The 286,448-nt window shown below is 53.3% G+C and overlaps 1 protein-coding gene across 1 annotated transcript; it reads left to right on the forward strand.

Annotated features, from left to right (window-relative positions):
* Positions 1–74,891: 74,891 nt before the first annotated feature.
* On the forward strand, positions 74,892–195,255 carry LOC309685777 (electroneutral sodium bicarbonate exchanger 1-like; the record flags this gene model as incomplete). The annotated part of the gene is made up of 25 exons (XM_082501496.1): positions 74,892–75,162; positions 77,824–77,981; positions 180,647–180,728; positions 181,440–181,583; positions 181,987–182,122; positions 182,314–182,474; positions 183,429–183,617; positions 183,764–183,873; positions 184,006–184,163; positions 184,537–184,624; positions 185,062–185,208; positions 185,373–185,464; positions 185,951–186,125; positions 186,260–186,393; positions 187,275–187,520; positions 187,623–187,728; positions 188,621–188,782; positions 189,486–189,599; positions 189,953–190,114; positions 190,713–190,964; positions 192,409–192,477; positions 193,758–193,931; positions 194,032–194,163; positions 194,560–194,657; positions 195,168–195,255. 25 exons carry the CDS (start codon positions 74,892–74,894, stop codon positions 195,253–195,255), a joined length of 3,648 nt encoding a protein of 1,215 aa, XP_082357622.1.
* Positions 195,256–286,448: the final 91,193 nt, after the last annotated feature.

Consider the following 286,448-nt stretch of genomic DNA (forward strand, 5'->3'; position numbering starts at 1 on the left):
TCTCGGATGCATCCCAGAGTATAGAGCATTGTCCAAGGAGAAAAATCATCCCGGGTATCTTTCCTGGAGGAGTCTGGGCTTGCTACCCGGGATTACAGGGACCAAAAGCACAGGAAAAATGTCTGCAGGAGACACTTGGGAGGAATCTCAGATGCATCCCAGAAGATGGAGCATTGTCCAAGGAGAAAAATCATCTCGGGTATCTTCCCTGGAGGAGTCTGGGGTTGCTACCCGGGATTACAGGGACCCAAACCACAGGAAAAATGTCTGTGGGAGACGCCTGGGAGGAATCTCAGATGCATCCCAGAAGATGGAGCATTGTCCAAGGAGAAAAATCATCTCGGGTATCTTCCCTGGAGGAGTCTGGGGTTGCTACCCGTGATCACAGGGCGCTAAACCACCGGAATAAAGACTCAGGGACAGACCTGCAAGGAGTCTCGGATGCTTCCGAGAAGATGGAGCATTGTCCAAGCAGAAAAATTATCTCGGGTATCTTCCCTAGAGGAGTCTGGGGTTGCTACCTGGGATTACAGGGACCAAAACCACAGGAAAAATGTCAGCGGGAGACACTTGGGAGGAATCTCAGATGCATCCCAGAAGATGGAGCATTGTCCAAGGAGAAAAATCATCTCGGGTATCTTCCCTGGAGGAGTCTGGGGTTGCTACCCGGGATCACAGGGCCCCAAAACACCTGAATAAAGACTCAGGGACATACCTTCAATGAGTCTCGGATGCTTCCCAGAGGATGGAGCATTGTCCAAGGAGAAAAATCATCTCGGGTATCTTCCCTGGAGGAGTCTGGGGTTGCTACCTGGGATCACAGGGCGCTAAACCACCGGAAGAAAACACTCAGAAACAGAGCTGGGAAGAGACTCGGGTGCATCCCGCAGGATGGACAATAGTCCAAGGAGAAAAATCAACTTGGGTATCTTCCACGGAGGAGTCTGGGGTTGCTACCCGGGATGACAGGGCCCAAAAGCACCGGAATAAACACTCAGGGACATACCTGCAAGGAGTCTCGGATGCTTCCCAGAGGATGGAGCATTGTCCAAGCAGAAAAATTATCTCGGGTATCTTCCCTAGAGGAGTCTGGGGTTGCTAGCCGGGATCACAGGGCCCTAAAGCACTGGAGAAAACTCTGCGGGAGGTGCCTGGGAGGAGTTCTGGGTAGATCCCGCAGGATGGACCACTGTCAAGAGAGAAAAATCATCTTGGGTGTCTTCCCTGGAGGAGTCTGGGGTTGCTACCTGGGATGACAGAACCATAAACCGCGAGAAAAAAGACTCAGGGACATAGCTGCAACAAGTCTCGGATGCATCCCAGAGTATAGAGCATTGTCCAAGGAGAAAAATCATCCCGGGTATCTTTCCTGGAGGAGTCTGGGCTTGCTACCCGGGATTACAGGGACCAAAACCACAGGAAAAATGTCTGCGGGAGACACATGGGAGGAATCTCAGATGCATCCCAGAAGATGGAGCATTGTCCAAGGAGAAAAATCATCTCGGGTATCTTCCCTGGAGGAGTCTGGGGTTGCTACCCGGGATCACAGGGCCCCAAAACACCGGAATAAAGACTCAGGGACATACATTCAATGAGTCTCGGATACTTCCCAGAGGATGGAGCATTGTCCAAGAAGAAAAATCATCTCGGATATCTTCCCTGTAGGAGTCTGGGGTTGCTACCTGGGATCACAGGGCGCTAAACCACCGGAAGAAAACACTCAGAAACAGAGCTGGGAGGAGTCTCGGGTGCATCCTGCAGGATGGACAATAGTCCAAGGAGAAAAATCAACTTGGGTATCTTCCACGGAGGAGTCTGGGGTTGCTACCCGGGATGACAGGGCCCAAAAGCACCGGAATAAACACTCAGGGACATACCTGCAAGGAGTCTCGGATGCTTCCCAGAGGATGGAGCATTGTCCAGGGAGAAAAATCATCTCGGGTATCTTCCCTGGAGGAGTCTGGGGTTGCTACCCGGGATTACAGGGACCCAAACCACAGGAAAAATGTCTGTGGGAGACGCCTGGGAGGAATCTCAGATGCATCCCAGAAGATGGAGCATTGTCCAAGGAGAAAAATCATCTCGGGTATCTTCCCTGGAGGAGTCTGGGGTTGCTACCCGGGATTACAGGGACCCAAACCACAGGAAAAATGTCTGTGGGAGACGCCTGGGAGGAATCTCAGATGCATCCCAGAAAATGGAGCATTGTCCAAGGAGAAAAATCATCTCGGGTATCTTCCCTGGAGGAGTCTGGGGTTGCTACCCGTGATCACAGGGCGCTAAACCACCGGAATAAAGACTCAGGGACATACCTGCAAGGAGTCTCGGATGCTTCCCAGAGGATGGAGCATTGTCCAAGCAGAAAAATTATCTCGGGTATCTTCCCTAGAGGAGTCTGGGGTTGCTACCCGGGATCACAGGGCCCTAAAGCACTGGAGAAAACTCTGCGGGAGATGCCTGGGAGGAGTTCTGGGTAGATCCCGCAGGATGGACCACTGTTAAGAGAGAAAAATCATCTTGGGTGTCTTCCCTGGAGGAGTCTGAGGTTGCTACCTGGGATGACAGAACCATAAACCGCGAGAAAAAAGACTCAGGGACATAGCTGCGACAAGTCTCGGATGCATCCCAGAGTATAGAGCATTGTCCAAGGAGAAAAATCATCCCGGGTATCTTTCCTGGAGGAGTCTGGGCTTGCTACCTGGGATTACAGGGACCAAAACCACAGGAAAAATGTCAGCGGGAGACACTTGGGAGGAATCTCAGATGCATCCCAGAAGATGGAGCATTGTCCAAGGAGAAAAATCATCTCGGGTATCTTCCCTGGAGGAGTCTGGGGTTGCTACCCGGGATCACAGGGCCCCAAAACACCTGAATAAAGACTCAGGGACATACCTTCAATGAGTCTCGGATGCTTCCCAGAGGATGGAGCATTGTCCAAGGAGAAAAATCATCTCGGGTATCTTCCCTGGAGGAGTCTGGGGTTGCTACCTGGGATCACAGGGCGCTAAACCACCGGAAGAAAACACTCAGAAACAGAGCTGGGAAGAGACTCGGGTGCATCCCGCAGGATGGACAATAGTCCAAGGAGAAAAATCAACTTGGGTATCTTCCACGGAGGAGTCTGGGGTTGCTACCCGGGATGACAGGGCCCAAAAGCACCGGAATAAACACTCAGGGACATACCTGCAAGGAGTCTCGGATGCTTCCCAGAGGATGGAGCATTGTCCAAGCAGAAAAATTATCTCGGGTATCTTCCCTAGAGGAGTCTGGGGTTGCTACCCGGGATCACAGGGCCCTAAAGCACTGGAGAAAACTCTGCGGGAGATGCCTGGGAGGAGTTCTGGGTAGATCCCGCAGGATGGACCACTGTCAAGAGAGAAAAATCATCTTGGGTGTCTTCCCTGGAGGAGTCTGGGGTTGCTACCTGGGATGACAGAACCATAAACCGCGAGAAAAAAGACTCAGGGACATAGCTGCGACAAGTCTCGGATGCATCCCAGAGTATAGAGCATTGTCCAAGGAGAAAAATCATCCCGGGTATCTTTCCTGGAGGAGTCTGGGCTTGCTACCCGGGATTACAGGGACCAAAAGCACAGGAAAAATGTCTACAGGAGACACTTGGGAGGAATCTCAGATGCATCCCAGAAGATGGAGCATTGTCCAAGGAGAAAAATCATCTCGGGTATCTTCCCTGGAGGAGTCTGGGGTTGCTACCCGGGATTACAGGGACCCAAACCACAGGAAAAATGTCTGTGGGAGACGCCTGGGAGGAATCTCAGATGCATCCCAGAAAATGGAGCATTGTTGAAGGAGAAAAATCATCTCGGGTATCTTCCCTGGAGGAGTCTGGGGTTGCTACCTGTGATCACAGGGCGCTAAACCACCGGAATAAAGACTCAGGGACAGACCTGCAAGGAGTCTCGGATGCTTCCCAGAAGATGGAGCATTGTCCAAGCAGAAAAATTATCTCGGGTATCTTCCCTAGAGGTGTCTGGGGTTGCTAGCCGGGATCACAGGGCCCTAAAGCACTGGAGAAAACTCTGCGGGAGGTGCCTGGGAGGAGTTCTGGGTAGATCCCGCAGGATGGACCACTGTCAAGAGAGAAAAATCATCTTGGGTGTCTTCCCTGGAGGAGTCTGGGGTTGCTACCTGGGATGACAGAACCATAAACCGCGAGAAAAAAGACTCAGGGACATAGCTGCAACAAGTCTCGGATGCATCCCAGAGTATAGAGCATTGTCCAAGGAGAAAAATCATCCCGGGTATCTTTCCTGGAGGAGTCTGGGCTTGCTACCCGGGATTACAGGGACCAAAACCACAGGAAAAATGTCTGCGGGAGACACATGGGAGGAATCTCAGATGCATCCCAGAAGATGGAGCATTGTCCAAGGAGAAAAATCATCTCGGGTATCTTCCCTGGAGGAGTCTGGGGTTGCTACCCGGGATCACAGGGCCCCAAAACACCGGAATAAAGACTCAGGGACATACATTCAATGAGTCTCGGATACTTCCCAGAGGATGGAGCATTGTCCAAGAAGAAAAATCATCTCGGATATCTTCCCTGTAGGAGTCTGGGGTTGCTACCTGGGATCACAGGGCGCTAAACCACCGGAAGAAAACACTCAGAAACAGAGCTGGGAGGAGTCTCGGGTGCATCCTGCAGGATGGACAATAGTCCAAGGAGAAAAATCAACTTGGGTATCTTCCACGGAGGAGTCTGGGGTTGCTACCCGGGATGACAGGGCCCAAAAGCACCGGAATAAACACTCAGGGACATACCTGCAAGGAGTCTCGGATGCTTCCCAGAGGATGGAGCATTGTCCAGGGAGAAAAATCATCTCGGGTATCTTCCCTGGAGGAGTCTGGGGTTGCTACCCGGGATTACAGGGACCCAAACCACAGGAAAAATGTCTGTGGGAGACGCCTGGGAGGAATCTCAGATGCATCCCAGAAGATGGAGCATTGTCCAAGGAGAAAAATCATCTCGGGTATCTTCCCTGGAGGAGTCTGGGGTTGCTACCCGGGATTACAGGGACCCAAACCACAGGAAAAATGTCTGTGGGAGACGCCTGGGAGGAATCTCAGATGCATCCCAGAAAATGGAGCATTGTCCAAGGAGAAAAATCATCTCGGGTATCTTCCCTGGAGGAGTCTGGGGTTGCTACCCGTGATCACAGGGCGCTAAACCACCGGAATAAAGACTCAGGGACATACCTGCAAGGAGTCTCGGATGCTTCCCAGAGGATGGAGCATTGTCCAAGCAGAAAAATTATCTCGGGTATCTTCCCTAGAGGAGTCTGGGGTTGCTACCCGGGATCACAGGGCCCTAAAGCACTGGAGAAAACTCTGCGGGAGATGCCTGGGAGGAGTTCTGGGTAGATCCCGCAGGATGGACCACTGTTAAGAGAGAAAAATCATCTTGGGTGTCTTCCCTGGAGGAGTCTGAGGTTGCTACCTGGGATGACAGAACCATAAACCGCGAGAAAAAAGACTCAGGGACATAGCTGCGACAAGTCTCGGATGCATCCCAGAGTATAGAGCATTGTCCAAGGAGAAAAATCATCCCGGGTATCTTTCCTGGAGGAGTCTGGGCTTGCTACCTGGGATTACAGGGACCAAAACCACAGGAAAAATGTCAGCGGGAGACACTTGGGAGGAATCTCAGATGCATCCCAGAAGATGGAGCATTGTCCAAGGAGAAAAATCATCTCGGGTATCTTCCCTGGAGGAGTCTGGGGTTGCTACCCGGGATCACAGGGCCCCAAAACACCTGAATAAAGACTCAGGGACATACCTTCAATGAGTCTCGGATGCTTCCCAGAGGATGGAGCATTGTCCAAGGAGAAAAATCATCTCGGGTATCTTCCCTGGAGGAGTCTGGGGTTGCTACCTGGGATCACAGGGCGCTAAACCACCGGAAGAAAACACTCAGAAACAGAGCTGGGAAGAGACTCGGGTGCATCCCGCAGGATGGACAATAGTCCAAGGAGAAAAATCAACTTGGGTATCTTCCACGGAGGAGTCTGGGGTTGCTACCCGGGATGACAGGGCCCAAAAGCACCGGAATAAACACTCAGGGACATACCTGCAAGGAGTCTCGGATGCTTCCCAGAGGATGGAGCATTGTCCAAGCAGAAAAATTATCTCGGGTATCTTCCCTAGAGGAGTCTGGGGTTGCTACCCGGGATCACAGGGCCCTAAAGCACTGGAGAAAACTCTGCGGGAGATGCCTGGGAGGAGTTCTGGGTAGATCCCGCAGGATGGACCACTGTCAAGAGAGAAAAATCATCTTGGGTGTCTTCCCTGGAGGAGTCTGGGGTTGCTACCTGGGATGACAGAACCATAAACCGCGAGAAAAAAGACTCAGGGACATAGCTGCGACAAGTCTCGGATGCATCCCAGAGTATAGAGCATTGTCCAAGGAGAAAAATCATCCCGGGTATCTTTCCTGGAGGAGTCTGGGCTTGCTACCCGGGATTACAGGGACCAAAAGCACAGGAAAAATGTCTACAGGAGACACTTGGGAGGAATCTCAGATGCATCCCAGAAGATGGAGCATTGTCCAAGGAGAAAAATCATCTCGGGTATCTTCCCTGGAGGAGTCTGGGGTTGCTACCCGGGATTACAGGGACCCAAACCACAGGAAAAATGTCTGTGGGAGACGCCTGGGAGGAATCTCAGATGCATCCCAGAAGATGGAGCATTGTCCAAGGAGAAAAATCATCTCGGGTATCTTCCCTGGAGGAGTCTGGGGTTGCTACCCGTGATCACAGGGCGCTAAACCACCGGAATAAAGACTCAGGGACAGACCTGCAAGGAGTCTCGGATGCTTCCGAGAAGATGGAGCATTGTCCAAGCAGAAAAATTATCTCGGGTATCTTCCCTAGAGGAGTCTGGGGTTGCTACCCGGGATCACAGGGCCCTAAAGCACTGGAGAAAACTCTGCGGGAGATGCCTGGGAGGAGTTCTGGGTAGATCCCGCAGGATGGACCACTGTCAAGAGAGAAAAATCATCTTGGGTGTCTTCCCTGGAGGAGTCTGGGGTTGCTACCTGGGATGACAGAACCATAAACCGCGAGAAAAAAGACTCAGGGACATAGCTGCAACAAGTCTCGGATGCATCCCAGAGTATAGAGCATTGTCCAAGGAGAAAAATCATCCCGGGTATCTTTCCTGGAGGAGTCTGGGCTTGCTACCCGGGATTATAGGGACCAAAACCACAGGAAAAATGTCAGCAGGAGACACTTGGGAGGAATTTCAGATGCATCCCAGAAGATGGAGCATTGTCCAAGGAGAAAAATCATCTCGGGTATCTTCCCTGGAGGAGTCTGGGGTTGCTACCCGGGATCACAGGGCCCCAAAACACCGGAATAAAGACTCAGGGACATACCTTCAATGAGTCTCGGATGCTTCCCAGAGGATGGAGCATTGTCCAAGGAGAAAAATCATCTCGGGTATCTTCCCTGGAGGAGTCTGGGGTTGCTACGCGGGATCACAGGGCGCTAAACCACCGGAAGAAAACACTCAGAAACAGAGCTGGGAGGAGTCTCGGGTGCATCCCGCAGGATGGACAATAGTCCAAGGAGAAAAATCAACTTGGGTATCTTCCACGGAGGAGTCTGGGGTTGCTACCCGGGATGACAGGGCCCAAAAGCACCGGAATAAACACTCAGGGACATACCTGCAAGGAGTCTCGGATGCTTCCCAGAGGATGGAGCATTGTCCAAGCAGAAAAATTATCTCGGGTATCTTCCCTAGAGGAGTCTGGGGTTGCTAGCCGGGATCACAGGGCCCTAAAGCACTGGAGAAAACTCTGCGGGAGATGCCTGGGAGGAGTTCTGGGTAGACCCCGCAGGATGGACCACTGTCAAGAGAGAAAAATCATCTTGGGTGTCTTCCCTGGAGGAGTCTGGGGTTGCTACCTGGGATGACAGAACCATAAACCGCGAGAAAAAAGACTCAGGGACATAGCTGAGACAAGTCTCGGATGCATCCCAGAGTATAGAGCATTGTCCAAGGAGAAAAATCATCTCGGGTATCTTCCCTGGAGGAGTCTGGGGTTGCTACCCGGGATCACAGGGCCCCAAAACACCGGAATAAAGACTCAGGGACATACCTTCAATGAGTCTCGGATGCTTCCCAGAGGATGGAGCATTGTCCAAGGAGAAAAATCATCTCGGGTATCTTCCCTGGAGGAGTCTGGGGTTGCTACCTGGGATCACAGGGCGCTAAACCACCGGAAGAAAACACTCAGAAACAGAGCTGGGAAGAGACTCGGGTGCTTCCCGCAGGATGGACAATAGTCCAAGGAGAAAAATCAACTTGGGTATCTTCCACGGAGGAGTCTGGGGTTGCTACCCGGGATGACAGGGCCCAAAAGCACCGGAATAAACACTCAGGGACATACCTGCAAGGAGTCTCGGATGCTTCCCAGAGGATGGAGCATTGTCCAAGCAGAAAAATTATCTCGGGTATCTTCCCTAGAGGAGTCTGGGGTTGCTACCCGGGATTACAGGGACCAAAACCACAGGAAAAATGTCTGCAGGAGACACTTGGGAGGAATCTCAGATGCATCCCAGAAGATGGAGCATTGTCCAAGGAGAAAAATCATCTCGGGTATCTTCCCTGGAGGAGTCTGGGGTTGCTACCCGGGATTACAGGGACCCAAACCACAGGAAAAATGTCTGTGGGAGACGCCTGGGAGGAATCTCAGATGCATCCCAGAAGATGGAGCATTGTCCAAGGAGAAAAATCATCTCGGGTATCTTCCCTGGAGGAGTCTGGGGTTGCTACCCGTGATCACAGGGCACTAAACCACCGGAATAAAGACTCAGGGACAGACCTGCAAGGAGTCTCGGATGCTTCCGAGAAGATGGAGCATTGTCCAAGCAGAAAAATTATCTCGGGTATCTTCCCTAGAGGAGTCTGGGGTTGCTAGCCGGGATCACAGGGCCCTAAAGCACTGGAGAAAACTCTGCGGGAGATGCCTGGGAGGAGTTCTGGGTAGATCCCGCAGGATGGACCACTGTCAAGAGAGAAAAATCATCTTGGGTGTCTTCCCTGGAGGAGTCTGGGGTTGCTACCTGGGATGACAGAACCATAAACCGCGAGAAAAAAGACTCAGGGACATAGCTGCAACAAGTCTCGGATGCATCCCAGAGTATAGAGCATTGTCCAAGGAGAAAAATCATCCCGGGTATCTTTCCTGGAGGAGTCTGGGCTTGCTACCCGGGATTACAGGGACCAAAACCACAGGAAAAATGTCAGCGGGAGACACTTGGGAGGAATCTCAGATGCATCCCAGAAGATGGAGCATTGTCCAAGGAGAAAAATCATCTCGGGTATCTTCCCTGGAGGAGTCTGGGGTTGCTACCCGGGATCACAGGGCCCCAAAACACCTGAATAAAGACTCAGGGACATACCTTCAATGAGTCTCGGATGCTTCCCAGAGGATGGAGCATTGTCCAAGGAGAAAAATCATCTCGGGTATCTTCCCTGGAGGAGTCTGGGGTTGCTACCCGGGATCACAGGGCGCTAAACCACCGGAAGAAAACACTCAGAAACAGAGCTGGGAAGAGTCTCGGGTGCATCCCGCAGGATGGACAATAGTCCAAGGAGAAAAATCAACTTGGGTATCTTCCACGGAGGAGTCTGGGGTTGCTACCCGGGATGACAGGGCCCAAAAGCACCGGAATAAACACTCAGGGACATACCTGCAAGGAGTCTCGGATGCTTCCCAGAGGATGGAGCATTGTCCAAGCAGAAAAATTATCTCGGGTATCTTCCCTAGAGGAGTCTGGGGTTGCTAGCCGGGATCACAGGGCCCTAAAGCACTGGAGAAAACTCTGCGGGAGATGCCTGGGAGGAGTTCTGGGTAGATCCCGCAGGATGGACCACTGTCAAGAGAGAAAAATCATCTTGGGTGTCTTCCCTGGAGGAGTCTGGGGTTGCTACCTGGGATGACAGAACCATAAACCGCGAGAAAAAAGACTCAGGGACATAGCTGCGACAAGTCTCGGATGCATCCCAGAGTATAGAGCATTGTCCAAGGAGAAAAATCATCCCGGGTATCTTTCCTGGAGGAGTCTGGGCTTGCTACCCGGGATTACAGGGACCAAAAGCACAGGAAAAATGTCTGCAGGAGACACTTGGGAGGAATCTCAGATGCATCCCAGAAGATGGAGCATTGTCCAAGGAGAAAAATCATCTCGGGTATCTTCCCTGGAGGAGTCTGGGGTTGCTACCCGGGATTACAGGGACCCAAACCACAGGAAAAATGTCTGTGGGAGACGCCTGGGAGGAATCTCAGATGCATCCCAGAAGATGGAGCATTGTCCAAGGAGAAAAATCATCTCGGGTATCTTCCCTGGAGGAGTCTGGGGTTGCTACCCGTGATCACAGGGCGCTAAACCACCGGAATAAAGACTCAGGGACAGACCTGCAAGGAGTCTCGGATGCTTCCAAGAAGATGGAGCATTGTCCAAGCAGAAAAATTATCTCGGGTATCTTCCCTAGAGGAGTCTGGGGTTGCTAGCCGGGATCACAGGGCCCTAAAGCACTGGAGAAAACTCTGCGGGAGATGCCTGGGAGGAGTTCTGGGTAGATCCCGCAGGATGGACCACTGTCAAGAGAGAAAAATCATCTTGGGTGTCTTCCCTGGAGGAGTCTGGGGTTGCTACCTGGGATGACAGAACCATAAACCGCGAGAAAAAAGACTCAGGGACATAGCTGCAACAAGTCTCGGATGCATCCCAGAGTATAGAGCATTGTCCAAGGAGAAAAATCATCCCGGGTATCTTTCCTGGAGGAGTCTGGGCTTGCTACCCGGGATTACAGGGACCAAAACCACAGGAAAAATGTCAGCGGGAGACACTTGGGAGGAATTTCAGATGCATCCCAGAAGATGGAGCATTGTCCAAGGAGAAAAATCATCTCGGGTATCTTCCCTGGAGGAGTCTGGGGTTGCTACCCGGGATCACAGGGCCCCAAAACACCGGAATAAAGACTCAGGGACATACCTTCAATGAGTCTCGGATGCTTCCCAGAGGATGTAGCATTGTCCAAGGAGAAAAATCATCTCGGGTATCTTCCCTGGAGGAGTCTGGGGTTGCTACGCGGGATCACAGGGCGCTAAACCACCGGAAGAAAACACTCAGAAACAGAGCTGGGAGGAGTCTCGGGTGCATCCCGCAGGATGGACAATAGTCCAAGGAGAAAAATCAACTTGGGTATCTTCCACGGAGGAGTCTGGGGTTGCTACCCGGGATGACAGGGCCCAAAAGCACCGGAATAAACACTCAGGGACATACCTGCAAGGAGTCTCGGATGCTTCCCAGAGGATGGAGCATTGTCCAAGCAGAAAAATTATCTCAGGTATCTTCCCTAGAGGAGTCTGGGGTTGCTAGCCGGGATCACAGGGCCCTAAAGCACTGGAGAAAACTCTGCGGGAGATGCCTGGGAGGAGTTCTGGGTAGATCCCGCAGGATGGACCACTGTCAAGAGAGAAAAATCATCTTGGGTGTCTTCCCTGGAGGAGTCTGGGGTTGCTACCTGGGATGACAGAACCATAAACCGCGAGAAAAAAGACTCAGGGACATAGCTGCAACAAGTCTCGGATGCATCCCAGAGTATAGAGCATTGTCCAAGGAGAAAAATCATCCCGGGTATCTTTCCTGGAGGAGTCTGGGCTTGCTACCCGGGATTACAGGGACCAAAAGCACAGGAAAAATGTCTGCAGGAGACACTTGGGAGGAATCTCAGATGCATCCCAGAAGATGGAGCATTGTCCAAGGAGAAAAATCATCTCGGGTATCTTCCCTGGAGGAGTCTGGGGTTGCTACCCGGGATTACAGGGACCCAAACCACAGGAAAAATGTCTGTGGGAGACGCCTGGGAGGAATCTCAGATGCATCCCAGAAGATGGAGCATTGTCCAAGGAGAAAAATCATCTCGGGTATCTTCCCTGGAGGAGTCTGGGGTTGCTACCCGTGATCACAGGGCGCTAAACCACCGGAATAAAGACTCAGGGACAGACCTGCAAGGAGTCTCGGATGCTTCCAAGAAGATGGAGCATTGTCCAAGCAGAAAAATTATCTCGGGTATCTTCCCTAGAGGAGTCTGGGGTTGCTAGCCGGGATCACAGGGCCCTAAAGCACTGGAGAAAACTCTGCGGGAGATGCCTGGGAGGAGTTCTGGGTAGATCCCGCAGGATGGACCACTGTCAAGAGAGAAAAATCATCTTGGGTGTCTTCCCTGGAGGAGTCTGGGGTTGCTACCTGGGATGACAGAACCATAAACCGCGAGAAAAAAGACTCAGGGACATAGCTGCAACAAGTCTCGGATGCATCCCAGAGTATAGAGCATTGTCCAAGGAGAAAAATCATCCCGGGTATCTTTCCTGGAGGAGTCTGGGCTTGCTACCCGGGATTACAGGGACCAAAACCACAGGAAAAATGTCAGCGGGAGACACTTGGGAGGAATTTCAGATGCATCCCAGAAGATGGAGCATTGTCCAAGGAGAAAAATCATCTCGGGTATCTTCCCTGGAGGAGTCTGGGGTTGCTACCCGGGATCACAGGGCCCCAAAACACCGGAATAAAGACTCAGGGACATACCTTCAATGAGTCTCGGATGCTTCCCAGAGGATGTAGCATTGTCCAAGGAGAAAAATCATCTCGGGTATCTTCCCTGGAGGAGTCTGGGGTTGCTACGCGGGATCACAGGGCGCTAAACCACCGGAAGAAAACACTCAGAAACAGAGCTGGGAGGAGTCTCGGGTGCATCCCGCAGGATGGACAATAGTCCAAGGAGAAAAATCAACTTGGGTATCTTCCACGGAGGAGTCTGGGGTTGCTACCCGGGATGACAGGGCCCAAAAGCACCGGAATAAACACTCAGGGACATACCTGCAAGGAGTCTCGGATGCTTCCCAGAGGATGGAGCATTGTCCAAGCAGAAAAATTATCTCAGGTATCTTCCCTAGAGGAGTCTGGGGTTGCTAGCCGGGATCACAGGGCCCTAAAGCACTGGAGAAAACTCTGCGGGAGATGCCTGGGAGGAGTTCTGGGTAGATCCCGCAGGATGGACCACTGTCAAGAGAGAAAAATCATCTTGGGTGTCTTCCCTGGAGGAGTCTGGGGTTGCTACCTGGGATGACAGAACCATAAACCGCGAGAAAAAAGACTCAGGGACATAGCTGCGACAAGTCTCGGATGCATCCCAGAGTATAGAGCATTGTCCAAGGAGAAAAATCATCTCGGGTATCTTCCCTGGAGGAGTCTGGGGTTGCTACCCGGGATCACAGGGCCCCAAAACACCGGAATAAAGACTCAGGGACATACATTCAATGAGTCTCGGATACTTCCCAGAGGATGGAGCATTGTCCAAGGAGAAAAATCATCTCGGATATCTTCCCTGGAGGAGTCTGGGGTTGCTACCTGGGATCACAGGGCGCTAAACCACCGGAAGAAAACACTCAGAAACAGAGCTGGGAGGAGTCTCGGGTGCATCCTGCAGGATGGACAATAGTCCAAGGAGAAAAATCAACTTGGGTATCTTCCACGGAGGAGTCTGGGGTTGCTACCCGGGATGACAGGGCCCAAAAGCACCGGAATAAACACTCAGGGACATACCTGCAAGGAGTCTCGGATGCTTCCCAGAGGATGGAGCATTGTCCAGGGAGAAAAATCATCTCGGGTATCTTCCCTGGAGGAGTCTGGGGTTGCTACCCGGGATTACAGGGACCCAAACCACAGGAAAAATGTCTGTGGGAGACGCCTGGGAGGAATCTCAGATGCATCCCAGAAGATGGAGCATTGTCCAAGGAGAAAAATCATCCCGGGTATCTTTCCTGGAGGAGTCTGGGCTTGCTACCTGGGATTACAGGGACCAAAACCACAGGAAAAATGTCAGCGGGAGACACTTGGGAGGAATCTCAGATGCATCCCAGAAGATGGAGCATTGTCCAAGGAGAAAAATCATCTCGGGTATCTTCCCTGGAGGAGTCTGGGGTTGCTACCCGGGATCACAGGGCCCCAAAACTCCTGAATAAAGACTCAGGGACATACCTTCAATGAGTCTCGGATACTTCCCAGAGGATGGAGCATTGTCCAAGGAGAAAAATCATCTCGGGTATCTTCCCTGGAGGAGTCTGGGGTTGCTACCTGGGATCACAGGGCGCTAAACCACCGGAAGAAAACACTCAGAAACAGAGCTGGGAAGAGACTCGGGTGCTTCCCGCAGGATGGACAATAGTCCAAGGAGAAAAATCAACTTGGGTATCTTCCACGGAGGAGTCTGGGGTTGCTACCCGGGATGACAGGGCCCAAAAGCACCGGAATAAACACTCAGGGACATACCTGCAAGGAGTCTCGGATGCTTCCCAGAGGATGGAGCATTGTCCAAGCAGAAAAATTATCTCGGGTATCTTCCCTAGAGGAGTCTGGGGTTGCTAGCCGGGATCACAGGGCCCTAAAGCACTGGAGAAAACTCTGCGGGAGATGCCTGGGAGGAGTTCTGGGTAGATCCCGCAGGATGGACCACTGTCAAGAGAGAAAAATCATCTTGGGTGTCTTCCCTGGAGGAGTCTGGGGTTGCTACCTGGGATGACAGAACCATAAACCGCGAGAAAAAAGACTCAGGGACATAGCTGCGACAAGTCTCGGATGCATCCCAGAGTATAGAGCATTGTCCAAGGAGAAAAATCATCCCGGGTATCTTTCCTGGAGGAGTCTGGGGTTGCTACCCGGGATTACAGGGACCCAAACCACAGGAAAAATGTCTGTGGGAGACGCCTGGGAGGAATCTCAGATGCATCCCAGAAGATGGAGCATTGTCCAAGGAGAAAAATCATCTCGGGTATCTTCCCTGGAGGAGTCTGGGGTTGCTACCTGGGATCACAGGGCGCTAAACCACCGGAATAAAGACTCAGGGACAGACCTGCAAGGAGTCTCGGATGCTTCCGAGAAGATGGAGCATTGTCCAAGCAGAAAAATTATCTCGGGTATCTTCCCTAGAGGAGTCTGGGGTTGCTAGCCGGGATCACAGGGCCCTAAAGCACTGGAGAAAACTCTGCGGGAGATGCCTGGGAGGAGTTCTGGGTAGATCCCGCAGGATGGACCACTGTCAAGAGAGAAAAATCATCTTGGGTGTCTTCCCTGGAGGAGTCTGGGGTTGCTACCTGGGATGACAGAACCATAAACCGCGAGAAAAAAGACTCAGGGACATAGCTGCAACAAGTCTCGGATGCATCCCAGAGTATAGAGCATTGTCCAAGGAGAAAAATCATCCCGGGTATCTTTCCTGGAGGAGTCTGGGCTTGCTACCCGGGATTACAGGGACCAAAACCACAGGAAAAATGTCAGCGGGAGACACTTGGGAGGAATTTCAGATGCATCCCAGAAGATGGAGCATTGTCCAAGGAGAAAAATCATCTCGGGTATCTTCCCTGGAGGAGTCTGGGGTTGCTACCCGGGATCACAGGGCCCCAAAACACCGGAATAAAGACTCAGGGACATACCTTCAATGAGTCTCGGATGCTTCCCAGAGGATGGAGCATTGTCCAAGGAGAAAAATCATCTCGGGTATCTTCCCTGGAGGAGTCTGGGGTTGCTACCCGGGATCACAGGGCGCTAAACCACCGGAAGAAAACACTCAGAAACAGAGCTGGGAAGAGTCTCGGGTGCATCCCGCAGGATGGACAATAGTCCAAGGAGAAAAATCAACTTGGGTATCTTCCACGGAGGAGTCTGGGGTTGCTACCCGGGATGACAGGGCCCAAAAGCACCGGAATAAACACTCAGGGACATACCTGCAAGGAGTCTCGGATGCTTCCCAGAGGATGGAGCATTGTCCAAGCAGAAAAATTATCTCGGGTATCTTCCCTAGAGGAGTCTGGGGTTGCTAGCTGGGATCACAGGGCCCTAAAGCACTGGAGAAAACTCTGCGGGAGATGCCTGGGAGGAGTTCTGGGTAGATCCCGCAGGATGGACCACTGTCAAGAGAGAAAAATCATCTTGGGTGTCTTCCCTGGAGGAGTCTGGGGTTGCTACCTGGGATGACAGAACCATAAACCGCGAGAAAAAAGACTCAGGGACATAGCTGCGACAAGTCTCGGATGCATCCCAGAGTATAGAGCATTGTCCAAGGAGAAAAATCATCCCGGGTATCTTTCCTGGAGGAGTCTGGGCTTGCTACCCGGGATTACAGGGACCAAAAGCACAGGAAAAATGTCTGCAGGAGACACTTGGGAGGAATCTCAGATGCATCCCAGAAGATGGAGCATTGTCCAAGGAGAAAAATCATCTCGGGTATCTTCCCTGGAGGAGTCTGGGGTTGCTACCCGGGATTACAGGGACCCAAACCACAGGAAAAATGTCTGTGGGAGACGCCTGGGAGGAATCTCAGATGCATCCCAGAAGATGGAGCATTGTCCAAGGAGAAAAATCATCTCGGGTATCTTCCCTGGAGGAGTCTGGGGTTGCTACCCGTGATCACAGGGCGCTAAACCACCGGAATAAAGACTCAGGGACATACCTGCAAGGAGTCTCGGATGCTTCCGAGAAGATGGAGCATTGTCCAAGCAGAAAAATTATCTCGGGTATCTTCCCTAGAGGAGTCTGGGGTTGCTAGCCGGGATCACAGGGCCCTAAAGCACTGGAGAAAACTCTGCGGGAGATGCCTGGGAGGAGTTCTGGGTAGATCCCGCAGGATGGACCACTGTCAAGAGAGAAAAATCATCTTGGGTGTCTTCCCTGGAGGAGTCTGGGGTTGCTACCTGGGATGACAGAACCATAAACCGCGAGAAAAAAGACTCAGGGACATAGCTGCAACAAGTCTCGGATGCATCCCAGAGTATAGAGCATTGTCCAAGGAGAAAAATCATCCCGGGTATCTTTCCTGGAGGAGTCTGGGCTTGCTACCCGGGATTACAGGGACCAAAACCACAGGAAAAATGTCAGCGGGAGACACTTGGGAGGAATTTCAGATGCATCCCAGAAGATGGAGCATTGTCCAAGGAGAAAAATCATCTCGGGTATCTTCCCTGGAGGAGTCTGGGGTTGCTACCCGGGATCACAGGGCCCCAAAACACCGGAATAAACACTCAGGGACATACCTTCAATGAGTCTCGGATGCTTCCCAGAGGATGGAGCATTGTCCAAGGAGAAAAATCATCTCGGGTATCTTCCCTGGAGGAGTCTGGGGTTGCTACCCGGGATCACAGGGCGCTAAACCACCGGAAGAAAACACTCAGAAACAGAGCTGGGAAGAGTCTCGGGTGCATCCCGCAGGATGGACAATAGTCCAAGGAGAAAAATCAACTTGGGTATCTTCCACGGAGGAGTCTGGGGTTGCTACCCGGGATGACAGGGCCCAAAAGCACCGGAATAAACACTCAGGGACATACCTGCAAGGAGTCTCGGATGCTTCCCAGAGGATGGAGCATTGTCCAGGGAGAAAAATCATCTCGGGTATCTTCCCTGGAGGAGTCTGGGGTTGCTACCCGGGATTACAGGGACCCAAACCACAGGAAAAATGTCTGTGGGAGACGCCTGGGAGGAATCTCAGATGCATCCCAGAAGATGGAGCATTGTCCAAGGAGAAAAATCATCTCGGGTATCTTCCCTGGAGGAGTCTGGGGTTGCTACCCGGGATTACAGGGACCCAAACCACAGGAAAAATGTCTGTGGGAGACGCCTGGGAGGAATCTCAGATGCATCCCAGAAAATGGAGCATTGTCCAAGGAGAAAAATCATCTCGGGTATCTTTCCTGGAGGAGTCTGGGGTTGCTACCCGTGATCACAGGGTGCTAAACCACCGGAAGAAAGACTCAGGGACATACCTGCAAGGAGTCTCGGATGCTTCCCAGAGGATGGAGCATTGTCCAAGCAGAAAAATTATCTCGGGTATCTTCCCTAGAGGAGTCTGGGGTTGCTAGCCGGGATCACAGGGCCCTAAAGCACTGGAGAAAACTCTGCGGGAGATGCCTGGGAGGAGTTCTGGGTAGATCCCGCAGGATGGACCACTGTCAAGAGAGAAAAATCATCTTGGGTGTCTTCCCTGGAGGAGTCTGGGGTTGCTACCTGGGATGACAGAACCATAAACCGCGAGAAAAAAGACTCAGGGACATAGCTGCAACAAGTCTCGGATGCATCCCAGAGTATAGAGCATTGTCCAAGGAGAAAAATCATCCCGGGTATCTTTCCTGGAGGAGTCTGGGCTTGCTACCCGAGATTACAGGGACCAAAACCACAGGAAAAATGTCTGTGGGAGACGCCTGGGAGGAATCTCAGATGCATCCCAGAAGATGGAGCATTGTCCAAGGAGAAAAATCATCTCGGGTATCTTCCCTGGAGGAGTCTGGGGTTGCTACCCGGGATTACAGGGACCCAAACCACAGGAAAAATGTCTGTGGGAGACGCCTGGGAGGAATCTCAGATGCATCCCAGAAGATGGAGCATTGTCCAAGGAGAAAAATCATCTCGGGTATCTTCCCTGGAGGAGTCTGGGGTTGCTACCCGTGATCACAGGGCGCTAAACCACCGGAATAAAGACTCAGGGACAGACCTGCAAGGAGTCTCGGATGCTTCCGAGAAGATGGAGCATTGTCCAAGCAGAAAAATTATCTCGGGTATCTTCCCTAGAGGAGTCTGGGGTTGCTAGCCGGGATCACAGGGCCCTAAAGCACTGGAGAAAACTCTGCGGGAGATGCCTGGGAGGAGTTCTGGGTAGATCCCGCAGGATGGACCACTGTCAAGAGAGAAAAATCATCTTGGGTGTCTTCCCTGGAGGAGTCTGGGGTTGCTACCTGGGATGACAGAACCATAAACCGCGAGAAAAAAGACTCAGGGACATAGCTGCAACAAGTCTCGGATGCATCCCAGAGTATAGAGCATTGTCCAAGGAGAAAAATCATCCCGGGTATCTTTCCTGGAGGAGTCTGGGCTTGCTACCCGGGATTACAGGGACCAAAACCACAGGAAAAATGTCAGCGGGAGACACTTGGGAGGAATTTCAGATGCATCCCAGAAGATGGAGCATTGTCCAAGGAGAAAAATCATCTCGGGTATCTTCCCTGGAGGAGTCTGGGGTTGCTACCCGGGATCACAGGGCCCCAAAACACCGGAATAAAGACTCAGGGACATACCTTCAATGAGTCTCGGATGCTTCCCAGAGGATGGAGCATTGTCCAAGGAGAAAAATCATCTCGGGTATCTTCCCTGGAGGAGTCTGGGGTTGCTACCCGGGATCACAGGGCGCTAAACCACCGGAAGAAAACACTCAGAAACAGAGCTGGGAAGAGTCTCGGGTGCATCCCGCAGGATGGACAATAGTCCAAGGAGAAAAATCAACTTGGGTATCTTCCACGGAGGAGTCTGGGGTTGCTACCCGGGATGACAGGGCCCAAAAGCACCGGAATAAACACTCAGGGACATACCTGCAAGGAGTCTCGGATGCTTCCCAGAGGATGGAGCATTGTCCAAGCAGAAAAATTATCTCGGGTATCTTCCCTAGAGGAGTCTGGGGTTGCTAGCTGGGATCACAGGGCCCTAAAGCACTGGAGAAAACTCTGCGGGAGATGCCTGGGAGGAGTTCTGGGTAGATCCCGCAGGATGGACCACTGTCAAGAGAGAAAAATCATCTTGGGTGTCTTCCCTGGAGGAGTCTGGGGTTGCTACCTGGGATGACAGAACCATAAACCGCGAGAAAAAAGACTCAGGGACATAGCTGCGACAAGTCTCGGATGCATCCCAGAGTATAGAGCATTGTCCAAGGAGAAAAATCATCCCGGGTATCTTTCCTGGAGGAGTCTGGGCTTGCTACCCGGGATTACAGGGACCAAAAGCACAGGAAAAATGTCTGCAGGAGACACTTGGGAGGAATCTCAGATGCATCCCAGAAGATGGAGCATTGTCCAAGGAGAAAAATCATCTCGGGTATCTTCCCTGGAGGAGTCTGGGGTTGCTACCCGGGATTACAGGGACCCAAACCACAGGAAAAATGTCTGTGGGAGACGCCTGGGAGGAATCTCAGATGCATCCCAGAAGATGGAGCATTGTCCAAGGAGAAAAATCATCTCGGGTATCTTCCCTGGAGGAGTCTGGGGTTGCTACCCGTGATCACAGGGCGCTAAACCACCGGAATAAAGACTCAGGGACATACCTGCAAGGAGTCTCGGATGCTTCCGAGAAGATGGAGCATTGTCCAAGCAGAAAAATTATCTCGGGTATCTTCCCTAGAGGAGTCTGGGGTTGCTAGCCGGGATCACAGGGCCCTAAAGCACTGGAGAAAACTCTGCGGGAGATGCCTGGGAGGAGTTCTGGGTAGATCCCGCAGGATGGACCACTGTCAAGAGAGAAAAATCATCTTGGGTGTCTTCCCTGGAGGAGTCTGGGGTTGCTACCTGGGATGACAGAACCATAAACCGCGAGAAAAAAGACTCAGGGACATAGCTGCAACAAGTCTCGGATGCATCCCAGAGTATAGAGCATTGTCCAAGGAGAAAAATCATCCCGGGTATCTTTCCTGGAGGAGTCTGGGCTTGCTACCCGGGATTACAGGGACCAAAACCACAGGAAAAATGTCAGCGGGAGACACTTGGGAGGAATTTCAGATGCATCCCAGAAGATGGAGCATTGTCCAAGGAGAAAAATCATCTCGGGTATCTTCCCTGGAGGAGTCTGGGGTTGCTACCCGGGATCACAGGGCCCCAAAACACCGGAATAAACACTCAGGGACATACCTTCAATGAGTCTCGGATGCTTCCCAGAGGATGGAGCATTGTCCAAGGAGAAAAATCATCTCGGGTATCTTCCCTGGAGGAGTCTGGGGTTGCTACCCGGGATCACAGGGCGCTAAACCACCGGAAGAAAACACTCAGAAACAGAGCTGGGAAGAGTCTCGGGTGCATCCCGCAGGATGGACAATAGTCCAAGGAGAAAAATCAACTTGGGTATCTTCCACGGAGGAGTCTGGGGTTGCTACCCGGGATGACAGGGCCCAAAAGCACCGGAATAAACACTCAGGGACATACCTGCAAGGAGTCTCGGATGCTTCCCAGAGGATGGAGCATTGTCCAGGGAGAAAAATCATCTCGGGTATCTTCCCTGGAGGAGTCTGGGGTTGCTACCCGGGATTACAGGGACCCAAACCACAGGAAAAATGTCTGTGGGAGACGCCTGGGAGGAATCTCAGATGCATCCCAGAAGATGGAGCATTGTCCAAGGAGAAAAATCATCTCGGGTATCTTCCCTGGAGGAGTCTGGGGTTGCTACCCGGGATTACAGGGACCCAAACCACAGGAAAAATGTCTGTGGGAGACGCCTGGGAGGAATCTCAGATGCATCCCAGAAAATGGAGCATTGTCCAAGGAGAAAAATCATCTCGGGTATCTTTCCTGGAGGAGTCTGGGGTTGCTACCCGTGATCACAGGGTGCTAAACCACCGGAAGAGAGACTCAGGGACATACCTGCAAGGAGTCTCGGATGCTTCCCAGAGGATGGAGCATTGTCCAAGCAGAAAAATTATCTCGGGTATCTTCCCTAGAGGAGTCTGGGGTTGCTAGCCGGGATCACAGGGCCCTAAAGCACTGGAGAAAACTCTGCGGGAGATGCCTGGGAGGAGTTCTGGGTAGATCCCGCAGGATGGACCACTGTCAAGAGAGAAAAATCATCTTGGGTGTCTTCCCTGGAGGAGTCTGGGGTTGCTACCTGGGATGACAGAACCATAAACCGCGAGAAAAAAGACTCAGGGACATAGCTGCGACAAGTCTCGGATGCATCCCAGAGTATAGAGCATTGTCCAAGGAGAAAAATCATCCCGGGTATCTTTCCTGGAGGAGTCTGGGCTTGCTACCCGGGATTACAGGGACCAAAACCACAGGAAAAATGTCTGTGGGAGACGCCTGGGAGGAATCTCAGATGCATCCCAGAAGATGGAGCATTGTCCAAGGAGAAAAATCATCTCGGGTATCTTCCCTGGAGGAGTCTGGGGTTGCTACCCGGGATTACAGGGACCCAAACCACAGGAAAAATGTCTGTGGGAGACGCCTGGGAGGAATCTCAGATGCATCCCAGAAGATGGAGCATTGTCCAAGGAGAAAAATCATCTCGGGTATCTTCCCTGGAGGAGTCTGGGGTTGCTACCCGGGATCACAGGGCCCCAAAACACCGGAATAAACACTCAGGGACATACCTTCAATGAGTCTCGGATGCTTCCCAGAGGATGGAGCATTGTCCAAGGAGAAAAATCATCTCGGGTATCTTCCCTGGAGGAGTCTGGGGTTGCTACCCGGGATCACAGGGCGCTAAACCACCGGAAGAAAACACTCAGAAACAGAGCTGGGAAGAGTCTCGGGTGCATCCCGCAGGATGGACAATAGTCCAAGGAGAAAAATCAACTTGGGTATCTTCCACGGAGGAGTCTGGGGTTGCTACCCGGGATGACAGGGCCCAAAAGCACCGGAATAAACACTCAGGGACATACCTGCAAGGAGTCTCGGATGCTTCCCAGAGGATGGAGCATTGTCCAAGCAGAAAAATTATCTCGGGTATCTTCCCTGGAGGAGTCTGGGGTTGCTAGCCGGGATCACAGGGCCCTAAAGCACTGGAGAAAACTCTGCGGGAGATGCCTGGGAGGAGTTCTGGGTAGATCCCGCAGGATGGACCACTGTCAAGAGAGAAAAATCATCTTGGGTGTCTTCCCTGGAGGAGTCTGGGGTTGCTACCTGGGATGACAGAACCATAAACCGCGAGAAAAAAGACTCAGGGACATAGCTGCGACAAGTCTCGGATGCATCCCAGAGTATAGAGCATTGTCCAAGGAGAAAAATCATCCCGGGTATCTTTCCTGGAGGAGTCTGGGCTTGCTACCCGGGATTACAGGGACCAAAACCACAGGAAAAATGTCTGCGGGAGACACGTGGGAGGAATCTCAGATGCATCCCAGAAGATGGAGCATTGTCCAAGGAGAAAAATCATCTCGGGTATCTTCCCTGGAGGAGTCTGGGGTTGCTACCCGGGATTACAGGGACCCAAACCACAGGAAAAATGTCTGTGGGAGACGCCTGGGAGGAATCTCAGATGCATCCCAGAAAATGGAGCATTGTCCAAGGAGAAAAATCATCTCGGGTATCTTTCCTGGAGGAGTCTGGGGTTGCTACCCGTGATCACAGGGTGCTAAACCACCGGAAGAAAGACTCAGGGACATACCTGCAAGGAGTCTCGGATGCTTCCCAGAGGATGGAGCATTGTCCAAGCAGAAAAATTATCTCGGGTATCTTCCCTAGAGGAGTCTGGGGTTGCTAGCTGGGATCACAGGGCCCTAAAGCACTGGAGAAAACTCTGCGGGAGATGCCTGGGAGGAGTTCTGGGTAGATCCCGCAGGATGGACCACTGTCAAGAGAGAAAAATCATCTTGGGTGTCTTCCCTGGAGGAGTCTGGGGTTGCTACCTGGGATGACAGAACCATAAACCGCGAGAAAAAAGACTCAGGGACATAGCTGCGACAAGTCTCGGATGCATCCCAGAGTATAGAGCATTGTCCAAGGAGAAAAATCATCCCGGGTATCTTTCCTGGAGGAGTCTGGGCTTGCTACCCGGGATTACAGGGACCAAAAGCACAGGAAAAATGTCTGCAGGAGACACTTGGGAGGAATCTCAGATGCATCCCAGAAGATGGAGCATTGTCCAAGGAGAAAAATCATCTCGGGTATCTTCCCTGGAGGAGTCTGGGGTTGCTACCCGGGATTACAGGGACCCAAACCACAGGAAAAATGTCTGTGGGAGACGCCTGGGAGGAATCTCAGATGCATCCCAGAAGATGGAGCATTGTCCAAGGAGAAAAATCATCTCGGGTATCTTCCCTGGAGGAGTCTGGGGTTGCTACCCGTGATCACAGGGCGCTAAACCACCGGAATAAAGACTCAGGGACATACCTGCAAGGAGTCTCGGATGCTTCCGAGAAGATGGAGCATTGTCCAAGCAGAAAAATTATCTCGGGTATCTTCCCTAGAGGAGTCTGGGGTTGCTAGCCGGGATCACAGGGCCCTAAAGCACTGGAGAAAACTCTGCGGGAGATGCCTGGGAGGAGTTCTGGGTAGATCCCGCAGGATGGACCACTGTCAAGAGAGAAAAATCATCTTGGGTGTCTTCCCTGGAGGAGTCTGGGGTTGCTACCTGGGATGACAGAACCATAAACCGCGAGAAAAAAGACTCAGGGACATAGCTGCAACAAGTCTCGGATGCATCCCAGAGTATAGAGCATTGTCCAAGGAGAAAAATCATCCCGGGTATCTTTCCTGGAGGAGTCTGGGCTTGCTACCCGGGATTACAGGGACCAAAACCACAGGAAAAATGTCAGCGGGAGACACTTGGGAGGAATTTCAGATGCATCCCAGAAGATGGAGCATTGTCCAAGGAGAAAAATCATCTCGGGTATCTTCCCTGGAGGAGTCTGGGGTTGCTACCCGGGATCACAGGGCCCCAAAACACCGGAATAAACACTCAGGGACATACCTTCAATGAGTCTCGGATGCTTCCCAGAGGATGGAGCATTGTCCAAGGAGAAAAATCATCTCGGGTATCTTCCCTGGAGGAGTCTGGGGTTGCTACCCGGGATCACAGGGCGCTAAACCACCGGAAGAAAACACTCAGAAACAGAGCTGGGAAGAGTCTCGGGTGCATCCCGCAGGATGGACAATAGTCCAAGGAGAAAAATCAACTTGGGTATCTTCCACGGAGGAGTCTGGGGTTGCTACCCGGGATGACAGGGCCCAAAAGCACCGGAATAAACACTCAGGGACATACCTGCAAGGAGTCTCGGATGCTTCCCAGAGGATGGAGCATTGTCCAGGGAGAAAAATCATCTCGGGTATCTTCCCTGGAGGAGTCTGGGGTTGCTACCCGGGATTACAGGGACCCAAACCACAGGAAAAATGTCTGTGGGAGACGCCTGGGAGGAATCTCAGATGCATCCCAGAAGATGGAGCATTGTCCAAGGAGAAAAATCATCTCGGGTATCTTCCCTGGAGGAGTCTGGGGTTGCTACCCGGGATTACAGGGACCCAAACCACAGGAAAAATGTCTGTGGGAGACGCCTGGGAGGAATCTCAGATGCATCCCAGAAAATGGAGCATTGTCCAAGGAGAAAAATCATCTCGGGTATCTTTCCTGGAGGAGTCTGGGGTTGCTACCCGTGATCACAGGGTGCTAAACCACCGGAAGAGAGACTCAGGGACATACCTGCAAGGAGTCTCGGATGCTTCCCAGAGGATGGAGCATTGTCCAAGCAGAAAAATTATCTCGGGTATCTTCCCTAGAGGAGTCTGGGGTTGCTAGCCGGGATCACAGGGCCCTAAAGCACTGGAGAAAACTCTGCGGGAGATGCCTGGGAGGAGTTCTGGGTAGATCCCGCAGGATGGACCACTGTCAAGAGAGAAAAATCATCTTGGGTGTCTTCCCTGGAGGAGTCTGGGGTTGCTACCTGGGATGACAGAACCATAAACCGCGAGAAAAAAGACTCAGGGACATAGCTGCGACAAGTCTCGGATGCATCCCAGAGTATAGAGCATTGTCCAAGGAGAAAAATCATCCCGGGTATCTTTCCTGGAGGAGTCTGGGCTTGCTACCCGGGATTACAGGGACCAAAACCACAGGAAAAATGTCTGTGGGAGACGCCTGGGAGGAATCTCAGATGCATCCCAGAAGATGGAGCATTGTCCAAGGAGAAAAATCATCTCGGGTATCTTCCCTGGAGGAGTCTGGGGTTGCTACCCGGGATTACAGGGACCCAAACCACAGGAAAAATGTCTGTGGGAGACGCCTGGGAGGAATCTCAGATGCATCCCAGAAGATGGAGCATTGTCCAAGGAGAAAAATCATCTCGGGTATCTTCCCTGGAGGAGTCTGGGGTTGCTACCCGTGATCACAGGGCGCTAAACCACCGGAATAAAGACTCAGGGACAGACCTGCAAGGAGTCTCGGATGCTTCCCAGAGGATGGAGCATTGTCCAAGGAGAAAAATCATCTCGGGTATCTTCCCTGGAGGAGTCTGGGGTTGCTACCCGGGATCACAGGGCGCTAAACCACCGGAAGAAAACACTCAGAAACAGAGCTGGGAAGAGTCTCGGGTGCATCCCGCAGGATGGACAATAGTCCAAGGAGAAAAATCAACTTGGGTATCTTCCACGGAGGAGTCTGGGGTTGCTACCCGGGATGACAGGGCCCAAAAGCACCGGAATAAACACTCAGGGACATACCTGCAAGGAGTCTCGGATGCTTCCCAGAAGATGGAGCATTGTCCAAGCAGAAAAATTATCTCGGGTATCTTCCCTAGAGGAGTCTGGGGTTGCTACCCGGGATCACAGGGCCCTAAAGCACTGGAGAAAACTCTGCGGGAGATGCCTGGGAGGAGTTCTGGGTAGATCCCGCAGGATGGACCACTGTCAAGAGAGAAAAATCATCTTGGGTGTCTTCCCTGGAGGAGTCTGGGGTTGCTACCTGGGATGACAGAACCATAAACCGCGAGAAAAAAGACTCAGGGACATAGCTGCAACAAGTCTCGGATGCATCCCAGAGTATAGAGCATTGTCCAAGGAGAAAAATCATCCCAGGTATCTTTCCTGGAGGAGTCTGGGCTTGCTACCCGGGATTACAGGGACCAAAACCACAGGAAAAATGTCAGCGGGAGACACTTGGGAGGAATTTCAGATGCATCCCAGAAGATGGAGCATTGTCCAAGGAGAAAAATCATCTCGGGTATCTTCCCTGGAGGAGTCTGGGGTTGCTACCCGGGATCACAGGGCCCCAAAACACCGGAATAAACACTCAGGGACATACCTTCAATGAGTCTCGGATGCTTCCCAGAGGATGGAGCATTGTCCAAGGAGAAAAATCATCTCGGGTATCTTCCCTGGAGGAGTCTGGGGTTGCTACCCGGGATCACAGGGCGCTAAACCACCGGAAGAAAACACTCAGAAACAGAGCTGGGAAGAGTCTCGGGTGCATCCCGCAGGATGGACAATAGTCCAAGGAGAAAAATCAACTTGGGTATCTTCCACGGAGGAGTCTGGGGTTGCTACCCGGGATGACAGGGCCCAAAAGCACCGGAATAAACACTCAGGGACATACCTGCAAGGAGTCTCGGATGCTTCCCAGAGGATGGAGCATTGTCCAAGCAGAAAAATTATCTCGGGTATCTTCCCTGGAGGAGTCTGGGGTTGCTAGCCGGGATCACAGGGCCCTAAAGCACTGGAGAAAACTCTGCGGGAGATGCCTGGGAGGAGTTCTGGGTAGATCCCGCAGGATGGACCACTGTCAAGAGAGAAAAATCATCTTGGGTGTCTTCCCTGGAGGAGTCTGGGGTTGCTACCTGGGATGACAGAACCATAAACCGCGAGAAAAAAGACTCAGGGACATAGCTGCGACAAGTCTCGGATGCATCCCAGAGTATAGAGCATTGTCCAAGGAGAAAAATCATCCCGGGTATCTTTCCTGGAGGAGTCTGGGCTTGCTACCCGGGATTACAGGGACCAAAACCACAGGAAAAATGTCAGCGGGAGACACTTGGGAGGAATTTCAGATGCATCCCAGAAGATGGAGCATTGTCCAAGGAGAAAAATCATCTCGGGTATCTTCCCTGGAGGAGTCTGGGGTTGCTACCCGGGATTACAGGGACCCAAACCACAGGAAAAATGTCTGTGGGAGACGCCTGGGAGGAATCTCAGATGCATCCCAGAAAATGGAGCATTGTCCAAGGAGAAAAATCATCTCGGGTATCTTTCCTGGAGGAGTCTGGGGTTGCTACCCGTGATCACAGGGTGCTAAACCACCGGAAGAAAGACTCAGGGACATACCTGCAAGGAGTCTCGGATGCTTCCCAGAGGATGGAGCATTGTCCAAGCAGAAAAATTATCTCGGGTATCTTCCCTAGAGGAGTCTGGGGTTGCTAGCCGGGATCACAGGGCCCTAAAGCACTGGAGAAAACTCTGCGGGAGATGCCTGGGAGGAGTTCTGGGTAGATCCCGCAGGATGGACCACTGTCAAGAGAGAAAAATCATCTTGGGTGTCTTCCCTGGAGGAGTCTGGGGTTGCTACCTGGGATGACAGAACCATAAACCGCGAGAAAAAAGACTCAGGGACATAGCTGCGACAAGTCTCGGATGCATCCCAGAGTATAGAGCATTGTCCAAGGAGAAAAATCATCCCGGGTATCTTTCCTGGAGGAGTCTGGGCTTGCTACCCGGGATTACAGGGACCAAAACCACAGGAAAAATGTCTGTGGGAGACGCCTGGAGGAATCTCAGATGCATCCCAGAAGATGGAGCATTGTCCAAGGAGAAAAATCATCTCGGGTATCTTCCCTGGAGGAGTCTGGGGTTGCTACCCGGGATTACAGGGACCCAAACCACAGGAAAAATGTCTGTGGGACACCCCTGGGAGGAATCTCAGATGCATCCCAGAAGATGGAGCATTGTCCAAGGAGAAAAATCATCTCGGGTATCTTCCCTGGAGGAGTCTGGGGTTGCTACCCGTGATCACAGGGCGCTAAACCACCGGAATAAAGACTCAGGGACAGACCTGCAAGGAGTCTCGGATGCTTCCCAGAGGATGGAGCATTGTCCAAGGAGAAAAATCATCTCGGGTATCTTCCCTGGAGGAGTCTGGGGTTGCTACCCGTGATCACAGGGCGCTAAACCACCGGAATAAAGACTCAGGGACAGACCTGCAAGGAGTCTCGGATGCTTCCGAGAAGATGGAGCATTGTCCAAGCAGAAAAATTATCTCGGGTATCTTCCCTAGAGGAGTCTGGGGTTGCTAGCCGGGATCACAGGGCCCTAAAGCACTGGAGAAAACTCTGCGGGAGATGCCTGGGAGGAGTTCTGGGTAGATCCCGCAGGATGGACCACTGTCAAGAGAGAAAAATCATCTTGGGTGTCTTCCCTGGAGGAGTCTGGGGTTGCTACCTGGGATGACAGAACCATAAACCGCGAGAAAAAAGACTCAGGGACATAGCTGCAACAAGTCTCGGATGCATCCCAGAGTATAGAGCATTGTCCAAGGAGAAAAATCATCCCGGGTATCTTTCCTGGAGGAGTCTGGGCTTGCTACCCGGGATTACAGGGACCAAAAGCACAGGAAAAATGTCTGCAGGAGACACTTGGGAGGAATCTCAGATGCATCCCAGAAGATGGAGCATTGTCCAAGGAGAAAAATCATCTCGGGTATCTTCCCTGGAGGAGTCTGGGGTTGCTACCCGGGATTACAGGGACCCAAACCACAGGAAAAATGTCTGTGGGAGACGCCTGGGAGGAATCTCAGATGCATCCCAGAAGATGGAGCATTGTCCAAGGAGAAAAATCATCCCGGGTATCTTCCCTGGAGGAGTCTGGGGTTGCTACCCGTGATCACAGGGCGCTAAACCACCGGAATAAAGACTCAGGGACAGATCTGCAAGGAGTCTCGGATGCTTCCGAGAAGATGGAGCATTGTCCAAGCAGAAAAATTATCTCGGGTATCTTCCCTAGAGGAGTCTGGGGTTGCTAGCCGGGATCACAGGGCCCTAAAGCACTGGAGAAAACTCTGCGGGAGATGCCTGGGAGGAGTTCTGGGTAGATCCCGCAGGATGGACCACTGTCAAGAGAGAAAAATCATCTTGGGTGTCTTCCCTGGAGGAGTCTGGGGTTGCTACCTGGGATGACAGAACCATAAACCGCGAGAAAAAAGACTCAGGGACATAGCTGCAACAAGTCTCGGATGCATCCCAGAGTATAGAGCATTGTCCAAGGAGAAAAATCATCCCGGGTATCTTTCCTGGAGGAGTCTGGGCTTGCTACCCGGGATTACAGGGACCAAAACCACAGGAAAAATGTCAGCGGGAGACACTTGGGAGGAATTTCAGATGCATCCCAGAAGATGGAGCATTGTCCAAGGAGAAAAATCATCTCGGGTATCTTCCCTGGAGGAGTCTGGGGTTGCTACCCGGGATCACAGGGCCCCAAAACACCGGAATAAACACTCAGGGACATACCTTCAATGAGTCTCGGATGCTTCCCAGAGGATGGAGCATTGTCCAAGGAGAAAAATCATCTCGGGTATCTTCCCTGGAGGAGTCTGGGGTTGCTACGCGGGATCACAGGGCGCTAAACCACCGGAAGAAAACACTCAGAAACAGAGCTGGGAGGAGTCTCGGGTGCATCCCGCAGGATGGACAATAGTCCAAGGAGAAAAATCAACTTGGGTATCTTCCACGGAGGAGTCTGGGGTTGCTACCCGGGATGACAGGGCCCAAAAGCACCGGAATAAACACTCAGGGACATACCTGCAAGGAGTCTCGGATGCTTCCCAGAGGATGGAGCATTGTCCAAGCAGAAAAATTATCTCGGGTATCTTCCCTAGAGGAGTCTGGGGTTGCTAGCCGGGATCACAGGGCCCTAAAGCACTGGAGAAAACTCTGCGGGAGATGCCTGGGAGGAGTTCTGGGTAGATCCCGCAGGATGGACCACTGTCAAGAGAGAAAAATCATCTTGGGTGTCTTCCCTGGAGGAGTCTGGGGTTGCTACCTGGGATGACAGAACCATAAACCGCGAGAAAAAAGACTCAGGGACATAGCTGCGACAAGTCTCGGATGCATCCCAGAGTATAGAGCATTGTCCAAGGAGAAAAATCATCTCGGGTATCTTCCCTGGAGGAGTCTGGGGTTGCTACCCGGGATCACAGGGCCCCAAAACACCGGAATAAAGACTCAGGGACATACATTCAATGAGTCTCGGATACTTCCCAGAGGATGGAGCATTGTCCAAGGAGAAAAATCATCTCGGATATCTTCCCTGGAGGAGTCTGGGGTTGCTACCTGGGATCACAGGGCGCTAAACCACCGGAAGAAAACACTCAGAAACAGAGCTGGGAGGAGTCTCGGGTGCATCCTGCAGGATGGACAATAGTCCAAGGAGAAAAATCAACTTGGGTATCTTCCACGGAGGAGTCTGGGGTTGCTACCCGGGATGACAGGGCCCAAAAGCACCGGAATAAACACTCAGGGACATACCTGCAAGGAGTCTCGGATGCTTCCCAGAGGATGGAGCATTGTCCAGGGAGAAAAATCATCTCGGGTATCTTCCCTGGAGGAGTCTGGGGTTGCTACCCGGGATTACAGGGACCCAAACCACAGGAAAAATGTCTGTGGGAGACGCCTGGGAGGAATCTCAGATGCATCCCAGAAGATGGAGCATTGTCCAAGGAGAAAAATCATCCCGGGTATCTTTCCTGGAGGAGTCTGGGCTTGCTACCTGGGATTACAGGGACCAAAACCACAGGAAAAATGTCAGCGGGAGACACTTGGGAGGAATCTCAGATGCATCCCAGAAGATGGAGCATTGTCCAAGGAGAAAAATCATCTCGGGTATCTTCCCTGGAGGAGTCTGGGGTTGCTACCCGGGATCACAGGGCCCCAAAACACCTGAATAAAGACTCAGGGACATACCTTCAATGAGTCTCGGATGCTTCCCAGAGGATGGAGCATTGTCCAAGGAGAAAAATCATCTCGGGTATCTTCCCTGGAGGAGTCTGGGGTTGCTACCTGGGATCACAGGGCGCTAAACCACCGGAAGAAAACACTCAGAAACAGAGCTGGGAAGAGACTCGGGTGCTTCCCGCAGGATGGACAATAGTCCAAGGAGAAAAATCAACTTGGGTATCTTCCACGGAGGAGTCTGGGGTTGCTACCCGGGATGACAGGGCCCAAAAGCACCGGAATAAACACTCAGGGACATACCTGCAAGGAGTCTCGGATGCTTCCCAGAGGATGGAGCATTGTCCAAGCAGAAAAATTATCTCGGGTATCTTCCCTAGAGGAGTCTGGGGTTGCTACCCGGGATCACAGGGCCCTAAAGCACTGGAGAAAACTCTGCGGGAGATGCCTGGGAGGAGTTCTGGGTAGATCCCGCAGGATGGACCACTGTCAAGAGAGAAAAATCATCTTGGGTGTCTTCCCTGGAGGAGTCTGGGGTTGCTACCTGGGATGACAGAACCATAAACCGCGAGAAAAAAGACTCAGGGACATAGCTGCGACAAGTCTCGGATGCATCCCAGAGTATAGAGCATTGTCCAAGGAGAAAAATCATCCCGGGTATCTTTCCTGGAGGAGTCTGGGGTTGCTACCCGGGATTACAGGGACCCAAACCACAGGAAAAATGTCTGTGGGAGACGCCTGGGAGGAATCTCAGATGCATCCCAGAAGATGGAGCATTGTCCAAGGAGAAAAATCATCTCGGGTATCTTCCCTGGAGGAGTCTGGGGTTGCTACCCGGGATCACAGGGCGCTAAACCACCGGAATAAAGACTCAGGGACAGACCTGCAAGGAGTCTCGGATGCTTCCGAGAAGATGGAGCATTGTCCAAGCAGAAAAATTATCTCGGGTATCTTCCCTAGAGGAGTCTGGGGTTGCTAGCCGGGATCACAGGGCCCCAAAACACCGGAATAAAGACTCAGGGACATACCTTCAATGAGTCTCGGATGCTTCCCAGAGGATGGAGCATTGTCCAAGGAGAAAAATCATCTCGGGTATCTTCCCTGGAGGAGTCTGGGGTTGCTACCCGGGATCACAGGGCGCTAAACCACCGGAAGAAAACACTCAGAAACAGAGCTGGGAAGAGTCTCGGGTGCATCCCGCAGGATGGACAATAGTCCAAGGAGAAAAATCAACTTGGGTATCTTCCACGGAGGAGTCTGGGGTTGCTACCCGGGATGACAGGGCCCAAAAGCACCGGAATAAACACTCAGGGACATACCTGCAAGGAGTCTCGGATGCTTCCCAGAGGATGGAGCATTGTCCAAGCAGAAAAATTATCTCGGGTATCTTCCCTAGAGGAGTCTGGGGTTGCTACCCGGGATCACAGGGCCCTAAAGCACTGGAGAAAACTCTGCGGGAGATGCCTGGGAGGAGTTCTGGGTAGATCCCGCAGGATGGACCACTGTCAAGAGAGAAAAATCATCTTGGGTGTCTTCCCTGGAGGAGTCTGGGGTTGCTACCTGGGATGACAGAACCATAAACCGCGAGAAAAAAGACTCAGGGACATAGCTGCGACAAGTCTCGGATGCATCCCAGAGTATAGAGCATTGTCCAAGGAGAAAAATCATCCCGGGTATCTTTCCTGGAGGAGTCTGGGCTTGCTACCCGGGATTACAGGGACCAAAAGCACAGGAAAAATGTCTGCAGGAGACACTTGGGAGGAATCTCAGATGCATCCCAGAAGATGGAGCATTGTCCAAGGAGAAAAATCATCTCGGGTATCTTCCCTGGAGGAGTCTGGGGTTGCTACCCGGGATTACAGGGACCCAAACCACAGGAAAAATGTCTGTGGGAGACGCCTGGGAGGAATCTCAGATGCATCCCAGAAAATGGAGCATTGTCCAAGGAGAAAAATCATCTCGGGTATCTTTCCTGGAGGAGTCTGGGGTTGCTACCCGTGATCACAGGGTGCTAAACCACCGGAAGAAAGACTCAGGGACATACCTGCCAGGAGTCTCGGATGCTTCCCAGAGGATGGAGCATTGTCCAAGCAGAAAAATTATCTCGGGTATCTTCCCTAGAGGAGTCTGGGGTTGCTAGCCGGGATCACAGGGCCCTAAAGCACTGGAGAAAACTCTGCGGGAGATGCCTGGGAGGAGTTCTGGGTAGATCCCGCAGGATGGACCACTGTCAAGAGAGAAAAATCATCTTGGGTGTCTTCCCTGGAGGAGTCTGGGGTTGCTACCTGGGATGACAGAACCATAAACCGCGAGAAAAAAGACTCAGGGACATAGCTGCAACAAGTCTCGGATGCATCCCAGAGTATAGAGCATTGTCCAAGGAGAAAAATCATCCCGGGTATCTTTCCTGGAGGAGTCTGGGCTTGCTACCCGGGATTACAGGGACCAAAACCACAGGAAAAATGTCAGCGGGAGACACTTGGGAGGAATTTCAGATGCATCCCAGAAGATGGAGCATTGTCCAAGGAGAAAAATCATCTCGGGTATCTTCCCTGGAGGAGTCTGGGGTTGCTACCCGGGATCACAGGGCCCCAAAACACCGGAATAAACACTCAGGGACATACCTGCAAGGAGTCTCGGATGCTTCCCAGAGGATGGAGCATTGTCCAAGGAGAAAAATCATCTCGGGTATCTTCCCTGGAGGAGTCTGGGGTTGCTACCCGGGATCACAGGGCGCTAAACCACCGGAAGAAAACACTCAGAAACAGAGCTGGGAAGAGTCTCGGGTGCATCCCGCAGGATGGACAATAGTCCAAGGAGAAAAATCAACTTGGGTATCTTCCACGGAGGAGTCTGGGGTTGCTACCCGGGATGACAGGGCCCAAAAGCACCGGAATAAACACTCAGGGACATACCTGCAAGGAGTCTCGGATGCTTCCCAGAGGATGGAGCATTGTCCAGGGAGAAAAATCATCTCGGGTATCTTCCCTGGAGGAGTCTGGGGTTGCTACCCGGGATTACAGGGACCCAAACCACAGGAAAAATGTCTGTGGGAGACGCCTGGGAGGAATCTCAGATGCATCCCAGAAGATGGAGCATTGTCCAAGGAGAAAAATCATCTCGGGTATCTTCCCTGGAGGAGTCTGGGGTTGCTACCCGGGATTACAGGGACCCAAACCACAGGAAAAATGTCTGTGGGAGACGCCTGGGAGGAATCTCAGATGCATCCCAGAAAATGGAGCATTGTCCAAGGAGAAAAATCATCTCGGGTATCTTTCCTGGAGGAGTCTGGGGTTGCTACCCGTGATCACAGGGTGCTAAACCACCGGAAGAAAGACTCAGGGACATACCTGCCAGGAGTCTCGGATGCTTCCCAGAGGATGGAGCATTGTCCAAGCAGAAAAATTATCTCGGGTATCTTCCCTAGAGGAGTCTGGGGTTGCTAGCCGGGATCACAGGGCCCTAAAGCACTGGAGAAAACTCTGCGGGAGATGCCTGGGAGGAGTTCTGGGTAGATCCCGCAGGATGGACCACTGTCAAGAGAGAAAAATCATCTTGGGTGTCTTCCCTGGAGGAGTCTGGGGTTGCTACCTGGGATGACAGAACCATAAACCGCGAGAAAAAAGACTCAGGGACATAGCTGCGACAAGTCTCGGATGCATCCCAGAGTATAGAGCATTGTCCAAGGAGAAAAATCATCCCGGGTATCTTTCCTGGAGGAGTCTGGGCTTGCTACCCGGGATTACAGGGACCAAAACCACAGGAAAAATGTCTGTGGGAGACGCCTGGGAGGAATCTCAGATGCATCCCAGAAGATGGAGCATTGTCCAAGGAGAAAAATCATCTCGGGTATCTTCCCTGGAGGAGTCTGGGGTTGCTACCCGGGATTACAGGGACCCAAACCACAGGAAAAATGTCTGTGGGAGACGCCTGGGAGGAATCTCAGATGCATCCCAGAAGATGGAGCATTGTCCAAGGAGAAAAATCATCTCGGGTATCTTCCCTGGAGGAGTCTGGGGTTGCTACCCGGGATCACAGGGCGCTAAACCACCGGAATAAAGACTCAGGGACAGACCTGCAAGGAGTCTCGGATGCTTCCCAGAGGATGGAGCATTGTCCAAGGAGAAAAATCATCTCGGGTATCTTCCCTGGAGGAGTCTGGGGTTGCTACCCGGGATCACAGGGCGCTAAACCACCGGAAGAAAACACTCAGAAACAGAGCTGGGAAGAGTCTCGGGTGCATCCCGCAGGATGGACAATAGTCCAAGGAGAAAAATCAACTTGGGTATCTTCCACGGAGGAGTCTGGGGTTGCTACCCGGGATGACAGGGCCCAAAAGCACCGGAATAAACACTCAGGGACATACCTGCAAGGAGTCTCGGATGCTTCCCAGAAGATGGAGCATTGTCCAAGCAGAAAAATTATCTCGGGTATCTTCCCTAGAGGAGTCTGGGGTTGCTACCCGGGATCACAGGGCTTTAAAGCACTGGAGAAAACTCTGCGGGAGATGCCTGGGAGGAGTTCTGGGTAGATCCCGCAGGATGGACCACTGTCAAGAGAGAAAAATCATCTTGGGTGTCTTCCCTGGAGGAGTCTGGGGTTGCTACCTGGGATGACAGAACCATAAACCGCGAGAAAAAAGACTCAGGGACATAGCTGCAACAAGTCTCGGATGCATCCCAGAGTATAGAGCATTGTCCAAGGAGAAAAATCATCCCGGGTATCTTTCCTGGAGGAGTCTGGGCTTGCTACCCGGGATTACAGGGACCAAAACCACAGGAAAAATGTCAGCGGGAGACACTTGGGAGGAATTTCAGATGCATCCCAGAAGATGGAGCATTGTCCAAGGAGAAAAATCATCTCGGGTATCTTCCCTGGAGGAGTCTGGGGTTGCTACCCGGGATCACAGGGCCCCAAAACACCGGAATAAACACTCAGGGACATACCTTCAATGAGTCTCGGATGCTTCCCAGAGGATGGAGCATTGTCCAAGGAGAAAAATCATCTCGGGTATCTTCCCTGGAGGAGTCTGGGGTTGCTACCCGGGATCACAGGGCGCTAAACCACCGGAAGAAAACACTCAGAAACAGAGCTGGGAAGAGTCTCGGGTGCATCCCGCAGGATGGACAATAGTCCAAGGAGAAAAATCAACTTGGGTATCTTCCACGGAGGAGTCTGGGGTTGCTACCCGGGATGACAGGGCCCAAAAGCACCGGAATAAACACTCAGGGACATACCTGCAAGGAGTCTCGGATGCTTCCCAGAGGATGGAGCATTGTCCAGGGAGAAAAATCATCTCGGGTATCTTCCCTGGAGGAGTCTGGGGTTGCTACCCGGGATTACAGGGACCCAAACCACAGGAAAAATGTCTGTGGGAGACGCCTGGGAGGAATCTCAGATGCATCCCAGAAGATGGAGCATTGTCCAAGGAGAAAAATCATCTCGGGTATCTTCCCTGGAGGAGTCTGGGGTTGCTACCCGGGATTACAGGGACCCAAACCACAGGAAAAATGTCTGTGGGAGACGCCTGGGAGGAATCTCAGATGCATCCCAGAAAATGGAGCATTGTCCAAGGAGAAAAATCATCTTGGGTATCTTTCCTGGAGGAGTCTGGGGTTGCTACCCGTGATCACAGGGTGCTAAACCACCGGAAGAAAGACTCAGGGACATACCTGCAAGGAGTCTCGGATGCTTCCCAGAGGATGGAGCATTGTCCAAGCAGAAAAATTATCTCGGGTATCTTCCCTAGAGGAGTCTGGGGTTGCTACCCGGGATCACAGGGCCCTAAAGCACTGGAGAAAACTCTGCGGGAGATGCCTGGGAGGAGTTCTGGGTAGATCCCGCAGGATGGACCACTGTCAAGAGAGAAAAATCATCTTGGGTGTCTTCCCTGGAGGAGTCTGGGGTTGCTACCTGGGATGACAGAACCATAAACCGCGAGAAAAAAGACTCAGGGACATAGCTGCGACAAGTCTCGGATGCATCCCAGAGTATAGAGCATTGTCCAAGGAGAAAAATCATCCCGGGTATCTTTCCTGGAGGAGTCTGGGCTTGCTACCCGGGATTACAGGGACCAAAACCACAGGAAAAATGTCTGTGGGAGACGCCTGGAGGAATCTCAGATGCATCCCAGAAGATGGAGCATTGTCCAAGGAGAAAAATCATCTCGGGTATCTTCCCTGGAGGAGTCTGGGGTTGCTACCCGGGATTACAGGGACCCAAACCACAGGAAAAATGTCTGTGGGACACCCCTGGGAGGAATCTCAGATGCATCCCAGAAGATGGAGCATTGTCCAAGGAGAAAAATCATCTCGGGTATCTTCCCTGGAGGAGTCTGGGGTTGCTACCCGTGATCACAGGGCGCTAAACCACCGGAATAAAGACTCAGGGACAGACCTGCAAGGAGTCTCGGATGCTTCCCAGAGGATGGAGCATTGTCCAAGCAGAAAAATTATCTCGGGTATCTTCCCTAGAGGAGTCTGGGGTTGCTACCCGGGATCACAGGGCTTTAAAGCACTGGAGAAAACTCTGCGGGAGATGCCTGGGAGGAGTTCTGGGTAGATCCCGCAGGATGGACCACTGTCAAGAGAGAAAAATCATCTTGGGTGTCTTCCCTGGAGGAGTCTGGGGTTGCTACCTGGGATGACAGAACCATAAACCGCGAGAAAAAAGACTCAGGGACATAGCTGCAACAAGTCTCGGATGCATCCCAGAGTATAGAGCATTGTCCAAGGAGAAAAATCATCCCGGGTATCTTTCCTGGAGGAGTCTGGGCTTGCTACCCGGGATTACATGGACCAAAACCACAGGAAAAATGTCTGCGGGAGACACGTGGGAGGAATCTCAGATGCATCCCAGAAGATGGAGCATTGTCCAAGGAGAAAAATCATCTCGGGTATCTTCCCTGGAGGAGTCTGGGGTTGCTACCCGGGATCACAGGGCCCCAAAACACCGGAATAAAGACTCAGGGACATACATTCAATGAGTCTCGGATACTTCCCAGAGGATGGAGCATTGTCCAAGGAGAAAAATCATCTCGGATATCTTCCCTGGAGGAGTCTGGGGTTGCTACCTGGGATCACAGGGCGCTAAACCACCGGAAGAAAACACTCAGAAACAGAGCTGGGAGGAGTCTCGGGTGCATCCCGCAGGATGGACAATAGTCCAAGGAGAAAAATCAACTTGGGTATCTTCCACGGAGGAGTCTGGGGTTGCTACCCGGGATGACAGGGCCCAAAAGCACCGGAATAAACACTCAGGGACATACCTGCAAGGAGTCTCGGATGCTTCCCAGAGGATGGAGCATTGTCCAAGCAGAAAAATTATCTCGGGTATCTTCCCTAGAGGAGTCTGGGGTTGCTAGCCGGGATCACAGGGCCCTAAAGCACTGGAGAAAACTCTGCGGGAGATGCCTGGGAGGAGTTCTGGGTAGATCCCGCAGGATGGACCACTGTCAAGAGAGAAAAATCATCTTGGGTGTCTTCCCTGGAGGAGTCTGGGGTTGCTACCTGGGATGACAGAACCATAAACCGCGAGAAAAAAGACTCAGGGACATAGCTGCGACAAGTCTCGGATGCATCCCAGAGTATAGAGCATTGTCCAAGGAGAAAAATCATCCCGGGTATCTTTCCTGGAGGAGTCTGGGCTTGCTACCCGGGATTACAGGGACCAAAACCACAGGAAAAATGTCAGCGGGAGACACTTGGGAGGAATTTCAGATGCATCCCAGAAGATGGAGCATTGTCCAAGGAGAAAAATCATCTCGGGTATCTTCCCTGGAGGAGTCTGGGGTTGCTACCCGGGATCACAGGGCCCCAAAACACCGGAATAAAGACTCAGGGACATACCTGCAAGGAGTCTCGGATGCTTCCCAGAGGATGGAGCATTGTCCAAGGAGAAAAATCATCTCGGGTATCTTCCCTGGAGGAGTCTGGGGTTGCTACCCGGGATCACAGGGCGCTAAACCACCGGAAGAAAACACTCAGAAACAGAGCTGGGAAGAGTCTCGGGTGCATCCCGCAGGATGGACAATAGTCCAAGGAGAAAAATCAACTTGGGTATCTTCCACGGAGGAGTCTGGGGTTGCTACCCGGGATGACAGGGCCCAAAAGCACCGGAATAAACACTCAGGGACATACCTGCAAGGAGTCTCGGATGCTTCCCAGAGGATGGAGCATTGTCCAAGCAGAAAAATTATCTCGGGTATCTTCCCTAGAGGAGTCTGGGGTTGCTAGCCGGGATCACAGGGCCCTAAAGCACTGGAGAAAACTCTGCGGGAGATGCCTGGGAGGAGTTCTGGGTAGATCCCGCAGGATGGACCACTGTCAAGAGAGAAAAATCATCTTGGGTGTCTTCCCTGGAGGAGTCTGGGGTTGCTACCTGGGATGACAGAACCATAAACCGCGAGAAAAAAGACTCAGGGACATAGCTGCGACAAGTCTGCTGGCACTAGACTTGGAAAAGACAGGGGGCGTAACCGGGCTCCTTAGGAAGATGTCTGGGGATGGCAGAACTTCAGCTCCCTCCAGTAAAAAGAAGAAAGGACTAATAGCCCAGCTGAAGTGCTTATACACTAATGCACGTAGCATGGGCAAGAAACAGGAGGAGCTGGAAGCCATTGTACACCAGGGTAATTACGATGTAGTTGCCATCACAGAAACATGGTGGGATGACTCACATAGCTATAGTGCTGCCATGGATGGCTATAGACTCTTCAGGAAGGATAGGCAAGCAAGGAGAGGCGGGGGGGTGGCCCTGTATGTTAGGGAGTGTTATGAATGTCTTGAACTAAATGATGGTGATAATGGGATTGAGTGTTTATGGGTAAGGATCAGAGGGAAGGCTAACAAGGCAGATATTGTAGTAGGAGTCTGTTATAGACCGCCCAACCAGGATGAGGAGGCAGATGAAATATTCTATAAACGGCTGGGAGAAGTCTCAAGATCGCGAGCTCTAGTCCTCGTGGGAGACTTCAATTTGCCGGACATCTGCTGGGAATACAATACAGCAGGAAGGGAACAGTCTAGAAAGTTCCTGGAAGGTACTGGGGATAACTTCTTAACACAACTAGTGAAAGAACCAACTAGGGAAGGTGCCCTGCTGGATCTGTTGTTTGTAAACAGGGAAGGTCTTGTGGGGGATGTGATGGTTGGAGGCCGTCTTGGCAACAGTGACCATGAAATGATAGAGTTCTCAATTCTGGGAGAAGCAAGGAAGGGGGTCAGCAGAACTGCCACCTTGGACTTCCGGAAAGCGGACTTTGGGCTCTTCAGGAGCCTGGTCGACAAAGTCCCCTGGGAGGCAGTCCTCCACGGCAAAGGAGCCCAGGAAGCCTGGATGTCTTTCAAGACGGAAGTCCTAAAGGCGCAGGAGCAGGCTGTCCCCGTGTGCCGTAAGACAAGCCGTCGGGGAAAAAGACCGGCCTGGCTAAGCAGGGAGCTAGTGTTGCAGCTTAGGGAAAAAAAAAGGATATACGGCCTTTGGAAGGAAGGGCAGGCCACCCAGGAGGATTACAAAGAGGTAGTAAAGCGATGTAGGGAAAAAATCAGAAGGGCCAAAGCTCAGCTAGAGCTAAACCTGGCTTCTGTTGTCAAGGACAACAAAAAAAGTTTCTATAAATATATTAGCGATAAAAAGAGGACCAAGGATAATATCTGTCCTCTAGTAGATGGGGCTGGTAACATAGTAACCAAGGATGAGGAAAAGGCTGAGGTACTTAATGCCGTCTTAGCCTCAGTCTTCAGCAGTAGGACCAGTTGTTCCTTGAATTCTCCGACCCCTGAGCTAGAATACAGGGATGGGGAGCAGAGTGAAGCCCCTGTAGTCCAAAGGGAAATGGTGAGGGACCTGCTTCAGCACCTGGAGGTGCACAAATCTATGGGGCCGGATGGGATCCATCCAAGGGTGCTGAGAGAGCTGGCGGAAGTGCTCACCGGCCCACTGTGCATCATTTATGAACAGTCCTGGATAACTGGGGAGGTCCCAGCTGACTGGAGGTTGGCAAATGTGACGCCCATCCATAAGAAGGGCCAGAAGGAGGATCCAGGGAACTACAGGCCAGTCAGTCTGACATCGGTGCCTGGGAAGGTCATGGAGCAGATCATCCTCAGTGCCATCACACGGCACATGCAAGAGAACAGGGTGATCAGGCCCAGTCAGCATGGCTTTGTGAAAGGCAGGTCATGCCTGTCAAACCTGATCTCCTTCTATGACAAGGTGACCCACTTGCTGGACAAGGGAAAAGCTGTGGATGTTGTCTACCTGGATTTTTGCAAGGCTTTTGACACCGTTTCCCATAGCATTCTCCTGGAGAAACTGGCTGCTCATGGCCTGGACAGGTATACTCTTCGTTGGGTAAAAAACTGGCTGGATGGCCGTGTCCAGAGAGTGGTGGTAAATGGAGTTAAATCCAGTTGGTGTCCAGTGACGAGTGGTGTCCCCCAGGGATCGGTGCTGGGGCCCGTTCTCTTTAATATCTTTATCAACGATCTGGATGAGGGGATCGAGTGCTCCCTCAGTAAGTTCGCAGACGACACTAAACTGGGGGGGCGTGTTGATCTGCTTGAGGGTAGATTGGCTCTGCAGAGGGATCTGGACAGGCTGGACAGATGGGCTGAGGCCAATGGTATGAGGTTCAACAAGGCCAAGTGTCGGGTCCTGCACTTGGGTCACAACAACCCCATGCAGCGCTACAGACTGGGGGCGGAGTGGCTCGAAAGCTGCCTGGCAGAAAAGGACCTGGGGGTGTTGGTGGACAACCGGCTGAGCATGAGCCAGCAGTGTGCCCAGGCAGCCAAGAAGGCCAACACCATCCTGGCCTGCATCAGGAATAGTGTGGTGAGCCGGACTAGGGAAGTAATCATCCCCCTGTACTCGGCACTGGTGAGGCCTCACCTCGAGTACTGTGTTCAGTTTTGGGCCCCTCACTACAAGAAGGACATTGAGGTGTTGGAGCGTGTCCAGAGAAGGGCTACAAAGCTGGTGAAGGGTCTGGAGGACAAACCTTATGAGGAACGACTGAGGGATCTGGGGTTGTTTAGCCTGGAGAAGAGGAGGCTGAGGGGAGACCTTATCACCCTCTACAACTACCTGAAAGGAGGTTTTAGAGAGATGGGAGCTGACCTCTTCTCCCTGGCGACAAGTGATAGGACAAGAGGAAATGGGTTCAAGTTATGTCAGGGCAGGTTTAGATTAGATGCTAGGAAGCATTTTTTCACTGAAAGGGTTATTAAACATTGGAATAAGCTGCCCAGAGAGGTGGTGGATTCACCATCCCTGGAGGTGTTTAAGAAAAGGGTAGATGAGGTGCTTAGGGACATGGTTTAGGAGTGGTGGTGTTTTTATCAGGGTAGGTTAATGGTTGGACTTGATGATCTTAAAGGTCCCTTCCAACCTCACTGATTCTATGATTCTATGATTCTATAAGTCTCGGATGCATCCCAGAGTATAGAGCATTGTCCAAGGAGAAAAATCATCCCGGGTATCTTTCCTGGAGGAGTCTGGGCTTGCTACCCGGGATTACAGGGACCAAAAGCACAGGAAAAATGTCTGCAGGAGACACTTGGGAGGAATCTCAGATGCATCCCAGAAGATGGAGCATTGTCCAAGGAGAAAAATCATCTCGGGTATCTTCCCTGGAGGAGTCTGGGGTTGCTACCCGGGATTACAGGGACCCAAACCACAGGAAAAATGTCTGTGGGAGACGCCTGGGAGGAATCTCAGATGCATCCCAGAAGATGGAGCATTGTCCAAGGAGAAAAATCATCTCGGGTATCTTCCCTGGAGGAGTCTGGGGTTGCTACCCGTGATCACAGGGCGCTAAACCACCGGAATAAAGACTCAGGGACAGACCTGCAAGGAGTCTCGGATGCTTCCGAGAAGATGGAGCATTGTCCAAGCAGAAAAATTATCTCGGGTATCTTCCCTAGAGGAGTCTGGGGTTGCTAGCCGGGATCACAGGGCCCTAAAGCACTGGAGAAAACTCTGCGGGAGATGCCTGGGAGGAGTTCTGGGTAGATCCCGCAGGATGGACCACTGTCAAGAGAGAAAAATCATCTTGGGTGTCTTCCCTGGAGGAGTCTGGGGTTGCTACCTGGGATGACAGAACCATAAACCGCGAGAAAAAAGACTCAGGGACATAGCTGCAACAAGTCTCGGATGCATCCCAGAGTATAGAGCATTGTCCAAGGAGAAAAATCATCCCGGGTATCTTTCCTGGAGGAGTCTGGGCTTGCTACCCGGGATTACAGGGACCAAAACCACAGGAAAAATGTCAGCGGGAGACACTTGGGAGGAATTTCAGATGCATCCCAGAAGATGGAGCATTGTCCAAGGAGAAAAATCATCTCGGGTATCTTCCCTGGAGGAGTCTGGGGTTGCTACCCGGGATCACAGGGCCCCAAAACACCGGAATAAAGACTCAGGGACATACCTTCAATGAGTCTCGGATGCTTCCCAGAGGATGGAGCATTGTCCAAGGAGAAAAATCATCTCGGGTATCTTCCCTGGAGGAGTCTGGGGTTGCTACGCGGGATCACAGGGCGCTAAACCACCGGAAGAAAACACTCAGAAACAGAGCTGGGAGGAGTCTTGGGTGCATCCCGCAGGATGGACAATAGTCCAAGGAGAAAAATCAACTTGGGTATCTTCCACGGAGGAGTCTGGGGTTGCTACCCGGGATGACAGGGCCCAAAAGCACCGGAATAAACACTCAGGGACATACCTGCAAGGAGTCTCGGATGCTTCCCAGAGGATGGAGCATTGTCCAAGCAGAAAAATTATCTCGGGTATCTTCCCTAGAGGAGTCTGGGGTTGCTAGCCGGGATCACAGGGCCCTAAAGCACTGGAGAAAACTCTGCGGGAGATGCCTGGGAGGAGTTCTGGGTAGATCCCGCAGGATGGACCACTGTCAAGAGAGAAAAATCATCTTGGGTGTCTTCCCTGGAGGAGTCTGGGGTTGCTACCTGGGATGACAGAACCATAAACCGCGAGAAAAAAGACTCAGGGACATAGCTGCGACAAGTCTCGGATGCATCCCAGAGTATAGAGCATTGTCCAAGGAGAAAAATCATCTCGGGTATCTTCCCTGGAGGAGTCTGGGGTTGCTACCCGGGATCACAGGGCCCCAAAACACCGGAATAAAGACTCAGGGACATACATTCAATGAGTCTCGGATACTTCCCAGAGGATGGAGCATTGTCCAAGGAGAAAAATCATCTCGGATATCTTCCCTGGAGGAGTCTGGGGTTGCTACCTGGGATCACAGGGCGCTAAACCACCGGAAGAAAACACTCAGAAACAGAGCTGGGAGGAGTCTCGGGTGCATCCTGCAGGATGGACAATAGTCCAAGGAGAAAAATCAACTTGGGTATCTTCCACGGAGGAGTCTGGGGTTGCTACCCGGGATGACAGGGCCCAAAAGCACCGGAATAAACACTCAGGGACATACCTGCAAGGAGTCTCGGATGCTTCCCAGAGGATGGAGCATTGTCCAGGGAGAAAAATCATCTCGGGTATCTTCCCTGGAGGAGTCTGGGGTTGCTACCCGGGATTACAGGGACCCAAACCACAGGAAAAATGTCTGTGGGAGACGCCTGGGAGGAATCTCAGATGCATCCCAGAAGATGGAGCATTGTCCAAGGAGAAAAATCATCCCGGGTATCTTTCCTGGAGGAGTCTGGGCTTGCTACCTGGGATTACAGGGACCAAAACCACAGGAAAAATGTCAGCGGGAGACACTTGGGAGGAATCTCAGATGCATCCCAGAAGATGGAGCATTGTCCAAGGAGAAAAATCATCTCGGGTATCTTCCCTGGAGGAGTCTGGGGTTGCTACCCGGGATCACAGGGCCCCAAAACACCTGAATAAAGACTCAGGGACATACCTTCAATGAGTCTCGGATGCTTCCCAGAGGATGGAGCATTGTCCAAGGAGAAAAATCATCTCGGGTATCTTCCCTGGAGGAGTCTGGGGTTGCTACCTGGGATCACAGGGCGCTAAACCACCGGAAGAAAACACTCAGAAACAGAGCTGGGAAGAGACTCGGGTGCTTCCCGCAGGATGGACAATAGTCCAAGGAGAAAAATCAACTTGGGTATCTTCCACGGAGGAGTCTGGGGTTGCTACCCGGGATGACAGGGCCCAAAAGCACCGGAATAAACACTCAGGGACATACCTGCAAGGAGTCTCGGATGCTTCCCAGAGGATGGAGCATTGTCCAAGCAGAAAAATTATCTCGGGTATCTTCCCTAGAGGAGTCTGGGGTTGCTAGCCGGGATCACAGGGCCCTAAAGCACTGGAGAAAACTCTGCGGGAGATGCCTGGGAGGAGTTCTGGGTAGATCCCGCAGGATGGACCACTGTCAAGAGAGAAAAATCATCTTGGGTGTCTTCCCTGGAGGAGTCTGGGGTTGCTACCTGGGATGACAGAACCATAAACCGCGAGAAAAAAGACTCAGGGACATAGCTGCGACAAGTCTCGGATGCATCCCAGAGTATAGAGCATTGTCCAAGGAGAAAAATCATCCCGGGTATCTTTCCTGGAGGAGTCTGGGGTTGCTACCCGGGATTACAGGGACCCAAACCACAGGAAAAATGTCTGTGGGAGACGCCTGGGAGGAATCTCAGATGCATCCCAGAAGATGGAGCATTGTCCAAGGAGAAAAATCATCTCGGGTATCTTCCCTGGAGGAGTCTGGGGTTGCTACCCGGGATCACAGGGCGCTAAACCACCGGAATAAAGACTCAGGGACAGACCTGCAAGGAGTCTCGGATGCTTCCGAGAAGATGGAGCATTGTCCAAGCAGAAAAATCATCTCGGTTATCTTCCCTGGAGGAGTCTGGGGTTGCTACCCGGGATCACAGGGCCCCAAAACACCGGAATAAAGACTCAGGGACATACCTTCAATGAGTCTCGGATGCTTCCCAGAGGATGGAGCATTGTCCAAGGAGAAAAATCATCTCGGGTATCTTCCCTGGAGGAGTCTGGGGTTGCTACCCGGGATCACAGGGCGCTAAACCACCGGAAGAAAACACTCAGAAACAGAGCTGGGAAGAGTCTCGGGTGCATCCCGCAGGATGGACAATAGTCCAAGGAGAAAAATCAACTTGGGTATCTTCCACGGAGGAGTCTGGGGTTGCTACCCGGGATGACAGGGCCCAAAAGCACCGGAATAAACACTCAGGGACATACCTGCAAGGAGTCTCGGATGCTTCCCAGAGGATGGAGCATTGTCCAAGCAGAAAAATTATCTCGGGTATCTTCCCTAGAGGAGTCTGGGGTTGCTAGCCGGGATCACAGGGCCCTAAAGCACTGGAGAAAACTCTGCGGGAGATGCCTGGGAGGAGTTCTGGGTAGATCCCGCAGGATGGACCACTGTCAAGAGAGAAAAATCATCTTGGGTGTCTTCCCTGGAGGAGTCTGGGGTTGCTACCTGGGATGACAGAACCATAAACCGCGAGAAAAAAGACTCAGGGACATAGCTGCGACAAGTCTCGGATGCATCCCAGAGTATAGAGCATTGTCCAAGGAGAAAAATCATCCCGGGTATCTTTCCTGGAGGAGTCTGGGCTTGCTACCCGGGATTACAGGGACCAAAAGCACAGGAAAAATGTCTGCAGGAGACACTTGGGAGGAATCTCAGATGCATCCCAGAAGATGGAGCATTGTCCAAGGAGAAAAATCATCTCGGGTATCTTCCCTGGAGGAGTCTGGGGTTGCTACCCGGGATTACAGGGACCCAAACCACAGGAAAAATGTCTGTGGGAGACGCCTGGGAGGAATCTCAGATGCATCCCAGAAGATGGAGCATTGTCCAAGGAGAAAAATCATCTCGGGTATCTTCCCTGGAGGAGTCTGGGGTTGCTACCCGTGATCACAGGGCGCTAAACCACCGGAATAAAGACTCAGGGACATACCTGCAAGGAGTCTCGGATGCTTCCGAGAAGATGGAGCATTGTCCAAGCAGAAAAATTATCTCGGGTATCTTCCCTAGAGGAGTCTGGGGTTGCTAGCCGGGATCACAGGGCCCTAAAGCACTGGAGAAAACTCTGCGGGAGATGCCTGGGAGGAGTTCTGGGTAGATCCCGCAGGATGGACCACTGTCAAGAGAGAAAAATCATCTTGGGTGTCTTCCCTGGAGGAGTCTGGGGTTGCTACCTGGGATGACAGAACCATAAACCGCGAGAAAAAAGACTCAGGGACATAGCTGCAACAAGTCTCGGATGCATCCCAGAGTATAGAGCATTGTCCAAGGAGAAAAATCATCCCGGGTATCTTTCCTGGAGGAGTCTGGGCTTGCTACCCGGGATTACAGGGACCAAAACCACAGGAAAAATGTCAGCGGGAGACACTTGGGAGGAATTTCAGATGCATCCCAGAAGATGGAGCATTGTCCAAGGAGAAAAATCATCTCGGGTATCTTCCCTGGAGGAGTCTGGGGTTGCTACCCGGGATCACAGGGCGCTAAACCACCGGAAGAAAACACTCAGAAACAGAGCTGGGAAGAGTCTCGGGTGCATCCCGCAGGATGGACAATAGTCCAAGGAGAAAAATCAACTTGGGTATCTTCCACGGAGGAGTCTGGGGTTGCTACCCGGGATGACAGGGCCCAAAAGCACCGGAATAAACACTCAGGGACATACCTGCAAGGAGTCTCGGATGCTTCCCAGAGGATGGAGCATTGTCCAGGGAGAAAAATCATCTCGGGTATCTTCCCTGGAGGAGTCTGGGGTTGCTACCCGGGATTACAGGGACCCAAACCACAGGAAAAATGTCTGTGGGAGACGCCTGGGAGGAATCTCAGATGCATCCCAGAAGATGGAGCATTGTCCAAGGAGAAAAATCATCTCGGGTATCTTCCCTGGAGGAGTCTGGGGTTGCTACCCGGGATTACAGGGACCCAAACCACAGGAAAAATGTCTGTGGGAGACGCCTGGGAGGAATCTCAGATGCATCCCAGAAAATGGAGCATTGTCCAAGGAGAAAAATCATCTCGGGTATCTTTCCTGGAGGAGTCTGGGGTTGCTACCCGTGATCACAGGGTGCTAAACCACCGGAAGAAAGACTCAGGGACATACCTGCAAGGAGTCTCGGATGCTTCCCAGAGGATGGAGCATTGTCCAAGCAGAAAAATTATCTCGGGTATCTTCCCTAGAGGAGTCTGGGGTTGCTAGCCGGGATCACAGGGCCCTAAAGCACTGGAGAAAACTCTGCGGGAGATGCCTGGGAGGAGTTCTGGGTAGATCCCGCAGGATGGACCACTGTCAAGAGAGAAAAATCATCTTGGGTGTCTTCCCTGGAGGAGTCTGGGGTTGCTACCTGGGATGACAGAACCATAAACCGCGAGAAAAAAGACTCAGGGACATAGCTGCGACAAGTCTCGGATGCATCCCAGAGTATAGAGCATTGTCCAAGGAGAAAAATCATCCCGGGTATCTTTCCTGGAGGAGTCTGGGCTTGCTACCCGGGATTACAGGGACCAAAACCACAGGAAAAATGTCTGTGGGAGACGCCTGGGAGGAATCTCAGATGCATCCCAGAAGATGGAGCATTGTCCAAGGAGAAAAATCATCGCGGGTATCTTCCCTGGAGGAGTCTGGGGTTGCTACCCGGGATTACAGGGACCCAAACCACAGGAAAAATGTCTGTGGGAGACGCCTGGGAGGAATCTCAGATGCATCCCAGAAGATGGAGCATTGTCCAAGGAGAAAAATCATCTCGGGTATCTTCCCTGGAGGAGTCTGGGGTTGCTACCCGTGATCACAGGGCGCTAAACCACCGGAATAAAGACTCAGGGACAGACCTGCAAGGAGTCTCGGATGCTTCCCAGAGGATGGAGCATTGTCCAAGGAGAAAAATCATCTCGGGTATCTTCCCTGGAGGAGTCTGGGGTTGCTACCCGGGATCACAGGGCGCTAAACCACCGGAAGAAAACACTCAGAAACAGAGCTGGGAAGAGTCTCGGGTGCATCCCGCAGGATGGACAATAGTCCAAGGAGAAAAATCAACTTGGGTATCTTCCACGGAGGAGTCTGGGGTTGCTACCCGGGATGACAGGGCCCAAAAGCACCGGAATAAACACTCAGGGACATACCTGCAAGGAGTCTCGGATGCTTCCCAGAAGATGGAGCATTGTCCAAGCAGAAAAATTATCTCGGGTATCTTCCCTAGAGGAGTCTGGGGTTGCTACCCGGGATCACAGGGCTTTAAAGCACTGGAGAAAACTCTGCGGGAGATGCCTGGGAGGAGTTCTGGGTAGATCCCGCAGGATGGACCACTGTCAAGAGAGAAAAATCATCTTGGGTGTCTTCCCTGGAGGAGTCTGGGGTTGCTACCTGGGATGACAGAACCATAAACCGCGAGAAAAAAGACTCAGGGACATAGCTGCAACAAGTCTCGGATGCATCCCAGAGTATAGAGCATTGTCCAAGGAGAAAAATCATCCCGGGTATCTTTCCTGGAGGAGTCTGGGCTTGCTACCCGGGATTACAGGGACCAAAAGCACAGGAAAAATGTCTGCAGGAGACACTTGGGAGGAATCTCAGATGCATCCCAGAAGATGGAGCATTGTCCAAGGAGAAAAATCATCTCGGGTATCTTCCCTGGAGGAGTCTGGGGTTGCTACCCGGGATTACAGGGACCCAAACCACAGGAAAAATGTCTGTGGGAGACGCCTGGGAGGAATCTCAGATGCATCCCAGAAGATGGAGCATTGTCCAAGGAGAAAAATCATCTCGGGTATCTTCCCTGGAGGAGTCTGGGGTTGCTACCCGTGATCACAGGGCGCTAAACCACCGGAATAAAGACTCAGGGACATACCTGCAAGGAGTCTCGGATGCTTCCGAGAAGATGGAGCATTGTCCAAGCAGAAAAATTATCTCGGGTATCTTCCCTAGAGGAGTCTGGGGTTGCTAGCCGGGATCACAGGGCCCTAAAGCACTGGAGAAAACTCTGCGGGAGATGCCTGGGAGGAGTTCTGGGTAGATCCCGCAGGATGGACCACTGTCAAGAGAGAAAAATCATCTTGGGTGTCTTCCCTGGAGGAGTCTGGGGTTGCTACCTGGGATGACAGAACCATAAACCGCGAGAAAAAAGACTCAGGGACATAGCTGCGACAAGTCTCGGATGCATCCCAGAGTATAGAGCATTGTCCAAGGAGAAAAATCATCTCGGGTATCTTCCCTGGAGGAGTCTGGGGTTGCTACCCGGGATCACAGGGCCCCAAAACACCGGAATAAAGACTCAGGGACATACATTCAATGAGTCTCGGATACTTCCCAGAGGATGGAGCATTGTCCAAGGAGAAAAATCATCTCGGATATCTTCCCTGGAGGAGTCTGGGGTTGCTACCTGGGATCACAGGGCGCTAAACCACCGGAAGAAAACACTCAGAAACAGAGCTGGGAGGAGTCTCGGGTGCATCCTGCAGGATGGACAATAGTCCAAGGAGAAAAATCAACTTGGGTATCTTCCACGGAGGAGTCTGGGGTTGCTACCCGGGATGACAGGGCCCAAAAGCACCGGAATAAACACTCAGGGACATACCTGCAAGGAGTCTCGGATGCTTCCCAGAGGATGGAGCATTGTCCAGGGAGAAAAATCATCTCGGGTATCTTCCCTGGAGGAGTCTGGGGTTGCTACCCGGGATTACAGGGACCCAAACCACAGGAAAAATGTCTGTGGGAGACGCCTGGGAGGAATCTCAGATGCATCCCAGAAGATGGAGCATTGTCCAAGGAGAAAAATCATCCCGGGTATCTTTCCTGGAGGAGTCTGGGCTTGCTACCTGGGATTACAGGGACCAAAACCACAGGAAAAATGTCAGCGGGAGACACTTGGGAGGAATCTCAGATGCATCCCAGAAGATGGAGCATTGTCCAAGGAGAAAAATCATCTCGGGTATCTTCCCTGGAGGAGTCTGGGGTTGCTACCCGGGATCACAGGGCCCCAAAACACCTGAATAAAGACTCAGGGACATACCTTCAATGAGTCTCGGATGCTTCCCAGAGGATGGAGCATTGTCCAAGGAGAAAAATCATCTCGGGTATCTTCCCTGGAGGAGTCTGGGGTTGCTACCTGGGATCACAGGGCGCTAAACCACCGGAAGAAAACACTCAGAAACAGAGCTGGGAAGAGACTCGGGTGCTTCCCGCAGGATGGACAATAGTCCAAGGAGAAAAATCAACTTGGGTATCTTCCACGGAGGAGTCTGGGGTTGCTACCCGGGATGACAGGGCCCAAAAGCACCGGAATAAACACTCAGGGACATACCTGCAAGGAGTCTCGGATGCTTCCCAGAGGATGGAGCATTGTCCAAGCAGAAAAATTATCTCGGGTATCTTCCCTAGAGGAGTCTGGGGTTGCTAGCCGGGATCACAGGGCCCTAAAGCACTGGAGAAAACTCTGCGGGAGATGCCTGGGAGGAGTTCTGGGTAGATCCCGCAGGATGGACCACTGTCAAGAGAGAAAAATCATCTTGGGTGTCTTCCCTGGAGGAGTCTGGGGTTGCTACCTGGGATGACAGAACCATAAACCGCGAGAAAAAAGACTCAGGGACATAGCTGCGACAAGTCTCGGATGCATCCCAGAGTATAGAGCATTGTCCAAGGAGAAAAATCATCCCGGGTATCTTTCCTGGAGGAGTCTGGGGTTGCTACCCGGGATTACAGGGACCCAAACCACAGGAAAAATGTCTGTGGGAGACGCCTGGGAGGAATCTCAGATGCATCCCAGAAGATGGAGCATTGTCCAAGGAGAAAAATCATCTCGGGTATCTTCCCTGGAGGAGTCTGGGGTTGCTACCCGGGATCACAGGGCGCTAAACCACCGGAATAAAGACTCAGGGACAGACCTGCAAGGAGTCTCGGATGCTTCCGAGAAGATGGAGCATTGTCCAAGCAGAAAAATTATCTCGGGTATCTTCCCTAGAGGAGTCTGGGGTTGCTAGCCGGGATCACAGGGCCCTAAAGCACTGGAGAAAACTCTGCGGGAGATGCCTGGGAGGAGTTCTGGGTAGATCCCGCAGGATGGACCACTGTCAAGAGAGAAAAATCATCTTGGGTGTCTTCCCTGGAGGAGTCTGGGGTTGCTACCTGGGATGACAGAACCATAAACCGCGAGAAAAAAGACTCAGGGACATAGCTGCAACAAGTCTCGGATGCATCCCAGAGTATAGAGCATTGTCCAAGGAGAAAAATCATCCCGGGTATCTTTCCTGGAGGAGTCTGGGCTTGCTACCCGGGATTACAGGGACCAAAACCACAGGAAAAATGTCAGCGGGAGACACTTGGGAGGAATTTCAGATGCATCCCAGAAGATGGAGCATTGTCCAAGGAGAAAAATCATCTCGGGTATCTTCCCTGGAGGAGTCTGGGGTTGCTACCCGGGATCACAGGGCCCCAAAACACCGGAATAAAGACTCAGGGACATACCTTCAATGAGTCTCGGATGCTTCCCAGAGGATGGAGCATTGTCCAAGGAGAAAAATCATCTCGGGTATCTTCCCTGGAGGAGTCTGGGGTTGCTACCCGGGATCACAGGGCGCTAAACCACCGGAAGAAAACACTCAGAAACAGAGCTGGGAAGAGTCTCGGGTGCATCCCGCAGGATGGACAATAGTCCAAGGAGAAAAATCAACTTGGGTATCTTCCACGGAGGAGTCTGGGGTTGCTACCCGGGATCACAGGGCCCAAAAGCACCGGAATAAACACTCAGGGACATACCTGCAAGGAGTCTCGGATGCTTCCCAGAGGATGGAGCATTGTCCAAGCAGAAAAATTATCTCGGGTATCTTCCCTAGAGGAGTCTGGGGTTGCTAGCCGGGATCACAGGGCCCTAAAGCACTGGAGAAAACTCTGCGGGAGATGCCTGGGAGGAGTTCTGGGTAGATCCCGCAGGATGGACCACTGTCAAGAGAGAAAAATCATCTTGGGTGTCTTCCCTGGAGGAGTCTGGGGTTGCTACCTGGGATGACAGAACCATAAACCGCGAGAAAAAAGACTCAGGGACATAGCTGCGACAAGTCTCGGATGCATCCCAGAGTATAGAGCATTGTCCAAGGAGAAAAATCATCCCGGGTATCTTTCCTGGAGGAGTCTGGGCTTGCTACCCGGGATTACAGGGACCAAAAGCACAGGAAAAATGTCTGCAGGAGACACTTGGGAGGAATCTCAGATGCATCCCAGAAGATGGAGCATTGTCCAAGGAGAAAAATCATCTCGGGTATCTTCCCTGGAGGAGTCTGGGGTTGCTACCCGGGATTACAGGGACCCAAACCACAGGAAAAATGTCTGTGGGAGACGCCTGGGAGGAATCTCAGATGCATCCCAGAAGATGGAGCATTGTCCAAGGAGAAAAATCATCTCGGGTATCTTCCCTGGAGGAGTCTGGGGTTGCTACCCGTGATCACAGGGCGCTAAACCACCGGAATAAAGACTCAGGGACATACCTGCAAGGAGTCTCGGATGCTTCCGAGAAGATGGAGCATTGTCCAAGCAGAAAAATTATCTCGGGTATCTTCCCTAGAGGAGTCTGGGGTTGCTAGCCGGGATCACAGGGCCCTAAAGCACTGGAGAAAACTCTGCGGGAGATGCCTGGGAGGAGTTCTGGGTAGATCCCGCAGGATGGACCACTGTCAAGAGAGAAAAATCATCTTGGGTGTCTTCCCTGGAGGAGTCTGGGGTTGCTACCTGGGATGACAGAACCATAAACCGCGAGAAAAAAGACTCAGGGACATAGCTGCAACAAGTCTCGGATGCATCCCAGAGTATAGAGCATTGTCCAAGGAGAAAAATCATCCCGGGTATCTTTCCTGGAGGAGTCTGGGCTTGCTACCCGGGATTACAGGGACCAAAACCACAGGAAAAATGTCAGCGGGAGACACTTGGGAGGAATTTCAGATGCATCCCAGAAGATGGAGCATTGTCCAAGGAGAAAAATCATCTCGGGTATCTTCCCTGGAGGAGTCTGGGGTTGCTACCCGGGATCACAGGGCCCCAAAACACCGGAATAAACACTCAGGGACATACCTTCAATGAGTCTCGGATGCTTCCCAGAGGATGGAGCATTGTCCAAGGAGAAAAATCATCTCGGGTATCTTCCCTGGAGGAGTCTGGGGTTGCTACCCGTGATCACAGGGCGCTAAACCACCGGAAGAAAACACTCAGAAACAGAGCTGGGAAGAGTCTCGGGTGCATCCCGCAGGATGGACAATAGTCCAAGGAGAAAAATCAACTTGGGTATCTTCCACGGAGGAGTCTGGGGTTGCTACCCGGGATGACAGGGCCCAAAAGCACCGGAATAAACACTCAGGGACATACCTGCAAGGAGTCTCGGATGCTTCCCAGAGGATGGAGCATTGTCCAGGGAGAAAAATCATCTCGGGTATCTTCCCTGGAGGAGTCTGGGGTTGCTACCCGGGATTACAGGGACCCAAACCACAGGAAAAATGTCTGTGGGAGACGCCTGGGAGGAATCTCAGATGCATCCCAGAAGATGGAGCATTGTCCAAGGAGAAAAATCATCTCGGGTATCTTCCCTGGAGGAGTCTGGGGTTGCTACCCGGGATTACAGGGACCCAAACCACAGGAAAAATGTCTGTGGGAGACGCCTGGGAGGAATCTCAGATGCATCCCAGAAAATGGAGCATTGTCCAAGGAGAAAAATCATCTCGGGTATCTTTCCTGGAGGAGTCTGGGGTTGCTACCCGTGATCACAGGGTGCTAAACCACCGGAAGAAAGACTCAGGGACATACCTGCAAGGAGTCTCGGATGCTTCCCAGAGGATGGAGCATTGTCCAAGCAGAAAAATTATCTCGGGTATCTTCCCTAGAGGAGTCTGGGGTTGCTAGCCGGGATCACAGGGCCCTAAAGCACTGGAGAAAACTCTGCGGGAGATGCCTGGGAGGAGTTCTGGGTAGATCCCGCAGGATGGACCACTGTCAAGAGAGAAAAATCATCTTGGGTGTCTTCCCTGGAGGAGTCTGGGGTTGCTACCTGGGATGACAGAACCATAAACCGCGAGAAAAAAGACTCAGGGACATAGCTGCAACAAGTCTCGGATGCATCCCAGAGTATAGAGCATTGTCCAAGGAGAAAAATCATCCCGGGTATCTTTCCTGGAGGAGTCTGGGCTTGCTACCCGGGATTACAGGGACCAAAACCACAGGAAAAATGTCAGCGGGAGACACTTGGGAGGAATTTCAGATGCATCCCAGAAGATGGAGCATTGTCCAAGGAGAAAAATCATCTCGGGTATCTTCCCTGGAGGAGTCTGGGGTTGCTACCCGGGATCACAGGGCCCCAAAACACCGGAATAAACACTCAGGGACATACCTTCAATGAGTCTCGGATGCTTCCCAGAGGATGGAGCATTGTCCAAGGAGAAAAATCATCTCGGGTATCTTCCCTGGAGGAGTCTGGGGTTGCTACCCGTGATCACAGGGCGCTAAACCACCGGAAGAAAACACTCAGAAACAGAGCTGGGAAGAGTCTCGGGTGCATCCCGCAGGATGGACAATAGTCCAAGGAGAAAAATCAACTTGGGTATCTTCCACGGAGGAGTCTGGGGTTGCTACCCGGGATGACAGGGCCCAAAAGCACCGGAATAAACACTCAGGGACATACCTGCAAGGAGTCTCGGATGCTTCCCAGAGGATGGAGCATTGTCCAGGGAGAAAAATCATCTCGGGTATCTTCCCTGGAGGAGTCTGGGGTTGCTACCCGGGATTACAGGGACCCAAACCACAGGAAAAATGTCTGTGGGAGACGCCTGGGAGGAATCTCAGATGCATCCCAGAAGATGGAGCATTGTCCAAGGAGAAAAATCATCTCGGGTATCTTCCCTGGAGGAGTCTGGGGTTGCTACCCGGGATTACAGGGACCCAAACCACAGGAAAAATGTCTGTGGGAGACGCCTGGGAGGAATCTCAGATGCATCCCAGAAAATGGAGCATTGTCCAAGGAGAAAAATCATCTCGGGTATCTTTCCTGGAGGAGTCTGGGGTTGCTACCCGTGATCACAGGGTGCTAAACCACCGGAAGAAAGACTCAGGGACATACCTGCAAGGAGTCTCGGATGCTTCCCAGAGGATGGAGCATTGTCCAAGCAGAAAAATTATCTCGGGTATCTTCCCTAGAGGAGTCTGGGGTTGCTAGCCGGGATCACAGGGCCCTAAAGCACTGGAGAAAACTCTGCGGGAGATGCCTGGGAGGAGTTCTGGGTAGATCCCGCAGGATGGACCACTGTCAAGAGAGAAAAATCATCTTGGGTGTCTTCCCTGGAGGAGTCTGGGGTTGCTACCTGGGATGACAGAACCATAAACCGCGAGAAAAAAGACTCAGGGACATAGCTGCGACAAGTCTCGGATGCATCCCAGAGTATAGAGCATTGTCCAAGGAGAAAAATCATCCCGGGTATCTTTCCTGGAGGAGTCTGGGCTTGCTACCCGGGATTACAGGGACCAAAACCACAGGAAAAATGTCTGTGGGAGACGCCTGGGAGGAATCTCAGATGCATCCCAGAAGATGGAGCATTGTCCAAGGAGAAAAATCATCTCGGGTATCTTCCCTGGAGGAGTCTGGGGTTGCTACCCGGGATTACAGGGACCCAAACCACAGGAAAAATGTCTGTGGGAGACGCCTGGGAGGAATCTCAGATGCATCCCAGAAGATGGAGCATTGTCCAAGGAGAAAAATCATCTCGGGTATCTTCCCTGGAGGAGTCTGGGGTTGCTACCCGGGATCACAGGGCGCTAAACCACCGGAATAAAGACTCAGGGACAGACCTGCAAGGAGTCTCGGATGCTTCCCAGAGGATGGAGCATTGTCCAAGGAGAAAAATCATCTCGGGTATCTTCCCTGGAGGAGTCTGGGGTTGCTACCCGGGATCACAGGGCGCTAAACCACCGGAAGAAAACACTCAGAAACAGAGCTGGGAAGAGTCTCGGGTGCATCCCGCAGGATGGACAATAGTCCAAGGAGAAAAATCAACTTGGGTATCTTCCACGGAGGAGTCTGGGGTTGCTACCCGGGATGACAGGGCCCAAAAGCACCGGAATAAACACTCAGGGACATACCTGCAAGGAGTCTCGGATGCTTCCCAGAAGATGGAGCATTGTCCAAGCAGAAAAATTATCTCGGGTATCTTCCCTAGAGGAGTCTGGGGTTGCTACCCGGGATCACAGGGCTTTAAAGCACTGGAGAAAACTCTGCGGGAGATGCCTGGGAGGAGTTCTGGGTAGATCCCGCAGGATGGACCACTGTCAAGAGAGAAAAATCATCTTGGGTGTCTTCCCTGGAGGAGTCTGGGGTTGCTACCTGGGATGACAGAACCATAAACCGCGAGAAAAAAGACTCAGGGACATAGCTGCAACAAGTCTCGGATGCATCCCAGAGTATAGAGCATTGTCCAAGGAGAAAAATCATCCCGGGTATCTTTCCTGGAGGAGTCTGGGCTTGCTACCCGGGATTACAGGGACCAAAACCACAGGAAAAATGTCAGCGGGAGACACTTGGGAGGAATTTCAGATGCATCCCAGAAGATGGAGCATTGTCCAAGGAGAAAAATCATCTCGGGTATCTTCCCTGGAGGAGTCTGGGGTTGCTACCCGGGATCACAGGGCCCCAAAACACCGGAATAAACACTCAGGGACATACCTTCAATGAGTCTCGGATGCTTCCCAGAGGATGGAGCATTGTCCAAGGAGAAAAATCATCTCGGGTATCTTCCCTGGAGGAGTCTGGGGTTGCTACCCGGGATCACAGGGCGCTAAACCACCGGAAGAAAACACTCAGAAACAGAGCTGGGAAGAGTCTCGGGTGCATCCCGCAGGATGGACAATAGTCCAAGGAGAAAAATCAACTTGGGTATCTTCCACGGAGGAGTCTGGGGTTGCTACCCGGGATGACAGGGCCCAAAAGCACCGGAATAAACACTCAGGGACATACCTGCAAGGAGTCTCGGATGCTTCCCAGAGGATGGAGCATTGTCCAGGGAGAAAAATCATCTCGGGTATCTTCCCTGGAGGAGTCTGGGGTTGCTACCCGGGATTACAGGGACCCAAACCACAGGAAAAATGTCTGTGGGAGACGCCTGGGAGGAATCTCAGATGCATCCCAGAAGATGGAGCATTGTCCAAGGAGAAAAATCATCTCGGGTATCTTCCCTGGAGGAGTCTGGGGTTGCTACCCGGGATTACAGGGACCCAAACCACAGGAAAAATGTCTGTGGGAGACGCCTGGGAGGAATCTCAGATGCATCCCAGAAAATGGAGCATTGTCCAAGGAGAAAAATCATCTTGGGTATCTTTCCTGGAGGAGTCTGGGGTTGCTACCCGTGATCACAGGGTGCTAAACCACCGGAAGAAAGACTCAGGGACATACCTGCAAGGAGTCTCGGATGCTTCCCAGAGGATGGAGCATTGTCCAAGCAGAAAAATTATCTCGGGTATCTTCCCTAGAGGAGTCTGGGGTTGCTAGCCGGGATCACAGGGCCCTAAAGCACTGGAGAAAACTCTGCGGGAGATGCCTGGGAGGAGTTCTGGGTAGATCCCGCAGGATGGACCACTGTCAAGAGAGAAAAATCATCTTGGGTGTCTTCCCTGGAGGAGTCTGGGGTTGCTACCTGGGATGACAGAACCATAAACCGCGAGAAAAAAGACTCAGGGACATAGCTGCGACAAGTCTCGGATGCATCCCAGAGTATAGAGCATTGTCCAAGGAGAAAAATCATCCCGGGTATCTTTCCTGGAGGAGTCTGGGCTTGCTACCCGGGATTACAGGGACCAAAACCACAGGAAAAATGTCTGTGGGAGACGCCTGGAGGAATCTCAGATGCATCCCAGAAGATGGAGCATTGTCCAAGGAGAAAAATCATCTCGGGTATCTTCCCTGGAGGAGTCTGGGGTTGCTACCCGGGATTACAGGGACCCAAACCACAGGAAAAATGTCTGTGGGACACCCCTGGGAGGAATCTCAGATGCATCCCAGAAGATGGAGCATTGTCCAAGGAGAAAAATCATCTCGGGTATCTTCCCTGGAGGAGTCTGGGGTTGCTACCCGTGATCACAGGGCGCTAAACCACCGGAATAAAGACTCAGGGACAGACCTGCAAGGAGTCTCGGATGCTTCCCAGAGGATGGAGCATTGTCCAAGGAGAAAAATCATCTCGGGTATCTTCCCTGGAGGAGTCTGGGGTTGCTACCCGGGATCACAGGGCACTAAACCACCGGAAGAAAACACTCAGAAACAGAGCTGGGAAGAGTCTCGGGTGCATCCCGCAGGATGGACAATAGTCCAAGGAGAAAAATCAACTTGGGTATCTTCCACGGAGGAGTCTGGGGTTGCTACCCGGGATGACAGGGCCCAAAAGCACCGGAATAAACACTCAGGGACATACCTGCAAGGAGTCTCGGATGCTTCCCAGAAGATGGAGCATTGTCCAAGCAGAAAAATTATCTCGGGTATCTTCCCTAGAGGAGTCTGGGGTTGCTACCCGGGATCACAGGGCTTTAAAGCACTGGAGAAAACTCTGCGGGAGATGCCTGGGAGGAGTTCTGGGTAGATCCCGCAGGATGGACCACTGTCAAGAGAGAAAAATCATCTTGGGTGTCTTCCCTGGAGGAGTCTGGGGTTGCTACCTGGGATGACAGAACCATAAACCGCGAGAAAAAAGACTCAGGGACATAGCTGCAACAAGTCTCGGATGCATCCCAGAGTATAGAGCATTGTCCAAGGAGAAAAATCATCCCGGGTATCTTTCCTGGAGGAGTCTGGGCTTGCTACCCGGGATTACATGGACCAAAACCACAGGAAAAATGTCTGCGGGAGACACGTGGGAGGAATCTCAGATGCATCCCAGAAGATGGAGCATTGTCCAAGGAGAAAAATCATCTCGGGTATCTTCCCTGGAGGAGTCTGGGGTTGCTACCCGGGATCACAGGGCCCCAAAACACCGGAATAAAGACTCAGGGACATACATTCAATGAGTCTCGGATACTTCCCAGAGGATGGAGCATTGTCCAAGGAGAAAAATCATCTCGGATATCTTCCCTGGAGGAGTCTGGGGTTGCTACCTGGGATCACAGGGCGCTAAACCACCGGAAGAAAACACTCAGAAACAGAGCTGGGAGGAGTCTCGGGTGCATCCCGCAGGATGGACAATAGTCCAAGGAGAAAAATCAACTTGGGTATCTTCCACGGAGGAGTCTGGGGTTGCTACCCGGGATGACAGGGCCCAAAAGCACCGGAATAAACACTCAGGGACATACCTGCAAGGAGTCTCGGATGCTTCCCAGAGGATGGAGCATTGTCCAAGCAGAAAAATTATCTCGGGTATCTTCCCTAGAGGAGTCTGGGGTTGCTAGCCGGGATCACAGGGCCCTAAAGCACTGGAGAAAACTCTGCGGGAGATGCCTGGGAGGAGTTCTGGGTAGATCCCGCAGGATGGACCACTGTCAAGAGAGAAAAATCATCTTGGGTGTCTTCCCTGGAGGAGTCTGGGGTTGCTACCTGGGATGACAGAACCATAAACCGCGAGAAAAAAGACTCAGGGACATAGCTGCGACAAGTCTCGGATGCATCCCAGAGTATAGAGCATTGTCCAAGGAGAAAAATCATCCCGGGTATCTTTCCTGGAGGAGTCTGGGCTTGCTACCCGGGATTACAGGGACCAAAACCACAGGAAAAATGTCAGCGGGAGACACTTGGGAGGAATTTCAGATGCATCCCAGAAGATGGAGCATTGTCCAAGGAGAAAAATCATCTCGGGTATCTTCCCTGGAGGAGTCTGGGGTTGCTACCCGGGATCACAGGGCCCCAAAACACCGGAATAAAGACTCAGGGACATACCTGCAAGGAGTCTCGGATGCTTCCCAGAGGATGGAGCATTGTCCAAGGAGAAAAATCATCTCGGGTATCTTCCCTGGAGGAGTCTGGGGTTGCTACCCGGGATCACAGGGCGCTAAACCACCGGAAGAAAACACTCAGAAACAGAGCTGGGAAGAGTCTCGGGTGCATCCCGCAGGATGGACAATAGTCCAAGGAGAAAAATCAACTTGGGTATCTTCCACGGAGGAGTCTGGGGTTGCTACCCGGGATGACAGGGCCCAAAAGCACCGGAATAAACACTCAGGGACATACCTGCAAGGAGTCTCGGATGCTTCCCAGAGGATGGAGCATTGTCCAAGCAGAAAAATTATCTCGGGTATCTTCCCTAGAGGAGTCTGGGGTTGCTAGCCGGGATCACAGGGCCCTAAAGCACTGGAGAAAACTCTGCGGGAGATGCCTGGGAGGAGTTCTGGGTAGATCCCGCAGGATGGACCACTGTCAAGAGAGAAAAATCATCTTGGGTGTCTTCCCTGGAGGAGTCTGGGGTTGCTACCTGGGATGACAGAACCATAAACCGCGAGAAAAAAGACTCAGGGACATAGCTGCGACAAGTCTGCTGGCACTAGACTTGGAAAAGACAGGGGGCGTAACCGGGCTCCTTAGGAAGATGTCTGGGGATGGCAGAACTTCAGCTCCCTCCAGTAAAAAGAAGAAAGGACTAATAGCCCAGCTGAAGTGCTTATACACTAATGCACGTAGCATGGGCAAGAAACAGGAGGAGCTGGAAGCCATTGTACACCAGGGTAATTACGATGTAGTTGCCATCACAGAAACATGGTGGGATGACTCCCATAGCTATAGTGCTGCCATGGATGGCTATAGACTCTTCAGGAAGGATAGGCAAGCAAGGAGAGGCGGGGGGGTGGCCCTGTATGTTAGGGAGTGTTATGAATGTCTTGAACTAAATGATGGTGATAATGGGATTGAGTGTTTATGGGTAAGGATCAGAGGGAAGGCTAACAAGGCAGATATTGTAGTAGGAGTCTGTTATAGACCGCCCAACCAGGATGAGGAGGCAGATGAAATATTCTATAAACGGCTGGGAGAAGTCTCAAGATCGCGAGCTCTAGTCCTCGTAGGAGACTTCAATTTGCCGGACATCTGCTGGGAATACAATACAGCAGGAAGGGAACAGTCTAGAAAGTTCCTGGAAGGTACTGGGGATAACTTCTTAACACAACTAGTGAAAGAACCAACTAGGGAAGGTGCCCTGCTGGATCTGTTGTTTGTAAACAGGGAAGGTCTTGTGGGGGATGTGATGGTTGGAGGCCGTCTTGGCAACAGTGACCATGAAATGATAGAGTTCTCAATTCTGGGAGAAGCAAGGAAGGGGGTCAGCAGAACTGCCACCTTGGACTTCCGGAAAGCGGACTTTGGGCTCTTCAGGAGCCTGGTCGACAAAGTCCCCTGGGAGGCAGTCCTCCACGGCAAAGGAGCCCAGGAAGCCTGGATGTCTTTCAAGACGGAAGTCCTAAAGGCGCAGGAGCAGGCTGTCCCCGTGTGCCGTAAGACAAGCCGTCGGGGAAAAAGACCGGCCTGGCTAAGCAGGGAGCTAGTGTTGCAGCTTAGGGAAAAAAAAAGGATATACGGCCTTTGGAAGGAAGGGCAGGCCACCCAGGAGGATTACAAAGAGGTAGTAAAGCGATGTAGGGAAAAAATCAGAAGGGCCAAAGCTCAGCTAGAGCTAAACCTGGCTTCTGTTGTCAAGGACAACAAAAAAAGTTTCTATAAATATATTAGCGATAAAAAGAGGACCAAGGATAATATCTGTCCTCTAGTAGATGGGGCTGGTAACATAGTAACCAAGGATGAGGAAAAGGCTGAGGTACTTAATGCCGTCTTAGCCTCAGTCTTCAGCAGTAGGACCAGTTGTTCCTTGAATTCTCCGACCCCTGAGCTAGAATACAGGGATGGGGAGCAGAGTGAAGCCCCTGTAGTCCAAAGGGAAATGGTGAGGGACCTGCTTCAGCACCTGGAGGTGCACAAATCTATGGGGCCGGATGGGATCCATCCAAGGGTGCTGAGAGAGCTGGCGGAAGTGCTCACCGGCCCACTGTGCATCATTTATGAACAGTCCTGGATAACTGGGGAGGTCCCAGCTGACTGGAGGTTGGCAAATGTGACGCCCATCCATAAGAAGGGCCAGAAGGAGGATCCAGGGAACTACAGGCCAGTCAGTCTGACATCGGTGCCTGGGAAGGTCATGGAGCAGATCATCCTCAGTGCCATCACACGGCACATGCAAGAGAACAGGGTGATCAGGCCCAGTCAGCATGGCTTTGTGAAAGGCAGGTCATGCCTGTCAAACCTGATCTCCTTCTATGACAAGGTGACCCACTTGCTGGACAAGGGAAAAGCTGTGGATGTTGTCTACCTGGATTTTTGCAAGGCTTTTGACACCGTTTCCCATAGCATTCTCCTGGAGAAACTGGCTGCTCATGGCCTGGACAGGTATACTCTTCGTTGGGTAAAAAACTGGCTGGATGGCCGTGTCCAGAGAGTGGTGGTAAATGGAGTTAAATCCAGTTGGTGTCCAGTGACGAGTGGTGTCCCCCAGGGATCGGTGCTGGGGCCCGTTCTCTTTAATATCTTTATCAACGATCTGGATGAGGGGATCGAGTGCTCCCTCAGTAAGTTCGCAGACGACACTAAACTGGGGGGGCGTGTTGATCTGCTTGAGGGTAGATTGGCTCTGCAGAGGGATCTGGACAGGCTGGACAGATGGGCTGAGGCCAATGGTATGAGGTTCAACAAGGCCAAGTGTCGGGTCCTGCACTTGGGTCACAACAACCCCATGCAGCGCTACAGACTGGGGGCGGAGTGGCTCGAAAGCTGCCTGGCAGAAAAGGACCTGGGGGTGTTGGTGGACAACCGGCTGAGCATGAGCCAGCAGTGTGCCCAGGCAGCCAAGAAGGCCAACACCATCCTGGCCTGCATCAGGAATAGTGTGGTGAGCCGGACTAGGGAAGTAATCATCCCCCTGTACTCGGCACTGGTGAGGCCTCACCTCGAGTACTGTGTTCAGTTTTGGGCCCCTCACTACAAGAAGGACATTGAGGTGTTGGAGCGTGTCCAGAGAAGGGCTACAAAGCTGGTGAAGGGTCTGGAGGACAAACCTTATGAGGAACGACTGAGGGATCTGGGGTTGTTTAGCCTGGAGAAGAGGAGGCTGAGGGGAGACCTTATCACCCTCTACAACTACCTGAAAGGAGGTTTTAGAGAGATGGGAGCTGACCTCTTCTCCCTGGCGACAAGTGATAGGACAAGAGGAAATGGGTTCAAGTTATGTCAGGGCAGGTTTAGATTAGATGCTAGGAAGCATTTTTTCACTGAAAGGGTTATTAAACATTGGAATAAGCTGCCCAGAGAGGTGGTGGATTCACCATCCCTGGAGGTGTTTAAGAAAAGGGTAGATGAGGTGCTTAGGGACATGGTTTAGGAGTGGTGGTGTTTTTATCAGGGTAGGTTAATGGTTGGACTTGATGATCTTAAAGGTCCCTTCCAACCTCACTGATTCTATGATTCTATGATTCTATAAGTCTCGGATGCATCCCAGAGTATAGAGCATTGTCCAAGGAGAAAAATCATCCCGGGTATCTTTCCTGGAGGAGTCTGGGCTTGCTACCCGGGATTACAGGGACCAAAAGCACAGGAAAAATGTCTGCAGGAGACACTTGGGAGGAATCTCAGATGCATCCCAGAAGATGGAGCATTGTCCAAGGAGAAAAATCATCTCGGGTATCTTCCCTGGAGGAGTCTGGGGTTGCTACCCGGGATTACAGGGACCCAAACCACAGGAAAAATGTCTGTGGGAGACGCCTGGGAGGAATCTCAGATGCATCCCAGAAGATGGAGCATTGTCCAAGGAGAAAAATCATCTCGGGTATCTTCCCTGGAGGAGTCTGGGGTTGCTACCCGTGATCACAGGGCGCTAAACCACCGGAATAAAGACTCAGGGACAGACCTGCAAGGAGTCTCGGATGCTTCCGAGAAGATGGAGCATTGTCCAAGCAGAAAAATTATCTCGGGTATCTTCCCTAGAGGAGTCTGGGGTTGCTAGCCGGGATCACAGGGCCCTAAAGCACTGGAGAAAACTCTGCGGGAGATGCCTGGGAGGAGTTCTGGGTAGATCCCGCAGGATGGACCACTGTCAAGAGAGAAAAATCATCTTGGGTGTCTTCCCTGGAGGAGTCTGGGGTTGCTACCTGGGATGACAGAACCATAAACCGCGAGAAAAAAGACTCAGGGACATAGCTGCAACAAGTCTCGGATGCATCCCAGAGTATAGAGCATTGTCCAAGGAGAAAAATCATCCCGGGTATCTTTCCTGGAGGAGTCTGGGCTTGCTACCCGGGATTACACGGACCAAAACCACAGGAAAAATGTCAGCGGGAGACACTTGGGAGGAATTTCAGATGCATCCCAGAAGATGGAGCATTGTCCAAGGAGAAAAATCATCTCGGGTATCTTCCCTGGAGGAGTCTGGGGTTGCTACCCGGGATCACAGGGCCCCAAAACACCGGAATAAAGACTCAGGGACATACCTTCAATGAGTCTCGGATGCTTCCCAGAGGATGGAGCATTGTCCAAGGAGAAAAATCATCTCGGGTATCTTCCCTGGAGGAGTCTGGGGTTGCTACCCGGGATCACAGGGCGCTAAACCACCGGAAGAAAACACTCAGAAACAGAGCTGGGAAGAGTCTCGGGTGCATCCCGCAGGATAGACAATAGTCCAAGGAGAAAAATCAACTTGGGTATCTTCCACGGAGGAGTCTGGGGTTGCTACCCGGGATGACAGGGCCCAAAAGCACCGGAATAAACACTCAGGGACATACCTGCAAGGAGTCTCGGATGCTTCCCAGAGGATGGAGCATTGTCCAAGCAGAAAAATTATCTCGGGTATCTTCCCTAGAGGAGTCTGGGGTTGCTAGCCGGGATCACAGGGCCCTAAAGCACTGGAGAAAACTCTGCGGGAGATGCCTGGGAGGAGTTCTGGGTAGATCCCGCAGGATGGACCACTGTCAAGAGAGAAAAATCATCTTGGGTGTCTTCCCTGGAGGAGTCTGGGGTTGCTACCTGGGATGACAGAACCATAAACCGCGAGAAAAAAGACTCAGGGACATAGCTGCAACAAGTCTCGGATGCATCCCAGAGTATAGAGCATTGTCCAAGGAGAAAAATCATCCCGGGTATCTTTCCTGGAGGAGTCTGGGCTTGCTACCCGGGATTACAGGGACCAAAACCACAGGAAAAATGTCAGCGGGAGACACTTGGGAGGAATTTCAGATGCATCCCAGAAGATGGAGCATTGTCCAAGGAGAAAAATCATCTCGGGTATCTTCCCTGGAGGAGTCTGGGGTTGCTACCCGGGATCACAGGGCCCCAAAACACCGGAATAAAGACTCAGGGACATACCTTCAATGAGTCTCGGATGCTTCCCAGAGGATGGAGCATTGTCCAAGGAGAAAAATCATCTCGGGTATCTTCCCTGGAGGAGTCTGGGGTTGCTACCCGGGATCACAGGGCGCTAAACCACCGGAAGAAAACACTCAGAAACAGAGCTGGGAAGAGTCTCGGGTGCATCCCGCAGGATAGACAATAGTCCAAGGAGAAAAATCAACTTGGGTATCTTCCACGGAGGAGTCTGGGGTTGCTACCCGGGATGACAGGGCCCAAAAGCACCGGAATAAACACTCAGGGACATACCTGCAAGGAGTCTCGGATGCTTCCCAGAGGATGGAGCATTGTCCAAGCAGAAAAATTATCTCGGGTATCTTCCCTAGAGGAGTCTGGGGTTGCTAGCCGGGATCACAGGGCCCTAAAGCACTGGAGAAAACTCTGCGGGAGATGCCTGGGAGGAGTTCTGGGTAGATCCCGCAGGATGGACCACTGTCAAGAGAGAAAAATCATCTTGGATGTCTTCCCTGGAGGAGTCTGGGGTTGCTACCTGGGATGACAGAACCATAAACCGCGAGAAAAAAGACTCAGGGACATAGCTGCGACAAGTCTCGGATGCATCCCAGAGTATAGAGCATTGTCCAAGGAGAAAAATCATCCCGGGTATCTTTCCTGGAGGAGTCTGGGGTTGCTACCCGGGATTACAGGGACCAAAACCACAGGAAAAATGTCTGCAGGAGACACTTGGGAGGAATCTCAGATGCATCCCAGAAGATGGAGCATTGTCCAAGGAGAAAAATCATCTCGGGTATCTTCCCTGGAGGAGTCTGGGGTTGCTAACCGGGATCACAGGGCCCCAAAACACCGGAATAAACACTCAGGGACATACCTGCAAGGAGTCTCGGATGCTTCCCAGAGGATGGAGCATTGTCCAAGGAGAAAAATCATCTCGGGTATCTTCCCTGGAGGAGTCTGGGGTTGCTACCCGGGATCACAGGGCGCTAAACCACCGGAAGAAAACACTCAGAAACAGAGCTGGGAGGAGTCTCGGGTGCATCCCGCAGGATGGACAATAGTCCAAGGAGAAAAATCAACTTGGGTATCTTCCACGGAGGAGTCTGGGGTTGCTACCCAGGATGACAGGGCCCAAAAGCACCGGAATAAACACTCAGGGACAGACCTGCAAGGAGTCTCGGATGCTTCCCAGAGGATGGAGCATTGTCCAAGCAGAAAAATTATCTCGGGTATCTTCCCTGGAGGAGTCTGGGGTTGCTAGCCGGGATCACAGGGCCCTAAAGCACTGGAGAAAACTCTGCGGGAGATGCCTGGGAGGAGTTCTGGGTAGATCCCGCAGGATGGACCACTGTCAAGAGAGAAAAATCATCTTGGGTGTCTTCCCTGGAGGAGTCTGAGGTTGCTACCTGGGATGACAGAACCATAAACCGTGAGAAAAAAGACTCAGGGACATAGCTGCAACAAGTCTCGGATGCATCCCAGAGTATAGAGCATTGTCCAAGGAGAAAAATCATCCCGGTTATCTTTCCTGGAGGAGTCTGGGCTTGCTACCCGGGATTACAGGGACCAAAACCACAGGAAAAATGTCAGCGGGAGACACTTGGGAGGAATTTCAGATGCATCCCAGAAGATGGAGCATTGTCCAAGGAGAAAAATCATCTCGGGTATCTTCCCTGGAGGAGTCTGGGGTTGCTACCCGGGATCACAGGGCCCCAAAACACCGGAATAAAGACTCAGGGACATACCTTCAATGAGTCTCGGATGCTTCCCAGAGGATGGAGCATTGTCCAAGGAGAAAAATCATCTCGGGTATCTTCCCTGGAGGAGTCTGGGGTTGCTACCCGGGATCACAGGGCGCTAAACCACCGGAAGAAAACACTCAGAAACAGAGCTGGGAAGAGTCTCGGGTGCATCCCGCAGGATAGACAATAGTCCAAGGAGAAAAATCAACTTGGGTATCTTCCACGGAGGAGTCTGGGGTTGCTACCCGGGATGACAGGGCCCAAAAGCACCGGAATAAACACTCAGGGACATACCTGCAAGGAGTCTCGGATGCTTCCCAGAGGATGGAGCATTGTCCAAGCAGAAAAATTATCTCGGGTATCTTCCCTAGAGGAGTCTGGGGTTGCTAGCCGGGATCACAGGGCCCTAAAGCACTGGAGAAAACTCTGCGGGAGATGCCTGGGAGGAGTTCTGGGTAGATCCCGCAGGATGGACCACTGTCAAGAGAGAAAAATCATCTTGGGTGTCTTCCCTGGAGGAGTCTGGGGTTGCTACCTGGGATGACAGAACCATAAACCGCGAGAAAAAAGACTCAGGGACATAGCTGCAACAAGTCTCGGATGCATCCCAGAGTATAGAGCATTGTCCAAGGAGAAAAATCATCCCGGGTATCTTTCCTGGAGGAGTCTGGGCTTGCTACCCGGGATTACAGGGACCAAAACCACAGGAAAAATGTCAGCGGGAGACACTTGGGAGGAATTTCAGATGCATCCCAGAAGATGGAGCATTGTCCAAGGAGAAAAATCATCTCGGGTATCTTCCCTGGAGGAGTCTGGGGTTGCTACCCGGGATCACAGGGCCCCAAAACACCGGAATAAAGACTCAGGGACATACCTGCAAGGAGTCTCGGATGCTTCCCAGAGGATGGAGCATTGTCCAGGGTGAAAAATCAACTTGGGTATCTTCCCTGGAGGAGTCTGGGGTTGCTACCCGGGATCACAGGGCCCCAAAACACCGGAATAAAGACTCAGGGACATACATTCAATGAGTCTCGGATACTTCCCAGAGGATGGAGCATTGTCCAAGGAGAAAAATCATCTCGGATATCTTCCCTGGAGGAGTCTGGGGTTGCTAGCCGGGATCACAGGGCCCTAAAGCACTGGAGAAAACTCTGCGGGAGATGCCTGGGAGGAGTTCTGGGTAGATCCCGCAGGATGGACCACTGTCAAGAGAGAAAAATCATCTTGGGTGTCTTCCCTGGAGGAGTCTGGGGTTGCTACCTGGGATGACAGAACCATAAACCGCGAGAAAAAAGACTCAGGGACATAGCTGCAACAAGTCTCGGATGCATCCCAGAGTATAGAGCATTGTCCAAGGAGAAAAATCATCCCGGGTATCTTTCCTGGAGGAGTCTGGGCTTGCTACCCGGGATTACAGGGACCAAAACCACAGGAAAAATGTCTGCGGGAGACACTTGGGAGGAATCTCAGATGCATCCCAGAAGATGGAGCATTGTCCAAGGAGAAAAATCATCTCGGGTATCTTCCCTGGAGGAGTCTGGGGTTGCTACCTGGGATCACAGGGCCCGAAAACACCGGAATAAACACTCAGGGACATACCTCCAAGGGGTCTCGGATGCTTCCCAGAGGATGGAGCATTGTCCAGGGTGAAAAATCAACTTGGGTATCTTCCCTGGAGGAGTCTGGGGTTGCTACCCGGGATCACAGGGCCCCAAAACACCGGAATAAAGACTCAGGGACATACATTCAATGAGTCTCGGATACTTCCCAGAGGATGGAGCATTGTCCAAGGAGAAAAATCATCTCGGATATCTTCCCTGGAGGAGTCTGGGGTTGCTACCTGGGATCACAGGGCGCTAAACCACCGGAAGAAAACACTCAGAAACAGAGCTGGGAGGAGTCTCGGGTGCATCCCGCAGGATGGACAATAGTCCAAGGAGAAAAATCAACTTGGGTATCTTCCACGGAGGAGTCTGGGGTTGCTACCCGGGATGACAGGGCCCAAAAGCACCGGAATAAACACTCAGGGACATACCTGCAAGGAGTCTCGGATGCTTCCCAGAGGATGGAGCATTGTCCAGGGAGAAAAATCATCTCGGGTATCTTCCCTGGAGGAGTCTGGGGTTGCTACCCAGGATTACAGGGACCCAAACCACAGGAAAAATGTCTGTGGGAGACGCCTGGGAGGAATCTCAGATGCATCCCAGAAGATGGAGCATTGTCCAAGGAGAAAAATCATCTCGGGTATCTTCCCTGGAGGAGTCTGGGGTTGCTACCCGGAATCACAGGGCGCTAAACCACCGGAATAAAGACTCAGGGACAGACCTGCAAGGAGTCTCGGATGCTTCCCAGAAGATGGAGCATTGTCCAAGCAGAAAAATTATCTCGGGTATCTTCCCTAGAGGACTCTGGGGTTGCTAGCCGGGATCACAGGGCCCTAAAGAACTGGAGAAAACTCTGCGGGAGATGCCTGGGAGGAGTTCTGGGTAGATCCCGCAGGATGGACCACTGTCAAGAGAGAAAAATCATCTTGGGTGTCTTCCCTGGAGGAGTCTGGGGTTGCTACCTGGGATGTCAGAACCATAAACCGCGAGAAAAAAGACTCAGGGACATAGCTGCGACAAGTCTCGGATGCATCCCAGAGTATAGAGCATTGTCCAAGGAGAAAAATCATCCCGGGTATCTTTCCTGGAGAAGTCTGGGCTTGCTACCCGGGATTACAGGGACCAAAACCACAGGAAAAATGTCTGCGGGAGACACTTGGGAGGAATCTCAGATGCATCCCAGAAGATGGAGCATTGTCCAAGGAGAAAAATCATCTCGGGTATCTTCCCTGGAGGAGTCTGGGGTTGCTACCCGGGATTACAGGGACCAAAACCACAGGAAAAATGTCAGCGGGAGACACTTGGGAGGAATTTCAGATGCATCCCAGAAGATGGAGCATTGTCCAAGGAGAAAAATCATCTCGGGTATCTTCCCTGGAGGAGTCTGGGGTTGCTACCCGGGATCACAGGGCCCCAAAACACCGGAATAAAGACTCAGGGACATACCTGCAAGGGGTCTCGGATGCTTCGCAGAGGATGGAGCATTGTCCAAGGAGAAAAATCATCTCGGGTATCTTCCCTGGAGGAGTCTGGGGTTGCTACCCGGGATCACAGGGCGCTAAACCACCGGAAGAAAACACTCAGAAACAGAGCTGGGAGGAGTCTCGGGTGCATCCCGCAGGATGGACAATAGTCCAAGGAGAAAAATCAACTTGGGTATCTTCCACGGAGGAGTCTGGGGTTGCTACCCGGGATGACAGGGCCCAAAAGCACCGGAATAAACACTCAGGGACATACCTGCAAGGAGTCTCGGATGCTTCCCAGAGGATGGAGCATTGTCCAGGGAGAAAAATCATCTCGGGTATCTTCCCTGGAGGAGTCTGGTGTTGCTACCCGGGATTACAGGGACCCAAACCACAGGAAAAATGTCTGTGGGAGACGCCTGGGAGGAATCTCAGATGCATCCCAGAAAATGGAGCATTGTCCAAGGAGAAAAATCATCTCGGGTATCTTCCCTGGAGGAGTCTGGGGTTGCTACCCGTGATCACAGGGCGCTAAACCACCGGAACAAAGACTCAGGGACATACCTGCAAGGAGTCTCGGATGCTTCCCAGAGGATGGAGCATTGTCCAAGCAGAAAAATTATCTCAGGTATCTTCCCTAGAGGAGTCTGGGGTTGCTAGCCGGGATCACAGGGCCCTAAAGCACTGGAGAAAACTCTACGGGAGACGCCTGGGAGGAGTTCTGGGTAGATCCCGCAGGATGGACCACTGTCAAGAGAGAAAAATCATCTCGAGTATGTTCCCTGGAGGAGTCTGGGGTTGCTACCCGGGATCACAGGGCGCTAAACCACCGGAAGAAAACACTCAGAAACAGAGCTGGGAGGAGTCTCGGGTGCATCCCGCAGGATGGACAATAGTCCAAGGAGAAAAATCAACTTGGGTATCTTCCCTGGAGGAGTCTGGGGTTGCTACCCGGGATGACAGGGCCCAAAAGCACCGGAATAAACACTCAGGGACATACCTGCAAGGAGTCTCGGATGCTTCCCAGAGGATGGAGCATTGTCCAAGCAGAAAAATCATCTCGGGTATCTTCCCTGGAGGAGTCTGGGGTTGCTACCCGGGATCACAGGGCGCTAAACCACCGGAAGAAAACACTCAGAAACAGAGCTGGGAGGAGTCTCGGGTGCATCCAGCAGGATGGACAATAGTCCAAGGAGAAAAATCAACTTGGGTATCTTCCACGGAGGAGTCTGGGGTTGCTACCCGGGATGACAGGGCCCAAAAGCACCGGAATAAACACTCAGGGACATACCTGCAAGGAGTCTCGGATGCTTCCCAGAGGATGGAGCATTGTCCAAGCAGAAAAATTATCTCGGGTATCTTCCCTGGAGGAGTCTGGGGTTGCTACCCGGGATTACAGGGACCCAAACCACAGGAAAAATGTCTGTGGGAGACGCCTGGGAGGAATCTCAGATGCATCCCAGAAGATGGAGCATTGTCCAAGGAGAAAAATCATCTCGGGTATCTTCCCTGGAGGAGTCTGGGGTTGCTACCCGGGATCACAGGGCGCTAAACCACCGGAATAAAGACTCAGGGACATACCTGCAAGGAGTCTCGGATGCTTCCCAGAGGATGGAGCATTGTCCAAGCAGAAAAATTATCTCGGGTATCTTCCCTAGAGGAGTCTGGGGTTGCTACCCGGGATCACAGGGCCCTAAAGCACTGGAGAAAACTCTGCGGGAGATGCCTGGGAGGAGTTCTGGGTAGATCCCGCAGGATGGACCACTGTCAAGAGAGAAAAATCATCTTGGGATGTATGAAGTGACTTGAGATATGTATCTAGCATAACGCGCCTGACAGAAGCGGACAAGATGGAACTCGACCACAGGCCTTGGAAAAGTGCAAAAGAGCTGACCTGAGTTGTTAATCACCAATCAGAAACAAGGACAGCATGTCCTTGTTGGGACAGTTAGACAAAAACGGGATGCTTGTGATAAAGAAGAATGAGGGAGAAGCAGAGAAAAAGAGAGGAGTAAGTGTAACGGTTTGCCTGGCGACTAACCAATCGTGAGCCTAGCTTTTGCAATATGCATAAGGTAATTATGTGTTTAGACCAATCAGTAAAAGACACGACTAAGTATGACTGTATAAAAACTATCGCTAAGAGCAATAAATCGGAACCTTGCTTGCATCAAGCTGTGTCCCCGTCTCTCAATCGCGGCAAATTGGTAACCCCGACGTGATTCCAGGGTGCAAGAACCACCTATCTGCGTGGCATGCTGCGAGTCCCACAGAACTTTGAATGAGCTGCTGAAAGGAAGCAGGAAGCGGCCTGAAATCCCTCCGGAGTAGAGAGGTGAGCTGTGGGCAATATGGGGAACCAGATGTCTCCCCCAGAGAGAGATGTATATGAGCTAATGAAAGCTCTTCTTAAGAAACATGGGAAAAATCTCTTGGGGCATAAGTGGGTGCAAGTGAAAATTCCCACTGTTACTGCCTCTACTATCTTTACGCGGGAGTTATGGGATAATGTTGGAGTGAAATTGTGGAATGCAGCGACTCGGGGGAATGCTGAAGCCCAACACATGCTCCCGTGGAGGAGGAGTATATTTGAGACTTTAAAAGCACAAGAGAAAGGGAATAAAGAAGAGCCAGAACAAGGAAAAAGTCATCCAAGTGACGACGATGTTCTAGCACCCCCACAAGTGGCTGCAGCCGGCTATCCCCCAGAGGATGATCCTTTTGATCCAGGACCAGTGGACCCTGACGCGGAACCACAGCTTTATCCCCCCGATCCCCATGATGTGTGGGCTAACATAAGACATCAAGCCCTAAAGGAGGGTGAGTTGGAGATTGCAAAAACAATAGTGGCCCCTGTTATATATCAAGGACGGGGAGCTCAGTGGGAAGCATTATCTTTCCCAGTAGTAAAAGAATTGCGCCGTACTGTTACTGAACACGGTCTTTCTTCTCCGTATTTTGCAAGTTTGTTATCCTCTGTTTTTGATACTTATGTAATGACTCCACATGACTTAAAATCTCTCGCACAGCTGTTGTTAACTCCAACACAATATACTCTGTGGGAATCGCATTGGAGGGGGGGGCTCCAGACTCTTCTTGTGTCATATGTGGGTAATGGCAATGCAGCCTTGGCAGCCTTGACTATAGAGCACCTTACCGGAACGGGTCAACATTCTGACCCAGTGGCACAAGCCCGAGATATCCCACGGGAAGCCCTTGAAGCAGTCCGAGAGGAGGCGAAAAAGGCCTTTTTTAAAGTCCCTGATTCCCAAAAACCACAAAAAGCTTTTACTACTGTTGTTCAGGAGCCCCGGGAGCCCTACATGCAGTTTATTGATCGGTTGAAACAAGCCTTGGAGCGACAGATAGATAACCCTGAAGCACGAGAGATTTTGTTGTTAAAATTGGCGGTTGAAAATGCTAACGCAGATTGCAAAAAACTTCTAAAATCTCTTCCAAATCAGAATCCCACACTAGTAGAGATGATAGAGGCTTGTAATAGGATCGGCACGGTGGACCATAAGTTTGAAGCCATGGCTTCTGCCTTCGCTGCCATGCCTGGCCTCGCGGGGCCTGGAAATTGTTTCGGTTGTGGTAAACCCGGTCATCTGAAAAAGAATTGCTTAACCACTAATGCCGGAACCAGACCCCCAGCACCTGGAATCTGTCCCAGATGCCGAAAAGGGCGTCATTATTCTAACCAATGTCGATCTAAGTATGATTTCCAGGGACAGCCGCTATAGGGAAACCGGTCGCGAAGCGCGGGACTGCGGCGCGCGCAGACACAAGTTCCACAACCAACATTTCAACCCCCGCGGAGGGAAGCGGCAATGCCTCAAGTCTCTGCCCAGCAACAGCGGGGAGCGCCGGATTGGACTTGGCAACCGCCCACACAGTAACGTTACTTGATTCTTCTGTTCATTTATTGTCTACTGATATTTCGGGTCCCTTGCCCCCTAAGACGCAGGCATTATTATTAGGGAGATCATCTACAACCTTGACGGGACTTTTTGTGTTACCAGGTGTCATTGATGCTGATAGTATTAATGAAATTAAAATCATGGCATGGACCCCGTTTCCCCCCTGCACTGTGCCGAAAGGCAGCCGCATTGCACAATTAATATTGATTCCCAAGGAAATGAGTCCCTCTACCCTTCAACAGAGGCAAGGGAGTTTTGGATCTACCGGGAACCCACAAATTTTATGGGTACAATCTATCTCACAAAAACGACCTATATGTCAATGTACCCTTATTCGCGGGGGCAGCAAGTGGTATTAAGTGGAATTATTGACACAGGAGCCAATGTTACAGTTATCTCTCAGGCCAAATGGCCCCCACAGTGGCCCTTAGCTAAAGTCTCTCAAACATTAGCAGGGATTGGAGGAACCGGGACCAGTCACCAAAGCTTGGAGCTAATTCAGATACAGGGTCCAGAAGGCCATACAGCCTCCATTAAGCCCTTTGTGCTACCCATTCCTATGATCTTGTGGGGGCGTGATGTGCTGTCCCAGTGGGGAATGTCTATTCAAACACATTTTTAGGTGGGGTCATTGAAGTGCGCGACACCCTGAAATTAACCTGGAAAATCGATACCCCTGTTTGGGTTGATCAATGGCCCCTACCGCTAGAAAAGCTTCGCACCCTCCAAGAATTAGTTATGGAACAGTTGTCAAAAGGACATATTGTACCCTCTGTTAGTCCCTGGAATTCACCTATCTTTGTAATTAAAAAACAATCTGGCAAGTGGCGCTTGCTCCATGACCTTAGAAAAATTAACGACGCTATGGAAGACATGGGGGCCCTACAACCAGGGCTCCCATCCCCTACTATGATCCCTCGAGATTGGCATTTGACTGTTATTGATCTCAAAGATTGTTTTTTTAACATTCCATTGCATCCAGACGATGCTCCTAAGTTTGCCTTTTCAGTTCCAAGCGTCAATATGCAAGCTCCATTGCAAAGATATCAGTGGGTTGTGCTGCCACAAGGAATGAAGAATAGCCCTACAATATGTCAATGGTATGTGGCTAAAGTACTTAGCCCGGTCAGAGTTGCGATGCCCGACGTCTTAGTGTGTCATTATATGGATGATATCTTAGTGGCTGCACAACAACACGAGATTATGGAGGAAGCTGTGGCCCTTGTCATGGCTGCTGTTAAATCGACAGACCTCTGTATTGCACCAGAGAAAATTCAAAAAACACCACCATGGAAATATCTGGGATGGCGTATAAGGGCTCAAACCGTTGTTCCTCAGCCCCTGCAGATACAGGCGGATGTAAAAAACCTGCATGATGTACAAAAACTGCTAGGAACAATCAATTGGGTCCGCCCCTTGTTGGGAATTTCCAACGTGGACCTTAGTCCTTTGTTCGACCTACTTAAGGGAAGCTCTGACTTGTGTGCCCCTCGGAGCCTTACTCCAGAAGCTATCGATTCCTTACAAAAGGTTGCTACAGCGATCACTCACAGGCAAGCACATCGCTGGGCGCCTGAGTTACCCTTTCACTTAACCATTTTAAATCCTGTCCGACAACCTCATGCATTGATATTTCAGTGGGACTATCAAAAGTCAGACCCACTGTTAATTATTGAATGGGTCTTCTTGCCAAACCAACCTACAAAGACCATCTTAACACAACATGAAATGTTTGCCTCTTTAATTATTCGAGCTCGGCAGCGTTTGCTGACATTATCAGGAATGGATTTTTCCTGCATTTGTTTACCCATAGCCAGAATTTACTTACAGTGGCTCTACCAGCAGTCAGATGCCTTTAATATCGCAATAGCTGGATATGCAGGTCAGCTAATCTCTCATTCGCCTCCACATAAATTATTTAATGTTAACTTTCAAGTGATACCTAAGCCAAAAAAGAGCGATCAGCCGTTACAAGCCCTTACTGTGTTTACAGATGGGTCTGGAAAATCACACAAATCAGTCATCTTATGGTGGGATGATCAACGTAAACAATGGGACTCAGATATAGAAACTGTGCCAGGCTCTCCTCAAATAGTAGAACTAGCTGCAGTTGTTCAAGCTTTTCGAAAATGGTCTACACCTCTTAACATAATCACTGGCTCAGCTTATGTTACAGGAATTGTTGAACGAGCTGACGCCTCTGTATTGCGTGATGTTTCGCATTTTGAACTGTTTAACTTATTGCAGGAACTTATCTCTCTTTTAGATTCTCGCTCTCATCCTTATTTTATTATGCATGTTCGGTCTCACACTTCTTTACCTGGTTTTATTGCAGAAGGAAATAGACAAGCCGATATTCTTACATTACCAGTGCAAGTATTACCGGATCGCGTAGCACAAGCTAAACTCAGCCATTCCTTTTTTCACCAGAATGCCGGAGGCCTGAAACGACAATTTGGCCTCACCGCTCAACAAGCAGCCAACATTATTGCCGTATGCCCCGACTGCCAAAAACACTCCTTTCCGACTGTAGCGGGAGGGGTCAATCCCAGAGGATTGCAAAGTTTGCAACTCTGGCAAACCGATGTTACCCATTTTTCAGAATTTGGCCACCTAAGATATATTCACTCTTCAATTGACACCTTTTCTGGTGCATTATTTGCCTCCTGCCATGCAGGAGAAAAGGCGCGCGATGTTCAAAAACACCTAATGCGTGCCTTTACCACTTTAGGCATCCCATTTCAAATTAAGACAGACAATGGCCCTGCTTATATCTCGGCTGCCATTAAAAAATTTTTTGATTCCTGGGGAATTAGTCATATCACTGGTATTCCTCATTCCCCTACAGGTCAGTCTCTAATTGAACGCTCTCATCAGTCTTTAAAAGGTCTACTACAACAACAAAAAGGGGGAGTAGGAACCGCCACCCCCGAGGAACGCTTACAGAATGCTCTATATGTTTTTAATTTTTTGAACTGTTCTTTGTTGGATGACAATCCTCCGATAGTCCGTCATTTTAACATGAATGCTTCACTCGAAATGCGAACTAAGCCACCAGTACTGGTCCGCGACCCAGAAACAGGTAAAGTTGTAGGACTCTTGTTACATGGGGCAGAGGCTATGCTTGTGTTTCCACAGAAAAAGGCCCTAGATGGATCCCGGCAAAGAACGTACGACCTTTCCGTGAATCCCTCCCACAACCACCTGGCGAAAACCCTGACCACCCTTCAAACCAGCCCTTGGATCAGTCCCTCGACCAGACCCCTGGACAACAAACGGACCACGAGGAGATAAACACCTTAAGTGGAATAGACTTACATGAATAAGTATCAAGAACTGCTTGTTAAACAGATTACTTGTGTCTTATGTAAACATTGTGACCCTTGGGTTTTGTGTATGTGCTATGCTTGTGAAAAAGAGTGGTGGCGTCAGGCAACTCTTGCAGGACGCTGGTGCGATAGTTGTTTGGAAAGGGAGTTTGAGATAATCAGACTCTTGCTTGTTACGGAGCACGAGGCACAAGATTCTGATCGATATTTTTATCGCCGTACCGATTGGGTCAAGACTGTGACCGAACAGGCAAGAAAAATATTGGTTTGCAGCTTGGAATGTAGCAGGTCCAATTTAGTACCTGCCATCTGGTCAGTCCTTAACAAAGACTGGAACCAGACAAAAGAAAAGTGTAAGAAGCGGTTTGCTTGGAAATTAAGAAAGGGCCGATGAAAGTTGCTCTCAGAATAGTAATTGTCGCCTTAATTGTGTTGAATCATTAAGCATAATGTTGAAGCTTATTGTTATAATCAGCCTTATTGCTATAACCGTAGCCTTTATACCTGCATCACTTTTTGATCCTAGAGAAAATGTATGGGTAACCTTGAGTAGGTCTGTTAACACCACCACATTTTGTGCCAGTTTGTCAACCCCTAGTGCACCCTTTTTAACCTGTTTAGTAGGGGTACCGCTAAATGATACCGACTGGGACGCACTGAAGGCTTTTAACCTGTCTCTGCCACGCTCGCGTTGTTCAGTAAACAGTACCAGGAACTTGTTTGAAAAACTAGAAACCTGTGCTGGCAGTCTCCCTATTAACCCTGGCGTGCAAGAAATAGAACTCGTAGATTCTCTGAATGCCTCTTATAGTCTACACCTGAATACTAGCGAGTGTCGTAATCCTCTTTGTAATGCAACCGCTGATCTCTTTGTGTATCCAATTGGAAATCGATCTAGCTGGAAAAGGTGGTGTAACTACACACTTACAAATCAAACTCACCCTACAGAAGGAATAGTAACCCCTAGAAAACTACCTTCTGGTTTGTTTTTTATCTGTGGCAATAGAGCATGGAACGGAATTCCTCCTAAACCCACAGGTGGCCCATGTACGATTGGTCGCCTGAGTTTAGCCTTGCCACATCATCACCCCAAAAAAGCTAACCCAGTGAGATGGAAAAGAGACCTTACCCAAGTTCTTGGTAACAGCTGTGATGATAATGTTCAACTCTGGAACAAATGGGAAGTAGTCTTTGCCTCCTTTTTTACCCCAGGTGTTGCTGCTGCCCGAGCTCACAGAAACATAGAAACGCTTTCTTGCTGGATTGTCAAACAAGCTAACCTCACCAGTAGAGTCTTATCAGACTTAGCCGATAGTCTAAGCTCTGTTCAACATGCCGTATTGCAAAATCGTATGGCCATTGATTTTTTATTGTTAGCTCATGGGCATGGTTGTGAAGATTTTGACGGCATGTGTTGCATGGATTTAGAAGATAACTCAAGTTCAATACACAAAGAAATACAGCAACTCATGGAGCATTCCCAAAAGATACAGAAAGATGTTGGGTTTTTTGGCCTGGAAGGCTTAGCAAACTGGCTTGGTATAGGAGGCTGGTTAAAAGGGTTGTTACAAAGTGCTTTGCTTGTATTAATTATTGTTATCATTGGATTAGTAGTTTTGGGTTGTGTTTTCTCTTGTATTAGAAAGCTGCTTACGCGTGTAGCTGGTCAAGTTTTGTTAGTGCAAAAAGAAAAAGGGGGAGATGTAGGAAGTGACTTGAGATATGTATCTAGCATAACGCGCCTGACAGAAGCGGACAAGATGGAACTCGACCACAGGCCTTGGAAAAGTGCAAAAGAGCTGACCTGAGTTGTTAATCACCAATCAGAAACAAGGACAGCATGTCCTTGTTGGGACAGTTAGACAAAAACGGGATGCTTGTGATAAAGAAGAATAAGGGAGAAGCAGAGAAAAAGAGAAGAGTAAGTGTAACGGTTTGCCTGGCGACTAACCAATCGTGAGCCTAGCTTTTGCAATATGCATAAGGTAATTATGTGTTTAGACCAATCAGTAAAAGACACGACTAAGTATGACTGTATAAAAACTATCGCTAAGAGCAATAAATCGGAACCTTGCTTGCATCAAGCTGTCTCCCCGTCTCTCAATCGCAGCATTGGGTGTCTTCCCTGGAGGAGTCTGAGGTTGCTACCTGGGATGACAGAACCATAAACCGCGAGAAAAAAGACTCAGGGACATAGCTGCGACAAGTCTCAGATGCATCCCAGAGTATAGAGCATTGTCCAAGGAGAAAAATCATCCCGGGTATCCTTCCTGGAGGAGTCTGGGCTTGCTACCCGGGATTACAGGGACCAAAAGCACCGGAATAAACACTCAGGGACATACCTTCAATGAGTCTCGGATGCTTCCCAGAGGATGGAGCATTGTCCAAGGAGAAAAATCATCTGGGGTATCTTCCCTGGAGGAGTCTGGGGTTGCTACCCGGGATCACAGGGCACTAAACCACCGGAAGAAAACACTCAGAAACAGAGCTGGGAGGAGTCTCGGGTGCATCCCGCAGGATGGACAATAGTCCAAGGAGAAAAATCAACTTGGGTATCTTCCACGGAGGAGTCTGGGGTTGCTACCCGGGATGACAGGGCCCAAAAGCACCGGAATAAACACTCAGGGACAAAGCTGCAAGGAGTCTCGGATGCTTCCCAGAGGATGGAGCATTGTCCAGGGAGAAAAATCATCTCGGGTATCTTCCCTGGAGGAGTCTGGGGTTGCTACCCGGGATTACAGGGACCCAAACCACAGGAAAAATGTCTGTGGGAGACGCCTGGGAGGAATCTCAGATGCATCCCAGAAGATGGAGCATTGTCCAAGGAGAAAAATCATCTCGGGTATCTTCCCTGGAGGAGTCTGGGGTTGCTACCCGGGATCACAGGGCGCTAAACCACCGGAATAAAGACTCAGGGACATACCTGCAAGGAGTCTCGGATGCTTCCCAGAGGATGGAGCATTGTCCAAGCAGAAAAATTATCTCGGGTATCTTCCCTAGAGGAGTCTGGGGTTGCTACCCGGGATCACAGGGCCCTAAAGCACTGGAGAAAACTCTGCGGGAGATGCCTGGGAGGAGTTCTGGGTAGATCCCGCAGGATGGACCACTGTCAAGAGAGAAAAATCATCTTGGGTGTCTTCCCTGGAGGAGTCTGAGGTTGCTACCTGGGATGACAGAACCATAAACCGCGAGAAAAAAGACTCAGGGACATAGCTGCGACAAGTCTCGGATGCATCCCAGAGTATAGAGCATTGTCCAAGGAGAAAAATCATCCCGGGTATCTTTCCTGGAGGAGTCTGGGCTTGCTACCCGGGATTACAGGGACCAAAACCACAGGAAAAATGTCAGCGGGAGACACTTGGGAGGAATTTCAGATGCATCCCAGAAGATGGAGCATTGTCCAAGGAGAAAAATCATCTCGGGTATCTTCCCTGGAGGAGTCTGGGGTTGCTACCCGGGATCACAGGGCCCCAAAACACCGGAATAAAGACTCAGGGACATACCTGCAAGGAGTCTCGGATGCTTCCCAGAGGATGGAGCATTGTCCAAGCAGAAAAATCATCTCGGGTATCTTCCCTGGAGGAGTCTGGGGTTGCTACCCGGGATCACAGGGCGCTAAACCACCGGAAGAAAACACTCAGAAACAGAGCTGGGAAGAGTCTCGGGTGCATCCCGCAGGATGGACAATAGTCCAAGGAGAAAAATCAACTTGGGTATCTTCCACGGAGGAGTCTGGGGTTGCTACCCGGGATGACAGGGCCCAAAAGCACCGGAATAAACACTCAGGGACATACCTGCAAGGAGTCTCGGATGCTTCCCAGAGGATGGAGCATTGTCCAAGCAGAAAAATTATCTCGGGTATCTTCCCTAGAGGAGTCTGGGGTTGCTAGCCGGGATCACAGGGCCCTAAAGCACTGGAGAAAACTCTGCGGGAGATGCCTGGGAGGAGTTCTGGGTAGATCCCGCAGGATGGACCACTGTCAAGAGAGAAAAATCATCTTGGGTGTCTTCCCTGGAGGAGTCTGGGGTTGCTACCTGGGATGACAGAACCATAAACCGCGAGAAAAAAGACTCAGGGACATAGCTGCGACAAGTCTCGGATGCATCCCAGAGTATAGAGCATTGTCCAAGGAGAAAAATCATCCCGGGTATCTTCCCTGGAGGAGTCTGGGGTTGCTACCCGGGATCACAGGGCCCCAAAACACCGGAATAAACACTCAGGGACATACCTCCAAGGGGTCTCGGATGCTTCCCAGAGGATGGAGCATTGTCCAAGGAGAAAAATCATCTCGGGTATCTTCCCTGGAGGAGTCTGGGGTTGCTACCCGGGATCACAGGGCGCTAAACCACCGGAAGAAAACACTCAGAAACAGAGCTGGGAGGAGTCTCGGGTGCATCCCGCAGGATGGACAATAGTCCAAGGAGAAAAATCAACTTGGGTATCTTCCACGGAGGAGTCTGGGGTTGCTACCCAGGATGACAGGGCCCAAAAGCACCGGAATAAACACTCAGGGACATACCTGCAAGGAGTCTCGGATGCTTCCCAGAAGATGGAGCATTGTCCAAGCAGAAAAATTATCTCGGGTATCTTCCCTAGAGGAGTCTGGGGTTGCTAGCCGGGATCACAGGGCCCGAAAGCACTGGAGAAAACTCTGCGGGAGATGCCTGGGAGGAGTTCTGGGTAGATCCCGCAGGATGGACCACTGTCAAGAGAGAAAAATCATCTTGGGTGTCTTCCCTGGAGGAGTCTGGGGTTGCTACCTGGGATGACAGAACCATAAACCGCGAGAAAAAAGACTCAGGGACATAGCTGCGACAAGTCTCGGATGCATCCCAGAGTATAGAGCATTGTCCAAGGAGAAAAATCATCCCGGGTATCTTTCCTGGAGGAGTCCGGGCTTGCTACCCGGGATTACAGGGACCAAAACCACAGGAAAAATGTCTGCGGGAGACACTTGGGAGGAATCTCAGATGCATCCCAGAAGATGGAGCATTGTCCAAGGAGAAAAATCATCTCGGGTATCTTCCCTGGAGGAGTCTGGGGTTGCTACCCGGGATCACAGGGCCCCAAAACACCGGAATAAAGACTCAGGGACATACCTTCAATGAGTCTCGGATGCTTCCCAGAGGATGGAGCATTGTCCAAGGAGAAAAATCATCTCGGATATCTTCCCTGGAGGAGTCTGGGGTTGCTACCCGGGATCACAGGGCGCTAAACCACCGGAAGAAAACACTCAGAAACAGAGCTGGGAGGAGTCTCGGGTGCATCCCGCAGGATGGACAATAGTCCAAGGAGAAAAATCAACTTGGGTATCTTCCACGGAGGAGACTGGGGTTGCTACCCGGGATGACAGGGCCCAAAAGCACCGGAATAAACACTCAGGGACAAAGCTGCAAGGAGTCTCGGATGCTTCCCAGAGGATGGAGCATTGTCCAGGGAGAAAAATCATCTCGGGTATCTTCCCTGGAGGAGTCTGGGGTTGCTACCCGGGATTACAGGGACCCAAACCACAGGAAAAATGTCTGTGGGAGACGCCTGGGAGGAATCTCAGATGCATCCCAGAAGATGGAGCATTGTCCAAGGAGAAAAATCATCTCGGGTATCTTCCCTGGAGGAGTCTGGGGTTGCTACCCGGGATCACAGGGCGCTAAACCACCGGAATAAAGACTCAGGGACATACCTGCAAGGAGTCTCGGATGCTTCCCAGAGGATGGAGCATTGTCCAAGCAGAAAAATTATCTCGGGTATCTTCCCTAGAGGAGTCTGGGGTTGCTACCCGGGATCACAGGGCCCTAAAGCACTGGAGAAAACTCTGCGGGAGATGCCTGGGAGGAGTTCTGGGTAGATCCCGCAGGATGGACCACTGTCAAGAGAGAAAAATCATCTTGGGTGTCTTCCCTGGAGGAGTCTGGGGTTGCTACCTGGGATGACAGAACCATAAACCACGAGAAAAAAGACTCAGGGACATAGCTGCGACAAGTCTCGGATGCATCCCAGAGTATAGAGCATTGTCCAAGGAGAAAAATCATCCCGGGTATCTTTCCTGGAGGAGTCTGGGCTTGCTACCCGGGATTACAGGGACCAAAACCACAGGAAAAATGTCTGCAGGAGACACTTGGGAGGAATCTCAGATGCATCCCAGAAGATGGAGCATTGTCCAAGGAGAAAAATCATCTCGGGTATCTTCCCTGGAGGAGTCTGGGGTTGGTACCCGGGATCACAGGGCCCGAAAACACCGTAATAAACACTCAGGGACATACCTCCAAGGGGTCTCGGATGCTTCCCAGAGGATGGAGCATTGTCCAAGGAGAAAAATCATCTCGGGTATCTTCACTGGAGGAGTCTGGGGTTGCTACCCGGGATCACAGGGCGCTAAACCACCGGAAGAAAACACTCAGAAACAGAGCTGGGAGGAGTCTCGGGTGCATCCCGCAGGATGGACAATAGTCCAAGGAGAAAAATCAACTTGGGTATCTTCCCTGGAGGAGTCTGGGGTTGCTACCCGGGATGACAGGGCCCAAAAGCACCGGAATAAACACTCAGGGACATACCTGCAAGGAGTCTCGGATGCTTCCCAGAGGATGGAGCATTGTCCAGGGTGAAAAATCATCTCGGGTATCTTCCCTGGAGGAGTCTGGGGTTGCTACCCGGGATCACAGGGCCCCAAAACACCGGAATAAAGACTCAGGGACATACATTCAATGAGTCTCGGATACTTCCCAGAGGATGGAGCATTGTCCAAGGAGAAAAATCATCTCGGATATCTTCCCTGGAGGAGTCTGGGGTTGCTACCTGGGATCACAGGGCGCTAAACCACCGGAAGAAAACACTCAGAAACAGAGCTGGGAGGAGTCTCGGGTGCATCCCGCAGGATGGACAATAGTCCAAGGAGAAAAATCAACTTGGGTATCTTCCACGGAGGAGTCTGGGGTTGCTACCCGGGATGACAGGGCCCAAAAGCACCGGAATAAACACTCAGGGACAAAGCTGCAAGGAGTCTCGGATGCTTCCCAGAGGATGGAGCATTGTCCAGGGAGAAAAATCATCTCGGGTATCTTCCCTGGAGGAGTCTGGGGTTGCTACCCGGGATTACAGGGACCCAAACCACAGGAAAAATGTCTGTGGGAGACGCCTGGGAGGAATCTCAGATGCATCCCAGAAGATGGAGCATTGTCCAAGGAGAAAAATCATCTCGGGTATCTTCCCTGGAGGAGTCTGGGGTTGCTACCCGTGATCACAGGGCGCTAAACCACCGGAATAAAGACTCAGGGACAGACCTGCAAGGAGTCTCGGATGCTTCCCAGAAGATGGAGCATTGTCCAAGCAGAAAAATTATCTCGGGTATCTTCCCTAGAGGAGTCTGGGGTTGCTAGCCGGGATCACAGGGCCCGAAAACACCGGAATAAACACTCAGGGACATACCTGCAAGGGGTCTCGGATGCTTCGCAGAGGATGGAGCATTGTCCAAGGAGAAAAATCATCTCGGGTATCTTCCCTGGAGGAGTCTGGGGTTGCTACCTGGGATCACAGGGCGCTAAACCACCGGAAGAAAACACTCAGAAACAGAGCTGGGAGGAGTCTCGGGTGCATCCCGCAGGATGGACAATAGTCCAAGGAGAAAAATCAACTTGGGTATCTTCCACGGAGGAGTCAGGGGTTGCTACCCGGGATCACAGGGCGCTAAACCACCGGAAGAAAACACTCAGAAACAGAGCTGGGAGGAGTCTCGGGTGCATCCCGCAGGATGGACAATAGTCCAAGGAGAAAAATCAACTTGGGTATCTTCCACGGAGGAGTCTGGGGTTGCTACCCGGGATGACAGGGCCCAAAAGCACCGGAATAAACACTCAGGGACAAAGCTGCAAGGAGTCTCGGATGCTTCCCAGAGGATGGAGCATTGTCCAGGGAGAAAAATCATCTCGGGTATCTTCCCTGGAGGAGTCTGGGGTTGCTACCCGGGATTACAGGGACCCAAACCACAGGAAAAATGTCTGTGGGAGACGCCTGGGAGGAATCTCAGATGCATCCCAGAAGATGGAGCATTGTCCAAGGAGAAAAATCATCTCGGGTATCTTCCCTGGAGGAGTCTGGGGTTGCTACCCGGGATCACAGGGCGCTAAACCACCGGAATAAAGACTCAGGGACATACCTGCAAGGAGTCTCGGATGCTTCCCAGAGGATGGAGCATTGTCCAAGCAGAAAAATTATCTCGGGTATCTTCCCTAGAGGAGTCTGGGGTTGCTAGCCGGGATCACAGGGCCCTAAAGCACTGGAGAAAACTCTGCGGGAGATGCCTGGGAGGAGTTCTGGGTAGATCCCGCAGGATGGACCACTGTCAAGAGAGAAAAATCATCTTGGGTGTCTTCCCTGGAGGAGTCTGGGGTTGCTACCTGGGATGACAGAACCATAAACCACGAGAAAAAAGACTCAGGGACATAGCTGCGACAAGTCTCGGATGCATCCCAGAGTATAGAGCATTGTCCAAGGAGAAAAATCATCCCGGGTATCTTTCCTGGAGGAGTCTGGGCTTGCTACCCGGGATTACAGGGACCAAAACCACAGGAAAAATGTCTGCAGGAGACACTTGGGAGGAATCTCAGATGCATCCCAGAAGATGGAGCATTGTCCAAGGAGAAAAATCATCTCGGGTATCTTCCCTGGAGGAGTCTGGGGTTGCTACCCGGGATCACAGGGCCCGAAAACACCGTAATAAACACTCAGGGACATACCTCCAAGGGGTCTCGGATGCTTCCCAGAGGATGGAGCATTGTCCAAGGAGAAAAATCATCTCGGGTATCTTCACTGGAGGAGTCTGGGGTTGCTACCCGGGATCACAGGGCGCTAAACCACCGGAAGAAAACACTCAGAAACAGAGCTGGGAGGAGTCTCGGGTGCATCCCGCAGGATGGACAATAGTCCAAGGAGAAAAATCAACTTGGGTATCTTCCCTGGAGGAGTCTGGGGTTGCTACCCGGGATGACAGGGCCCAAAAGCACCGGAATAAACACTCAGGGACATACCTGCAAGGAGTCTCGGATGCTTCCCAGAAGATGGAGCATTGTCCAAGCAGAAAAATTATCTCGGGTATCTTCCCTAGAGGAGTCTGGGGTTGCTAGCCGGGATCACAGGGCCCGAAAACACCGGAATAAACACTCAGGGACATACCTGCAAGGGGTCTCGGATGCTTCCCAGAGGATGGAGCATTGTCCAAGGAGAAAAATCATCTCGGGTATCTTCCCTGGAGGAGTCTGGGGTTGCTACCCGGGATCACAGGGAGCTAAACCACCGGAAGAAAACACTCAGAAACAGAGCTGGGAGGAGTCTCGGGTGCATCCCGCAGGATGGACAATAGTCCAAGGAGAAAAATCAACTTGGGTATCTTCCACGGAGGAGTCTGGGGTTGCTACCCGGGATGACAGGGCCCAAAAGCACCGGAATAAAGACTCAGGGACATACCTGCAAGGAGTCTCGGATGCTTCCCAGAGGATGGAGCATTGTCCAAGCAGAAAAATTATCTCGGGTATCTTCCCTGGAGGAGTCTGGGGTTGCTACCCGGGATTACAGGGACCCAAACCACAGGAAAAATGTCTGTGGGAGACGCCTGGGAGGAATCTCAGATGCATCCCAGAAGATGGAGCATTGTCCAAGGAGAAAAATCATCTCGGGTATCTTCCCTGGAGGAGTCTGGGGTTGCTACCCGGGATCACAGGGCGCTAAACCACCGGAATAAAGACTCAGGGACATACCTGCAAGGAGTCTCGGATGCTTCCCAGAGGATGGAGCATTGTCCAAGCAGAAACATTATCTCGGGTATCTTCCCTAGAGGAGTCTGGGGTTGCTAGCCGGGATCACAGGGCCCTAAAGCACTGGAGAAAACTCTGCGGGAGATGCCTGGGAGGAGTTCTGGGTAGATCCCGCAGGATGGACCACTGTCAAGAGAGAAAAATCATCTTGGGTGTCTTCCCTGGAGGAGTCTGAGGTTGCTACCTGGGATGACAGAACCATAAACCGCGAGAAAAAAGACTCAGGGACATAGCTGCGACAAGTCTCAGATGCATCCCAGAGTATAGAGCATTGTTCAAGGAGAAAAATCATCCCGGGTATCTTTCCTGGAGGAGTCTGGGCTTGCTACCCGGGATTACAGGGACCAAAACCACAGGAAAAATGTCTGCAGGAGACACTTGGGAGGAATCTCAGATGCATCCCAGAAGATGGAGCATTGTCCAAGGAGAAAAATCATCTCGGGTATCTTCCCTGGAGGAGTCTGGGGTTGGTACCCGGGATCACAGGGCCCCAAAACACCGGAATAAACACTCAGGGACATACCTGCAAGGGGTCTCGGATGCTTCCCAGAGGATGGAGCATTGTCCAAGGAGAAAAATCATCTCGGGTATCTTCCCTGGAGGAGTCTGGGGTTGCTACCCGGGATCACAGGGCCCCAAACCACAGGAAAAATGTCTGTGGGAGACGCCTGGGAGGAATCTCAGATGCATCCCAGAAGATGGAGCATTGTCCAAGCAGAAAAATCATTTCGGGTATCTTTCCTGGAGGAGTCTGGGCTTGCTACCCGGGATTACAGGGACCAAAACCACAGGAAAAATGTCTGCGGGAGACACTTGGGAGGAATCTCAGATGCATCCCAGAAGATGGAGCATTGTCCAAGGAGAAAAATCATCTCGGGTATCTTCCCTGGAGGAGTCTGGGGTTGCTACCCGGGATCACAGGGCCCGAAAACACCGGAATAAACACTCAGGGACATACCTCCAAGGGGTCTCGGATGCTTCCCAGAGGATGGAGCATTGTCCAAGGAGAAAAATCATCTCGGATATCTTCCCTGGAGGAGTCTGGGGTTGCTACCTGGGATCACAGGGCGCTAAACCACCGGAAGAAAACACTCAGAAACAGAGCTGGGAGGAGTCTCGGGTGCATCCCGCAGGATGGACAATAGTCCAAGGAGAAAAATCAACTTGGGTATCTTCCACGGAGGAGTCTGGGGTTGCTACCCGGGATGACAGGGCCCAAAGGCACCGGAATAAACACTCAGGAACATACCTGCAAGGAGTCTCGGATGCTTCCCAGAGGATGGAGCATTGTCCAGGGAGAAAAATCATCTCGGGTATCTTCCCTGGAGGAGTCTGGGGTTGCTACCCGGGATTACAGGGACCCAAACCACAGGAAAAATGTCTGTGGGAGACGCCTGGGAGGAATCTCAGATGCATCCCAGAAGATGGAGCATTGTCCAAGGAGAAAAATCATCTCGGGTATCTTCCCTGGAGGAGTCTGGGGTTGCTACCCGGGATCACAGGGCGCTAAACCACCGGAATAAAGACTCAGGGACATACCTGCAAGGAGTCTCGGATGCTTCCCAGAGGATGGAGCATTGTCCAAGCAGAAAAATTATCTCGGGTATCTTCCCTAGAGGAGTCTGGGGTTGCTAGCCGGGATCACAGGGCCCTAAAGCACTGGAGAAAACTCTGCGGGAGATGCCTGGGAGGAGTTCTGGGTAGATCCCGCAGGATGGACCACTGTCAAGAGAGAAAAATCATCTTGGGTGTCTTCCCTGGAGGAGTCTGGGGTTGCTACCTGGGATGACAGAACCATAAACCGCGAGAAAAAAGACTCAGGGACATAGCTGCGACAAGTCTCGGATGCATCCCAGAGTATAGAGCATTGTCGAAGGAGAAAAATCATCCCGGGTATCTTTCCTGGAGGAGTCTGGGCTTGCTACCCGGGATTACAGGGACCAAAACCACAGGAAAAATGTCTGCAGGAGACACTTGGGAGGAATCTCAGATGCATCCCAGAAGATGGAGCATTGTCCAAGGAGAAAAATCATCTCGGGTATCTTCCCTGGAGGAGTCTGGGGTTGCTACCCGGGATCACAGGGCCCGAAAACACCGTAATAAACACTCAGGGACATACCTCCAAGGGGTCTCGGATGCTTCCCAGAGGATGGAGCATTGTCCAAGGAGAAAAATCATCTCGGGTATCTTCCCTGGAGGAGTCTGGGGTTGCTACCCAGGATCACAGGGCGCTAAACCACCGGAAGAAAACACTCAGAAACAGAGCTGGGAGGAGTCTCGGGTGCATCCCGCAGGATGGACAATAGTCCAAGGAGAAAAATCAACTTGGGTATCTTCCCTGGAGGAGTCTGGGGTTGCTACCCGGGATGACAGGGCCCAAAAGCACCGGAATAAACACTCAGGGACATACCTGCAAGGAGTCTCGGATGCTTCCCAGAGGATGGAGCATTGTCCAGGGTGAAAAATCATCTCGGGTATCTTCCCTGGAGGAGTCTGGGGTTGCTACCCGGGATCACAGGGCCCCAAAACACCGGAATAAACACTCAGGGACATACATTCAATGAGTCTCGGATACTTCCCAGAGGATGGAGCATTGTCCAAGGAGAAAAATCATCTCGGATATCTTCCCTGGAGGAGTCTGGGGTTGCTACCTGGGATCACAGGGCGCTAAACCACCGGAAGAAAACACTCAGAAACAGAGCTGGGAGGAGTCTCGGGTGCATCCCGCAGGATGGACAATAGTCCAAGGAGAAAAATCAACTTGGGTATCTTCCACGGAGGAGTCTGGGGTTGCTACCCGGGATGACAGGGGCCAAAAGCACCGGAATAAACACTCAGGGACAAAGCTGCAAGGAGTCTCGGATGCTTCCCAGAGGATGGAGCATTGTCCAGGGAGAAAAATCATCTCGGGTATCTTCCCTGGAGGAGTCTGGGGTTGCTACCCGGGATTACAGGGAACCAAACCACAGGAAAAATGTCTGTGGGAGACGCCTGGGAGGAATCTCAGATGCATCCCAGAAGATGGAGCATTGTCCAAGGAGAAAAATCATCTCGGGTATCTTCCCTGGAGGAGTCTGGGGTTGCTACCCGTGATCACAGGGCGCTAAACCACCGGAATAAAGACTCAGGGACAGACCTGCAAGGAGTCTCGGATGCTTCCCAGAAGATGGAGCATTGTCCAAGCAGAAAAATTATCTCGGGTATCTTCCCTAGAGGAGTCTGGGGTTGCTAGCCGGGATCACAGGGCCCGAAAACACCGGAATAAACACTCAGGGACATACCTCCAAGGGGTCTCGGATGCTTCGCAGAGGATGGAGCATTGTCCAAGGAGAAAAATCATCTCGGGTATCTTCCCTGGAGGAGTCTGGGGTTGCTACCCGGGATCACAGGGAGCTAAACCACCGGAAGAAAACACTCAGAAACAGAGCTGGGAGGAGTCTCGGGTGCATCCCGCAGGATGGACAATAGTCCAAGGAGAAAAATCAACTTGGGTATCTTCCACGGAGGAGTCTGGGGTTGCTACCCGGGATGACAGGGCCCAAAAGCACCGGAATAAAGACTCAGGGACATACCTGCAAGGAGTCTCGGATGCTTCCCAGAGGATGGAGCATTGTCCAAGCAGAAAAATTATCTCGGGTATCTTCCCTGGAGGAGTCTGGGGTTGCTACCCGGGATTACAGGGACCCAAACCACAGGAAAAATGTCTGTGGGAGACGCCTGGGAGGAATCTCAGATGCATCCCAGAAGATGGAGCATTGTCCAAGGAGAAAAATCATCTCGGGTATCTTCCCTGGAGGAGTCTGGGGTTGCTACCCGGGATCACAGGGCGCTAAACCACCGGAATAAAGACTCAGGGACATACCTGCAAGGAGTCTCGGATGCTTCCCAGAGGATGGAGCATTGTCCAAGCAGAAACATTATTTCGGGTATCTTCCCTAGAGGAGTCTGGGGTTGCTAGCCGGGATCACAGGGCCCTAAAGCAGTGGAGAAAACTCTGCGGGAGATGCCTGGGAGGAGTTCTGGGTAGATCCCGCAGGATGGACCACTGTCAAGAGAGAAAAATCATCTTGGGTGTCTTCCCTGGAGGAGTCTGAGGTTGCTACCTGGGATGACAGAACCATAAACCGCGAGAAAAAAGACTCAGGGACATAGCTGCGACAAGTCTCAGATGCATCCCAGAGTATAGAGCATTGTCCAAGGAGAAAAATCATCCCGGGTATCTTTCCTGGAGGAGTCTGGGCTTGCTACCCGGGATTACAGGGACCAAAACCACAGGAAAAATGTCTGCAGGAGACACTTGGGAGGAATCTCAGATGCATCCCAGAAGATGGAGCATTGTCCAAGGAGAAAAATCATCTCGGGTATCTTCCCTGGAGGAGTCTGGGGTTGCTACCCGGGATCACAGGGCCCCAAAACACCGGAATAAACACTCAGGGACATACCTCCAAGGGGTCTCGGATGCTTCCCAGAGGATGGAGCATTGTCCAAGGAGAAAAATCATCTCGGATATCTTCCCTGGAGGAGTCTGGGGTTGCTACCCGGGATCACAGGGCGCTAAACCACCGGAAGAAAACACTCAGAAACAGAGCTGGGAGGAGTCTCGGGTGCATCCCGCAGGATGGACAATAGTCCAAGGAGAAAAATCAACTTGGGTATCTTCCACGGAGGAGTCTGGGGTTGCTACCCGGGATGACAGGGCCCATAAGCCCCGGAATAAACACTCAGGGACAAAGCTGCAAGGAGTCTCGGATGCTTCCCAGAGGATGGAGCATTGTCCAAGGAGAAAAATCATCTCGGGTCTTCTTCCCTGGAGGAGTCTGCGGGTGCTACCCGGGATTACAGGGACCGAAACCACAGGAAAAATGTCTGTGGGAGACGCCTGGGAGGAATCTCAGATGCATCCCAGAAGATGGAGCATTGTCCAAGGAGAAAAATCATCTCGGGTATCTTCCCTGGAGGAGTCTGGGGTTGCTACCCGGGATCACAGGGCCCCAAAAGCCCGTAATAAACACTCAGGGACATACCTGCAAGGGGTCTCGGATGCTTCCCAGAGGATGGAGCATTGTCCAAGGAGAAAAATCATCTCGGGTATCTTCCCTGGAGGAGTCTGGGGTTGCTACCCGGGATCACAGGGCCCCAAAACACCGGAATAAAGACTCAGGGACATACCTTCAATGAGTCTCGGATGCTTCCCAGAGGATGGAGCATTGTCCAAGCAGAAAAATCATCCCGGGTATCTTCCCTGGAGGAGTCTGGGGTTGCTACCCGGGATCACAGGGCGCTAAACCACCGGAAGAAAACACTCAGAAACAGAGCTGGGAGGAGTCTCGGGTGCATCCCGCAGGATGGACAATAGTCCAAGGAGAAAAATCAACTTGGGTATCTTCCACGGAGGAGTCTGGGGTTGCTACCCGGGATGACAGGGCCCAAAAGCACCGGAATAAAGACTCAGGGACATACCTGCAAGGAGTCTCGGATGCTTCCCAGAGGATGGAGCATTGTCCAAGCAGAAAAATTATCTCGGGTATCTTCCCTGGAGGAGTCTGGGGTTGCTACCCGGGATTACAGGGACCCAAACCACAGGAAAAATGTCTGTGGGAGACGCCTGGGAGGAATCTCAGATGCATCCCAGAAGATGGAGCATTGTCCAAGGAGAAAAATCATCTCGGGTATCTTCCCTGGAGGAGTCTGGGGTTGCTACCCGGGATCACAGGGCGCTAAACCACCGGAATAAAGACTCAGGGACATACCTGCAAGGAGTCTCGGATGCTTCCCAGAGGATGGAGCATTGTCCAAGCAGAAACATTATTTCGGGTATCTTCCCTAGAGGAGTCTGGGGTTGCTAGCCGGGATCACAGGGCCCTAAAGCAGTGGAGAAAACTCTGCGGGAGATGCCTGGGAGGAGTTCTGGGTAGATCCCGCAGGATGGACCACTGTCAAGAGAGAAAAATCATCTTGGGTGTCTTCCCTGGAGGAGTCTGAGGTTGCTACCTGGGATGACAGAACCATAAACCGCGAGAAAAAAGACTCAGGGACATAGCTGCGACAAGTCTCAGATGCATCCCAGAGTATAGAGCATTGTCCAAGGAGAAAAATCATCCCGGGTATCTTTCCTGGAGGAGTCTGGGCTTGCTACCCGGGATTACAGGGACCAAAACCACAGGAAAAATGTCTGCAGGAGACACTTGGGAGGAATCTCAGATGCATCCCAGAAGATGGAGCATTGTCCAAGGAGAAAAATCATCTCGGGTATCTTCCCTGGAGGAGTCTGGGGTTGCTACCCGGGATCACAGGGCGCTAAACCACCGGAAGAAAACACTCAGAAACAGAGCTGGGAAGAGTCTCGGGTGCATCCCGCAGGATGGACAATAGTCCAAGGAGAAAAATCAACTTGGGTATCTTCCACGGAGGAGTCTGGGGTTGCTACCCGGGATGACAGGGCCCAAAAGCACCGGAATAAACACTCAGGGACATACCTGCAAGGAGTCTCAGATGCTTCCCAGAGGATGGAGCATTGTCCAAGCAGAAAAATTATCTCGGGTATCTTCCCTGGAGGAGTCTGGGGTTGCTACCCGGGATTACAGGGACCCAAACCACAGGAAAAATGTCTGTGGGAGACGCCTGGGAGGAATCTCAGATGCATCCCAGAAGATGGAGCATTGTCCAAGGAGAAAAATCATCTCGGGTATCTTCCCTGGAGGAGTCTGGGGTTGCTACCCGTGATCACAGGGCGCTAAACCACCGGAATAAAGACTCAGGGACATACCTGCAAGGAGTCTCGGATGCTTCCCAGAGGATGGAGCATTGTCCAAGCAGAAAAATTATCTCGGGTATCTTCCCTAGAGGAGTCTGGGGTTGCTAGCCGGGATCACAGGGCCCTAAAGCACTGGAGAAAACTCTGCGGGAGATGCCTGGGAGGAGTTCTGGGTAGATCCCGCAGGATGGACCACTGTCAAGAGAGAAAAATCATCTTGGGTGTCTTCCCTGGAGGAGTCTGAGGTTGCTACCTGGGATGACAGAACCATAAACCGCGAGAAAAAAGACTCAGGGACATAGCTGCGACAAGTCTCGGATGCATCCCAGAGTATAGATCATTGTCCAAGGAGAAAAATCATCCCGGGTATCTTTCCTGGAGGAGTCTCGGGTTGCTTCCCGGGATTACAGGGCCCAAAAGCACCGGAATAAACACTCAGGGAGATACCTGCAAGGAGTCTCGGATGCTTCCCAGAGGATGGAGCATTGTCCAAGGAGAAAAATCATCTCGGGTATCTTTCCTGGAGGAGTCTGGGCTTGCTACCCGGGATTACAGGGACCAAAACCACAGGAAAAATGTCAGCGGGAGACACTTGGGAGGGATTTCAGATGCATCCCAGAAGATGGAGCATTGTCCAAGGAGAAAAATCATCTCGGGTATCTTCCCTGGAGGAGTCTGGGGTTGCTACCCGGGATCACAGGGCCCCAAAACACCGGAATAAAGACTCAGGGACATACCTTCAATGAGTCTCGGATGCTTCCCAGAGGATGGAGCATTGTCCAAGGAGAAAAATCATCTCGGGTATCTTCCCTGGAGGAGTCTGGGGTTGCTACCCGGGATCACAGGGCGCTAAACCACCGGAAGAAAACACTCAGAAACAGAGCTGGGAAGAGTCTCGGGTGCATCCCGCAGGATGGACAATAGTCCAAGGAGAAAAATCAACTTGGGTATCTTCCACGGAGGAGTCTGGGCTTGCTACCCGGGATGACAGGGCCCAAAAGCACCGGAATAAACACTCAGGGACATACCTGCAAGGAGTCTCGGATGCTTCCCAGAGGATGGAGCATTGTCCAAGCAGAAAAATTATCTCGGGTATCTTCCCTAGAGGAGTCTGGGGTTGCTAGCCGGGATCACAGGGCCCTAAAGCACTGGAGAAAACTCTGCGGGAGATGCCTGGGAGGAGTTCTGGGTAGATCCCGCAGGATGGACCACTGTCAAGAGAGAAAAATCATCTTGGGTGTCTTCCCTGGAGGAGTCTGGGGTTGCTACCTGGGATGACAGAACCATAAACCGCGAGAAAAAAGACTCAGGGACATCGCTGCGACAAGTCTCGGATGCATCCCAGAGTATAGAGCATTGTCCAAGGAGAAAAATCATCCCGGGTATCTTTCCTGGAGGAGTCTGGGCTTGCTACCCGGGATTACAGGGACCAAAACCACAGGAAAAATGTCTGCGGGAGACACTTGGGAGGAATCTCAGATGCATCCCAGAAGATGGAGCATTGTCCAAGGAGAAAAATCATCTCGGGTATCTTCCCTGGAGGAGTCTGGGGTTGCTACCTGGGATCACAGGGCCCGAAAACACCGGAATAAACACTCAGGGACATACCTCCAAGGGGTCTCGGATGCTTCCCAGAGGATGGAGCATTGTCCAGGGAGAAAAATCATCTCGGGTATCTTCCCTGGAGGAGTCTGGGGTTGCTACCTGGGATCACAGGGCGCTAAACCACCGGAAGAAAACACTCAGAAACAGAGCTGGGAGGAGTCTCGGGTGCATCCCGCAGGATGGACAATAGTCCAAGGAGAAAAATAAACTTGGGTATCTTCCACGGAGGAGTCTGGGGTTGCTACCCGGGATTACAGGGCCCAAAAGCACCGGAATAAACACTCAGGGACATACCTGCAAGGAGTCTCGGATGCTTCCCAGAGGATGGAGCATTGTCCAGGGAGAAAAATCATCTCGGGTATCTTCCCTGGAGGAGTCTGGGGTTGCTAGCCGGGATCACAGGGCCCTAAAGCACTGGAGAAAACTCTGCGGGAGATGCCTGGGAGGAGTTCTGGGTAGATCCCGCAGGATGGACCACTGTCAAGAGAGAAAAATCATCTTGGGTGTCTTCCCTGGAGGAGTCTGGGGTTGCTACCTGGGATGACAGAACCATAAACCGCGAGAAAAAAGACTCAGGGACATAGCTGCGACAAGTCTCGGATGCATCCCAGAGTATAGAGCATTGTCCAAGGAGAAAAATCATCCCGGGTATCTTTCCTGGAGGAGTCTGGGCTTGCTACCCGGGATTACAGGGACCAAAACCACAGGAAAAATGTCTGCAGGAGACACTTGGGAGGAATCTCAGATGCATCCCAGAAGATGGAGCATTGTCCAAGGAGAAAAATCATCTCGGGTATCTTCCCTGGAGGAGTCTGGGGTTGCTACCCGGGATCACAGGGCGCTAAACCACCGGAAGAAAACACTCAGAAACAGAGCTGGGAAGAGTCTCGGGTGCATCCCGCAGGATGGACAATAGTCCAAGGAGAAAAATCAACTTGGGTATCTTCCACGGAGGAGTCTGGGGTTGCTACCCGGGATGACAGGGCCCAAAAGCACCGGAATAAAGACTCAGGGACATACCTGCAAGGAGTCTCAGATGCTTCCCAGAGGATGGAGCATTGTCCAAGCAGAAAAATTATCTCGGGTATCTTCCCTGGAGGAGTCTGGGGTTGCTACCCGGGATTACAGGGACCCAAACCACAGGAAAAATGTCTGTGGGAGACGCCTGGGAGGAATCTCAGATGCATCCCAGAAGATGGAGCATTGTCCAAGGAGAAAAATCATCTCGGGTATCTTCCCTGGAGGAGTCTGGGGTTGCTACCCGTGATCACAGGGCGCTAAACCACCGGAATAAAGACTCAGGGACATACCTGCAAGGAGTCTCGGATGCTTCCCAGAGGATGGAGCATTGTCCAAGCAGAAAAATTATCTCGGGTATCTTCCCTAGAGGAGTCTGGGGTTGCTAGCCGGGATCACAGGGCCCTAAAGCACTGGAGAAAACTCTGCGGGAGATGCCTGGGAGGAGTTCTGGGTAGATCCCGCAGGATGGACCACTGTCAAGAGAGAAAAATCATCTTGGGTGTCTTCCCTGGAGGAGTCTGAGGTTGCTACCTGGGATGACAGAACCATAAACCGCGAGAAAAAAGACTCAGGGACATAGCTGCGACAAGTCTCGGATGCATCCCAGAGTATAGATCATTGTCCAAGGAGAAAAATCATCCCGGGTATCTTTCCTGGAGGAGTCTCGGGTTGCTTCCCGGGATTACAGGGCCCAAAAGCACCGGAATAAACACTCAGGGACATACCTGCAAGGAGTCTCGGATGCTTCCCAGAGGATGGAGCATTGTCCAAGGAGAAAAATCATCTCGGGTATCTTTCCTGGAGGAGTCTGGGCTTGCTACCCGGGATTACAGGGACCAAAACCACAGGAAAAATGTCAGCGGGAGACACTTGGGAGGGATTTCAGATGCATCCCAGAAGATGGAGCATTGTCCAAGGAGAAAAATCATCTCGGGTATCTTCCCTGGAGGAGTCTGGGGTTGCTACCCGGGATCACAGGGCCCCAAAACACCGGAATAAAGACTCAGGGACATACCTTCAATGAGTCTCGGATGCTTCCCAGAGGATGGAGCATTGTCCAAGGAGAAAAATCATCTCGGGTATCTTCCCTGGAGGAGTCTGGGGTTGCTACCCGGGATCACAGGGCGCTAAACCACCGGAAGAAAACACTCAGAAACAGAGCTGGGAAGAGTCTCGGGTGCATCCCGCAGGATGGACAATAGTCCAAGGAGAAAAATCAACTTGGGTATCTTCCACGGAGGAGTCTGGGCTTGCTACCCGGGATGACAGGGCCCAAAAGCACCGGAATAAACACTCAGGGACATACCTGCAAGGAGTCTCGGATGCTTCCCAGAGGATGGAGCATTGTCCAAGCAGAAAAATTATCTCGGGTATCTTCCCTAGAGGAGTCTGGGGTTGCTAGCCGGGATCACAGGGCCCTAAAGCACTGGAGAAAACTCTGCGGGAGATGCCTGGGAGGAGTTCTGGGTAGATCCCGCAGGATGGACCACTGTCAAGAGAGAAAAATCATCTTGGGTGTCTTCCCTGGAGGAGTCTGGGGTTGCTACCTGGGATGACAGAACCATAAACCGCGAGAAAAAAGACTCAGGGACATAGCTGCGACAAGTCTCGGATGCATCCCAGAGTATAGAGCATTGTCCAAGGAGAAAAATCATCCCGGGTATCTTTCCTGGAGGAGTCTGGGCTTGCTACCCGGGATTACAGGGACCAAAACCACAGGAAAAATGTCTGCGGGAGACACTTGGGAGGAATCTCAGATGCATCCCAGAAGATGGAGCATTGTCCAAGGAGAAAAATCATCTCGGGTATCTTCCCTGGAGGAGTCTGGGGTTGCTACCCGGGATCACAGGGCCCGAAAACACCGGAATAAAGACTCAGGGACATACCTGCAAGGAGTCTCGGATGCTTCCCAGAGGATGGAGCATTGTCCAGGGAGAAAAATCATCTCGGGTATCTTCCCTGGAGGAGTCTGGGGTTGCTACCTGGGATCACAGGGCGCTAAACCACCGGAAGAAAACACTCAGAAACAGAGCTGGGAGGAGTCTCGGGTGCATCCCGCAGGATGGACAATAGTCCAAGGAGAAAAATCAACTTGGGTATCTTCCACGGAGGAGTCTGGGGTTGCTACCCGGGATTACAGGGCCCAAAAGCACCGGAATAAACACTCAGGGACATACCTGCAAGGAGTCTCGGATGCTTCCCAGAGGATGGAGCATTGTCCAAGGAGAAAAATCATCTCGGGTATCTTCCCTGGAGGAGTCTGGGGTTGCTAGCCGGGATCACAGGGCGCTAAACCACCGGAATAAACACTCAGGGACATACCTGCAAGGAGTCTCGGATGCTTCCCAGAGGATGGAGCATTGTCCAAGCAGAAAAATTATCTCGGGTATCTTCCCTAGAGGAGTCTGGGGTTGCTAGCCGGGATCACAGGGCCCTAAAGCACTGGAGAAAACTCTGCGGGAGATGCCTGGGAGGAGTTCTGGGTAGATCCCGCAGGATGGACCACTGTCAAGAGAGAAAAATCATCTTGGGTGTCTTCCCTGGAGGAGTCTGGGGTTGCTACCTGGGATGACAGAACCATAAACCGCGAGAAAAAAGACTCAGGGACATAGCTGCAACAAGTCTCGGATGCATCCCAGAGTATAGAGCATTGTCCAAGGAGAAAAATCATCCCGGGTATCTTTCCTGGAGGAGTCTGGGCTTGCTACCCGGGATTACAGGGACCAAAACCACAGGAAAAATGTCTGCGGGAGACACTTGGGAGGAATCTCAGATGCATCCCAGAAGATGGAGCATTGTCCAAGGAGAAAAATCATCTCGGGTATCTTCCCTGTAGGAGTCTGGGGTTGCTACCCGGGATCACAGGGCCCCAAAACAACGGAATAAACACTCAGGGACATACCTGCAAGGAGTCTCGGATGCTTCCCAGAGCATGGAGCATTGTCCAAGCAGAAAAATTATCTCGGGTATCTTCCCTGGAGGAGTCTGGGGTTGGTACCCGGGATTACAGGGACCCAAACCACAGGAAAAATGTCTGTGGGAGACGCTTGGGAGGAATCTCAGATGCATCCCAGAAGATGGAGCATTGTCCAAGGAGAAAAATCATCTCGGGTATCTTCCCTGGAGGAGTCTGGGGTTGCTACCCGGGATCACAGGGCGTTAAACCACCGGAAGAAAACACTCAGAAACAGAGCTGGGAGGAGTCTCGGGTGCATCCCGCAGGATGGACAATAGTCCAAGGAGAAAAATCAACTTCGGTATCTTCCCTGGAGGAGTCTGGGGTTGCTACCCGGGATTACAGGGACCCAAACCACAGGAAAAATGTCTGTGGGAGACGCCTGGGAGGAATCTCAGATGCATCCCAGAAGATGGAGCATTGTCCAAGGAGAAAAATCATCTCGGGTATCTTCCCTGGAGGAGTCTGGGGTTGCTACCCGGGATCACAGGGCCCTAAAGCACTGGAGAAAACTCTGCGGGAGATGCCTGGGAGGAGTTCTGGGTAGATCCCGCAGGATGGACCACTGTCAAGAGAGAAAAATCATCTTGGGTGTCTTCCCTGGAGGAGTCTGAGGTTGCTACCTGGGATGACAGAACCATAAACCGCGAGAAAAAAGACTCAGGGACATAGCTGCGACAAGTCTCGGATGCATCCCAGAGTATAGAGCATTGTCCAAGGAGAAAAATCATCCCGGGTATCTTTCCTGGAGGAGTCTGGGCTTGCTACCCCAGATTACAGGGACCAAAACCACAGGAAAAATGTCAGCGGGAGACACTTGGGAGGAATTTCAGATGCATCCCAGAAGATGGAGCATTGTCCAAGGAGAAAAATCATCTCGGGTATCTTCCCTGGAGGAGTCTGGGGTTGCTACCCGGGATCACAGGGCCCCAAAACACCGGAATAAAGACTCAGGGACATACCTTCAATGAGTCTCGGATGCTTCCCAGAGGATGGAGCATTGTCCAAGGAGAAAAATCATCTCGGATATCTTCCCTGGAGGAGTCTGGGGTTGCTACCCGGGATCACAGGGCGCTAAACCACCGGAAGAAAACACTCAGAAACAGAGCTGGGAGGAGTCTCGGGTGCATCCCGCAGGATGGACAATAGTCCAAGGAGAAAAATCAACTTGGGTATCTTCCACGGAGGAGACTGGGGTTGCTACCCGGGATGACAGGGCCCAAAAGCACCGGAATAAACACTCAGGGACATACCTGCAAGGAGTCTCGGATGCTTCCCAGAGGATGGAGCATTGTCCAAGCAGAAAAATTATGTCGGGTATCTTCCCTAGAGGAGTCTGGGGTTGCTAGCCGGGATCACAGGGCCCTAAAGCACTGGAGAAAACTCTGCGGGAGATGCCTGGGAGGAGTTCTGGGTAGATCCCGCAGGATGGACCACTGTCAAGAGAGAAAAATCATCTTGGGTGTCTTCCCTGGAGGAGTCTGGGGTTGCTACCTGGGATGACAGAACCATAAACCGCGAGGAAAAAGACTCAGGGACATAGCTGCGAATAGTCTCGGATGCATCCCAGAGTATAGAGCATTGTCCAAGGAGAAAAATCATCCCGGGTATCTTTCCTGGAGGAGTCTGGGCTTGCTACCCGGGATTACAGGGACCAAAACCACAGGAAAAATGTCTGCAGGAGACACTTGGGAGGAATCTCAGATGCATCCCAGAAGATGGAGCATTGTCCAAGGAGAAAAATCATCTCGGGTATCTTCCCTGGAGGAGTCTGGGGTGGCTACCCGGGATCACAGGGCCCGAAAACACCGGAATAAACACTCAGGGACATACCTCCAAGGGGTCTCGGATGCTTCCCAGAGGATGGAGCATTGTCCAAGGAGAAAAATCATCTCGGGTATCTTCCCTGGAGGAGTCTGGGGTTGGTAGCCGGGATTACAGGGACCCAAACCACAGGAAAAATGTCTGTGGGAGACGCTTGGGAGGAATCTCAGATGCATCCCAGAAGATGGAGCATTGTCCAAGGAGAAAAATCATCTCGGGTATCTTCCCTGGAGGAGTCTGGGGTTGCTACCCGGGATCACAGGGCCCCAAAACACCGGAATAAAGACTCAGGTACATACCTGCAAGGAGTCTCGGATGCTTCCCAGAGGATGGAGCATTGTCCAAGGAGAAAAATCATCTCGGGTATCTTCCCTGGAGGAGTCTGGGGTTGCTACCCGGGATCACAGGGCCCCAAAACACCGGAATAAAGACTCAGGGACATACCTGCAAGGAGTCTCGGATGCTTCCCAGAGCATGGAGCATTGTCCAAGCAGAAAAATTATCTCGGGTATATTCCCTAGAGGAGTCTGGGGTTGCTACCCGGGATTACAGGGACCCAAACCACAGGAAAAATGTCTGTGGGAGACGCCTGGGAGGAATCTCAGATGCATCCCAGAAGATGGAGCATTGTCCAAGGAGAAAAATCATCTCGGGTATCTTCCCTGGAGGAGTCTGGGGTTGCTACCCGGGAGCACAGGGCCCCAAAACACCGGAATAAACACTCAGGGACATACCTGCAAGGAGTCTCGGATGCTTCCCAGAGGATGGAGCATTGTCCAAGCAGAAAAATTATCTCGAGTATCTTCCCTAGAGGAGTCTGGGGTTGCTAGCCGGGATCACAGGGCCCTAAAGCACTGGAGAAAACTCTGCGGGAGATGCCTGGGAGGAGTTCTGGGTAGATCCCGCAGGATGGACCACTGTCAAGAGAGAAAAATCATCTTGGGTGTCTTCCCTGGAGGAGTCTGAGGTTGCTACCTGGGATGACAGAACCATAAACCGCGAGAAAAAAGACTCAGGGACATAGCTGCAACAAGTCTCGGATGCATCCCAGAGTATAGAGCATTGTCCAAGGAGAAAAATCATCCCGGGTATCTTTCCTGGAGGAGTCTGGGGTTGCTACCCCGGATTACAGGGACCAAAACCACAGGAAAAATGTCAGCGGGAGACACTTGGGAGCAATTTCAGATGCATCCCAGAAGATGGAGCATTGTCCAAGGAGAAAAATCATCTCGGGTATCTTCCCTGGAGGAGTCTGGGGTTGCTACCCGGGATGACAGGGCCCAAAAGCACCGGAATAAAGACTCAGGGACATACCTGCAAGGAGTCTCGGATGCTTCCCAGAGGATGGAGCATTGTCCAAGCAGAAAAATTATCTCGGGTATCTTCCCTAGAGGAGTCTGGGGTTGCTACCCGGGATTACAGGGACCCAAACCACAGGAAAAATGTCTGTGGGAGACGCCTGGGAGGAATCTCAGATGCATCCCAGAAGATGGAGCATTGTCCAAGGAGAAAAATCATCTCGGGTATCTTCCCTGGAGGAGTCTGGGGTTGCTACCCGTGATCACAGGGCGCTAAACCACCGGAATAAAGACTCAGGGACATACCTGCAAGGAGTCTCGGATGCTTCCCAGAGGATGGAGCATTGTCCAAGCAGAAAAATTATCTCGGGTATCTTCCCTAGAGGAGTCTGGGGTTGCTAGCCGGGATCACAGGGCCCTAAAGCACTGGAGAAAACTCTGCGGGAGATGCCTGGGAGGAGTTCTGGGTAGATCCCGCAGGATGGACCACTGTCAAGAGAGAAAAATCATCTTGGGTGTCTTCCCTGGAGGAGTCTGGGGTTGCTACCTGGGATGACAGAACCATAAACCGCGAGAAAAAAGACTCAGGGACATAGCTGCGACAAGTCTCGGATGCATCCCAGAGTATAGAGCATTGTCCAAGGAGAAAAATCATCCCGGGTATCTTTCCTGGAGGAGTCTGGGGTTGCTAGCCGGGATGACAGGGCCCAAAAGCACCGGAATAAACACTCAGGGACAAAGCTGCAAGGAGTCTCGGATGCTTCCCAGAGGATGGAGCATTGTCCAGGGAGAAAAATCATCTCGGGTATCTTCCCTGGAGGAGTCTGGGGTTGCTACCTGGGATGACAGAACCATAAACCGCGAGAAAAAAGACTCAGGGACATAGCTGCAACAAGTCTCGGATGCATCCCAGAGTATAGAGCATTGTCCAAGGAGAAAAATCATCCCGGGTATCTTTCCTGGAGGAGTCTGGGGTTGCTACCCGGGATGACAGGGCCCAAAAGCACCGGAATAAACACTCAGGGACAAAGCTGCAAGGAGTCTCGGATGCTTCCCAGAGGATGGAGCATTGTCCAAGGAGAAAAATCATCTCGGGTATCTTCCCTGGAGGAGTCTGGGGTTGCTACCCGGGATTACAGGGACCAAAACCACAGGAAAAATGTCTGTGGGAGACGCCTGGGAGGAATCTCAGATGCATCCCAGAAGATGGAGCATTGTCCAAGGAGAAAAATCATCTCGGGTATCTTCCCTGGAGGAGTCTGGGGTTGCTACCCGGGATCACCGGGCCCCAAAACACCGGAATAAACACTCAGGGACATACCTGCAAGGAGTCTCGGATGCTTCCCAGAGGATGGAGCATTGTCCAAGCATAAAAATTATCTCGGGTATCTTCCCTAGAGGAGTCTGGGGTTGCTAGCCGGGATCACAGGGCACTAAAGCACTGGAGAAAACTCTGAAGGAGATGCCTGGGAGGAGTTCTGGGTAGATCCCGCAGGATGGACCACTGTCAAGAGAGAAAAATCATCTTGGGTGTCTTCCCTGGAGGAGTCTGAGGTTGCTACCTGGGATGACAGAACCATAAACCGCGAGAAAAAAGACTCAGGGACATAGCTGCAACAAGTCTCGGATGCATCCCAGAGTATAGAGCATTGTCCAAGGAGAAAAATCATCCCGGGTATCTTTCCTGGAGGAGTCTGGGGTTGCTACCCAGGATTACAGGGACCAAAACCACAGGAAAAATGTCAGCGGGAGACACTTGGGAGCAATTTCAGATGCATCCCAGAAGATGGAGCATTGTCCAAGGAGAAAAATCATCTCGGGTATCTTCCCTGTAGGAGTCTGCGGTTGCTAGCCGGGATCACAGGGCGCTAAACCACCGGAAGAAAACACTCAGAAACAGAGCTGGGAGGAGTCTCGGGTGCATCCCGCAGGATGGACAATAGTCCAAGGAGAAAAATCAACTTGGGTATCTTCCCTGGAGGAGTCTGGGGTTGCTACCCGGGAGCACAGGGCCCCAAAACACCGGAATAAACACTCAGGGACATACCTGCAAGGAGTCTCGGATGCCTCCCAGAGGATGGAGCATTGTCCAACGAGAAAAATCATCTCGGGTATCTTCCCTAGAGGAGTCTGGGGTTGCTAGCCGGGACCACAGGGCCCTAAAGCACTGGAGAAAACTCTACGGGAGACGCCTGGGAGGAGTTCTGGGTAGATCCCGCAGGATGGACCACTGTCAAGAGAGAAAAATCATCTCGAGTATGTTCCCTGGAGGAGTCTGGGGTTGCTACCCGGGATCACAGGGCGCTAAACCACCGGAAGAAAACACTCAGAAACAGAGCTGGGAGGAGTCTCGGGTGCATCCCGCAGGATGGACAATAGTCCAAGGAGAAAAATCAACTTGGGTATCTTCCACGGAGGAGACTGGGGTTGCTACCCGGGATGACAGGGCCCAAAAGCACCGGAATAAACACTCAGGGACATACCTGCAAGGAGTCTCGGATGCTTCCCAGAGGATGGAGCATTGTCCAAGCATAAAAATTATCTCGGGTATCTTCCCTAGAGGAGTCTGGGGTTGCTAGCCGGGATCACAGGGCCCTAAAGCACTGGAGAAAACTCTGCGGGAGAAGCCTGGGAGGAGTTCTGGGTAGATCCCGCAGGATGGACCACTGTCAAGAGAGAAAAATCATCTCGGGTGTCTTCCCTGGAGGAGTCTGGGGTTGCTACCTGGGATGACAGAACCATAAACCGCGAGAAAAAAGACTCAGGGACATAACTGCGACAAGTCTCGGATGCATCCCAGAGTATAGAGCATTGTCCAAGGAGAAAAATCATCCCGGGTATCTTTCCTGGAGAAGTCTGGGCTTGCTACCCGGGATTACAGGGACCAAAACCACAGGAAAAATGTCTGCGGGAGACACTTGGGAGGAATCTCAGATGCATCCCAGAAGATGGAGCATTGTCCAAGGAGAAAAATCATCTCGGGTATCTTCCCTGGAGGAGTCTGGGGTTTCTACCCGGGATCACAGGGCCCCAAAACACCGGAATGAAGACTCAGGGACATACCTGCAAGGAGTCTCAGATGCTTCCCAGAGGATGGAGCATTGTCCAAGGAGAAAAATCATCTCGGGTATCTTCCCTGGAGGAGTCTGGGGTTGCTACCCGGGATTACAGGGACCCAAACCACAGGAAAAATGTCTGTGGGAGACGCCTGGGAGGAATCTCAGATGCATCCCAGAAGATGGAGCATTGTCCAAGGAGAAAAATCATCCCGGTTATCTTCCCTGGAGGAGTCTGGGGTTGCTACCCGGGATCACAGGGCCCCAAAACACCGGAATAAACACTCAGGGACATACCTGCAAGGAGTCTCGGATGCTTCCCAGAGGATTGAGCATTGTCCAAGCAGAAAAATTATCTCGGGTATCTTCCCTAGAGGAGTCTGGGGTTGCTAGCCGGGACCACAGGGCCCTAAAGCACTGGAGAAAACTCTACGGGAGACGCCTGGGAGGAGTTCTGGGTAGATCCCGCAGGATGGACCACAGTCAAGAGAGAAAAATCATCTCGAGTATGTTCCCTGGAGGAGTCTGGGGTTGCTACCCGGGATCACAGGGCGCTAAACCACCGGAAGAAAACACTCAGAAACAGAGCTGGGAGGAGTCTCGGGTGCATCCCGCAGGATGGACAATAGTCCAAGGAGAAAAATCAACTTGGGTATCTTCCCTGGAGGAGTCTGGGGTTCCTACCCGGGATGACAGGGCCCAAAAGCACCGGAATAAACACTCAGGGACATACCTGCAAGGAGTCTCGGATGCTTCCCAGAGGATGGAGCATTGTCCAAGGAGAAAAATCATCTCGGGTATCTTCCCTGGAGGAGTCTGGGGTTGCTACCCGGGATTACAGGGACCCAAACCACAGGAAAAATGTCTGTGGGAGACGCCTGGGAGGAATCTCAGATGCATCCCAGAAGATGGAGCATTTTCCAAGGAAAAAATCATCTCGGGTATCTTCCCTGGAGGAATCTGGGGTTGCTACCCGGGATCACAGGGCGCTAAACCACCGGAAGAAAACACTCAGAAACAGAGCTGGGAGGAGTCTCGGGTGCATCCCGCAGGATGGACAATAGTCCAAGGAGAAAAATCAACTTGGGTATCTTCCACGGAGGAGTCTGGGGTTGCTACCCGGGATGACAGGGCTTAAAAGCACCGGAATAAACACTCAGGGACATACCTGCAAGGAGTCTCGGATGCTTCCCAGAGGATGGAGCATTGTCCAAGCAGAAAAATTATCTCGGGTATCTTCCCTAGAGGAGTCTGGGGTTGCTAGCCGGGATCACAGGGCCCTAAAGCACTGGAGAAAACTCTGCGGGAGATGCCTGGGAGGAGTTCTGGGTAGATCCCGCAGGATGGACCACTGTCAAGAGAGAAAAATCATCTTGGGTGTCTTCCCTGGAGGAGTCTGGGGTTGCTACCCGGGATCACAGGGCGCTAAACCAACGGAATAAAGACTCAGGGACATACCTGCAAGGAGTCTCGGATGCTTCCCAGAGGATGGAGCATTGTCCAAGGAGAAAAATTATCTCGGGTATCATCCCTAGAGGAGTCTGGGATTGCTAGCCGGATCACAGGGCCCAAAACCACCGGAATAAACACTCAGGGACAAAGCTGCAAGGAGTCTCGGATGCTTCCCAGAGGATGGAGCATTGTCCAAGGAGAAAAATCATCTCGGGTATCTTCCCTGGAGGAGTCTGGGGTTGCTACCCGGGATCACAGGGCCCCAAAACACCGGAATAAAGACTCAGGGACATACCTGCAAGGAGTCTCGGATGCTTCCCAGAAGATGGAGCATTGTCCAAGGAGAAAAATCATCTCGGGTATCTTCCCTGGAGGAGTCTGGGGTTGCTACCCGGGATCACAGGGCGCTAAACCACCGGAATAAAGACTCAGGGACATACCTGCAAGGAGTCTCGGATGCTTCCCAGAGGATGGAGCATTGTCCAAGCAGAAAAATTATCTCGGGGTATCTTCCCTGGAGGAGTCTGGGGTAGCTACCCGGGATTACAGGGACCCAAACCACAGGAAAAATGTCTGTGGGAGATGCCTGGGAGGAGTTCTGGGTAGATCCCACAGGATGGACCACTGTCAAGAGAGAAAAATCATCTTGGGTGTCTTCCCTGGAGGAGTCTGGGGTTGCTACCTGGGATGACAGAACCATAAACCGCGAGAAAAAAGACTCAGGGACATAGCTGCGACAAGTCTCGGATGCATCCCAGAGTATAGAGCATTGTCCAAGGAGAAAAATCATCCCGGGTGTCTTTCCTGGAGAAGTCTGGGCTTGCTACCCGGGATTACAGGGACCAAAACCACAGGAAAAATGTCTGCGGGAGACACTTGGGAGGAATCTCAGATGCATCCCAGAAGATGGAGCATTGTCCAAGGAGAAAAATCATCTCGGGTATCTTCCCTGGAGGAGTCTGGGGTTGCTACCCGGGATCACAGGGCCCCAAAACACCGGAATAAACACTCAGGGACATACCTGCAAGGAGTCTCGGATGCTTCCCAGAGGATGGAGCATTGTCCAAGCAGAAAAATTATCTCGGATATCTTCCCTAGAGGAGTCTGGGGTTGCTACCCGGGATCACAGGGCCCGAAAACACCGGAATAAACACTCAGGGACATACCTGCAAGGAGTCTCGGATGCTTCCCAGAGGATGGAGCATTGTCCAAGGAGAAAAATCATCTCGGGTATCTTCCCTGGAGGAGTCTGGGGTTGCTACCCGGGATCACAGGGCGCTAAACCAACGGAATAAAGACTCAGGGACATACCTGCAAGGAGTCTCGGATGCTTCCCAGAGGATGGAGCATTGTCCAAGGAGAAAAATTATCTCGGGTATCGTCCCTAGAGGAGTCTGGGATTGCTAGCCGGGATCACAGGGCCCAAAACCACCGGAATAAACACTCAGGGACAAAGCTACAAGGAGTCTCGGATGCTTCCCAGAGGATGGAGCATTGTCCAAGGAGAAAAATCATCTCGGGTATCTTTCCTGGAGGAGTCTGGGGTTGCTACCCGGGATTACAGGGACCAAAACCACAGGAAAAATGTCTGCGGGAGACACTTGGGAGGAATCTCAGATGCATCCCAGACGATGGAGCATTGTCCAAGGAGAAAAATCATCTCGGGTATCTTCCCTGGAGGAGTCTGGGGTTGCTACCTGGGATCAGAGGGCGCTAAACCACCGGAAGAAAACACTCAGAAACAGAGCTGGGAGGAGTCTCGGGTGCATCCCGCAGGATGGCCAATAGTCCAAGGAGAAAAATCAACTTGGGTATCTTCCACGGAGGAGACTGGGGTTGCTACCCGGGATGACAGGGCCCAAAAGCACCGGAATAAACACTCAGGGACATACCTGCAAGGAGTCTCGGATGCTTCCCAGAGGATGGAGCATTGTCCAAGCAGAAAAATTATCTCGGATATCTTCCCTAGAGGAGTCTGGGGTTGCTAGCCGGGATCACAGGGCCCTAAAGCACTGGAGAAAACTCTGCGGGAGATGCCTGGGAGGAGTTCTGGGTAGATCCTGCAGGATGGACCACTGTCAAGAGAGAAAAATTATATTGGGTGTCTTCCCGGGAGGAGTCTGGGGTTGCTACCTGGGATGACAGAACCATAAACCGCGAGAAAAAAGACTCAGGGACATAGCTGCGACAAGTCTCGGATGCATCCCAGAATATATAGCATTGTCCAAGGAGAAAAATCATCCCGGGTATCTTTCCTGGAGGAGTCTGGGGTTGCTACCCGGGATGACAGGGCCCAAAAGCACCGGAATAAACACTCAGGGACAAAGCTGCAAGGAGTCTCGGACGCTTCCCAGAGGATGGAGCATTGTCCAGGGAGAAAAATCATCCCGGGTATCTTTCCTGGAGGAGTCTGGGGTTGCTACCCGGGATGACAGGGCCCAAAAGCACCGGAATAAACACTCAGGGACATACCTGCAAGGAGTCTCGGATGCTTCCCAGAGGATGGAGCATTGTCCAAGCAGAAAAATTATCTCGGGGTATCTTCCCTGGAGGAGTCTGGGGTAGCTACCCGGGATTACAGGGACCCAAACCACAGGAAAAATGTCTGTGGGAGATGCCTGGGAGGAGTTCTGGGTAGATCCCACAGGATGGACCACTGTCAAGAGAGAAAAATCATCTTGGGTGTCTTCCCTGGAGGAGTCTGGGGTTGCTACCTGGGATGACAGAACCATAAACCGCGAGAAAAAAGACTCAGGGACATAGCTGCGACAAGTCTCGGATGCATCCCAGAGTATAGAGCATTGTCCAAGGAGAAAAATCATCCCGGGTGTCTTTCCTGGAGAAGTCTGGGCTTGCTACCCGGGATTACAGGGACCAAAACCACAGGAAAAATGTCTGCGGGAGACACTTGGGAGGAATCTCAGATGCATCCCAGAAGATGGAGCATTGTCCAAGGAGAAAAATCATCTCGGGTATCTTCCCTGGAGGAGTCTGGGGTTGCTACCCGGGATCACAGGGCCCCAAAACACCGGAATAAACACTCAGGGACATACCTGCAAGGAGTCTCGGATGCTTCCCAGAGGATGGAGCATTGTCCAAGCAGAAAAATTATCTCGGATATCTTCCCTAGAGGAGTCTGGGGTTGCTACCCGGGATCACAGGGCCCGAAAACACCGGAATAAACACTCAGGGACATACCTGCAAGGAGTCTCGGATGCTTCCCAGAGGATGGAGCATTGTCCAAGGAGAAAAATCATCTCGGGTATCTTCCCTGGAGGAGTCTGGGGTTGCTACCCGGGATCACAGGGCGCTAAACCAACGGAATAAAGACTCAGGGACATACCTGCAAGGAGTCTCGGATGCTTCCCAGAGGATGGAGCATTGTCCAAGGAGAAAAATTATCTCGGGTATCGTCCCTAGAGGAGTCTGGGATTGCTAGCCGGGATCACAGGGCCCAAAACCACCGGAATAAACACTCAGGGACAAAGCTACAAGGAGTCTCGGATGCTTCCCAGAGGATGGAGCATTGTCCAAGGAGAAAAATCATCTCGGGTATCTTTCCTGGAGGAGTCTGGGGTTGCTACCCGGGATTACAGGGACCAAAACCACAGGAAAAATGTCTGCGGGAGACACTTGGGAGGAATCTCAGATGCATCCCAGACGATGGAGCATTGTCCAAGGAGAAAAATCATCTCGGGTATCTTCCCTGGAGGAGTCTGGGGTTGCTACCTGGGATCAGAGGGCGCTAAACCACCGGAAGAAAACACTCAGAAACAGAGCTGGGAGGAGTCTCGGGTGCATCCCGCAGGATGGACAATAGTCCAAGGAGAAAAATCAACTTGGGTATCTTCCACGGAGGAGTGTGGGGTTGCTACCCGGGATGACAGGGCCCAAAAGCACCGGAATAAACACTCAGGGACATACCTGCAAGGAGTCTCGGATGCTTCCCAGAGGATGGAGCATTGTCCAAGCAGAAAAATTATCTCGGGTATCTTCCCTAGAGGAGTCTGGGGTTGCTAGCCGGGATCACAGGGCCCTAAAGCACTGGAGAAAACTCTGCGGGAGATGCCTGGGAGGAGTTCTGGGTAGATCCCGCAGGATGGACCACTGTCAAGAGAGAAAAATTATATTGGGTGTCTTCCCGGGAGGAGTCTGGGGTTGCTACCTGGGATGACAGAACCATAAACCGCGAGAAAAAAGACTCAGGGACATAGCTGCGACAAGTCTCGGATGCATCCCAGAATATAGAGCATTGTCCAAGGAGAAAAATCATCCCGGGTATCTTTCCTGGAGGAGTCTGGGGTTGCTACCCGGGATTACAGGGACCAAAACCACAGGAAAAATGTCTGCGGGAGACACTTGGGAGGAATCTCAGATGCATCCCAGACGATGGAGCATTGTCCAAGGAGAAAAATCATCTCGGGTATCTTCCCTGGAGGAGTCTGGGGTTGCTAGCCGGGATCACAGGGCGCTAAACCACCGGAAGAAAACACTCAGAAACAGAGCTGGGAGGAGGCTCGGGTGCATCCCGCAGGATGGACAATAGTCCAAGGAGAAAAATCAACTTGGGTATCTTCCCTGGAGGAGTCTGGGGTTGCTACCCGGGATTACAGGGACCCAAACCACAGGAAAAATGTCTGTGGGAGACGCCTGGGAGGAATCTCAGATGCATCCCAGAGTATAGAGCATTGTCCAAGGAGAAAAATCATCCCGGGTATCTTTCCTGGAGGAGTCTGGGGTTGCTACCCGGGATGACAGGGCCCAAAAGCACCGGAATAAACACTCAGGGACAAAGCTGCAAGGAGTCTCGGATGCTTCCCAGAGGATGGAGCATTGTCCAGGGAGAAAAATCATCTCGGGTATCTTCCCTGGAGGAGTCTGGGGTTGCTACCCGGGATTACAGGGACCCAAACCACAGGAAAAATGTCTGTGGGAGACGCCTGGGAGGAATCTCAGATGCATCCCAGAAGATGGAGCATTGTCCAAGGAGAAAAATCATCTCGGGTATCTTCCCTGGAGGAGTCTGGGGTTGCTACCCGGGATCACCGGGCCCGAAAACACCGGAATAAACACTCAGGGACATACCTGCAAGGAGTCTCGGATGCTTCCCAGAGGATGGAGCATTGTCCAAGCATAAAAATTATCTCGGGTATCTTCCCTAGAGGAGTCTGGGGTTGCTAGCCGGGATCACAGGGCACTAAAGCACTGGAGAAAACTCTGAAGGAGATGCCTGGGAGGAGTTCTGGGTAGATCCCGCAGGATGGACCACTGTCAAGAGAGAAAAATCATCTTGAGTGTCTTCCCTGGAGGAGTCTGAGGTTGCTACCTGGGATGACAGAACCATAAACCGCGAGAAAAAAGACTCAGGGACATAGCTGCAACAAGTCTCGGATGCATCCCAGAGTATAGAGCATTGTCCAAGGAGAAAAATCATCCCGGGTATCTTTCCTGGAGGAGTCTGGGGTTGCTACCCAGGATTACAGGGACCAAAACCACAGGAAAAATGTCAGCGGGAGACACTTGGGAGCAATTTCAGATGCATCCCAGAAGATGGAGCATTGTCCAAGGAGAAAAATCATCTCGGGTATCTTCCCTATAGGAGTCTGCGGTTGCTAGCCGGGATCACAGGGCACTAAACCACCGGAAGAAAACACTCAGAAACAGAGCTGGGAGGAGTCTCGGGTGCATCCCGCAGGATGGACAATAGTCCAAGGAGAAAATTCAACTTGGGTATCTTCCCTGGAGGAGTCTGGGGTTGCTACCCGGGATGACAGGGCCCAAAAGCACCGGAATAAACACTCAGGGACATACCTGCAAGGAGTCTCGGATGCTTCCCAGAGGATGGAGCATTGTCCAAGGAGAAAAATCATCTCGGGTATCTTCCCTGGAGGAGTCTGGGGTTGCTACCCGGGATTACAGGGACCCAAACCACAGGAAAAATGTCTGTGGGAGACGCCTGGGAGGAATCTCAGATGCATCCCAGAAGATGGAGCATTGTCCAAGGAAAAAATCATCTCGGGTATCTTCCCTGGAGGAATCTGGGGTTGCTACCCAGGATCACAGGGCGCTAAACCACAGGAAGAAAACACTCAGAAACAGAGCTGGGAGGAGTCTCGGGTGCATCCCGCAGGATGGACAATAGTCCAAGGAGAAAAATCAACTTGGGTATCTTCCACGGAGGAGACTGGGGTTGCTACCCGGGATGACAGGGCCCAAAAGCACCGGAATAAACACTCAGGGACATACCTGCAAGGAGTCTCGGATGCTTCCCAGAGGATGGAGCATTGTCCAAGCAGAAAAATTATCTCGGGTATCTTCCCTAGAGGAGTCTGGGGTTGCTAGCCGGGATCACAGGGCCCTAAAGCACTGGAGAAAACTCTGCGGGAGATGCCTGGGAGGAGTTCTGGGTAGATCCCGCAGGATGGACCACTGTCAAGAGAGAAAAATCATCTTGGGTGTCTTCCCTGGAGGAGTCTGGGGTTGCTACCTGGGATGACAGAACCATAAACCGCGAGAAAAAAGACTCAGGGACATAACTGCGACAAGTCTCGGATGCATCCCAGAGTATAGAGCATTGTCCAAGGAGAAAAATCATCCCGGGTATCTTTCCTGGAGAAGTCTGGGCTTGCTACCCGGGATTACAGGGACCAAAACCACAGGAAAAATGTCTGCGGGAGACACTTGGGAGGAATCTCAGATGCATCCCAGACGATGGAGCATTGTCCAAGGAGAAAAATCATCTCGGGTATCTTCCCTGGAGGAGTCTGGGGTTGCTACCCGGGATCACAGGGCCCCAAAACACCGGAATGAAGACTCAGGGACATACCTGCAAGGAGTCTCAGATGCTTCCCAGAGGATGGAGCATTGTCCAAGGAGAAAAATCATCTCGGGTATCTTCCCTGGAGGAGTCTGGGGTTGCTACCCGGGATTACAGGGACGCAAACCACAGGAAAAATGTCTGTGGGAGACGCCTGGGAGGAATCTCAGATGCATCCCAGAAGATGGAGCATTGTCCAAGGAGAAAAATCATCCCGGTTATCTTCCCTGGAGGAGTCTGGGGTTGCTACCCGGGATCACAGGGCCCCAAAACACCGGAATAAACACTCAGGGACATACCTGCAAGGAGTCTCGGATGCCTCCCAGAGGATGGAGCATTGTCCAAGCAGAAAAATTATCTCGGGTATCTTCCCTAGAGGAGTCTGGGGTTGCTAGCCGGGACCACAGGGCCCTAAAGCACTGGAGAAAACTCTACGGGAGACGCCTGGGAGGAGTTCTGGGTAGATCCCGCAGGATGGACCACTGTCAAGAGAGAAAAATCATCTCGAGTATGTTCCCTGGAGGAGTCTGGGGTTGCTACCCGGGATCACAGGGCGCTAAACCACCGGAAGAAAACACTCAGAAACAGAGCTGGGAGGAGTCTCGGGTGCATCCCGCTGGATGGACAATAGTCCAAGGAGAAAAATCAACTTGGGTATCTTCCCTGGAGGAGTCTGGGGTTGCTACCCGGGATGACAGGGCCCAAAAGCACCGGAATAAACACTCAGGGACATACCTGCAAGGAGTCTCGGATGCTTCCCAGAGGATGGAGCATTGTCCAAGGAGAAAAATCATCTCGGGTATCTTCCCTGGAGGAGTCTGGGGTTGCTACCCGGGATTACAGGGACCCAAACCACAGGAAAAATGTCTGTGGGAGACGCCTGGGAGGAATCTCAGATGCATCCCAGAAGATGGAGCATTGTCCAAGGAAAAAATCATCTCGGTTATCTTCCCTGGAGGAATCTGGGGTTGCTACCCGGGATCACAGGGCGCTAAACCACCGGAAGAAAACACTCAGAAACAGAGCTGGGAGGAGTCTCGGGTGCATCCCGCAGGATGGACAATAGTCCAAGGAGAAAAATCAACTTGGGTATCTTCCACGGAGGAGACTGGGGTTGCTACCCGGGATGACAGGGCCCAAAAGCACCGGAATAAACACTCAGGGACATACCTGCAAGGAGTCTCGGATGCTTCCCAGAGGATGGAGCATTATCCAAGGAGAAAAATCATCTCGTGTATCTTCCCTGGAGGAGTCTGGGGTTGCTACCCGGGATCACAGGGCGCTAAACCAACGGAATAAAGACTCAGGGACATACCTGCAAGGAGTCTCGGATGCTTCCCAGAGGATGGAGCATTGTCCAAGGAGAAAAATTATCTCGGGTATCATCCCTAGAGGAGTCTGGGATTGCTAGCCGGATCACAGGGCCCAAAACCACCGGAATAAACACTCAGGGACAAAGCTGCAAGGAGTCTCGGATGCTTCCCAGAGGATGGAGCATTGTCCAAGGAGAAAAATCATCTCGGGTATCTTCCCTGGAGGAGTCTGGGGTTGCTACCCGGGATCACAGGGCCCCAAAACACCGGAATAAAGACTCAGGGACATACCTGCAAGGAGTCTCGGATGCTTCCCAGAAGATGGAGCATTGTCCAAGGAGAAAAATCATCTCGGGTATCTTCCCTGGAGGAGTCTGGGGTTGCTACCCGGGATCACAGGGCCCCAAAACACCGGAATAAAGACTCAGGGACATACCTGCAAGGAGTCTCGGATGCTTCCCAGAGGATGGAGCATTGTCCAAGCAGAAAAATCATCTCGGGTATCTTCCCTGGAGGAGTCTGGGGTTGCTACCCGGGATCACAGGGCCCCAAAACACCGGAATAAAGACTCAGGGACATACCTGCAAGGAGTCTCGGATGCTTCCCAGAGGATGGAGCATTGTCCAAGCAGAAAAATTATCTCGGGGTATCTTCCCTGGAGGAGTCTGGGGTAGCTACCCGGGATTACAGGGACCCAAACCACAGGAAAAATGTCTGTGGGAGATGCCTGGGAGGAGTTCTGGGTAGATCCCGCAGGATGGACCACTGTCAAGAGAGAAAAATCATCTTGGGTGTCTTCCCTGGAGGAGTCTGGGGTTGCTACCTGGGATGACAGAACCATAAACCGCGAGAAAAAAGACTCAGGGACATAGCTGCGACAAGTCTCGGATGCATCCCAGAGTATAGAGCATTGTCCAAGGAGAAAAATCATCCCGGGTATCTTTCCTGGAGGAGTCTGGGGTTGCTACCCGGGATGACAGGGCCCAAAAGCACCGGAATAAACACTCAGGGACAAAGCTGCAAGGAGTCTCGGATGCTTCCCAGAGGATGGAGCATTGTCCAGGGAGAAAAATCATCTCGGGTATCTTCCCTGGAGGAGTCTGGGGTTGCTACCCGGGATTACAGGGACCCAAACCACAGGAAAAATGTCTGTGGGAGACGCCTGGGAGGAATCTCAGATGCATCCCAGAAGATGGAGCATTGTCCAAGGAGAAAAATCATCTCGGGTATCTTCCCTGGAGGAGTCTGGGGTTGCTACCCGGGATCACCGGGCCCCAAAACACCGGAATAAACACTCAGGGACATACCTGCAAGGAGTCTCGGATGCTTCCCAGAGGATGGAGCATTGTCCAAGCATAAAAATTATCTCGGGTATCTTCCCTAGAGGAGTCTGGGGTTGCTAGCCGGGATCACAGGGCACTAAAGCACTGGAGAAAACTCTGAAGGAGATGCCTGGGAGGAGTTCTGGGTAGATCCCGCAGGATGGACCACTGTCAAGAGAGAAAAATCATCTTGGGTGTCTTCCCTGGAGGAGTCTGAGGTTGCTACCTGGGATGACAGAACCATAAACCGCGAGAAAAAAGACTCAGGGACATAGCTGCAACAAGTCTCGGATGCATCCCAGAGTATAGAGCATTGTCCAAGGAGAAAAATCATCCCGGGTATCTTTCCTGGAGGAGTCTGGGGTTGCTACCCAGGATTACAGGGACCAAAACCACAGGAAAAATGTCAGCGGGAGACACTTGGGAGCAATTTCAGATGCATCCCAGAAGATGGAGCATTGTCCAAGGAGAAAAATCATCTCGGGTATCTTCCCTGGAGGAGTCTGCGGTTGCTAGCCGGGATCACAGGGCGCTAAACCACCGGAAGAAAACACTCAGAAACAGAGCTGGGAGGAGTCTCGGGTGCATCCCGCAGGATGGACAATAGTCCAAGGAGAAAAATCAACTTGGGTATCTTCCCTGGAGGAGTCTGGGGTTGCTACCCGGGATTACAGGGACCCAAACCACAGGAAAAATGTCTGTGGGAGACGCCTGGGAGGAATCTCAGATGCATCCCAGAAGATGGAGCATTGTCCAAGGAGAAAAATCATCCCGGTTATCTTCCCTGGAGGAGTCTGGGGTTGCTACCCGGGATCACAGGGCCCCAAAACACCGGAATAAACACTCAGGGACATACCTGCAAGGAGTCTCGGATGCCTCCCAGAGGATGGAGCATTGTCCAAGCAGAAAAATTATCTCGGGTATCTTCCCTAGAGGAGTCTGGGGTTGCTAGCCGGGACCACAGGGCCCGAAAGCACTGGAGAAAACTCTACGGGAGACGCCTGGGAGGAGTTCTGGGTAGATCCCGCAGGATGGACCACTGTCAAGAGAGAAAAATCATCTCGAGTATGTTCCCTGGAGGAGTCTGGGGTTGCTACCCGGGATCACAGGGCGCTAAACCACCGGAAGAAAACACTCAGAAACAGAGCTGGGAGGAGTCTCGGGTGCATCCCGCAGGATGGACAATAGTCCAAGGAGAAAAATCAACTTGGGTATCTTCCCTGGAGGAGTCTGGGGTTGCTACCCGGGATGACAGGGCCCAAAAGCACCGGAATAAACACTCAGGGACATACCTGCAAGGAGTCTCGGATGCTTCCCAGAGGATGGAGCATTGTCCAAGGAGAAAAATCATCTCGGGTATCTTCCCTGGAGGAATCTGGGGTTGCTACCCGGGATCACAGGGCGCTAAACCACCGGAAGAAAACACTCAGAAACAGAGCTGGGAGGAGTCTCGGGTGCATCCCGCAGGATGGACAATAGTCCAAGGAGAAAAATCAACTTGGGTATCTTCCACGGAGGAGACTGGGGTTGCTACCCGGGATGACAGGGCCCAAAAGCACCGGAATAAACACTCAGGGACATACCTGCAAGGAGTCTCGGATGCTTCCCAGAGGATGGAGCATTGTCCAAGCAGAAAAATTATCTCGGGTATCTTCCCTAGAGGAGTCTGGGGTTGCTAGCCGGGATCACAGGGCCCTAAAGCACTGGAGAAAACTCTGCGGGAGATGCCTGGGAGGAGTTCTGGGTAGATCCCGCAGGATGGACCACTGTCAAGAGAGAAAAATCATCTTGGGTGTCTTCCCTGGAGGAGTCTGGGGTTGCTACCTGGGATGACAGAACCATAAACCGCGAGAAAAAAGACTCAGGGACATAACTGCGACAAGTCTCGGATGCATCCCAGAGTATAGAGCATTGTGCAAGGAGAAAAATCATCCCGGGTATCTTTCCTGGAGAAGTCTGGGCTTGCTACCCGGGATTACAGGGACCAAAACCACAGGAAAAATGTCTGCGGGAGACACTTGGGAGGAATCTCAGATGCATCCCAGAAGATGGAGCATTGTCCAAGGAGAAAAATCATCTCGGGTATCTTCCCTGGAGGAGTCTGGGGTTGCTACCCGGGATCACAGGGCCCCAAAACACCGGAATGAAGACTCAGGGACATACCTGCAAGGAGTCTCAGATGCTTCCCAGAGGATGGAGCATTGTCCAAGCAGAAAAATCATCTCGGGTATCTTCCCTGGAGGAGTCTGGGGTTGCTACCCGGGATCACAGGGCGCTAAACCACCGGAATAAAGACTCAGGGACATACCTGCAAGGAGTCTCGGATGCTTCCCAGAGGATGGAGCATTGTCCAAGGAGAAAAATTATCTCGGGTATCTTCCCTAGAGGAGTCTGGGGTTGCTACCCGGGATTACAGGGACCCAAACCACAGGAAAAATGTCTGTGGGAGACGCCTGGGAGGAATCTCTGATGCATCCCAGAAGATGGAGCATTGTCCAAGGAGAAAAATCATCTTGGGTATCTTCCCTGGAGGAGTCTGGGGTTGCTACCCGGGATCACAGGGCCTCAAAACACCGGAATAAACACTCAGGGACATACCTGCAAGGAGTCTCGGATGCTTCCCAGAGGATGGAGCATTGTCCAAGCAGAAAAATTATCTCGGATATCTTCCCTAGAGGAGTCTGGGGTTGCTACCCGGGATCACAGGGCCCGAAAACACCGGAATAAACACTCAGGGACATACCTGCAAGGAGTCTCGGATGCTTCCCAGAGGATGGAGCATTATCCAAGGAGAAAAATCATCTCGGGTATCTTCCCTGGAGGAGTCTGGGGTTGCTACCCGGGATCACAGGGCGCTAAACGAACGGAATAAAGACTCAGGGACATACCTGCAAGGAGTCTCGGATGCTTCCCAGAGGATGGAGCATTGTCCAAGGAGAAAAATTATCTCGGGTATCATCCCTAGAGGAGTCTGGGATTGCTAGCCGGATCACAGGGCCCAAAACCACCGGAATAAACACTCAGGGACAAAGCTGCAAGGAGTCTCGGATGCTTCCCAGAGGATGGAGCATTGTCCAAGGAGAAAAATCATCTCGGGTATCTTCCCTGGAGGAGTCTGGGGTTGCTACCCGGGATCACAGGGCGCTAAACCACCGGAATAAAGACTCAGGGACATACCTGCAAGGAGTCTCGGATGCTTCCCAGAGGATGGAGCATTGTCCAAGCAGAAAAATTATCTCGGGTATCTTCCCTAGAGGAGTCTGGGGTTGCTAGCCGGGATCACAGGGCCCTAAAGCACTGGAGAAAACTCTGCGGGAGATGCCTGGGAGGAGTTCTGGGTAGATCCCGCAGGATGGACCACTGTCAAGAGAGAAAAATCATCTTGGGTGTCTTCCCTGGAGGAGTCTGGGGTTGCTACCTGGGATGACAGAACCATAAACCGCGAGAAAAAAGACTCAGGGACATAGCTGCCACAAGTCTCGGATGCATCCCAGAGTATAGAGCATTGTCCAAGGAGAAAAGTCATCCCGGGTATCTTTCCTGGAGGAGTCTGGGGTTGCTACCCGGGATGACAGGGCCCAAAAGCACCGGAATAAACACTCAGGGACAAAGCTGCAAGGAGTCTCGGATGCTTCCCAGAGGATGGAGCATTGTCCAGGGAGAAAAATCATCTCGGGTATCTTCCCTGGAGGAGTCTGGGGTTGCTACCCGGGATTACAGGGACCCAAACCACAGGAAAAATGTCTGTGGGAGACGCCTGGGAGGAATCTCAGATGCATCCCAGAAGATGGAGCATTGTCCAAGGAGAAAAATCATCTCGGGTATCTTCCCTGGAGGAGTCTGGGGTTGCTACCCGGGATCACCGGGCCCCAAAACACCGGAATAAACACTCAGGGACATACCTGCAAGGAGTCTCGGATGCTTCCCAGAGGATGGAGCATTGTCCAAGCATAAAAATTATCTCGGGTATCTTCCCTAGAGGAGTCTGGGGTTGCTAGCCGGGATCACAGGGCCCTAAAGCACTGGAGAAAACTCTGAAGGAGATGCCTGGGAGGAGTTCTGGGTAGATCCCGCAGGATGGACCACTGTCAAGAGAGAAAAATCATCTTGGGTGTCTTCCCTGGAGGAGTCTGAGGTTGCTACCTGGGATGACAGAACCATAAACCGCGAGAAAAAAGACTCAGGGACATAGCTGCAACAAGTCTCGGATGCATCCCAGAGTATAGAGCATTGTCCAAGGAGAAAAATCATCCCGGGTATCTTTCCTGGAGGAGTCTGGGGTTGCTACCCAGGATTACAGGGACCAAAACCACAGGAAAAATGTCAGCGGGAGACACTTGGGAGCAATTTCAGATGCATCCCAGAAGATGGAGCATTGTCCAAGGAGAAAAATCATCTCGGGTATCTTCCCTGTAGGAGTCTGCGGTTGCTAGCCGGGATCACAGGGTGCTAAACCACCGGAAGAAAACACTCAGAAACAGAGCTGGGAGGAGTATCGGGTGCATCCCGCAGGATGGACAATAGTCCAAGGAGAAAAATCAACTTGGGTATCTTCCCTGGAGGAGTCTGGGGTTGCTACCCGGGATTACAGGGACCCAAACCACAGGAAAAATGTCTGTGGGAGACGCCTGGGAGGAATCTCAAATGCATCCCAGAAGATGGAGCATTGTCCAAGGAGAAAAATCATCCCGGTTATCTTCCCTGGAGGAGTCTGGGGTTGCTACCCGGGATCACAGGGCCCCAAAACACCGGAATAAACACTCAGGGACATACATTCAATGAGTCTCGGATGCCTCCCAGAGGATGGAGCATTGTCCAAGCAGAAAAATTATCTCGGATATCTTCCCTAGAGGAGTCTGGGGTTGCTACCCGGGATCACAGGGCGCTAAACCACCGGAAGAAAACACTCAGAAACAGAGCTGGGAGGAGTCTCGGGTGCATCCCGCAGGATGGACAATAGTCCAAGGAGAAAAATCAACTTGGGTATCTTCCCTGGAGGAGTCTGGGGTTGCTACCCGGGATGACAGGGCCCAAAAGCACCGGAATAAACACTCAGGGACATACCTGCAAGGAGTCTCGGATGCTTCCCAGAGGATGGAGCATTGTCCAAGGAGAAAAATCATCTCGGGTATCTTCCCTGGAGGAGTCTGGGGTTGCTACCCGGGATTACAGGGACCCAAACCACAGGAAAAATGTCTGTGGGAGACGCCTGGGAGGAATCTCAGATGCATCCCAGAAGATGGAGCATTGTCCAAGGAAAAAATCATCTCGGGTATCTTCCCTGGAGGAGTCTGGGGTTGCTACCCGGGATCACAGGGCGCTAAACCACCGGAAGAAAACACTCAGAAACAGAGCTGGGAGGAGTCTCGGGTGCATCCCGCAGGATGGACAATAGTCCAAGGAGAAAAATCAACTTGGGTATCTTCCACGGAGGAGACTGGGGTTGCTACCCGGGATGACAGGGCCCAAAAGCACCGGAATAAACACTCAGGGACATACCTGCAAGGAGTCTCGGATGCTTCCCAGAGGATGGAGCATTGTCCAAGCAGAAAAATTATCTCGGGTATCTTCCCTAGAGGAGTCTGGGGTTGCTAGCCGGGATCACAGGGCCCTAAAGCACTGGAGAAAACTCTGCGGGAGATGCCTGGGAGGAGTTCTGGGTAGATCCCGCAGGATGGACCACTGTCAAGAGAGAAAAATCATCTTGGGTGTCTTCCCTGGAGGAGTCTGGGGTTGCTACCTGGGATGACAGAACCATAAACCGCGAGAAAAAAGACTCAGGGACATAGCTGCGACAAGTCTCGGATGCATCCCAGAGTATAGAGCATTGTCCAAGGAGAAAAATCATCCCGGGTATCTTTCCTGGAGAAGTCTGGGCTTGCTACCCGGGATTACAGGGACCAAAACCACAGGAAAAATGTCTGCGGGAGACACTTGGGAGGAATCTCAGATGCATCCCAGAAGATGGAGCATTGTCCAAGGAGAAAAATCATCTCGGGTATCTTCCCTGGAGGAGTCTGGGGTTGCTACCCGGGATCACAGGGCCCCAAAACACCGGAATGAAGACTCAGGGACATACCTGCAAGGAGTCTCAGATGCTTCCCAGAGGATGGAGCATTGTCCAAGGAGAAAAATCATCTCGGGTATCTTCCCTGGAGGAGTCTGGGGTTGCTACCCGGGATCACAAGGCGCTAAACCACCGGAATAAAGACTCAGGGACATACCTGCAAGGAGTCTCGGATGCTTCCCAGAGGATGGAGCTTTGTCCAAGGAGAAAAATCATCTCGGGTATCTTCCCTAGAGGAGTCTGGGGTTGCTACCCGGGATTACAGGGACCCAAACCACAGGAAAAATGTCTGTGGGAGACGCCTGGGAGGAATCTCAGATGCATCCCAGAAGATGGAGCATTGTCCAAGGAGAAAAATCATCTCGGGTATCTTCCCTGGAGGAGTCTGGGGTTGCTACCCGGGATCACAGGGCCCCAAAACACCGGAATAAACACTCAGGGACATACCTGCAAGGAGTCTCGGATGCTTCCCAGAGGATGGAGCATTGTCCAAGCAGAAAAATTATCTCGGATATCTTCCCTAGAGGAGTCTGGGGTTGCTACCCGGGATCACAGGGCCCGAAAACACCGGAATAAACACTCAGGGACATACCTGCAAGGAGTCTCGGATGCTTCCCAGAGGATGGAGCATTATCCAAGGAGAAAAATCATCTCGGGTATCTTCCCTGGAGGAGTCTGGGGTTGCTACCCGGGATCACAGGGCGCTAAACGAACGGAATAAAGACTCAGGGACATACCTGCAAGGAGTCTCGGATGCTTCCCAGAGGATGGAGCATTGTCCAAGGAGAAAAATTATCTCGGGTATCATCCCTAGAGGAGTCTGGGATTGCTAGCCGGATCACAGGGCCCAAAACCACCGGAATAAACACTCAGGGACAAAGCTGCAAGGAGTCTCGGATGCTTCCCAGAGGATGGAGCATTGTCCAAGGAGAAAAATCAACTTGGGTATCTTCCCTGGAGGAGTCTGGGGTTGCTACCCGGGATCACAGGGCGCTAAACCACCGGAATAAACACTCAGGGACATACCTGCAAGGAGTCTCGGATGCTTCCCAGAGGATGGAGCATTGTCCAAGGAGAAAAATCATCTCGGGTATCTTCCCTGGAGGAGTCTGGGGTTGCTACCCGGGATCACAGGGCCCCAAAACAACGGAATAAACACTCAGGGACATACCTGCAAGGAGTCTCGGATGCTTCGCAGAGGATGGAGCATTGTCCAAGGAGAAAAATCATCTCGGGTATCTTCCCTGGAGGAGTCTGGGGTAGCTACCCGGGATTACAGGGACCCAAACCACAGGAAAAATGTCTGTGGGAGACGCCTGGGAGGAATCTCAGATGCATCCCAGAAGATGGAGCATTGTCCAAGAAGAAAAATCATCTCGGGTATCTTCCCTGGAGGAGTCTGGGGTTGCTACCCGGGATCACAGGGCCCCAAAACACCGGAATAAACACTCAGGGACATACCTGCAAGGAGTCTCGGATGCTTCCCAGACGATGGAGCATTGTCCAAGCAGAAAAATTATCTCGGGTATCTTCCCTAGAGGAGTCTGGGGTTGCTAGCCGGGATCACAGGGCCCTAAAGCACTGGAGAAAACTCTGCGGGAGATGCCTGGGAGGAGTTCTGGGTAGATCCCGCAGGATGGACCACTGTCAAGAGAGAAAAATTATATTGGGTGTCTTCCCGGGAGGAGTCTGGGGTTGCTACCTGGGATGACAGAACCATAAACCGCGAGAAAAAAGACTCAGGGACATAGCTGCGACAAGTCTCGGATGCATCCCAGAGTATAGAGCATTGTCCAAGGAGAAAAATCATCCCGGGTATCTTTCCTGGAGGAGTCTGGGGTTGCTACCCGGGATTACAGGGACCAAAACCACAGGAAAAATGTCTGCGGGAGACCCTTGGGAGGAATCTCAGATGCATCCCAGACGATGGAGCATTGTCCAAGGAGAAAAATCATCTCGGGTATCTTCCCTGGAGGAGTCTGGGGTTGCTAGCCGGGATGACAGGGCCCCAAAACACCGGAATAAACACTCAGGGACATACCTGCAAGGAGTCTCGGATGCTTCCCAGAGGATGGAGCATTGTCCAAGCAGAAAAATTATCTCGGATATCTTCCCTGGAGGAGTCTGGGGTTGCTACCCGGGATCACAGGGCCCGAAAACACCGGAATAAACACTCAGGGACATACCTGCAAGGAGTCTCGGATGCTTCCCAGAGGATGGAGCATTGTCCAAGGAGAAAAATCATCTCGGGTATCTTCCCTGGAGGAGTCTGGGGTTGCTACCCGGGATCACAGGGCGCTAAACCAACGGAATAAAGACTCAGGGACATACCTGCAAGGAGTCTCGGATGCTTCCCAGAGGATGGAGCATTGTCCAAGGAGAAAAATTATCTCGGGTATCATCCCTAGAGGAGTCTGGGATTGCTAGCCGGATCACAGGGCCCAAAACCACCGGAATAAACACTCAGGGACAAAGCTGCAAGGAGTCTCGGATGCTTCCCAGAGGATGGAGCATTGTCCAAGGAGAAAAATCATCTCGGGTATCTTCCCTGGAGGAGTCTGGGGTTGCTAGCCGGGATCACAGGGCCCCAAAACACCGGAATAAACACTCAGGGACATACCTGCAAGGAGTCTCGGATGCCTCCCAGAGGATGGAGCATTGTTCAAGCAGAAAAATTATCTCGGGTATCTTCCCTAGAGGAGTCTGGGGTTGCTAGCCGGGACCACAGGGCCCTAAAGCACTGGAGAAAACTCTACGGGAGACGCCTGGGAGGAGTTCTGGGTAGATCCCGCAGGATGGACCACTGTCAAGAGAGAAAAATCATCTCGAGTATGTTCCCTGGAGGAGTCTGGGGTTGCTACCCGGGATCACAGGGCGCTAAACCACCGGAAGAAAACACTCAGAAACAGAGCTGGGAGGAGTCTCGGGTGCATCCCGCAGGATGGACAATAGTCCAAGGAGAAAAATCAACTTGGGTATCTTCCACGGAGGAGTCTGGGGTTGCTACCCGGGATGACAGGGCCCAAAAGCACCGGAATAAACACTCAGGGACATACCTGCAAGGAGTCTCGGATGCTTCCCAGAGGATGGAGCATTGTCCAAGCAGAAAAATTATCTCGGATATCTTCCCTAGAGGAGTCTGGGGTTGCTACCCGGCATCACAGGGCCCGAAAACACCGGAATAAACACTCAGGGACATACCTGCAAGGAGTCTCGGATGCTTCCCAGAGGATGGAGCATTATCCAAGGAGAAAAATCATCTCGGGTATCTTCCCTGGAGGAGTCTGGGGTTGCTACCCGGGATCACGGGGCGCTAAACCAACAGAATAAAGACTCAGGGACATACCTGCAAGGAGTCTCGGATGCTTCCCAGAGGATGGAGCATTATCCAAGGAGAAAAATTATCTCGGGTATCATCCCTAGAGGAGTCTGGGATTGCTAGCCGGATCACAGGGCCCAAAACCACCGGAATAAACACTCAGGGACAAAGCTGCAAGGAGTCTCGGATGCTTCCCAGAGGATGGAGCATTGTCCAAGGAGAAAAATCATCTCGGGTATCTTCCCTGGAGGAGTCTGGGGTTGCTACCCGGGATCACAGGGCCCCAAAACACCGCAATAAAGACTCAGGGACATACCTGCAAGGAGTCTCGGATGCTTCCCAGAAGATGGAGCATTGTCCAAGCAGAAAAATCATCTCGGGTATCTTCCCTGGAGGAGTCTGGGGTTGCTACCCGGGATCACAGGGCGCTAAACCACCGGAATAAAGACTCAGGGACATACCTGCAAGGAGTCTCGGATGCTTCCCAGAGGATGGAGCATTGTCCAAGCAGAAAAATTATCTCGGGTATCTTCCCTAGAGGAGTCTGGGGTTGCTACCCGGGATCACAGGGCCCGAAAACACCGGAATAAACACTCAGGGACATACCTGCAAGGAGTCTCGGATGCTTCCCAGAGGATGGAGCATTGTCCAAGGAGAAAAATCATCTCGGGTATCTTCCCTGGAGGAGTCTGGGGTTGCTACCCGGGATCACAGGGCGCTAAACCAACGGAATAAAGACTCAGGGACATACCTGCAAGGAGTCTCGGATGCTTCCCAGAGGATGGAGCATTGTCCAAGCAGAAAAATCATCTCGGGTATCGTCCCTAGAGGAGTCTGGGATTGCTAGCCGGGATCACAGGGCCCAAAACCACCGGAATAAACACTCAGGGACAAAGCTACAAGGAGTCTCGGATGCTTCCCAGAGGATGGAGCATTGTCCAAGGAGAAAAATCATCTCGGGTATCTTTCCTGGAGGAGTCTGGGGTTGCTACCCGGGATTACAGGGACCAAAACCACAGGAAAAATGTCTGCGGGAGACACTTGGGAGGAATCTCAGATGCATCCCAGACGATGGAGCATTGTCCAAGGAGAAAAATCATCTCGGGTATCTTCCCTGGAGGAGTCTGGGGTTGCTACCCGGGATCACAGGGCGCTAAACCACCGGAAGAAAACACTCAGAAACAGAGCTGGGAGGAGTCTCGGGTGCATCCCGCAGGATGGACAATAGTCCAAGGAGAAAAATCAACTTGGGTATCTTCCACGGAGGAGTCTGGGGTTGCTACCCGGGATGACAGGGCCCAAAAGCACCGGAATAAACACTCAGGGACAAAGCTGCAAGGAGTCTCGGATGCTTCCCAGAGGATGGAGCATTGTCCAAGGAGAAAAATCATCTCGGGTATCTTCCCTGGAGGAGTCTGGGGTTGCTAGCCGGGATCACAGGGCGCTAAACCACCGGAAGGAAACACTCAGAAACAGAGCTGGGAGGAGTCTCGGGTGCATCCCGCAGGATGGACAATAGTCCAAGGAGAAAAATCAACTTGGGTATCTTCCCTGGAGGAGTCTGGGGTAGCTACCCGGGATTACAGGGACCCAAACCACAGGAAAAATGTCTGTGGGAGACGCCTGGGAGGAATCTCAGATGCATCCCAGAAGATGGAGCATTGTCCAAGGAGAAAAATCATCCCGGGTATCTTCCCTGGAGGAGTCTGGGGTTGCTACCCGGGATCACAGGGCCCCAAAACACCGGAATAAACACTCAGGGACATACCTGCAAGGAGTCTCGGATGCTTCCCAGAGGATGGAGCATTGTCCAAGCATAAAAATTATCTCGGGTATCTTCCCTAGAGGAGTCTGGGGTTGCTAGCCGGGATCACAGGGCCCAAAACCACCGGAATAAACACTCAGGGACATACCTGCAAGGAGTCTCGGATGCTTCCCAGAGGATGGAGCATTATCCAAGGAGAAAAATCATCTCGGGTATCTTCCCTGGAGGAGTCTGGGGTTGCTACCCGGGATTACAGGGACCCAAACCACAGGAAAAATGTCTGTGGGAGACGCCTGGGAGGAGTCTCAGATGCATCCCAGAAGATGCAGCATTGTCCAAGGAGAAAAATCATCTCGGGTATCTTCCCTGGAGGAGTCTGGGGTTGCTAACCGGGATCACAGGGCCCCAAATCACCGGAATAAACACGCAGGGACATACCTGCAAGGAGTCTCGGATGCTTCCCAGAGGATGGAGCATTGTCCAAGCAGAAAAATCATCTCGGGTATCTTCCCTGGAGGAGTCTGGGGTTACTACCCAGGATCACAGGGCGCTAAACCACCGGAATAAAGACTCAGGGACATACCTGCAAGGAGTCTCGGATGCTTCCCAGAGGATGGAGCATTGTCCAAGCAGAAAAATTATCTCGGGTATCTTCCCTAGAGGAGTCTGGGGTTGCTAGCCGGGATCACAGGGCCCTAAAGCACTGGAGAAAACTCTGCGGGAGATGCCTGGGAGGAGTTCTGGGTAGATCCCGCAGGATGGACCACTGTCAAGAGAGAAAAATCATCTTGGGTGTCTTCCCTGGAGGAGTCTGGGGTTGCTACCCGGGATGACAGAATCATAAACCGCGAGAAAATAGACTCAGGGACATAGCTGCGACAAGTCTCGGATGCATCCCAGAGTATAGAGCATTGTCCAAGGAGAAAAATCATCCCGGGTATCTTTCCTGGAGGAGTCTGGGCTTGCTACCTGGGATTACAGGGACCAAAACCACAGGAAAAATGTCTGCGGGAGACACTTGGGAGGAATCTCAGATGCATCCCAGAAGATGGAGCATTGTCCAAGGAGAAAAATCATCTCGGGTATCTTCCCTGGAGGAGTCTGGGGTTGCTACCCGGGATCACAGGGCGCTAAACCACCGGAAGAAAACACTCAGAAACAGAGCTGGGAGGAGTCTCGGGTGCATCCTGCAGGATGGACAATAGTCCAAGGAGAAAAATCAACTTGGGTATCTTCCACGGAGGAGTCTGGGGTTGCTACCCGGGATGACAGGGCCCAAAAGCACCGGAATAAACACTCAGGGACAAAGCTGCAAGGAGTCTCGGATGCTTCCCAGACGATTGAGCATTGTCCAAGGAGAAAAATCATCTCGGGTTATCTTCCCTGGAGGAGTCTGGGGTTGCTACCCGGGATTACAGGGACCCAAACCACAGGAAAAATGTCTGTGGGAGTCGCCTGGGAGGAATCTCAGATGCATCCCAGAAGATGGAGCATTGTCCAAGGAGAAAAATCATCTCGGGTATCTTCCCTGGAGGAGTCTGGGGTTGCTACCCGGGATTACAGGGACACAAACAACACGAAAAATGTTTGCAGGAGACGCCTGGGAGGAATCTCAGATGCATCCCAGAAGATGGAGCATTGTCCAAGGAGAAAAATCATCTCGGGTATCTTCCCTGGAGGAGTCTGGGGTTGCTAGCCGGGATTACAGGGCCCCAAATCACCGGAATAAACACTCAGGGACAAAGCTGCAAGGAGTCTCGGATGCTTCCCAGAGGATGGAGCATTGTCCAAGCAGAAAAATCATCTCGGGTATCTTCCCTGGAGGAGTCTGGGGTTGCTACCCGGGATCACAGGGCCCGGAAACACCGGAAGAAAACACTCAGAAACAGAGCTGGGAGGAGTCTCGGGTGCATCCCGCAGGATAGACAATAGTCCAAGGAGAAAAATCAACTTGGGTATCTTCCACGGAGGAGTCTGGGGTTGCTACCCGGGATGACAGGGCCCAAAAGCACCGGAATAAACACTCAGGGACAAAGCTGCAAGGAGTCTCAGATGCTTCCCAGAGGATGGAGCATTGTCCAAGCAGAAAAATTATCTCGGGTATCGTCCCTAGAGGAGTCTGGGATTGCTAGCCGGGATCACAGGGCCCCAAAACACCGGAATAAACACTCAGGGACATACCTGCAAGGAGTCTCGGATGCTTCCCAGAGGATGGAGCATTGTCCAAGGAGAAAAATTATCTCGGGTATCTTCCCTGGAGTAGTCTGGGGTTGGTACCCGGGATTACAGGGACCCAAACCACAGGAAAAATGTCTGTGGGAGACGCCTGGGAGGAATCTCAGTTGCATCCCAGAAGATGGAGCATTGTCCAAGGAGAAAAATCATCTCGGGTATCTTCCCTGGAGGAGTCTGGGGTTGCTACCCGGGATGACAGGGCCCCAAAACACCGGAATAAACACTCAGGGACATACCTGCAAGGAGTCTCGGATGCTTCCCAGAGGATGGAGCATTGTCCAAGCAGAAAAATTATCTCGGGTATCTTCCCTAGAGGAGTCTGGGGTTGCTAGCCGGGATCACAGGGCCCTAAAGCACTGGAGAAAACTCTGCGGGAGACGCCTGGGAGGAGTTCTGGGTAGATCCCGCAGGATGGACCACTGTCAAGAGAGAAAAATCATCTTGGGTGTCTTCCCTGGAGGAGTCTGGGGTTGCTACCCGGGATGACAGGGCCCCAAAACACCGGAATAAACACTCAGGGACATACCTGCAAGGAGTCTCGGATGCTTCCCAGAGGATGGAGCATTGTCCAAGGAGAAAAATCATCTCGGGTTATCTTCCCTGGAGGAGTCTGGGGTTGCTACCCGGGATCACAGGGCGCTAAACCACCGGAATAAAACACTCAGAAACAGAGCTGGGAGGAGTCTCGGGTGCATCCCGCAGGATGGACAATAGTCCAAGGAGAAAAATCAACTTCGGTATCTTCCACGGAGGAGTCTGGGGTTGCTACCCGGGATGACAGGGCCCAAAAGCACCGGAATAAACACTCAGGGTCAAAGCTGCAAGGAGTCTCGGATGCTTCCCAGAGGATGGAGCATTGTCCAAGGAGAAAAATCATCTCGGGTATCTTCCCTGGAGGAGTCTGGGGTTGCTACCCGGGATTACAGGGCCCTAAAGCACTGGAGAAAACTCTGCGGGAGACGCCTGGGAGGAGTTCTGGGTAGATCCCGCAGGATGCACCACTGTCAAGAGAGAAAAATCATCTCAGGTATCTGCGCTGGAGGAGTCTGGGGTTGCTACCCGGGATTACAGGGACCCAAACCACAGGAAAAATGTCTGTGGGAGTCGCCTGGGAGGAATCTCAGATGCATCCCAGAAGATGGAGCATTGTCCAAGGAGAAAAATCATCTCGGGTATCTTCCCTGGAGGAGTCTGGGGTTGCTAGCCGGGACCACAGGGCCCGAAAGCACTGGAGAAAACTCTACGGGAGACGCCTGGGAGGAGTTCTGGGTAGATCCCGCAGGATGGACCACTGTCAAGAGAGAAAAATCATCTCGAGTATGTTCCCTGGAGGAGTCTGGGGTTGCTACCCGGGATCACAGGGCGCTAAACCACCGGAAGAAAACACTCAGAAACAGAGCTGGGAGGAGTCTCGGGTGCATCCCGCAGGATGGACAATAGTCCAAGGAGAAAAATCAACTTGGGTATCTTCCCTGGAGGAGTCTGGGGTTGCTACCCGGGATGACAGGGCCCAAAAGCACCGGAATAAACACTCAGGGACATACCTGCAAGGAGTCTCGGATGCTTCCCAGAGGATGGAGCATTGTCCAAGGAGAAAAATCATCTCGGGTATCTTCCCTGGAGGAATCTGGGGTTGCTACCCGGGATCACAGGGCGCTAAACCACCGGAAGAAAACACTCAGAAACAGAGCTGGGAGGAGTCTCGGGTGCATCCCGCAGGATGGACAATAGTCCAAGGAGAAAAATCAACTTGGGTATCTTCCACGGAGGAGACTGGGGTTGCTACCCGGGATGACAGGGCCCAAAAGCACCGGAATAAACACTCAGGGACATACCTGCAAGGAGTCTCGGATGCTTCCCAGAGGATGGAGCATTGTCCAAGCAGAAAAATTATCTCGGGTATCTTCCCTAGAGGAGTCTGGGGTTGCTAGCCGGGATCACAGGGCCCTAAAGCACTGGAGAAAACTCTGCGGGAGATGCCTGGGAGGAGTTCTGGGTAGATCCCGCAGGATGGACCACTGTCAAGAGAGAAAAATCATCTTGGGTGTCTTCCCTGGAGGAGTCTGGGGTTGCTACCTGGGATGACAGAACCATAAACCGCGAGAAAAAAGACTCAGGGACATAACTGCGACAAGTCTCGGATGCATCCCAGAGTATAGAGCATTGTGCAAGGAGAAAAATCATCCCGGGTATCTTTCCTGGAGAAGTCTGGGCTTGCTACCCGGGATTACAGGGACCAAAACCACAGGAAAAATGTCTGCGGGAGACACTTGGGAGGAATCTCAGATGCATCCCAGAAGATGGAGCATTGTCCAAGGAGAAAAATCATCTCGGGTATCTTCCCTGGAGGAGTCTGGGGTTGCTACCCGGGATCACAGGGCCCCAAAACACCGGAATGAAGACTCAGGGACATACCTGCAAGGAGTCTCAGATGCTTCCCAGAGGATGGAGCATTGTCCAAGCAGAAAAATCATCTCGGGTATCTTCCCTGGAGGAGTCTGGGGTTGCTACCCGGGATCACAGGGCGCTAAACCACCGGAATAAAGACTCAGGGACATACCTGCAAGGAGTCTCGGATGCTTCCCAGAGGATGGAGCATTGTCCAAGGAGAAAAATTATCTCGGGTATCTTCCCTAGAGGAGTCTGGGGTTGCTACCCGGGATTACAGGGACCCAAACCACAGGAAAAATGTCTGTGGGAGACGCCTGGGAGGAATCTCTGATGCATCCCAGAAGATGGAGCATTGTCCAAGGAGAAAAATCATCTTGGGTATCTTCCCTGGAGGAGTCTGGGGTTGCTACCCGGGATCACAGGGCCTCAAAACACCGGAATAAACACTCAGGGACATACCTGCAAGGAGTCTCGGATGCTTCCCAGAGGATGGAGCATTGTCCAAGCAGAAAAATTATCTCGGATATCTTCCCTAGAGGAGTCTGGGGTTGCTACCCGGGATCACAGGGCCCGAAAACACCGGAATAAACACTCAGGGACATACCTGCAAGGAGTCTCGGATGCTTCCCAGAGGATGGAGCATTATCCAAGGAGAAAAATCATCTCGGGTATCTTCCCTGGAGGAGTCTGGGGTTGCTACCCGGGATCACAGGGCGCTAAACGAACGGAATAAAGACTCAGGGACATACCTGCAAGGAGTCTCGGATGCTTCCCAGAGGATGGAGCATTGTCCAAGGAGAAAAATTATCTCGGGTATCATCCCTAGAGGAGTCTGGGATTGCTAGCCGGATCACAGGGCCCAAAACCACCGGAATAAACACTCAGGGACAAAGCTGCAAGGAGTCTCGGATGCTTCCCAGAGGATGGAGCATTGTCCAAGGAGAAAAATCATCTCGGGTATCTTCCCTGGAGGAGTCTGGGGTTGCTACCCGGGATCACAGGGCGCTAAACCACCGGAATAAAGACTCAGGGACATACCTGCAAGGAGTCTCGGATGCTTCCCAGAGGATGGAGCATTGTCCAAGCAGAAAAATTATCTCGGGTATCTTCCCTAGAGGAGTCTGGGGTTGCTAGCCGGGATCACAGGGCCCTAAAGCACTGGAGAAAACTCTGCGGGAGATGCCTGGGAGGAGTTCTGGGTAGATCCCGCAGGATGGACCACTGTCAAGAGAGAAAAATCATCTTGGGTGTCTTCCCTGGAGGAGTCTGGGGTTGCTACCTGGGATGACAGAACCATAAACCGCGAGAAAAAAGACTCAGGGACATAGCTGCCACAAGTCTCGGATGCATCCCAGAGTATAGAGCATTGTCCAAGGAGAAAAGTCATCCCGGGTATCTTTCCTGGAGGAGTCTGGGGTTGCTACCCGGGATGACAGGGCCCAAAAGCACCGGAATAAACACTCAGGGACAAAGCTGCAAGGAGTCTCGGATGCTTCCCAGAGGATGGAGCATTGTCCAGGGAGAAAAATCATCTCGGGTATCTTCCCTGGAGGAGTCTGGGGTTGCTACCCGGGATTACAGGGACCCAAACCACAGGAAAAATGTCTGTGGGAGACGCCTGGGAGGAATCTCAGATGCATCCCAGAAGATGGAGCATTGTCCAAGGAGAAAAATCATCTCGGGTATCTTCCCTGGAGGAGTCTGGGGTTGCTACCCGGGATCACCGGGCCCCAAAACACCGGAATAAACACTCAGGGACATACCTGCAAGGAGTCTCGGATGCTTCCCAGAGGATGGAGCATTGTCCAAGCATAAAAATTATCTCGGGTATCTTCCCTAGAGGAGTCTGGGGTTGCTAGCCGGGATCACAGGGCCCTAAAGCACTGGAGAAAACTCTGAAGGAGATGCCTGGGAGGAGTTCTGGGTAGATCCCGCAGGATGGACCACTGTCAAGAGAGAAAAATCATCTTGGGTGTCTTCCCTGGAGGAGTCTGAGGTTGCTACCTGGGATGACAGAACCATAAACCGCGAGAAAAAAGACTCAGGGACATAGCTGCAACAAGTCTCGGATGCATCCCAGAGTATAGAGCATTGTCCAAGGAGAAAAATCATCCCGGGTATCTTTCCTGGAGGAGTCTGGGGTTGCTACCCAGGATTACAGGGACCAAAACCACAGGAAAAATGTCAGCGGGAGACACTTGGGAGCAATTTCAGATGCATCCCAGAAGATGGAGCATTGTCCAAGGAGAAAAATCATCTCGGGTATCTTCCCTGTAGGAGTCTGCGGTTGCTAGCCGGGATCACAGGGTGCTAAACCACCGGAAGAAAACACTCAGAAACAGAGCTGGGAGGAGTATCGGGTGCATCCCGCAGGATGGACAATAGTCCAAGGAGAAAAATCAACTTGGGTATCTTCCCTGGAGGAGTCTGGGGTTGCTACCCGGGATTACAGGGACCCAAACCACAGGAAAAATGTCTGTGGGAGACGCCTGGGAGGAATCTCAAATGCATCCCAGAAGATGGAGCATTGTCCAAGGAGAAAAATCATCCCGGTTATCTTCCCTGGAGGAGTCTGGGGTTGCTACCCGGGATCACAGGGCCCCAAAACACCGGAATAAACACTCAGGGACATACCTGCAAGGAGTCTCGGATGCCTCCCAGAGGATGGAGCATTGTCCAAGCAGAAAAATTATCTCGGATATCTTCCCTAGAGGAGTCTGGGGTTGCTACCCGGGATCACAGGGCGCTAAACCACCGGAAGAAAACACTCAGAAACAGAGCTGGGAGGAGTCTCGGGTGCATCCCGCAGGATGGACAATAGTCCAAGGAGAAAAATCAACTTGGGTATCTTCCCTGGAGGAGTCTGGGGTTGCTACCCGGGATGACAGGGCCCAAAAGCACCGGAATAAACACTCAGGGACATACCTGCAAGGAGTCTCGGATGCTTCCCAGAGGATGGAGCATTGTCCAAGGAGAAAAATCATCTCGGGTATCTTCCCTGGAGGAGTCTGGGGTTGCTACCCGGGATTACAGGGACCCAAACCACAGGAAAAATGTCTGTGGGAGACGCCTGGGAGGAATCTCAGATGCATCCCAGAAGATGGAGCATTGTCCAAGGAAAAAATCATCTCGGGTATCTTCCCTGGAGGAGTCTGGGGTTGCTACCCGGGATCACAGGGCGCTAAACCACCGGAAGAAAACACTCAGAAACAGAGCTGGGAGGAGTCTCGGGTGCATCCCGCAGGATGGACAATAGTCCAAGGAGAAAAATCAACTTGGGTATCTTCCACGGAGGAGACTGGGGTTGCTACCCGGGATGACAGGGCCCAAAAGCACCGGAATAAACACTCAGGGACATACCTGCAAGGAGTCTCGGATGCTTCCCAGAGGATGGAGCATTGTCCAAGCAGAAAAATTATCTCGGGTATCTTCCCTAGAGGAGTCTGGGGTTGCTAGCCGGGATCACAGGGCCCTAAAGCACTGGAGAAAACTCTGCGGGAGATGCCTGGGAGGAGTTCTGGGTAGATCCCGCAGGATGGACCACTGTCAAGAGAGAAAAATCATCTTGGGTGTCTTCCCTGGAGGAGTCTGGGGTTGCTACCTGGGATGACAGAACCATAAACCGCGAGAAAAAAGACTCAGGGACATAGCTGCGACAAGTCTCGGATGCATCCCAGAGTATAGAGCATTGTCCAAGGAGAAAAATCATCCCGGGTATCTTTCCTGGAGAAGTCTGGGCTTGCTACCCGGGATTACAGGGACCAAAACCACAGGAAAAATGTCTGCGGGAGACACTTGGGAGGAATCTCAGATGCATCCCAGAAGATGGAGCATTGTCCAAGGAGAAAAATCATCTCGGGTATCTTCCCTGGAGGAGTCTGGGGTTGCTACCCGGGATCACAGGGCCCCAAAACACCGGAATGAAGACTCAGGGACATACCTGCAAGGAGTCTCAGATGCTTCCCAGAGGATGGAGCATTGTCCAAGGAGAAAAATCATCTCGGGTATCTTCCCTGGAGGAGTCTGGGGTTGCTACCCGGGATCACAAGGCGCTAAACCACCGGAATAAAGACTCAGGGACATACCTGCAAGGAGTCTCGGATGCTTCCCAGAGGATGGAGCTTTGTCCAAGGAGAAAAATCATCTCGGGTATCTTCCCTAGAGGAGTCTGGGGTTGCTACCCGGGATTACAGGGACCCAAACCACAGGAAAAATGTCTGTGGGAGACGCCTGGGAGGAATCTCAGATGCATCCCAGAAGATGGAGCATTGTCCAAGGAGAAAAATCATCTCGGGTATCTTCCCTGGAGGAGTCTGGGGTTGCTACCCGGGATCACAGGGCCCCAAAACACCGGAATAAACACTCAGGGACATACCTGCAAGGAGTCTCGGATGCTTCCCAGAGGATGGAGCATTGTCCAAGCAGAAAAATTATCTCGGATATCTTCCCTAGAGGAGTCTGGGGTTGCTACCCGGGATCACAGGGCCCGAAAACACCGGAATAAACACTCAGGGACATACCTGCAAGGAGTCTCGGATGCTTCCCAGAGGATGGAGCATTATCCAAGGAGAAAAATCATCTCGGGTATCTTCCCTGGAGGAGTCTGGGGTTGCTACCCGGGATCACAGGGCGCTAAACGAACGGAATAAAGACTCAGGGACATACCTGCAAGGAGTCTCGGATGCTTCCCAGAGGATGGAGCATTGTCCAAGGAGAAAAATTATCTCGGGTATCATCCCTAGAGGAGTCTGGGATTGCTAGCCGGATCACAGGGCCCAAAACCACCGGAATAAACACTCAGGGACAAAGCTGCAAGGAGTCTCGGATGCTTCCCAGAGGATGGAGCATTGTCCAAGGAGAAAAATCATCTCGGGTATCTTCCCTGGAGGAGTCTGGGGTTGCTACCCGGGATCACAGGGCGCTAAACCACCGGAATAAACACTCAGGGACATACCTGCAAGGAGTCTCGGATGCTTCCCAGAGGATGGAGCATTGTCCAAGGAGAAAAATCATCTCGGGTATCTTCCCTGGAGGAGTCTGGGGTTGCTACCCGGGATCACAGGGCCCCAAAACAACGGAATAAACACTCAGGGACATACCTGCAAGGAGTCTCGGATGCTTCGCAGAGGATGGAGCATTGTCCAAGGAGAAAAATCATCTCGGGTATCTTCCCTGGAGGAGTCTGGGGTAGCTACCCGGGATTACAGGGACCCAAACCACAGGAAAAATGTCTGTGGGAGACGCCTGGGAGGAATCTCAGATGCATCCCAGAAGATGGAGCATTGTCCAAGAAGAAAAATCATCTCGGGTATCTTCCCTGGAGGAGTCTGGGGTTGCTACCCGGGATCACAGGGCCCCAAAACACCGGAATAAACACTCAGGGACATACCTGCAAGGAGTCTCGGATGCTTCCCAGACGATGGAGCATTGTCCAAGCAGAAAAATTATCTCGGATATCTTCCCTAGAGGAGTCTGGGGTTGCTAGCCGGGATCACAGGGCCCTAAAGCACTGGAGAAAACTCTGCGGGAGATGCCTGGGAGGAGTTCTGGGTAGATCCCGCAGGATGGACCACTGTCAAGAGAGAAAAATTATATTGGGTGTCTTCCCGGGAGGAGTCTGGGGTTGCTACCTGGGATGACAGAACCATAAACCGCGAGAAAAAAGACTCAGGGACATAGCTGCGACAAGTCTCGGATGCATCCCAGAGTATAGAGCATTGTCCAAGGAGAAAAATCATCCCGGGTATCTTTCCTGGAGGAGTCTGGGGTTGCTACCCGGGATTACAGGGACCAAAACCACAGGAAAAATGTCTGCGGGAGACCCTTGGGAGGAATCTCAGATGCATCCCAGACGATGGAGCATTGTCCAGGGAGAAAAATCATCTCGGGTATCTTCCCTGGAGGAGTCTGGGGTTGCTAGCCGGGATGACAGGGCCCCAAAACACCGGAATAAACACTCAGGGACATACCTGCAAGGAGTCTCGGATGCTTCCCAGAGGATGGAGCATTGTCCAAGCAGAAAAATTATCTCGGATATCTTCCCTGGAGGAGTCTGGGGTTGCTACCCGGGATCACAGGGCCCGAAAACACCGGAATAAACACTCAGGGACATACCTGCAAGGAGTCTCGGATGCTTCCCAGAGGATGGAGCATTGTCCAAGGAGAAAAATCATCTCGGGTATCTTCCCTGGAGGAGTCTGGGGTTGCTACCCGGGATCACAGGGCGCTAAACCAACGGAATAAAGACTCAGGGACATACCTGCAAGGAGTCTCGGATGCTTCCCAGAGGATGGAGCATTGTCCAAGGAGAAAAATTATCTCGGGTATCATCCCTAGAGGAGTCTGGGATTGCTAGCCGGATCACAGGGCCCAAAACCACTGGAATAAACACTCAGGGACAAAGCTGCAAGGAGTCTCGGATGCTTCCCAGAGGATGGAGCATTGTCCAAGGAGAAAAATCATCTCGGGTATCTTCCCTGGAGGAGTCTGGGGTTGCTAGCCGGGATCACAGGGCCCCAAAACACCGGAATAAACACTCAGGGACATACCTGCAAGGAGTCTCGGATGCCTCCCAGAGGATGGAGCATTGTTCAAGCAGAAAAATTATCTCGGGTATCTTCCCTAGAGGAGTCTGGGGTTGCTAGCCGGGACCACAGGGCCCTAAAGCACTGGAGAAAACTCTACGGGAGACGCCTGGGAGGAGTTCTGGGTAGATCCCGCAGGATGGACCACTGTCAAGAGAGAAAAATCATCTCGAGTATGTTCCCTGGAGGAGTCTGGGGTTGCTACCCGGGATCACAGGGCGCTAAACCACCGGAAGAAAACACTCAGAAACAGAGCTGGGAGGAGTCTCGGGTGCATCCCGCAGGATGGACAATAGTCCAAGGAGAAAAATCAACTTGGGTATCTTCCACGGAGGAGTCTGGGGTTGCTACCCGGGATGACAGGGCCCAAAAGCACCGGAATAAACACTCAGGGACATACCTGCAAGGAGTCTCGGATGCTTCCCAGAGGATGGAGCATTGTCCAAGCAGAAAAATTATCTCGGATATCTTCCCTAGAGGAGTCTGGGGTTGCTACCCGGCATCACAGGGCCCGAAAACACCGGAATAAACACTCAGGGACATACCTGCAAGGAGTCTCGGATGCTTCCCAGAGGATGGAGCATTATCCAAGGAGAAAAATCATCTCGGGTATCTTCCCTGGAGGAGTCTGGGGTTGCTACCCGGGATCACGGGGCGCTAAACCAACAGAATAAAGACTCAGGGACATACCTGCAAGGAGTCTCGGATGCTTCCCAGAGGATGGAGCATTATCCAAGGAGAAAAATTATCTCGGGTATCATCCCTAGAGGAGTCTGGGATTGCTAGCCGGATCACAGGGCCCAAAACCACCGGAATAAACACTCAGGGACAAAGCTGCAAGGAGTCTCGGATGCTTCCCAGAGGATGGAGCATTGTCCAAGGAGAAAAATCATCTCGGGTATCTTCCCTGGAGGAGTCTGGGGTTGCTACCCGGGATCACAGGGCCCCAAAACACCGCAATAAAGACTCAGGGACATACCTGCAAGGAGTCTCGGATGCTTCCCAGAAGATGGAGCATTGTCCAAGCAGAAAAATCATCTCGGGTATCTTCCCTGGAGGAGTCTGGGGTTGCTACCCGGGATCACAGGGCGCTAAACCACCGGAATAAAGACTCAGGGACATACCTGCAAGGAGTCTCGGATGCTTCCCAGAGGATGGAGCATTGTCCAAGCAGAAAAATTATCTCGGGTATCTTCCCTAGAGGAGTCTGGGGTTGCTACCCGGGATCACAGGGCCCGAAAACACCGGAATAAACACTCAGGGACATACCTGCAAGGAGTCTCGGATGCTTCCCAGAGGATGGAGCATTGTCCAAGGAGAAAAATCATCTCGGGTATCTTCCCTGGAGGAGTCTGGGGTTGCTACCCGGGATCACAGGGCGCTAAACCAACGGAATAAAGACTCAGGGACATACCTGCAAGGAGTCTCGGATGCTTCCCAGAGGATGGAGCATTGTCCAAGCAGAAAAATCATCTCGGGTATCGTCCCTAGAGGAGTCTGGGATTGCTAGCCGGGATCACAGGGCCCAAAACCACCGGAATAAACACTCAGGGACAAAGCTACAAGGAGTCTCGGATGCTTCCCAGAGGATGGAGCATTGTCCAAGGAGAAAAATCATCTCGGGTATCTTTCCTGGAGGAGTCTGGGGTTGCTACCCGGGATTACAGGGACCAAAACCACAGGAAAAATGTCTGCGGGAGACACTTGGGAGGAATCTCAGATGCATCCCAGACGATGGAGCATTGTCCAAGGAGAAAAATCATCTCGGGTATCTTCCCTGGAGGAGTCTGGGGTTGCTACCCGGGATCACAGGGCGCTAAACCACCGGAAGAAAACACTCAGAAACAGAGCTGGGAGGAGTCTCGGGTGCATCCCGCAGGATGGACAATAGTCCAAGGAGAAAAATCAACTTGGGTATCTTCCACGGAGGAGTCTGGGGTTGCTACCCGGGATGACAGGGCCCAAAAGCACCGGAATAAACACTCAGGGACAAAGCTGCAAGGAGTCTCGGATGCTTCCCAGAGGATGGAGCATTGTCCAAGGAGAAAAATCATCTCGGGTATCTTCCCTAGAGGAGTCTGGGGTTGCTACCCGGGATCACAGGGCGCTAAACCACCGGAATAAAGACTCAGGGACATACCTGCAAGGAGTCTCGGATGCTTCCCAGAGGAAGGAGCATTGTCCAAGCAGAAAAATTATCTCGGGTATCTTCCCTAGAGGAGTCTGGGGTTGCTACCCGGGATGACAGGGCCCAAAAGCACCGGAATAAACACTCAGGGACATACCTGCAAGGAGTCTCGGATGCTTCCCAGAGGATGGAGCATTGTCCAAGGAGAAAAATCATCTCGGGGTATCTTCCCTGGAGGAGTCTGGGGTAGCTACCCGGGATTACAGGGACCCAAACCACAGGAAAAATGTCTGTGGGAGACGCCTGGGAGGAATCTCAGATGCATCCCAGAAGATGGAGCATTGTCCAAGGAGAAAAATCATCTCGGGTATCTTCCCTGGAGGAGTCTGGGGTTGCTACCCGGGATCACAGGGCCCCAAAACACCGGAATAAACACTCAGGGACATACCTGCAAGGAGTCTCGGATGCTTCCCAGAGGATGGAGCATTGTCCAAGCAGAAAAATTATCTCGGATATCTTCCCTAGAGGAGTCTGGGGTTGCTAGCCGGGATCACAGGGCCCTAAAGCACTGGAGAAAACTCTGCGGGAGATGCCTGGGAGGAGTTCTGGGTAGATCCCGCAGGATGGACCACTGTCAAGAGAGAAAAATTATATTGGGTGTCTTCCCGGGAGGAGTCTGGGGTTGCTACCTGGGATGACAGAACCATAAACCGCGAGAAAAAAGACTCAGGGACATAGCTGCGACAAGTCTCGGATGCATCCCAGAATATAGAGCATTGTCCAAGGAGAAAAATCATCCCGGGTATCTTTCCTGGAGGAGTCTGGGGTTGCTACCCGGGATTACAGGGACCAAAACCACAGGAAAAATGTCTGCGGGAGACACTTGGGAGGAATCTCAGATGCATCCCAGACGATGGAGCATTGTCCAAGGAGAAAAATCATCTCGGGTATCTTCCCTGGAGGAGTCTGGGGTTGCTAGCCGGGATCACAGGGCGCTAAACCACCGGAAGGAAACACTCAGAAACAGAGCTGGGAGGAGTCTCGGGTGCATCCCGCAGGATGGACAATAGTCCAAGGAGAAAAATCAACTTGGGTATCTTCCCTGGAGGAGTCTGGGGTAGCTACCCGGGATTACAGGGACCCAAACCACAGGAAAAATGTCTGTGGGAGACGCCTGGGAGGAATCTCAGATGCATCCCAGAAGATGGAGCATTGTCCAAGGAGAAAAATCATCTCGGGTATCTTCCCTGGAGGAGTCTGGGGTTGCTACCCGGGATCACAGGGCCCCAAAACACCGGAATAAACACTCAGGGACATACCTGCAAGGAGTCTCGGATGCTTCCCAGAGGATGGAGCATTGTCCAAGGAGAAAAATCATCTCGGATATCTTCCCTAGAGGAGTCTGGGGTTGCTAGCCGGGATCACAGGGCCCCAAACCACAGGAAAAAGGTCTGTGGGAGTCGCCTGGGAGGAATCTCAGATGCATCCCAGAACATGGAGCATTGTTCAAGGAGAAAAATCATCCCGGGTATCTTCCCTGGAGGAGTCTGGGGTTGCTACCCGGGATCACAGGGCCCCAAAACACCGGAATAAACACTCAGGGACATACCTGCAAGGAGTCTCGGATGCTTCCCAGAGGATGGAGCATTGTCCAAGCATAAAAATTATCTCGGGTATCTTCCCTAGAGGAGTCTGGGGTTGCTAGCCGGGATCACAGGGCCCAAAACCACCGGAATAAACACTCAGGGACATACCTGCAAGGAGTCTCGGATGCTTCCCAGAGGATGGAGCATTATCCAAGGAGAAAAATCATCTCGGGTATCTTCCCTGGAGGAGTCTGGGGTTGCTACCCGGGATTACAGGGACCCAAACCACAGGAAAAATGTCTGTGGGAGACGCCTGGGAGGAGTCTCAGATGCATCCCAGAAGATGCAGCATTGTCCAAGGAGAAAAATCATCTCGGGTATCTTCCCTGGAGGAGTCTGGGGTTGCTACCCGGGATCACAGGGCCCCAAATCACCGGAATAAACACGCAGGGACATACCTGCAAGGAGTCTCGGATGCTTCCCAGAGGATGGAGCATTGTCCAAGGCGAAAAATCATCTCGGGTATCTTCCCTGGAGGAGTCTGGGGTTACTACCCAGGATCACAGGGCGCTAAACCACCGGAATAAAGACTCAGGGACATACCTGCAAGGAGTCTCGGATGCTTCCCAGAGGATGGAGCATTGTCCAAGCAGAAAAATTATCTCGGGTATCTTCCCTAGAGGAGTCTGGGGTTGCTAGCCGGGATCACAGGGCCCTAAAGCACTGGAGAAAACTCTGCGGGAGATGCCTGGGAGGAGTTCTGGGTAGATCCCGCAGGATGGACCACTGTCAAGAGAGAAAAATCATCTTGGGTGTCTTCCCTGGAGGAGTCTGGGGTTGCTACCCGGGATGACAGAATCATAAACCGCGAGAAAAAAGACTCAGGGACATAGCTGCGACAAGTCTCGGATGCATCCCAGAGTATAGAGCATTGTCCAAGGAGAAAAATCATCCCGGGTATCTTTCCTGGAGGAGTCTGGGCTTGCTACCTGGGATTACAGGGACCAAAACCACAGGAAAAATGTCTGCGGGAGACACTTGGGAGGAATCTCAGATGCATCCCAGAAGATGGAGCATTGTCCAAGGAGAAAAATCATCTCGGGTATCTTCCCTGGAGGAGTCTGGGGTTGCTACCCGGGATCACAGGGCGCTAAACCACCGGAAGAAAACACTCAGAAACAGAGCTGGGAGGAGTCTCGGGTGCATCCTGCAGGATGGACAATAGTCCAAGGAGAAAAATCAACTTGGGTATCTTCCACGGAGGAGTCTGGGGTTGCTACCCGGGATGACAGGGCCCAAAAGCACCGGAATAAACACTCAGGGACAAAGCTGCAAGGAGTCTCGGATGCTTCCCAGACGATTGAGCATTGTCCAAGGAGAAAAATCATCTCGGGTTATCTTCCCTGGAGGAGTCTGGGGTTGCTACCCGGGATTACAGGGACCCAAACCACAGGAAAAATGTCTGTGGGAGTCGCCTGGGAGGAATCTCAGATGCATCCCAGAAGATGGAGCATTGTCCAAGGAGAAAAATCATCTCGGGTATCTTCCCTGGAGGAGTCTGGGGTTGCTACCCGGGATTACAGGGACACAAACAACACGAAAAATGTTTGCAGGAGACGCCTGGGAGGAATCTCAGATGCATCCCAGAAGATGGAGCATTGTCCAAGGAGAAAAATCATCTCGGGTATCTTCCCTGGAGGAGTCTGGGGTTGCTAGCCGGGATTACAGGGCCCCAAATCACCGGAATAAACACTCAGGGACAAAGCTGCAAGGAGTCTCGGATGCTTCCCAGAGGATGGAGCATTGTCCAAGCAGAAAAATCATCTCGGGTATCTTCCCTGGAGGAGTCTGGGGTTGCTACCCGGGATCACAGGGCCCGGAAACACCGGAAGAAAACACTCAGAAACAGAGCTGGGAGGAGTCTCGGGTGCATCCCGCAGGATAGACAATAGTCCAAGGAGAAAAATCAACTTGGGTATCTTCCACGGAGGAGTCTGGGGTTGCTACCCGGGATGACAGGGCCCAAAAGCACCGGAATAAACACTCAGGGACAAAGCTGCAAGGAGTCTCAGATGCTTCCCAGAGGATGGAGCATTGTCCAAGCAGAAAAATTATCTCGGGTATCGTCCCTAGAGGAGTCTGGGATTGCTAGCCGGGATCACAGGGCCCCAAAACACCGGAATAAACACTCAGGGACATACCTGCAAGGAGTCTCGGATGCTTCCCAGAGGATGGAGCATTGTCCAAGGAGAAAAATTATCTCGGGTATCTTCCCTGGAGTAGTCTGGGGTTGGTACCCGGGATTACAGGGACCCAAACCACAGGAAAAATGTCTGTGGGAGACGCCTGGGAGGAATCTCAGTTGCATCCCAGAAGATGGAGCATTGTCCAAGGAGAAAAATCATCTCGGGTATCTTCCCTGGAGGAGTCTGGGGTTGCTACCCGGGATGACAGGGCCCCAAAACACCGGAATAAACACTCAGGGACATACCTGCAAGGAGTCTCGGATGCTTCCCAGAGGATGGAGCATTGTCCAAGCAGAAAAATTATCTCGGGTATCTTCCCTAGAGGAGTCTGGGGTTGCTAGCCGGGATCACAGGGCCCTAAAGCACTGGAGAAAACTCTGCGGGAGACGCCTGGGAGGAGTTCTGGGTAGATCCCGCAGGATGGACCACTGTCAAGAGAGAAAAATCATCTTGGGTGTCTTCCCTGGAGGAGTCTGGGGTTGCTACCCGGGATGACAGGGCCCCAAAACACCGGAATAAACACTCAGGGACATACCTGCAAGGAGTCTCGGATGCTTCCCAGAGGATGGAGCATTGTCCAAGGAGAAAAATCATCTCGGGTTATCTTCCCTGGAGGAGTCTGGGGTTGCTACCCGGGATCACAGGGCGCTAAACCACCGGAATAAAACACTCAGAAACAGAGCTGGGAGGAGTCTCGGGTGCATCCCGCAGGATGGACAATAGTCCAAGGAGAAAAATCAACTTCGGTATCTTCCACGGAGGAGTCTGGGGTTGCTACCCGGGATGACAGGGCCCAAAAGCACCGGAATAAACACTCAGGGTCAAAGCTGCAAGGAGTCTCGGATGCTTCCCAGAGGATGGAGCATTGTCCAAGGAGAAAAATCATCTCGGGTATCTTCCCTGGAGGAGTCTGGGGTTGCTACCCGGGATTACAGGGCCCTAAAGCACTGGAGAAAACTCTGCGGGAGACGCCTGGGAGGAGTTCTGGGTAGATCCCGCAGGATGCACCACTGTCAAGAGAGAAAAATCATCTCAGGTATCTGCGCTGGAGGAGTCTGGGGTTGCTACCCGGGATTACAGGGACCCAAACCACAGGAAAAATGTTTGCAGGAGACGCCTGGGAGGAATCTCAGATGCATCCCAGAAGATGGAGCATTGTCCAAGGAGAAAAATCATCTCGGGTATCTTCCCTGGAGGAGTCTGGGGTTGCTACCCGGGATTACAGGGACACAAACAACACGAAAAATGTTTGCAGGAGACGCCTGGGAGGAATCTCAGATGCATCCCAGAAGATGGAGCATTGTCCAAGGAGAAAAATCATCTCGGGTATCTTCCCTGGAGGAGTCTGGGGTTGCTAGCCGGGATTACAGGGCCCCAAATCACCGGAATAAACACTCAGGGACAAAGCTGCAAGGAGTCTCGGATGCTTCCCAGAGGATGGAGCATTGTCCAAGCAGAAAAATCATCTCGGGTATCTTCCCTGGAGGAGTCTGGGGTTGCTACCCGGGATCACAGGGCCCGGAAACACCGGAAGAAAACACTCAGAAACAGAGCTGGGAGGAGTCTCGGGTGCATCCCGCAGGATAGACAATAGTCCAAGGAGAAAAATCAACTTGGGTATCTTCCACGGAGGAGTCTGGGGTTGCTACCCGGGATGACAGGGCCCAAAAGCACCGGAATAAACACTCAGGGACAAAGCTGCAAGGAGTCTCAGATGCTTCCCAGAGGATGGAGCATTGTCCAAGCAGAAAAATCATATCGGGTTATCTTCCCTAGAGGAGTCTGGGATTGCTAGCCGGGATCACAGGGCCCCAAACCACAGGAAAAATGTCTGTGGGAGATGCCTGGGAGGAATCTCAGATGCATCCCAGAAGATGGAGCATTGTCCAAGGAGAAAAATCATCTCGGGTATCTTCCCTGGAGGAGTCTGGGGTTCCTACCTGGGATTACAGGGACCAAAACCACAGGAAAAATGTCTGCGGGAGACACCTGGGAGGAATCTCAGATGCATCCCAGAGGATGGAGCATTGTCCAAGGAGAAAAATCATCTCGGGTATCTTCCCTGGAGGAGTCTGGGGTTGCTACCCGGGATCACAGGGCCCGAAAACACCGGAATAAACACTCAGGGACATACCTGCAAGGAGTCTCGGATGCTTCCCAGAGGATGGAGCATTGTCCAAGGAGAAAAATCATCTCGGGTATCTTCCCCGGAGGAGTCTGGGGTTGCTACCCGGGATGACAGAACCCTAAACCGCGAGTAAAAAGACTCGGGAACATAGCTGCGACAAGTCTCGGATGCATCCCAGAGTATAGAGCATTGTCCAAGGAGAAAAATCATCTCGGGTATCTTCCCTGGAGGAGTCTGGGGTTGCTACCTGGGATGACAGGGACCCAAACCACAGGAAAAATGTCAGCGGGAGACGCCTGGGAGGACTCTCAGATGCATCCCAGAAGATGGAGCATTGTCCAAGGAGAAAAATCATCTCGGGTATCTTCCCTGGAGGAGTCTGGGGTTGCTACCCAGGATCACAGGGCCCTAAAGCACTGGAGAAAACTGCGGGAGACGCCTGGGAGGAGTTCTGGATAGATCCCGCAGGATGGACCACTGTCAAGAGAGAAAAATCATCTCGGGTGTCTTCCCTGGAGGAGTCTGGGGTTGCTACCTGGAATGACAGAACCCTAAACGGCGAGAAAAAAGACTCAGGGACATAGCTGCGACAAGTCTCAGATGCATCCCAGAGGATGGAGCATTGTCCAAGTAGAAAAATCATTTCGGGTATCTTCCCTGGAGGAGTCGGGGGTTGCTACCCGGGATCACAGGGCCCCAAAACACCGGAATAAACACTCAGGGACATACCTGCAAGGAGTCTCAGATGCTTCCCAGAGGATGGAGCTTTGTCCAAGGAGAAAAATCATCTCGGGTATCTTCCCTGGAGGAGTCTGGGGTTGCTACCCAGGATCACAGGGCCCTAAAGCATTGCAGAAAACTCTGCGGAAGACGCCTGGGAGGAGTTCTGGGTAGATCCCGTAGGATGGACCACTGTCAAGAGAGAAAAATCATCTCGGGTATCTTCCCTGGAGGAGTCTGGTCTTGCTACCTGGGATCACAGGGCCCTAAACCACCAGAAAAAACACTCAGACATATAATTGCGAGGAGTCTTGGTTGCATCCCAAAGAATGGAGCATTTTCCAAGGAGAAAAATCATCTTGGGTATCTTCCCTGGAGGATTCTGGGGTTGCTATCCGGGATCACAGGTCACTTAAACACTGGAAAAAAAAGACTCACAGCCATACCTGGGTGGAGTCTCGGATGCATCCCAGAGGATGGAGCATTGTCCACGGAGAAAAATCATCTTGGGTATCTTCCCTGGATGAGTCTGGGGTTGCTTCCTGGGAGCTCAGGTCCCTAAAGCAGTGATCAAAAGCCTGGAGGAGTTGCCTGGGAGGAGTCTTGTGTGGACCCTGGAGGATACATTTTCATAGAAAAAGAGTGTTTTGGTAGAGAAAACCATGTCAGTTTTCCATGCTGGAATGGCCCTGAGGTGCCCCCAGTGGAAGCAGAGGAGGGGTTGGGCAGTGCACGTGTCCCCTGGAGCCACCGCTGCCCTGGAGGCCACGCAAAAGGTCTTGCTCGAGTGCTCAGGGAACAGCCGATCGCCACTTTTGGGGTCAGGAAGGAATTTTTCCCCCGGGGCACACTGGCACGGGCCCCCGGGGGTCTTTCGCCTTCCTCTGCAGCCCCGAGCACGGCCCCTTGCCAGGGCTCCTTGGGGCCAGTTGTGGCCAGCGGTTCCCTGTCCTGGCAGGAGCGGGAGTCCAGCGGTGCCCTCCATCCCTCCGCCTCTCCTCCCTGTGCCAGCTTGGCAGGGGCACCTCCGGGACCTCCCTGCACGAGCCCCCCGGGGGTCTTCTGCCCTGTGCCGGGCACGGCCTGCTTGCACAGGCTGCAGGCGCCATGCTGCCTCAGGACGGAGCGGGCAATCGAAGCGGAGCCTCCGTCTCCTCTGCCAGAGCCGCCGGCTGTGCCTCGTCTGTCCCGGCCGCAGCCCGAGAGCGTCTCCACCGGCCCGGGCCCGACCCTGTGCCCCGGGGGAGCCCCGCAGCCTCTGCCCCGCCGCCAGCCCGCCTCTCCCCGGGCCCGTCCCCGTCCCCGTCCCCGTCCCCGCCGGCACCGGGGGGAGCGCAGCCAGCGGCCGCAGCCCGGCCCCTCTCCGCACCCCCGCTGCCCGCCGACGGCCGCCCCGCCAGACCCCCGGCAGCAGCGGGCAGCGGCGGGGCCGCGCCCGGGGGACGCCCGACGGCTGCGCCGCTGCCCGCTCCCGCGGGGACCCGCTCACGGGCCCGCCGGCCCCGCGCTTCTGCCCTCGGGCCCCGCCGCGGCCTCCGCAGCCTCCGCGGAGCGAGGCCCACACGCCCCCTGCCCGCAGCCCCCGCACGCACCCACCGGGACCCCCGACCCCCTCCGCGCCCACACCTGCCCCGCCGCTCCGCCGGGGCTCCCGCCGCACGGCCCGGCCCGGGCCCGCAGGGTCGCAGCCCACTCGAGCCGAGCCGAGCCCAGCCCAGCCCAGCCCGGCCCAGCCCGGCCCAGCCGAGCCGATCCAGCCAGCCGTGCGGGCAGAGCCGGGCCGAGCCGGGCGGGGGGAGCAGGCGGCAGGCGCGGCCGGAGCGAGGCAGTGCCGCCTCCCCGGGACTCCCTCCCGCCTCTGCCGGGGATGGGGGCGGGTGGCCGAGCAGCGCAGCGTCCCCGCAGGGCCCTCCCTGCCCTCTGCACCTGCGGGAGCAGACAAGTCCCCCCCAGGAGAGGCACTCGACGCTGTTCCATCCTTCCCCCGCTCTCTGCCCCCCTGCCCGTCCCCAGCGTCTTCCCGTCCTTTGGGACCTGCTCCTTGCTGCCCGGCCAGCTCCTCTGGGAAGCCCCTTCCCGGGCACTCTTGGGCCAGCAGGCAGTGCCAACGGCGTCCCTGGCAAGGGCCTGTGGCCCAACGCCTGTGGCAACCCAGCCCCGTCCTGCTGGGGAGGGCGAGGATGGGGCTGTGCTCGTGGCCGGGCGAGAGCAGTGTGGGTTGGGGGGATGCTGCCATGCCCCCAGGGATGCCATAGCCGTGGACATGCTGTGCCCGCAGGGATGCCATGGGGGTTGCCATGCCCATTGGGGTGCTGTGCCTGGGGGATTGCCATGTCTGTGGAGATTCTACGCCCGCAAGGAGGTAGGTGCTGTATCCCATGGGGATGCCGTGCCCCTGGAGATGCTGTGACCATGGCGGTGCCGTGCCCGTTAGAATGCTGTGTGCGCAGCGTGCTGGCACTGTGCAAGGTCTGCTGGTCCCTGCTGCAGGACTGGGTGATCAGTGTGACCATCAGCTGGAACTGCAACCTGGACCTGTCCGACAGCGAGTGCCACCCTCGCTACTCCTTCCACCACCTTCACCCCAAAAGGACTTCGGCTTCCCCTTGGCTACAGCTACAGGTGATGGCCCTGGCCCTGCCCTGGCCCCACATCCTTTATCCAGCCCTGCCCCACCATCCCCACAGCGCCCATTGGTCTGAGGATGCTCTGTGGTGGGGGGGCATCACCCTGGGGTGCTCCAGCCTCAGGCCAGCCCATCCCGTCCCTGCCCGGGTACCGCCGGAGCTGCAAAGGGCCATGGTGGCAGGCTGGGGTAACACTCGCTCTGCCCAAGACCATCCAAGTCCCCCCCAGCTCTCAGTGACATGCTGCCCCCAGAAGGAATTGCACCCCTGCCTGGGTGGGACATGTCCTACAGCCCCCATGTGTCACCACTGCCAGCCCCAGGCCTGTCAAGAAACCCCCGTGCTCAGCAACCCTGCCTGGGGCTGCTCCCTGCAGGCAGAATGGAGGGGGGGGATGGGACGGGACAGGACGGGACGGGGGGGGGGGGTGTCGTCCCCATCCTTGAGCCCTGCAGTGCTGACGTGCGGAAACAAATTCCACAACTCACGCAGAGTTATAAAGCACCTATGTCTATTCCTGCACTGGTGCAAGGGGGATCGCTCCTCCAAACTCGCACACCGTAAAGGGTTAGTTATACAGCTTATAGACATGCCATATATACACATTCACAAGGGTTTCGGGAAATGATTAACATGTTCGTGACTTTTCCGGGAACTCATTACCATAGGCTACTACCCGCCCCGGTATGCGCATTATAGTCTCCCGGTGGTCCTTCAGAATCCTCTGGGAGTCGCTGACTCCTTTTTAATCACTGTATTGTTTTGGTCAACTGTCCTTATCTGGTTGCCAAAGCCGCTGCTCTATGGCTCCAGATGGCTCTGCTCTCTGCCACTTCCAAGGTAGAGCTGCCCCAGGGTCACCATTCAGGAGCCTCTCAGCTACGACTCTCGCTATGCATTTTGCCATGTTGCAATGTCTCACTGGATGTTGTTTCCCCGTAGCGGTGCCATGGTGGGGACAGGCACATCCCCCGGCGCTCGTGGGGGGTGGAGGGTCCTGGGGCTGCTTGCCCTGCTGCAGGCATGTGGGAAGAGCGCGGGGTCCCCCCCGCCCCCTCCGGGCACCGTCCCTGCCCACAGGCTGCCTGCAGAACCTGACACAGGCAGGCACCTTGGTTCGGGCGGCATTGCCCCCCCCGCTGCTACTGCAAGAGGAGGTCGCTCCTGACGGCACCTTGGCGTTGTCCCGAGAGCCCCCGGGGAGCACAGGAGGGGCTCTGCCCGCACCCCCGGGGACCCTTTTCCCCCGGAGGGGGGCAGGAGCAGGAGCCGCCTGTCCGACGCTGGCAGCCCCTTCCCCTAGAGCTGCAGGGGGACAGCCGGGGGGGCTGCAGGGGTCAGACACGGACGGGTCCGTGGTCCTTCCTGCCCAGCAAGGTCACAGCTCCACCCCCTCAGCTGCATGCACCCCCCCACGGCCACAGCTCCTGCTTCCCCCCTCCCCAAATCTACACCTGCCTTCTACAAGCCAGTCATTTACAGAAATTCAACACTAAAACCACACCTGGGGGCCAGCACAGCCCTGCGGAGCACAGCTCCAGCCCTCGGTGCCCCCAGACCCCCGTGCCCCGCAGCGGGGGGCAGGACAGCCCCATGGTCCAGCTCTTCTCCCGCAGCTCCTCCGCGTTCGGCTCCCCTTCCCCCTCCTCTTCTGCCCCCGCCACCTCCTCCTCCCACACTCCTCTCTTGCCGCTGTCCTTCTGGAGGGACACAGGGACAGCGCAGCAGTTCCTCCTGCCCGGCCAACACCTCCCTGCTCAGCTCAACCCCCCCCGCTGCTGCCGGGGTACGGAGCGCTTCCCAGCTCTGACCTCCCCGTAGCGGACGCGAGAGTCCAACTGCCCTCGATACCTCCATAACCGGCTGGATCCATCCAGAGCAGGAACTCCCCGCAGCGGGAGCAGGAGATGGTCCGAGAGCGGAAGATCCCCTCGGAGTGGGTGCGGGAGGGCAGAGACTGCAGTCCCCCCCCGCGTTGGCATCGTCCCGAGTTCAGAGCCTTCTCTGGGGGACACTGTGGGGAGGAGGCGGTGCTGGCAAAGAGGGGGGGTTCCCTTCTCCCCTCCCACCACTGGGGGATGGATGGGCCGAACAGATCCGACCCCATCCGACCCCATCCGAGCGGAGCCCACCCCATCCGAGCGGAGCCGAGCCCCGCCGGTGCCCGCGGGCGCGGTGCGGCTCCTCCCGCCGCGGGTGACGGCGCGCAGGAACCGGCCCCGCGGCACCGGGCGCTGCAGCTGCTCGTCCCGCTGCGCTCCGGCGGGGCGGCGCGGGCTCGGGGAGCTCCTGCCCAGGGCGGGGGCGGGCGGGCGGAGCGGGGCGCTGCCGGGGCCGGGGGGCGGCCCGCGGGGGAGGGGGCGTGTGGCGATGGGAACGCGCGGACTGCGATATGCAGGGTCGAAACCGGAATCCGCTGTATTAAGCAAGCGTGCTCTTTACATACCTTTCTACCAAGGCAGTAATTGCCTACTGTACTTGTTTACACCATCGCGTACTCCAAAAGATCACGTTCCCACCGAAAAGGGAATCTCTCTTCCCTGTGAGCAGCACCTCCTTATCTCGGGAGGAGCTTCACACAGCTTCATCGTCTGCCAGAACAGTGCTGCAGCTGCTTATTCCTCCCTATTAGTTCTACCCCACTTAACCCTTCTTTTGCCTCAGTCCCCACATCTCGTGATCATGTGTTGCCATCTCATGTTGAGCTTCTCATCAGTCAGCACCCCCAGGTCCTTCTCCCCAGGGCTGCTCTCCATCCATTCTCCGCCCAGCCTGGATTTGGGCTGGGGATTGCCCCGACCCAGGAGCAGGACATTGCACTTGTCCTGGTTGAACTTGATGAGGTTGGCATGGGCCCACCTCTCCGGCCTGTCATTAGTAGAAGGCCAGGCCTGCAGCACCCCGGTTATCAGCCCGGCTCGGGTGGGAGGGGATGCTCCTGCATGGGGGGGTTGCCCTGCACTGGGGGGGAAATGCCACCGAGGGAAGGTCTCGCCAAAGTGGGGGCCGCGCTCATGCTCCCTCTCCCCCATCCCTCCCCAGATCGCCCCGGCAGAAGGTCCCGAGGGCAGCGAGCGGATGGTCATCATCACAGGGCCGCCCGAGGCTCAGTTCAAGGTGCTCTGGGTGGGGGCTGTGGGTGGGGGGGACAGTAAGGGACAAGTCGCGGGCGTCCCTGTGGTCACCACTGTGCTGCCAGCCTGGCTTGGCCTCCCTCAGCGCCAGGGGATGCTCTTTGCTGGGTACAGTGGTTTTGATGCTGCTGGACGTGGGGACATTATCAGCTTTGGGGATGGAGAGGCACAGCGGGCGTTGCCTGATGGTTTTCCTTCCCGTCCGTCTGCTCCCCAGGCCCAGGGGTGAATATTTGGGAAGCTGAAAGAGGCAAACTTCTTTAACGCGAAAGAAGTGAAGCTTGAAGCCCACATCAAGGTGCCTTCCTTCACTGCTGGTCGTGTGATAGGCAAAGGTGGCAAAACGGTAGGTGGTGGTGCCCCGGGGATGCAGAGTTGGGCATCACCCATCACCCCTGCCCACCCCAGGGGGACAAATCCCGGGTGCACAGTGGTTTCAGCGACGTCTTGACCCTCAGCCCCCATGTCCTGGTGGTGGTTCTCGTTGGTCCCAAGGAAGGGGGAGACACACAGGGTGCCTGGTGCCGTCGTGACACCGGTAGTGGAGGTTTTTGGCTCTTCCACAACAGAAGCCTCTTGTGGTTCCTCCAGGTGAACGAACTGCAAAACTTAACCAGTGTGGAAGTCATTGTGCCATGAGACCAAACCCCGGACGAGAACGAGGAGGTCATCGTTAAAATCATTGGGCATTTCTTTGCCAGTCAGGTACTGTTTGGCTGTGGCTTTACCCGATCCTCCCTGGCCACTTTCATCCACCGAGGAAAGGTGTGGGGCTTGCTGAGCCCAGCACCACCCGAGCGACCTGCTGCTCTTCTTTTGGGAGGTCCCTGTGTCCCCAAGAGGCACTGAAGGTGTTTCGGTAGCTCCCCCCGGCTGTGCGAGAACTGAAATTGAAGATTGGCTTGATTGAGCTAAAAATGTGTGTTTTGGATGCTGTGCAGAGCAGCACCCAGGGTGTGAATGGACTCCTTGGTGCGGGCAAATCCATGCGCATCCCACCTGGGTGCATCTTCCATAACCTTGTCTCCTGTCCACTTCGGCGGGATGGCGACCCCCCAAAAAATTCAGGCTCTCTCGAGGAGTGAAGCACAAGTTAAAAAAAAAAAAGAACAAAACAAAACAAAAAATTAACAAAAAAAAACCCAAACACACACCAGCACCACTCCCACGAAATTAATTACAGCTTGTCCAGAGTGAAAAGTTGGGAGTGGCGAGATGCTCAGTGGGGGCTCGGGAGTGGTTGGTGGGGGGAGAAGAGGTGCCCTGACCCCCACCTCTTGCTTTTCCCCTCTCCTCCCCAGGACTGCACAGCGCAAGATGAGGGAAATGCTCCAGCAGGTGAAGCAGCAGGAGCAGAAACACGCTCCGGGAGCCCCGGCCTCGCAGCACAGCAAGGGAGGCTCCCGCCGTGCCGCCCAGCACCGCCCGATGAATGTAACCCCGCCGCCGGACATCCCCCCGTCCCAAACCCTCCTCCCCCACCCCCAGCAGGTCAGGGGAGCAAACCAAAGACCCCCCCAAACACACAGCCCCCCATTCCCCGCGGCGCTGCGAGGATGCACAGCCGAGGGGTACGGGGAGGGCTCTCTCCATCCCACAGCCTCCCCCTTCCTCCTCCCTCGCCTCCCGACGCTGTCCCTTTAGTTGGACTAACGTGGGCAGGTTTGGGTACCTCAGCACCTCACGCTTGTGTCTCCCTTTTAGAGATTCTGTGTGCCTTGGAAACCTGAGAGGTGGAGGGTTTTTTTATTAATTTTCTAATAAAAAAAGAACCGAGTTGGAAAAGCGATGGGGATAGGCAGCACTGTGGTCATTCTCTCCGGGGCGTTGTGGAGGAAGGCTGCCAGTCTTCCTCCCAGTGTACTTTTCCCCGTTGGCTCCAGACTGCTGCTGGGGCTGAGCTCTGAGCCGCCAGAGCGGTTCTCAGCAGACGGTCACTCGGCGCAGACAATGAGGCCCTGAATAGCCCTTCCTGTGCTCTTGATGGCTCCGGATGGCTCTGCTCCTCTGCTGCTTCTAAGGTGGGGCTGCCCCAGTGCCCTCACTCAGGAGCCCTTTGTCTGTGCAGGTCTCACTTGTGACAGGCTGTGGGGGTGTTGCCAAACTAACTGCTGTGTTGCGATGTGTGAGTGGGTGTTCCCGCCCGTGTCAGTGCCAGAGCTCTTCCGTAGGCTCTTCTGCCAGCGGAGAGCCAGGGGCCGCTCCTTCGGGAGAGAGCTTGTTTAAAGAGAGGAAAAAAAAAAAGCGGGGGGGGAAGTGGGAAAAGAAAAAAGGGGAAAAAAGAGAAAAAAAGGGGAAAAAAGTGAAAAAATGAGAAAAGTGAAAACGGGGGGAAAGGGAGAAACAGAGAAAAAAGGGAGATAAGGAAAAAAAAAGGGAAAAAGAACAAAGGGGAAAAAGAGGAAAAAAGTAAAAAAAGAGAAAAAGTAAAACGGGGAAAAGGAGAAACAGAAAAAAGGGGGAAAAGGCAAAAAAAAGGGAAAAAGAAAAAAAGGGAAAAAAGAGAAAAAAGGAGGGGGAAGCGAATAACAAAAGGGAGAAAGAAGAAAACCCCACATATTAAAAAAGAAAGGTAGAAAAGAAAAAAAAACAAACAAACCAAGGAAGGAAAGTGGGAACAGCCGCGGGGCAGGAGGAGGGACAGGAGCCGGGGGAGGGGGGGGCCGTGGGGGGAGGTGGCGGTGCCAGTGGCGGCCCCGGGGGCTGCGACACCACGTTTTTGTCCTCTACTGCAAAGTGTTCTGTGAAAAAACCCCAACCAAATCCCACCCACCGACAACATCAAAACCCAAAGAGAAATCTCTCCAGCTCACACGAGCCTGAGCTCGCTCTCCGTTGCTCTCTTTCCAGTGTCTCGGGGGGGTCACGGCCGAGCTGAGATTGGGGGGTGGGGGTGGTGGGAGCTTGCCCCATGGCTGTGATGGGGGGAGAAGGGGTGGGTGGGGAGTGGGGGATGTGCTGTGGGGGTTTCAACAGCACAGTAATTAGGCCCGTGTAATGGGGAAGCTCAGATGCCCCCTAAGCACCCCCCCCGGTGCTTCTCTAGCCAGGCGAGCGCTGGGCGTCCCCCCCCACAGGAGAGGAGCGCACCTCCAGGGCGGGTGGAAGGGCATCACCCAACGGGGAGAGGACCAAGATGGGGCTTGGGTGTCCCTTGGGGTGGCCGGGTGGCGGGGTAGGGCTGCTGGGGGCTGCCACGATGAGGGACACCCCCACGCCTTTCTCCATGGCTCCCAGAGCTCTGCTCCCTCCCTCCCACCCATCCAGTGCCACCGGAGAGGTGGTGTCCCCCCTCCCGGGGCGGGCAGGGGCTGTGCCACCCCACCTAACACCTCAACGCACCAAAGCACCTCACTGGGGGAGGGACCCTGTGCCTGGTAGCCCCGTGCGCCCCAGCACTGTAAGGATGGGGCTGAGCCCCCACCACGGCCACCCTGTGCAAACCAAAGACCCCCACACAGACCCCCCCCACCCCCATTCCCCGTGGCACTGTGAGGAGAGAGAGAGAGAGAGGTTTTATTATTCTTTTTTTTTTTTTTTAATTTTTTATTTCCTAAAAGCCACCGGTTTTCATCCCAGGCACGGCCAGAGGTGCGCCCAGCGTTGAGGGGGGGAGGTTGGGCTGCAGTGCACAGCACAGCGGCTCATTAGTTTTTAGAATTAATGTAACGATAACGAAACAAATGGTGATTTTTAAGTTTTGTAAGGACTTTATTTTATTTATTTATTTATTTCATTTCAGAGGGGGTGGGGGCGGGAGGGGGATGTTTGTTTTTTAGCACAAGCCGGCTTTTCTAGAGGTTAAAGGAAAGGCTGTGCTCGGCCGTAAACGCTTTGCGGAAAGATCCCAGTTGCAAGGAGAGAAGGGGGGAAAGAGGGGCGGGGGGGAAAAACAGATTTCCAAGAGGTTGTCAGCCCAGGGCTGGGGGAAAAAAAAACCCAACACTAGCAAAAATATTAATTTTTTTTTTAGTTTCAAAAGTAACACACACACAACCCCCAACCCCCGATGACACACACAAATCCACACACAAAAACTACCTCAGGCTTTCATACCTCAGCACATTGCGCTTCTGTTCCTTTTAGAGATTTTTTGTGCCTTACAAAACTGATAGCTGGAGCATTATTTTTGTTTATTTTCTTAATAAAAAAAAAAAAAAAAGACTTGGAAAACACGCTCTCTACTGAGTGCGAGGCGGGAGAAGGAAAGCAATCCCACGGGTGCCAGAGCTCTTCCATAGTCTCCTTCTGCTGGCTGAGAGCCAGGGGCCGTTCCTTCGGAGAAAGCTTGAGAGATGCTTAAAGAGAGAAAAAGAAAAAAACCAAAAGAAAAAAATGGGGGCAAAAAAAAAAGAGGGGAAAGAAGAACAAAGAGAAAAAGAGATAAAAGGGGGGGAAGAAAAAAGGGGGAAAAAGAAAAAAAGGGAAAAGGAAAAAAGGGGGGGGAAGAGAAAAAAAAAGGAAAAGGAAACAAAAACCCCAAATATAAAAAAAAAGAAAGGTAGAAAGGAAAAAACAAACAACCAAGCCAAGCAAGGAAAGGGGTGAAAGCCCTCGGGCAAGACGAGGGACGAGAGCCGGGGGTGAGGTGGCGGTGCCAGCGCCGGCCCCGGGGGCTGTGACACCACACTGCAAAGTGTTCTGTGAAAAACCCAACCAAAACCCACCCAACGACAACATCAAAAACCAAACTCACAAGAGCCTGAGCTCGCTCTCCGTTGCTCTCATTCCAGTGTCTTCGGGGGGTCACAGCCGAGCTGAGACTGGGGGGTGGTGGTGGTGGGAGTTTGCCCCATGGCTGTGATGGGGGGAGAAGGGGTGGGTGGGGAGTGGGGGGTGTCGTGTGGGGTTTTTTTGGGGTGGTGGTGGTTTTTTTGAGGTGGTGGTGTTTTTTTTGCCAGGTGTCGCTTTACCCAGTGGCTCGGGGAGTGTGACGAAACGGGAAAAAGGGCTTCACTGAGAGGTTCAAATTAATAATTTCTTTGGACTTCGGTCACGGGCCCAATATGTCACTATTGCAAGTTCTGTGTGTGCGATGGCGATTACACTATTGCGGTTTAAAAGAAATTAGCGGGATCCACTATTGCGAGCTACAAATGCCCCCGACAAGTAGCAACACAACCCACAAGGGCGCTAGATATTAATACCTTAGAAGAGTACACCAGTCACAAACTCAATCGCATGCCCTATACCGTACGGATGTTTCTTAGTCACTTACCCTCTCTCTCTCAGGTGAGGTCGCTCCATCCCGGGGAAGTTACCCTGTACAGCGTCCTGGATGGGGGGGACAGATCTCCTAGGGGCCAGCTGTATCCTTGGAGGATTCCCCATTTGTCTCCCCAGACCCTGCGGTTTATATTTCCTGACTCGGTGAGGGTGCAGGATTATGCCCGAGTGGATTACACTGTCTGGGATATTTCCCTCTGGTGGTGCCATAGCGAAGTCTCTGTTGCCAGTTTGTGATGTCCGGCGCTCAACGTCACAGGAATAGTGGTGGGATGGGACTCGGGGCATTTTGTTTGTTAAGGGCCATTTGGTTTTGGTTGTTCTGTGCCATCTGGAGATAAGCCCGGGCTGAGCTGTTCTGCAGCTCCCCCCAAGTTCTCTCTGCACAGCCAAGGCACGGCGGAGATGGAGCTGAGTGGGATGGCAGCTCCCTGCCTCTCACCTCTGGTGCTCTGAAACCGGCTTGGCTGGCTGCTCCCACACAGTGTGTTACTGGCTTGCCCAGCAGGTAAAGAACCCAGATTTGGGACGCCACTGGGGTGTCCGTAAGGGGTCCTGGGCGGCCCTTATGGGGTCCTGGGGGGGACTCTTGCAGGCCAGAGGGAGTCTGGGGCAGTTTTTCAAGGATCTGGGGGTCCCCTCTGGTGCCTCTGGGGAGGGTTTTGTGGCTGGAGAGGGCCGAGCTGGTTTCAAGAAGTGCTTCCTCCCTTTCTCCAGCCCACCCAGCTCCCCCGACACCATCACCCCCCCAGGTTGGTGGGTGCCCGCAGTGCCAGCCTGTCCCACTGGGTCGGGCACTGAGGGGGGCACAGCCCCAGCCGCGGGATGGGAGGAGGACTCCGTCCCCTCCCTCAGCAGCTTCTCGGCTAGCGGATGAAGGAACGGAACTCAAGTCGACACAGGAGAAGCAAGGAGTGTGGGGGAGACCCCCAGATCCTGCCCCAGACCCTCAGCCTGTGCCCTGCCCTGCCTGCGCTGGGCAGCCCTGCCCGCCTGCTGAGGAGGGGGTGCTGCCCACGGGCCCCGATAGAGGAGACAGGGTATAGCGGGCTCTCTTCTCTCTCCTCCTCTGCAGGGCAACCGAGGAGGGAGCACCCACTGGGCTCCCTGCCAACCATATACCATCGAAGCAGTGATGCCTCTCTCTACCCCCTGCCCCCCCCCAAGCCCCCAGGTCCCCCTGCCCTCCTCTGCCACCCATAGGTCCTATCAGTGGGGACAGCTCCTTCTGGTCCAGGCACCCCCCGGGCTCCTGGGCCCCCCGAGGGCCACCCCAAGAGCCCCTGCAGCCTGTGCTCGCTGGCCAACTCGGAGGACTGCAGCAGCCTGTTGAGGAGCAGCTCCTCTCCCCAGAGATCCCTCTACCACTTCCTGGAGCCCTGGCCCAGTGCAGCAACAGAGCCAGTGGTGCTCACACACTCAGGACACCCCCGCTCTCCCATGGCTGCTGGTGGGGCAGTGGGGAAACTGGGGCTGGTCCTCAGCCAGGAGCCTCCACAGGAGCTGCCAGCAGGGACCGAGAAAGAGTGGGTTCCCAGGCAGGGGACGGAACCGAGCGTGGAAGCATACGCTGTGAAGCTCTGAGCTGCTGCGTGGTGCCAGGTCTATCCAACATCAGGCAGTATGTTCCCAGGAGATGTCACCGCTAACAACTCTTCCGAGGAAGTGGGGCCGTTTCTGTAGTCGTAGCCTGCCTGGAGAAAGAGCCCCACGGAGCCAATAGTCTGCTGAGCAGCAAGGGAGCAGAGTCGCTGACTCTCAACCAAGGACTGAAATACAGCAACCCACTCTATTGCCTTCCCCCTTCGCCCGCTGCCTCCCACAGTCACCAGGGAGCTCCAAGTGAGGGGACCCCTCCCCCACTCCCCCAAATCTGCCCAACACCCCCAAAGCTCCCTCAAGACACGGGACTCCTCACACACATCTCCACTCCCCACACCGACAACCCTGCCTCCCCCCCAAAGCTCCAAAAAGCAGCAGTCCTTAGGGCAGACTCCTTAAGCTGACTCCACAGCTACGGCTCCCCGTCGGCTCTGGGGGAGACAAGGGGGCCCCGGGGCTCTCCGTGGGCTTTAAGGGGGTCCCAGGGCTGCCCACGGGCTCCCAGCAATGCCCGTGCCCACCACCCACCCCCGCTTCAGGGGGCCCAGCGCTGACACCCCCCACCCCATCTCGGGGGTACCTGGGGGGGCTCGGCCGTGGGCTGGAGGCGGGAGAAGGGGGCACGGCCGGGCTGACCTGCCGGGGGGGGCTGAGAGCGGAGCCCAGAGCGGAGCCAAGCGCCCGGCCAGGCCGGCCCCGGGCACCCTGCGCTGCGGCCGGGGCTGCCGCCACCTGCGGGGAGCGAGCGGGGGGTGAGGGGGGGCAGCGGGGGACGGGGGGCCTGAATCGGCCCTGTTCCCTCCGGGGACCCCCCAGTCAGCTCTGCCCCCCCCAAACAGGCCCAGGCCGCCCCCCGCGCCCCCCAGCCCGGTCCCGCCACCCCACAAATCCCCCGAACTGGCCCTGGACACCTCCGCTCCTCCCGCTGCCGCTGCCGCTGCCGCCGCCTCCGCCTCCGCCTCCGCCTCCGCCGCCGCCGCCCCGCCCGCGCACGCTCCCGCTCCCGCTCCCGCTCCCGCTCCCGCCCACCCTCGGCCCCGGTCCGACCGGGTACCGTCTTGCCCGGTACCGACCATCGCAGCTCCCGACCGCCGACGCACACCGGAAGTGCTCCCCTTCGCGTCCGCACAACCGCGCATGCGCCGAGGGGCAAACCCGGGTCACGCCCCCCAGCACCGCCCCTGCCCTCATCACCGCACCACCGCTTCTTTCCGCCTCGGGCAGTGCGAGGCCGAAACCAGCCCAGCGCTTCCCCAAATGCGCCGGGACCTCCGAAACCAGCCCAGCCTTCCCCAAAATGAGCCGGACAGCCGTCTGCAGAGCTCCGCCAGCCCCCCCGACGGACATCACGGGGATGGGGGGAAAGAAAACAACCAGAAAGGTACTGAAAATAACGTGGAGACGGTGTTTAGAGATCCTTCCGAGAGGCAAAACCCGGCCTTTGTTCTCATTTTTGAACACGGGGTTTCGCAGTGCTTCGCGGGCAGTGGTTATCCAGGGGCATCAGCTATCCCGGGAAGCGAACGTTCCCATCCCGTGTGGCAAAAGTCCACTCGCATGAATAACTTAGACAAAACCAGCCCACAAGAGGCACCTTTGGTCACCCTTTGCTTGAAGCTTCGCGAAAACTGTATACTCAGATTGGCCCTGTCCTGCAGTTTCTTTCCCAGAGTTTTGCCCCAAACCCACGCTTCTAGCCCCGCTCCCCAAGCCCTCCCTCAGGGCCCACCACCTTTCCCCAGCCCAGCCTGTCCTTAAAGCTTTTCTTTCCACACACGGCCCTTTCCACTCAGCTCCCTCCGGGGCCTCCTCTCTCACAGGCACCTCACAGCCCTGCAAACCTCCCTCTCACGAAAACCCATTCCCCCCTCGCTCCCCCCTCACGCAACACCTATTCCCCTCGCACACTCGCTCCCACCCCCCTCACCATCCTCTCTCCTCCCCTCCCCCTCCCCCCATCTTTCGCCCCCCCTTCCCCTCTCCTGCCATTCAAAATGGCCCTTCCCTCCCCCTCTCGCCTTTTCCTGCCTCAGCCCCCGCCCCCCGCTCAGGTGACACCGCACACAGCCGCCATGAGGCGCGGCGGGGAGGGCCGGGGCTGTGAGAGGCGATGGCGGGGAGGGAATTTTCCTCTTTTCTCCTCTTCTTTTCATCTCCTCAGGCTTCGGGCAGCCCCGCGTGGGCGGCTGGAGATCCCCCCCTCCCCTTCCAGGAGTGGCCCCGGCCCTGGGGCGGCCCCGCCTCCCTCCTCCCCACAGGCTCTCCTCAGGGAGAGCCCCCAAATCTGTCCCCCGGGCGGCCCCACAGCCTCCTGTGTGTCCGGGAATGGGGTTTCCTTCAGGGAGAGCCCCCAAATCCATCTCTGTCATTGCCCTACAGCCTCCTGCATGGCTGGGAGCAGTGTTTCCCTCAGGGAGAGCCCCCAAATTCATCCCCAGGGTGGTCCCACAGCCGCCTGTGTGGCCAGGAACGGCGTTTCCCCCATGGATGGAGCCCTCTCCTTCCCCCTACCGCACTGCTGGGCAGCCTTTTCCTCCCTCCCACCTTCTCCCCACAGCTCTTCCAGGGCTGGGAAAACACTCCTGCCCTTTCTCTTCCTGCGGGTTTTGAGTAGAGCCCCCTGTCTTCCCAGCCCACACGTAGGGTCTGGGCAGCTCCACGCCTTGTGTTTGAAGCGGGAATTGGGATATTTCAGTTTTCTTCTGCCATCAAGCATGGTTGTGAAAGGGCCAGTTGTAGTGGTTAGGCTTTGGTGGGTGAGTAACAGCAAATCTTATTGAACTTTTCCTTTTTTTCAGATTTTGTGTAAGGGGCTCGTTGTCCTCACGCCCGCGAGTTCTGCTCCAGGTCAAGCGAAGCCCCATGGAACTGGCCCTAAGGGCGGCGGCGGCCATGGACCAGCGACCCTTTGGCGTCGAGAACGTGGTTTATTTTGAGGTGAATCTCCCTGTTTTTCTTGAAAAGCGGGGGGCTGGTTTGTAGCGAGGCTTAAAACCCCGGGTTGTGCCTGAGTGTGGGGCTGATTTCAACCTCAGGGGCTGCGACTCCGTCCTCAGGGGCTCCGACTCACAGCCCTGGCAGCACCGTCAGTGCGCCAGGCTTGGCATTCTCTTGTATTTTGAAGGGTTTCTTACGGATCGGCAGCAGCCGGGGATATTTAGCAGCTGTGTATTGGTGGTGGAATCCGTGTGGTGAAAAGATCTTTGGGGTAAAGAGGTGAATAGGTGGTTTGTTTTTTTTTCACCTCGAGAATGTTTCTTGTTGCCTTGTACCTGTAAAAAGATGTTCAAATCGTTAAGGTGTTCAAATCGTTTCATAAAATTACCCCCTAGACAGGAATATGTTTTGTGGTTGGTTTGAGGTTTTTTTATGAGTCCTTTCAGCCTGCTCTCCAGGTGGAAATGGGCAATGCAAAGGCATTACAATGATAGATTTGCTAAATATGTTGCCAAGGTCTATATTAGTGGCTTTCCCTGAAGCGGGGAAAAGACGTCCTGTTTAATTCTTGTTTGCATTTCAAATTCTCTGTGAAATGGATTAAGCAGAGAGGGCTTCTTTTTGTGGGTCTGCCCTTGGGAGGAGAACGCCTTTAGGAAAAGGCTTTTCTGGAGGGGATGGAGAACTTAATTGCTGATGTCTCTAAAAGCGCGCCCTGTTTGGGTGCTTTGAATTTTCCAGTGTGGGAAAAGCCGCAGAAGTGTGTATTTCTGTCCAGCTGCAGAGAAATGGGTAATACTGAGCCCTACAATAGCTTGGTTGTTTTTTTTCCCCTGTGTGATGACTGGTGTGGAGGGAGTTTGTACCAAAGAGTCAACTTCTGATTGTGGGCAGCCCCTGTTTTAGGAACTGTTGCGCAGATTGCTTATCGATGCAACTGCTGCCGCGACTCCCGCACTCCCTGCTGCTGTCAAGCTTTTATTACTTGTTCTGAAAAGCTCTCGAAATACGTGCAGAGCTGCGCGGCTCCCCCGAGCCAGGTGTCCACGGCCACTGCCTCCTCGGCTCCTGTTGGCCATGGCTGACTATTTTCAGCAGGATTCGAATATGTCTGTGTGCTCCTCCTTCCTTTTTAGCCATCTGTTATTTGAGTTTGGGACTCGGAGGCCTTACTGTCTTCCTGCACTCTGTTTTTTATCACTGTTGACAGTTCTGGATTCACCAATAACAGTACTCAGCGCTTACATCTGGAACGCCCTGAAAACAATGAACTCATTAATCCAGGGCCAAAGGTTTAGAAATAAATGGAACAAGGTCAAGCCTTGGGATCTTTAGTAACGTGATTCGGAGCCTCTCACCTGGCTTCTTGGTGGAGCTGGCACAGAGGTCGGTGATAATCCAAAACTGCAGAGCGAGCTGGGTGCCCGTGGAAGGGGAACTGCACTCTCAAGTGGAAATACTTGGGGTCTCGTTGCCTGTGGGAGGGAAAGGGACGTCAAGAGTCAACCTAAAGGAACTTCTCACCTTCAGAGGTCGCACTCTGGAGGTGACGGTTAATTGAGGGGAGTCGTGGAAGCGTGCCTTACTGAGCAACATGCTGCTGCTGGCCCGAGACTAAATATCTCCAAAGTTTGGGGTTGGTTTAAGTGCTCTTTGGTTATTAGCTGGATGTCACTCTTAGAAGCACCTCTTGCCCTGTCTGGAGGGGTTTGCTGCTGCCTCCTGCATTGGGCCGAGGGGACCGGCAGCCTTCAGGACAGGGACTTTCTCAAGTGCAGAGGCTAAACCCGGTGTGTGCTGCTTAAAAACTGCTCTGGGTGTTAGTGCGGCGGTCACGGTGAGAAATGTGTTGGCTTAGGGAGCCCGAGATTTGCATTCCTCATAACTGCGGGGGATTTTGGGGAGCCTGGGTGGTACAATCCCCTTCCTGCTCCCAGATTCCTGTCGCTGACCCGTCAGCGGGGTGTTAGCAGAGCTGATGCCCGCAGCAGCTGAGGGTCGGCATGATCCCGGCATCGCCGGAGCTCTGGAGCCGAGGAATGGGAGCGTGGCCCGTTTCCATCACAGCTTGTGAGGGAAATAGTGCGGTTTGATATAGCCGGGGTGCGTAAACGGGGATTCCTCTTTGCACGTGTGCTTACAGGGTGCACGCACGTGTGTTACTTGGAGTGTTTCTTAATGCCTGTGAAGCTTTACGAGATTGGTTAATGAGCGTTGCTTTGCTGTGCAAGTGCAAAGTGTTATTTTCATGGAGAAACCAGCTCAGATGTTCCCTTTATTTTTCTTTTTTTTAAAGGCAGAATGCCTATTTTAAAGCTTTCCTTGCAGGCAGAATGACATCTGCTTTTGAGGATTGTTTCTTTCCCTGCAGGGTGGGAAAATCTACAGCCTCGCTAAGGCCGCAGAGGAAGAAAACTTGTCAGTTTCCTGGAGCAAACTGCAGTTTGGAGAGGGGGGTGGTTTGCCAGAGCGCCTTTTAGCACCTCGTCGGGCACATTTCTTTTCCCTGGGGGGGGCTGAGGTTTAACATCGCCTTTTCATTTGCCTAGCTTTTGGTTGTATGAATTAATGGGTGTTTCAATGGGAACCACAAGACCTAATTTCTCAGTTGCCGTCTTAAAAACTGTGCAGGGACGGAAGTGGGACAGGGAGGTGACCGGAGTGAAACGCTGAAGGCTGTTAAGGCTGGAATAAGGAATGGCAGGGCTTGTTCTGGTCACCCAATATGACAATAAAAGGCCACAAGTTCCTCGTGGAGGTAAAGAACCGACAATCTGGGAGGGCGTTCAGGGATTTGCCTCATCGAAGGGTTTCCAGGGGAATACAGGGGTCACTCTCCATCTCATTCCTGGTGAGCTGCCTGCCTGTTAAGACCGTTACTGCATTATAACCACAGAGGCAGGCCCTGAGTTTAGGTTTGGGAAGCCATTAGCTAATTTTGTGGTTAATGCTTTTTTCTTTTAGAGTGAGTCTGTGACTCGGTTCTCTGTGCTGAAGGTGAGACACGTCCTTCCCTCTGCTTTGGCAATGGCCGCTTTCCTTGGGCACAGGGACCGCACACCCCTCTGGTCCTTTCTCTGTAAGTAAACTGTGGCTGTGCCGCCTTCCTGCCCGGCCTGGGGAGCTTGTCCTTTACTGAATGAGAAAGCAAGTTTTTCCCTGGAAGGAAAAAAAGAGATTTAAAAATCTCTGTCCTTCTGTGCAGCACTGCCATCCCAATGCAGCCTCGGGAGAGGCACCTTTCCTCCAGCGCTGGAACCATGGCAGGGAAGGGACCTGCTATATTGTTAGATGGATGAATTTTATTGTTCTTTGGCAAGAAATGAATATGGTGACAATCGTTACCCAGTCCAGCCGGCCTTAGTGGTCAGCCCCCTCCTCCCTTTCCCTGTGGGAAGGCTCCGAGGATCTCCCGGGCTATAGGAACAGGCAGGCAGTAAGGATGCTGTGCTGGGAAGCTTTGACTGCCTTTGCTATCTTCCTCCTGTGAATGGAGAGATGGATCCTCAGCACTTTGGAGCTCACCTTCCCCAAACGCTGAGTTTGCCATTTGTTATCCACAAATGATGCGATTTTCTGTGCAGGAAACAGGATTTTTCAGAAATTCCAGCACGGTATGGGAAGAAAACGCTCCTGGAACTTTTAATGCAGGTCATTCCTTTTTGGTGTCGCAATTAAAAAGTGACGTCTGTAACTTTGAAACAAATATTTGTACATATTTGTCAATGGGTGCAATTCACGTAGTCGCTGGAAGGAGAAGGGATCTTAACCGCATCTCTTATTTCAGGCTGTATCCTGATAACGCCGGGGATTGATGTCCCGCTGGGGATTTTTCTCCAGTTCCCATCTTTTGCAGCTAATTGAGCGGCAGAGATTTTCCAGCTAGACAGGCAGTGAGCTCTACGGAGGGAATGCGAGTGCAGATCTAACGTTGACTGTGATTAAACTATATTGTTAAAAGACTCCTGCCTTCCAAAGAAAGTCTGGAAAAGTGAAAAAGGATGTGCCTTTCTCCTTTGGGATTGCTTTTGTGTCAGAGGGGATGGAAACAGCCCACCGGGCTTTTGCTCCGCTCTTGGCTTTGGCTTGGAAAAAGCCCGAAACGGCTCAATCCCTGTGGGGCCGACTGTGACCCAGGTGAGGGGCAGCTGTGCCAGGAGATCCGGAGGGTCCATCTCCACACCTTCCGTGTCCAGTGAGAGATTTCCCCGAAAAGAGGGAAGTTCTGGGAGAATGGGGAGTGGTGCAATGATGAGGGTGGCGAGGAAGGCTAAAGGATGGTCTTGATGATTTTTACCGTGAGCGGGTTTTTTCATATATCTTTTGGGCAGAATGGCCGGGGACTTTGTGTTTAGGCCGATGAAGGTCAACTCTAAAATCCGCATTGGGCCATGAGTTCCAGCCCAGCGGTCAGAATAACTGCAAACCCTGGGGAAAGGGGGCTGAGGAGCGGGTGCGTGGTTGGTTCGGTGCCGGGGCTCTGCCAGCCGTCGCTGTTGCCGTTGACCTTCTCCCTGTGGATCGGCCACTTCTCCCACTGCCCCACAGCACTGCGGAGGGTCATGGAGGGTTATTTTTGGCTGGAGTATACCCCTGTGCTGGCCAGAAATGGCCAGTGCTAGCCCAGGCTGGGCTTGCCACTCAGGCTGACCTCATGATGCCGGTTGCCGGCCTCCCGCCTTCTACACAACATTCCGACGGTGGTCTTGGCCCACCGTTGCAGCTCTTCTGCTGCTGGCTGTCGGTCTCAGAGTGAACTTTGCGAGTTTGCTCAGGCTTTTGAGGAAGGAAGCGGCAATTTTCTTGCCCGATGGGGCGCAAAAGGGCTCACGTGGTGGAACGGTAATGCTGTTGGTGGCGAGAAGGGGCTGTGGGAGTTGTCAGAGGGCAGTTGGTGATGCTGTGCTGGGAAATAACTGCCATACCTGACATGTCCCCTCCTTCGAAGCGGGTGCGTGCTATCGTGCTGTTCCCAGCTCTGCTTCCTCACCTCCTCTGCCTTAACAATTTCAGTCATGTCAACATTGGCAGCGACTTTCAGGCCGAGATCCCAGACCTGCAGGACAGATCCCGGTTGGAAGAGGAGGAGGAGGGAGCGTCGCTAGTGTGGAAGCCCTGGGGAGACACCGCAACGAACCTGGAAACAAAGGACAGAGGTTTCTCTTAACGCTTTTCTTGTCAGTTCCCCCCCGAGATACTAAGGGTCGAAAACTGCACGTTTTCACAGCAGCTGTTTGTCCGTTGGGACCCTCTCCCTCCTTTCCTTGACTGCCTTCGTGGCTGGTAGCACCCGAGGGTGCTCAGATCTGATGGGACAGTGAACAGATAACTGGTGGCACTCTCAGTCGCGTCCTCTGGGAGAGACGGTCAGGGGTGTTTGTAGCTGTCCCACCTCAACTGCAGCGACCTCGGTAGAGGGGAGATCTGTCTCTGGACCTTCTGGTCCCAAAGCTGCTCTGAAGGGAGAGAGAGCGATAGTGGATAACCTGCCTTTTTTGCAGTGGCTTTTCTGGGTCTCCAGTCTGTGTGCTCTGTTTGCCCTCGGCCTTGTATCGTACCTTTTCCTCTTTCTTGATGGGAACTGACTTTCTGTTGGTTTTTGTTGCATTTCTAGTGACAAATCTGCTCAATTTCGCCTGCTCCAATGTGGTGCCAGGGGGAAGAGGCAACCTGGAGCACGCCTTGCACTGCCTGCATGAAGCCCTGGTAAGAAGCAGCTATTTTCGAATTCCTGCTGGAGTAGGACAGACTTAATTACTGGGGTGAGCTGGGAGTCGCTCCTGAGTTTTCTGTTCCGCAGGCTCGAATCCCTTTGCTAAAGGGGCAGAGTTCTTGCGTGCTGCCTGTTGGCCGCCGTCTGCATTAAGGTCTTGTGGGATGACAGACCCTGTGTATCAATAAGAGCTTGTTCTGTCTCTTGTCAATTCTGACAATTTGGAGAATAGAAGTCCTCCTACTCCTGCAGGCAGCTCTGCCTGCAGCGGGGACGAGCCCAGAAGGACTCCAGCAGCAAGCAGTGGCCGTTGGGGTGCCACAGCTTGGTCCCCGGAGATCTGCGCGGGTTCTGGTTTCTTAAAACACATCAGTGTGGATTGAGGAAATATTCCCATCGACTGCCGTGGGCGGAGGTGACCCCGACGCGCTGTTGCTGAGCATCGACTGAGCACCGTCTTCCTACAGTGGGCTGAAGAGTTGAGGTCCCTCCTGAGGGGGAATCTAAGTCTTGTTCTCTGAACTCCTGCAGGAGGGTCTGGAGATGTTGCAGTCTGGGGCACCTCAGCGACCTGAATCCCATCCCCTGGCTGATTATCATTACGCAGGTAAAGTGGAAGCAGAGCTTGTTGCTTCTCCAGGAATGCGAGCGGGTACTGCCGTTCCCTTTGTTCTGATTGAAAGAAGTGATTTTTAAAAACGTGCGAGCAACGGTTCATGTTCTTCGGGGCAGGGAAAATAGTTGTTTTAATCTGTTCCGGGGGTCTTTTGGCATGGGGAGTGCCTTGTCCCTGTATTCCAGCCCACTGCTGTCCTGTACAGTGATGCCCCACGCTGCTGTACGCTCCTCCTTTTGCATGCCGGCTTCACGGCAGCTCTGCTGGCAGCCATAACTGCTCGTGCTAACGAACTCCCTGCGGCATTGGCTAATCACTTTCCACAGGAGGAGAGATGTGGATGTGTGATGAATAACTTGTGCAGATTTCAGGTAGGCTGCGAGTGGTCTAATCATTTGCACGTGGCTGTTTCTTCCCAGGCTCAGACACTTGGACGCCCCTGGAGGAGCAGTTGTTTAAAGAGGCTTTTTATGTGCATAAGAAGAATTTCCACCTGATCCAGAAGAAGGTAAAGCCGTTAGACCGAGGCGGGTTGCGGGTTGTTAGTGTGGAGGGGAGTTTTAACCCAGAAAAGTCATCTTTTGAACGGCGTGTCGGAATCCTGTCCTTGGGATGCAGCTTCATGCTAAAAAGACACCGGTACGAAACATAATTTTCCTAATGTGTAATTACCAAAGAAATTGAATCTCTCCGGTACAAAATATGGGAAATATTAAAAGAATAATGACACATTCCGCTGACCATCGGCATATAACGTACAGTTCTGCCCTCCCAAGGCTTCTTTACGGCCCTTTCAGAAGAAGGGGGCTCGTTTTCGGCCTGATCTCACCTGTTCATTGTGCTGTGGGGACTGCAGACAGAGGGGGGGACAGACAAAGAGCACTGGATAGATTTGTTGTGGGTCTGTGCCTTCAGTGTTTTCCTGCAGTATTTCCCTCATCGATCGCTTCTGTTTTTTTCCTGACAGATTCAGACGAAGACCGTGGCCCAGTGTGTGGAATATTACTACACCTGGAAAAAACACGTCAGTTTTGGCGCCACCCGACCAGGACAGACAGCCAAAAGGCTCCAGCGAGGCACGGATGAGGTGGAGGCGGCTGAAGAGAAGGTAAGAGAACTGCCGGGGGTGGGTGCGAGATGCCCCATGGACGCATTGTCTCGGGCTCTGGGAAACGATCCCCTTTGCATTAAACTTGCTTCTGATGATTTTCGGGGATGTTTCATGACGTCCCAGTGCTCCGTCACAGGAACTGCCGGTGATCCGCCTCTGTGTGGGTGTTGCCAAAATGTTCCTTGCCAGGAAGCAGAAATGTGGCTCACAGAAATACATATTATTTAGGGTTTTTTTTTGATGGCAGCCACTGGGTAAGCATGTCACTTCAGTTCTCTGTAATTCTACTGTTCTGCTGAGGACAGTAGAAATAATATGGTTTTTCTTTCACCATCTGTCTTTGCACCCCATACTCCCCGTCGAATTTCAGCATTGTTTTGGCTGTTTTAGCGTTCGGAGGAGCTCAGCGGGGCAGGCTGGGGCTGATAGAACGCGTTCCACCCAGCACACAAATAAACCCCTCACTGCCTGGGCCGTTTGGGGATGTTTCCAGCCAGTTTTTCGCTTTAGCTGTCCCCCTTGCTGAGGAGCAGGAGAAATGAGCACAAGCTGTCTGGTTTACAGGCTGGTTGCAGCCCAAAGAAGAGGCGCCGGCTTGGGCCCACCAAGAAGCAGAAGAGCAGCGAAAAGACGCCCCGTGGCACAGGCAGTCCCTCCCGCCATCCCGGGGACGCTCCGCGCGGGGTTGAAGGCGCAGGCGATGCAGCTGGGTTTCCCTGCGGGCAGTGTGGAAGGTGAGCTGCTCGCTTTTTCTTCTTGAAACTCACTGCTTTGGGCTCAAACAGATGGAAACTCTCCAAGATGGCTGGGGGGGAGCAGAACTAAGGGCAGCTGGAGGATTCCCACTGTCCCGCCGCCACCTGCTGCTTTTGTTGGACTTTTAGCTGAAACCGCTGTGTTTTCCTGTGCCTTTGAAGGCCTCACTGTCTCTTCCCTGAGGTGTTGGGGCACCTGTCCCATGCCGCACATGGCCACGTGTTGTCACCACCATTTGTTTAATAGCCGCTTTTCCTCTGTGCCTGTTGGAGCAACGAACCTGTCGGGATTGTTCCTGCTCAGTTCCATCCTCCTCCCGTCTCCCCTGCACTCGGGGCTCCTCCGTCTCCCGCTGACTGCAGCCTCAACGGTTTCTCTCTCTCTCTCTTTGAAGGCCCTTTCCTCCCATTACAGGCCTGGGGCGGTTCATCTCCTTGGGCGAGAATCCCAGCGTTTCTCCTTTGTTTGGCTGAGAAAAAGGTTCCACTGAAGTTCCTTCTTGCGGTTTGCGGCCCGAGGTCTCCTGCGCTGCAGTCGCTCGTGCCAAGCGACATTGCTCGTGCCACGCAGAGCCACTCGAGTTTCAGTCCGACCCGATTTTGATCCATCGTGATGTTAATTCTCCTATTTTAATCCCCAATGATCTGCCGTGTTTAACCAACGAGGTCCCACCCAGCCGGGGGTACCGGCAGAGACTGTGTGGCACCACGCAGCAAAACGCACAAGAAACTCACAAAATTAGAAGTAATAAAACGTCGTCTAACAAATTTTTTTTTCTTAGAAAAGGAGTTAAAAATCCCCGTTTGTTTTTTCCCTTCCAGGGTGTTTGGGACAGTCAACGGGAGGAACGCGCATGTGAAATACCATCGCCCACGGGAGGATCGGAAGGCCCTGGGGACGTCTTCAAAGGGCGGCGAAGCCGGCAGAAGCCCAGAGGGTGACCTCCTCCCGTTGGCAACTGGGCAACTGCCGGTGCAGCCCAGCAACCAGGTCCCTTTCCACCACTAAGAAAACCTCACCCACCATCTCTCGCCTCCAGCAGCGCCTGAGCTCTGCGGAGGGTCCACCACCACGAGGTCACCCCCACTCCAGAAAGACCCAGAAGATAAGAACAGCAGAGAATAAGGTATTGTATTTAATAGTGTTTCCCCCTTAGGTGATAGTGACGTGTAGATTTTCGGTCTTAGTTAGGCATCTTTTAGCTCTTAGTTTTAGGCTTTAGTGTTGTTCTGATAGGAGTAAGGTTTGTTGTTCTTCTGAGAGGAGTAAGGTTTTTTTTTATGTGTTCTCCTCAATTTATTAAATTGAGCTGTTGAACGTTCAAGTCCTGGGGCTGCTCTTGCTGGGTTTGAGCCAGAAATAATCGAAGCCGTCAAAACCCGTTCTGTGCGGTTGGTGGTGCGAAGCAAAGGAGAACCTGGGCCTGCGCCACACAGTGCTGTTCCCGGGTTGGTTTTCCCACTGGAGAGCGCAGCGGCACTGCCATGACAAAGCCGGCAGCAGGATTGGGGCGGGTGAAGGCATTGGATGTCTGCGAGGCCTCTTGGTTATTTGCCAGAGTCGGCGTTGGCCTTTCGTGCTGCGCTGTAGCGCCCATCGGTGTTTGTTTGCACAAATAACGCAGCGTTTGGCAGTGACAATGGTGGTTGGGTTAGTTCAGGGAATGACATCTAAAGAAGGGGGCTGGTCTCTGCTGGCGGTGTACCGGGAGGGAGAAAAGGTTTACTTTTCGTTGCCAGGCCACCTGATTTTCATGGCTTTGGGTTTTTTTTGTTTTTTTTTTTTTTTTTTGGTTTGGTTTGGTTTTTTTTTTGTGTGGCTGAATATTCCCGCCCGGTTGAAGCAAATCTGTATTTTGGTTCTGTTTTGTCTTTAAAGTATTGATCTTCAGGTCTGGGCCATGGTAAACTTCTTTCCCCGAAGCGCCCGCTTTGCAGAGCGGGTACGAACATTCTCCTTTTGTTTCCCATCACTTGTATTTATAAAAAAACTACCCTAAAAGTCAGAAGAGGCATCGGCGTGTTCACACCTCTTCCCTAAGCCTGCTCCTCACTGCCGGTGCTGCCCAAGCGATGCCAAAAAGGCGGGAGTTTGGGAAAAATACCCGGCACCCTATCTAACTGTGGTGTCCAAAACCCCGCGGGTCGATTTAACCCCCCACTGACCCAGGGAAGGGCTCCACGTGCCAGTTCCTGTTCCAAGTCTTGTTGCTGTTTCACATTGATTCTAAAAAATCAGAATGTGGATGCAAGAACAGAATTTGGACCAGATTCTCCGGCACCAGGACAGTGCACCGATGCTCCAGGGCGCTTTCCCCAGCAGCGAAGGCCTGGTCTGGCAGGAGGGCGGTGGCGGGGATGGCGAGGTACTGCCGGCTCAGCCGCCCCACGGCCGGGAAGCGATGCTCGTTCTTCTTCCACCAGCTGGTGCTGTGCTTGCAGAGGGGCTCCAGGATGTAGTTTTCCAGTTGCTGGTGGATCTCGGGCATGCTCTCCATCGGGTCCTACCCCAGAAGGATGTCGTAGCTACTCTGAGACGGGGCGCTGGTGCATGGGTCCTTGCGAGCAGGCAGCTGGCTGCCGGCATCTGTGCCCGTGGCTTTGGAATCTGAGTTTGGCACCCCAGACTGGGTGGCAGATGGGGACTGGTGGTTGCAAACCCACAACAGCGTGGTTCTCACTGGCTGGTGCAACTCGCTTCTCAGGCTGGGGCTGAGAAACTGCATCTCCTTGAAGCGCGGGTCCAAAACAGAGGCGATAACTGCTGGGCTTTCGAGCACTTTCTCGAATGCAGTTCCCTTCAGTTTGGAAGACGGCAGAACACGGAGAATGGCATTACACGCGATCTCCTCCTTGGTGTATTGATTGGACAGGGAATCAGTCAAAAGAGAAAATAAGAAAAATTAATTTGTTTTCTACTTGGATGGCAGAAATCTACGAGAGGCAATAGAAGTCGGATGGTTGAACAAAATCTTGCATGGCTTTGAGTTTGCCCTGAGCTGACAGCTGCAAAGCCTATTGTGAAACCTACTCATTTTTGTGATCGTAGTGATTTTTGTTAGTGTTTTGTTTGGATGTCTTAAGAGTATCATTATCAAGCAATTATCTCCCCCCCAGCCCCGCCATGCCCACCAGCAGCAACGGGCCGATGGGGTCCTCAGCTGTCAGGTGGGGGGCAGCGGCACCAGGGCAGGGAGGGCGATGCCTGGTACCCCCGGGCGGGCCGTGCCGCCGGTGTGGCTGGAGGATGCTCCATGGCTGCTCACTGCGGCATTTCTCATGGCTGGGGGGAAACACGTTGGGAGCAGGGGGTGGGGGTGAATGGGGGAGGCAAAGCATCTGCAAGGGGCTGTGAGGGCCATGGAAAGGGGAGTGAAGGGCATCTGCAAGGTTGGAGGGGGTAAGGAGGGTGGTAGGTGTCTAAAATAGGGTGCTGGGGGTGTGCAAGGAGGGGGGACAGCAGGCCGCTGAAAGGGGGTGTAAGGCATCAGCAAGGCATCTGCAAGGCAGAGGGGTGGGGGCTCAAAGGGGGAGGCGAGGGGTACCCAAGTTGGGTGCGGGAGGGATGTGAGGAGGGGAGGAAGGCACCTGGGCAATGCCTGTTGGGGGTCTCCCCACCAGACCCCCCCTCCTCCGCATCTCGATGTGACCCCCTGGTGATGCTGTGGCCCTTCAGAGCAGGGGGACAAAGGCCACTGTCCCCACAGAGCCCCATGCTACCCGGTCACCTCAGCTATTGTCCCACCGGGCGCTTGCACGGATGCGCCCGGTGTTGGGGTGCAGGCAGGAGGTGGCTGGGTGGTCCCCCCCTCTTTCTGCATCTCCTTGGCCCGGGGGAGGGCCTGTCCGCCCCCCCGCTGCACCCATGGGACCCAGCTGCAGGAGGTGCTCTCGGGGGCAAACGAGAGGTGGGGAATTAATTAATCTGCCCTGAAATTACAGCTCACGGGAAAGACTGAGAGGAATTTGCGTCTCTGCCAGCAAGGGAAGACGGTCATGTCCTGGTGATGCTCAGCTGTGACCTGCGTGTGTGTCCCCCTCACAGCCCCACTTTGGGGCTCTGGAGATGTGTCCTCTCCCGGGTCCAGTCCCCGTCACAGCCCAAATCCTGGCTCAGGAGCTGGAGGGGTCCCTGCAGGGGATGGTGCTGACCCCCACGATAGCAAAGGAGGGAGCCACAGGACCGGTGGCTTCGTCTGGGTAGGATGGAGATGGAGAGGGGCGAGGAGGGGGGTCTCCTGCTCCACCACTAGAGCAGCTCCCCCAGTTTGGCCCCTCATCCCCTTATAACACTGGGATCAGTGTTATTAATTACACTTTGCGCGAGATTAATTACATCAATCCTCCCTCCTGCTGCTGGTGGCCAGTCCAGCTTGCGAGTGACGGAATGAGGGGGCTGAGATGGGAAGTTTGCCTGCTCGTGCGATGCTTTTGGCCTCCCCTGGCACCGGGAGGACTCAAAGCCGGACCTGAACCTCTGCTTTGTGCTTTTCCTCATCCTCAATTACACCAAAGCTTCCCCAGGGAAAGATTTTTCTTTCTAACTGGAGGAGTTGCACTGAGACAGGTAAACTGAGGCAGGACAGTCAAAAATCCCTCTCTCTCCTGCTGGGACAAAAAAAACCCTGCAGCAAAATAATAATTTGGAGAAGTTTTCTTGAGATGGAACAACACCCTCTGCTCCGAAACTCAAAAGTGAGCTCGCCATCCCCTTTCCCAGCCCCGTTTCGATGATTTGATGTTTTCCAAGCGCCTGGCAGTGGCGGAGAAGGACAAAGAGGGAAGGCGAAGCGTCTGTGAGTGCTGGTACCCATCCTGGGATGGGATAATTCGCTTTCTGGAGGCCTCTCTCCATCCTGCTCCGTCCCATCCCAAGCCCACACATCCACAGATCCCATAGACTTATTAAATCCTTAAATCCTCCAGCGATTTCCTCAATGAAATAACCTTTCTGAGTCCATTTGGGTGTCTTAATCGGGAAAAAGAGGGTTTTGAGTGGCACCGTTTCCTTCGGTGGCATCTCTGTGCGAGGTTTGCCGCGATTTCTGCTGCAACAACTGGGGAAGGGCGATGGGATTCTCGGAGTGTCTTGCCACGGACCCGCTTGGCTTCTTTCTCCTGTATTTGCGCCTGAAGCTTTAATACTAAATAATAAAAAAGCAGCAGAGATCTGAGCTTGGATCCCGATGGGATTTTAACGGATTAGACCTCATTGTCATCCTCCTTCGCTGTGTTATTTTACATCCCATGTCACCTTTCAGGGCGAGCCGGGGCTGTCAACCTTTGTGCTGAGCAGCGCCAGGGAGGAAGTTAATGACAGCAAATGAATCTGTAGGCTGGAAATGAGGGATTAGCTCCGCTCGGAACATAAAGTAGGGCTGGAGATAGCTGGCGGAAGCGAGGAGAGTAAAACATGGGGCTTCTCTGGCCATTTCCGTACGGCGTAGGACTTGGTCTGTCTAACGAGGGTTTATGGAAGCCGCGAAGGGACGGAGGCTGTGCCGAAGGGAGACCTCCCTGAAACACCCTGATTTGATGCAGGAAATGTTGATGAAAATCAGGGCTGCCCCATAACGGGCATTTCCCCAATGGTTTGTGCCTCACGTGGTCTTTTGGCAGTTTGGGCTTTCAAATACACCCAAACACTGTGTAACACCTTTTGCCCTGCCGAGATGCAGCGTTTCCACCCCTTTTCTCTATTCTGGATAGTTTTTCCTCAAAACAGAGCAGGTTTCTCCCCATCCGCTAAGTTTTCCAAGCGGGATCAGTATTGGGGTGTATAGCTTTAAATAACTGCCAGGGTCACCCTGAACATTCCGATCCCAGCAACGGTCGCTGTTTATGTGCTGGAGATGGTGCAGACTGGGAGTCACTGGGCTGCAGTCGGAGGGTTTGGTCCTCTGATTGATCTGGAGGCTCAGTTATCCCCCAAAACCGGTGACCGACTTGAGGATGAAGCAGGAGGAGCGTCCCAAAATGACACTTCTGGAAGAGTTACAGGTGGGAGGGCTGTGCCGAGGGGCTGCGCATCCCCCAAAAAGGGGGGGAGACTTCCCAAAATCCCAGTGGCATGTCGCCAGAGCAGGGAAGGATGCGGGGGGACGATGCTTTGTGCCCTGCCGGGGGCAGGTTTAGCATCGTGGGTGGGAGCACGGAGCCAAAATGGTTTCTGAGAGAGAAGCAGACTTTCCCCATGTTGCTCGGGGGGGATTTGGGGAGCTGTGATGCCCAAATCGCTCCGTTTATTCCCACTCTGACACCCCTGTAACACACTCAAGCTCACTATTGTATTTAAATTGCGATTTTATTTCAATTGTGATTGTATCTAAGTTGCGATTTAATTTAAACAGTGATTTAATTCAAATTGGGGTTTTATTTCGGTGGCGATTTTACTTAAATTGTGATTTAATTCAAATTGGTGTTTTACTTAAGTAATGATTTTACTAAAATTGCCATTTAAAGCGATTTGATTAAGCCCCTTTTGTCCCGTGCCTTTTCTGAGGATGGGGTTTGGGTTTTTGAGTTTTTTTTCCGGTAAATCTGGAGGGGAGTAGACGCATTGCTAAGAAGGGACGGAGGGTGGTGGAGATCGGCGTGGGAGAGAGGACGGGAAAGCCACAGGCGCGTCATAATCCGGCTGCCGGGTGACGCGGGCGAGTGCCGGGAGGTGGCGGGGAGGTCGCAGCAAGTCGGCTTTGAAATTAGTACTCGGGGGCCAGAAAAAACTCATTCCCAGATGGGAACATTTGTTCCTTTTGCTCATTAAATTAACTGGTGAGCGGGAGGTGTGAGCTTCCCGAGTGTCGCTGCTGCGCGGCAGCAGATGATGCCATTCAGTCGAAGCAGGGATTTGGGGGATAAAAAGCAGATTTCTGGTGTTTTGCTCTTCTCTAAAGAGAAGGGTTTCCTGGAGGCCCTTTCAAAGTTGCAGTTGCGACTCGAGTGTGAGACGTGGTTGGGTTTTTATTTCTTTGAGCGTGGTGATCCCGGTGATGCCCTTCCCCAGCCCAGGGGCAAGGGGAGAAGAGAACGCCTGTAATTCTCCTTCAGCTTTTAAGGCACAGATGCTCTTTGTGCAGCGCTGGCAGTGGTATTTCAGCCAAGGAGGGCATTAGCTGTTAGTCTTTGGCTTTTCTTTTGAGGAGAAAAACGCAGTTTTGTGTGGAAAGCAGGCTTGCAGCAAGAGAAGCCCGAGCCTGGTTGGGCTGAAGTCGAAGCTTCACCCTTGCAGGTTCTTGAGGGCCTTTGGAGGTTGATGGTGGCCATGTCCTGTGGCCAAGTGCCATCTAGTGAGTCCTGCAGGTATCACTTTTGGAGAATGAAACCGGCTGTGCTCAAAAGTGTGGAGTTGGGTTCCCCCACCCCACTCCACCCCCAGTTTGGAAATCCCTTTTTTAATTTTAATTTTTCAAAAGGAACCACAAGAACGAAGCAGGAGGTTTGGGTTTGGTTTGAAACACTCAACTGTCTCCCCTTTTAGTAAATCCTTCCAGACTCACGGTATATACAATACAGGTGACATTACAGGTGGTTTTATTTGGGTATGGGAATAAAAACCTCCAAGTCTGTGTTTTTTGGGCTGTGCCTGGAGGAGGAGACACGCAGAGGTGTGATGCTCTTGGGCTCACGTGGCTGCAGGGATGGGTGATGACTGGGAAGACGTAAGGGAGCTCTCCTCACCTGGTCCCAACTTGTATCTTCTTCTCCTCGCTAAACAGAGACACGACGAGGAGGCGGTGATTGACCAGGGAAGAACGAGCACCGCTGTCACTATTCACTATGAGAAGGAGGAGCTGGAAGGTGAGTCGAGAGAGGTGCCACGAGCCCCACGCGTTTTTCCGTCGCGCTAAGTCCCTGCCGCGTCCTGTGCTCAGCGTATGCATCACCTGCAGCGAAACGTGGCGTGCTTCTAAATAAACAAGCACAGTTATTTTCACATTGTTTTAATATTATGGCTTTTAGACAGAGGGGAAAAAGCCCCCATGGCATCTGCGGTGTGAGCGTTGGCCACAGAGCTTGGTAGTTCCCAGCTTGTTTCCTCAGAGGCTGCTCTTGGCTTGGAGAGGTCAGGAGAATAATTTGATGGCTGCAGACACAGGGCTGTGATTTTCTTTTTTTTTTGTTCCAGACTTCATTATCACAGGACTGATTGGATCTCCTCTTGTTGCCTTGTGCCATACAAAGATTTTAAAAATAATTACCTTCTGTGGCTGCTTAATGAGCAGGTCTGAGTGTTGTCCAGCCAAAGCTGGAATTTTAGACAAGGGTTGATATTTTCAGGGCACTTTTAGGTGACCCGGAGCCATCGCTTGTTGTTGCTCTGTTGTTGCAAAGTTAGAGTAAAACAGGCTTGGAAAAAGGGAGGGGTCTCTGACATTCAGGGATGCAGCGAAACTAAAACGAAGAGAAGTTGGTGTTTCCTCCTGGGATGGATGCGCTGGTTTAATCGTGGCAGCGGCGTCAACCGTCTCCGCAATATCGAGAGTGATGCGAACACTGCTTTTTTCGCAGGCCACCGCACCCTGTCCGTGGGCGTGCGGATGCCGCTGGTGAGGCAAAGCCACCGGTGCCACCGGCACCACCGACCCCACCGCCAGAAGCATCGGAAGAAGGAACGGGAGAAGGACTGTGCCCCGATGGAGCAGGGCTACCACTGTAAGTCCCGCCGCAGTGTTCACGAGCCTTCTCGGGGCTGCGTGGGTGTCGGGGTCCTCTGCAAGCAGGTCTGTGTGGCTGATTTGTGTGGTTTGCTGTTCTTCTGAGGGAAAGTGGCATTATTTGGGAGGCAGTTGAAGGCATAATGGATTGAGGCTGGTCTTCCGTAGAGGGATCCTGCTTTTAAAAATGGAAACGTGGGGAAGGAAAGTGGCCCGTCCTTATGCAGAGGTGGAACAGATGCTTCTCCTTCTCCGTGGCTCTGTGCAATCCTGGCCAGACCCGGGGGAGAGGGGCTAGCCCAATATTTAGGGCTGAACTGGTGCCGATCGATGGCCACTTTGCGTGTGAGCGTGACGGGTCGAATGCAGGTGTGGTAACGGGATTTATCTTCTGCCCCCAGACACCCCATCCCAGCGGGTGCAGTTCATCCTCAGCACCGAGGAGGACGAGCAGCATGTTCCCCACCACTTGTTCACTGAGCTGGATGAGATCTTCCTGAAGGCGGGTGAAGATGCCGAGTGGAAGGAAACGGCAAGGTAAATCCCTGCCGCCGGCTGCGGTGGCGGCCGTGGGCTCTGCCTTCCGCTCTCCGGAACGCGAAGCTTTTGCAGCTGCAGGTGCCGATGCGCGGAGCCTTCTCCTCTTGCCGCCCCGTAGCTGCACCGAAGGGGTTGCAGAGCTGAGGCTGTTTTCTTGCAACGGGGCTGATCGTGCCCGATGTCCGCAGGTGGCTGAAGTTTGAGGAGGACGTGGAAGATGGCGGCGAGCGCTGGAGCAAGCCCTACGTGGCCACGCTGTCCTTGCACAGCCTCTTTGAGCTGCGGAGCTGCATCAGCAACGGGATGGTGCTGCTGGACGTTTGTGCCAACAGCATCGAAGAGATCGCAGGTACTGAGCACGCTGCGTCCCGCCGGGAACGGCTGAGCTCAATTTGCCGCGGTGCCCTTCACTCCCGTATCAAACCCTGCCCCAATGGCACATCCTTTTCCAGAAGTTGCGCTGTGTTTTTAAATCGTGGGTTGCTTTTTGGATGTAGACTGGGTGTACAACAGTCACATCAGCTTTTTCTCCCAGTATGGGAGCCTTTTGAAAGCAATTTGTGGGGTCAGAGAGGCGATTAGAGAATATTCTCCGGCCAGAAAGGAGTGTCAGGGCTTGGCAGGCTGCTCTCAGAAACACGGAGTCTGCCTAAGAGCTGAACCTCCTTAAATAAACTACTTACTACAAGCTGTTTCCTCCCGTTCTTTGTTTTGTTTTGTTTTTTTCCTATTGCCTTAACATCCAGGATTTAAGAGCTTTAAAGGCAGAGTTTATATGGCAGGTGACCAAGCAGCATATTTCTGTGGGGAAGATAATTGAAGTTAATTGAAAAAGCGGCTTTGGAGAAATTATCTTTGACTGGCAGGTCTCCATTCAGCCCTTGCAAGAGCTGGAGAAGTCGGAGCCGTTCTTAGCACGTTTCTCCCTGTGTTTGGCAAATTGCAGTCGATGGGCAAAGGAAACTCTGGGAAAGTCTGTGCTAGAGATTGCTTATAATTTGTTGAAATGTGTCGAGTCTAGAGAGTCTGTCTAGAAACGCCAGATTGGGCAAAAAAATGGCATTATCTAGGATTGGGAATAATTATCTGAGCGGAGTGATGAATAAGCACTTTGATGATGGCTTTTAGCAAAAGAGAATTCTTCCTTTCGCTGCAAAGGCTGAACTGCGTTAAAACGTCTTGCTAAGCAAGGCTGAGCCCTCGTTAGGGTATCCTGCATGGCGCAGCCTTCGCCGGGGGCTTGAGGGGTCGGGGCTTGGGGACTTTCTGCTCTGACGGCTTCGTTTCCCGTTGCCATCTCCAGATATGATCCTGGGCCAGCGAGAGCAGTCTGCAGAGTTTGATGAGCGCATGCGGGCGAAAGTTCGAGAAGTGCTTTTGAAGAAGCATCACCATCAGAACGAGAAGAAAAGAAACAACCTTCTCCCCATCGTCTGCTCATTTGCTGACATGAGCAAGAAGCAGTTAGACGTGCATCCCCTCGGCAAGCCAGGTGAGGGTTCCTGCAGGGTTTGGTACCCGGTGAGGGTTTCTGCCAGGCTTTGGCACCAGGTGAAGGTTTCTGCAGGGCTTTGGCCCCATTAGACTTCTCCCGGCAAAGGAGAAGTGTCCCGATTGCTCTTTGCCTGTCTTTCTCAGTGTCTTTCTTTCTCCTCCCAACCCAAACACTCACTCCTCATCCATCTCCCACCACTGCAGAAGCTAAAAATGGGGTGAACCGTGACACCAATGCAGTGGATCTAAGCAAGGTGAGACACTCGTAGCTTTGTTACGCCTTTAGGGCCAGATTTGTTCTTGCGAACTTGGCTGCAGAGTGTTCTGCAGAGTGCGGTGGGCTTTACTTTTGGGGTAATGGCCTGAAAATCCTTTGTCATGCCCAGGCGGAGCTGCGCTTCATGAAGAAAATTCCCACCGGGGCTGAAGCGTGCAACGTGCTCGTAGGAGAGCTGGATTTCCTTCGCCAGCCCATCGTGGCATTTGTCCGCCTGACCCCAGCTGTCCTCCTCTCGGGCATGACGGAAGTTCCCATCCCAACGAGGTCTGAATGAGAAGCGCAAAGTTTTTATTTAAAAAAAAAACACCACAACAAAACACCAAATTCATGCATCAGTTGGGCGTCCCAGGGGAACACGGCCAGTGGGAGCAAGCATGTTTCTCCCACCCACATCTCCGTGCTTTCATTCCTCCCTTCCCTGCTGGAGCTTTTAAACCCATTGGCCAATTTTAATGAAAGTTGGCCCAAACCTCAAATTTGCATTTGGTTTTGATGCGTTTCAAATTCATCACCGGAGTCAGTGAGCCTACACGTCCCCCCTGGAGCCACGCTCTGGGCTGGGAGCTCCCAGGGATTTCCTTGGGCGCCCTTTGAGTGAGGCCATGTTCTTCTCTCTCATTTTGGTTTTCTTGCCTAGGTTCCTGTTTGTTTTGCTTGGACCAGGAGGAAAAGCCCATCAGTACCATGAGATCGGCAGGTCCATGGCTACTATCATGACGGACGAGGTGTGACGAGATAAGAGATATCTCCGGGTCATTTTTTTGGGCTTTCTTCACCTCTCCCTGTCTCTGTAGTAGTGAGGAAGAGGGTTTGTTGTCCCTGTTAGCTGCCTGCTGGAGGCTAAAATCCCACCTGGGCTGCAGCCCGCGCCTCATCCTTCTCCCCAGGGTCCCCAGCACGCTGTCCCCAGTGGTGGCATTGCCAGGGCCAGTGAAACTTCTCTGCTTGAAGCAGAAGGCTGTGGTGTGCCATGGGGGACGGGAGCCTGGTGGAGATGGTTACAAATACTGTGATGCACAGATTTTTGCTTTGGGGGGAATATTTCCTGCCACTTCCAACAGGCGATTTGGGGGAAATGACCTTGCATTTAGCCAAGAGCTTATTGCACTGGTTAGGACATCCGAGATGGGTCATGCTCTCACCAGGTTGTCTCCTACGGCAGGTTTTCCACGATGTTGCCTATAAAGCCAAGAACCGGGCTGACCTGGTGGCTGGCATCGATGAGTTTCTGGATCAGGTCATGGTTTTGCCGCCAGGAGAGTGGGATCCCTCCATCCGAATTGAGCCCCCGAAAAACGTCCCTTCGCAGGTGGGTGCTGCGGCAGAAGGAGGCACGAGGGGGACGGGCAGGAGGGCAGCACGGCTGGGGGTGCTGCTCAGGGGCCCAAATTCACAGGTCACGTACCCAGCCCAAAAAGCAAAACAAGCCAGTGGCTGCAAAGACATATCTTTATCTTATTTCCATTTTAACAGGAAAAAAGGAAGGTGCCAGAAGCTCTCGATGACAGCGCTTCTCACAGCAAGCCGGAGAAGCACAGCGGTCCTGAACTGGAGCGGACAGGAAGGTGTGAACTGAAATAGTTTGGTGGGGTGTTTTTCTGTTTGCCCCTAAAATCTGAGCGCACACCTCCCTTCTAGCAGAGTTTTGGGGTTAACTGGGTCAGTGAAGGGGCTCCAGGTTCCCAGCTTGGTCCCCTGGGCTGGGCGGGTGGGAGATTTGGGCAGCTGGGCTGAGCCGCAGCATGGTTGCACACAGGTTTTCTTGCTTTGGGGTGGAAGCAGATGTGTAAGTACCTCCAGGTAGAGCTCTGCTGCTTCTCAAAGTGAGGGACTGTTGCAATAAGAGGGGACGGGCTCTCAGGTTTGGTCTCTTTTTCTTTTTGTTGGAGGGTTTTTTGTATGCCTCAGTTTCTACTGGGGCTAAAATGGGAGAAGGAGACTTCTTTTTAGCAATGGAAGTTACTCTGTGCTTGCGATTGTCCTTCCTCAGCCAAGAAAACTTAACGCTGTCTTCCACGAAAATGGTTTGGTTTTTTTTTTCCTTCCTCCAGGCTCTTTGGAGGTTTGATCCGGGATGTGAAGCGAAAAGCCCCCTGGTTCTGGAGTGACTTTCGGGATGGTCTGAGCCTGCAGTGTCTGGCGTCCTTCCTCTTCCTCTACTGTGCCTGCATGTCCCCCATCATCACCTTCGGGGGACTGCTGGGGGAGGCGACCAACGGCCACATAGTGAGCACCTCTCTCTGTTGGGTGGCACAGGGGAGGACAAAACTCATGCAGAAGTCCTTGCTGCAGTGAATTTGCACTTGTGTTTTTCCCCCTAATAATTTAATTACTCACTGCTGCCTCTCTTCCCCGGACAGAGTGCCATGGAGTCGCTGCTGGGCGCATCCATGACCGGCGTGGTGTATTCCCTCTTTGCTGGCCAACCTCTCACCATCCTCGGCAGCACCGGCCCCGTCCTCGTGTTCGAGAAGATCCTCTACAAATTCTGCAAGTAAGGCTGGCTGCTGCGGCCAGGTGCTGCGAGCGCCTTTGGAAGAAGGCAGGGATGGAGAAAAGATGTTTTTCTTAGTGGTAGTTGGTGGATTTAAGTTGTCTTCTGTGTCACAGACATCACGCGCTGCTGCTTTAGTATGTGACGGTGCAGGAGCCCTCAGTCTCTGAAGGATGGATGGGTGGTTCGGGGTTTTTAGGGTTAAAGTGAAAGAGCAGGAGGAGAAACCACAAGGATGTGGATGCCCGAGCTTGGCTGCACAGGGAAGATGAGACAAATGACTCTGGTTTGGGAATGAGGGAAGATTTGCTTTCCTCTCAGTACAAACTCGGGCACTTTTTTGCATGATTTTTGCTGGAAGTGGAAATATATTTTACCCACATATCCAAAGAGTTTTCTGGTCCAATGTTTTGATGATTTTTGAGAAAGCAGGAGCTTTTCACGCGAAATGGATATTTTCCATGACAGTCTTTTTGTTGTGGCAACTGTGATGGGAGATTAACCCCCTTATTGCAATTAAATTTATTCTGAAGCCCCAACTTGCTGGCAGCAGGTAACTGGGTGCAAACCCAGCCGGTTTCGCTGTTAGGGCATCGGGGTGATGTGGGAGAACACCACCTTCCACAACAGGGACCTGACCTCAGTTAGGCTCCGAGGCATTAACACAAGGTCATTGTTAAATAAGGATTAATTAGCCTCTCCTCCTGCGGGCCCACACCCTGTGCCGCAGCCCCGAGGCTGTCTGTCGTAGGACCGGAAACTGCATTTACCATCCGCAGCCTTGACACGCTCCTGAATTGCTGCCGACTTTCCCCGAAGGAAGGCACGGCTCGGAGTCTCTTGCTGCCCTCTCCACCCTGCGTTTTCTTTTGCTTTCCCAGGGACTACGCGCTCTCTTATCTCTCTCTACGGGCGTGCATTGGTCTGTGGACCGCCTTCTTCTGCATAGTGCTGGTGGCCACTGATGCTAGCTCTTTGGTGTGCTACATCACCCGCTTCACCGAAGAAGCCTTTGCCTCCCTCATCTGCATCATCTTCATCTACGAGGCTCTGGAGAAGCTGAGTCACCTGCGAGTGACCTACCCTGTGCACACGCACAGCAAGCTGGACTTCCTCACCATCTCCTAGTGGGTTTCTTCCTCCTAAAACGCCACTGCCCCTTGGCAGGAGCTCAGGGCTGCACCTCCATCGCCTTCCCCTCACCCCTGTCTTGGCTTCTCTCCTCCCAGCTGTAAGTGTGAGGCACCGACCCATCCCAGCAACGGAACCCTGCAGTTCTGGGAGAGCAACAAGATCAATGTGTCTGGCATCACCTGGGAGAACCTCACGGTGACTGTAAGTGCCCCGAGTCACTGCTTCCTCGTGCTGCGGCCGCGGGTTCCAGGGGCACTGGCCTGGTGCAAAGCTCAGAGCCCTTCAGGTGATGATGGGCTTCCAACTGTGCCAGTGGTGCTCTGAAAAGTCATTACTTCAGTCTAAGGTGTGGGTTTAACCCCCTTGGGCCTGGGAAGGAGACTCTACCTCATCCCCGACATGGTGGGCAATAACTGTTATCCTCAGGACAGCGGTTCTGTCTGGGAGCAAGGTTCAGTGGGTGCTTTGGTTATTGGAGAAGTTGGAGGACTTCAGTTCATGCTTGAAGGCCATAATTAGCTTCCTTAATTGGTTCCTAGTAACTCCAGGCCTTGCTTTCTTACTCAGCGCTGTCTGAAGGTACGTGCATAAACTTGCATGTCTGAGCAGCCCCTTGGGCCATTGTTGCTGGAATCAGAGCTCAGGCACAGGGTGGGATGCTCTTATGGACATCTTCACCCCCCTTGTCCGTGTCCTGTGAGCCCGCCCCTGGGAAGGGACAATTTGTCTCTTCTCCTTTCCTGTCGCTGTTGTCTTAGCCCTCATTCCCCGTTCCCTCTTTCACTCTCCCCAAGAGTTTCCAGTGTTTCCTTCCCCTCTGGTGTCTTCTTCAGCCACGGTTACCTGCTGTTCAAGCAGAGGATGTGCCATGGGTCTGTGGTACAGTGTCCCATCACATCTCCTCTCTCCGCTGTCTGTGTAGTTCCATGTGTCACTTATTCAGCTGCTGTTGATCGTTAAATATAAATCTCCGCTGGCAGCAGCAGTCCCGAGGTCACAGATCTTGGAGCAAGATCCTCCAAACTCCCTAGTTATCCGAGGTTTCCTTGCCGCATGTGCACTACCTTTGTGTCCTGATGCTCTGTTTCCCCAGGAATGTCGGTATTTGCATGGAGAGTTTCGTGGACCTGCCTGTGGACACGATGGCCCCTACACGCCCGATGTCCTCTTCTGGTGCTGCATCCTCTTCTTCTCCACCTTTGTCCTGTCGGGCTTATTGAAGAAGTTTAAGACCAGCCGCTACTTCCCGACCAGAGTAGGTAGAAGACGGTGGCCAGCAGCAGTCTCCACACTCATTTCCCAAAATGGCTTTCCCGGAGCACTAAGCAGTGTTTGCCACCGCTTGGTCAAACTGGGAAATATTGGACCTTGAAGGCCAAACTTGGATGTCCCTCACTCATTTCCAGGAGTGCAAAACGATCGTAGCATTTCCCACCTGCCTCGCGACCTGCCCCGGAGCGGTTTTTTGCCCAGGCAGTGGGAAATCAGGTCTTCCTAAGTTGGTTGTTTGTTGTTTTTTCGTTTGTGTTTTTTTTCACCTGGTGTGCCCAAGGGGAAAGTTGATTCAAATGAGGAGCTGCCATAGAAAAAGACACAAAAGACACTGTTTCTTCCTTTTGAGGAGTAAATGATGCCTCAGTGCCTTATTCCCATTGTCGCTGTGAGTGCAGCTGTAGTGGCAGACGTCTGTTTCCTTATTTTTTAATATTTATTGGCTTTTTTTTAAAGTTTGAATTTAAACCACCCTTTTCCACCTAATTAAACTTTTTTTATTGCCTGACACCAGATCTCGCAGGTACAAACACAGCAACAGCATCTAACCGAGGGATTTGGCTGCATCTTCTCAGAGTGGTGGGAATTTGTTAACCAGCCTTAATGCTGTTGATGTCTTTAACTTTTCCATCTCACGGTATGGCCCCGTTTGTGCTGTCCCTTTCAGCTCTCCTTTCTTGCCCCAGGTACGGTCCGCAGTAAGTGACTTTGGTGTCTTCCTCACCATCGTTGTCATGGTGCTCATTGACTTCCTGGTTGGGATCCCGTCACCGAAGCTCCACGTCCCCCACATGTTCAAGGTAATGGGGTGTTTTGGTGTGGAGCCGCTTTCAGCCCTTGGGGATGCCACAAGGTGATGCTGGGACAGGACAGGGCTGAGTCTGGAGATGCTGGTGGTGTTACCATCTCCTCTTCCACCTCCGAGTGCATTGTTTCCTTCTGGAAAGAAGACGCCAGCCCCAAAACTTGATACCTACAGAAGTATGTACAGGTGCTTGCGATGAGGACGCTGGCACTGCTGAACCCCGTAGGAGAGGGTGACACGAAGGCAGGGCCAGGAGATGAGGCGGCACAGCGATGGAGAGGAAAATCAAAGCCAGTGAAGTGGCTGGGCTGGGAGTTGATCCTGATGTGTGTTTTGGCTTTGTTGCAGCCTACCAGAGACGACCGCGGGTGGTTGGTCAACCCCATAGGGCCCAACCCTTGGTGGACAGTGTTGGCCGCGCCCATCCCAGCTCTGCTCTGCACCATCTTGATATTCATGGATCAGCAGATCACGGCTGTCATTGTCAACAGGAAGGAGCACAAGCTGAAGGTAAGGGGCTGCAAGAGCTGACCCCATCCCCACCCCACTCTGGGCTGCAGGTGTGGGGAGAAGCTCCTATGCCAAGTGCTTTGTGAAGGCGTTGGTTTGGGACAATGTCAGGCTGTGTGGCAGGATGCTCTGCTGGATTAGTGATGTCACAGGGAGCAAACGAGGGCAGTTCAGATGAGCAACCTTTTGGAGGAACAAATTAATTTTCGAGCACTATAGAAGCGTGTTTTTGTTTCAAAACGCCAGCAGGAGCTGGGGGAACGAACTGTTTTGACACACTGCCAGGGATAACTCGGGGTCACGCCTTGCTTGCCAGTGGTAGAACTTTCTTTATGAATGAAAATAGTCTTTTTTGTTTGGTTTTTTTTTTTGAGAAGTAGCTATTGCACAAACCTCCCAAATCCACTTGGTCTGAACCCCTGCCAGATTTTCATGCAAGGTGCTTGCGCAAAGACCGGATCCATCCTTATTTTTGCCAATTCTTCTCTTAAATTTTCAAGAGGGTGACTTGCGCCCAAGTAGGGTTTGAGTCTGAGTCGCAACGTTGTCCTCACTCTTGTGCTGTGAGATGCTCTGTTCCTTGTTTTGCTGCCCACAGAAAGGATGCGGGTACCACCTGGACCTTTTCATGGTGGCCGTGATGCTCGGGGTGTGCTCCGTGATGGGGCTGCCCTGGTTTGTGGCTGCGACTGTCCTGTCCATCACCCACGTCAATAGCCTCAAAGTGGAGTCTGGCTGCTCAGCTCCAGGAGAACAACCCAAGTTTCTGGGGATACGAGAGCAGAGAGTCACCGGCTTGATGATCTTTGTGCTCATGGGCTGCTCTGTCTTCTTCACTTCGGTGTTAAAGGTAAGAGGAAAATGCAAAATGCCCAACAAGCGTGAGCTTTCTGGAGGTTATACAAAAACCATCCCCTCCCTCCAGGCCTGAGTAGGTGTGGAGCAGAGGAGGAGGCGATCCCAAACCTTGAGGCTTGGCCCACGGTGGGAACCAGCCTCAGTTACGCTTTCCAGCCCTTCACACCCCAGTTTGGTGTCCTCGAGGCAAGCGAGCAGGACAACTGCTTTAATTCCCAGGTGTCTCTCAGGCCCACCTGTGTTTATGGGTTATGATGAAGCGGATTCAGACCAGTACACTGCTGTCTTTCAAGCAGGCAGCACCTTATGGGATGCAATTGGCTCCCCCAAATGCCTCCCAACAGCCTTTCCCAGTAGCTAAACACACCAAAATCATCCCCGTGGGCTTCCTTGTGTGTTCCTCCCTGTTACGGTTTGAGAGACCCATAACAATTTGTGGTCATTTAGACAATCATTCTATCACCCGATGACCCCTCCCCACCTGGGAAAGGGAAATTGGGAAAAACAAGAAAACCCGAGAGCTGAAGTATAAACAGATTTAATAGAATAAGATTAGATAATTAACATTAACAGCACTAAAGAACTGATATTGATCCCGACACCAGTACAGAATATGCAAAGATTATACTCGGCCAATTCTATCAGTAGGAAGCTGTGCACTCCCAGCAGTGGACAGCTAATGTGGGACACTGCGAGTGCTACGGCTTCAGGAGGAAGGGAAGGCCTCAGGGCTCCGGCACCAGGGCACGAAGTTCTCAGGATGGCAGCCATCAAGGGAGAGAGAGAACTTTGCAGCAAACTTTCTAATTTATAATGAGTGTGATGTTGATGGTATGAAATAATCCTGTTGGCCAGCTTGGGTCAAGTGCCCGGGTCTCGCTCCTCCTCATCCCTGCACCTGGCGAGCTCGAAAACACTGAGACCTTGAGACCCACACACCACAGCTGGCTGTAAAGTAAATATTTTCACAAATTCAGACACTGGAGTCTTCTAAAAAAGTGCAGTTTTCCCAAGCATTAGAAGAGAAATTAGTCCTGTGTCTCTCAAACCAGGACACTCCCACAAAGTCACCGCAGCTCTAGGCTAAAAGGAGGCACTTTGCTTTTGGGTGTTGCCGCAAGAATGTGTAGAAATGTTCTTCTGCCATCACAGAACGTGGCGTACAGTAGCATGGGTGAAATGGCCTATTTTCCTCCAACCTTTCAGGAAAACAGGATTATTCTAATGAAACGTAACTCAGAAGCTCAGCCTAAAGCAGAGCATTAACTCACTCGCACGCACAAAACCTCTACGGGTTAAGAGGTGACACATCTCCAACCCTGTGGAAACTGGAAAGCTTTAGGCAATTTTAGGCAGTGCCTCTAGAAGAGAGCAGTAATACTGAAAAAGCAATTAAAAAAAATAAATTATTTCATTCTTTTTTTTTAATTTCCCAGTTTATACCCATGCCTGTGCTTTACGGTGTCTTTCTCTACATGGGTGTGTCGTCGCTCAGAGGGATTCAGGTACGGACTCTTACAGCGTGCAGCTCCCTGCTGTGTCATCTCCAGAGACGCAGGAAAAAAGCAGTGGTGTGGGAGAAAACCTCCCCAAAAGCAGGCAGTGAAAGTATTTTGTATAAGGAAAAGATTGGTGGGGGCACAGGAGGTACGTAGGGCGGGAGGACCAGGCAAGTTCAGCGCGCTCTGCGTCATGGTTTGGGACAGGGCACTGTTTGGTGTGGTGAAAATGGGGGAATTCAGTGCAAAGCGAAGGCAATTTCTACTGCCGGTGGGAATCCTCGCTGGGGGATTCAGTGGGCTGAGAAATGCCAAATAACAAACAGAAGAATAGAATATATTAAAAATATATTTTTATAGAAGAACAGGGAGGGGGGGTGAGATGGTATGAGGAGAAGGACCTGGGGGTGCGGACTGATGAGAAGCTCACCATGAGCCGGCAATGCGCGATCGCAGCCCGGAAGGCCGACCACATCCTGGGCTGCATCAGCAGTGTGGCCGGCAGGGCGAGGGGGGATTGTGCCCTCTGCTGTGCTCTGCTCTGGGGAGACCTCCTGCAGTGCTGCCTCCAGCTCGGAGGCCACAGCACAGGAGAGCCATGGACCTGGTGGAGCGGGGGCAGAGGAGGCCCCGGAGCTGCTGGGAGGGCTGGAGCCCCTCTGCTGGGAGGACAGGCTGGGAGAGGTGGGGGTGTTCAGCCCGGAGAAGAGAAGGCTCCAGGGAGCCCTCAGAGCCCCTTCCAGTGCCTAAAGGGGCTCCAGGAGAGTTGGGGAGGGACTCTGGATGAGGGAGGGGAGCGATGGGACGAGGGTGGATGGTTTGACACTGACAGAGGGCAGATTGAGATGAGATATCAGGGAGAAATTTTTCCCTGTGAGGGTGGTGAGGCACCAGCGCGGGTTGCCCTGAGAATCTGTGGCTGCCCCATCCCTGGAGGTGTTCAAGGCCCGGTTGGACGGGGCTTGGAGCAACCTGGGCTGGTGGGAGGTGTCCCTGCCCAGGGCAGGGGGTGGGACTGGATGATCTTCGAGGTCCCTTCCAACCTAAACCCTTCTGTGTTTCTATAATAGAAGGATGTGGAATAATTGCAATTTGGTGGGCAGCTCTCATGGACACACTGGTTTATAGATGGAGCAAAGGGAAAACGGGTGCTGCTCCCAGGAGGAACAAAGTGGGATCCAGGATTTCTCACTGCACGTGAGATCCTGAAAACTCCTTCCACGTCCCAACAGGGCCGGAAACTTTCCGCAGCCCCAAGGAGTAACTTTTCCGCTTTTATTTTGCAGTTCTTTGACCGCTTGAAGCTCTTTTGGATGCCGGCAAAACACCAGCCGGATTTCATCTACCTGCGGCACGTTCCCTTGCGGAAGGTGCATTTCTTCACCGTGATCCAGCTCATCTGCCTCGTCCTGCTCTGGGCCATCAAGGTGTCCCGTGCTGCCATCATCTTTCCCATGATGGTAAGAGCCGGTGCCGCTCAGCAGCGGGACGTTTGCAGCGTCGGAGTGAGACGTAGCATCATCTTACACCTCACCCCCTCTTCCCTCTCATTTTGTGAAGGTTTTGGCTCTCGTGTTTGTCCGGAAAGTGATGGACTTCTGCTTCTCAAAGCGGGAGCTCAGCTTTTTGGATGACCTTATGCCAGAAAGCACGAAGAAGTTGGCTGATGCCAAAAATGAAGCCAAAGAAGAGGTGATGCTTGCTGGGTGCTCGGGGCTGGATGTCTCCCTCGGGCTCTGAGATTGCCTCTTTCCATCACAGCTTCTCTTGAAATGTTGGGGGAAGATCTGAACTCAATAGAAATAGATCCTGACAGCCTGGATCCCGCATTAAATTAGCAGTGAGCTTAACACTTGAATAGCGGTATAATTTTTAAAGGTGCCATTTATAATAAACATTATAATTATGATGGAAAGATTTGCTCATAAGGGTGGTTTTAACCCAAAATGTTTGGAGTGAAACGTCTTTCCCCGGCTGCGCTAACAGAAGGTCAGAAGGAGAGGGCAGCACGTGAGTTTTGCTGGGTGTTTAGTTTATCTCCACTTCGATCATAGACAGAGAACTTTGATTTGTCCCTTTTTATGTCAGGAGTCCCAGGAGATGATGGAAGCTGCTGCAGCAAACTCCGTTCGGCTGCAGCTGGGCAAGAGCAGCACCGCGGATATCCCAAAGCCAAGCAGCGACAGGTAAAGCCCCACCAAGCAGCAGGACCCCCGGCAAGATTAGCCTGAAGGGGGTTGGCAGAATTTTCACTGCGTTTATCTTTGCTGAGCATCCCAGCGCCATGCACTCAGCTTGGCGGGAAGAGCAAATTTATGGGCAGGGCGGGCGGCAGAGCGCTGGCACAGGCTGCCCAGAGAGGTGGGGGAGTCTTCCACTCGGGAGCCATTCCAAATCCGCCTGGAGGTGTCCTGTGCCACTGCTGTAGGTGCCCCTGCTCTGGCAGGCGTGGGACTGGGGGAGCTCCAGAGGGCCCTTCCAGCCCTGACCAGTCTGGGATTCTGTGCAGAGCCTTTGCACAGAGCTGTAGCTCTGCGGCTCTCCGGCTCGCCTTCCAAACCTCCTCCTCCCGCCCAACCCGCTGTGCTTATGCGCAGCTTTGGTTCTCCTCCCCCCGGTTCCTCTTGCTGGTGCTGATGCGCTGGGTGGTGTCAGTTCCCACAGTCACAGATTGCTGTCTCAAATATTTATTGCAGGACTGATCCTTCGGAGATTAATATCTCGGATGAGGTGTCGAAAACAACCATGTGGAAGGCTCTCACTATGAGCACAGAAACAGTCTGAATCGGGGGAGGAAAGAGGTAAAGGATCGCGTGGGAACGTGGCCGTGCTCCTTTGCGAGCGGTGGCACGTGCCTACGGCTTTTTGTATTTTTTTGCCAGCAATGCCGAGCAAGCGGCGAGGGCTGCGGCACACGAACCAGCTCCTCTCTGCCGGCGCGGTCCCACGAGCGGGGCAACAGCCCCACTGATGACGCTCTCCCTCCTTTTCTCTCTCCTCCCTCCCCCCCGACTCCAGTTTTCATGTGTAGGAATCTTGACTTTGAAGGAGAGGCGTGAGAACGTGACTCGGGGATGTGCCCACGCAGACATGGGCAGAAACCGCTTTTATTTTGTTTTCCAGTTGGAGGATTCCCCTTTAAGCCACGGCGATGGTTTCAGCTGTCCTTGGTGTGCTTCAGGCATTCCTTCTCTCCAGAGCAGCAAACTGAGGTGCACATGACAGTCAGTGGGAGTTCGGTGGTGTTCCGCCTCGCGTGTTCGTGTGTGGGTTGTTGCCGTTTTGTAGCGGTAGAGGGACTGCTGCCGCTTCATCGTTCAGTGCTATTTTTTTAATATCTCACTCCTCCTCTTCTGTTTCTCTTTTTTTTTTTGTTCCCCCAAAATAAACTCTGAATGTTTCTGTTGTATGTGACGCATTCTCCACTTTCTTCTTCATCGCGACCAGGTTCTCGGATCTGGTTTGGGGTCCTGCCTTCAGTTCGCCCTTCTGTCTCTCCCTGGCAGGAGAGGGATGCCCTCCGTGGGGGGGGCAGCGCGGAGCGCCCGAGCGGTTGGGCCGAGGCGAAGGAAAAGCATTTGCTCCCTGCGCTCCAGTTTTACATTGGAGTTTTTTTTGGAATTTTTGTTTGTTTGTTTGTTTGTTTTTATTATAATTATTTTTCTTCCTTCGGCTCTGCCGTCAGCCTGGCAGCTGCAAAAGGCAGAAACGGCGCCTTCTCCTCCCCCGGCTGTTAAATTAATATAAGGCAGCGCTTCAGATCAAACCCCTCCAATCCGCCGGGTGGTGGCGGGAGCGGCCAGGCGAGACCTGGGGCTCTGTGTCCCCGGGCTGCCCCTCCGCTGTCCCTCCGCTTTCCTTCCTTTTCCTTCCCTGGCTCTCTCTCTGTGGTGTTTTTTCCTCCTCCCCTCTCCTCGCAAAGCCGCGTCTCTCTCGCAGGGTGGGATGAGCCCGGAGGCAAGTGGGAAGGTGCCTTTTCCTCCTCCTTTTTCCTGCCCCTTTGCAGGAAGAAGCTGTTGAGCAGAGATGGTTCTCGGGCTCTCTTCCCATCTCGGGGGGGTCGTTGGGCTGCGGCGTGGGGCTGCGGAGCCCGGGAGGAGAGGACAACCCCGAAGAAAAGGTCCCCTTGCCGCCCTCCACCAGCAGCGGTGGGATAGGTGCAGGGACCCTCCTGCCATCGGCTTATCCCGTCCCCTGCGGGAGCCTTTTTCTGCAGCAAACCGACCCAAAACGACAACGGCACGTTGGTGCTTCTTGCTAAATGGGGAGGGGGGAGAAAAACAAATCATCTATCAGTTTGCTCTGTAAGGATGGAAGCGGCGCATCCCCAAACAGGGCCAAAATCAGGCGGCTTTTACGGGATGGGGTTTTGCAAAGCGGCTGCTGCCAGTGCCCCACGGTGACGGTCGGAGGGGGAAGAAACTGGTTGAGCCCTTAAAAGAGGAAAAGAAAAAGGCTTGGAGGAAGGGAAAGGTGCAGCGCCGGGTTTCCTTGCTGCTGTTCCTCCAGGATGCCCGTGCGCGTCCCCTCCACGCTGCCCTCCCGGCAGGACCGTGCTCGCTGCTCCGGCTCTGCCTCCCCGGAGGGGAAAGGTCCCAGAGCAGGAGAGTCCCCGTCTCTCCCCCCTTCCCAAAAGAAACTTTAATTTAATCGTTACGCTGGTGACCCACAGTGGCTGTGGGGCTGGGGGGGTGTGGTACCAGCCCTATTGCTGCCCTGCCCTTAAAATGGAATTATACACTTCTAATATAGGACAATTTGTTTTTTTTTTTTCCATTTTGTTTTGCTCCCTGTAAAAGGAGGGAGTGGGGCTGAGCTTCACTCCCTCCTGGCCGGGACCAGGGCCAGAGACTGGGATTGTTTTCGGCATGTGCCGGGCATCACTCCAGCAGAGACAGAAAGGAAGAAAATCACCCTGGAGGGAAAACGCGGCCGGTTTTGGGGCAGAGTGGGCTGAGTCCGGCTCTGCATCTCCCCCCTCCCCAGGGGCCACAAAACCTTGGCGGCTGCCTCCAAAATTCCTTATTTAAAAAGCAAAGCAGATTTCCCCGGCGCGGCCCTCTTCTGCATTCGAAGCTCGGGGGTTTTTGCTGCTTACAGGGTGAGATTTTTTATTTATTTATGTATTTATGTATTTAATTAAATGAAAGCTGAGGTCTTGGTTAACAACGTGACTCTGAGCCACCTAAAAGGCGGCTGTAACCCCCCTGGACTGACTGTGGGACACAGTACTGCGCCTGTCCCCCCCTTTGTGCCCCGTGATCCCACGGCCGGCTCCGTATTTTGGGAGGATTTAATATTTCCCTGTGCAGAGGAGAATTTTACGGGGAGGAGTCGGGAGGAAAAATCCCTCTCAAAGCTGCTGCTGGAGTCGCTTTAGGAATCAAAAGAGATATCCCTGCAGTGACCCGCAATGCTTTAGTTGGCAGCAAAGCCCCTTCCCAGCGAGGCGGGACGGGGGCTGCTGTGCGCTTCGGTGCCTTCAAACAGCTCCTCACACCCCCGGGGGCCCCTCGAAAGAAGTTTCCTAAAATGATGCGCATAATAGAGATCATTAAGCGGGGGGGGGGGGGGGGGGTGGGGGTGTAATGTAAAAAGGTAATATAAAAGGGTGGGGGGGTTAAATTATTTTAATCCCCCCCCCAGTGCACTACATGTAGAAATGCAGCAATTCTTTTTCTTGCGCAGATGCTGAAATGTATTTATTTTATTGTAAGAGATGATCTAGTTTGGAAACACTCCGTGTTGTAAATAAAACCGGGGGGAGGGGGGGAATCCCCCAAGCAAATCTGTGTTAGTTATAACTTTGAATCTTTGTGTGGTTTTGTGTCTGGGTTTAGTTTTTTTGTTTCATTGGGGTTTTTTAATTTATTTTGGGTTCATTCTGTGGAACACAAATGACACAAATCCCTGTCGCCGTCGCGTGGGTCCCGTCGGTGGAGCGTCACTGTGGACTGAGGGGTTCCCCCCGCCGGAGCCGGGACTGTCGGCCCTTTTTCTCTTGTTGCCCATTGAACGTAATGGGAAAAATAATGGAATAAACCTCTCGTTTGTCTCACTGCGCCGCTGCCGTGTCTTTGGGAGGGCGGGGAGGAGGCGGAGGGGGCTGTGGAGCTTTTTTTGGGGGGGGGGGGCTGGAGGGGATGGGGGAATGGGCAGCACTGATTTTTGGGGGAAAGCCCATTTGCCTGGGGCTGGGGGTGGGGAACCAGCTGACTGGGGAAAGGGCTGAAATTAGGGGGTTTGGGGGTTGAAAAATTTAATGACTTAACTATGTTTTGGTTTATAATTTATTTTTTTTTTAATTTGGGTTATTAAATTTGGGGGTTTAAATTTTGTTGTTTACTTTAATTTGGGTTTTTAAATGTTTTTTTTATATATAATTTTGGTTGTTTCTCTGTGCAAGTAATTGCAATGAGCTCTGTGTTGCAGGAGGGAGGGGACACCAGTATCACACGTGTCCCCTCTGCCAGACTGTGGGGTGCTCAGGGAGCTCAGGAAGGGGACTGGGGGGATGGAGGGGCCGGCGCACAACAGAAATTGAGCATTTTTTCCTCCCTACATTCTTGGGGGTATATTTTTGTCCATTTGCAATAGTTAATTAGCATTACATTAAATCCAAAGAGATTCTAGTTATCTTTCATATAGTATTTTTTTTATTCATTTCTTTCAAACCCCCCTCTGGCACAGGTCTGTGGGGTCAGGCAGGCGCATCCCCAGTGCCCTTTTACCTAAAACTTGAGGAACTGAGTGAAAAAAGAGGGCACCTGAGCCAAGCCAGGGGTCAGAGCCTGGAAATCCCAGGGGACTGGTGGCGTGCGGGATCCCCACGCGATGCTCGGAGGCGTTGGAGACGTCAGAAACCGGCTGCCGGATTTAGGGAAGGTTTTATTATGATTTAGGGAAAGCTGCAGGATCCGCGGTGCTGTGGGAGCAGTTACAGAGAAAACTGAGCCGGAGAAATCGTGGTTTGAAGGGGCGGTCGAGCCGCGGGGGCACTTACCTTCTGCAAAGACAGCCGTTCCCCTAAAAGCAAGATCCTCTTTTCCCCCTTCGAGCTGGTTGTGGCTGAACTCTTCTCCTCACCGGTGCCTTTAAGCTGGTTAGCAGGATGCTAAAAGCTGACGGGTAGGCCACCGCTACTCCTGGTTTTAGTCGGATGGGTCGTTATGAATCATTACAGCGTTTTTTAAGTGGGGCTGTTGCAAAAAATACAGTTGTTGCAGTATTTCCCACCTTACGCCTTCAGCGAGGGGCTGGTTTGGTGGTTGGGTTCGGGGTTTTTTTGTGTGTGTGTTGTTGTTGCTGTTTCTCTTTTCTATTTTTTTCCACTCTTTGGACCAAAAGGAGTGACCTGTGGGTTTCCTCCTTTCAGGTGAGATGGCCCTGTGGTGCCACAGCCCATCTCGCAGGGAGGAATGATTTCTCTGCCCACGGGGCCGCCCTTTCCAACACCTTTGGTTTGAGTTGACAAAGTTAAGAAACAAAGAAGAGGAAAAATGTAAAAGAAGCCTTTGGGTACCCAAGCACCGGCTGCTGCTTTTCGCCGAGTGAAACTCAGGTGGGAGCTCATCAGCTGGACAGACACCATCATAGACTCACGGAACGGTTTGGGTTGGAAGGGACCTTGAAGATCATCGAGTTCCACCCCCCTCCATGGGCAGGGACACCTCCCACTAGACCCAAGCCTGGTTTCATCCCCCAAGGTCAGATCTGAAACGGGGGCCTTTCCCCACCAAGTGTCAAGGACCGGCGCAGGAAGTGCAATTCTGGGGCTCTGGTGGATTAAAGGAGCTGCTTCGGTCCCTCAAGATACCCTAAAAAAAAACAGAACAGGGGCAGAATCCACCCAGTGTGAAGGAGTTACAGCAAGTTCTAGGAACTTTAAGCTGTTGGCGTAAACACACCCCTGGCTTTTCCATCATTGCTCGCCCCTTGATAATTTGCTCAGGAAGGGAAAATCCTGGGAATGGACTGACCATCATACCAATGCCTTGGAATTGCTAATAAAAGAGCTGAGGTTATTCCAACAACTTGGTCCTATACATCCAACTGACCCTGTCCATGTAGAATGGGGGTTCAGTGAACGTGGTTCTCACTGCACTTTGGCAGAAGGGACCAGCGGGACCGGAAAGACCACTAGAATTTAGCTCTCACTCCTTTAATGACACTGAGAACAGATATTCAGACCTTGAAAAGGGTTTCCTGTCCCCAGCGAGAGCGTTGAAACGAGCCGAGCAGATAAGAAGAGAACAGAGAGTGTGATCATCCGGGGACCTTTCTGTCTCCTGGATGTAGTCCGTACAGGAACAGCCCCACCAGCCGGCACTGCCCAGAAACCCACAGCTCCAAAGCGGTATGCTTAGTTAGAAGGCACTAATGAAATCATGGTTAAGCGTTTTGCAAAAACTCACGAACCTGGTTGGCATTTGCGATTGGATGATGCCATCTACCAATTAAATAACAGATGGAGTGGAGATGGCTGCCCTAAAATGAAAGCTTTCTGTGCATCTGCTAATATCGTCTCTCCAAAAGTTCCCACCAAACCAGAAAAATACCTAGGGAGATTTCACCCTGGACAACCTGTGCTGGCGAAAATGCCTCAAATGGTGATAGTACCAACGGTACTAATTACTCCCCAAAATCCCCATGCACAGGAAGCCAGAGATTGTTCAGAAAAGATGCACAGGATTAGTACCCAGTGGATCTCGCCCTCTTTCTAACCCCGTCGGTCAGATAAGACCGAGCAGATTTTCTTTTCTTTTATGTCTTACAGGAACCTTAAATGAACTGTACCTGGACCGACGGATTGGCCTACGCTGACCTCAAGTGCCTCCAAGGAATCTTGACATTAATCCGGGCAGTAATATTATTTTTATCGTGTATGCCTATTTAGAAGCCCAAGTTCTAAAATTATGAACTGGCAAACAGAATTGAAAGAACCCAAAACCTGTACCCCAAAAAACTTCTAAAGGTGTACCTACTCAGCCACCCACTGGTCTAACGCCTCACACCTTTAATATATTAAATGCGCCTGGACTGATAGTGGTGATTGGGCATCACTCAGAATTTAAACCTAGCCGCACCTCGCCTCCCACCTCAGTGAGGAGTGTGAGAACGCAAGGGGGGTTATTTTCTGCCAAAACTACTTTGCCCCTTTAACGCAACAGGGAGCAGGTGCAATCAGCAAGCACTGTGTGTTGAGCTCCCCTGCTCACAGCCATGCTCCGCCTGAAGGCGGTGAGGCAGGAGCAGTCCCCAGCCGACTTGGGCGCAAAAAGGTTCATCTGACTCAGCGGGTGAGGAAGGGCCCGTTTCAACTCCGTACCTTTGGCATTCTCAGGTCGGAGGATTTGATGGAGCCAACTGGGAGCGACAGCATACGCTGCGGGGCTCTGAGCTGCTGCGTGGTGCCAGGTCTATCCAACGTCAAGCAGTACGTTCCCAGGAGACGTCACCACTGACAACTCTTCCGAGGAATTGGGGCCTTTTCTGTAGTCGTAGCCTGCCTGGAGAAAGAGCCCCACAGAGCTAATAGTCTGCTGAGCAGCAAGGGAGCAGAGTCGCTGACTCTCAACCAAGGACTGAAATACAGCAACTCACTCTATTGCCTTCCCCCTTCGCCCGCTGCCTCACAAAGTTTAGAAGAAATCAACCAGGGAGCTCCAAAGGAGGGGACCCCTCCCCCACTCCCCCAAATCTGCCCAACATCCCCAAAGCTCCCCAAAGACACGGGACTCCTCCCACACACAGCCAACACTCCCCCAACGCTCCAAAAAGCAGCAGTCCTTAGGGCAGACTCCTTAAGCTGACTCCACAGCTACGGCTCCCCGTCGGCTCCGGGGGAGACAAGGGGGCCCCGGGGCTCTCCGTGGGCTTTAAGGGGGTCCCAGGGCTGCCCACGGGCTCCCAGCAATGCCCGTGCCCACCACCCACCCCCGCTTCAGGGGGCCCAGCGCTGACACCCCCCGACCCATCTCGGGGGTACCTGGGGGGACTCGGCCGTGGGCTGGAGGCGGGCCAAGGGGGCACGGCCGGGCTGACCTGCCGAGGGGGGCTGAGAGCGGAGCCCAGAGCGGAGCCAAGCGCCCGGCCAGGCCGGCCCCGGGCACCCTGCGCTGCGGCCGGGGCTGCCGCCACCTGCGGGGAGCGAGCGGGGGGTGAGGGGGCGGCAACGAGGGGGGGGGCCTGAATCGGCCCTGTTCTCCCCGGGGACCCCCCACTCGGCTCTGCCCCCCCAAACAGGCCCAGGATGCCCCCCGAGCCCGGTCCCGCCACCCTACAAAGCCCCCAAACTGGCCTTGGACACCTCCGCACCACCGCTCCTGCCGCCAAGCCACGCCACGCCACGCCCACGCCCACGCTCCCGCTCCCGCTCCCGCTCCCGCCCTCCTCGGCCCCGGTCCCGGTCCCCCCGTCTCCCCCGGTACCGACGTCCACAACTCCCACCCCCCTCCGTACACCGGAAGTGCTCCCCTTCGCGTCCGCCCAACCGCGCATGCGCCGAGGGGCAAACCCGGGCCACGCCCCCCAGCTTCTCCTCGGCAAAAGCGGGCGAGAAGGGAGTGACCGCACCGAGGAGAACCAGGGGCCGGCTTCCCTCTGCACCGGGCACTGCGAGGCTGAAACCAGCCCAGCTATCCCCAAAATGAACCGGGACCCCCCGAAGCCAGCACAGCCCTCCCCAAAATGAGCCGGACATCCGCCTGCAGAGCTCCGCCAGCCCCCCCGACGGACATCACGGGAATGGGGGGAAAGAAAACAACCAGAAAGGTACTGAAAATAGTTTGGAGAGGGTGCTTAGAGATCCTTCCGAGAGGCAAAACACGGCCTTTGTTCTCATTTTTGAACACGGGGTTTCGCAGTGCTTCGCGGGCAGTGGTTATCCAGGGGCATCAGCTATCCCGGGAAGCGAACGTTCCCATCCCGTGTGGCAAAAGTCCACTCGCATGAATAACTTAGACAAAACCAGCCCACAAGAGGCACCTTTGGTCACCCTTTGCTTGAAGCTTCGCGAAAACTGTATACTCAGATTGGCCCTGTCCTGCAGTTTCTTTCCCAGAGTTTTGCCCCAAACCCACGCTTCTAGCCCCGCTCCCCAAGCCCTCCCTCGGGGCCCACCGCCTTTCCCCAGCCCAGCCTGTCCTTAAAGCTTTTCTTTCCACACACAGCCCTTTCCACTCACCTCCCTCCGGGGCCTCCTCTCTCACAGGCACCTCACAGCCCTACAAACCTCCCTCTCCCAAAAAGCCATTCACCCCTCACACAACACCTATTCCCCTCACACACTCGCTCCCACACCCCCCACCATCCTCTCTTCCTCTCTTCTCCCGCCGCATCTGTGATCAGGCATGGTTGTGAAAGGGCCAGTTGTAGTGGTTAGGCTTTGGTGGGTGAGTAACAGCAAATCTGATTTAACTTTTCCTTTTTTTTAGATTTTGTGTAGGAAAAGGCTTTTCTGGAGGGGACGGAGAACTTAATTGCTGATGGCTATAAAAGCGCACCCTATTTGGGTGGACGGAAAACAAAACCCGTGAAAATCCATGACTGAAAAATGAGACGTTCTCCTAATGATTGGGGCTGGTGTTTCTACTGATTCGCCAGTTAGTAACGGCTCGTTCCTTACTCGTGGCTGGGGACCCTTGAATTGTTTCCCAAAGCCTAATCCAGCGGGAAGTGCTGGGGTTGTCAGATTGCTGCAGATCAAATAAAAGAGAGCGGTTTGGAGTTGTCTCGTTCCCTCTGTCTTTTCCCAAGAAAGAGGGGTGGAAAAATGGTAAAATGTTTTGCAGCGAAGTTCAAAATGGCAAAGGATGTACTGGGGGGGGTGGGGTGGCACGTGGGTTTAGGTGTTGGTGGGGACGCCAGCAATAAACCGTAAGAGGTAGAGCCGCTTCATGGGACTTCTGGGGCTTGTTTTTGTGTGGATATTTGCTCGTTGCAGACCACGGGCCGGAGCCCTCCAACAGAGGCGTTAGAAAAAGAAGTCTTTTTATTAGTACTAATGCTTTGAATTTTCCAGTGTGGGAAAAGCCACAGAAGTGTGTATTTCTGTCCAGCTGCAGAGAAATGGGTAATACTGAGCCCTACAATAGCTTGGTTGGTTTTTTTGCCCTGTGTGATGACTGGTGTGGAGGGAGTTTGTACCAAAGAGTCAACTTCTGATTGTGGGCAGCCCCTGTTTTAGGAACTGTTGCGCAGATTGCTTATCGATGCAACTGCTGCCATGACTCCCGCACTCCCTGCTGCTGTCAAGCTTTTATTACTTGTTCTGAAAAGCCTCGAAACAGGTGCTGAGCTGCACGGCTCCCCCGAGCCAGGTGGCCACGGCCACTGCCTCCTCGGCTCCTGTTGGCCATGGCTGACTATTTTCAGCAGGATTCAAGTATGTCTACGTGCTCCTCCTTCCTTTTTAGCCATCTGTTATTTGAGTTTGGGACTCGGAGGCCTTACTGTCTTCCTGCACTTCCTGTGGGAAGGCTCTGAGGATCTCCCGGGCTATAGGAACAGGGAGGCAGTAAGGATGCTCTGCTGGGAAGCTTTGACTGCCTTTGCTGTCAGAGCTCACCTTCCCTAAACGCTGAGTTTGCCATTTCTTATCCACAAATGATGAGTTTTTCTGTGCAGGAAACAGGATTTTTCAGAAATTCCAGCACGGTGTGGGAACAAAATGCTCCTGGAACTTTTAATGCAGGTTATTCCTTTTTGGTGTCGCAATTAAAAAGCAATGTCTGTAACTTTGAAACAAATATTTATACGTATTTGTCAATGGGTGCAATTCACGTAGCCGCTGGAAGGAGAAGGGATCTTAACCGCATCTCTTATTTCAGGCTGTATCCTGATAATGCCGGGGATTGATGTCCGGCTGGGTTTTTTTCTCCAGTTCCCATCTTTTGCCGCTAATTGAGCGGCAGAGATTTCCCAGCTAGACAGGCAGTGAGCTCTACGCAGGAAATGCGAGTGCAGATCTAACGTTGACAGTGATTAAACTATATTGTTAAAAGACTCCTGCCTTCCAAAGAAAGTCTGGAAAAGTGAAAAAGGATGTGCCTTTCTCCTTTGGGATTGCTGTTATGGCAGCGGGGATTGAAACAGCCCACCGGGGTTTTGCTCCACTCCTGGCTTTGGCTTGGAAAAAGCCCCGAATGGCTCCATCCCTGCGGGGCCGACTGTGACCCAGGTGAGGGGCAGCTGTGCCAGGAGATCCGGAGGGTCCATCTCCACACCTTCTGTGTCCAGTGAGAGATTTCCCCGAAAGGAGGGAAATTCTGGGAGAATGGGGAGTGGTGTGCAATGACGAGGGTGGCGAGGAAGGCTAAAGGATGGTCTCAATGATTTTTACCGTGAGCGGGTTTTTTCATGTATCTTTTGGGCAGAATGGCCGGGGACGTTGTGTTTAGGCCGATGAAGGTTAACTCTAAAATCCGCATTGGGCCGTGAGCTCCGGCCCAGCGGTCAGAATAACCGCAAACCCTGGGGAAAGGGGGCTGAGGAGTGGGTGCATGGTTGGTTCGGCGCCAGGGCTCTGCCAGCCCTTGCTGTTGCCATTGACCTTCTCCCCGTGGCTCGGCCACTTCTCCCACTGCCCCACAGCACTGCGGAGGGTAATGGAGGGTTATTTTTGGTTGGAGTATACCCCTGTGCTGGCCAGAAATGGCCAGTGCTAGCCCAGGCTGGGCTTGCCACTCAGGCTGACCTCATGACGCTGGTTGCCGGCCTCCCGCGTTCTACACAACATTCCAACGGTGGTCTTGGCCCACCGTCGCAGCTCTTCTGCTGCTGGCTGTCGGTCTCAGAGTGAACCTCGCCAGTTTGCTCAGGTTTTTGAGGAAGGAAGCGGCAATTTTCTTGCCCAGTGGGGCGCAAAAGGGCTCACGTGGTGGAACGGTAATGCTGTTGGTGGCGAGAAGGGGCTGTGGGAGTTGTTAGAGGGCAGTTGGTGATGCTGTGCTGGGAAATAACTGCCGTACCTGACACGTCCCCTCCTTTGAAGCGGGTGCGTGCTATCGTGCTGTTCCCAGCTCTGCTTCCTCACCTCCTCTGCCTTAACGATTTCAGACACGTCAACGTCGGCAGTGAATTTCAGGCCGAGATCCCAGACCTCCAGGACAGATCCCGGTTGGAAGAGGAGGAGGAGGGAGCGTCGCTGGTGTGGAAGCCCTGGGGAGACATCGCAACGCAGCCGGAAACACAGGACAGAGGTTTCTCTTAACGCTTTTCTTCCCAGGTCCCCCCCCCCGAGATACTAAGGGTCGAAAACTCTGTGTTTTCACAGCAGCTTTTTGTCCTTTGGGACCCTCTCCCTCCTTTCCTTGACTGCCTTCATGGCTGGTAGCACCCGAGGGTGCTCAGATCTGATGGGACAGTGAACAGATAACAACCGGTGGTGCTCTCAGTCGCGTCCTCCGGGAGAGACGGTCAGGGGTGTTTGTAGCTGTCCCACCTCAACTGCCAGATCTATCTCCGGAGCTACTGGTCCCAAAGCTGCTCTGAAGGGAGAGAGCGTGATACCGGATAACCTGCCTTTTTTTTCGGTGCCTTTTCTGGGTCTCCAGTCTGTCTGCTCTGTTTGCCCGCTGCCTTGTATCGTACCTTTTCCTCTTTCTTGATGGAAACTGACTTTCTGTTGGTTTTTGTTGCATTTCTAGTGACAAATCTGCTCAACTTCGCCTGCTCCAGCATGGTGCCAGGGGGAAGAGCCAACCTGGAGCACGCCTTGCACCGCCTGCATGAAGCTCTGGTAAGAAGCAGCTTTTTTCGAATTCCTTGGGCAGTATCTTGCCCAAGAGGAATCTCACCAGCAGCAGGTCCCAAAGACGGGGATGGAGAACAACAGCTCTGCCCTGCCCAGGCCACTTGGAAATTCTGACCCCAGCAACTACGCACCGAAACGGGGCACGAAACCTCAGCCCCTGCCCCGGACACAATGAAGAGCTGCTGCCTAACCTCCCCGGCTCCTGTCCCTGCGCGAAAGGGGCTGGAGGGGTTTATGACCTTCACTCACCTGGGTAAAGTTGAACGGTTTCTCTCTGGAGATGTCATCTGCGTATTTGCACATAAAGACGCCGCAGTCGCTTCCGTTCAGCTGCTGAGGGATCTCCTAAGGAATGCAAAGAAGATGGAGGATTTCCCTCTGTCTCAAAAGAAAAGCAGCTCGGAAGTAGCGCACATTACCCACACCGACACTGCGCTCACCGCACACTCCTGACCCTACTTGCGTAATCCCGAATACTCACTCCCGCCCACGAGGAACAGACCCAGTTCACTGCGCACCATCCCTCCCCTCTGCCTCCCGGACTTGGACACTACAATCCAAATTCTTGGCAGGCCCAGAAGGGGCAGCAGCCCTCCTCCCTGCGAGGCGTCTTGAGGTTCGCACGGCGTCTTTCTCAAGTGACCTTTCTTAAATCCAGTCTTTAGGGACCGATTTTTACTATTAACTCCTCGAAAAACATCAGCTCAACCCTTTGCTTTGTCACGTGCCAGGATCTGGGCCCCAAAGAAGCACTGACAGTTCCCATTTCAAACCCAAGCGGTGCTCACGTACACGTGGCTCCATGCTGTGAAGAGTCCACTCCAAAACATTCAGCTCCAGGTTTCTTTTTTCCCGGCTTTCTTTTTGCAGGTATTGGCTGGTTAAAACAAAAGGGAAAAACAGAAATCCCTTTTCATCTCTGTAATTTAGGCCAACAACAAAATAAAGCGGCTGAAGGATCACAGGAAGACAGACGGCAGAACGGGAAAATGTCAGAGGATTCTCACAGCAGCTGATTTAAGGCTGATTTGGGAGGAAAAATCCCAATCTGAAACTTACAAACATGGGGAGAGGCTGTGAGCTAATGGTCAAGAACGAGGCCAACGATTCCAACAGAAGCTTCCACACAAACCTAAGTTCATTGCTTCAGAGAGGTCAAAAAACCCCAAATCACATGTTATCAGAGGACCAAGAGACAAACCAAGCAGGGAACCGTAATGCCATAATTCCACCGAGTGCCTTGATCCCACATCCTGGGATCTGACTAACAAAGTCGGCACACGTGTGCCACGGGGCTATGGCGTATTTGGCTGTGCCTCTCACGGGAAGGTGGCAGAATCCAGGCACCCCAGACCCTGGGCGGAGGGGACGCTGTGACACCAGATAAACAGCCGATGCCAGACAACTCGCAGCAAGCAACTCCAAGATTCCGGGTTGGTTATCTACAAGCCATGTGAAAACTTGCAGTTGCCTTACAGGGACTCAATCTAAAAACCCTCTCCTCGTTCACACCAGAAAAGCAGTGACGGAGCGGTTACTTACAGCAAAGTCTGACAAATCTTGTCCCCTTTCTGGCCCAGCGAGTCCAAGTACGTGATCGTATTCTTCCTGAGATCTATGACCTGTTATTAAAAGGTGACCATTAGACAAAGCACAACCTTCTGCCGCACACCCCCCAACACCTAAATGACTTTTCTTGCCAGTTTTTGCTCCCTGTCCAATTCTACAGAAAAAGCCCGTGGGACTCACGGCTAGTGTCCAGTGCGCTCGCAAGTTCACAGGCACAAAGATGATGTCCTGCTTGAAGACATCGACACTTCTGGTCCATCTTCTTACTGCATCGTAGCCCCCAGATGTTAGTTTGGGATAAAAGAAGGTACTGAAAGCGTGGACCACTGGATACCCTTCCTTCTTGCCTTTTTCCATCAGCAAACCCATGTAGAAATTAACCACCTGTACCATAAAGAGGAAACATGAGGTGTAAAAATAAGACGCTGGCATCCCCAACGAAAAATACAGCACCACGTCTTTTCTGGCCACCCTTAAGCACGCAGCGGAGAGAACTCCAGCCTCAGCTGTCAGCTTTTGTTCCCAGAATTTCACATGGGGTTACATTGGCAGTTTGATCAAAACACCTGCCCCCCATGCCAATAACCCGGACGAACTCCTGGAAGCTGCGTCATACAAGAAGTAACGGAACTTCCAGAAACGATCGACCCTTCAATACCTCAAATAAGACCTGTACAGAGATTTCTAGGCTCTGCAGCGGAGGTCGTCAAAGAACGTTGACGCGACTTCTGTACAGGGCGGAGGGGTATTTTTCAATAAAGGCTGAATGAGACTGTCCCTGTGCTGCAGCTGGTTTTACCTCATCATTTAGCCAGCAAAGGTTCCTGAGCGTGCGGATGTCCTCACGAGTGACCTTTAGTTTGAAGGCACTGCTCATGATCTCATCTGGCTCACCTCTGCCAAATGCGGCACTGACCTCTCTCTCCATGGCCTGAAAGGAACAATTCAATGGGGAAGGACTTGTGAAACAGCGCATGGAGCACGCTGACCTGGGGGCAGCTTTCCACTGAAACACGGCCTGTAAATTCAGCTCAGGTGACAGAGCAACTGCCTCCGACGGTTTCTTGGCTCAGTGAGCGGTAGCGCTTTTGCCTTGCTTGGTTGGTTTCAGCATCCCAACTTTGAACTTTAGAGCCCAGGCTTGCTGCCGTTTCTTTTCACCAAGGACGTTGGGATAAAACCCGTAAACTCAGCAAACACACTAAAGCAGCTGAAAATGGAACACAACTCTGGCAAACTCCTTTCCCATGTGCTGCTGCGGCCCTCGCAATACCCAGGTGTCGTTGTTGGACGGACATGACACTGAACATCAAGTTGCAGCAATCCAATTTCTTCATTTAACAAGCAGTGCTTTTTTATATTCTCTTACCCAGGTGCTTATCTATGCATATATTCAGCATTCTACTTTTGCCCGATACGCTCTCACATCACACGCTGTTCATGCTCTGGTCAAAGCCAGGATGTTTGCCAACCCTTATCCTTTTACTTAGCTCTTCTCAGGACTCCCCAGTCTCTTCAAGGGTACACGGATATCTGCTCAAGGTCAATGTTAAACTCGCATTCTGATCCCTCGGACCAGCTGAGGTTTCCCACAATTCCCCCTTTTTGTATTTGTGCTACAAATGCCGCCCCCATCACCCGCTGCAGGGCCCTTTGCAGTAGGGAGATGAGACATGGCACCATCATTAGCACAACTACAACTATCATCAATATTATTAATCCTGCTTTGACCTTTGAAACCAGCCATCCCGAGAGTCCCCAGTTTTGCAAAAGGTGATCAAAAGAGAAGAACCCATCCTCTTCCTTTAACTTTTTCGTTCGTTCCATTAACTCTTGTATGCGCGCATGAATGGATTGAGAATGGTCTGATAAGTTCATGCAGCACATCCCATCAAAATCTTGACAACCATGACCTTGAGCCAGCAACAGAAAATCTACTGCAGCTCGATTCTGCAGTGTGGCATGTCTGAGTCTACATCTAGTAGTAAACTACTTAAAGCTGAAGATGTAGCATTAGATTGCTTGGCCAGCCAACACCCAAGCTTGTTAAGCGTAGCACGCTCTAGCTGATGCCACTCCAGGGGCTAAAAAGGATGCCGCGGTTATTAGGTCTCACAGCAGCACTTTTGCTCCAGGACCCACCCGTTCCTGGGTCACAAGGGAACCAAAGTGCCAAAGAAGGGGTGGCATCGCAGCAGGAGTATCATCAGCAAGCTGCAAAAAGTTTAATACATATACAGCTGTAGTTAATCGTGCTTCAGGGGTTTCCCCTATCATTCCCCCTTTTTGTTTTTGTAAAAGGTGTTTTAGAGTCCTGTGTGCATGCTTAACGGTACTCTGAGCTGTGGGTGAGTGGGGGATGCCTGTGACATGTGTCACACCCCTGAGTTGTAAAAAACAAGCTACCTTTTGCCATACATAAGCAGGACTGTTATCAGTTTTGATCTGTTGTGGGACACCTAAAACAGAAAATGCACGCTGCCAGTGGCGTAAGACATCTCGAGCTGATTCTCCAGTGTGAGCAGTGGCTACGAGGGCAGAAGAAAAGGTATCCATTGATACATGTATATACTTCAAACGGCCAAATTCAGTAATATGTGTGACATCAGTTTGCCAAAGCTGTAAAGCGCGTAATCCTCGTGGATTGGTGGCATAATATACAGGTACATGTTCATCTTGACAATCGGGGCAGGCCGCAATAATATTGCGGGCTTCAGTATTACTAAGATTAAACTGACGTTTCAAAGCACGATATCCCTGATGATAAAAACTATGCGATGCTATCGCTTGCTGTTTAACATTGGGCACAGGTCCCAGGGCCACTGCAGACACTAAAGCATCAGCTTGTGCACTGCCTTCTACAATAAATCCTGGTAACTGGGTATGACTTTTAATGTGCATCACATAATATTCCTGCTGTCGCCTCTGCATTGTTATCCATGACAGTTTCAATACACCAAACAGTAATTCATTAGTTACATTACCTAAAACAGCTTTATGTACCAGAGCGGCCACATAAGCTGAATCTGTCACAATGTTGACTGGGCCGGGGAAACTCTGAAACACCATGGTCATCGCTTGTAGTTCTACGACTTGGGGCGAACCTTCCTGATGTTCAATCTTATGTCGCCATTGTGTTCCTTGTCTCCAGACAATGGCAGCTTTTCCAGTTTTTCCTGACCCATCTGTGAACACCGTGGGGCCCTCCACTGGGTTTCTACGACTGAGATTTTTTTTTTTCCAAAGGTTATTTGTGTGCCCAATTTAAGCAATGGGTGTGAAGGTAAATGGTCAACGCTTTTGCTACAGACCATTGACAAATTGTAGGCGAGTTTTTCATACCTTGTGGCAACACTTTCCACTGATACCTTTTGGTAGGCTCCATGTTATTCACAGAGGGAACAGTAAATGCAAATTTTAATTTGTCTTGTTCTGCCAGAGGAGTGGTAAAAAAAATTTTTTTTTAAATCTATTACAACAATTTCCCACCCCGTAGGTATCATAGTAGGCAAAGGTAATCCCAGTTGTAGTGCTCCCATTGTTGCCATGACATCGTTAATCTTTCTCAAATCATGCAACAATCTCCATTTCCCCGATTTCTTTTTGATAACAAATACTGGGGTATTCCAAGGGCTATGTGAGGCCTCTACGTCTCCTGCAACAAGTTGTTCCCTTACCAGAGACTGCAGGGCCGTTAATTTCTCTTGGCCAAGGGGCCACTGATCAACCCACACCGGTTTTTCTGTTAGCCATTTTAGAGCTAAAGTGGGTTGAGAAACACCCTGCAATACAGTGGCCCCGACTAAAAATCCGTAGTTATGCGAACTCCCCATTGGCCTAAGCAGTCCCTTCCCCATAGGTTTAAAGGAGTTGAGGTCACATATGGCCGCACTGTAGCCCTTTGCCCTTCTGAGTTTACAATCACAATAGGGTTAGTGGACATATAACTGTTGACAACTCCTCCGAGTCCTGCCACTCCCAAGGCATTGGAGGTTAATGGCCAAGCAACAGGCCACTCCCGTAAAGAGATGATCGTCACATCTGCTCCAGTGTCTGCAGTCAGTCGGATCTTCTTGGGGGTGGCATCATTAAGTTCAAGAACACAATGCATTTGTGGGTGTTGATTAGATACTCTTTGCACCCAATAGACTTGTGGCTTTCCTGTAGAGCCAAAACCACCATTACCACGTGTAACGTTGTTTGTTTGTGGAACACAATTTTGAAATGGGATTAACTGAGCAAGTCGAGTTCCCTTCTCAATAGTCACAGGTGGTGTAGCTGTTGATACCATGGTACATATTTGTCCTGTGTAATCAGCATCAATCACTCCAACATGTACCATGAGGCCTTGTAAGGTGGTACGAGATCTTCCTATCAGTAAGGTACCTTTGCCAATTGGTCCCCAAGCATCCAGGGGCAACTTGTGTACCTCTTTCGTACTTATTGTCACTGCGTCGGCAGTGGATACATCCATCCTGGCTGCCCCTCTTGTCTCTCCTGATAGCCTGTCACAGAGGGTTGCTCTTGCACTACTCCCAGGAACGGATTGTTGAGGCGGGGTATTTGTGTCTGCGCACGCCCTTTCGTGCTCTTCTTGCCGTTTCCCGATGGTATAGGTTGCCCATTAAAGTGATATTTTGAGTGACATTGCTTAGCACTATGTCCCATTCTTCCACATCGATGACACATCATGCTTGCAGCACCTCCTGTACTCTGCTTTTGAGGGCCAGTTCTCTGTGGCTTCTTTTTAGGGCACTCTGCTTTTACATGGCCCGACTGACCACACCCATAACATTTTAGGCTTTGCACACGCACTACTGCCATTGCTGTTGCAAGTGCAGTCATTTTATGTTCCATAGACCCAACTTTAGCACATGCGGTTATCATTGCCTCTAAGGTGGGATCACCTGGCAAAGCTTCAATTATTTTTTGGCAGTCCGCGTTCGCGTTACCTCGGGCTAGCTGTTTCAGTAGCATCTCACGGAGGTGAGTGCCAAACACCTGTCGCTCAATGGCTGCCTGCAGTTTTTCAACAAACGGAAGAAATGCTTCGCGAGTACCTTGCTTAATAGTGGTATATTTCTGTTTTGGCTCTGCCAACTCGGCAGTAGGGATTAATGATCCAATTCCTACTCGCTTCACTTGTTCTAACACAAGGGGGGGCCATTGCGCCTGGTGCTGTGGATTATTAAATTGACCCGTCCCTGTTAATACTTCAGCGCCATTACCAAAGCGAGGGTCCCCTTGCGGAAACTGTAAGTTAGCCACAGCTTGTGCCTCAGCTCTTTGTTGCCAAATGCTTCTAAAAACTGTTAACTGCACCGGCTGAAAAATAATCTGAGTGAGGTGTTGAATATCATAAGGAGTCATCGCTTCTAAGGACAGCAATCTTATGAGTTGCATTACTGCAGGAGAGTTCGGGCCGTACTGAGCAACAGCTTTCTGCAAATCCTGAATCACTTTCCAGGAATAGGGCATATGTTCATGGGGCTGCCCTGATGCAGGGTCATTGTATACTACAGGAAAAGCAGCAGGCTCGGCAATTTCAGTACTAGGAGACTCGGCATGAGAAAGTGAAACAGGTATTTTCTCTGACATGTCCCATTCACCCAATTCCATCGCTTTTTGCTTCACCTCCCTCCAAAATCGGACAGGGTTTCGGGGTTTAACCATCACTTGAACTGGTGGTAAGTCCCAAGTTCGGGGATACTTTGAACAACAGAGAGGACCCCCTTGTTCTATTTGTGATTTTACATCAGTTGGAGAAGGACAAGGGGGAGGTGGGGCAGAAGGGACAGAAACTGGAGGAGAATTGCCCCAGTCGATCAAATTGCTTTCCTCCTCATCGTCCGATTCAGGAGGCAAAGGTGGATAAGGGAAGGGTGGATTAGGAGGTTCACAAGGGATGAGCACCTCCTCCGGAGGGGTCTTTTGGACCTCTTCACTGCTCTCGACTTGGTCTCTAGGCAATACAAATCCCGATCGGTTAGCACCTTCACTTGCAGCTTGGTCGCGAGGTAATACATATTTATATTGTTTATCTTTTGTGTTCATCGGGAGCAGTCCTTTATTTTCCCGAGCAGCAATCTCCTGCCCCTTTAAATCATCAACATGAGGTTTAGAGACAAACAGCGCAGGGGCTGCGGACGGCTGTTCACTCCCTCCTGCTAAATCTCTCTGCTCCTTAAAGTTCTTTAATGTCTCTAATAAAAGCCGCCACATAGTTAACAACACAGCAGCCGTTTTTGAGCCGCGCGTAGCTTCCTCAAATAAAGTCTGCCCTAGCTTTGTCCATTGCGTTATACTAAATGCTGTAAGCGACGTTACTTCTACTCCCCGTTCTTTTCCCCACAATAGCATTTTTCGCAAAGTCACTTCAGGGAGGATTACACCTTGCCGTTTCAACAACAGCGTCCATGTGGAGAGTCTAGTCTGTTCCTCCTTAGTTAACTTCCCTCCCATGTCCCCGATGGCTCACCTACTACAGGTGTCTTCTTAAATATGATCCGGATCCATCAACAGCTCTGCCCGCTGTCCTCAGCTTCACTGGGCTCCGTCCCCACGACTATTTCCAGTCATCTTCTTCCTTAGAATCACGTCAGGGTCACCAGTTGTTGTTGTTGGGACGGACACGACACTGGACATCAAGTTGCAGCAATCCAATTTCTTTATTTAACAAGCAGTGCTTTTTTATATTCTCTTACCCAGGTGCTTATCTATGCATATATTCAGCATTCTACTTTTGCCCGATACGCTCTCACATCACACGCTGTTCATGCTCTGGTCAGAGCCAGGATGTTTGCCGACCCTTATCTTTTTACTCAGCTCTTCTCAGGACTCCCCAGTCTCTTCAAGGGTACACGGATATCTGCTCAAGGTCAATGTTAAACTCGCATTCTGATCCCTCGGACCAGCCGAGGTTTCCCACAGTGCACTCTTTTAAGGTATTAATATCTAGCGCCCTTGTGGTTTGTGTTGCTACTTGTCGGGGGCATTTGTAGCTCGCAATAGTGGATCCCGCTAATTGCTTCTAAACCGCAATAGTGTAATCGCCATCGCACACACAGAACTTGCAATAGTGACGTATTGGACCTGTGAGTGAAGTCCAAACAAATTGTTAATTTGAACCTCTCCGTGAAGTCCTTTTTTCCCGTTTCGTCACAGTCGCCTCCAGAGGGTGAGGGATTGTGGTGGTCCTCCAAGAGCCCTGTCAATACCCGAATCTTTAGCCAATGGTCCCAACCGCTTGGCTTCTCTACCATCTCAGTCCAAACTCTCAGCTCCAGTATCCCAGCATCAGAGTAGCCAAGGAATTGCTCGCTCGCCTTCCTGACGGCCGTAATCCTTACGTATGTCTCGCAGCTCACTTGGGGCTATTGATGGAGTAGTTTCCTCTGTTCCTTCGTTGTATGATGTCCCTGGTTGCCCATTGCTGTCTGGCCCTACTGCACGTTTCCTCTTATGCACAGAGGTGACTGGTACCGGCACCGACTGTGTCTGTAGCTCAGCTGCATCAGCCATCACCACGGTCAGAGTAGGTCTGGTCCTTGTTGCAGCTGCGGGTGCTGTCGTGGGAGGCGGTGGGGTTTGGATGGGATCAGTGTCTGTCACAGGGCCAGCAGGGGCTGCGCAGGGATGATGTATGTCGCGGGGGCTGGCGGGGGCCGTGCAGGCGGGATGCCCGTCGGGGGGGCTGGCGGGAGCTGAGCCGGTACAGTGTACAGCAGGGGGTCGGTGGGGGCTGTCGTAGGAGCCAGCAGGATCTCAGCCGGCGGAGTCTGGATGGGATCACTGCCCGCCATAGAGGCCGGCGGCGGCTGTGGCCGGTAGGAGCCGGCGGGGTCTCTGCCGGACGTTTCCCTCTACCGCAGATCCAGACAATGACAAAGGTCAAACCCGCAAAACTTAACAACGCAAGCACAACCATCAAAAGGTTCCCAGGGCATTCTAATGGCAACCCCTATTAATGAGCGCAATGGAAAGCTGGCCGGATGAGAAGGCCCTGTTACATCTCAGCCCCGAGGGAAAAGAAATGTGCCCGAGGAGGTGCTAAAAGGCGCTCTGGCACACACAACCCACCCCCAAAACTGCAGTGCCGCCGCCGGGCGCCCAGCTGACAAGTTTTCTTCCTTTGCGGCCTCAGTGAGGCTGTGGATTATTTCTTTCTTTTTGTTGGTTTTCCAGGTGGGAAATGCGGGGTTTCTCCCAGCTTCCCTGCTGCAGAAAGCAGTTCGTGGCCCTTCCAAAAGCAGTTTGGAACCCTCCTGAAAGGAGTTTTGAACACTACTTAAAGCAGTTGGTTAACCCTTCCAAAGCAGTTTTTCAGCCCCCCTAAAGCAGTTTTGAACCCTTCTTAAGTACAATTTTTTTCCTGGTGAGTGAATATCTGTAAAGATATTGTTCATAGTGTTTTAAATCAGTGCCAAGTCCCTGCAGCGCTGCCTCCGTCTGCTTTTTTCTGGCTTCACACACGGGATCAGACAAATAGAAGGAGCAGCGCCCGTCTCACTGGCAAACCCGCTCCTCCCTTCCTGGTTTCATTGCCCATTTCTTTAGGTTTTTCAGCCACAATTCAGAGCTATTGATTTGATGAAGGCGCACAGAAGCTAAAGCATTTTTGGGGAGAAAGCCATTAATTGTTGGAGGATGCAAACCCGATCGGTGACAGTCTCTATCTCTGCTTTTGGCAATACCATTTTTGGCATCCCGTGCATGTGTTCTTTGTCCGGGTGATGCAGTCACAGCGTATTAAAAGGAATTTAGAGTATTTTATTGGTTTATCAATCTCTACAATAACTTGGGGAACTGTAATTAACCCCCCCTGAGTCCTTCAGAGCTACCCGTGGGTCTCTGCCAGCTCGATTTGGGTTTTTTCTCTCCCCACCAGCTCCATATCGATGCCCGTACCCAACATCCATCCCAAATGTTCCCGAAGCACCTTTGGATGGATTCCGTCTCTAAAATGGTGCTGACACCCCCTTTTTTGTGGCGGCAGGGCCCGATCCCATGGCAGGAGGCGAAGGGGTGGGCTCCTTCTGCCCCAGTGCTGGGGGGGGTCGCCCCACAGGAAACGCCCGTTCAGGGGGTCCAAAGACCCCATGAACTCCCCCATTTTGGGCCGTTTTGGTGCCCCTGGCCGCCCCCGCGGTGACGCATCCCAGCCGGGAGGAGGGTGCCAGGGACACCCTCATTTGGGGGAGGGCTGGGCTGGTTTCTTCGGCCTCGCAGCGCCCGGGGCGGAGGGAACCGGCGGCGCGGGTCTGAGGGGACCCCGTTCTCCTCGGCGCGGCGCCCCCCCACCCCGCTGGGGGGCGTGGCCCGGGTCTGCCTTTCGGCGCATGCGCGGGTGGGCGGACGCGAAGGAGAACATTTCCGGTGTGCGGCGGCGGTCGGGAGCTGCGGCGGTCGGTACCGGGGGAGACGGGGGAGCGGGGGGGAGGTCTCCAGGGCCAGTTCCGGGGGGTTTGTGGGGTGGCGGGACCGGGCTGGGGGGCTCGGGGGGCGGCCTGGGCCTGTTTGGGGGGGACAGAGCCGAGTGGGGGGTCCCCGGGGGGAACAGGGCCGATTCAGGCCCCCCCCCGTCCCCCGCTGCCGCCCCCTCACCACCCGCTCGCTCCCCGCAGGTGGCGGCAGCCCCGGCCGCAGCGCAGGGTGCCCGGGGCCGGCCTGGCCGGGCGCTTGGCTCCGCTCTGGGCTCCGCTCTCAGCCCCCCCCGGCAGGTCAGCCCGGCCGTGCCCCCTTCGCCCGCCTCCAGCCCACGGCCGAGTCCCCCCAGGTACCCCCGAGATGGGGTGGAGGGTGTCAGCGCTGGGCCCCCTGAAGCGGGGGTGGGTGGTGGGCACGGGCATTGCTGGGAGCCCGTGGGCAGCCCTGGGACCCCCTTAAAGCCCACGGAGAGCCCCGGGGCCCCCTTGTCTCCCCCAGAGCCGACGGGGAGCCGTAGGTGTGGAGTCAGCTTAAGGAGTCTGCCCTAAGGACTGCTGCTTTTTGGAGCGTTGGGGGAGCGGGAGGGTTGTCGGTGTGGGGAGTGGAGGTGTGTGGGAGAAGTCCCGTGTCTTTGGGGAGCTTTGGGGGTGTTGAGCAGATTTGGGGGAGTGGGGGAGGGGTCCCCTCCTTTGGAGCTCCCTGGTTCTTTTCTTCCAAACTGTGGGAGGCAGCGGGCGAAGGGGGAAGGCAATAGAGTGAGTTGCTGTACTTCAGTCCTTGGTTGAGAGTCAGCGACTCTGCTCCCTTGCTGCTCAGCAGACTCTTAGCTCCGTGGGGCTCTTTCTCCAGGCAGGCTACGACTACAGAAACGGCCCCACTTCCTCGGAAGAGTTGTTAGCAGTGATGTCTCCTGGGAACGTACTGCCTGACGTTGGATAGACCTGGCACCACGCAGCAGCTCAGAGCCCCACAGCGTATGCTGCCGCTCTCCCACTCCCCGAGCCACTGGGTAAAGCGACACCTGGCAAAAAAACACCAGAAGAAGAGAAGCACCGGGGGGGTGCTTAGGGGGCATCTGAGCTTCCCCATTACACGGGCCTAATCACTGTGCTGTTAATAACCATTAGTAACCACTTTGGCTCTGCTAACCAACTGCAGCGAGGCCCCCACCCCGCTTTAGCACAGGCTTCCTGATGCCAACACCTCCCCGAGCCACTGGGTAAAGCGACGCCTGGCAAAAAACCACCACCACCCCAAAAAAACCCCACACCACATCCCCCACTCCCCACCCACCCCTTCTCCCCCCATCACAGCCATGGGGCAAACTCCCACCACCACCACCCCCAATTCCAGGTCGGCCATGACCCCCTCGAGACACTGGAAAGAGAGCAACGGAGAGCGAGCTCAGGCTCGTGTGAGCTGGAGAGATTTCTCTTTGTGTTTTGATGTTGTTGTCGTTGGGTGGGTTTTGGTTGGTTTTTTCACAGAACACTTTGCAGTGTGGTGTCACAGCCCCCAGGGCCGGCGTTGGCACCGCCACCTCACCCCCTGGCTCTCGTCCTTCCTCTTGCCCGGTGGCTTTCACCCCTTTCCTTGTTTGGTGTGGTTGTTTGTTTTTTCCTTTCTACCTTTCTTTTTTTTTTATATTTGGGGGTTTTGTTTCCTTTTCCTTTCTTTTTCTCTTCCCCCTCCGCCCCCTTTTTTCCTTTTCCTTTTTTTCCGTTTCCCCCTTTTTTCTTCCCCCCCTTTTATCTCTTTTTCTCTTTGTTCTTTTTTACCCTCTTTTTTTTTCTCCCCCCATTTTTTTCTTTTGTTTTTTTTTCTTTTTCTCTTTTTAAACGTCTCTCAAGCTTTCTCCGAAGGAACACCCCCTGGCTCTCAGCCAGCAGAAGGAGACTACGGAAGAGCTCTGGCACCCGTGGGATTGCTTTCCTTCTCCTGCCTCGCACTCAGTAGAGCGTGTTTTCCAACTCGTTTTTTTTTCATTAAGAAAATAAACAAAAATAATGCTCCAGCTATCAGTTTTACAAGGCACACAAAATTTCTAAATGGGAAACAGAAGCCCAATGTGCTGAGGTATGAGAATCTGAGGTAGTTTTTGTGTGTGGATGGGTGTGTGTCATCTGGGGTTGGGGGTTGTGTGTGTGTTACTTTTGAAATTAAAAAAAAATAATAATAATTTTGCTAGTGTGTTTTTTTTTTTTTTCCCCAGCCCTGGGCTGACAACCTCTTGGAAATCTGGCTCTTCTCCCCTTCTCTCTTTGCAACCGGGATCTTTCCCCAAAGCATTTATATCAAAGCACGGCCTTTCCTTTAACCTCTAGAAAAGCCGGCTCGTGCTAAAAAACAAACACCCCCTCTGCCTCTGCCCCCACCCCCTCCGAAATGAAATAAAGAAAGCATTAAAATCCTTACAAAACTTAAAAATCGCCATTAGTTTGGTTATCGTTACATTAATTCTAAAAACTGATGAGCCGCTGCGCTGCGCGACGCAGCCCAACCTCCCCCCCTCAGCGCTGGGCGAGCTCCTCTGGCCATGCCTGGGATGAAAACCAGGTGGCTTTTAGGAAATAAAAAATAAAACAATTAAAAAAAAAAGAATAATAAAAACTCTCTGTCTCTCTTCCTCTGTTAGTCCAACGAAAGGGATAGCGTCGGGAGGCGAGGGAGGAGGAAGGGGGAGGCTGTGGGATGGAGAGAGCCCTCCCCGTCCCCCTCGGCTGGGCATCCTCGCAGCGCCGCGGGGAATGGGGGGCTGTGTGTTTGGGGGGGTCTTTGGTTTGCACAGGGTGGCCGTGGTGGGGGCTCAGCCCCATCCTTACAGTGCTGGGGCGCACGGGGCTACCAGGCACAGGGTCCCTCCCCCAGTGAGGTGCTTTGGTGCGTTGAGGTGTTAGATGGGGTGGCACAGCCCCTGCCCGCCCCGGGAGGGGGGACACCACCTCTCCGGTGGCACTGGATGGGTGGGAGGGAGGGAGGGAGCAGAGCTGTGGGAGCCATGGAGAAAGACGTGGGGGTGTCCCTCATCGTGGCAGCCCCCAGCAGCCCTACCCCGCCACCCCAAGGGACACCCAAGCCCCATCTTGGTCCTCTCCCCTTTGGGTGATGCCCTTCCACCCACCCCGGAGGTGCGCTCCTCTCGTGCGGGGGGGACGCCCAGCGCTCGCCTGGCTAGAGAAGCACCGGGGGGGTTGGGCCCCGGCCCCCTCTTCCGCCCCCGGCCCCGGCCCCGGCCCCGGCCCCGCCCCCTCGTTTTCCTCGGCGCGGCCCCGCCCCTCTCGCCCGCTTTTGCCGCGGCGACGCTGGGGGGCGTGGCCCGGGTTTGTCCCTCGACGCATGCGCGGGTGGGCGGACGCGAAGGGGAGCACTTCCGGTGTGCGGCGGCGGTCGGGAGTTGCGAGGGTTGGTACCGGGGGAGACGGGTGGACCGGGCCCGAGGAGGGCGGGAGCGGGCGGGCGGCAGCCAGCCAGCCAGCCAGCCAGCCAGCCAGCTAGCTAGCCAGCCAGCCAGCTAGCCAGCCAGCCAGCTAGCCAGCTAGCCAGCTAGCTAGCTAGCCAGCCAGCAGCAGCAGCAGCGGCAGCAGCGGCAGGAGCGGTGGTGCGGAGGTGTCCAGGGCCAGTTCGGGGGTTTGTGGGGTGGCGGGACCGGGCTGGGGGGCTCGGGGGGCGGTCTGGGCCTTTTTGGGGGGGGGCGGAGCCGAGTGGGGGGTCCCCGGGGCGAACAGGACCGATACAGGCCCCCCCCTTCCCCCGCTGCCGCCCCCTCACCCCCCGCTCGCTCCCCGCAGGTGGCGGCAGCCCCGGCCGCAGCGCAGGGTGCCCGGGGCCGGCCTGTCCGGGCGCTTGGCTCCGCTCTGGGCTCCGCTCTCAGCCCCCCCCGGCAGGTCAGCCCGGCCGTGCCCCCTTCGCCCGCCTCCAGCCCACGGCCGAGCCCCCCCAGGTACACCCGAGATGGGTCGGGGGGTGTCAGCGCTGGGCCCCCTGAAGCGGGGGTGGGTGGTGGGCACGGGCATTGCTGGGAGCCCGTGGGCAGCCCTGGGACCCCCTTAAAGCCCACGGAGAGCCCCGGGGCCCCCTTGTCTCCCCCAGAGCCGACGGGGAGCCGTAGGTGTGGAGTCAGCTTAAGGAGTCTGCCCTAAGGACTGCTGCTTTTTGGAGCGTTGGGGGAGGGGGAGGGTTGTCGGTGTGGGGAGTGGAGGTGTGTGGGAGGAGTCCCGTGTCTTTGGGGAGCTTTGGGGATGTTGGGCAGATTTGGGGGAGTAGGGGAGGGGTCCCCTCCTTTGGAGCTCCCTGGTTCTTTTCTTCCAAACTGTGGGAGGCAGCGGGCGAAGGGGGAAGGCAATAGAGTGAGTTGCTGTATTTCAGTCCTTGGTTGAGAGTCAGCGACTCTGCTCCCTTGCTGCTCAGCAGACTCTTAGCTCCGTGGGGCTCTTTCTCCAGGCAGGCTACGACTACAGAAACGGCCCCACTTCCTCGGAAGAGTTGTTAGCAGTGACGTCTCCTGGGAACGTACTGCCTGACGTTGGAGAGACCTGGCACCACGCAGCAGCTCAGAGCCCCACAGCGTGTGCTTCCACACTCAGTCCCGTCCCCTGCCTGGGAACCCACTCTTTCTCAGTCCCTGCTGGCAGCTCCTGTGGAGGCTCCTGGCCCAGGACCAGCCCCAGTTTCCCCACTGCCCCACCAGCAGCCATGGGAGAGCGGGGGTGTCCTGAGTGTGTGAGCACCACTGGCTCTGTTGCTGCACTGGGCCAGGCCTCCAGGAAGTGGTAGAGGGAGCTCTGGGAAGAGGAGCTGCTCCTCAACAGGCTGCTGCAGTCCTCCGAGTTGTCCAGCGAGCACAGGCTGCAGGGGCTCTTGCGGTGGCCCTCGGGGGGCCCAGGAGCCCAGGGGGTGCCTGGACCAGAAGGAGCTGTCCCCACTGATAGGACCTATAGGCGGCAGAGGAGGGCAGGGGGACCTGGGGGCTTGGAGCTGGGGGGGGGCGGGGGGGGCAGGGGGTAGAGAGAGGCATCACTGCTCGGATGGTATATGGTTGGCAGGGAGCCCAGTGGGTCCTGTGGGGCCCGGTGCTGCCTCCTCAGTTGCCCTGCAGAGGAGGAGAGAGAAGAGAGCCCGCTGCACCCCGTCTCCTCCGCTGGAGCCCGTGGGCAGCACCCCCTCCTCAGCAGGCGGGCAGGGCTGCCCAGCACAGGCAGCGCAGGGCACGGGCTGAGGGTCTGGGGCAGGATCTGGGGGTCTCCCCCACACTCCCTGCTTCTCCTGTGTCGACTTGAGCTCCCATCCTTCATCCGCTAGCCGAGAAGCTGCTGAGGGAGGGGACGGAGTGAGCGGCCGGCAGCCCCTGGCACAGCCCCGGCTCAGGGCTGCCGTGGGGTGTGGGCTGTTTGCACGGTGCTCGGTGCCAGGGCCACTCACCTCTCTGCTCCTGCGCGTGGGCTCTTGCATCCGTTATCCCTTGATTCGGCTTCTTCCAGTCCCTCTGCAGGACCCCGGGAGCTGGGTGAGACAGGAGCAGCTCCCAGCCCCGCGCTGCAGCCCCCCACCCCACCCCACGCTGCGGCACAGTGCGGTGCAGCAGTCGCCTACCTGGAGCCGCTTGGTCCGTAGCACAGAAGAGACCGCGCTGAGCCCCATCAAAAGCATCACGAGCGGAGCCAGGTGAGCTGTGGGGGGGACGTTGGAGTCCCTCCTGGCACCAGCTGCGGTGCAGCCACGCAACCCTTTGGTGACCCCATGGGAAACGTTAAAGAAATAAAATGTTGGTCTCTATCCCTGGTGCTGTGGTTCCTCCTCCCATCCCGCGGCTGGGGCTGTGCCCCCCTCAGTGCCCGACCCAGTGGGACAGGCTGGCACTGCTGGCACCCACCAACCTGGGGGGTGGTGGTGTCGGGGGAGCTGGGTGGGCTGGAGAAAGGGAGGAAAGCACCTCTTGCAACCAGCTCGGCCCTCTCCAGACACAAAAGCCTCCCCAGAGGCACCAGAGGGGACCCCCAGATCCTTGAAGGGCTGCCCCAGACTCCCTCTGGCCTGCAAGACTCCCCCCCCCCCCCCGCCCCAGGACCCCATAAGGGCCGCCCAGGACCCCTTACGGACACCCCAGTGGCGTCCCAAATCTGGGTTCTTTACCTGCTGGGCAAGCCAGTAACACACTGTGTGGGAGCAGCCAGCCAAGCCGGTTTCAGAGCACCAGAGGTGAGAGGCAGGGAGCTGCCATCCCACTCAGCTCCATCCCCGCCGTGCCTTGGCTGTGCAGAGAGAAGTTGGGGGAGCTGCAAAACAGCTCAGCCCGGGCTTATCTCAAGATGGCACAGAACAACCAAAACCAAATGGCCCTTAACAAACAAAATGCCCCGAGTCCCATCCCACCACTCTTCTCGTGACGTTGAGCACTGGACATCACAAATCGGCAACAGAGACTTCGCTATGGCACCACCAGAGGGAAATATCCCAGACAGTGTAATCCACTCAGGCATAATCCTGCACCCTCACCGAGTCAGGAAATATAAACCGCGGGGTCTGGGGAGACAAATGGGGAATCCTCCAAGGATACAGCTGGCTCCTCGGAGATCTGTCCCCCCCATCCAGGACGCTGGAGGGGAACATTTACAGCCGAGCACGGCGTTTCCTTTAACCTCTAGAAAAGCCAGCTTTTGCTAAAAAACAAATGTCCCCCTCCTGCCCCAGCCCCCTCTGAAATGAAATAAATAAATAAATAATTAAAATCCTTACAAAACTTAAAAATCACCCTTAGTTTCGTTAGTGTTATATTAATTCTAAAAACTGATTAGCCGCTGCGCTGTGCGCCGCAGCCCAACCTCCCCCCCTCAATGCTGGGCGAGCTCCTCTGGCCATGCCTGGGATGAAAAACCGGTGGCTTTTAGGAAATAAAAAATTAAAAAAAAAAAAAAAAGAATAGTAAAACCTCTCTCTCTCTCTCTGCCTCTGTTAGTCCAACTAAAGGGATAGTGTCGGGAGGCGAGGGAGGAGGAAGGGGGAGGCTGTGGGATGGAGAGAGCCCTCCCCGTACCCCTCGGCTGTGCATCCTCACAGCGCCGCAGGGAATGGACGGGTGTGTTTGGGGGGGTCTTTGGTTTGCACAGGGTGGCCGTGGTGGGGGCTCAGCCCCATCCTTACAGTGCTGGGGAGCACAGGGCTACCAGGCGCAGAGTCCCTCCCGCAGTGAGGTGCTTTGGTGCGTTGAGGTGTTAGATGGGGTGGCACAGCCCCTGCCCGCCCCGGGAGGGGGGACACCACCTCTCTGGTGGCACTGGATGGGTGGGAGGGAGGGAGGGAGCAGAGCTGTGGGAGCCATGGAGAAAGGCGTGGGTGTGTCCCTCATCGTGGCAGCCCCCAGCAGCCCTACCCCGCCACCCCAAGGGACACCCAAGCCCCATCTTGGTCCTCTCCCCGTTGGGTGACGCCCTTCCACCCACCCCAGAGGTGCGCTCCTCTCGTGCGGGGGGGACGCCCAGCGCTCGCCTGGCTAGAGAAGCACCGGGGGGGGGTGCTTATGGGGCATCTGAGCTTCCCCATTACAAGGGCGTAATTAGTGCACCATTAATAACCATTAGTAACCACTTTGGCTCTGCTAACCAACTGCGGCGAGGCCCCCACCCCGCTTTAGCACAGGCTTCCTGATGCCAACACCTCCCCGAGCCACTGGGTAAAGCGACGCCTGGCAAAAAACCACCACCGCCCAAAAAACCCCACAGCACATCCCCCACTCCCCACCCACCCCTTCTCCCCCCATCACAGCCATGGGGCAAACTCCCACCATCACCACCCCCCAATCTCAGCTCGGCCGTGACCCCCCCCGAGACACTGGAAAGAGAGCAACGGAGAGCGAGCTCAGGCTCGTGTGAGCTGGAGAGATTTCTCTTTGGGTTTTGATGTTGTCGTCGGGTGGGATTTGGTTGTTTTTTTCACAGAACACTTTGCAGTAGAGGACAAAAACGTGGTGTCGCAGCCCCCGGGGCCGGCGCTGGCACCGCCACCTCCCCCCACGCCCCGACCCCCTCCCCCGGCTCCTGTCCCTCCTCCTGCCCGGCGGCTGTTCCCACTTTCCTTCCTTGGTTTGTTTGGTTTTTCCTTTCTACCATTCTTTTTTAATATGTGGGGGTTTTCTTCTTTCTCCCTTTTGTTTTTTGCTTCCCCCTCCTTTATTCTCTTTTTCCCCTTTTTTTCTTTTTCCCTTTTTTTTTTGCTTTTTCCCCCTTTTTTCTGTTTCCCCTTTTCCCCATATTTTTTTTCTCCTTTTTTTCACTTCTTTTCCCCCTTTTCTCTTTTCCCCTTTTTTCTTTTTCCCTTTTTTTTTCCTTTTCCCCCCTTTTTCTGTTTCCCGTTCCCCCCGTTTTACTCTTTCTCTTTTTTTACTTTTTTCCTCTTTTTCCCCTTTGTTTTTTCCCTTTTTTTTGCCTTTTCCCCCTTTTTTCTCTGTTTCCCCCTTTTCCCCCGTTTTCACTTTTCTCTTTTTTTACTTTTCTCCCCTTTTTTCTTTTCCCCCCCTTTTTTTTTCCACTTTTTTTTTCCCTTTCCCCCCCTCCCTTTTTTTTTTTTTTTTTCTTCTCTTTTTAAACAAACTCTCTCCCGAAGGAGCGGCCCCTGGCTCTCCGCTGGCAGAAGGAGCCTACGGAAGAGCTCTGGCACTGACACGGGCGGGAACACCCACTCACACATCGCAACACAGCAGTTAGTTTGGCAACACCCCCACCCCCTGTCACAAGTGAGACCTGCACAGACAAAAGGCTCCTGAGTGAGGGCACTGGGGCAGCCCCACCTTAGAAGCAGCAGAGGAGCAGAGCCGTCCGGAGCCATCAAGAGCACAGGAAGGGCTATTCAGGGCCTCATTGTCTGCGCCGAGTGACCGTCTGCTGAGAACCGCTCTGGCGGCTCAGAGCTCAGCCCCAGCAGCAGTCTGGAGCCAACGGGGAAAAGTACACTGGGAGGAAGACTGGCAGCCTTCCTCCACAACGCCCCGGAGAGAATGACCAGAGTGCTGCCTATCCCCATCGTTTTGTCCAACTCGTTTCTTTTTTTATTAGAAAATTAATAAAAAAACCTCCAACTCTCAGGTTTCCAAGGCATACAAAATCTCTAAAAGGGAGACACAAGCGTGAGGTGCTGAGGTACCCAAACCTGCCCACGTTAGTCCAACTAAAGGGAGAGCGTCGGGAGGCGAGGGAGGAGGAAGGGGGAGGCTGTGGGATGGAGAGAGCCCTCCCCGTCCCCCTCGGCTGTGCATCCTCGCAGCGCCGCGGGGAATGGGGGGCTGTGTGTTTGGGGGGGTCTTTGGTTTGCTCCCCTGACCTGCTGGGGGTGGAGGAGGAGGGCTTGGGGGGGGGGGGATATCCGGCAGTGGGGTTACATTCATCAGGCGGTGCTGGGCGGCACAGCGGGAGCCTCCCTTGCTGTGCTGCGAGGCCGGGGCTCCCGGAGCGTGTTTCTGCTCCTGCTGCTTCACCTGCTGGAGCATTTCCCTCATCTTGCGCTGTGCAGTTATGGAAGATGCACCCAGGTGGGATGCGGGTGGCTTTGCCTGCACAGAGGAGTCCATTCACACCCTGGGCGCTGCTCTGCACGGCCTCCAGAACACACATTTTTAGATCAATCGAGCCAATCTTCAATTTCAGCACTTGCACAGCCAGGGGGAAGCTACCGAAACACCTTCAGTGCCTCTTGGGGGCACAGGGACCACCCAAAAGAAGAGTGGCAGGGTGCTCGGGTGGTGCTGGGCTCAGCAAGCCCCACGCCTTTCCTCGGTGGATGAAAGCAGCCGGGGAATATCGGGTAACGCCACGGCCAAACCGTACCTGACTGGCAAAGAAATGCCCAATGATTTTAACGATGACCTCCTCGTTCTCGTCTGGGGTTTGGTCTCGTGGCACAGTGACTGCCGCGCTGGTTAAGTTTTGCAGTTCGTTTACCTGGAGCGAACCACAAGAGCGTGACGCCCTTCCACCCACCCCGGAGCTGCGCTCCTCTCCTGCGGGGGGGACGCCCAGCGCTCGCCTGGCTAGAGAAGCACCGGGGCGGGGGGGGGGTGGTTAGGGGGCATCTGAGCTTCCGCATTACACGGGTGTAATTAGTGTGCCATTAACCACCATTAATAACCACTTTGGCTTTGCTAACCAACTGCCCCCACCCCGCTTTAGTGCGGGCTTCGTGATGCACACGCCTCCCTGTGTGGGAGCAGCCAGCCAAGCCGGTTTCGGAGCACCAGAGGTGAGAGGCAGGGAGCTGCCATCCCACTCAGCTCCACCCCCGCCGTGCCGTGGCTGTGCAGAGAGAACTTGGGGGGAGCTGCAAAACAGCTCAGCCCGGGCTTATCTCAAGATGGCACAGAACAACCAAAACCAAATGGCCCTTAACAATCAAAATGCCCCGAGTCCCATCCCACCACTCTTCCCGTGACGTTGAGCGCCGGACATCACAAACTGGCAACAGAGACTTCGCTATGGCACCACCAGAGGGAAATATCCCAGACAGTGTAATCCACTCGGGCATAATCCTGCACCCTCCCAGAGTCAGGAAATATAAACCGCAGGGTCTGGGGAGACAAATGGGGAATCCTCCAAGGATACAGCTGGCCCCTCGGAGATCCGTCCCCCCCATCCAGGACTCTGTACAGGGTAACTTCCCCGGGATGGAGCGACCTCACCTGAGAGAGAGAGAGGGTAAGTGACTAAGAAACATCCGTACGGTATAGGGCATGCGATTGAGTTTGTGACTGGTGCACTCTTCTAAGGCATTAATATCTAGCGCCCTCGTGGTTTGTGTTGCTACTTGTCGGGGGCATTTGTAGCTCGCAATAGTGGATCCCACTAATTGCTTCTAAACCGCAATAGTGTAATCGCCATCGCACACACAGAACTTGCAATAGTGACGTATTGGACCTGTGAGAGAAGTCCAAAGAAATTGTTAATTTGAACCTCTCAGTGAAGCCCTTTTTCCCGTTTTGTCACACACACAGAGCAGAGGTATTTCTAAGTTTATGCCATTAATGCGCAGAAATGGGCTGCTTGTCCCAAAACAGGAGTGCTCACACCTTAGTTCCAAAAATCTCCACTTTCATTCATTGATTATTACATATTCGAACAATTAATACATATTCCCTGTCATTCCCTCTAATGCCTGGTCGAGATTTCTTTGCTTCCCACGTAAAGGAGTGCGCAGACTCTGTCTTTTTTTTCCTTCTTTTGAGTAGGTGGTACCGTTTGGGGAGGTGGTCAATGAGTGGGTGGTCACCATCTCCCCCTGCCGGAACTCCCTTTTACCTGCTTTTCCTCTCATCTTGGCACTTCCGAGTGGTTTTCGGGGTTTGCTGACCAGGCCTACAGTTCATGGCTCTCTCGACAGGAACCCCCTGCTTCTCAACAGTGCTCCATCGCCTGCTGGGTAGTTCCTTAACTGAACCATAGATAAATCGTGTCCAGTAACTATTTCTCTATGTGAAGATGAGGTCAAGAAATAGCGTTGGGGCAGTAGAGAGGACTTGAGCAGCAGCAGGTTTCCTTTGTTGCTTCAATGACATTTAATTTTCCTAGTTGATGTCCATTTTACTACAACAATTCCCCCCTTTGAGACTTATCCAAGTCTTTCTGTACTTGGATGAGCCTCATTTTCTATCCCTTATCACTAATACATAAGATTGAGATAATTGCTTGATAGCGAGACTCTTAAGACATTCGAACAAAACTCACTATGATGACAAAAACCTTTGCAGCCATCCGGTCAGGGAAAACTCCAATGTCATTCCCTGGACTAATCCAACTGCCATTTTCACTGCCGAAAGCCGCGTTATTTGTGCAATCAAACACCGATGGGCGCTACAGTGCAGCACGAAAGGCCAACGCCGACTCTGGCGGATAACCGAGAGGCCTCGCAGCCATCCAACGCCTTCACCCGCCCCAATCCTGCTGCTGGCTCTGCCACGGTGGTGCCACAGTGCTTTCCAGTGGGAAAACCAACCAGGGAACAGCACCACGCGGCGCGGACCCAGGTTCTCCTTCACTTTGCACCACCAACCGTGTGGAACGGGTTTGGACGGCTTCAGTTATTTACAGCACAAACCCAGCAAGAGCAGCCCCAGGACTGGAACGTTCAACAACCCAATGTAATAAATTAAGGACAACAACACATAACCCCCCCCACTTACTCCTATAACAAGATAAACATCCTGACTCGTACCAGAACAACAAACCTCACTCCTATCAGAAGAACACTAAAGCCTAAAACTAAGACCTAAAGGATGGCTAGCTAAGACCTAAAACCTACACGGGACTATTACCTAAGGGGGAAACACTATTAAATATGATAACTCTTTCTCTGCCATTCTCATCTTGTGGGTCTTTCGTGAGTGGGGGCGACCTCGTGGTGGTGGACCCTCCGCAGAGCTCAGGTGCTGCCGGAGGCGAGAGATGGTGGGTGGGTTTTCCCAGAGCATGAAAGGGACCTGGTTGCCGGGCTGAACCGGCAGTTGCCCAGTTGCCAACTAGAGGCGGTCACCCTCTGGGCTTCTGCCGGCTTCGCCGCCCTTTAAAGACTCCTCTGGGGCCTTCCGATCCTCCTGCAGGCGATGGTATTTCACGTGCGCATTCCTCCCGTTGACTGTCCCAAACACCCTGGAAGGGAGAAAACAAACAGGGATTTTGAATTCCTTTTTTTTTTTTTTTAAAAAAAAAATAATCATTAGATGACATTTCATTATTTCTACTTTTGTGAGCTTCTGGTCTGTTTTGCTGCGTGGTGCCATACAGCTTGTGCCAGTACCCCCAGGTGGGTGGGACCTCGGTGGTTAAACACGGCAGATCATTAGGGATTAAAATAAGAGAAGTAACGGCGAGACGGCTTAAAATCGGGTCAGACTGAAACTCAAGTGGCTCTGCGTGGCACAAGCGACTGTAGCGCGGGAGCCCTCGGGCCGCAAACCGCAAGAAGGAACTTCAGTGGAACCTTTTTCTCAGCCAAAAAAAACGAGAAACGCTGGGATTCTCGCCCGAGGAGATGAACCGCCCCAGGCCTGTAATGGGAGGAAAGGGCCTTCAAAGGGAGAGAGAGAGAGAGAGACCCTTGTGGCTGCAGTCAGCGGGAGACGGAGGAGCCCCGAGTGCGGAGGAGATGGGAAGAGGATGGAAATGCCGAGTCTCCATCGGTTTGAGCCCAAAGCAGCGGGTTTTGAGAAGAAAAAACGAGCGGCTCACCTTCCACACTGCCCGCAGGGAAACCCAGCCACATCGCCTGCGCCTCCAGCCCCGCACGGAGCGTCCCCGGAATGGCGGGAGGGACTGCCTGTGCCACGGGGCGTCTTTTCGCTGCTCTTCTGCTTCTTGGTGAGCTTTTCATTGGGCCCGAGCCGGCGCCTCTTCTTCGGGCTGCAACCAGCCTGTAAAGCAGACAGCCTGTGCTCATTTCTCCTTCTCCTCAGCAAGGGGGACAGCTAAAGCGAAAAACTGGCTGGAAACATCCCCAAATGGCCCAGGCAGTGAGGGGTCTATTTGTGTGCCGGGTGGAACGTGTTCTGTCAGCCCCAGCCTGCCCCGGTGAGCTCCTCCGAACGCTAAAACAGCCCAAACAATGCTGAAACTCGGCGGGGAGGATGGGGTGCGAAGACAGATGGTGAAAGAAAAACCGTATTATTTCTACCGTCCTCAGCGGAACAGCACTTTCCTCCACAAAAGTCTGTAAAATGGGTTTAAAACGTAGAATTACTGAGCACTGAAGGGACATGGTTACCCGGTGTCTACCACCAAAAAAAAACCTAAATAATATGTGTTTCTGTGAGCCAAAGTCCCATTTCCTGGCAAGGAAGGTTTTGGCAACACCCGCGCAGAGGTGGGTCACCAACAGTTCCTTTGACGGAGCACTGGGACGTTACGAAACATCCCCAAAAATCATCATCAGCAGGTTTAACACGAAGTGGATCGTTTCCCAGAGCCTGGGACGAAGGGTTCATGTAGGAGCGGCATCTCGCACCCACCCCCGGCAGTTTTCCTACCTTCTCTTCGGCCTCCTCCACCTCATCCGTGCCTCGCTGCAGCCTTTTGGCTGTCCATCCTGGTCGGGTGGCGCCAAACCTGACGTGTTTTTTCCAGGTGTAGTAATATTCCACACACTGGGCCACGGTCTTCGTCTGAATCTGTCGGGAGAAAACCAGAAGCGATCGATGAGGGAAATACCACAGGAAAACAATGAAGGCACAGACCCAGGACGGATCTATCCAGCACTGTTTGTCCTCCCCTGTGTCTGCGGTTCCCACAGCGCAACGCACGGGTGAGATCAGGCTGAACACGAGCCCCCTTCTTCTGAAAGGGCCGTAAAGAAGCCTTGGGAGGGCAGAACTGTACGTTTCGTGCCGATGGTCAGCGGAACGTGTCAGTATTCTTCTAGTATTTCCTGTATTTTGTACTGGAGAGATTAAATATTCGCTTGATATTCGGGCAAATTCGGTAGACATTAGAGCCAATTATGTCTTGTACCGGTATCTTTTTGGAATGAAGCGGCATCCCAAGGACAGGATTACAATGCACCATTCAAAAGACGACTTTTCTGGGTTAAAACTCCCCTCCACGCTACCAACCCGTGACCCGCCTCGGTCTAACGGCTTTACCTTCTTCTGGATCAGGTGGAAATTCTTCTTATGCACATAAAAAGCCTCTTTAAACAACTGCTCCTCCAGGGGCGTCCAAGTGTCTGAGCCTGGGAAGAAACAGCCACGTGCAAACGATTAGACCCCTTGCAACCTCACGGAAACGCGCACGATGTATTTGTCACGCGTCCACATGTCTCCTCCTTCGCAAAGCAATTAGCCAACACCGCAGGCAGTTTGTTAGCACGAGCAGTTATGGCTGCCAGCAGAGCAAACCCTGCACGCAGTAAAGCCGGGGCGCGAGGGAAAGGAGGAGCGTTGGGCGGCGTGGGGTGTCACCGCAAGGGACAGCAGCAGGCTAGAACACAGGGACGAGGCATTCCCCGTGCCAAAAGGTCCCCAGAACAGATTAAAAAGACTACTTCCCTGCCCCAAAGAACACGAGCCACTGCTCGCACGTTTCTAAAAATCACTTCTTTCAATCAGAACAAAGGGAACGGCAGTACCCGCTCGCATTCCCGGAGAAGCAACAAGCTCTGCTTCCAGTTTACCTGCGTAATGATAATCAGCCAGGGGATGGGATTCAGGTCGCTGGGGTGCCCCAGACTGCAACATCTCCAGACCCTCCTGCGGGAGTTCAGAGAACAAGACTTAGATTCCCCCTCAGCAGGGGCCAAAAGATCAACTCTTCAGCCCACTGTGGGAAGATGGTACTCAGTCGACGCTCAGCAACAGCGTGTCGGGGTCACCTCCGCCCACGGCAGTTGATGAGAATATTTCCTAGTCCAGTAGGAATTCGAAAAGAGCTGCTTCTTACCAGAGCTTCATGCAGGCGGTGCAAGGCGTGCTCCAGGTTGGCTCTTCCCCCCGGCATGACATTGGAGCAGGCGAAGTTGAGCAGATTTGTCACTAGAAATGCAACAAAAACCAACAGAAAGTCAGTTTTCGTCAAGAAAGGAGAAAAAGTGCGATACAAGGCAGAGGGCAAACAGAGCAGACAGACTGGAGACCCAGAAAAGGCACCGAAAAAAAGGCAGGTTATCCAGTATCGCTCTCTCTCCCTTCAGAGCAGCTTTGGGACCGGTAGCTCCAGAGACAGATCTCCCCTCTCCCGAGGTCGCTGCAGCTGACGTGGGACAGCTACAAACGCCCCTGACCGTCTCTCCCAGAGGACGCGACTCAGAGCACCACCGGTTGTTATCTGTTCACTGTCCCACCAGATCTGAGCCACCCTCGGGTGCTACCAGCCACGAATGCTGTCAAGGAAAAGAGGGAGAGGGTCCCAACGGACAAACAGCTGCTGTGAAAACGTGCAGTTTTCGACCCTTAGTATCTCGGGGGGGACCTGGGAAGAAAAGCGTTAAGAGAAACCTCTGTCCTGTGTTTCCTGGTTCGTTGCGATGTCTCCCCAGGGCTTCCACACTAGCGATGCTCCCTCCTCCTCCTCCTCCAACCGGGATCTGTCCTGCAGGTCTGGGATCTCGGCCTGAAATTCACTGCCGACGTTGACGTGTCTGAAATTGTTAAGGCAGAGGAGGTGAGGAAGGAGAGCTGGGAACAGCACGCTAGCACGCACCCGCTTCGAAGGAGGGGACGTGTCAGGTATGGCAGTTATTTCCCAGCACAGCGTCACCAACTGCCCTCTAACAACTCCCACAGCCCCTTCTCGCCACCAACAGCATTACCGTTCCACCACGTGAGCCCTTTTGCGCCCCATCGGGCAAGAAAATTGCCACTTCCTTCCTCAAACGCTGAGCAAACTGGCGAGGTTCACTCTGAGACCGACAGCCAGCAGCAGAAGAGCTGCGACGGTGGGCCAAGACCACCGTTGGAATGTTGTGTAGAACGCGGGAGGCCGGCAACCGGCATCATGAGGTCAGCCTGAGTGGCAAGCCCAGCCTGGGCTAGCACTGGCCATTTCTGGCAAGCACGGGGGTATAGTCCAGCCAAAATAACCCCTCTGTTACCCTCTGCAGCGCTGCGGGGCAGTGGGAGAACTGGCCAAGCCATGGGGAGCAGGTCAACAGCAACAGCAAGGACTGGCAGAGCCCCGGTGCCGAACCAACCGTGCACCCGCTCCTCAGCCCCCTTTCCCCAGGGTTTGCGGTTATTCTGACCGCTGGGCCGGAGCTCACGGCCCAACGCTGATTTTAGGGTTATCCTTCTTCGGCTAAACCCAAAGTCCCCATCCATTCTGCCCAAAAGATGTATAGAAAAAACAGCACAAGTTAAAATCGTTGAGATCATCCTTTAGCCTTCCTCACCGCCCTCATCATCACACACCGCTCCCCATTCTCCCAGAATTTCCCTCCTTTCGGGGAAACTGCTTACTGGACACGGAAGCTGTGGAGATGGACCCTCTGGATCTCCTGGCACAGTTGCCCCTCACCCTGCTCAGAGTTGGCCCCACAGGGATCAAACCGTTCAGGGCTTTTTCCAAGCCAAAGCCAGGAGCGGAGCAAAACCCCCGTGGGTTGTTTCCATCCCCTCTGCCACAACAGCAATCCCAAAGGAGAAAGGCACCTCCTTTTTCACTTTTCCAGACTTTCATTAAAAGGAGGAACCTCTGAACAACGTAATTTAATTACCGTCAACGTTGGATCCGCGCTCACATTCCTGCGTAGAGCTCACTGCCTGTCTAGCTGGGAAATCTCTGCCGCTCATTTAGTGGCAAAAGGTGGAAACTGGAGAAAAATCTCCAGCGCGACATCAATCCCCGGCATTATCACGATACAGCCTAAAATCAGAAATGCGGTTAAGATCCCTTCTCCTGTGAGCGGCTATGTGAATTGTACCCGTTGACAGATGCATACAAATATTCATTTCAAAGTTACAGACATCACGTTTTAACCGCTACACCAAAAAAGAATGACCTGCATTAAAAACTCCAGGAGCGTTTTCTTTCCATAACACGCTGGAATTTCTGAAAAATCCATTTCCTGCACGGAAAAACACGTCGTTTGTGGATAACAAATGGCTGGCAAACTCAGCGTTTGGGGAAGGTGAGCTCCCAAGTGCTGTGGATCCATCTCTCCATCTGGAAGACAGCAAAGGCAGTCAAAGCTCCCCAGCACAGCATCCTTACTGCCTCCCCTTTCCTACAGCCCAGGAGATCCTCGGAGCCTTCCCACAGGGAAAGGGAGGAGCGGACTGATCACCAAGGCTGGCTGGACCAGGTCACCATTGTCACCACATTCGTTTCTTGCCAAAGAACGATGAAATTCGTCCACCTAACGATATAGCAGGTCCCTTCCCTGCCATGGTTCCAGCGCTGGAGGAAAGGTGCCTCTCCCGAGGCCGCATTGGGACGGCACTGCTGCACAGAAGGATAGAGATTTTTAAATCTCTTTATTTCTTCCAGGGAAAAACTTGCTTTCTCACTCAGTAAAGGACAAGCTCCCCAGGCCGGGCAGGAAGGCGGCACAGCCACAATTTACTTACCGAGAAACGTGCAGAGGGCTGTGTGGTCCCTGTGCCCAAGGAAAGCGGCCATTGCCAAAGCAGAGGGAAGGACGTGTCTCACCTTCAGCACAGAGAACCGATTCACAGACTCACTCTGAAAAAAAAAAAAAGCATTAACCACAAAATTAGCTAATGGCTTCCCAAACCTGAATTCAGGGCCTCCCTCCGTGATTATAAAGTAATAATGGTCTTAACAGGCAGGCAGCTCACCAGGAATGAGATGGAGAGTGACCCCCATATTCCCCTGGAAACCCTTCGATGAGGCAAATCCCTGAACGCCCTCCCAGATTGTCGGTTCTTTACCTCCACGAGGAACTCGTGGCCTTTTATTGTCATAGTGTGTGACCAGAACAAGCCCCGCCATTCCTTATTCCAGCCTTAACAGCCTTCAGCGTTTCACTCCGGTCACCTCCCTGTCCCACTTCCGTCCCTGCACAATTTTTAAGATGGCGACTGAGAAATTAGGTCTTGTGGTTCCCATTGAAACACCCATTAATTCATACAACCAAAAGCTAGGCAAATGAAAAGGCCGTGTTAAACCTCAGCCCCCAGGGAAAAGAAATGTGCCCGACGAGGTGCTAAAAGGCGCTCTGGCAAAACACCCCCCTCTCCAAACTGCAGTTTGCTCCAGGAAACTGACAAGTTTTCTTCCTCTGCGGCCTTAGCGAGGCTGTAGATTTTCCCACCCTGCAGGGAAAGAAACAATCCTCAAAAGCAGATGTTATTCTGCCTGCAAGGAAAGCTTTAAAATATTTTTCTTTTTTTAAAGGCAGAATGCCTAAACGGAACATCCGAGCTGGTTTCTCCATGAAAATAACACTTTGCACTTGCACAGCAAAGCAACGCTCATTAACCAATCTCGTAAATCTTTGCAGGCACTAAGAAACACTCCACGTAACACACATGCGTGCACCCTGTAAGCACATGTGCAAAGAGGAATCCCCGTTTACGCACCCCGGCTATATCAAACCGCACTATTTCCCTCACAAGCTGTGATGGAAATGGGCCACGCTCCCATTCCTCGGCTCCAGAGCTCCGGCGATGCCGGGATCATGCCAACCCTCAGCCGCTGCGGGCATCAGCTCTGCTAACACCCCGCTGACGGGTCAGTGACAGGAATCTGGGAGCAGGAAGGGGATTGTACCACCCAGGCTCCCCAAAATCCCCCGCAGTTAAGAGGAATGCAAATCTCAGGCTCCCCTAAGCCAACACATTTCTCACCGTGACCGCCGCACTAACACCCAGAGCAGTTTTTAAGCAGCACGCACCAGGTTTAACCTCCGCGCCTGAGAAAGTCCCTGTCCTGAGGGCTGCCGGTCCCCTTGGCCCAATGCAGGAGGCAGCAGCAAACCCCTCCAGACAGGGCAAGAGGTGCTTCTAAGAGTGACATCCAGCTAATAACCAAAAAGCACTTAAACCAATCCCAAACTTTGGAGACATTTAGTCTCGGGCCAGCAGCAGCATGTTGCTCAGTAAGGCACACTTCCACGACTCCCCTCAATTAACCATCACCTCCAGAGCGCGACCTCTGAAGGTGAGAAGTTCCTTTAGGTTGACTCTTGACGTCCCTTTCCCTCCCACAGGCAACGAGACCCCAAGTATTTCCACTTGAGAGTGCGGTTCCCCTTTCACGGGCACCCAGCTCGCTCTGCAGTTTTGGATTATCACCGACCTCTGTGCCAGCTCCACCAAGAAGCCAGGTGAGAGGCTCCGAATCACGTTACTAAAGATCCCAAGGCTTGACCTTGTTCCATTTATTTCTAAACCTTTGGCCCTGGATCAATGAGTTCATTGTTTTCAGGGAGTTCCAGATGTAAGCGCTGAGTACTGTTATTGGTGAATCCAGAACTGTCAACAGTGATAAAAAACAGAGCGCAGGAAGACAGTAAGGCCTCCGAGTCCCAAACTCAAATAACAGATGGCTAAAAAGGAAGGAGGAGCACACAGACATATTCGAATCCTGCTGAAAATAGTCAGCCATGGCCAACAGGAGCCGAGGAGGCAGTGGCCGTGGACACCTGGCTCGGGGGAGCCGCGCAGCTCTGCACGTATTTCGAGAGCTTTTCAGAACAAGTAATAAAAGCTTGACAGCAGCAGGGAGTGCGGGAGTCGCGGCAGCAGTTGCATCGATAAGCAATCTGCGCAACAGTTCCTAAAACAGGGGCTGCCCACAATCAGAAGTTGACTCTTTGGTACAAACTCCCTCCACACCAGTCATCACACAGGGGAAAAAAAACAACCAAGCTATTGTAGGGCTCAGTATTACCCATTTCTCTGCAGCTGGACAGAAATACACACTTCTGCGGCTTTTCCCACACTGGAAAATTCAAAGCACCCAAACAGGGCGCGCTTTTAGAGACATCAGCAATTAAGTTCTCCATCCCCTCCAGAAAAGCCTTTTCCTAAAGGCGTTCTCCTCCCAAGGGCAGACCCACAAAAAGAAGCCCTCTCTGCTTAATCCATTTCACAGAGAATTTCAAATGCAAACAAGAATTAAACAGGACGTCTTTTCCCCGCTTCAGGGAAAGCCACTAATATAGACCTTGGCAACATATTTAGCAAATCTATCATTGTAATGCCTTTGCATTGCCCATTTCCACCTGGAGAGCAGGCTGAAAGGACTCATAAAAAAACCTCAAACCAACCACAAAACATATTCCTGTCTAGGGGGTAATTTTATGAAACGATTTGAACACCTTAACGATTTGAACATCTTTTTACAGGTACAAGGCAACAAGAAACATTCTCGAGGTGAAAAAAAAACAAACCACCTATTCACCTCTTTACCCCAAAGATCTTTTCACCACACGGATTCCACCACCAATACACAGCTGCTAAATATCCCCGGCTGCTGCCGATCCGTAAGAAACCCTTCAAAATACAAGAGAACGCTGAGCCCAGCGCGCTGACGGTGCTGCCAGGGCTGTGAGTCGGAGCCCCTGAGGACGGAGTCGCAGCCCCTGAGGTTGAAATCAGCCCCACACTCAGGCACAACCCGGGGTTTTAAGCCTCGCTACAAACCAGCCCCCCGCTTTTCAAGAAAAACAGGGAGATTCACCTCAAAATAAACCACGTTCTCGACGCCAAAGGGTCGCTGGTCCATGGCCGCCGCCGCCCTTAGGGCCAGTTCCATGGGGCTTCGCTTGACCTGGAGCAGAACTCGCGGGCGTGAGGACAACGAGCCCCTTACACAAAATCTGAAAAAAAGGAAAAGTTAAATAAGATTTGCTGTTGCTCACCCACCAAAGCCTAACCACTACAACTGGCCCTTTCACAACCATGCCTGATGGCAGAAGAAAACTGAAATATCCCAATTCCCGCTTCAAACACAAGGCGTGGAGCTGCCCAGACCCTACGTGTGGGCTGGGAAGACAGGGGGCTCTTCTCAAAACCCGCAGGAAGAGAAAGGGCAGGAGTGTTTTCCCAGCCCTGGAAGAGCTGTGGGGAGAAGGTGGGAGGGAGGAAAAGGCTGCCCAGCAGTGGGGTTGGGGGGAGGAGGGGGCTCCATCCATAGGGGAAACGCCGTTCCTGGCCACACAGGCGGCTGTGGGACCACCCTGGGGATGGATTTGGGGGCTCTCCCTGAGGGAAACACTGCTCCCAGCCATGCAGAAGGCTGTGGGACCACCCTGGGGATAGGTTTGGGGATGAGGGGGGATCTATCCCTGAGGGAATCACTGCTCCCAGCCATGCAGGAGGCTGTAGGGCAATGACAGAGATGGATTTGGGGGCTCTCCCTGAAGGAAACCCCATTCCCGGACACACAGGAGGCTGTGGGGCCGCCCAGGGGACAGATTTGGGGGCTCTCCCTGAGGAGAGCCTGTGGGGAGGAGGGAGGCGGGGGCCGCCCCAGGGCCGGGGCCACTCCTGGAAGGGGAGGGGGGGATCTCCAGCCGCCCACGCGGGGCTGCCCGAAGCCTGAGGAGATGAAAAGAAGAGGAGAAAAGCCGAAAATTCCCTCCCCGCCATCGCCTCTCACAGCCCCGGCCCTCCCCGCCGCGCCTCATGGCGGCTGTGTGCGGTGTCACCTGAGCGGGGGGCGGGGGCTGAGGCAGGAAAAGGCGAGAGGGGGAGGGAAGGGACATTTTGAATGGCAGGAGAGGGGAAGGGGGGGCGAAAGATGGGGGGAGGGGGAGGGGAGGAGAGAGGATGGTGAGGGGGGTGGGAGCGAGTGTGTGAGGGGAAGAGGTGTTGCGTGAGGGGGGAGCGAGGGGGGAATGGGTTTTCGTGAGAGGGAGGTTTGCAGGGCTGTGAGGTGCCTGTGAGAGAGGAGGCCCCGGAGGGAGCTGAGTGGAAAGGGCCGTGTGTGGAAAGAAAAGCTTTAAGGACAGGCTGGGCTGGGGAAAGGTGGTGGGCCCTGAGGGAGGGCTTGGGGAGCGGGGCTAGAAGCGTGGGTTTGGGGCAAAACTCTGGGAAAGAAACTGCAGGACAGGGCCAATCTGAGTATACAGTTTTAGCGAAGCTTCAAGCAAAGGGTGACCAAACGTGCCTCTTGTGGGCTGGTTTTGTCTAAGTTATTCATGCGAGTGGACTTTTGCCACACGGGATGGGAACGTTCGCTTCCCGGGATAGCTGATGCCCCTGGATAAGCACTGCCCGCGAAGCACTGCGAAACCCCGTGTTCAAAAATGAGAACAAAGGCCGTGTTTTGCCTCTCGGAAGGATCTCTAAGCACCGTCTCCACGTTATTTTCAGTACCTTTCTGGTTGTTTTCTTTCCCCCCATCCCCGTGATGTCCGTCGGGGGGGCTGGCGGAGCTCTGCAGACGGCTGTCCGGCTCATTTTGGGGAAGGCTGGGCTGGTTTCGGAGGTCCCGGCGCATTTGGGGAAGCGCTGGGCTGGTTTCGGCCTCGCACTGCCCGAGGCGGAAAGAAGCGGTGGTGCGGTGATGAGGGCGGGGGCGGTGCTGGGGGGCGTGGCCCGGGTTTGCCCTTCGGCGCATGCGCGGGTGGGCGGACGCGAAGGGGAGCACTTCCGGTGTGCGTCGGCGGTCGGGACCTGCGATGGTCGGTACCGGGCGAGACGGTACCCGGTCGGACCGGGGCCGAGGGTGGGCGGGAGCGGGAGCGTGCGCGGGCGGGGCGGGGCGGGGCGGGGCGGCGGCGGCGGCGGAGGCGGAGGCGGAGGCGGAGGCGGCGGCGGCGGCAGCGGCAGCGGGAGGAGCGGAGGTGTCCAGGGCCAGTTCGGGGGATTTGTGGGGTGGCGGGACCGGGCTGGGGGGCTCGGGGGGTGGGCTGGGCCTGTTTGGGGGGGGCAGAGCTGACTGGGGGGTCCCCGGAGGGAACAGGGCCGATTCAGGCCCCCCGTCCCCCGCTGCCCCCCCTCACCCCCCGCTCGCTCCCCGCAGGTGGCGGCAGCCCCGGCCGCAGCGCAGGGTGCCCGGGGCCGGCCTGGCCGGGCGCTTGGCTCCGCTCTGGGCTCCGCTCTCAGCCCCCCCCGGCAGGTCAGCCCGGCCGTGCCCCCTTCGCCCGCCTCCAGCCCACGGCCGAGTCCCCCCAGGTACCCCCGAGATGGGTCGGGGGGTGTCAGCGCTGGGCCCCCTGAAGCGGGGGTGGGTGGTGGGCACGGGCATTGCTGGGAGCCCGTGGGCAGCCCTGGGACCCCCTTAAAGCCCACGGAGAGCCCCGGGGCCCCCTTGTCTCCCCCAGAGCCGACGGGGAGCCGTAGCTGTGGAGTCAGCTTAAGGAGTCTGCCCTAAGGACTGCTGCTTTTTGGAGCGTTGGGGGAGGGGGAGGGTTGTCGGTGTGGGGAGTGGAGGGGTGTGGGAGGAGTCCCGTGTCTTGAGGGAGCTTTGGGGGTGTTGGGCAGATTTGGGGGAGTGGGGGAGGGGTCCCCTCACTTGGAGCTCCCTGGTGACTGTGGGAGGCAGCGGGCGAAGGGGGAAGGCAATAGAGTGGGTTGCTGTATTTCAGTCCTGGGTTGAGAGTCAGCGACTCTGCTCCCTTGCTGCTCAGCAGACTCTTAGCTCCGTGGGGCTCTTTCTCCAGGCAGGCTACGACTACAGAAACGGCCCCACTTCCTCGGAAGAGTTGTTAGCGGTGACATCTCCTGTGAACGTACTGCCTGATGTTGGATAGACCTGGCACCACGCAGCAGCTCAGAGCTTCACAGCGTATGCTTCCACGCTCAGTTCCGTCCCCTTCCTGGGAACCCACTCTTTCTCGGTCCCTGCTGGCAGCTCCTGTGGAGGCTCCTGGCTGAGGACCAGCCCCAGTTTCCCCACTGCCCCACCAGCAGCCATGGGAGAGCAGGGGTGTCCTGAGTGTGTGAGCACCACTGGCTCTGTTGCTGCACTGGGCCAGGGCTCCAGGAAGTGGTAGAGGGAGCTCTGGGGAGAGGAGCTGCTCCTCAACAGGCTGCTGCAGTCCTCCGAGTTGGCCAGCGAGCACAGGCTGCAGGGGCTCTTGCGGTGGCCCTCGGGGGGCCCAGGAGCCCAGGGGGTGCCTGGACCAGAAGGAGCTGTCCCCACTGATAGGACCTATGGGTGGCAGAGGAGGGCAGGGGGACCTGGGGGCTTGGGGGGGGGCAGGGGGTAGAGAGAGGCATCACTGCTTCGATGGTATATGGTTGGCAGGGAGCCCAGTGGGTGCTCCCTCCTCGGTTGCCCTGCAGAGGAGGAGAGAGAAGAGAGCCCGCTATACCCTGTCTCCTCTATCGGGGCCCGTGGGCAGCACCCCCTCCTCAGCAGGTGGGCAGGGCTGCCCAGCGCAGGCAGGGCAGGGCACAGGCTGAGGGTCTGGGGCAGGATATGGGGGTCTCCCCCACACTCCCTGCTTCTCCTGTGTTGACTTGAGTTCCGTTCCTTCATCTGCTAGCCGAGAAGCTGCTGAGGGAGGGGACGGAGTCCTCCTCCCATCCCGCGGCTGGGGCTGTGCCCCCCTCAGTGCCCGACCCAGTGGGACAGGCTGGCACTGCGGGCACCCACCAACCTGGGGGGGTGATGGTGTCGGGGGAGCTGGGTGGGCTGGAGAAAGGGAGGAAGCACTTCTTGAAACCAGCTCGGCCCTCTCCAGCCACAAAACCCTCCCCAGAGGCACCAGAGGGGACCCCCAGATCCTTGAAAAACTGCCCCAGACTCCCTCTGGCCTGCAAGAGTCCCCCCCAGGACCCCATAAGGGCCGCCCAGGACCCCTTACGGACACCCCAGTGGCGTCCCAAATCTGGGTTCTTTACCTGCTGGGCAAGCCAGTAACACACTGTGTGGGAGCAGCCAGCCAAGCCGGTTTCAGAGCACCAGAGGTGAGAGGCAGGGAGCTGCCATCCCACTCAGCTCCATCCCCGCCGTGCCTTGGCTGTGCAGAGAGAACTTGGGGGGAGCTGCAAAACAGCTCAGCCCGGGCTTATCTCAAGATGGCACAGAACAACCAAAACCAAATGGCCCTTAACAAACAAAATGCCCCGAGTCCCATCCCACCACTCTTCCTGTGACGTTGAGCACCGGACATCACAAACTGGCAACAGAGACTTCGCTATGGCACCACCAGAGGGAAATATCCCAGACAGTGTAATCCACTCGGGCATAATCCTGCACCCTCACCGAGTCAGGAAATATAAACCGCAGGGTCTGGGGAGACAAATGGGGAATCCTCCAAGGATACAGCTGGCCCCTAGGAGATCTGTCCCACCCATCCAGGACGCTGTACAGGGTAACTTCCCCGGGATGGAGCGACCTCACCTGAGAGAGAGAGGGTAAGTGACTAAGAAACATCCGTACGGTATAGGGCATGCGATTGAGTTTGTGACTGGTGTACTCTTCTAAGGCATTAATATCTAGCGCCCTTGTGGTTTGTGTTGCTACTTGTCGGGGGCATTTGTAGCTCGCAATAGTGGATCCCGCTAATTTCTTTTAAACCGCAATAGTGTAATCGCCATCGCACACACAGAACTTGCAATAGTGACATATTGGGCCCGTGACCGAAGTCCAAAGAAATTATTAATTTGAACCTCTCAGTGAAGCCCTTTTTCCCGTTTCGTCACACTCCCCGAGCCACTGGGTAAAGCGACACCTGGCAAAAAAAACACCACCACCTCAAAAAAACCACCACCACCCCAAAAAAACCCCACACGACACCCCCCACTCCCCACCCACCCCTTCTCCCCCCATCACAGCCATGGGGCAAACTCCCACCACCACCACCCCCCAGTCTCAGCTCGGCTGTGACCCCCCCGAAGACACTGGAACGAGAGCAACGGAGAGCGAGCTCAGGCTCTTGTGAGTTTGGTTTTTGATGTTGTCGTTGGGTGGGTTTTGGTTGGGTTTTTCACAGAACACTTTGCAGTGTGGTGTCACAGCCCCCGGGGCCGCCGCTGGCACCGCCACCTCACCCCCGGCTCTCGTCCCTCGTCTTGCCCGATGGCTTTCACCCCTTTCCTTGCTTGGTTTGGTTGTTTGTTTTTTCCTTTCTACCTTTCTTTTTTTTTATATTTGGGGTTTTTGTTTCCTTTTCCTTTTTTTTTCTCTTCCCCCCCCTTTTTTCCTTTTCCCTTTTTTTCTTTTTCTCCCTTTTTTCTTCCCCCCCTTTTATCTCTTTTTCTCTTTGTTCTTCTTTCCCCTCTTTTTTTTTCGCCCCCATTTTTTTCTTTTGGTTTTTTTCTTTTTCTCTCTTTAAGCATCTCTCAAGCTTTCTCCGAAGGAACGGCCCCTGGCTCTCAGCCAGCAGAAGGAGACTATGGAAGAGCTCTGGCACCCGTGGGATTGCTTTCCTTCTCCCGCCTCGCACTCAGTAGAGAACGTGTTTTCCAAGTCTTTTTTTTTTTTTTTTATTAAGAAAATAAACAAAAATAATGCTCCAGCTATCAGTTTTGTAAGGCACAAAAAATCTCTAAAAGGAACAGAAGCGCAATGTGCTGAGGTATGAAAGCCTGAGGTAGTTTTTGTGTGTGGATGTGTGTGTGTCATCGGGGGTTGGGGGTTGTGTGTGTGTTACTTTTGAAACTAAAAAAAAAATTAATATTTTTGCTAGTGTTGGGTTTTTTTTTTCCCCAGCCCTGGGCTGACAACCTCTTGGAAATCTGTTTTTCCCCCCCGCCCCTCTTTCCCCCCTTCTCTCCTTGCAACTGGGATCTTTCCGCAAAGCGTTTACGGCTGAGCACAGCCTTTCCTTTAACCTCTAGAAAAGCCGGCTTGTGCTAAAAAACAAACATCCCCCTCCCGCCCCCACCCCCTCTGAAATGAAATAAATAAATAAATAAAATAAAGTCCTTACAAAACTTAAAAATCACCATTTGTTTCGTTATCGTTACATTAATTCTAAAAACTAATGAGCCGCTGTGCTGTGCACTGCAGCCCAACCTCCCCCCCTCAACGCTGGGCGCACCTCTGGCCATGCCTGGGATGAAAACCGGTGGCTTTTAGGAAATAAAAAATTAAAAAAAAAAAAAAGAATAATAAAACCTCTCTCTCTCTCCTCACAGTGCCACGGGGAATGGGGGTGGGGGGGGTCTGTGTGGGGGTCTTTGGTTTGCACAGGGTGGCCGTGGTGGGGGCTCAGCCCCATCCTTACAGTGCTGGGGCACACGGGGCTACCAGGCACAGGGTCCCTCCCCCAGTGAGGTGCTTTGGTGCGTTGAGGTGTTAGATGGGGTGGCAGCAGCCCCTGCCCGCCCCGGGAGGGGGGACACCACCTCTCCGGTGGCACTGGATGGGTGGGAGGGAGGGAGGGAGCAGAGCTGTGGGAGCCATGGAGAAAGGTGTGGGGGTGTCCCTCATCGTGGCAGCCCCCAGCAGCCCCACCCAGCCACCCCAAGGGACACCCAAGCCCCATCTTGGTCCTCTCCCCGTTGGGTGACGCCCTTCCACCCACCCCGGAGGTGCGCTCCTCTCCTGTGGGGGGGACGCCCGGCGCTCGCCTGGCTAGAGAAGCACCGGGGGGGGGTGGTTAGGGGGCATCTGAGCTTCCCCATTACACGGGCCTAATTACTGTGCTGTTGAAACCCCCACACCACATCCCCCACTCCCCACCCACCCCTTCTCCCCCCATCACAGCCATGGGGCAAACTCCCACCACCCCCACCCCCCAATCTCAGCTCGGCCGTGACCCCCCGAGACACTGGAAAGAGAGCAACGGAGAGCGAGCTCAGGCTCATGTGAGCTGGAGAGATTTCTCTTTGGGTTTTGATGTTGTCGGTGGGTGGGATTTGGTTGGGGTTTTTTCACAGAACACTTTGCAGTAGAGGACAAAAACGTGGTGTCGCAGCCCCCGGGGCCGCCGCTGGCACCGCCACCTCCCCCCACGGCCCCCCCCCCTCCCCCCCCCCCCCCCCGGCTCCTGTCCCTCCTCCTGCCCGGCGGCTGTTCCCACTTTCCTTCCTTGGTTTGTTTGTTTTTTTTTCTTTTCTACCTTTCTTTTTTAATATGTGGGGTTTTCTTCTTTCTCCCTTTTGTTATTCGCTTCCCCCTCCTTTTTTCTCTTTTTTCCCTTTTTTTCTTTTTCCCTTTTTTTTGCCTTTTCCCCCTTTTTTCTGTTTCTCCTTTTCCCCGTTTTACTTTTTCTCTTTTTTTACTTTTTTCCTCTTTTTCCCCTTTGTTCTTTTTCCCTTTTTTTTTCCTTATCTCCCTTTTTTCTCTGTTTCTCCCTTTCCCCCCGTTTTCACTTTTCTCATTTTTTCACTTTTTTCCCCTTTTTTTCTCTTTTTTCCCCTTTTTTCTTTTCCCACTTCCCCCCCCCCGCTTTTTTTTTTTCCTCTCTTTAAACAAGCTCTCTCCCGAAGGAGCGGCCCCTGGCTCTCCGCTGGCAGAAGGAGCCTACGGAAGAGCTCTGGCACTGACACGGGCAGGAACACCCACTCACACATCGCAACACAGCAGTTAGTTTGGCAACACCCCCACCCCCTGTCACAAGTGAGACCTGCACAGACAAAAGGCTCCTGAGTGAGGGCACTGGGGCAGCCCCACCTTAGAAGCAGCAGAGGAGCAGAGCCGTCCGGAGCCATCAAGAGCACAGGAAGGGCTATTCAGGGCCTCATTGTCTGCGCCGAGTGACCGTCTGCTGAGAACCGCTCTGGCGGCTCAGAGCTCAGCCCCAGCAGCAGTCTGGAGCCAACGGGGAAAAGTACACTGGGAGGAAGACTGGCAGCCTTCCTCCACAACGCCCCGGAGAGAATGACCAGAGTGCTGCCTATTCCCATCGTTTTGTCCAACTCGTTTCTTTTTTTATTAGAAAATTAATAAAAAAACCCTCCAACTCGCAGGTTTCCAAGGCACACAAAATCTCTAAAAGGGAGACACAAGCGTGAGGTGCTGAGGTACCCAAACCTGCCCACGTTAGTCCAACTAAAGGGAGAGCGTCGGGAGGCGAGGGAGGAGGAAGGGGGAGGCTGTGGGATGGAGAGAGCCCTCCCCGTACCCCTCGGCTGTGCATCCTCGCAGCGCCGCGGGGAATGGGGGGCTGTGTGTTTGGGGGGGTCTTTGGTTTGCTCCCCTGACCTGCTGGGGGTGGGGGAGGAGGGTTTGGGACAGGGGGATGTCCGGCGGTGGGGTTACATTCATCGGGCGGTGCTGGGCGGCACGGCGGGAGCCTCCCTTGCTGTGCTGCGAGGCCGGGGCTCCCGGAGCGTGTTTCTGCTCCTGCTGCTTCACCTGCTGGAGCATTTCCCTCATCTTGCGCTGTGCAGTCCTGGGGAGGAGAGGGGAAAAGCAAGAGGTGGGGGTCAGGGCACCTCTTCTCCCCCCACCAACCACTCCCGAGCCCCCACTGAGCATCTCGCCACTCCCAACTTTTCACTCTGGACAAGCTGTAATTAATTTCGTGGGAGTGGTGCTGGTGTGTGTTTGGGTTTTTTTTTGTTAATTTTTTGTTTTGTTTTGTTCTTTTTTTTTTTTAACTTGTGCTTCACTCCTCGAGAGAGCCTGAATTTTTGGGGGGGTCGCCATCCCGCCGAAGTGGACAGGAGACAAGGTTATGGAAGATGCACCCAGGTGGGATGCGCATGGATTTGCCCGCACCAAGGAGTCCATTCACACCCTGGGTGCTGCTCTGCACAGCATCCAAAACACACATTTTTAGCTCAATCAAGCCAATCTTCAATTTCAGTTCTCGCACAGCCGGGGGGAGCTACCGAAACACCTTCAGTGCCTCTTGGGGACACAGGGACCTCCCAAAAGAAGAGCAGCAGGTCGCTCGGGTGGTGCTGGGCTCAGCAAGCCCCACACCTTTCCTCGGTGGATGAAAGTGGCCAGGGAGGATCGGGTAAAGCCACAGCCAAACAGTACCTGACTGGCAAAGAAATGCCCAATGATTTTAACGATGACCTCCTCGTTCTCGTCCGGGGTTTGGTCTCATGGCACAATGACTTCCACACTGGTTAAGTTTTGCAGTTCGTTCACCTGGAGGAACCACAAGAGGCTTCTGTTGTGGAAGAGCCAAAAACCTCCACTACCGGTGTCACGACGGCACCAGGCACCCTGTGTGTCTCCCCCTTCCTTGGGACCAACGAGAACCACCACCAGGACATGGGGGCTGAGGGTCAAGACGTCGCTGAAACCACTGTGCACCCGGGATTTGTCCCCCTGGGGTGGGCAGGGGTGATGGGTGATGCCCAACTCTGCATCCCCGGGGCACCACCACCTACCGTTTTGCCACCTTTGCCTATCACACGGCCAGCAGTGAAGGAAGGCACCTTGATGTGGGCTTCAAGCTTCACTTCTTCTTTCGCGTTAAAGAAGTTTGCCTCTTTCAGCTTCCCAAATATTCACCCCTGGGCCTGGGGAGCAGACGGACGGGAAGGAAAACCATCAGGCAACGCCCGCTGTGCCTCTCCATCCCCAAAGCTGATAATGTCCCCACGTCCAGCAGCATCAAAACCACGGTACCCAGCAAAGAGCATCCCCTGGCGCTGAGGGAGGCCAAGCCAGGCTGGCAGCACAGTGGTGACCACAGGGACGCCCGCGACTTGTCCCTTACTGTCCCCCCCACCCACAGCCCCCACCCAGAGCACCTTGAACTGAGCCTCGGGCGGCCCTGTGATGATGACCATCCGCTCGCTGCCCTCGGGACCTTCTGCCGGGGCGATCTGGGGAGGGATGGGGGAGAGGGAGCATGAGCGCGGCCCCCACTTTGGCGAGGCCTTCCCTCGGTGGCATTTCCCCCCCAGTGCAGGGCAACCCCCCCATGCAGGAGCATCCCCTCCCACCCGAGCCGGGCTGATAACCGGGGTGCTGCAGGCCTGGCCTTCTACTAATGACAGGCCGGAGAGGTGGGCCCATGCCAACCTCATCAAGTTCAACCAGGACAAGTGCAATGTCCTGCTCCTGGGTCGGGGCAATCCCCAGCCCAAATCCAGGCTGGGCGGAGAATGGATGGAGAGCAGCCCTGGGGAGAAGGACCTGGGGGTGCTGACTGATGAGAAGCTCAACATGAGATGGCAACACATGATCACGAGATGTGGGGACTGAGGCAAAAGAAGGGTTAAGTGGGGTAGAACTAATAGGGAGGAATAAGCAGCTGCAGCACTGTTCTGGCAGACGATGAAGCTGTGTGAAGCTCCTCCCGAGATAAGGAGGTGCTGCTCACAGGGAAGAGAGATTCCCTTTTCGGTGGGAACGTGATCTTTTGGAGTACGCGATGGTGTAAACAAGTACAGTAGGAAATTACTGCCTTGGTAGAAAGGTATGTAAAGAGCACGCTTGCTTAATACAGCGGATTCCGGTTTCGATCCTGCATATCGCAGTCCGCGCGTTCCCATCGCCACACGCCCCCTCCCCCGCGGGCGGCCCCCCGGCCCCGGCAGCGCCCCGCTCCGCCCGCCCGCCCCCGCCCTGGGCAGGAGCTCCCCGAGCCCGCGCCGCCCCGCCGGAGCGCAGCGGGACGAGCAGCTGCAGCGCCCGGTGCCGCGGGGCCGGTTCCTGCGCGCCGTCACCCGCGGCGGGAGGAGCCGCACCGCGCCCGCGGGCACCGGCGGGGCTCGGCTCCGCTCGGATGGAGTCGGATGGGTACGGCCCATCCATCCCCCAGTGGTGGGAGGGGAGAAGGGAACCCCCCCTCTTTGCCAGCACCGCCTCCTCCCCACAGTGTCCCCCAGAGAAGGCTCTGAACTCGGGACGATGCCAACGCGGGGGGGGACTGCAGTCTCTGCCCTCCCGCACCCACTCCGAGGGGATCTTCCGCTCTCTGACCATCTCCTGCTCCCGCTGCGGGGAGTTCCTGCTCTGGATGGATCCAGCCGGTTATGGAGGTACCGAGGGAAGTTGGACTCTCGCGTCCGCTACGGGGAGGTCAGAGCTGGGAAGCGCTCCGTACCCCGGCAGCAGCGGGGGGGGTTGAGCTGAGCAGGGAGGTGTTGGCCGGGCAGGAGGAACTGCTGCGCCGTCCCTGTCTCCCTCCAGAAGGACAGCGGCAAGAGAGGAGTGTGGGAGGAGGAGGTGGCGGGGGCAGAAGAGGAGGGGGAAGGGGAGCCGAACGCGGAGGAGCTGCGGGAGAAGAGCTGGAACGTGGGGCTGTCCTGCCCCCCGCTGCCGGGCACGGGGGTCTGGGGGCACTGAGGGCTGGAGCTGTGCTCCGCAGGGCTGTGCTGGCCCCCAGGTGCGGTTTTAATGTTGAATTTCTGTAAATAAGTGGCTTGTAGAAGGCAGGTGTAGATTTGGGGAGGGGTGAAGCAGGAGCTGTGGCCGTGGGGGGGTGCATGCAGCTGAGGGGGTGGAGCTGTGACCTTGCTGGGCAGGAAGGACCACGGACCCGTCCGTGTCTGACCCCTGCAGCCCCCCCGGCTGTCCCCCTGCAGCTCTAGGGGAAGGGGCTGCCAGCGTCGGACAGGCGGCTCCTGCTCCTGCCCCCCTCCGGGGGAAAAGGGTCCCCGGGGCTGCGGGCAGAGCCCCTCCTGTGCTCCCCGGGGGCTCTCGGGACAACGCCAAGGTGCCGTCAGGGGCGACCTCCTCTTGCAGTAGCAGCGGGGGGGGGCAATGCCGCCCGAACCAAGGTGCCTGCCTGTGTCAGGTTCTGCAGGCAGCCTGTGGGCAGGGACGGTGCCCGGAGGGGGCGGGGGGGACCCCGCGCTCTTCCCACATGCCTGCAGCAGGGCAAGCAGCCCCAGGACCCTCCAGCCCCCCACGAGCGCCGGGGGATGTGCCTGTCCCCACCATGGCACCGCTACGGGGAAACAACATCCAGTGAGACATTGCAACATGGCAAAATGCATAGCGAGAGTCGTAGCTGAGAGGCTCCTGAATGGTGACCCTGGGGCAGCTCTACCTTGGAAGTGGCAGAGGAGCAGAGCCATCTGGAGCCATAGAGCAGCGGCTTTGGCAACCAGATAAGGACAGTTGACCAAAACAATACAGTGATTAAAAAGGAGTCAGCGACTCCCAGAGGATTCTGAAGGACCATCGAGAGACTATAATGGGCATACCGGGGTGGGTAGTAGCCTATGGTAATGAGTTCCCGGAAAAGTCATGAACATGTTAATCATTTCCCGAAACCTTGTGAATGTGTATATATGGCATGTCTATAAGGTGTATAACTAACCCTTTAGGGTGTGCAAGTTTGGAGGAGCGATCCCCCTTGCACCCAGCGCTGCAATAGACATAGCTGCTTTATAACTCTGCGTGAGTTGTGGAGTTTGTTTCCGTACGTCAGCACTGCAGGGCTCAAGGATGGGGACGACACCCCCCCGTGTCCCCCCCATCCCCCCCGTCCCCCCGTCCCCTCCATTCTGTCCGCAGGGAGCAGCCCCAGGCACGGGGGTTTATTGACAGGCCTGGGGCTGGCAGCGGTGACACTTGGCTGTAGGACATGTCCCACCCAGGTAGGGGTGCAACTCCTTCTGGGGGCAGCATGTCACTCAGAGCTGGGGGGGACTTGGATGGTCTCGGGCAGAGCGAGTGTTACCCCAGCCTGCCACCATGGCCCTTTGCAGCTCCGGCGGTACCGGGGCAGGGACGGGACGGGCTGGCCTGAGGCTGGAGCACCCCAGGGTGATGCCCCCCCACCACAGAGCATCCTCAGACCAATGGGTGCTGTGGGGATGGTGGGGCAGGGCTGGATAAAGGATGCGGGGCAGCGGGGCCAGGGCAGGGCCAGGGTCATCACCTGTAGCTGTAGCCAAGGGGAAGCCGAAGTCCTTTTGGGATGAAGGTGGTGGAAGGAGTAGCGAGGGCGGCACTCGCTGTCGGATAGGTCCAGGTTGCAGTTCCAGCCGATGGTCACACTGATCACCCAGTCCTGCAGCAGGGACCAGCAGACCTCGCACAGTGCCAGCACGCTGCGCGCACAGCATCCCAACGGGAACGGCACCACCATGGTCACAGCATCTCCAGGGGCACGGCATCCCCATGGGTACAGCACCTACGTCCCTGCAGGCGTAGAATCTCCACAGACATGGTGATCCCCCAGGCACAGCACCCCAGTGGCCATGGCAACCCCCACAGGCATGGCATCCCTGCGGGCACAGCATGTCCACGGCTATGGCATCCCTGGGGGCATGGCAGCATCCCCCCAACCCACACTGCTCTCGCCCGGCCACGAGCACAGCCCCATCCTCGCCCTCCCCAGCAGGACGGGGCTGGGTTGCCACAGGCGTTGGGCCACAGGCCCTTGCCAGGGCCGCCGTTGGCACTGCCTGCTGGCCCAAGAGTGCCCGGGAAGGGGCTTCCCAGAGGAGCTGGCCGGGCAGCAAGGAGCAGGTCCCAAAGGACGGGAAGACGCTGGGGACGGGCAGGGGGGCAGAGAGCGGGGGAAGGATGGAACAGCGTGGAGTGCCTCTCCTGGGGGGGACTTGTCTGCTCCCGCAGGTGCAGAGGGCAGGGAGGGCCCTGCGGGGACGCTGCGCTGCTCGGCCACCCGCCCCCATCCCCGGCAGAGGCGGGAGGGAGTCCCGGGGAGGCGGCACTGCCTCGCTCCGGCCGCGCCTGCCGCCTGCTCCCCCCGCCCGGCTCGGCCCGGCTCTGCCCGCACGGCTGGCTGGATCGGCTCGGCTGGGCCGGGCTGGGCCGGGCTGGGCTGGGCTGGGCTCGGCTCGGCTCGAGTGGGCTGCGACCCTGCGGGCCCGGGCCGGGCCGTGCGGCGGGAGCCCCGGCGGAGCGGCGGGGCAGGTGTGGGCGCGGAGGGGGCCGGGGGTCCCGGTGGGTGCGTGCGGGGGCTGCGGGCAGGGGGTGTGTGGGCCTCGCTCCGCGGAGGCTGCGGAGGCCGCGGCGGGGCCCGAGGGCAGAAGCGCGGGGCCGGCGGGCCCGGGAGCGGGTCCCCGCGGGAGCGGGCAGCGGCGCAGCCGTCGGGCGTCCCCCGGGCGCGGCCCCGCCGGTGCCCGCTGCTGCCGGGGGTCTGGCGGGGCGGCCGTCGGCGGGCAGCGGGGGTGCGGAGAGGGGCCGGGCTGCGGCCGCTGGCTGCGCTCCCCCCGGTGCCGGCGGGGACGGGGACGGGGACGGGCCCGGGGAGAGGCGGGCTGGCGGCGGGGCAGAGGCTGCGGGGCTCCCCCGGGGCACAGGGTCGGGCCCGGGCCGGTGGAGACGCTCTCGGGCTGCGGCCGGGACAGACGAGGCACAGCCGGCGGCTCTGGCAGAGGAGACGGAGGCTCCGCTTCGATTGCCCGCTCCGTCCTGAGGCAGCATGGCGCCTGCAGCCTGTGCAAGCAGGCCGTGCCCGGCACAGGGCAGAAGACCCCCGGGGGGCTCGTGCAGGGAGGTCCCGGAGGTGCCCCTGCCAAGCTGGCACAGGGAGGAGAGGCGGAGGGATGGAGGGCACCGCTGGACTCCCGCTCCTGCCAGGACAGGGAACCGCTGGCCACAACTGGCCCCGAGGAGCCCTGGCAAGGGGCCGTGCTCGGGGCTGCAGAGGAAGGCGAAAAACCCCCGGGTGCCCGTGCCAGTGTGCCCCGGGGAAAAATTCCTTCCTGACCCCAAAAGTGGCGATGGGCTGTTCCCTGAGCAAGACCTTTTGCCTGGCCCCCGGTGCAGCCGTGGCTCCAGGGGACATGAGCACTGCCCAACCCCGCCCCTGCTTCCACTGGGGGCACCTCAGGGCAATCCCAGCATGGAAACCTGACATGGTTTTCTCTACCAAAACACTCTTTTTCTATGAAAATGTATCCTCCAGGGTCCACCCAAGACTCCTCCCAGGCAACTCCTGGAGCCATTTGATCACTGCTTTAGGGACCTGAGATCCCAGGAAGCAACTCCAGACTCCTCCAGGGAAGATACCCGAGATGATTTATCTCCTTGGACAATGCTCCATCTTCTGGGATGCATCTGAGATTCCTCCCAGGCGTCTCCCGCAGACATTTTTCCTGTGGTTTGGGTCCCTGTAATCCCGGGTAGCAACCCCAGACTCCTCCAGGGAAGATACCCGAGATGATTTTTCTCCTTGGACAATGCTCCATCCTCTGGGAAGCATCCGAGACTCCTTGCAGGTATGTCCCTGAGTGTTTCTTCCGGTGTTTTGGGGCCCTGTGATCCCGGGTAGCAACCCCAGACTCCTCCAGGGAAGATGCCCGAGATGATTTTTCTCCTTGGACAATGCTCCATCTTCTGGGATGCATCTGAGATTGCACCCAGGCGTCTCCCACAGACATTTTTCCTGTGGTTTGGGTCCCTGTAATCCTGGGTAGCAACCCCAGACTCCTCCAAGGAAGATACCCGAGATTTTTTTTCTCCTTGGACAATGCTCCATGCTCTTGGATGCATCCGAGACTTGTTGCAGCTATGTCCCTGAGTCTTTTTTCTCGCGGTTTAGTGTTCTGTCATTCCAGGTAGCAACCCCAGACACCTCCAGGGAAGAAACCCAAGATGATTTTTCTCTCTTGACAGTGGTCCATCCTGCGGGATCTACCCAGAACTCCTCTCAGGCGTCTCCCGCAGAGTTTTCTCCAGTGCTTTAGGGCCCTGCGATCCCGGCTAGCAACCCGAGACTCCTCCAGGGAAGATAACCGAGATGATTTTTCTCTTTGGACAATGCTCCATCCTCTGGGAAGCATCCGAGACTCCTTGCAGGTATGTCCCTGAGTCTTTATTCCGGTTTTTAGGGCCCTGTCATACTAGGTACTAACCCTAGACTCCTCCAGGGAAGATACCCGAGGTGATTTTTCTCCTTGGACAATGCTCCGTGTTCTGGGATGCATCTGAGATTCCTCCCAGGCGTCTCCACAGACATTTTTCCTGTGGATTGGGTCCCTGTAATCCCAGGTAGCAACCCCAGACTCCTGCAGGGAAGATACCCAAGATGATTTTTCTCCTTGGACAATGCTCCATCTTCTGGGATGCATCTGAGATTCCTGCCAGGCGTCTCCCGCAGACATTTTTCCTGTGGTTTGGGTCCCTGTAATCCCGGGTAGCAACCCCAGACTCCTCCAGGGAAGATACCCGAGATGATTTTTCTCCTTGGACAAAGCTCCATCCTCTGGGAAGCAACCGAGACTCCTTGTAGGTATGTCCCTGAGTGTTTATTCCGGTGTTTTGGGGCCCTGTGATCCCGGGTAGCAAACCCAGACTCCACCAGGGAAGATGCCCGAGATGATTTTTCTCCTTGGACAATTCTCCATCTTCTGGGATGCATCTGAGATTGCTCCCAGGCGTCTCCCACAGACATTTTTCCTGTGGTTTGGGTCCCTGTAATACCGGGTAGCAACCCCAGACTCTTCCAGGGAAGATACCTGAGATGATTTTTCTCCTTGGACAATGCTCCATCCTCTGGGAAGCATCCGAGACTCCTTGCAGGTATGTCCGTGAGTGTTTATTCCGGTGTTTTGGGGCCCTGTGATCCCGGGTAGGAACCCCAGACTCCTCCAGGGAAGATACCCGAGATGATTTTTCTCCTTGGACAATGCTCCATCTTCTGGGATGCATCTGAGATTCCTCCCAGGCGTCTCCCACAGACATTTTTCCTGTGGTTTGGGTCCCTGTAATCCCGGGTAGCAACCCCAGACTCCTCCAGGGAAGACACCCGAGGTGATTTTTCTCCTTGGACAATGCTCCATCCTCTGGGACGCATCCGAGACTTGTCGCAGCTATGTCCCCGAGTCTTTTTTCTCGCGGTTTAGGGTTCTGTCATCCCAGGTAGCAACCCCAGACTCCTCCAGGGAAGAGACCCAATATGATTTTTCTCTCTTGACAGTGGTCCATCCTGCGGGATCTACCCAGAACTCCTCCCAGGCGTCTTCCGCAGAGTTTTCTCCAGTGCTTTAGGGCCCTGTGATCCCGGGTAGCAGCCCCAGACTCCTCCAGGGAAGATACCCGAGATGATTTTTTTCCTTGGACAATGCTCCATCCTCTGGGATGCATCTGAGATTCCTCCCAGGCGTCTCCCGCAGACATTTTTCCTGTGGTTTGGGTCCCTGTAATCCCGGGTAGCAACCCCAGACTCCTGCAGGGAAGATACCCGAGATGATTTTTCTGCTTGGACAATGCTCCATCCTCTGGGAAGCATCCGAGACTCCTTGCAGGTATGTCCGTGAGTGTTTATTCCGGTGTTTTAGGGCCCTGTGATCCCGGGTAGCAACCCCTGACTCCTTCAGGGAAGATACCCGAGATGATTTTTCTCCTTGGACAATGCTCCATTTTCTGGGATGCATCTGAGATTCGTCCCAGGCGTCTCCCACAGACATTTTTCCTGTGATTTGGGTCCCTGTAATCCCGGGTAGCAACCCCAGACTCCTCCAGGGAAGATGCCCGAGATGATTTTTCTCCTTGGACAATGCTCCATCTTCTGGGATGCATCTGAGATTGCTCCCAGGCGTCTCCCGCAGACATTTTTCCTGTGGTTTGGGTCCCTGTAATCCCGGGTAGCAACCCCAGACTCCTCCAGGGAAGATACCCGAGATGATTTTTTTCTTTGGACAATGCTCCATCCTCTGGGAAGCATCCGAGACTCCTTGCAGGTATGTCCGTGAGTGTTTATTCCGGTGTTTTGGGGCCCTGTGATCCCGGGTAGCAACCCCTGACTCCTTCAGGGAAGATACCCGAGATGATTTTTCTCCTTGGACAATGCTCCATTTTCTGGGATGCATCTGAGATTCGTCCCAGGCGTCTCCCACAGACATTTTTCCTGTGATTTGGGTCCCTGTAATCCCGGGTAGCAACCCCAGACTCCTCCAGGGAAGATGCCCGAGATGATTTTTCTCCTTGGACAATGCTCCATCTTCTGGGATGCATCTGAGATTGCTCCCAGGCGTCTCCCGCAGACATTTTTCCTGTGGTTTGGGTCCCTGTAATCCCGGGTAGCAACCCCAGACTCCTCCAGGGAAGATACCCGAGATGATTTTTTTCTTTGGACAATGCTCCATCCTCTGGGAAGCATCCGAGACTCCTTGCAGGTATGTCCCTGAGTGTTTATTCCGGTGTTTTAGGGTCCTGTGATCCCGGGTAGCAACCCCAGACTCCTCCAGGGAAGATGCCCGAGATTATTTTTCTCCTTGGACAATGCTCCATCCTCTGGGATGCATCCGAGACTTGTCGCAGCTATGTCCCTGAGTCTTTTTTCTCGCGGTTTAGGGTTCTGTCATCCCAGGTAGCAACGCCAGACTCCTCCAGGGAAGACACCCAATATGATTTTTCTCTCTTGACAGTGGTCCATCCTGCGGGATCTACCCAGAACTCCTCCCAGGCGTCTTCCGCAGAGTTTTCTCCAGTGCTTTAGGGCCCTGTGATCCCGGGTAGCAACCCGAGACTCCTCCAGGGAAGATAACCGAGATGATTTTTCTCTTTGGACAATGCTCCATCCTCTGGGAAGCATCCGAGACTCCTTGCAGGTATGTCCCTGAGTGTTTATTCCGGTGTTTTGGGGCCCTGTGATCCCGGGTAGCAACCCCAGATTCCTCCAGGGAAGATGCCCGAGATGATTTTTCTCCTTGGACAATGCTCCATTTTCTGGGATGCATCTGAGATTCCTCCCAGGCGTCTCCCGCAGACATTTTTCCTGTGGTTTGGGTCCCTGTAATCCCGGGTAGCAACCCCAGACTCCTCCAGGGAAGATACCCGAGATGATTTTTCTGCTTGGACAATGCTCCATCCTCTGGGAAGCATCCGAGACTCCTTGCAGGTATGTCCCTGAGTGTTTATTCCGGGTTTTTTGGGGCCCTGTGATCCCGGGTAGCAACCCCAGACTCCTCCAGGGAAGATACCCGAGTTGATTTTTCTCCTTGGACAATGCTCCATCTTCTGGGATGCATCTGAGATTGCTCCCAGGCGTCTCCCGCAGACATTTTTCCAGTGGTTTGGGTCCATGTAATCCCAGATAGCAACCCCAGATTCCTCCAGGAAAGATACCCGGGATGATTTTTCTCCTTGGACAATGCTCCATCCTCTGGGATGCATCCGAGACTTGTCGCAGCTATGTCCCCGAGTCTTTCTTCTCGCGGTTTAGGGTTCTGTCAGCCCAGGTAGCAACCCCAGACTCCTCCAGGGAAGACACCCAAGATGATTTTTCTCTCTTGACAGTGGTCCATCCTGTGGGATCTACCCAGAACTCCTCCTAGGCATCTCCCACCGAGTTTTCTCCAATGCTTTAGGGCCGTGTGATCCCGGGTAGTAACCCCAGATTCCTTCAGGGAAGATACCCGAGATGATTTTTCTCCTTGGACAATGCTCCATCCTCTGGGAAGCATCCGAGACTCCTTGCAGGTATGTCCCTGAGTGTTTATTCCGGTGTTTTGGGGCCCTGTGATCCCGGGTAGCAACCCCAGATTCCTCCAGGGAAGATGCCCGAGATGATTTTTCTTCTTGGACAATGCTCCATCCTCTGGGATGCATCCGAGACTTGTTGCAGCTATGTCCTTGAGTCTTTTTTCTAGCGGTTTAGGGTTCTGTCATCCCAGTTAGCAACTCCAGACTCCTCCAGGGAAGATACCCGAGATGATTTTTCTCCTTGGACAATGCTCCATCTTCTGGGATGCATCTGAGATTCCTCCCAGGCGTCTCCCGCAGACATTTTTCCTGTGGTTTGGGTCCCTGTAATCCCGGGTAGCAACCCCAGACTCCTCCAGGGAAGATACCCGAGATTATTTTTCTCCTTGGACAATGCTCCATGGTCTTGGATGCATCCGAGACTTGTTGCAGCTATCTCCTTGAGTCTTTTTTCTCGCGTTTTAGGGTTCTGTCATCCCAGGTAGCAACCCCAGACTCCTCCAGGGAAGATACCCGAGATGATTTTTTTCCTTGGACAATGCTCCATCCTCTGGGATGCATCTGAGATTGCTCCCAGGCGTCTCCCGCAGACATTTTTCCTGTGGTTTGGGTCCCTGTAATCCCGGGTAGCAACCCCAGACTCCTCCAGGGAAGAAACCCGATATGATTTTTCTCCTTGGACAATGCTCCATCCTCTGGGAAGCATCCGAGACTCCTTGCAGGTATGTCCCTGAGTGTTTATTCCGGTGTTTTGGGGCCCTGTGATCCCGGGTAGCAACCCCAGACTCCTCCAGGGAAGATGCCCGAGATGATTTTTCTCCTTGGACAATGCTCCATCTTCTGGGATGCATCTGAGATTGCTCCCAGGCGTCTCCCGCAGACATTTTTCCTGTGGTTTGGGTCCCTGTAAGCCCGGGTAGCAACCCCAGACTCCTCCAGGGAAGATACCCGAGATGATTTTTCTCCTTGGACAATGCTCCATCTTCTGGGATGCATCTGAGATTGCTCCCAGGCGTCTCCCGCAGACATTTTTCCAGTGGTTTGGGTCCATGTAATCCCAGATAGCAACCCCAGATTCCTCCAGGAAATATACCCGGGATGATTTTTCTCCTTGGACAATGCTCCATCCTCTGGGATGCATCCGAGACTTGTCGCAGCTATGTCCCCGAGTCTTTCTTCTCGCGGTTTAGGGTTCTGTCAGCCCAGGTAGCAACCCCAGACTCCTCCAGGGAAGACACCCAAGATGATTTTTCTCTCTTGACAGTGGTCCATCCTGTGGGATCTACCCAGAACTCCTCCTAGGCATCTCCCACCGAGTTTTCTCCAATGCTTTAGGGCCGTGTGATCCCGGGTAGTAACCCCAGATTCCTTCAGGGAAGATACCCGAGATGATTTTTCTCCTTGGACAATGCTCCATCCTCTGGGAAGCATCCGAGACTCCTTGCAGGTATGTCCCTGAGTGTTTATTCCGGTGTTTTGGGGCCCTGTGATCCCGGGTAGCAACCCCAGATTCCTCCAGGGAAGATGCCCGAGATGATTTTTCTTCTTGGACAATGCTCCATCCTCTGGGATGCATCCGAGACTTGTTGCAGCTATGTCCTTGAGTCTTTTTTCTAGCGGTTTAGGGTTCTGTCATCCCAGTTAGCAACTCCAGACTCCTCCAGGGAAGATACCCGAGATGATTTTTCTCCTTGGACAATGCTCCATCTTCTGGGATGCATCTGAGATTCCTCCCAGGCGTCTCCCGCAGACATTTTTCCTGTGGTTTGGGTCCCTGTAATCCCGGGTAGCAACCCCAGACTCCTCCAGGGAAGATACCCGAGATTATTTTTCTCCTTGGACAATGCTCCATGGTCTTGGATGCATCCGAGACTTGTTGCAGCTATCTCCTTGAGTCTTTTTTCTCGCGTTTTAGGGTTCTGTCTTCCCAGGTAGCAACCCCAGACTCCTCCAGGGAAGATACCCGAGATGATTTTTTTCCTTGGACAATGCTCCATCCTCTGGGATGCATCTGAGATTGCTCCCAGGCGTCTCCCGCAGACATTTTTCCTGTGGTTTGGGTCCCTGTAATCCCGGGTAGCAACCCCAGACTCCTCCAGGGAAGAAACCCGATATGATTTTTCTCCTTGGACAATGCTCCATCCTCTGGGAAGCATCCGAGACTCCTTGCAGGTATGTCCCTGAGTGTTTATTCCGGTGTTTTGGGGCCCTGTGATCCCGGGTAGCAACCCCAGACTCCTCCAGGGAAGATGCCCGAGATGATTTTTCTCCTTGGACAATGCTCCATCTTCTGGGATGCATCTGAGATTGCTCCCAGGCGTCTCCCGCAGACATTTTTCCTGTGGTTTGGGTCCCTGTAATCCCGGGTAGCAACCCCAGACTCCTCCAGGGAAGACACCCAAGATGATTTTTCCCTCTTGACAGTGGTCCATCCTGCGGGATCTACCCAGAACTCCTCCTAGGCATCTCCCACCGAGTTTTCTCCAATGCTTTAGGGCCGTGTGATCCCGGGTAGTAACCCCAGACTCCTTCAGGGAAGATACCCGAGATGATTTTTCTCCTTGGACAATGCTCCATCTTCTGGGATGCATCTGAGATTGCTCCCATGCGTCTCCCGCAGACATTTTTCCTGTGGTTTGGGTCCCTGTAAGCCCGGGTAGCAACCCCAGACTCCTCCAGGGAAGATACCCGAGATGATTTTTCTCTTTGGACAATGCTCCATCATCTGGGATGCATCCGAGACTTGTCGCAGCTATGTCCCTGAGTCTTTTTTCTCGTGGTTTAGTGTTCTGTCATCCCGGGTAGACACCCCAGACTCCTGCAGGGAAGATACCCGAGATGATTTTTCTCTCTTGACAGTGGTCCATTATGCGGGATCTAACCAGAACTCCTCCCAGTTGTCTCCCGCAGAGTTTTCTCCAGTGCTTTAGGGCCCTGTGATCCCGGGTAGCAACCCCAGACTCCTCCAGGGAAGATACCCGAGATGATTTTTCTCCTTGGACAATGCTCCATCCTCTGGGAAGCATCCGAGACTCCTTGCAGCTATGTCCCTGAGTCTTTATTCCGGTGTTTTGGGGCCCTGTGATCCCGGGTAGCAACCCCAGACTCCTCCAGGGAAGATACCCGAGATGATTTTTCTCCTTGGACAATGCTCCATCTTCTGGGATGCATCTGAGATTCCTCCCAGGCGTCTCCCACAGACATTTTTCCTGTGGTTTGGGTCCCTGTAATCCCGGGTAGCAACCCCAGACTCCTCCAGGGAAGATACCCGAGATGATTTTTCTCCTTGGACAATGCTCCATCCTCTGGGACGCATCCGAGACTTGTCGCAGCTATGTCCCTGAGTCTTTTTTCTCGCGGTTTAGGGTTCTGTCATCCCAGGTAGCAACCCCAGACTCCTCCAGGGAAGATACCCGAGATGATTTTTCTCCTTAGACAATGCTCCATCCTCTGGGAAGCATCCGAGACTCCGTGCAGGTATGTCCCTGAGTGTTTATTCCGGTGTTTTAGGGCCCTGTGATCCTGGGTAGTAACCCCAGACTCCTCCAGGGAAGATGCCCGAGATGATTTTTCTCCTTGGACAATGCTCCATCTTCTGGGATGCATCTGAGATTGCTCCCAGGCGTCTCCCGCAGACATTTTTCCTGTGGTTTGGGTCCCTGTAATCCCGGGTAGCAACCCCAGACTCCTCCAGGGAAGATACCCGAGATGATTTTTCTCCTTGGACAATGCTCCATCCTCTGGGACGCATCCGAGACTTGTCGCAGCTATGTCCCTGAGTCTTTTTTCTCGCGGTTTAGGGTTCTGTCATCCCAGGTAGCAACCCCAGACTCCTCCAGGGAAGACACCCAATATGATTTTTCTCTCTTGACAGTGGTCCATCCTGCAGGATCTACCCAGAACTCCTCCCAGGCGTCTTCCGCAGAGTTTTCTCCAGTGCTTTAGGGCCCTGTGATCCCGGGTAGCAACCCCAGACTCCTCCAGGGAAGATACCCGAGATGATTTTTCTCCTTGGACAATGCTCCATCCTCTGGGAAGCATCTGAGATTGCTCCCAGGCGTCTCCTGCAGACATTTTTCCTGTGGTTTGGGTCCCTGTAATCCCGGGTAGCAACCCCAGACTCCTCCAGGGAAGACACCCAAGATGATTTTTCCCTCTTGACAGTGGTCCATCCTGCGGGATCTACCCAGAACTCCTCCTAGGCATCTCCCACCGAGTTTTCTCCAATGCTTTAGGGCCGTGTGATCCCGGGTAGTAACCCCAGACTCCTTCAGGGAAGATACCCGAGATGATTTTTCTCCTTGGACAATGCTCCATCTTCTCGGATGCATCTGAGATTGCTCCCATGCGTCTCCCGCAGACATTTTTCCTGTGGTTTGGGTCCCTGTAAGCCCGGGTAGCAACCCCAGACTCCTCCAGGGAAGATACCCGAGATGATTTTTCTCTTTGGACAATGCTCCATCATCTGGGATGCATCCGAGACTTGTCGCAGCTATGTCCCTGAGTCTTTTTTCTCGTGGTTTAGTGTTCTGTCATCCCGGGTAGACACCCCAGACTCCTGCAGGGAAGATACCCGAGATGATTTTTCTCTCTTGACAGTGGTCCATTATGCGGGATCTAACCAGAACTCCTCCCAGTTGTCTCCCGCAGAGTTTTCTCCAGTGCTTTAGGGCCCTGTGATCCCGGGTAGCAACCCCAGACTCCTCCAGGGAAGATACCCGAGATGATTTTTCTCCTTGGACAATGCTCCATCCTCTGGGAAGCATCCGAGACTCCTTGCAGCTATGTCCCTGAGTCTTTATTCCGGTGTTTTGGGGCCCTGTGATCCCGGGTAGCAACCCCAGACTCCTCCAGGGAAGATACCCGAGATGATTTTTCTCCTTGGACAATGCTCCATCTTCTGGGATGCATCTGAGATTCCTCACAGGCGTCTCCCACAGACATTTTTCCTGTGGTTTGGGTCCCTGTAATCCCGGGTAGCAACCCCAGACTCCTCCAGGGAAGATACCCGAGATTATTTTTCTCCTTGGACAATGCTCCATCTTCTGGGATGCATCTGAGATTCCTGCCAGGCGTCTCCCGCAGACATTTTTCCTGTGGTTTGGGTCCCTGTAATCCCGGGTAGCAACCCCAGACTCCTCCAGGGAAGATACCCGAGATGATTTTTCTCCTTAGACAATGCTCCATCCTCTGGGAAGCATCCGAGACTCCGTGCAGGTATGTCCCTGAGTGTTTATTCCGGTGTTTTAGGGCCCTGTGATCCTGGGTAGTAACCCCAGACTCCTCCAGGGAAGATGCCCGAGATGATTTTTCTCCTTGGACAATGCTCCATCTTCTGGGATGCATCTGAGATTGCTCCCAGGCGTCTCCCGCAGACATTTTTCCTGTGGTTTGGGTCCCTGTAATCCCGGGTAGCAACCCCAGACTCCTCCAGGGAAGATACCCGAGATTATTTTTCTCCTTGGACAATGATCCATGCTCTTGGATGCATCCGAGACTTGTTGCAGCTATGTCCTTGAGTCTTTTTTCTCGCGGTTTAGGGTTCTGTCAGCCCAGGTAGCAACCCCAGACTCCTCCAGGGAAGACACCCAAGATGATTTTTCTCTCTTGACAGTGGTCCATCCTGCGGGATCTACCCAGAACTCCTCCTAGGCATCTCCCACCGAGTTTTCTCCAATGCTTTAGGGCCGTGTGATCCCGGGTAGTAACCCCAGATTCCTTCAGGGAAGATACCCGAGATGATTTTTCTCCTTGGACAATGCTCCATCCTCTGGGAAGCATCTGAGACTCCTTGCAGGTATGTCCCTGAGTGTTTATTCCGGTGTTTTGGGGCCCTGTGATCCCGGGTAGCAACCCCAGATTCCTCCAGGGAAGATGCCCGAGATGATTTTTCTTCTTGGACAATGCTCCATCCTCTGGGATGCATCTGAGATTTATCCCAGGCGTCTCCCGCTGACATTTTTCCTGTGGTTTAGGTCCCTGTGATCCCGGGTAGCAACCCCAGACTCCTCCAGGGAAGATACTCGAGATGATTTTTCTCCTTGGACAATGCTCTATCCTCTGGGACGCATCCGAGACTTGTCGCAGCTATGTCCCTGAGTCTTTTTTCTCGCGGTTTAAGGTTCTGTCATCCCAGGTAGCAACCCCAGACTCCTGCAGGGAAGATACCTGAGATGATTTTTCTCCTTGGACAATGCTCCGTCTTCTGGGATGCATCTGAGATTCCTCCCAGGCGTCTCCCACAGACATTTTTCCTGTGGTTTGGGTCCCTGTAATCCCGGGTAGCAACCCCAGACTCCTCCAGGGAAGATACCCGAGATGATTTTTCTGCTTGGACAATGCTCCATCCTCTGGGAAGCATCCGAGACTCCTTGCAGGTATGTCCGTGAGTGTTTATTCCGGTGTTTTGGGGCCCTGTGATCACGGGTAGCAACCCCAGACTCCTCCAGGGAAGATGCCCGAGATGATTTTTCTCCTTGGACAATGCTCCATCCTCTGGGACGCATCCGAGACTTGTCGCAGCTATGTCCCTGAGTCTTTTTTCTCGCGGTTTAGGGTTCTGTCATCCCAGGTAGCAACCCCAGACTCCTCCAGGGAAGACACCCAATATGATTTTTCTCTCTTGACAGTGGTCCATCCTGCAGGATCTACCCAGAACTCCTCCCAGGCGTCTTCCGCAGAGTTTTCTCCAGTGCTTTAGGGCCCTGTGATCCCGGGTAGCAACCCCAGACTCCTCCAGGGAAGATACCCGAGATGATTTTTCTCCTTGGACAATGCTCCATGCTGTTGGATGCATCCGAGACTTGTTGCAGCTATGTCCTTGAGTCTTTTTTCTCGCGGTTTAGGGTTCTGTCATCCCAGGTAGCAACCCCAGACTCCTCCAGGGAAGATGCCCGAGATGATTTTTCTCCTTGGACAATGCTCCATCTTCTGGGATGCATCTGAGATTCCTCCCAGGCGTCTCCCGCAGACATTTTTCCTGTGGTTTGGGTCCATGTAATCCCAGATAGCAACCCCAGATTCCTCCAGGAAAGATACCCGGGATGATTTTTCTCCTTGGACAATGCTCCATCCTCTGGGATGCATCCGAGACTTGTCGCAGCTATGTCCCCGAGTCTTTCTTCTCGCGGTTTAGGGTTCTGTCAGCCCAGGTAGCAACCCCAGACTCCTCCAGGGAAGACACCCAAGATGATTTTTCTCTCTTGACAGTGGTCCATCCTGCGGGATCTACCCAGAACTCCTCCTAGGCATCTCCCACCGAGTTTTCTCCCATGCTTTAGGGCCGTGTGATCCCGGGTAGTAACCCCAGATTCCTTCAGGGAAGATACCCGAGATGATTTTTCTCCTTGGACAATGCTCCATCCTCTGGGAAGCATCCGAGACTCCTTGCAGGTATGTCCCTGAGTGTTTATTCCGGTGTTTTGGGGCCCTGTGATCCCGGGTAGCAACCCCAGATTCCTCCAGGGAAGATGCCCGAGATGATTTTTCTTCTTGGACAATGCTCCATCCTCTGGGATGCATCTGAGATTTATCCCAGGCGTCTCCCGCTGACATTTTTCCTGTGGTTTGGGTCCCTGTGATCCCGGGTAGCAACCCCAGACTCCTCCAGGGAAGATACTCGAGATGATTTTTCTCCTTGGACAATGCTCCATCCTCTGGGACGCATCCGAGACTTGTCGCAGCTATGTCCCTGAGTCTTTTTTCTCGCGGTTTAAGGTTCTGTCATCCCAGGTAGCAACCCCAGACTCCTGCAGGGAAGATACCTGAGATGATTTTTCTCCTTGGACAATGCTCCGTCTTCTGGGATGCATCTGAGATTCCTCCCAGGCGTCTCCCACAGACATTTTTCCTGTGGTTTGGGTCCCTGTAATCCCGGGTAGCAACCCCAGACTCCTCCAGGGAAGATACCCGAGATGATTTTTCTGCTTGGACAATGCTCCATCCTCTGGGAAGCATCCGAGACTCCTTGCAGGTATGTCCGTGAGTGTTTATTCCAGTGTTTTGGGGCCCTGTGATCCCGGGTAGCAACCCCAGACTCCTCCAGGGAAGATACCCGAGATGATTTTTCTCCTTGGACAATGCTCCATTTTCTGGGATGCATCTGAGATTCCTCCCAGGCGTCTCCCACAGACATTTTTCCTGTGGTTTGGGTCCCTGTAATCCCGGGTAGCAACCCCAGACTCCTCCAGGGAAGATACCCGAGATTATTTTTCTCCTTGGACAATGCTCCATGCTGTTGGATGCATCCGAGACTTGTTGCAGCTATGTCCTTGAGTCTTTTTTCTCGCGGTTTAGGGTTCTGTCATCCCAGGTAGCAACCCCAGACTCCTCCAGGGAAGATGCCCGAGATGATTTTTCTCCTTGGACAATGCTCCATCTTCTGGGATGCATCTGAGATTCCTCCCAGGCGTCTCCCGCAGACAGTTTTCCTGTGGTTTGGGTCCCTGTAATCCCGGGTAGCAACCCCAGACTCCTCCAGGGAAGAAACCCGATATGATTTTTCTCCTTGGACAATGCTCCATCCTCTGGGAAGCATCCGAGACTCCTTGCAGGTATGTCCCTGAGTGTTTATTCCGGTGTTTTGGGACCCTGTGATCCCGGGTAGCAACCCCAGACTCCTCCAGGGAAGATACCCGAGATGATTTTTCTCCTTGGACAATGCTCCATCTTCTGGGATGCATCTGAGATTTCTCCCAGACGTCTCCCGCAGACATTTTTCCAGTGGTTTGGGTCCATGTAATCCCAGATCGCAACCCCAGACTCCTCCAGGAAAGATACCCGGGATGATTTTTTCTCCTTGGACAATGCTCCATCTTCTGGGATGCATCTGAGATTCCTCCCAGGCGTCTCCCGCAGACATTTTTCCTGTGGTTTGGGTCCTTGTAATCCCGGGTAGCAAACCCAGACTCCTCCAGGGAAGATACCCGAGATGATTTTTTTCCTTGGACAATGCTCCATCCTCTGGGATGCATCCGAGACTCCGTGCAGGTATGTCCCTGAGTGTTTATTCCGGTGTTTTGGGGCCCTGTGATCCCGGGTAGCAAACCCAGACTCCTCCAGGGAAGATGCCCGAGATGATTTTTCTTCTTGGACAATGCTCCATCTTCTGGGATGCATCTGAGATTGCTCCCAGGCGTCTCCCGCACAAATTTTTCCTGTGGTTTGGGTCCCTGTAATCCCGGGTAGCAACCACAGACTCCTCCAGGGAAGATACCCGAGATGATTTTTCTCCTTGGACAATGCTCCATCCTCTGGGAAGCATCCGAGACTCCGTGCAGGTATGTCCCTGAGTGTTTATTCCGGTGTTTTAGGGCCCTGTGATCCTGGGTAGCAACCCCAGACTCCTCCAGGGAAGATACCCGAGATGATTTTTCTCCTTGGACAATGCTCCATCTTCTGGGATGCATCTGAGATTCCTCCCAGGCGTCTCCCGCAGACATTTTTCCTGTGGTTTGGGTCCCTGTAATCCCGGGTAGCAACCCCAGACTCCTCCAGGGAAGATACCCGAGATGATTTTTCTCCTTGGACAATGCTCCAACCTCTGGGAAGCATCCGAGACTCCTTGCAGGTATGTCCCTGAGTGTTTATTCCGGGTTTTTTGGGGCCCTGTCATCCCAGGTAGCAACCCCAGACTCCTCCAGGGAAGACACCCAAGATGATTTTTCTCTCTTGACAGTGGTCCATCCTGCGGGATCTACCCAGAACTCCTCCTAGGCATCTCCCACTGAGTTTTCTCCAATGCTTTAGGGCCGTGTGATCCCGGGTAGTAACCCCAGACTCCTTCAGGGAAGATACCCGAGATGATTTTTCTCCTTGGACAATGCTCCATCCTCTGGGAAGCATCCGAGACTCCTTGCAGGTATGTCCCTGAGTGTTTATTCCGGTGTTTTAGGGCCCTGTGATCCTGGGTAACAACCCCAGACTCCTCCAGGGAAGATGCCCGAGATGATTTTTCTGCTTGGACAATGCTCCATCTTCTGGGAAGCATCCGAGACTCCTTGCAGGTATGTCCCTGAGTGTTTATTCCGGTGTTTTGGGGCCCTGTGATCCCGGGTAGCAACCCCAGACTCCTCCAGGGAAGATACCCGAGATGATTTTTCTCCTTGGACAATGCTCCATCTTCTGGGATGCATCTGAGATTCCTCCCAGGCGTCTCCCAGAGACATTTTTCCTGTGGTTTGGGTCCCTGTAATCCCGGGTAGCAACCCCAGACTCCTCCAGGGAAGATACCCGAGATGATTTTTCTCCTTGGACAATGCTCCATCTTCTGGGATGCATCTGAGATTGCTCCCAGGCGTCTCCCGCAGACATTTTTCCAGTGGTTTGGGTCCATGTAATCCCAGATAGCAACCCCAGATTCCTCCAGGAAAGATACCCGGGATGATTTTTCTCCTTGGACAATGCTCCATCCTCTGGGATGCATCCGAGACTTGTCGCAGCTATGTCCCCGAGTCTTTCTTCTCGCGGTTTAGGGTTCTGTCAGCCCAGGTAGCAACCCCAGACTCCTCCAGGGAAGACACCCAAGATGATTTTTCTCTCTTGACAGTGGTCCATCCTGTGGGATCTACCCAGAACTCCTCCTAGGCATCTCCCACCGAGTTTTCTCCAATGCTTTAGGGCCGTGTGATCCCGGGTAGTAACCCCAGATTCCTTCAGGGAAGATACCCGAGATGATTTTTCTCCTTGGACAATGCTCCATCCTCTGGGAAGCATCCGAGACTCCTTGCAGGTATGTCCCTGAGTGTTTATTCCGGTGTTTTGGGGCCCTGTGATCCCGGGTAGCAACCCCAGATTCCTCCAGGGAAGATGCCCGAGATGATTTTTCTTCTTGGACAATGCTCCATCCTCTGGGATGCATCCGAGACTTGTTGCAGCTATGTCCTTGAGTCTTTTTTCTAGCGGTTTAGGGTTCTGTCATCCCAGTTAGCAACTCCAGACTCCTCCAGGGAAGATACCCGAGATGATTTTTCTCCTTGGACAATGCTCCATCTTCTGGGATGCATCTGAGATTCCTCCCAGGCGTCTCCCGCAGACATTTTTCCTGTGGTTTGGGTCCCTGTAATCCCGGGTAGCAACCCCAGACTCCTCCAGGGAAGATACCCGAGATTATTTTTCTCCTTGGACAATGCTCCATGGTCTTGGATGCATCCGAGACTTGTTGCAGCTATCTCCTTGAGTCTTTTTTCTCGCGTTTTAGGGTTCTGTCATCCCAGGTAGCAACCCCAGACTCCTCCAGGGAAGATACCCGAGATGATTTTTTTCCTTGGACAATGCTCCATCCTCTGGGATGCATCTGAGATTGCTCCCAGGCGTCTCCCGCAGACATTTTTCCTGTGGTTTGGGTCCCTGTAATCCCGGGTAGCAACCCCAGACTCCTCCAGGGAAGAAACCCGATATGATTTTTCTCCTTGGACAATGCTCCATCCTCTGGGAAGCATCCGAGACTCCTTGCAGGTATGTCCCTGAGTGTTTATTCCGGTGTTTTGGGGCCCTGTGATCCCGGGTAGCAACCCCAGACTCCTCCAGGGAAGATGCCCGAGATGATTTTTCTCCTTGGACAATGCTCCATCTTCTGGGATGCATCTGAGATTGCTCCCAGGCGTCTCCCGCAGACATTTTTCCTGTGGTTTGGGTCCCTGTAATCCCGGGTAGCAACCCCAGACTCCTCCAGGGAAGACACCCAAGATGATTTTTCCCTCTTGACAGTGGTCCATCCTGCGGGATCTACCCAGAACTCCTCCTAGGCATCTCCCACCGAGTTTTCTCCAATGCTTTAGGGCCGTGTGATCCCGGGTAGTAACCCCAGACTCCTTCAGGGAAGATACCCGAGATGATTTTTCTCCTTGGACAATGCTCCATCTTCTGGGATGCATCTGAGATTGCTCCCATGCGTCTCCCGCAGACATTTTTCCTGTGGTTTGGGTCCCTGTAAGCCCGGGTAGCAACCCCAGACTCCTCCAGGGAAGATACCCGAGATGATTTTTCTCTTTGGACAATGCTCCATCATCTGGGATGCATCCGAGACTTGTCGCAGCTATGTCCCTGAGTCTTTTTTCTCGTGGTTTAGTGTTCTGTCATCCCGGGTAGACACCCCAGACTCCTGCAGGGAAGATACCCGAGATGATTTTTCTCTCTTGACAGTGGTCCATTATGCGGGATCTAACCAGAACTCCTCCCAGTTGTCTCCCGCAGAGTTTTCTCCAGTGCTTTAGGGCCCTGTGATCCCGGGTAGCAACCCCAGACTCCTCCAGGGAAGATACCCGAGATGATTTTTCTCCTTGGACAATGCTCCATCCTCTGGGAAGCATCCGAGACTCCTTGCAGCTATGTCCCTGAGTCTTTATTCCGGTGTTTTGGGGCCCTGTGATCCCGGGTAGCAACCCCAGACTCCTCCAGGGAAGATACCCGAGATGATTTTTCTCCTTGGACAATGCTCCATCTTCTGGGATGCATCTGAGATTCCTCCCAGGCGTCTCCCACAGACATTTTTCCTGTGGTTTGGGTCCCTGTAATCCCGGGTAGCAACCCCAGACTCCTCCAGGGAAGATACCCGAGATGATTTTTCTCCTTGGACAATGCTCCATCTTCTGGGATGCATCTGAGATTGCTCCCAGGCGTCTCCCGCAGACATTTTTCCTGTGGTTTGGGTCCCTGTAATCCCGGGTAGCAACCCCAGACTCCTCCAGGGAAGATACCCGAGATTATTTTTCTCCTTGGACAATGCTCCATGGTCTTGGATGCATCCGAGACTTGTTGCAGCTATCTCCTTGAGTCTTTTTTCTCGCGTTTTACGGTTCTGTCATCCCAGGTAGCAACCCCAGACTCCTCCAGGGAAGATACCCGAGATGATTTTTTTCCTTGGACAATGCTCCATCCTCTGGGATGCATCTGAGATTGCTCCCAGGCGTCTCCCGCAGACATTTTTCCTGTGGTTTGGGTCCCTGTAATCCCGGGTAGCAACCCCAGACTCCTCCAGGGAAGAAACCCGATATGATTTTTCTCCTTGGACAATGCTCCATCCTCTGGGAAGCATCCGAGACTCCTTGCAGGTATGTCCCTGAGTGTTTATTCCGGTGTTTTGGGGCCCTGTGATCCCGGGTAGCAACCCCAGACTCCTCCAGGGAAGATGCCCGAGATGATTTTTCTCCTTGGACAATGCTCCATCTTCTGGGATGCATCTGAGATTGCTCCCAGGCGTCTCCCGCAGACATTTTTCCTGTGGTTTGGGTCCCTGTAATCCCGGGTAGCAACCCCAGACTCCTCCAGGGAAGACACCCAAGATGATTTTTCCCTCTTGACAGTGGTCCATCCTGCGGGATCTACCCAGAACTCCTCCTAGGCATCTCCCACCGAGTTTTCTCCAATGCTTTAGGGCCGTGTGATCCCGGGTAGTAACCCCAGACTCCTTCAGGGAAGATACCCGAGATGATTTTTCTCCTTGGACAATGCTCCATCTTCTGGGATGCATCTGAGATTGCTCCCATGCGTCTCCCGCAGACATTTTTCCTGTGGTTTGGGTCCCTGTAAGCCCGGGTAGCAACCCCAGACTCCTCCAGGGAAGATACCCGAGATGATTTTTCTCTTTGGACAATGCTCCATCATCTGGGATGCATCCGAGACTTGTCGCAGCTATGTCCCTGAGTCTTTTTTCTCGTGGTTTAGTGTTCTGTCATCCCGGGTAGACACCCCAGACTCCTGCAGGGAAGATACCCGAGATGATTTTTCTCTCTTGACAGTGGTCCATTATGCGGGATCTAACCAGAACTCCTCCCAGTTGTCTCCCGCAGAGTTTTCTCCAGTGCTTTAGGGCCCTGTGATCCCGGGTAGCAACCCCAGACTCCTCCAGGGAAGATACCCGAGATGATTTTTCTCCTTGGACAATGCTCCATCCTCTGGGAAGCATCCGAGACTCCTTGCAGCTATGTCCCTGAGTCTTTATTCCGGTGTTTTGGGGCCCTGTGATCCCGGGTAGCAACCCCAGACTCCTCCAGGGAAGATACCCGAGATGATTTTTCTCCTTGGACAATGCTCCATCTTCTGGGATGCATCTGAGATTCCTCCCAGGCGTCTCCCACAGACATTTTTCCTGTGGTTTGGGTCCCTGTAATCCCGGGTAGCAACCCCAGACTCCTCCAGGGAAGATACCCGAGATGATTTTTCTCCTTGGACAATGCTCCATCCTCTGGGACGCATCCGAGACTTGTCGCAGCTATGTCCCTGAGTCTTTTTTCTCGCGGTTTAGGGTTCTGTCATCCCAGGTAGCAACCCCAGACTCCTCCAGGGAAGATACCCGAGATGATTTTTCTCCTTAGACAATGCTCCATCCTCTGGGAAGCATCCGAGACTCCGTGCAGGTATGTCCCTGAGTGTTTATTCCGGTGTTTTAGGGCCCTGTGATCCTGGGTAGTAACCCCAGACTCCTCCAGGGAAGATGCCCGAGATGATTTTTCTCCTTGGACAATGCTCCATCTTCTGGGATGCATCTGAGATTGCTCCCAGGCGTCTCCCGCAGACATTTTTCCTGTGGTTTGGGTCCCTGTAATCCCGGGTAGCAACCCCAGACTCCTCCAGGGAAGATACCCGAGATGATTTTTCTCCTTGGACAATGCTCCATCCTCTGGGACGCATCCGAGACTTGTCGCAGCTATGTCCCTGAGTCTTTTTTCTCGCGGTTTAGGGTTCTGTCATCCCAGGTAGCAACCCCAGACTCCTCCAGGGAAGACACCCAATATGATTTTTCTCTCTTGACAGTGGTCCATCCTGCAGGATCTACCCAGAACTCCTCCCAGGCGTCTTCCGCAGAGTTTTCTCCAGTGCTTTAGGGCCCTGTGATCCCGGGTAGCAACCCCAGACTCCTCCAGGGAAGATACCCGAGATGATTTTTCTCCTTGGACAATGCTCCATCCTCTGGGAAGCATCTGAGATTGCTCCCAGGCGTCTCCTGCAGACATTTTTCCTGTGGTTTGGGTCCCTGTAATCCCGGGTAGCAACCCCAGACTCCTCCAGGGAAGACACCCAAGATGATTTTTCCCTCTTGACAGTGGTCCATCCTGCGGGATCTACCCAGAACTCCTCCTAGGCATCTCCCACCGAGTTTTCTCCAATGCTTTAGGGCCGTGTGATCCCGGGTAGTAACCCCAGACTCCTTCAGGGAAGATACCCGAGATGATTTTTCTCCTTGGACAATGCTCCATCTTCTCGGATGCATCTGAGATTGCTCCCATGCGTCTCCCGCAGACATTTTTCCTGTGGTTTGGGTCCCTGTAAGCCCGGGTAGCAACCCCAGACTCCTCCAGGGAAGATACCCGAGATGATTTTTCTCTTTGGACAATGCTCCATCATCTGGGATGCATCCGAGACTTGTCGCAGCTATGTCCCTGAGTCTTTTTTCTCGTGGTTTAGTGTTCTGTCATCCCGGGTAGACACCCCAGACTCCTGCAGGGAAGATACCCGAGATGATTTTTCTCTCTTGACAGTGGTCCATTATGCGGGATCTAACCAGAACTCCTCCCAGTTGTCTCCCGCAGAGTTTTCTCCAGTGCTTTAGGGCCCTGTGATCCCGGGTAGCAACCCCAGACTCCTCCAGGGAAGATACCCGAGATGATTTTTCTCCTTGGACAATGCTCCATCCTCTGGGAAGCATCCGAGACTCCTTGCAGCTATGTCCCTGAGTCTTTATTCCGGTGTTTTGGGGCCCTGTGATCCCGGGTAGCAACCCCAGACTCCTCCAGGGAAGATACCCGAGATGATTTTTCTCCTTGGACAATGCTCCATCTTCTGGGATGCATCTGAGATTCCTCACAGGCGTCTCCCACAGACATTTTTCCTGTGGTTTGGGTCCCTGTAATCCCGGGTAGCAACCCCAGACTCCTCCAGGGAAGATACCCGAGATTATTTTTCTCCTTGGACAATGCTCCATCTTCTGGGATGCATCTGAGATTCCTGCCAGGCGTCTCCCGCAGACATTTTTCCTGTGGTTTGGGTCCCTGTAATCCCGGGTAGCAACCCCAGACTCCTCCAGGGAAGATACCCGAGATGATTTTTCTCCTTAGACAATGCTCCATCCTCTGGGAAGCATCCGAGACTCCGTGCAGGTATGTCCCTGAGTGTTTATTCCGGTGTTTTAGGGCCCTGTGATCCTGGGTAGTAACCCCAGACTCCTCCAGGGAAGATGCCCGAGATGATTTTTCTCCTTGGACAATGCTCCATCTTCTGGGATGCATCTGAGATTGCTCCCAGGCGTCTCCCGCAGACATTTTTCCTGTGGTTTGGGTCCCTGTAATCCCGGGTAGCAACCCCAGACTCCTCCAGGGAAGATACCCGAGATTATTTTTCTCCTTGGACAATGATCCATGCTCTTGGATGCATCCGAGACTTGTTGCAGCTATGTCCTTGAGTCTTTTTTCTCGCGGTTTAGGGTTCTGTCAGCCCAGGTAGCAACCCCAGACTCCTCCAGGGAAGACACCCAAGATGATTTTTCTCTCTTGACAGTGGTCCATCCTGCGGGATCTACCCAGAACTCCTCCTAGGCATCTCCCACCGAGTTTTCTCCAATGCTTTAGGGCCGTGTGATCCCGGGTAGTAACCCCAGATTCCTTCAGGGAAGATACCCGAGATGATTTTTCTCCTTGGACAATGCTCCATCCTCTGGGAAGCATCTGAGACTCCTTGCAGGTATGTCCCTGAGTGTTTATTCCGGTGTTTTGGGGCCCTGTGATCCCGGGTAGCAACCCCAGATTCCTCCAGGGAAGATGCCCGAGATGATTTTTCTTCTTGGACAATGCTCCATCCTCTGGGATGCATCTGAGATTTATCCCAGGCGTCTCCCGCTGACATTTTTCCTGTGGTTTAGGTCCCTGTGATCCCGGGTAGCAACCCCAGACTCCTCCAGGGAAGATACTCGAGATGATTTTTCTCCTTGGACAATGCTCTATCCTCTGGGACGCATCCGAGACTTGTCGCAGCTATGTCCCTGAGTCTTTTTTCTCGCGGTTTAAGGTTCTGTCATCCCAGGTAGCAACCCCAGACTCCTGCAGGGAAGATACCTGAGATGATTTTTCTCCTTGGACAATGCTCCGTCTTCTGGGATGCATCTGAGATTCCTCCCAGGCGTCTCCCACAGACATTTTTCCTGTGGTTTGGGTCCCTGTAATCCCGGGTAGCAACCCCAGACTCCTCCAGGGAAGATACCCGAGATGATTTTTCTGCTTGGACAATGCTCCATCCTCTGGGAAGCATCCGAGACTCCTTGCAGGTATGTCCGTGAGTGTTTATTCCGGTGTTTTGGGGCCCTGTGATCACGGGTAGCAACCCCAGACTCCTCCAGGGAAGATGCCCGAGATGATTTTTCTCCTTGGACAATGCTCCATCCTCTGGGACGCATCCGAGACTTGTCGCAGCTATGTCCCTGAGTCTTTTTTCTCGCGGTTTAGGGTTCTGTCATCCCAGGTAGCAACCCCAGACTCCTCCAGGGAAGACACCCAATATGATTTTTCTCTCTTGACAGTGGTCCATCCTGCAGGATCTACCCAGAACTCCTCCCAGGCGTCTTCCGCAGAGTTTTCTCCAGTGCTTTAGGGCCCTGTGATCCCGGGTAGCAACCCCAGACTCCTCCAGGGAAGATACCCGAGATGATTTTTCTCCTTGGACAATGCTCCATGCTGTTGGATGCATCCGAGACTTGTTGCAGCTATGTCCTTGAGTCTTTTTTCTCGCGGTTTAGGGTTCTGTCATCCCAGGTAGCAACCCCAGACTCCTCCAGGGAAGATGCCCGAGATGATTTTTCTCCTTGGACAATGCTCCATCTTCTGGGATGCATCTGAGATTCCTCCCAGGCGTCTCCCGCAGACATTTTTCCTGTGGTTTGGGTCCATGTAATCCCAGATAGCAACCCCAGATTCCTCCAGGAAAGATACCCGGGATGATTTTTCTCCTTGGACAATGCTCCATCCTCTGGGATGCATCCGAGACTTGTCGCAGCTATGTCCCCGAGTCTTTCTTCTCGCGGTTTAGGGTTCTGTCAGCCCAGGTAGCAACCCCAGACTCCTCCAGGGAAGACACCCAAGATGATTTTTCTCTCTTGACAGTGGTCCATCCTGCGGGATCTACCCAGAACTCCTCCTAGGCATCTCCCACCGAGTTTTCTCCCATGCTTTAGGGCCGTGTGATCCCGGGTAGTAACCCCAGATTCCTTCAGGGAAGATACCCGAGATGATTTTTCTCCTTGGACAATGCTCCATCCTCTGGGAAGCATCCGAGACTCCTTGCAGGTATGTCCCTGAGTGTTTATTCCGGTGTTTTGGGGCCCTGTGATCCCGGGTAGCAACCCCAGATTCCTCCAGGTAAGATGCCCGAGATGATTTTTCTTCTTGGACAATGCTCCATCCTCTGGGATGCATCTGAGATTTATCCCAGGCGTCTCCCGCTGACATTTTTCCTGTGGTTTGGGTCCCTGTGATCCCGGGTAGCAACCCCAGACTCCTCCAGGGAAGATACTCGAGATGATTTTTCTCCTTGGACAATGCTCCATCCTCTGGGACGCATCCGAGACTTGTCGCAGCTATGTCCCTGAGTCTTTTTTCTCGCGGTTTAAGGTTCTGTCATCCCAGGTAGCAACCCCAGACTCCTGCAGGGAAGATACCTGAGATGATTTTTCTCCTTGGACAATGCTCCGTCTTCTGGGATGCATCTGAGATTCCTCCCAGGCGTCTCCCACAGACATTTTTCCTGTGGTTTGGGTCCCTGTAATCCCGGGTAGCAACCCCAGACTCCTCCAGGGAAGATACCCGAGATGATTTTTCTGCTTGGACAATGCTCCATCCTCTGGGAAGCATCCGAGACTCCTTGCAGGTATGTCCGTGAGTGTTTATTCCAGTGTTTTGGGGCCCTGTGATCCCGGGTAGCAACCCCAGACTCCTCCAGGGAAGATACCCGAGATGATTTTTCTCCTTGGACAATGCTCCATTTTCTGGGATGCATCTGAGATTCCTCCCAGGCGTCTCCCACAGACATTTTTCCTGTGGTTTGGGTCCCTGTAATCCCGGGTAGCAACCCCAGACTCCTCCAGGGAAGATACCCGAGATTATTTTTCTCCTTGGACAATGCTCCATGCTGTTGGATGCATCCGAGACTTGTTGCAGCTATGTCCTTGAGTCTTTTTTCTCGCGGTTTAGGGTTCTGTCATCCCAGGTAGCAACCCCAGACTCCTCCAGGGAAGATGCCCGAGATGATTTTTCTCCTTGGACAATGCTCCATCTTCTGGGATGCATCTGAGATTCCTCCCAGGCGTCTCCCGCAGACAGTTTTCCTGTGGTTTGGGTCCCTGTAATCCCGGGTAGCAACCCCAGACTCCTCCAGGGAAGAAACCCGATATGATTTTTCTCCTTGGACAATGCTCCATCCTCTGGGAAGCATCCGAGACTCCTTGCAGGTATGTCCCTGAGTGTTTATTCCGGTGTTTTGGGACCCTGTGATCCCGGGTAGCAACCCCAGACTCCTCCAGGGAAGATACCCGAGATGATTTTTCTCCTTGGACAATGCTCCATCTTCTGGGATGCATCTGAGATTTCTCCCAGACGTCTCCCGCAGACATTTTTCCAGTGGTTTGGGTCCATGTAATCCCAGATCGCAACCCCAGACTCCTCCAGGAAAGATACCCGGGATGATTTTTTCTCCTTGGACAATGCTCCATCTTCTGGGATGCATCTGAGATTCCTCCCAGGCGTCTCCCGCAGACATTTTTCCTGTGGTTTGGGTCCTTGTAATCCCGGGTAGCAAACCCAGACTCCTCCAGGGAAGATACCCGAGATGATTTTTTTCCTTGGACAATGCTCCATCCTCTGGGATGCATCCGAGACTCCGTGCAGGTATGTCCCTGAGTGTTTATTCCGGTGTTTTGGGGCCCTGTGATCCCGGGTAGCAAACCCAGACTCCTCCAGGGAAGATGCCCGAGATGATTTTTCTTCTTGGACAATGCTCCATCTTCTGGGATGCATCTGAGATTGCTCCCAGGCGTCTCCCGCACAAATTTTTCCTGTGGTTTGGGTCCCTGTAATCCCGGGTAGCAACCACAGACTCCTCCAGGGAAGATACCCGAGATGATTTTTCTGCTTGGACAATGCTCCATCCTCTGGGAAGCATCCGAGACTCCGTGCAGGTATGTCCCTGAGTGTTTATTCCGGTGTTTTAGGGCCCTGTGATCCTGGGTAGCAACCCCAGACTCCTCCAGGGAAGATACCCGAGATGATTTTTCTCCTTGGACAATGCTCCATCTTCTGGGATGCATCTGAGATTGCTCCCAGGCGTCTCCCGCAGACATTTTTCCTGTGGTTTGGGTCCCTGTAATCCTGGGTAGCAACCCCAGACTCCTTCAGGGAAGATACCCGAGATTATTTTTCTCCTTGGACAATGCTCCATGCTCTTGGATGCATCCGAGACTTGTTGCAGCTATGTCCTTGAGTCTTTTTTCTAGCGGTTTAGGGTTCTGTCATCCCAGTTAGCAACTCCAGACTCCTCCAGGGAAGATACCCGAGATGATTTTTCTCCTTGGACAATGCTCCATCTTCTGGGATGCATCTGAGATTCCTCCCAGGCGTCTCCCACAGACATTTTTCCTGTGGTTTGGGTCCCTGCAATCCCGGGTAGCAACCCCAGACTCCTCCAGGGAAGATACCCGAGATTATTTTTCTCCTTGGACAATGCTCCATCTTCTGTGATGCATCTGAGATTCCTCCCAGGCGTCTCCCGCAGACATTTTTCCTGTGGTTTGGGTCCCTGTAATCCCGGGTAGCAACCCCAGACTCCTCCAGGGAAGATACCCGAGATGATTTTTCTCCTTAGACAATGCTCCATCCTCTGGGAAGCATCCGAGACTCCGTGCAGGTATGTCCCTGAGTGTTTATTCCGGTGTTTTAGGGCCCTGTGATCCTGGGTAGTAACCCCAGACTCCTCCAGGGAAGATGCCCGAGATGATTTTTCTCGTTGGACAATGCTCCATCTTCTGGGATGCATCTGAGATTGCTCCCAGGCGTCTCCCGCAGACATTTTTCCTGTGGTTTGGGTCCCTGTAATCCCGGGTAGCAACCCCAGACTCCTCCAGGGAAGATACCCGAGATGATTTTTCTCCTTGGACAATGCTCCATCCTCTGGGAAGCATCTGAGACTCCTTGCAGGTATGTCCCTGAGTGTTTATTACGGGTATTTTGGGGCCCTGTGATCCCGGGTAGCAACCCCAGACTCCTCCAGGGAAGATACCCGAGATTATTTTTCTCCTTGGACAATGCTCCATCTTCTGGGATGCATCTGAGATTCCTCCCAGGCGTCTCCCGCAGACATTTTTCCTGTGGTTTGGGTCCATGTAATCCCAGATAGCAACCCCAGATTCCTCCAGGAAAGATACCCGGGATGGTTTTTCTCCTTGCACAATGCTCCATCCTCTGGGATGCATCCGAGACTTGTCGCAGCTATGTCCCCGAGTCTTTCTTCTCGCGGTTTAGGGTTCTGTCACCCCAGGTAGCAACCCCAGATTCCTCCAGGAAAGATACCCGAGATGATTTTTCTCCTTGGACAATGCTCCATCCTCTTGGATGCATCCGAGGCTTGTCGCAGCTATGTCCCCGAGTCTTTTTTCTCGCGGTTTAGGGTTCTGTCATCCCAGGTAGCAACCCCAGACTCCTCCAGGGAAGACACCCAATATGATTTTTCTCTCTTGACAGTGGTCCATCCTGCGGGATCTACCCAGAACTCCTCCTAGGCATCTCCCACCGAGTTTTCTCCAATGCTTTAGGGCCGTGTGATCCCTGGTAGCAACCCCAGATTCCTCCAGGGAAGATACCCGAGATGATTTTTCTGCTTGGACAATGCTCCATCCTCTGGGAAGCATCCGAGACTCCTTGCAGGTATGTCCCTGAGTGTTTATTCCGGTGTTTTGGGACCCTGTGATCCCGGGTAGCAACCCCAGACTCCTCCAGGGAAGATGCCCGAGATGATTTTTCTCCTTGGACAATGCTCCATCTTCTGGGATGCATCTGAGATTCCTCCCAGACGTCTCCCGCAGACATTTTTCCAGTGGTTTGAGTCCATGTAATCCCAGATCGCAACCCCAGATTCCTCCAGGAAAGATACCCGGGATGATTTTTTCTCCTTGGACAATGCTCCATCTTCTGGGATGCATCTGAGATTCCTCCCAGGCGTCTCCCGCAGACATTTTTCCTGTGGTTTGGGTCCCTGTAATCCCGGGTAGCAAACCCAGACTCTTCCAGGGAAGATACCCGACGTGATTTTTTTCCTTCGACAATGCTCCATCCTCTGGGATGCATCCGAGACTCCGTGCAGGTATGTCCCTGAGTGTTTATTCCGGTGTTTTGGGGCCCTGTGATCCCGGGTAGCACACCCAGACTCCTCCAGGGAACATGCCCGAGATGATTTTTCTCCTTGGACAATGCTCCATGCTCTTGGATGCATCCGAGACTTGTTGCAGCTATGTCCTTGAGTCTTTTTTCTCGCAGTTTAGGGTTCTGTCATCCCAGTTAGCAACTCCAGACTCCTCCAGGGAAGATACCCGAGATGATTTTTCTCCTTGGACAATGCTCCATCTTCTGGGATGCATCTGAGATTCCTCCCAGGCGTCTCCCGCAGACATTTTTCCTGTGGTTTGGGTCCCTGTAATCCCGGGTAGCAACCCCAGACTCCTCCAGGGAAGATACCCGAGATGATTTTTCTCCTTGGACAATGCTCCAACCTCTGGGAAGCATCCGAGACTCCTTGCAGGTATGTCCCTGAGTGTTTATTCCGGGTTTTTTGGGGCCCTGTCATCCCAGGTAGCAACCCCAGACTCCTCCAGGGAAGACACCCAAGATGATTTTTCTCTCTTGACAGTGGTCCATCCTGCGGGATCTACCCAGAACTCCTCCTAGGCATCTCCCACTGAGTTTTCTCCAATGCTTTAGGGCCGTGTGATCCCGGGTAGTAACCCCAGACTCCTTCAGGGAAGATACCCGAGATGATTTTTCTCCTTGGACAATGCTCCATCCTCTGGGAAGCATCCGAGACTCCTTGCAGGTATGTCCCTGAGTGTTTATTCCGGTGTTTTAGGGCCCTGTGATCCTGGGTAACAACCCCAGACTCCTCCAGGGAAGATGCCCGAGATGATTTTTCTGCTTGGACAATGCTCCATCTTCTGGGAAGCATCCGAGACTCCTTGCAGGTATGTCCCTGAGTGTTTATTCCGGTGTTTTGGGGCCCTGTGATCCCGGGTAGCAACCCCAGACTCCTCCAGGGAAGATACCCGAGATGATTTTTCTCCTTGGACAATGCTCCATCTTCTGGGATGCATCTGAGATTCCTCCCAGGCGTCTCCCAGAGACATTTTTCCTGTGGTTTGGGTCCCTGTAATCCCGGGTAGCAACCCCAGACTCCTCCAGGGAAGATACCCGAGATGATTTTTCTCCTTAGACAATGCTCCATCCTCTGGGAAGCATCCGAGACTCCGTGCAGGTATGTCCCTGAGTGTTTATTCCGGTGTTTTAGGGCCCTGTGATCCTGGGTAGTAACCCCAGACTCCTCCAGGGAAGGTACCCGAGATGATTTTTCTCCTTGGACAATGCTCCATCTTCTGGGATGCATCTGAGATTGCTCCCAGGCGTCTCCCGCAGACATTTTTCCTGTGGTTTGGGTCCCTGTAATCCCGGGTAGCAACCCCAGACTCCTCCAGGGAAGATACCCGAGATTATTTTTCTCCTTGGACAATGCTCCATCCTCTGGGATGCATCCGAGACTTGTTGCAGCTATGTCCTTGAGTCTTTTTTCTAGCGGTTTAGGGTTCTGTCATCCCAGTTAGCAACTCCAGACTCCTCCAGGGAAGATACCCGAGATTATTTTTCTCCTTGGACAATGCTCCATCTTCTGTGATGCATCTGAGATTCCTCCCAGGCGTCTCCCGCAGACATTTTTCCTGTGGTTTGGGTCCCTGTAATCCCGGGTAGCAACCCCAGACTCCTCCAGGGAAGATACCCGAGATGATTTTTCTCCTTAGATAATGCTCCATCCTCTGGGAAGCATCCGAGACTCCTTGCAGGTATGTCCCTGAGTGTTTATTCCGGTGTTTTAGGGCCCTGTGATCCTGGGTAGTAACCCCAGACTCCTCCAGGGAAGATGCCCGAGATGATTTTTCTCCTTGGACAATGCTCCATCTTCTGGGATGCATCTGAGATTTCTTCCAGACGTCTCCCGCAGACATTTTTCCAGTGGTTTGGGTCCATGTAATCCCAGATCGCAACCCCAGATTCCTCCAGGAAAGATACCCGGGATGATTTTTTCTCCTTGGACAATGCTCCATCTTCTGGGATGCATCTGAGATTCCTCCCAGGCGTCTCCCGCAGACATTTTTCCTGTGGTTTGGGTCCATGTAATCCCAGATAGCAACCCCAGATTCCTCCAGGAAAGATACCCGGGATGATTTTTCTCCTTGGACAATGCTCCATGCTCTTGGATGCATCCGAGGCTTGTCGCAGCTATGTCCCCGAGTCTTTTTTCTCGCGGTTTAGGGTTCTGTCATCCCAGGTAGCAACCCCAGACTCCTCCAGGGAAGACACCCAAGATGATTTTTCTCTCTTTACAGTAGTCCATCCTGCGGGATCTACCCAGAACTCCTCCTAGGCATCTCCCACCGAGTTTTCTCCAATGCTTTAGGGCCGTGTGATCCCGGGTAGTAACCCCAGACTCCTCCAGGGAAGATACCCGAGATGATTTTTCTCCTTGGACAATGCTCCATCCTCTGGGATGCATCTGAGATTGCTCCCAGGCGTCTCCCGCTGACATTTTTCCTGAGGTTTGGGTCCATGTAATCCCGGGTAGCAACCCCAGACTCCTCCAGGGAAGATACCCGAGATTATTTTTCTCCTTGGACAATGCTCCATGCTCTTGGATGCATCCGAGAATTGTTGCAGCTATGTCCTTGAGTCTTTTTTCTCGCGGTTTAGGGTTCTGTCATCCCAGGTAGCAACGCCAGACTCCTCCAGGGAAGATACCCGAGATGATTTTTCTCCTTGGACAATGCTCCATCTTCTGTGATGCATCTGAGATTCCTCCCAGGCGTCTCCCGCAGACATTTTTCCTGTGGTTTGGGTCCCTGTAATCCCGGGTAGCAACCCCAGACTCCTCCAGGGAAGATACCCGAGATGATTTTTCTGCTTGGACAATGCTCCATCCTCTGGGAAGCATCCGAGACTCCTTGCAGGTATGTCCCTGAGTGTTTATTCCGGTGTTTTGGGACCCTGTGATCCCGGGTAGCAACCCCAGACTCCTCCAGGGAAGATGCCCGAGATGATTTTTCTCCTTGGACAATGCTCCATCTTCTGGGATGCATCTGAGATTGCTCCCAGGCGTCTCCCGCAGACATTTTTCCAGTGGTTTGGGTCCATGTAATCCCAGATCGCAACCCCAGATTCCTCCAGGAAAGTTACCCGGGATGATTTTTCTCCTTGGACAAAGCTCCATCCTCTGGGAAGCATCCGAGACTCTATGCAGGTATGTCCCTGAGCGTTTATTCCGGTGTTTTGGGGCCCTGTGATCCCGGGTAGCAACCCCAGACTCCTCCAGGGAAGATACCCGAGATGATTTTTCTCCTTGGACAAAGCTCCATCCTCTGGGATGCATCCGAGACTTGTCGCAGCTATGTCCCTGAGTCTTTTTTCTCGCGGTTTAGGGTTCTGTCAGCCCAGGTAGCAACCCCAGACTCCTCCAGGGAAGATACCCGAGATGATTATTCTCTATGGACAAAGCTCCTTCCTCCGGGAAGCATCCGAGACTCCTTGCAGGTATGTTCCTGAGTCTTTATTCCGGTGTTTTGGGGCCCTGTCGTCCCGGGTAGCAATCCCAGACTCCTCCGTGGAAGATTCCCAAGTTGATTTTTCTCCTTGGACTATTGTCCATCCTGCGGGATGCACCCGAGACTCCTCCCAGCTCTCTTCCTGAGTGCTTTCTTCATGGGGTTTAGGGCCCTGTGATCCCGGGTAGCAACCCCAGACTCCTCAAGGGAAGATACCCAAGATGATTTTTCTCTCTTGACAGTGGTCCATCCTGCGGGATCTACCCAGAACTCCTCCCAGGCGTGTCCCGCAAAGTTTTCTCGAATGCTTTAGGGCCCTGTGTTCCTGGGTAGCAACCCCAGACTCCTCCAGGGAAGATACCCAAGATGATTTTTCTCCTTGGACAATGCTCCATCCTCTGGGATGCATCCGAGACTCCTTGCAGGTATGTCCCTGAGTCTTTATTCTGGTGGTTTGCGGTCCTCTGATCCCGGGTAGCAACCCCAGACCCCTCCAGGGAAGATACCTGAGATGATTTTTCTCCTTGGACAATGTTCCATCCTCTGGGTTTCACCCGAGACTCCTTCCAGGCTTCTGTTGTTGTCTTTTGTCATGTATTTTAGGGACCTCAGATCCCTGGTAGGACCTCCAGACTCTCCAAAGGGAGATAACTGTGATGGTTTTTTCTCACTGTGAAGTAACCTATCATGTTTTTTCTCTTTTAGGCAAAGCTTTTTACCCCGCAATAAACCCATGGGTCCTTCCAGGCATCTCCCAGAGACTTTTGATCTCTAGTTGAGGGACCTGATATCACAGGTAGCTACCAAGACTCCTCCAAGAAAGCTTCCTTCTGTTTTGCCAATAGGTCTCTGTTCCTGGATCCATCCAACCCTCCCATTAGCGTTAGGTTAGGGTGTGCGTTCTGTATGAGAATCCCACAGCTCCAGGGACACGTGGCTGGAAAAGGTATGTCGCGGAGGGAACGGCATTGTACCAACATCACTCCCTTGACACTGTGATGGTGTGCTCCCCCTCCCCGCCTTCCAACCTGACCTTTATCTCCCGTGACCCTGCCCAAGCACTAACACCTGTGGTGGTCACAATGGGCACGTGTACATGTGATGGCTGCCCCCGGCTCGATGTGGTTTCGGGGAAACACATAACACCACAGTAGCCAAGGGCTAACTTGAGCAGTGCTGGTACTGTGGCCAATATGCAGATATGACTATAGGTCAATCATCTCACCCACATCAATAGTGAACAGCCCAAGAGCCCTTTGAGCTCCCCTGCACGCCAGGATCTCCCCATGAGCGGGGACGCCTCTCAAGGTTACTCCTCGAGCTTCACAGATTCTTTGCCGCAACAGATCCTCGGTCAGTGATTAATAGCACGCGAAACTGTGAAATCTTAGCTAAGTGATAGAAAGGATTGATTGCACATATATAATCCCTTAGACATAAACCGTTGACCCAGTCTGGGACCAGGATTGGATCCAGCCGCACCCAGACTCCTCTCTGAGAAGGAGGTTAGAAAGCAAGGGGCTCCTTTCCGAACCTCAGCCCAACAGGAGGGTCTCCCTGGCAGTTCTGCCTGACCCTGTCCTCCATGCAGGAAATAGCCAAGTGTACCTTGCCATCGAATCCTGCTAAAGCACTGTCGCATTTACTCTCAAACTTTGTTAAATCCCTGTTTTGTATCAATAAACGTGTCGCTGCTTCTCTCTACGAGTGAAGTGCATCGCTCCATCCGCAACAGACACCTCTCTCCTCTGGGCCACCCGTGCTGCTGGGGACCTCAGCCTCAGCCCACGCTGCCATTAGCTGCCTGTCAGAG

The sequence above is a fragment of the Vanellus vanellus genome (assembly GCF_965231255.1).
Source record: "Vanellus vanellus genome assembly, contig: HAP1_SCAFFOLD_71, whole genome shotgun sequence".
Taxonomy (NCBI): domain Eukaryota; kingdom Metazoa; phylum Chordata; class Aves; order Charadriiformes; family Charadriidae; genus Vanellus; species Vanellus vanellus.